Source organism: Nannobrachium achirus, assembly GCF_963921795.1.
Source record: "Nannobrachium achirus genome assembly, chromosome: 2".
NCBI classification, from domain to species: Eukaryota; Metazoa; Chordata; class Actinopteri; order Myctophiformes; family Myctophidae; genus Nannobrachium; species Nannobrachium achirus.
Window position 1 is genome coordinate 63,019,394 of NC_137811.1, and position 222,500 is coordinate 63,241,893.

Sequence of the window (222,500 nt, forward strand, 5' to 3'; positions counted from 1 at the left end):
ATGTAGCCTGAACTTCCTAAACTTCGGCACGCTACTAGTCCCACAGTTTTGCCACCACACACTCGTGCCATATGTCAAATCGACCGGCTTACTCGGGAATCGTGGGCTAGTAACTTGCTAAGAGAAAGGTTCAATAGTTTAATTGATATTAATTTATTAGTGAATTAATTTTCCCCATTGACTTATAATGGGAATCGCAAACCATAGGGGCTAGAGTTTCAAGACTTGGAGAGGAGGTTCATAATGATTTCAAGGATTAAATAAAAAATAATTGTGTCATTTGGCCGCATGGTGGCGCCATAACACCCCACTTTACGTTTTGGCCTGTAACTCTTGAACCGTAGGTCGGAAAATTAAAAATATTTTTTCCCTCGATTCCTTGGGTCATGACGCATCTCCCCATATAGGCCACGCCCATTTGCGCCATGATAGATTTTCCGCCATCTTGAATTTTCTCCAAAACACACTTTTTGCTCCTTTTCCTACATATTTTCTTCAAATGTCACAAAAATCGGTACACATGATCCACACACACACACACACACACACACACACACACACACACACACACACACACACACACACACACACACACACACACACACACAGCTCCACTTCACACGGGTGTGATTTTTGAATCTGACTCAGGTGGGCCCTTAATGGGTTTCACTCAGAACCCTGCTAATCCGGTCTAGCTAAGAGTCCCGTCCCGCTCCATTCTGGTCTAATCCGGTCTAGCTAAGAGTCCCGTCCCGCTCCATTCTGCCCAAATGAGATGATACACAGTGTGACTGATATCCTACCAAATGGATTAATCACGCCACATCGCAGTCATTCCTGTGTGAGAGAGAGTTCTGGCATACAGGGGTTGTACTGTAAAACCTTTTAGTACACCACAACATTTGAGACTTGTGAGATCTGTTTCATTGCTGTTGACATACTGTACACACACACACGCACGCACACATAGGGCTGTCACAATTATTACATAATCGTATAATCGCAATTATTTGACATGATCGCAATTATTTTGTGATAATCATCATAATCGTTAACATGTTGAAAAATGTTTATATATGTTCAAACGTTTAAAAAATAGTGGAAATAGCAGATCTACAAGCTCACAAAGCGTCGCGATGCGACACGTTGTGAGCTTGTAGATCGGCTATTTCCACACACTAGCCTACTCGAGCATTTTAATAGGGATTGGAGAAACAAACAACGCCGCTTCTTCTGCTTGTGGTTTTCGCCTAGACCGGATCAAACGGCCCGTTGTAAATGATCACCAGGCTTTCCCCTGAGAAAGCCTGGTGACGAGAGGTTACGCTCGCACTCACGGGCACACGCGCAGAAAAGTGTGGATGTTATGAGCCGAGAAAACAATCCATTATCTTGAGTCGACACAGAAATGTGTTTATACAATCACACACACTCTCTCTCTCTCTCTGTCTCACACACACACACACACACACACACACACACACACACACACACGTCTTCAGCACTCTGTTAGGAGTGTGTCTGTCATGGCCTAAACACGGATAGGTCATTTCCTCTCCGCTGAGGTCAGAAGGTCAAGCACAGCTGTGTGACATGGAAGTAATTAACCCAGCCTGACGGCACATGACAGCCAGCTGTGTCCGTCCAGCCCCGCCATGTGCCTAAAGGTCCTGGTTGTTTGGGTCATGAACGCGTGTGTATATTAGGGATGGGACGATAATCTATATTGTTGTTACTTTATCGTGATAAAAAACACTCACGATAATCGTATCGAGGAGATTTAATTTATCGTGATATCGTCCTCCGTCATGCACTGGGATCAATTCACCTTTTATTTGCTGAGCTGCATATGCAGTACCATTTAAACCCTCTATAATTGGTAAAACGGACCTGGAAATAACGTACTTGATAGTTTTTTTTTTCACTCTCTACCAAATCTCTTTGCCAATTAGATCTACAAGCTCACAATGAGTCGCAACACTATCCTGTTCCCCAGGATAATGGATGTTGGGGATATTTTGATTATCGCGGTATTATCGTAAATCGCAATTTTTTGGTCACAATAATCGTGATATGAAATTCTCATATCGTCCCACCATCCCTAGCGTATATTATGCTGCAATAAAGAGGTGTACGTTTTTAAAGGTGATACACCATGCATTTAAAAAGTATTTATGTCATATTGTTTATGTCCCAAAAACGTTTTTCAAAAGGTTTGAGGCTAAATTACCACTCCTGAATAGAGAGCCTCTCTCATTTTTGAATGGCTCTCAGAGCATTTCAGCTGCAGTACCACCTTTGGCCAGAACTGCTTCTTTTTTTTTGATGATGACGTCACAATCGGCAGCAAATCTGGATAGCCTGTTTTGAGAACCCGTGGGGTACTTTTAACCTTCTCCTTCTCAAAACCAGAGAAAGACACAATGGTCAGAAATGGGACTTTGTGAGGATAGAAGGTGCTAGTGGGACCCCAAAAAAAGGTTTTAAAATAGGTAAAGTGAAATTTCATGGTGTATCACCTTTAATGCGGAACAGGGTAGATTTTTTTGGAGCTTCCGCACCACAAATAAAGGCAACGGCCTACGTGAAGGAGGCACCAACTATAATGAATACTTTTTGATGCAAATCATTCGTGGAGAATTATATAGTATTTTTGTATCTTTAAATTCATGGTTTACATGGTGTGTAAAGACCTTTAACTGACTGTCTGATCGATAAAATGCATTAGGATCAGGTAGTAGCAGCTCGGTGCAAACACTGCTCACACTCTTCACTCCACTTGCTTCCTTCCTTGAAACAAATAAGCATATGCGCACAAGCGCACGCTAGTGATGGGACGATATGAGAATTTCATATCACGATTATTGTGACAAAAGAAATCGGGATTTACGATATTATCGCGATAATCAAAATCCATTATCCTGGGGTGAAAAATTGTGATGCGTTGTGAGCTTGTACAGTAGATCGGCTATTTTTTTGTCAAAGACATTTGATAGAGATAGAAAAAAAGACTGCATCAAGTACGTATATTATACATGTAAGTACCTTTTACCAATTATAGAGGGTTTAAATGGTACCGGATATGCAGCTCGGCAAATAAAAGGTGTAATTGATCCCAGTGCATGACGGAGGACGATATCACGATAAATCAAATCTCCACAATATGATTATCGTTTGTGAGTGTTTTTTATCACGAGCACAAGCACTTGCGCGCGCACACACGCACGCACGCACGCACGCACACACGCATGCTTATCTCTCTAACTCCAGGGGCATTCGGCCTGTAAATAGTGTGATGAACTGAGATTTCTTATTTATATCTGACCCTGTGCCCCCCCTGCAGAAGCTAAGCAAGGACCGGACACAGGGGATTCGCCTCGGGCAATCCTCCACCACCTCCCAAGAAGCAGGGGAGGAGCGGAGGGCACAGAAGAAGGAGGGAGGGAGAGAGGGATGGTGGGAGGGAGAGAGAGAGAGAGACTAAGGAAAGGCATTGACACTCTGTCGCCTCCTCTCCTCAGTTTCTTACTGGTTCACACGCCCGGCCTCCCCGTGTCCCTCTGTGTCCACCAATCACGGACAACTATGCCATGTGGAAGAATCTGCCACGCTATTGGTAGAATTCAAAAACAGACATGATACAACACCGCAACACACACAGGAGGACAGCATAGTCAAGTCAAAGCTATCGTAAACATCCAGAATACTCACTTTTCAAGCCCTGCTGACGGACAGGAATATACTGTGTGACTGTGTGTGTGTGTGTGTGTGTGTGTGTGTGTGTGTGTGTGTGTGTGTGTGTGTGTGTGTGTGTGTGTGTGTGTGTGTGTGTGTGTGTGTTAGTGTTTGTGTGTTTACTGTGTTATATATACAGTATGTACAAAATATATACATCTCATCTTATTTGGCTCACATTCTCCAAACACTCTCCTCCATCACTCATACGCCAGGGGTTCTCAAACTTTTCTTCCTTTGCTGCCTGTCACCCCGAAAGTCTCACCCCGTTTGCTGTCAGTCTACTGTCCTATCAATAAAGGCATACAAAGTGATATTACTTAATAGTTAATGCTATCCACAAGTTTCCAACATCCCATAGTGCATTGCGCAGAAATTGGACAGAGCTTCCGGCGCCGCAGCCGAGTGTGATCTACAAGCTCACAGCGGCTGCATCTGCGACGCGACGTGAGCTTGTATGTCTACTGTTAACCGGAAGTGTGGTGCAGTGTGGTGCAAAAACTTCCCCAGTAAATTCCTGCGGAAACAGGTGGATATTAACTCATTTAGCTGGGGATCCCCTCAAGGACCCCTGGGGGTCCCCGGAGCCCACTTTGAGAACCACAGCCAAAGGTTCTGTGTGTCATCTGAACTCCTGCAGTTAAAGTAACACCCAGCATTTTGCTGTGTGTTGCTTTACGCCACAGATACACACGCAGAGTGTCTATGTGTGGCGGTTAGGAGACCCTTTCTTTAGTCCCACATGGACCCCGGGTGACCTAGGCTGGATTCCTGCCACCCTCTGCCTTTCTGTGGCTTCCAGTCACTCTCTGCCTCTCGGATTTCTAAACTGTTTATCTGAATAAAGAGGATAAAATACCCTCCTCCTATTAAAAGACCCTGCATAATGCTTCAGTCAAGCACCTGTCAATCTGTCTATAGCGGTGGTTTTCCACGTGTTTGTTTGTGCACAAGGCACACCAAAGGACTAGGCAATATCTCTCAAGGTACAACTGAATTCATATCTGTGCAAAATAGCCTCAATAATACTTCTGTAAACATTTCATTTGACATGAAAAAGGTTTAACCACTGCCATACTTTGGAATTCCAAAAAAGCTTGTAGATCTGCTATTTTGAAAGTTTTAGAACATTTGTGTGGAAAGAAATAGATAATAAATTGAAAATATACATGTGGAATTTTCATCTATAATGTAGAAAATAGGGTGATCAGGCTGAAAGTGGTGCTTAAAATATATTTTCTTGGAATACAGAATGACTATACTGATATAGCAAAAAGAAGACAATACACACAGTATATATGACATAATTAAATATAATGCTTTGTATATTTGCATATATTGCAATATTAATGGGTGGTTGTCACAAATTCCCAAGAGGCACCCACACACACACCCACCAGTGTGCCACAATGTCTGACAAGCACAGTTCTACAAATAGTATAGCCTGACAATTCTCTTGCATCATTCCAGTATAACAACCTGTGCATGGACCCATGACAATGTATCGCACATACATACATAAATAGTATCCATACTATGTGTTAGTACTCGAACACTGCAATTCAAGTAGAAAGAACTACATTGTTAATTCTATACATGCTATATGCACACAACGCACATATGGATATTGGATAGAGATTTGCATGCAGTACGTGCAGAATACATATTGTCTATGCACAGCACGCTTCCTAGAATAGGAAACAGAAGCGTGGGTGGAAGCAGCTACTGGTGCTACAGCTTCTAAAAGTCTTTGAAGCAATGTGTTATCCCTCCTGTCCTGGGGCTAGAATGCTACAACCCTCGCTGTCAGGGCCAGGGGAAACCTAACTTTTCAGGAAATGGAAAAACAAACCTGTGTGCCACTAGATCCAATGGAGTTATTATTTACTCACAAGCTCTTGTTAATAATGTTCAATGGTTAGATATCTAAATATTAAACAGACTTAACCACTTTCAACCTGGCATCCCTGTTTTGTTGGGCCCAAAATATCAGATCTACAAAGCAGTAGTAATATTCGCCACATCAAGTAGTGAGCTTCGCTACATGAGTAACAGTCAATAAGAAAGTATATCATAATAATAAGAAGATGAAATATAGAGATACAAGGTGGACACTAGTGATGAAATCCTCAGTGTCAACCTTACACATAAAAAACGTTTACACAAGTTGAAATAACTTCCCTCACATCTCTTGTCTTGGTTTCTACTAATAAACGGTCCTGTTACTCAGAGACTTTTGCAGTGTATAAAAAAGAAAACGAATGATTATCTTCTTAGCAATTACTGCATCAATTACTTTTGCCATTAATCGAATAATGGAGGACCACGTGGTCTTGTTTTGATATTTAACAAGAGAAATTATATATATATATATATATATATATATATATATATATCAATAAATTGGCTAATACATTTTAATAGATTTTGTATCCATTCACATTCTTCACATTGAGAAGCACTGAAGCAGTGATCTACAGGCTGAACATTTGCACAGATGAAGCTGCAGATATAGAGTATCATGACTTCATCTCTCAACACGTACGTCGTACATCTAACCTGTCTCCTCGGGTGTCCCTGTCTATTAGGTATTTATATCCAGCGACACATGAAAACACGTAATGGTTTTACAAGACCCGTGGCTCAAGGAGGGCTAGGTGCGATGCAAGGACACACAAAGAGATACTGATTTTCAAATTGAGTTTGAAAATGTAAATCCGCACCACCACTAACATTGAATAATAAAACATGAGTTTTGTTTTTGATGGTAAACTTACTCAAACTCTGCATAAACAAATAAAGGGATACTTTATTCAATTTATACATTCACATTCAGTTTAAGCTTTTACAGCAGAGAAGCTTCCAAAGCATTGCGAATGAAGCTGGTTTTGAATGCTAGACATTTACAATGTACATTTATAGGCCAATATTGTACCGTCAATACAATTAGCAACGTCTTCTACTTGAGATGTCTTTACTCTGCAGTTACATTTCTGCTACCTGTACAGTTCACCTTTTCAGAACTAACTATATGGAAGTAATTTCCATATAATTGTATTTATTTATTGTCTAGTTATGGACTAGTATTTAAACATCTGAGGTTGTCCCTTATCTGTAGTTGCCCTATCTTTAACAGTTACTGTAAGCTATTTTCATTTATGGTGTGCACAAAGACTCATCACTTTTCATCAACAAAAAAAAAACATAGTTTGGTGGGGCCTAGTACAGTCAATACGGTGTGTACAACTCGCAACGTCTTCCACTTGAGATGTCTTTACTCTGCAGTTACATTTCTTCTACCTGTAAAGTTACTTAAAAAATGTAAGTAATTTCCATATAATTTGTGTTTATTGTCTAGTTATGGAATAGTATTTAAACATCTGAAGTTGTCCCTTATCTGTTGTTGCCCTACCTTTAACAGCTACAGTAAGTTATGTAACTATTTTCATTTCTGGTGTGCGCAAATGTATCAGGTCAAAAAGAGAGTGACTTTCCATCTCTGATCCTCTGTTAGAATATTGTGTTCGGAATACAAACTAAACTAAATCAAACCACAAAAAAAAGACAAAAAATGCCTGGAAACAGATTAAATATAATCCTTTGAAAACAGTTCCGACCTTTCTTCCTATCGCCAAAATAAAAGTCTGGGTTTCCGAGGCTAGTTCCGACCAGAACGCAAAGGAAGGAAAGCACATCCCTGTCTGTCTGCTACTGGGCTCAGGTTTCACAAAAGCTCATCCAAGACGAGACAGGAGGAGGACAGAGGAGGAGGAGGAGGAGGAGGAGGAGGAGGAGGAGTGAGGAAGGCAAGGTGTCAGACAGTAAGAGGGAATCCAGTGCGGAGGGCGTTGGGGCGAGCCGATGCCACCAACTAGAGACATTTCACCTGCTGGCACAACAACACATAGAACCCAGAGGTAGCAGACCAGGAGAAAAAGAGAAAATGAGAGAGAAAGAGTGCCTGATGGAGCGAGGGATGGAGCAGACAACTGGAAAGGCCAGTAAAGTGACAGGTGGGTGGAGTGGTGGTGGAGCAAGGGAGGGACAGTAACAGAAAGACACACAGCAGAACAGAGAGACAGACACACAGGTGGAGACAAAGAAAAGTGGAGAAAGGGGGAGAGACCTACCAGCGTCTGTTGGTATCTCAGAGCTTGCCTTTGCGACGCATCTGCAGCCATTGACGCGCTGTCACTGACCCAAAAATAACCTTGCTGGACAACCCGGCATTTCCAACAGCGCGGGCAACGCTGCTCACACACACACACCCACACACACACACACACACACACACACACACACACACACAGAGACACACAGAGACACACACACTCACATACGCTCAGTGTAGTTCAATAAAAACATACAGAGCCTGTCACATGCATACACACTCGTCAGTCGTACATGTACTCTCGCACCTGCTCTGTGCAGATCAACACGCACGAATGTTTCTTAATCGCTCGCACACTCACACACACACACACACACACACTCATACACACACAGGCGCGCTGAAGCAGTCATTGCATAACAGCAGTTGAGAAAACAACGGGCGTCAAAAGTTTCCCCGGACCACTGTCTTCTGCCCCCAAATGATCCAGAAGAAGCAGCGAGCACATCCAGCTCTGCAGCAGGACTGACTGACTGACGGAGAGAGACACACACAGACGCAGAGACAGTTGGACAGATAGACGGACAGAGGAGCCCTGCGCCGTGATATGATGAGACAGGAGCACCAAGCGTTCCTTTATTAGAACGGCAGACACCTAATAACACACACACACTCACACAAGCGCGCACACACACACACACACACACACACACACACACACACACACAAACTAGCGCCTTAGCAGTGGCAGGAACGCCCCGCGCGCCCACACACACAGACGCACGCGCTATTAGGTGTGTGTTTTCAGATGGGGTGTTCTTGTTTGGACAGGGGGTGCAAGGATGGACAGGGGGGTTAGCAGAGAGTGTGTGTGTGGGGAGGGGGGGTTTAGGCACCCCCCACAGGGCTGCCCCTGCAACGTGAGCACCAAGGTGCACATGACACCCCTCCATGACAGCTCTCACCTCATCAGCCAATGATGCAGCAAGGCAATCCCCGACAGCCACCGCATGTTGGCCTCCATTGTGGCCCCCGCCCCTCCCTGCAGGAAAATACAAATGCAACATGGCAGATGAGATTTCACGGGTTCCCTCACTCTCCCTTACACCAGGGGTCTTCAACGTTTTCAGGCCAAGGACCCCTTAGTTGAGGGAGAGATGATGGGGGACTGCCCCATAGGTCGAACTTCCTTTGGGTCGAACAGCGTCGGCAGGTTAGATAATCACCCGCGAGCGTCGGCAAGTTAGTTAATAACCCGCGTCACGGTTACTGAGGTTAGGTTTAGGCATGGTTTTACTGAGGTTAGGGTTAAGGTTAGGTTTTGGTGGTCAATCCAAAGGGTGTTCGACCTAATGACATGTTACCAGATGATGAAGCAGGGACCTCCCACAACCTTTTCGTAGATTCCATATAATTTCATTGTTTGAATCATTCATCAGTGTATTTTGGATTCATGTCAATTTGTGTTTCATATATTTAACCACTTGAACCATCAATACTTAATAAACTTGACCATTCACTCTGTATTTAGTGTGCTCTTTTTTCCCCCTCTACACCAAAGCGGTTCTTTGCCAAAAATAGCCGATCTACAAGTAGATCTGCTATTTTTGGCAAAAGTTTGGACACTAGGGTTCAAATGGTTAATATAAAAAAGGAGAAAAAGGTTTCTATCACACAAAGATTTGGAGGACCCCCTGTAGTAACTCTGAGGACCCCCTGTTGAGAACCACTGGCTTACGGCACAAGATGAGATGAGAAAAGTCGAATTAAAACTGCGGTCAAATTAACCAAGGAGTCCCTTGTTACGCTTTGATAGGATTTTGCTCCTCAAAGCCATTGTTTTTAGATATTGTTTTCTGTTAACACGATATATTGGCTAATATGACAGCTCGCAATCACATGCAAATGATCTCACTTCAAAATGCTCTTCTGTGGTCTGTATTCTCACTTAGATTTGGTATTCTAATTAAGGGGATTGCCGCAGTGGCCCTCCATTGTGGTAATCCCCACGGTCCCATGCATATACATGCATATGGGATTATGCCAAAGATATCGAAAGATTGAAATATTGAAATACTATCAAAGCAAGAGTGACATAGGACCCACTTGGTAAGCTCCTTTAATCTGACAGTCAACAATGTAAAATCAGATTGATTCCTACTCAGGCAGAGAAACGGTCATAATATTCCTCCTTGAAATTCTTACAGAATAACTGAAATAAAAAAAATGTGAAACAATACAGTGTGTTGAAATGGCGAGTCACTTCAGCAGCAAGGAATGAGGGAGGCATAGGTAAAAATATAAAATAACATTTTATGCGTGCACAAAATCAGTGGATCAGTGGCAGCAACACAGCAACAGACTACAAGACATTTTCAATGGCCAGTGACGTGGATATATAAACGATATACTGTATGCCTATTCGCCTAACACTTAAAAGCTTTATAACAAAAAAAGGTTGAGCTGGCTTCAACTTTATTCAGTGACACAGTGAAGCATCACACATCGGGTGCGTTTGGAAATGCGCACAAGTGTGCGCTCAGTGTAGTGAGTGCAGTGGGCGGTGAATTTGTGGAGTGCATTCAGTGTGGCTTATTTACGAACGACCAGTTAAGAGGCAACTGTGAGCTTTTTCAGTCGGAAAACTTTCTGAAAAGCAGCAGTTGCCAACGTAACGTTGCTATTGATAGGCAATTTAATTCATAACATTGGCATACCTACTGTTAGTTTACACGTTGATGCGCGTGTAACAATGAAGCCCACAGGACCAATAAAGCAGCAAATGGTGATTTTTTTTTAAATCATTTCCTACGCCATTGTTCACAGCTGAGAAGCGCTTGAGACATGGCCATGAAAACACCACAATGACGCACCACACCGCCAAACCCCATCTTTTGAGTAGGGTCGTTCAGTGCGTGCACTTGGCACACCGGGGGCGGGGGATTTCCGAACTACAACGCACCAAGCGCACCGAATAAACGAACATGGCACACCAGTATGTTGAGTGTGCATTTCTGAACGCACCCATCATTTCCATTGCCCTTCTCTCTCCATACAATTCCTTCGTAGAACGGAGGAAACACAAATTTGTGCCGTCAGCCAGTTCCCTGTTTTTGACCAGAGCCTTTACATTTTTCTTGATATCTTTCTTGTTTGTCACTCCTACGTGTGGACGCACGCTTGGTGAGGTCAATGAGTCTTTGAGCAACACTTAAACAGCAACTCTGTGACAGTGTAGATGACTGCCCTTGATCGTTTGTAGCTTGTAGCTTTTGTCACTGCTAGTGTGAACGCAGCATGAGTCATATCTATGACGTTACTTGTCTCTGACTATCTATGGGGTATGACTACACAATTGGCCAAGAGCCGAGCCCCATTGACTTCCACTATGAGATTCAATTTAGTTAATTATTTCAAAACATATAAAATGTTTTAGTAGAGTTACGTCTTTGGCCTTCTGGCAGTGTGCACAAGAAACTTGGCACTGATCATTCCAGCATTTTGCAGGATTGTTCCGGATACACACACAAACTGAGCCTCTTAAGACAGCAGGCCAACTGCAGAGCCACACCGCAAAAAAGCTGTCAAATCTGCTTCACAAGAGAAGCACTTTTGTTGTTATTAGTATGTAATAATATATGTTTAAAGATCAATATTTCCACAAGGCCACATGAGGTGTAGACCATCACCACACTAGGTAGGACATGCATACAGCAAACACTACATTGTGAATGTGTGGCTTCGTTCTCAACTGCACGCGTAGTAACGTACTATTGATACAGTACTTCATTGTTGGACAGAGAGGCCATGCTATTTAACCCATTTAGAACAGGTACACATTATTGTGTATCATTATTTTATGCTTTAACTATTGAAAAATAGCGCTGCGAGTTTGTAGATCTGCTATTTTTGAAAAATCGTGAAAATTAGAATTTTGACCAGATTCTATAAGTGTCTTTTTAATCCTTCTAACACTTTTTTTTAAAAACCCTATGTTTCCATGTCAGCAATCTGGCCAGCCATCGTCAAAGAAAAGGTCCTTTTCACTTAACTGGAGCTCAGTTAGTCTGTTCTTGAGAGACTACTATGTCAGTGGTTCTCAAACCTTTTCATGTGAAGGACCCCCAAAATGATATGTATGTGGCCACGGACCCCCATCTCAAAATATTTAGTTCCAGGGACCACCCAGAAGCAAAAATTGAGTTACAAATATTCGCTTTGAAAATACATATATTCAAAGATTTGCACACATTTTTCACAACTTTTTCAAGTGCCGCGCTGCGAGCTTGTATATCTGCTATTTTTCACTGGTTAAAGCATTCAATAATTCTAGGCCTAAATGTTAGACTTATCTCCGCCAGGCTGAAGGCAAAGGGTCTAATAACCTGGCAAGTCACTGGACCGATCAGCACCAAATCTCGTGTGCAACCTGCCAGTGGACCACGCAACTACCTACACTTAATTCTTTTCACATATTGTGTATATTAACTGAAATGTTTTACGTACATACTATAATGTAAGTTAATGGCGGAGGGATCGGCCTGAAACTTTGCCCAAATACAGATATACACTGGCTACACGTCCAGGTGAAGATACATACAGTACATAGGCCTTCCACTGAGCACATGAACCACTCCAGTTAAATCATTTTTATTTTCTCCCAGTAGCTATTGCCAGTTCCCTGTTGGTCTTGGGTAGCCAGCCAGAAGGTCAGAGATCGCCCTACGTCTGGGGAAATCAACGTTTTCGATGTGTATTGTGGTCCCTGCGTCTGCTTCCACTGTTTGGCCCAGGGAGGGTGTCTGTAAGCAAACATTCACCGGTGGGGTGAGAGTAATGCGTGACGGAAATCCACACACTCCTCCCCAGTTCCCCTCCCTGTTGAACAGACCAACCAGTAGGAGTCACCCCTGCCGGCTCACACATCCATGAACACTCGCTGTACCTTGGAGAACCTGCCCCCCTCCCTCCCTCCCTCCCTCCACACAAGCACCTCTTCAGGCTACGGCTACGGTGATAAATCTTAACGTTTCTGAAACGTTAGCATGCTTGTTGACACGGCCAAATAAATTGGTGAAAGTGAGATGTGTCATCTTCGTCCAGAAGAGCGTGCTACCTTTGACCTTTGTGTAGGGAGCGTAACTAGTTTAGTTTTTGGTTTATTTTTTCCCCCATACAAAGCACACTAAATTCATTCAATATTTCTGCCTTTTTTTGTTGTTGTACAAGATATATATACAGTACATGTATTATATTAAATGTAAAGATCTATTTTCTTTTTTGCTTTTATTAATAGTTGGAGATGGACAGGGAACAGGAAGAGAGATGCTGTAAATATCATCGGGATCGGGGCTCAAACCTGCGATGCACTGGCAGGCTATAAAAATATTCATATCCTATCATTTATATAAAGAATAAAAAGCTTTGGACCCACCACAGGTGACTTTCCCAAGTTCTGAGTTAACGTTATTTGCATTTACAGTGCATACTGATATCTATTCTCAAGATAGCTTCTTACCCAATCGTATGCAACGCCTCTAATGCCATAATTGCATCCATGTTCCCAGTGTGCAAGGTGCATTTTGGACAAAATCTGGAGGAGTAGCTAAAAGTATTGCGGAAAAGGAAAAAAAGGAAAATCCAGTTAGGCAAAAATGGACCTGACCAACATATTTTTAGTTGCATCATGAATCATGATCATGCATCAGGATACATACATACATACATATATATACACACACACACACACACACACACACACACACACACACACACACACACCCACACACACACACACACACCCACACACACACACAGGGCCGATAACATAATCTCTGCTTTCCGGTCTGGCAGAAGTAAAGAAAGCTCTTACCATATGAAGACCAACAGGACGTCATCAGAGGGATGAGTGTTGTGGGGGAACCTGCCAACATCCACAACTACAGGGATAAAAATAAATGAAAGTACAATACATTATGTTCAATACCCTTTCAGTGAACACTTAGCAAAGGCCTTATTGATCTATAGCAGGGTTCCCCAATTAGTTTCCCCCAAGGGCCGAATTATGTCTAGGGTACCAAGCCGAGGGCCACAACATTGCAGGGGGCGACGGTGGCGTTCCCACTACTCCAGCGACAGTTTTCGTTGTTGTCGGGTGAAAATCTTGTATGTCCATTTTAAAAATGATTTAAATTAGTGAAAACAGCCGATCTACAAGCACACAACGCCTCGCGGTACGAGGCGGTGTGTGCTTGTAGATCTGCTGTTTTCACTACTTTTGTGCGACGGCCTTGTATGATTTGTGAAAGAACGTACACATTTGGAGATACGAGATTTCCACCCGACAACGACGATATACTAGTGTTGTTGCTGCTCTTATACCACCATTATTACTGGGGTTGGTGTGGGCCAGACAGTAGCCCCCCGCGGGTCCGCAAATGGCTGGGGAACCCTGATCTATAGCATTGTTTACAGCTGGGCAGTATGACTGCTGACTGACTCCAGATTGATTCAAAGAGATACTTATATATTTAAACTTTATCAATGAAATCTGAGATCCAAGTAACACCAAAGCAATGGAGGGAGGGATAATGGAGAATTATTTTCCTTCAGAAAATACAATGAACATAAGAACAGTTTCATATGGGCCATAGAATGTCATGTCATGTCATGTCATGTTATGCTGGAGAATTCAATATATTGACCAGCCATATTTCTACCCAGGTGGAAACAAGAACTGTCTGCTTTAGCTGAAGTCATTAATCATAACATTATTTGGTCTTTGTTTTATCATTGCTCACTTAACCTCATGAGCATTTGCATCCCAATTCTGGGCATGCCTTTATAGGCCAACATTCTGCAACACTGGGCCAAAACAGACAAATTGTGAGCTTATGTAAATCGTCTATTTTCACTATTTGATATACAACCAATTATATAGGGTTTGAGTGGTTAAACTAGATGGTGCTTAGCTGGTGTCATGCCTCCTGGGGAGACATGCTAGCATGTCGCACGCTCGCACGCATGCACGCACACATATACAGTACATAAATCCTGTTTAACCCTTAAACCCTACCCTGCTTTGTGGTCTACACGCCACCGCATAACAACCTAATCTCACCCAGCACCGGATAGGCCAATGAGTAATGTGTGTGTGTGTGTCTTTTCTCTGTGAACAGTTTAGGTGTGTGTGTGTGTGTGTGTGTGTGTGTGTGTGTGTGTGTGTGTGTGTGTGTGTGTGTGTGTGTGTGTGTGTGTGTAGGGGCCCGGGTACATGCATGTGTGACTATGCCTATGCTTATGTCCAACTGTGTGTGCGTGCACGTGTGTGTGTGCGTACGTGCAGAGGGAGAATGACTGGAGACAGCTGGCTGGTGGGGGGGGGGGGGGGGGGGGGTAGGTGGGAGAGTGTTCCATCTGATACACAGACAACATTATTAGCCGAGGCAATGGTCCGTCCATCCGTCCGTCCGTGAGGGACGCGTCCGTCCGTCCGTCCGTCCCAGTGAGTGCGGTGGGATTCGGGAGCACAGCGGAATAGCAGGAAATCAGTTATATTACACCTGAGAACGTAGGGGGAGGGAGGGAGAACAGGCTGTACGCCTGTGGGGGGGGGGAGAAGGGGGTGAGCACAACACACACAAACACAGCAACAAGGAGGATCAAATACAGTGGAGCGTGCAGAGCGCATGGGAAACGTATGGGGTTCCCACACTCTCTCACTGCTGGGAGCAGGGGGCATCGCACCAAATTCTGGGCCCCGGGTACAAGGATTCACTGTGTTATTTTGTGCTTTAACTATTAAAAAATAGCAGATATAGGCCTATATATATATATATATATATATATATATATAAAATAGCACCAAGTGCCGCGCTGCGAGCTTGTAGATCTGCTATTTTGTACATCTGCTATTTTTCAATAGTTAAAGTATAAAATAATTAAAGGGGAAGACCACCCATTTTCAATATTGAACTATGTCATTAATATACCTTAGAGGAGTTGTGTGATTTTTTTTTTTTTTTTTAAATCCCCCCTTCTGTGTTGCCTAGAACTGGAGGATTGATTTTGGGGTTTGTATTGCAAATCACAACTTGATGACATCACACATTGTACTTTACAATACAAACCCCAAAATCAATCCTCCAGTTCTAGGCAACACAGTAAAGGGGGAACCTTTTTTTTATTTTCCACACAACTCCTCCCAAAGGTATATTAATGACATAGTTCAATATTGAAAATGGGTGGTCTTCCCCTTTAAGACCCCTCCACCTTGGGCCCTAGTAACTCAGTCCCACTTTTCCCCCCCTTGTGACGCCCCTGGCTGTAAAGCTGGTGTATGGACGCAAGCAGGGGTGTAAAGTAACTGAGTACATTTACTTAAGTACTGTATTTTGAGGCATTTGCTTTGCAGATATGATTATATTATAAAACATACATTAATCGACTTTAGCCCTATTGTATACCTTGACTATGCAGTATTGATACTTTTACTTAAGGAAAATACTGTATGTGAGTACCTTTTCCACCACTGGAAACCCCACAATGTGTGGGTGTGTGTGGAACACAAAGCTTGCAGGTTTAGGGGATCTATGGCTTATGTACTGTATGTACAGTCACACACAGATATGTATGTACAGGTATTATGTGCATATACAGTACATACCGCACATGCACATAGGTCAGTGAGTATTGGTATAAGGGTTTAGGAGATGTGCACGGACGCGGACACACACACACACACACACACACACACACACACACACACACACACACACACACACACACACACACACACACACACACACACACACACACACACACACACACACACACACACACACACACACACACACACATAAAAAAAACTGCATTTTGTTTCTTTAAAAAACAGAGGGCTGTTTATTGTATAGTACAACATTTGGCAGTCATTGTTATTGACAGAAACAGAATCTCTTTTTGCCCCCTATGCTGTGCCTCTCCATAACTTGGCAGTGAACCTGACCCTTCCTCCTGCACACAAGGGGAGTTCTCCTGTCATACTGCACTAGATGCCCCTTCACACAATTTCTCCTTTTTGGTCACAATCAAGACTCTAAATGCTTTGTTCAGACTGCAGGCAAATCAGATTTCTTCTCATATACCATCTTTAGGATTGACTATCGACACTTGTGATCACTGCAAGGGATTTGTGTATTCAGACATCATCAACCTACAGTATCTCCAATGGTTGCTGTGCTAACGATAGGCATGAATAATACTTAACTTATACTCCTTTGTATGATGCAGTCGCCACAAATAGCAGATCTACAAGCTCACAACACGTCGCAACACATTGTGAGCTTGTAGATCTGTCAGCTTCTGCGAGCGACACCGTTGAACAACGCAGTATAAATCAGGCGACTGAGTATCCTCCTGAGTGTCTTTAGAAATCGGATTTTAATCTCATTTCAAACCAGCCTTGATAAAAACCAATCTGACTCCCATCTGGATAAGCCAAAAAATCGGATTAGAGCTGCCAGTCTGAATATAGCCTTAGACGAGTGTACCTGCCCTCCTAAGGCAAACAGCAGCAACAGTTTTTTTGTGCATTTAAACAACAAAATGTTTTAATTTAACACAGAAATACCTCCTGTAATGTTTACCTTTTCGGCAAAATAAGTGACTGGGATTTTTATGTCATATCAATTAGGGATGCACTTTGTTAAGAAAAGAGGGGGAAAAAAAGGAAAACCGATAGCCGACGCTGCCAAGCCGGGAGGCATTGGGTACCATTTTTAATAGTCTTTGGTATGACTCGGCTGGGGATTGAACCTCGACCTCCCAGCCTAAATTACAAGATCACTGAGCTGGTGCCAGTCATAGTGTGCGGTACGCAACAGCCAATAAAAGCCAGCATATTGATTCAGATTTTAAAAAGAATGTTGCAAAATATGTTTTTATTCTGTTTAAAGTCTTTGAAATGAAAATCCCTTAGCAGTCGCAGCTTGTGAACTTTCTCAAGTGCTCAAGGTTCTCATGTGTATAGGGCAGCTTGCTAACGTGATGGCTGCCTGCAGCCGCCAGGTTTTTGGGGGGAAAAAAGCACCTTCCCCGACAAGCTGTTTAAATTATAATGTGTAAATTAAATTGTTGTTTTTTTTTCTGAAAAGAAATACAATCGTTTGGGCAGGACAGGAGGAGACGCTTAAAGGTTTCGGACTTATATGAGATACTTAAAGTGTGGTTCCTGTGGAAATAAGCCTCGGCTTTCTAGGATCTCCTTTTAGTTGACCTTGTACCAGTGATTTGTACTGTCATGAAACTGTACTTTTTTCTATTGCAAACTTCTAATAAATTCTTCAATCAATCAATCAAACAAACATGTGCTGCTCTTTGCCTTCGCAGGGCAGACAAAGCTGATGCAGGAGAGTACAAACTTTAACTACTGTATTTATGTAGCACCTCACCCACACTGCTACTGGATGCTTCAGTAATCAATACTGTTCCAACCGTAATCCCCTTCTTCTTCTTCACTACTACAACACTGTTGTAACCAAACACACCCAGGCCTGGGCAGGGCTTTTCTTAGAAACATCGATCAGTAATCACATGGGCCGTGAGCCACAGCTTTCTGTCTCTCTGTCAAACTGTCAAAGCAACCCAGTTTACTATATAATATACTGTACATGATATCATCTTTTTTCTCACACGGCACAGACTGTTTGCATGTAAAAAAAAAACAAAAAAAAAAAAACATTTTATACATTTTAGTCAAGTCTCCTTTGTAAAAAAGGGATTTCTATCTCAACTGGATTTCCTGGAAAAAGAAATGTAAAACAATAACAAAACAAAACAAAGAAACATGGGAAGACCAGTGAAAACACTTTCTAGAACATGAAAGTTGTCGTCAATATTCTTTTGGGGTGCCAGGGGGCTCAGCCAGTTTGGTCAGTCACAAGGAATCCAACCAACTCCCTTCATGTCTCCTCTCTGTATCCTAGCTTATCTATCTTTCTGCTAAATAAAACATAAAATGAGATGAATTTTAACATTTGCCACATATGATGCCAATTATAAATATCCCGCTATAAATGTACTCTGCAAAATGATTGTTATTTAATCAGTTTAAACAACTGATCGTCCTAACACAGCAGAGCGACACAGTTAGGCCTGTCACAAGTATTACATAATTGTCCAATCGCAATTATTTGACACAATCGCAATATTTGACATAACAATAATTTTGTCATAATCATATTTTTTTTTTTTATATTTTCAAACATGTAATGTATTTGTCGACAACAAAAACACAAATCGTTAATCTGAATTATTTGAGTGACAATTAATCGTCATGTAAAATGTCATAATTGTGACAGCCCTAGACACAGCTAATGGTGGCTTTATCCCACAATGGTGGCTTATGCCAAAAACAGGCAATGGTGGCACGCCATCACATGACAAGGTATAAATCAGGCTCAACTGAGGAGTGGTGAGTGGGTGGGTGGGTAGAGGGCAGGTTCAGAGGTCATCCACACCAGGAGAAATACTGCTTTAGGAGTCAGAGTTAGCCTAAAGGTTAGAGTTCATACTGTGGGCCGTATGACCTCAGCACTAGCACCACATTCCCCTGGTGGACCACCACTACCTCCACCCTGGGAGGGGGGGCGTGGAAAAGAATATATCCTCCTTAAGCCTCGTTTATACTTCACCATACGACGGAGTAGGATGCCCAAAATAGCAGCTCACAGTAGGAATGGCACGATTATTGTGACCAAAGAAATTGCGATTTACGATATTATCGCGATAATCAAAATATCCCATTTAAGACATTTGGTCGAGAGTGAAAAAGACTGTATCAAGTACGTTATTTTCCAGGTCCGTTTTACCAATTATAGAGGGTTTTAGTGGTACCTGATATGCAGTTCAGCAAATAAAAGGTGAATTGATCCCAGTGCATGACAGAGGATAATTTCACGATTTGATTATCGAGTTTTTTAACACGATAAACGATAATAGCGATTATCGTCCCATCCCTCGCTGTGAGCTTGTATATCTGCTATTTTCCAGCAGACTCAGTGTGAAGTTTAAACATGGCTTTACTGGGTGGGTTGTGGTTAAAACAAAGCACGAGGGAAGAAGACCCCCAGATAGTGCTTTATTAGCTGCCTATTAAAAGGTAGGGCAACAGATAAAGGACATAAAGGACAAGTTTAATATCGGTTTTCTTTTTTCATGTCATTATATATGGAAATGACTTAAGAAGGTGACCCTGAAAGTTAACTGCACAGTGAAAATGACATCATGAGTGGAGGACGTGTAAAATGTCTAGTATTCAAAATATTTGCGATGCTCTGGAAGCCTCTCAAAAGGTTAGATTATATGTGTATGTAGATGATATAAATATCCTCATATTTGTTTATGGGGAGTTTAGTGAGGACAGACATCCTCCACTCGTTGAAATCACAACGACTGAATGATTGGAGCGGAGCAGATTTAGCTGTTCAAACGCCTTTACCAAACATTTATAAAAACCTATTTATTGTTTATGGGAATGCCAAATTATAACATACTGTCCTGTAAGCGCTGTTTTTTTCACATTATCTGAATAACCAGCATTTAAAAGTATCTGTTTCCCTGCCTATTAAGCCGCTGTCATCACATCTAAAGATATACTTCTCTGTGACGACTGTGTGAAATAGCTCTGATCTGCGCCCTGCACACCTACAGTAGGCTACTGCAGGCAGCGAGGCTGCTTCACAGCATACACAGTAACGGCGTTACTGGAAGAAGCACTATATGAATGAACCATGTTTGACTGAAATGATTATCACGGCTGTCAGGCAGAAGAAACCTTGTAATCTCCATATTTCACCCCCTTCTCTTTTGTTCATAAATTAAATTTATTTATTTATAAAGTATGTGCTTATAGATCGAAGGTAAAAAAGGTTAAGGGTTAGGTTAAGTCTGTCTGTCTGTATTAACCCATATTAATCTATATTCTGAAAGAAAGAGATTTTTTTTTGCTATATAGTAAGAAACATCTAAAATGACACAGATTCTTTACGGTTTTAAAAGGTATAACAGCGTATGAGCTTTCCCCTTTTTCTTAATGGGTTAACAAGGACTTGTGCCTAAGTAATAACACTGGATCAATTTGGAACATAGGTTCTTTTTTCCCCATTTCATGGAAAGTAATGGTTTTGGAGATACAAGGTTTCTGCCAGACAGCAGCAACATAAAATTATACAGCTATCAAATGCTGTAAAATAATATCACCTGTTTTATCTCTGTAACTCAGAGTAAACATGTGTGAAATACACTAAAAATAAAAATGTCTGGACACCTGTTACTTATAATGTTGTTGGAGCAACATTTCTGCGACAAACATGATAATACTCAACTCAATCACTGGATGATATACAAACTGAAGCTTATTCTAAGGTTGCACTAATGTTTATATAAAAGCCAAATGCTTTGAATGTAAAATAAGGAGTCCCCCCTCTCTTCTCTATGGCACACTCTACTGCCCCCCACTGGTTGGCTGTGGTAACGATATGGCTGCCAGTTACAAGCATGTATGTACAAATAAAGGGAATGGGACAGTCATTTGTATAAAAACCTTTTCATACAAAATAAAAGCAACAAAAATAGATCTGTGTACAAAATACATTTTTTAAGAAACACCAAGCACCCTGCATAGTAGGAAAACATAAGCCCCCCAAAACCTTTTCTGAGATTTCTGTCCCATTCGCTTGGAAGATGAACACATTTAAAAACCCACAACTAAACTGGCATAGATACACAAACACTTGAATACGCTTAGCTAATAAGGTGTTTGCAAATACATGGAGCACTTTCCATGTACATGTAGATTAACATAATCTTGTCGCATTTTGTGTTCCAAGATTTGTGTGTGCGTGTGTTTTTCTGTGTGTTGAGGTGAGCATTTGTACAGCAAATGTGAATGAATACATCCTCTGTAAGAAGGTGTCTGGAGTTGTAGCAGTTGGGGAATGTCTCTGTGTGCGTCAGGAAGTCAGTTGGAATGCACAAGTGTGTGCTTCATTCTTCAGTGGCGAAAATCCCAGGAATGGACTCTGTGTGTGTGTGTGTGTGTGTGTGTGTGTGTAACGTGTCCCCTTAGTAGTTGTTTGGGTTCCTGCCAAGTGCATTTACACATACCTGGAATTTGTCCTTTGCAGTTACCCATCCTAACTATTAGGAGCAGCGGGCAACTATGAAGAGCGCCCAGGGAGTGAGAGAGTGTGTGTGTGTGTGTGTGTGTGTGTGTGTGTGTGTGTGTGTGTGTGTGTGTGTGTGTGTGTGTGTGTGTGTGTGTGTGTGTGTACTGTATCAGTATTGGGGGAGGTACTTTGGGAACAGGTAGAGGTCTTTACAGAGGGAGCTGGTGAACTCAGACATCTCTTTGCAGCGGTGGTGATCTGTGCCGGGGGCGTAGCCTTCCCTCTCTTTGATGCGCCCGTTTACCTGGCCAGGTACAAACACACACAAAACACACACACACGCACGCAGGTTACGATTAAGACATTTAGTAGATGCTCTTATCCATAGATACTTACAAATCACAAGATCAGAGTAAACGATTAGAGTATGTGTGTGTGTGTGTGTGTGTGTGTGTGTGTGTGTGTGTGTGTGTGTGTACCAACTGTTATGGTTTTGCACTTTTCAAAAGAAAAAGGTCATTAAAGGTTTAATGAAAAAAATAAGTTAAAACTCAAAATTGGAAGCTAGAATTCATAGCCACCCAAAATACTATGCTTAGTGTATATACAGTAAAGTATACAATAAATTGACAAAGATGAAAACTAAGGACATTTTCTCTGGTTAGTTATTTACTTTTTTTTTTTTATTTTGTTTGCTCCCGTTTTGTGAAGAAGCAATTATTTGTACCTGCACCAGTATGTCGGCGATGTGCGTGTCTCTAGAGCGCAGCGCAGTGCTGTGTCCAGCTCCTGGATGTACCAGGATCCTCTCTGGTGTTTCTCATGGCCGCAGTGCCTGACAAGAGGTTACAATTAAATACACAATCCATACAATTCCATGCATTCTGGGGTGCCTGGTTTCTCAGCCAATTAGTGCGCTCACCATATCATCGCTGTTGGGCAGAAGAAACATGGTATCTCCATATTTACATTTATTTTGCATTTCTGATCAATTAATGTTAATAGGCCTTTAACTCCTTAAGCCCTATATTATACTTTGCCATACGACAGTGGCAAAAGCAGCGCAAATGGTCGGTCTAGTAGCTTACGTGTCCTGATATGACTACAAAATAACTACATTGGATCCATTAGAACGCAGGTTATTTTTTCCATTCCCTGAAAGAAACGCTTTGGACTTTTCACTGGACAGTGACGATATGCATTTTTTGCGAAGACTCGAGTTTGAATCCAACTCACATCATGTCTTGTTCTCTTGTCTGCCCTCGGTTTCCCATCTCTCTAACGCTGTCGTATCCAAACAAAGCGTAAAATGTCCAGCCCATTCCCCCCCAAAAATATAATTCTCTTGATTTATGCGCTCTTGTATTTTATTTCTTAAGCCTGGCACTTCTCTCTAATCTAATTGACAGATACAATCACAGAATATTGCCTAGACAGCCTTTTTTAGAAAATGGACATTTTTAAAACCGGATCCAAAAAATGCTTAAGATACAATGATACAGAGTATCTCTGGCCAATCATCCGTCCCTGGATATGCTACAACACAACATTTTAATTAAAAAAGAATGAAAATAAATCCACTCACAAATCTTCTGACCTTTGAGGGAGGCGAAGCCGCAGATCATGTCAGAGCGCTGGGGTAGTTTTATTCTGGGCCTCCTGTCTCCTGGCCCTGCCTGGAGGCTGGATCCCCTTCTCCCTCACCTCCCAGCGTCTCTCTGCTCACAGCTGGGAGAGCTGGTCCTGTCCGGGCCGTCCGTCTGCTCCACACCACAGTCCATCTCATCTAGAACATGGAGAGAACGGTTAACAAGTTCATCTGTTATTGTAGATCTGGGGAACGTGTGTGTTTATCAATTAAAGACGGAATATGGATCACTCAAATACTAAGGCATTACCAGTATGTTGATGAGGAGAGGGTAAAACATCCTCACACTGGTTTAAAGCTCCCAAAACATTTAATTAATGATCCGATCATGCATTTTTAGAATTTATTTTTATTATTTATTGTGTAGCAATAAATAAGCTTTCAGTTAAATATTGCCAATTAAAGAATATATGAATTCAAGATAGTTGCAGTTGCATTATTGCACAAGCCAAAACGCCAGTAATAAACATTCAGGATGGGAAATTAAGTTGTCCTTTTGGCTGGTCAATTCGAGATGACTACAGCAAGAAAGGTTAGTAGACCTTCAGTATATTTGAGATGTATGATGATCATGTTCCAGTGGTCTATCCAGATGTTTTAACACGTTTTCACAGTGTAACAACATCACTTTGAGACCGGGCCTGGGCTAGTTCTTCCTGTAACTTCTCTCCGTCTGTGTGTGTAGCCTGTGTGTGAGTGTAAGGGGGAGTTTAGCAGCTGCGCTGAAGCTTGAGAGATAAATATACTTCTACATACCACCACGCTGCATTACCGATCAGATTGGCTGAATTTACATGTCATCAGAATTCCCCGATCACATGCCAGTACCATGGCCGATCGATCGGATCAACTCTAGACTAGATCCAAGAGATCTTACAAGCCTTCTACAGATGCACCCGATGCATCACTGCCAGCATGTGAACTGCACTGCCTTCATCCAGGATGTACAAAGACCTAACCCTAAACAAATTAGGACTAATGGAATGTAGGATTTATGGGCAGTCCCTGTATAGATACATGTAACCATCAGTGAAGCCAGTAGGATTTATCAAGGACACTAGCAATCACAAAATACGGACTGTTTTAGCTGCTACCAACTGGCAAGCAGTTCCACATCCTTAACACATGGGAAGCCAAGGTTTCTAACATTTCTAGCTGTTGCTGCTGCCGCTGTTCACTCACGCTTTATTTTGAAGAGCCTCAGCTCGGAAGCTTCGTGCGTGTGCAGTGTGCACGTGAGTGTCCACTGACGATTGAGGAAGATAATCCATTTGTTTACAAACGCTCGCGAAACTAAAATCCAAACCGGGGCCGACCATGACGCGGTAAAGTGTCGCCGTGAAAACAATCAGATCTCTGCTTCCCTGGCGTTCTTTGCACCTCATTCATAGATAAAGCCCTTTTTATGTTTCAGCCTAGAATGGAAATCAATGCAGCCTAGTCGCGCCATTTTCTCTCTCTCTGCGAGCCACGGTATGAGTATGGACTAGGGTCATTCACAGGGCACACAGCATGCAGCAGCACGCTGTACTGTGCAGTTAACCTTTGTTGTCTCGTTGAGGAACGAGACAACTCCTTTTGGCAGAGTGACCCCTAGTGGCCTTATCTCGTTACTGAACGAGTTTGGCCCCTTGGGTGTTAAAGGACAACTTTGTTTTTTTTACAACATGGGTAAAATGTTTTCATTGCTTCGTTCTATTGTTTTATCACGTTTACCGTGCTAAAATATGGTGCATGCGTACGCATGGGGGCATGCATACAAGTGGCTAAATATGTCTTTTTAGTCACAGTAAACCAGCAGTTTCTTTATTGCTATTTACAATAAGTCACATCCAACCATGAAAGTTTGTGTTGTATCTTGGGAATAGGCTATTCTGTGTAAAATGACATATTTAGCCACTTGTACGCATGCCCCCAACCACTGAAATAAGAATCTCTAAAACAATAGAAAGAAGTAAATGAAATAATTACAATCTAAAATATGAACCCTTGTTGTAAAAACTAAAGTTGTCCTTTAAGACCTGCTGGGACGGTAACTTCCACCATGCAAGTTGAGGCAACTAGCTTTATGATCCACAGACACTAAAACACACACACACACACACACACACACACACACACACACACACACACACACACACACACACACACACACACACACACACACACACACACACACACACACACACACACACACACACACACACACACACACACACACACACGTGAAAACATCTTCACACACACTTGCTTCATTCATTGAAGATGGACATGCCTTACTCCTCTGCAGGCCTGAATGAAGAAACATCTTGGGTTTGTTCTGCAGCAGAGGACAGTGGGCGTTGTCAAAGGCCTCAAACACCCAGTCCAGCTGGAACAGACAGAGGGGCACAAACATGTGAGCCAAGTCACAAACTCTAACAAGACCTCCACATAGTATGGGTATATAATACGCCCTGGCCTCAACCATGTGCAAAGTTAAGAATTATTGAATGCTTTAACCAGAGAAAAATAGCAGATATACAAGCTCACAGCGCGGCACCGAGTGCCGCGCTGCGAGCTTGTAGATCTGCTATTTTGAAAAAGTCATGAAAATGTGTGTAAATCTTTGAATATATGTATTTTTAAAGCGAACGTTTGTAACTCAAATTTTGCTTCTGGGTGGTTCCTGGAACTAAATATTTTGAGATGGGGGTCCGTGGCCAAATACATATCATTTTGGGGGTCCTTCACATGAAAAGGTTTGAGAACCACTGACACAGTAGTCTCTCAAGAACAGACTAACTGAGCTCCAGTTAAGTGAAAAGGACCTTTTCTTTGACGATGGCTGGACAGATTGCTGACAGAGAAACATAGGTTTTTCAACAAATCTTAGAAGGATTCAAAAGACACTTATAGAATCGGGTAAAAATTCGAATTTTCACGATTTTTCAAAAATAGCAGATCTACAAGCTCGCAGCGCGGCACTCAGCTCGTATATCTGCTATTTTTCAATAGTTATAGCATAAAATAATGATACACAATAATGTGTACCCGTTCTGAATGGGTTAAAGGCAATGAGCCATTGTTATCTGACAGAAATCTATATGCATTTTCCTGTTATTTCTGACCTCTTGGATAAACTAAAATGTCTATTATTTAGCAATTAAAAGGATAAAGAATATATTAGAAGTAGAACATTAGAAGGAGGGAGGGGAGTGAATCAGAGAGAGGGGAGCATAATGCCATAAATAAACCATTCGATGGGACAATGTGATTGGCAACAATCCTAGTGACTTAGAGTAGATGACATTATTGGGGGTTAGCTAAAACCCTCTTTGGGGGGCACCAAAAAGGAAAATCCCTGATCCAAAAGGTATTCGGAAACAACATTCTTTTATTGCATGTCATGTCATGTCATGTCATGTCCTTTGCCAAAGTAGTGTGAGATTGCATCACGTCATGATAGTGCCTGCTGGAGCCTGGCAGATAGGGAGAGGCACTGCATGGTTGCTGTCCTGGATGTGGTGGTTCTCCAGCCGGGTGGAATGCATCGGTTGAAGTACTTTAAAACCCATTTAGAACGGGTACACATTATTGTGTATCATTATTTTATGCTTTAACTATTGAAAAATAGCAGATGCTCACAGCGAGTGCCGTGCTGCGAGCTTGTAGATCTGCTATTTTTGAAAAATCATGAAAATTAGAATTTTGACCTGATTCTATAAGTGTCTTTTGAATCCTTCTAAGGTTTTTTGAGAAACCTATGTCAGCAATCTGGCTAAAGAAAAGGTCCTTTTCACTTAACTGGAGCTCAGTTAGTCTGTTCTTGAGAGACTGCTATGTCAGTGGTTCTCAAACCTTTTCATGTGAAGGACGCCCAAAATGATATGTATTTGGCCACGGACCCCCCATCTCAAAATATCTAGTTCCAGGGACCACCCAGAAGCAAAATTTGATTTACAAACGTTTGCTTTGAAAATACATATATTCAAAGATTTGCACACATTTTCACGACTTTAAAAAAAATAGCAGATCTACAAGCTCGCCGCGCTGTGAGCTTGTATATCTGCTATTTTTCAATAGTTAAAGCATCCAATAATTTTAGGCCTAAATGGGTTAAGAGGCAGCAACAAGTCTGACGAGTGTTTCTGTACCCGTTTGATGTGCCCCGTCTCGTAAACAGTTTCGTCGGCTATGTAAACGTCTTGTTATTGTCTTAATGGATGAGTATCAAGGGTTTCCCGGCTAAAACAATTCTTGCATTGTCGGATTTGGAGGATGCAGTCCCATTCTCCTTCACAGGTGAGAGTATCCAATTGTTATGCTATGTTTAGTAGCAGTTAATATTACAGTCAGTGTACTGGTATATCCACTGACTGAGCACCATTTCCTCTGCTTATAATCCTGGATAGTGGGTGGGAGCTGTTGTGAATGATGTCTTACAGCTCATTCTGAACAGCCAATGTGCCCTCCGAGGGTCATTCTTAACTGTTATTTATTGCGGAAACTAAAGTTGCAATATGCAATAGTCTCTGTGATATATTATGCTGCTCATTGGCCAACAGTAGAAGACCGCATCAGCAGTAGAGAAAGATATATGTATATTGGAGGGGGGAAAAAAACATAATACCACAGCAGTAGACAGCTCCCAATTGTGGATGTATGTAATAAAGCTATTTTAAGTTAATTAAATTAAATTAATTCATTTCAAAATGTATTATGCAAATCTTTTTCATGTTGCATCTTTGAAATACTAATTTACCCAGCAGTCTGCAGTAAAGTAAATAAATTGTGTTTCCATGACAATCAATCACTTTGAATGAAAACAGTTCCCACTATCCACTATCCAGGATTATAGCACTATTCCATACACACAGGAAAATAAAGGAATGCGCCGTTCATTCATCACCGCCACCGACAGCGTTTTGCCATCCAACCTGGGAGACTCAACCTTGGGGTTGCTGTGCGACGGGGGCTTACATACGCTTGTTTTTAACGAGTTCTGTCTCAGTATAATTTCTGGCTGGCCTGCAGCAGAGGATGCACGCAACTTAGCGAGATGGCAGTGGAAAACGCTCCTCTTCCATTCCATCCATCTTTTCTGCTCTGACCGCAACTCAAATTAAACACAGAAACACAGTGTTTTCCTCTCCTGCTTCCCTCCTCGGTCTGACCGGCTGGTTGTACCAAAGCAGGTGCGTGCATTCATTACGTGAACACATCATAGCCAGTTCAACCTTGTATCACATGGAATTACATTTTGGTAGTATGATGGCTATAGCGTGATAACATTTGGAGCAAGTTTGTCTAATAATAACTTGTTTCCATCATCATTTGCTGGCAGGGAAAGAGGAGCGGCAAGATAATGTTGGCAGAAACAGACAGTCCAACAGACACGGCAACAACAGACAGACCCTGACAATACAGACGTACAGTAACCACAGCAGCAGTATGGCACTGAAACATGAATGGAAATTGACTTTGTTTTATATCATATGAAACGTTCATAATAAACCTTTATGTTGAGATAAGAATAGTCTCTTTGTTTTTGTTTTTAACACAGGCCTAAGTGGTCCCCAAAGGATGAGGAGAGTCATGCAAAAGATTTGACAAAAGCTGCCCTAAGTCACAGCACACCTGTGTGCGCGCACGCACACGCGCACGCACGCACACACACACACACACACACACACACACACACACACACTCACCGGCAACAGCTGTCCATCTGTTCCGTAGATAGCACCTTCTACTCCATGTGAGAGCAGACACACCACACAGCTGTCCATGGTCCTGTGCTCCTGACGTCGACGAAACTGCTCAATGCATGCCCGCATGTCCTGGACGGATACACAGAAAATAACTCAACACAGGCAACAGCAAATCAAAGATATTGTTGCATAGATGTCCAACTAATGTACATCTTTAATAATGTCTTTGAGGGGACATCAAATGCAATTTTTTATTAAAAATACTTTAAAATTACTGCTTGCCCAACCTAAGCCTATTTTGTACAAATTGTAACTAGGAACCCTAACATCCCCCATTTTGTCCTTGAGTTTTTTCCCCCCGTGTATACAGGGACAGGTGTGCACGGCACGCACACACACACACAGCACTACCTATTCTTTAATTTCCCCACACACAGAGAGATATTTCTTAACCACTGCTTCTCAACAGGGTTACTTGAGGGGTTTCGCAGCTAAATCACTGATAGTAACAACCAAACGGAGCCTTGCAGGTCTGTAAGTCTGCGAGTGTATAAAAGGAAATCAATTTCTCTCACAGTTAAATTAACACAGGACTTGAGTAGACTGGGGTCCCAGAGATAGCATCAATGCCTGAGCAATTAGCACCGTCTTTATAACAGGCCAGCAGGCAGGACCCTGTGAATCTCCTCCATTCATTACATCCTCGTTCTGCGTCCACAAACTAAACCACTTCACTAACAACACTGCAGGGAATCTGTAGCAACCCAACAGATGTGTGTGTGTGTGTGTGTGTGTGTGTGTGTGTGTGTGTGTGTGTGTGTGTGTGTGTGTGTGTGTGCGCGCGTGTGCGCGTGTGTGTGTGTTTGAGAGTGAGGGATGATGTGTTTGTTTGTCACTTGGATGTGGCTGGAAGCAGGCAATCACTGTACAAAAGAACATCTGTGTGAATGTCAACAGAAATGGCAAGCTTTTGTGCGTGAGTGTAAGTGTGTGTGTGTGTGTGTGTGTGTGTGTGTGTGTGTGTGTGTGTGTGTGTGTGTGTGTGTGTGTGGGGGGGGGGGGGGGGGGGCTTAGCATTGTGTATGCATTTGTTCGTGTAGTTGTTTCCATTCACATGCATGTGTATCTGTGTATGTGTGCATATATGGTTTGTGTTGGTCTCCTTTTGTGCGTGCGTGCATGTACACTATGTATGCGAGCGTGTGTTACCTGAGCAGGGAGGTTTCTCTTGACGATGACCACATAGTCCAGCTCTGTGAACACCTTCCTGAGGACCTCCTCGTCCACCTCGCCTCCCTTCCTGGAGTCCAGTTCGGGGGCGGCGAGGGGGTCAAAGGTCACGTTGCTGATCACCATGGCGAAGCCCCGCGGTGACGACGCCATTCTATAGGACTGGGGACAATACCGAGGGGGAGCAGGGAGAGAGAAAGAGAAGGGAGACCATCTTCCATTCTACTTTCATCTGTAAATCATATCTCCCTCCTCATGTGCTGCTCTTATTCGAGTTTTATACTGTTTACTTTGAATAACGTCTCCTTCCTCTCGCACTAATCTACTGGAATGCATACGGTATCAGCTAAATGCGTAAAATGAGAACAGTAACAAGCGGAACAGGGACCAGCATTAGCTGATAGCAAGACCCTAGTTATCATGAGATTTAATCTTTTAAATACATTTTATATTTTAAAATATCAGTTTCTTCTGTCTATTTGTCATGTAGCTCTACGTCTAGGTATGTCATAGCCAGACCTACAGATAGAATGTTTCTCCATACATAGGAATGTCTTCATTCACGTGCTAAGTTTGCCTCTTATCAGAAAATCCTTTTCATAGACTCTGCTGATCCTAGTAGTACAGGGAGAAATAAATCTATGAGAAAAATCATTCTAACAGCCTTGCTGAACCTATAGTACGGATTAGTGATCAGTAATGACAGACAAGCACTTTGAGCAGTCTTCTTTGCAACCTACATTATATACAGTAGATAGAGACTCCGCTTATCAGTGCAGGTACAAATAGTTGATAAAAGTGCATGGGTTTTTCACTAGAGTTCCTGTGACACCCGTGACCTTGTTTGGAGGAGCATAAGGGCCACGGGCCCAAAAATAGCCTGCTTGTTGTTTGCATTGACGTCATCCAGTGGGAGTGAGGTGGTGTTTTACCTGCTGGTAGTGAGTGAGGTAGAAGTCGTGGGAGCAGGCCTGCACAGGAGTGCTGATGGGGCTGTCAGCATCCAGACTCATCTCCATGGACTCTGGAACACACACACACACACACACACACACACACACACACACACACGATCAGGGGTGTCGCACCGAATTTTGAGCCCTGGGTACGAGGATTCACTGCGGGCCCTGGGAACGCATTATTATTACGCATTATTTTGTGCTTTAACTATTGAAAAATAGCAGATATACAGGCTCACAGCGCGCCACCGAGTGCCGCGTTACAAGCTTGTAGATCTGCTATTTTTGAAAAATCGTGACATTTTGTGCAAGTTTTTGAATGTTTCAAAACCCTTCATAGGTTTTTTTAAAAACCTATGTTTCTACGTCAGTGGTGCTCAAAATATTTAGTTCCAGGGACCCCCCAGAAGCTAAATTTGAGTTACAAAAGTTTGCTTAAAAAATACATATATTCAAAGATTTGCACACATTTTCACGACTTTTCAAAAATAGCAAGATATACAAGCTGTCTGCTATTTTTCAATAGCTAAAGTATAAAATAATTAAGGCCCCTCCACCTTGGGCCCTGGTAACCCAGTCCCACTTCCCCCCCCTCTTGTGACGCCCCTGCACACGATCTTTGTTACACGCTGCTCTGCATGTCTGCTCCCATTACAATACTGGACCCCATCCAGAATGTCTCAACCACCAGAGAGAGCCATTCAAGGCTTAAATGTTTCTGTAACGTTTGCAGGTTGTTGTGTGGTAATCGGAGCCACTGGTATGACAACAACCTTTGTATGAGAGCTGTGAGAGAGTGAGTGAGTTGAGTGAGTCACTGTCGGGGCGTGGCGCTTGCAAAGAGCTACCACTCTGCCACTTCTCACACCGATACGGTTATATCACACGGAACACTTGACACGCCTGTCCCTGACAACAGTTAAGCCTGATTTATACTTTGTCGTACGACAGGGCATAAATTAGGCATTAGTGACAGGAAAATACCTGTCAAGCATTCCACAGGGTTCCCACATATCTTTACCATTTAATTTCCAAAACTTTTCCAAAACTTTTCCAGAATATTTAACCCGATTTCCAGGACTATATAACAATAATTCAGCTCAATAACGAGTCGCTTACTCCTATGCGCAATGCCCAAAGACAGGTAGTCTATGCCAGTGGTTCTCAACCTTTTCAGGCCGTGACCCCCGAAATAATCATATTTGAAGAGAGTTGAGGAATAACACGGTTTTATTGTGAAAATAGACGATCTATATACTCACAACGCCTCAGCATGTAGATCTGCTATTTTCACAATTTCTGCCTCAATATTTGACAATTTGGCCAATGTTTAATTTGTCATTTCAGTATTAACAAAATCAATAACGAAAGACAATGCATAGTTATTTACTTTTCCAGTACTGGAAAAATATTTTTCGAATTTCAAAATATTTCCAGGAATTTCATGACCGTGGGAACCCTGATTCCAGGTCCCAAAAGGAACTGTGTTGCTTGTATGTATGATGGGGGGGAAAGCATTTTCATTATTATACCCAAAAATGTTTTTGGAGCATTGCCCTAGTTTACACCTCTGGGAAAGCAAATTAACTCAACCCACCCTTCTCTTTAAAACAGGACGTTGAAAGCAACACTTCCCCCAGACCTCACACTCATTACTCAGTCTCCAAGGAGACAAGAGAAAAATATTGTGAGCAAAAAATAAATAGTGATCTAGAGGGCTTTTGATGTTGAATGCTGGCCTCAGTGCATCAAACACTCACCATGTGTCCTGGGTCTCTTAGCAGCAATTACTTCTTCAGTGGGGAAAGGGAGGGACGATTCCACAAACCTCTGAAATTCAAAAATCACACATGCATTAATTAGACTGAATTACACTGGGGGAAAAACACACAAGTATGAGTGATAGTGGACGTCAATCATTTTTAATTTAACTTCTTTATTCACCACTCCCCTGTGGAGCCTCCTTTATTTACTGGTTATTGATAGACCCTGTTGGACTAAACGACTAGCAAAATGATGACCAGCTAATTAGTAACCTGTCAATCTGGTTAAACAGTTAACTCTTTAGTAAGGCTGTCACGATTATGACATTTTACATGACGATTAATTGTCACTCAAATAATTGCAATTAACTATTTTCGTTGACAATTACATGTTCGGCTTTTAGTCTTTGAAGTTGCACATGGCAGATATGACACAACCTTAAAACTCAAAGAAATTAATTACATAGTTGACAACTTTATATGTAAAAAATAACATTCATAGCGGAAATAGCCAATCTACAATCTGCTATTTCCACTATTTTTGAAAATGTTTGAAAATGCGATTATGTCAAATAATTGCGACGATTATGTAATAATTGTGACAGGCCTACTGTTTAATCAAAATTCTCTGTAGGTCCAAGTATGACTGTTATGTAGTATTAATGCCTAATTCAAAACAATATAAATTTAGCTTAAGTGGCAAATTATATATATTAAAATGTTTGTAAAGGTAGTATACCCACTAGTAACTCATTGCCCTGGAATGTGATTAAATCTGCGTGCTAACCTCAGGTTGATGTGGTTCGATAGTCTCACCTCCATCTCATCCTTTCCCGTCTGTCTGTCTACTTGAAGCCTGATTATACTTTGTTGTACAATGATGTCGCACACCAAAACACCAAGCTCTACTGTGGGCTATTTTTGTCACTCGACACCGTAGTACAGGGTTCCCCAATTAGTTTACCCCAAGGGCCGAATTATGTCTAGGGTACCAAGCCGAGGGCCACAACATTGCAGGGGGCGACGGTGGCGTTCTCACTACTCCAGCGACAGTTTTCGTCGTTGTCGAGTGAAAATCTTGTATGTCCAAAACCGTTCGTTTTGAATTTATAATTTTAAAAATGATTTAAACTAGTGAAAACAGCCGATCTACAAGCACACAGCGCCTCGCGGTGCGAGGCGTTGTGTGCTTGTAGATCTGCTGTTTTCACTACTTTTGTGCGACGGCCTTGTATGATTTGCAAAAGAACGTACAAATTTGGAGATACGAACAAGATTTCCACCCGACAACGACGATATACTAGTGTTGTTGCTGCTCTTATAGCACCATTATTACAGGGGTTGGTGGGGGCCAGACAGTAGCCCCCCGCGGGCCGCAAATGGCCCGCGGGCCGTCTATTGGGGAACCCTGCCGTAGTACAATGGAAGTTATACATTGTGTGCATGAGAGCTGTCTCTGAGAAAAGGCAGCTGTCGGTTGTACCATGGATAGGCAGGCCAGCCTGTCATTGAGCATGTCTACCTGTTCCTCTCTGACTGGTATTCACTGTATGGAGGAGAGCTGTATGACTGGACTGCAGTTTGTGAGGATATATGATCCTATAGCTCTCTCTGAATTATATGTGGCTTAAGGCCATTGTGTAGGGTTGGGGGGTGGGTCATTTCAGTTATAATGGATAACTTTTTGGATGAAGTGTTAAAATGACTTCAGGCAGTGCTGAAATAACAAATTCAACACTTCCTTTCCGGAGTTTAATATGCGAGTAGACGTGAGTGAAAGTGTGGAGGAAGAGACTACAATAAATATACCATGGATTCTTCAGTGTTACTGTTATGCAGAAGTGCTTCAGAATCATGTGTGGATTGAACCGCAAAACACTGATTTCAGATTGTTTTCCCTAACCTTGCTATCGTTATTCTATCGTTTTAGAGATTTTAATTATTTTAATGTGTTAATTATTTTGATTTCAGTGGCTGGGGGCATGAGTACAAGTGGCTAAATATGTCTTTTTACACAGATTAAGCCCATTCCCAAGATGCACCGCAATCTTTCATGGGCAGATGTGACTTCTGGGGTTACTGTAAAAAGCAATAAAGAAATTGCAGGCTTATTGTGTCTAAAAATACATATTTAGCCACTTGTACACATGCCCCCATGCGTACGCATGCCCCCACATTTTAGCACGCTAAACATGCTAAAACGATCGAACTAAGTAAATGAAAACATTTTAACTTTTCTCTAATTACAATCTAAAATATGAACCCTTGTAAAAAAACAAAGTTGTCCTTTAAAGTCTGTCATGGCAAAATAAAGTCTTGTTGTACTACAGCCAATGGTAACATGTCATTAGGTCGAACACCCTTTGGATCGACCACTAAAACCTAACCCTCACCCTAACCCTAACCTCAGTAACCTGCCGACGCTGTGCGACCCAAAGGGAGTTCGACCTATGGGACAGTCCCCCAGCCAATATGCAGTTGCAACTGATTAATGCAAAGGAAGCATGGAGGGAACCTGTTGCATTACGTGTCAGCAAAAATTTAGGTTTTTGCAATGTAGCGTATGAGGCATTTAGAATATTGAAAATACAAATCAGCGCTTTGAGGCCGCAGTTGTAAAGCACCCACCACCATGCACCCGGCTTTGTCAAGTGTCTACTGTCTACACAAACACAATTAACTTATCCCAGTATTAAGAATAGTAAACAGAAGTATATTTTTTTACTTTTTGGTATACCAAATGAGAATGATTACATAATCATAATATATATATAAACGGCATCCTAAGAAAGTTAAACTATGTATCATATTGTGAGGTCTCTACCGATTCCAGTCTATGTACTGTATACACTTGACTAAAATACATACTGTATGACTGATAGTGGATAGCAGTCCCAAATTATTTATAAACCTCTAGACAAATCAAATGAGTTCTTCCTACACTATGTCAGTTGGATAGGAGATTGTGACAACTAATATAAAAGGTTGTCTTAGTTTGTGCTCCAGCCTCATCTTATCTGGTGTCTGTATGACTGGCAGCCCTGTCTGACACTTTCTCAAGCAGAAACCTCTGAGGGGCTCCATTAGGTGACTAGACACTGGTAGTGTCCAAATGTGTCTGTTTCTTTGCTGGTGGAAACGTTTTGTCCGTCTAGTATTGATTTAAGCACTGCAAATTCTCTCTGTAGTACTCCACATGGCGTATGTTTATTGATGCGTATTGTTGCGTCTTATCTACATGAATTATGTGCATTGTGTGGGAATATAATGTATGCTGGTTGCACAAATTCCTTAGCCTCGCAACAGCCAGACTCTCCCAGGGGAGAGTCTGGGAGTCCTCCGTAGACAATGCATTACGCAATGACGTAGTTACTATACTTTGACTGACAGGTCCAGTCAGTAGTCATCAGCGCATCAAAACATCGTCGGGAGAACATCAAATACGTCTTTTCCAGACAGAAATTCCAAAGGTGCAAACTGTTGTTCGTTTTTAAGTTATGAGATGCCGTTGATTTCAGATAAAACTTCGCTTAATGCAGCTTTTATTTGCGATTTGTGAACTCGCATCGGACATGGGGTCCGCCATGTTTGTTGTCAAAATGCGAGAGCTAGCAGCAGCTCGACCAATCAGGAGCGGTGTGAGGCGGGTTCGCTCGAAATGCAGCCTTTTGATTGGAAATTGAGAACCAAATTCTAATAAAGAGGCTCGATGGGAGGGACACCAGACCGAGAAAGGAAGCACATTGGTGATGACGTAACTCGGGATGGCTTGCGAGGCTACAAATTCCTTGCAGCATTGGTTGCTCACTTTACACTGCAAGGATCAGAACAGAAAACGTCAAGAGTGTCGTTGCGTTGTCACTTTTCACGCATCAGTGATTGAAAACTAGGTAGCGGTGACGCATGTACAGTACGTTCTACTTCCTATCACAGCTGTTGCACTCGCTTTGTTTACATTCAGCCCGTTTACATGGAGACGCGAGGCGGAGCGTATTCAAAGATTTCCACTCTTTTATGTTGCCATTTTCTATAGAAACCGTCTCCGTCTAAATGGCGCCTTAGTTATATGATATGAGTGTGAGTCTGTCCTTTAAGAAAAAGAAATAAATCACACCATTAGAGTTTGCATTCTAATGGCTGATTTATACTTGATTGGGCACCGTGTAGCATACCCAAAATAGCAGCGCATGTTTGCATGCATGTTCACATGGGTGACATTTGTGGAGGAGGAATCACACACCAACTTACCTGGGTGTTCTTCTCTGTGCTGTCTCGCTCCGGGACCTGGGCCAGCAGGTCACACAGGTGTTGCTGTTCCGTTTCTCGGAGGGCACAGCAGAAGCTGCTGAACGCCCGCGGACCTCGCTTGGGGAGCAGGAAGAGTAAGCGCCAGTTACGCTTCTGAGAGGTTCTCTCAGCCTAGAGCAGAACAAGAGGTGACAGGTGAGAACAGAAAGCAATGTGAGATCATTTAAGACAGCCTGGTAGCTCAAACAACAAGTGCTGTGTTTAAGGAACGGCTAAGTCCATTTGCTTCTGATGTACATGGGTCCATTTATATCTGTACGCTGCAAGAAAACGCACGCACGCACGCACGCACGCACGCACACGCACACACACACACACACACACACACACACACACACACACACACACACACACACACACACACACAGTCTTTTCCCCAATACCAGCAGTTACTCACAGATATCTACAGTAAATAAAATAACGGGTGGCAATAGTTTGCGAGACGATACAATAGATTTGTCTGCCGTTTGTGTTAGTTGGTTATATGTTCTTGGTGCTTTGAGGAATCTCAACTGCAGGGATACAAATATAATAAATATATAATAAAACAGGCAGCCGGGACTTGCAAATTAAAAACTGTCTCAAGGTGTTGTGTTGACAGACACAGCTGTGAGTATTCTCGGACCAATCAGTAGTAGCAGCGTTATACATCACTGCTTTGGCCCCGCTTCGGCTTAGCAGAGCTCGGACAGACTCTTTTCGTACCACTTTAACACAAAAGGTGGCACAAGTGGGCGGAGTGTGTGTGTGTGGTATTAAAAAAAGGTCTTCGTTAAAAGTCACAAAATTGTAACTTGAGAAATGTGCAGAAACCCTGTATACACTAGTGTATGTTGGTTTGTTTACTGTTGAGCGAGAAAACAATGTTGCACATTAAGCTACTCATCTGGGAAAACGCCAAAATAATTTGGGGACCCCCATTGGGAACCACTTCTCTAGGGTAGAACTGTGGCACTGCTGGGATTACGCAATGGATTGTAAAAAGGCCACAAAGCTATATGCGCACGCGCAACACCTTGAATTGTACATACCAGAATACTCTCTGCCATGCTCTCTGTAAGAATGTCGTCTGCCTGCAGCGTTTGAATGAGCATTTCGTCGACCACCATCTCTCTGCAGAGGACAGTGGATCGCTTTCGGAGAGCAAGTCGGTCTCTCTCAAGCATCCCACACTCCAACATCCTGCACAGACAGACAGACAGAGACATATGATGACACTTGGTTATATCATGCTCACTGTGACAGTCAGCAGGAACAAAGGCCAAGTGTGGAATCTAATCTGAGAGAGAGTGAGCGAAGAGTCTTTCTTTCAGTGGAGGAGAGAAGTTGAGTTTCTTTAATAGCCCCCTAACACTGGACCTTTTGGTTGAATAATGTTCGTGTCTTTCCCAAGGGCGCAACAAGGTTCTTCTTTTAGTGCAGGGGTCTTTTCAGGCCAAGGACCCCTTAGCTGAGAGAGAGATGAAGCAGGAACATCGTTTGACAGCACAATCATCAGTGTATTTTGGATTCATGTCAATTTGTGTTTTCAGATATTTAACATGCACTTGAACCGTCAAAACTTAATAAACTTGACCTCTGTACTTAGTGTGCTCTTTTTCCCCTCTACACAAAAGCTCTTTGCAAAAAAATAGCCGATCTACAAGCTCACAGTGAGCTTGTAGATCTGCTATTTTTGGCTAAAGTTCTCAGAATATGGACACTATAGGGTTCAAGTGGTTAATATAAAAAAGGAGAAAACAAAAACGTTTCTATCACACAAAGATTTGGAGGACCTCCTGTAGTAACTCTGAGGACCCCCTAAGGGTCCCGGACCCCCTGTTGAAGATCCCTGTTTTAGTGTATGAAATGACATCAACATGCTTGGTCTCTCTCTCTCTCTCTCAACATTGACTGTTGGTTAACCCTGTTCAATCAATGACAGGTCCCATCCTGCCTACTTCCCTATCAAGCCAAATCAGTGTCATCACTGGTGACAGTGGCTCAATGTTTTAGACCTGCCTTGTCCACCACCACTGTCCAAATGTAAGAAAGACAGATGTTTCTTAGATTTCCCACCCTTTAATACCTCCTAAAACAGCACTGAGTACATGGCTTAAGTTGCCAAGCACTGCCTGCCTCACCCAATGAACGTTGGCTATGCAAAACAAAGAAAAAAACGATACAGCATGCAAAACAACTGACTAGCTGCACCCAGCTTGATCTCATCGAAACAAAAAAAGACAATACACTCACTGTCCAACATTTTATGTGAATGAGACTGGCTAATTACACATGCTAACTAGCTAGCTTAGCTGAATTCGTGTCCTAAGTAGCCTCTCCCTCTCAACGTACAATTTACCGAACCGCACAAGGTCCAAAAACCTACTTTCGAGCGTTCTTGTGTCTCCTCTGTGTTGTTAGAGCAAAAGGAGCGGGTATATTCCACACGGACTTGGCTGTATTTCACACCGTTTTATCACACATTAATAAACAACATCACGTCTGTTCTCCTCGCATTGCTTCCTTCCGCGGGGTATGCAGAGATAGAGTAGTAGAGTAGTGAGAGTGGAGGCGGGGCTAAGTGCACATTGTTTTGGACCTGAGCCAATGAGAGCGTGGGATAGCGTGACGGACGTTTCCCTTCGCCAATCAGTGGCGGTCAGCTTTTACAGTAGGTTCACGTACTGTAAAACAGTGGGCTCCATAGAGGATTTGAATTTGAAATTCATACCAGCCTCTCTATCAATAACTAACCAACTGATAAGAGGTGGCTGTAAGACAGGCACACACAGTTCTCTAGTAGTAAGTATTAAGCAACCAGGGGGGAGAGGGCTGGAGTCATAGAGTTATAAATTATAATAAGTATAATATATATATATATATATATATATATATATATATATATATATATATATTTGTGTGTGTGTGTGTGTGTGTGTGTGTGTGTGTGTGTGTGTGTGTGTGTGTGTGTGTGTGTGGCGGAGAGAGTCGCAGCACCAGCCTGAAGCCTCAAAAGTCATCCCTTTGGAATAATGGTTAAGATATTGGACTTTCATGCGGGAGACCCGGGTTCGAAGCCGGGTGGAGAGGTTCGGATCACCTCCGTTACATTGGTGCCGTGTCCCGGATCCGGGCTTCCCTGTAGGAGGAGGTCAAAGGGGGGTGAGTGTGTCGGAGAGAGTCGCAGCCCATGCAGCTTGAAGCCTCAAAAGTCTAGTATCTGCTCGCGTTCCATAGGGATGTCCCTTTGGAGTGATGGTTAAGATATTGGACTTTCACGTGGGAGACCCAGGTTCGAAGCCGGGTGGGGAGATTCGGATCACCTCCGTTACATATACGTGACATATACACACACACACACACACACACACACATATATATATATCCACAACTTTCCAACATCCCATCATGCATTGCGCAGAAGGCGAGTGGCATTTCCGGCGTCGCAGCCGAGTGTGATCTACAAGCTCACAATGGTTGCATCTGCGACGTGACGTGAGCTTGTATGTCTGCTGTTAACCGGAAGTGTCCCGCAAATAATGCTACAGTAAAGTCTTGCGGAAACAGGTGGATATATATTTACACACACACACACACACACACACACACACACACACACACACACATATATGTGTGTGTGTGTGTATATATGTGTGTGTGTGTGTGTGTGTGTGTGTGTGTGTGTGTGTGTAAGGGTTAGGGTTTGGTTTAGGCATAGTTTTACTGAGGTTAGGGTTTGGGTTAGGTTTAGGCATAGTGGTGTGTGTGTGTGTGTGTGTGTGTGTGTGTGTGTGTGTGTGTGTGTGTGTGTGTGTGTGTGTGCGTGCGCGTGCGTGCGTGCGTGCGTGCGTGTGTGCGTGAGAGAGAGCCTACACCCACCTAACATTCTTCACTCTCTTTCTAGCTCTCACTGTCAATCCCCTTCCTCTTTTTCTCTGACAGCTCTCTCATTGCTCTTCCTCTCTCCTACATGCGCGCGCGCGCGTGTGTGTGTGTGTGTGTGTGTGTGTGTGTGTGTGTGTGTGTGTGTGTGTGTGTCTCTCTCTCTCTTCACCTATAATTCTCAGGCCTCCTTTGCCCTCCCCTGCTGTCCAGCTCCTCACCTCACTGTGTGTGCCGTCAATAATTGATGATCATTTCTCACTCATAAAGGGTAACAGGTCCAAGAGAGCGGCAGGGGAAAAAGAGGATCCCTCATCCGTTTTCCTTCCTTGTTTCCAGACTCTATTTTTAGCCCTCAGCCCACATGTGAGACACCACTGTCTGCATGGCTTTATCAGAGTGTGGGGCGATCAATAGGTAGACAGGGGCTTACCTGTTTAGTCTGTTACTGTATGTCAGGGGCCGGCCGCTGTTTGTCAGTGTGTGTGTGTGTGTGTGCACCTGTGGCCATGTGTGGGTTAATGCCACATTACCTCACTGCAGGAGACAGGGAAGGAAGTGTAGAGAGATTAAACGTGTGAGGGCTGGGGGGGAGGGGGTGTTGAGGGAGGGGGCTGGATAGGAGGAGGAGTGGGAGGTGGGTACAGAGTGATAGAGTGAATTAATTCATTTTCCAATTCAGCCCCAATTGACTCAAGTCTGGACTGGAGTAGACACACATACATGCACGCACACTGTCAGTGTCACACACACACAGAGACACACACAAACACGATTGCGCTGACTGAGCCACACGTACAGCCATGGCACGAGAGAAGAGGAATGACAAGTCCTTCTCCAGAAAGAGAAGTTTCACTTTTGGGGCATACGGAGGGTGAGTGCAAAACAGGCTTTTGTTGAAATTGATGAGTTTGGTTGTGCAAAATGTCACTGATAATTTAGGAAGATTAACATGCCTGAGTAATGCTGAATTAATGGTTCTTTTAGAATAGACATAGTAATGGTCCAATCCTCGGTGTATGAGATGGTATAGTTTTTCATTGCCTTTACCACTTCCTTGTTTACAGTGTGGACAGATTCACAAGTGGGGATGAGACAAGGTGAGACTGTCATTTCATGGAAGGTTTGTTTTGATGTAAACTCATTTCTATGTACTTAACGTTCACTTCAGACACTTGACTGCTGTTGTACCATATGCACTAAGTGTTGACTGAGAAATGACCAGCTGTGCTCTCTTTTTGTGCAAATCCACCTGTTGCTGCAGACCTGAACCTGATCACAACATACTGGACATTCTGGACTCTCCAACCAATGAGAGCAAGCGTTTCCTCACTGTCAGCAACAACCAAAGGGTGATATGCAACACCATCATCATCCACATGCATATGCAGTGATACGCATTCATTTAATGAGTCTTCATGTGTTCATGTGCAGTAACTTATTAACTCTGTGTGTTTTGTCTGGTCACAATCAGAATGACTTTATTGCCAAGCATGAGTTTATTACAAGGAACATTCCTTGACTTCGGCAACCCAACTACAACACGAAATGATTCATTTAGCGCAATATTTGTATTTGATATATTGTTATTCTGTGCATTCCAGCAAACCAAAGATCCTATATGGAGAAATAAAGTCTTGAACAATAACTACTAGACTTTATTGTAACATTATTGTTTTTGTGAAATGCATAGTGTTTCATGTATGCCTGTGTAAATATGTGTAAAAATGCACCATGACATGACAGTAAAGCTATTCCAGTCAGTGTCAGTGATCTGTCTTGAGTCAGTGCTTGTCATGTTCCCCTTTCTCGCCCTCCCACATTTCTCTTGTCCTTTCTCTGACTGGACATCTCCTTTCAGTCTAGACATGATGCCACCTCCCACCTCCCCCTCTGTCTGACACTTTTCATTCTCTATTTCAGGTCACCGAGCTGTTTGAGATCATTGAGAAACTACAGGTGAGTCCACACAGACAACCCCCCCCCCCCTCTAACCCTTCCACACACACTGCTATATTGAAGAGATAAGAATCAGTAGCTTCATATCAGCCATATTCCTGTCAAGGTAAGCAGAGTACAGAACAATTAAGGCCTGCATAGAGATACATATACATTTAAATACCCCTCCACCCCCACACACCTCATACAGGCCCTATTACTATAGACACTAATGATCAAGTGCATGCAGGTGCATAATATGCCGGTCAACTGATTACAGTGGACCTGACCTTTGACCTTGGACTTAGAATTCTGAAACGTAAACTCATTCAATTTGGCTCTGAACTCCTGTATGACGTTTCATTCAAAATGGAACCCAAATTAACAATGACCTTGACATTTACCTTGCAAATGTTATGGAAATCTAACCTGGAGGATTTTGACACATCTTATGTGCAACTGAACATTTTGTCCTGATGGTGGTGTTGCGAAAGGCCATGGGGTCAACCAAATCAATAGGGACCATCCTCTGGGTATAGCATTCCACCGTTCTTTGGGACCAAGGTATTGGATGGACAGATGAACGACTGGTCATCCTTAGAGCCCTTGCCAGCTAGTAGTGGTAATAACACAAAGTAGTCAGAGCAGAGTATAGTTTTCTCATGATCTTGTCATGTTGGCTTTTTGTCTCCTCCATCAGGGAAGCAGGATAGAGGAGCAGCGATGTGAATTCCCTCTACCGCTGAAGGTATATAGTCCTTTCCTGAACAAATCATAGTATGTACGACGTACGTATCAATGCGCACGTGTTTCATTGACCTTTCTTTGTCATTGCCATTACGGTTGAGTTGGTTTGTTTTCACCCTAAACAATAATGGTGAACATCCCACCGGGGAGTTGCTTGGCAAGTTGTTTTACAAGTTGTGGAAAAGGTAAAAGTAGCATGTAGATCGTCTATTTTCAAATGGCCGAAATGTACCGGTAGGCCTATATAGGGCTGAAGTGGTTAATGTAAGTTTTGTAATAAAAATAAAAACCCACAAAGTAAATAGTAACCCCCAACAGTAACTACGTTTTTAAATAATAATAATAGTTTTCAAAGTAAAATATTTGCCTCTTTGGTGTAGTAAAAGTAGAAGTAAAAGTACTGAAAACTGGAAGTACTCCGCTAAAGTAAAAAATCCTCAAATTTGTACTGTGCTTGAGAAAATGTACTTGGTTACTTTACACCACTGCAACTCAGACAGTGTGCTAACCACTGACTCAGGGACATGCTTATGACATACTGTAGGTGTGGATCATGTGAATCAGTCTTATGATCTGTATTGTGTTTCTCCACACAATCTTCTTACCGTAATCTTTCCTGTCATTCTCCCCCGCATGAAGCAGACTTATTTAGTTGAAAAGTCAAATCATATGGAGCTCAGGATCCACATAATAATATGATATATAATATCATCAATAGTATATATATTTCTTTAAAGGTGTTAACCTCTTTGAATGCCAGATGTCTTAGGACTACGACAAACATTTACTTAAATTCCATCCCAGGATCAACAGGGAGCTGAGCTCATCCTGCCACCCAAGGTGGGAGGCTACTGGATAGACCCCCCTCTGGAGAAGCTGGTGGATATGAGCCCCACCTCTTCCCATCACAGCCCGGGCCCACAGTGCTATGACATCATGGAGCGGGACAGCGAGGCTAAAATCTACCACGACTTCTTCCGCTCGCGAGTCAGTAGGCGTTGTCTGGATGTTTTCATAGTGAAATTACACGGAGGAGAGGAGACTAATAGTCCTTGGCTTGTTAGTTTCCTCCAAAATTGATGATATACAATTTTGCAAATGTACTGTGTATTAGAATATATCATTAGCTATTAATGGTTATGTTGCTAAGCTGAGGGACTGAGTTCAATCTGTCCTGGACAAGAGTTTTCTATTTCATTCTCTTCATCAGTACCATCACTCGTTCACTGCGGTGGACCCCTCACTGGGACCCTTGGTTCTTTCTGTGTGTTTGGAAGAAGAAGAGAACAGGCTACGGGTCATTCTAAGGTGAGGACTGTTTTCACCCATCATGTTTCCAGGGAGGACAGGATGACAGGCATGGATGCTGGTCTACACTGTAGAATCTAATATCCTGCATTACACATTCTACCCTGAGTGCTGGTCAGAGAGCTGGTCAGAACAATGCTGTCTACTGTTGGGCATACTGTATGTCCATTGGTCCAATGGCAGGTTAAGTGCCTGGCTTAATGGCACTGTGATGGGAAAGGTATGGTGTTTTTCTTTTTAACTTGTGACGTGCCTAGATCCCTGCAGAAGAACCAACTGCACACGTTTATGTAACGTTCATACTGTAGCTGTTTGCTAGTATGGGTGCTATATAGAGACTTATACAGAAATTCTGTTTTGTCATCTTACAGAATGAAGGAATGCTCTTTGCATGGCGTATTCTCTGTCTCTCTTTTTCCCAATATCCCCTCAGCTGTTGAGCTGGCTAAGGTACTGATGCATTCTTATACCGACTGTTAATCACAGTTTAGCACTGAGAGATTAGGACTCACAAAGATAAACCCCAGTAGTTCTCAGGGCTTTTTATCCCATTTGATTCAGGATCACATTTCATTTACCCATAGTTATATCCATAAATACTATAAATGCTATTATACCACATTCAATCCACACTTTGTGTGTTTTAGGTCATGACTTGGTCATGGTCATGACTTCATATGAGCAGAAACTACCCATAAATGCTATACGATCCAAGTCACCAATACTTTTAGTGGGTAATTTACTTTTTAACAGATGCCTGATGACAAAGCCAATTCCCTTTCAGATGCTCTGTGACAGTGTGTCGGTGCCAAGGTTCGAAGTGGTCAGCTACCTCAAGGTATAACTGCATAGATTTGGCATGAATTTTGCATCCATCCGCCTGCCTGCATGTCTGTCTGTACGTGTACACCTGTCTGTCCAGCCGCTGACTGTCCTTCTGACTGTCAACAACTATCTATATCGCTCCGTTACTCATTTAGGCCCCGGAACTCATAACAACGTTTGACGAGCACCGAGTGTCTCCCAATTTCAAGTTTGGCGTCTTGTACCAGAAGGAGGGCCAGGTAAGCTGTTGCTCCATTATGCCCCAATGTTTTCAGTGCAGTCATTGCATCATGATTGATGTTCATTCTCTGTCATTGTACCATTTGTTGTTGTTTTTACCAGCTTAGCGAGGAAGACATACTTGGCAACAATACGGAAAGCGAGGGATTTCGAGAGTTCCTGTCTATTCTGGGCGACACGGTTCAACTACAAGGCTTCACCGGGTAGAGTACACACTGACGTGTTTTAAACCAGGGGTCCTAGGGGGTTAATCAAGCCAAATTGATCAATATATCATCAAAATCAGTTTAACCACATTGGCTAATGGAATGACATGAGTCCGTAGCACTTGCCTACCCTCGATGACCATACACGTAATTTAGATGGCATTTTCTATTTTATTCTTTGGTTTTATAATGTTTTACTGAATAAGGTGCTTGATCTACCTAAAATTACTATTTCTATGCATTTTTTGATGTATCGATAATGTATTGATGTATTACCTTGCTATTGTAAATCACTTTGGATTAAGAGCGTCTACTAAATGCCTAAATTGTAAATTGTAAGAGTTCAGTGATGACCTATCACCTATCAAGGCGTATCAGGCATCAGCTGATACCTATGATCAAGGCTTATCAGCTGATGCCTGATCTGATGTCTTCACTCCTCCTACAGATTCAAAGGGGGTCTAGATGTGTTTCACGGACAAACAGGAAGTGATGCTGTCTTCACTACGTTCCGCGCAAGAGAAATAATGTTCCATGTTGCAACCAAGCTGCCATTCACAGAGGGTGACCCTCAGCAGGTTAACCACTTAAACCATATACTTTGCAGAGGAAGTTGTTAAAGGAGACGTTCAGACCAAAACATGACCCCTCCTGAATGTGCATGTTTTCACAGACCTTCCTACCTGGTTAGGTGGATTTCCCTCACTTGCTGCATCTGTTCTGAGATCTGTTGATCCCTCCCCACAGCTAAAACGGGCTCTTCATCATCTCCCAAAGGCGCTTATTTCGGCCACTCCAAAGTTCTTTTTTTGTAATTAATCGTCTATTTATGGTTCCTAGAGACGCACAGACCCGCTGTTATTGCATCAGCAGCATGCAAAGCATGAGAACCGTCCAGTGGAGTTTCGCTTCCTCAGCCCAGGCGAGATTCTCGCCTTCTCGTGAGACTTCCGGGCCAGCTAGGACAGACGTTCTGTTAGAGATGAGCAACACACAAGGGATGACTAGTCCATAATGCTTTTCAACGTCACATGCATCACTGGGCTGGGCTGCTGAGTGCCTGTGACAAATATTAAATATTTCTAATTTTTCGTAGGGGGACAGGATATTGAGTCGGGGCAGAGATGGCAAACATTATGCAACATACTGTAGCTCTCCTGGGGACAAGCAGTGTTTAATGGAAAGCATACGATAGATTTAGGTCAGGCACCAACAGACTTTCATTTCTCCTTCTCATCCCCCTACTCAGTTACAGAGGAAAAGACACATCGGCAATGACATCGTTGCGCTGGTCTATCAGGAGGGCCACACGCCTTTTCTGTCTGATGTCATCAGCTCCCACTTCCTGCATTGCTTCCTGGTGGTGCGGCGGGTCTGCGGCACGGACCAGGAGGACGTGACAGCAGAGCCAGTAGCATACCAGGTGAGTGGACAGAGCCAGTAGCATACCAGGTGAGTGGACAGAGCCAGTAGCATACCAGGTGAGTGGACAGAGCCAGTAGCATACCAGGTGAGTGGAGGAAGAGTCGATCTGTCTTCTTGTACCAGATCGACACACATCTGCACTCTCCAAGTACTTTAGGTCAGTGGTTCTCAACCTTTTCATTTCAAGGACCCCTAAATTGATATGTATTTAGCCACAGACCCCCATAAGAGAAGGACATACAAATACAAATAAATAGCTGATCTACAGTACAAGCTCACAATGCGTTGCATCACTACATGCTGTGAGCTTGTAGATTGTCTATTTTCAAAAAATAGAATATAACTGAATTGTTTAAACTGTTGCTCATTTTGCTGGGGTCCCCACTGAGGCCCAGTGCTTTATAGGTAAGGTGAGTTGCTCAGAGGCTATGGTATTGATGACCCTGTTCCCTTTTCCATTTCCTGTTTACAGGTGTCCGTCACAGCCAGGGAGGATGTCCCTCCCTTTGGCCCCGCCCTGCCTGACCCACCCATCTTCTCTGATGTAAGAAACCAAGCAGAGATCCACAGTGTTCTATTCTTCCATCATATACCGCCAGAGGTCCATTCAACTGCATTGATCTCATCCTAAATTGACACTGAAGACATTTTGATAATCATCAGTTTCGGGCATTAACCCTTGTTTAATCCATATTTAATCTTTTGCTTTTTTCATAAATGAATGCCCTATTTTATACCTTGTTGTATGGCAGTATAGCAAAAATAGCCAGTTTAATTGTAGATCTGCTACTTTTGCTATATTTTTTAAAACCTTCACCTATAATTACATAATTATGCTCAATATGGGGACACCAGGTTGAAAGTAACATAGTCTATGTGGGTTTATATTTAACTAATGAAAAGTAGGCCTATTAACATGAGTGTGTTTTCCATTTCCTGAAAAGTAACGGTTTTGGACATATGATACACCAGAGTGACTTGAAATGAGTGAACCGGTAGCAGGTTTAGTGTCTTGTTGTGGAGCTGTGATCTTTTGGTTGCCAGACAGCCTGCCTGCTTCCTGGGACCAGAAGGGGAGCAAATCTTTCAACATGCTCAAAATGAATAAACTGAAGACTCACTCATTCATTTCACTCCAAAACACTACCCATGAAAAACCCAAATTAAAATATACAGCACACAATATCATATGATTTTTGGGCCAACACACATTGTGTCTGTCATTATTTTCAGTTGAAGATATGATTGTGGAATGAAACCCAAACCCAGGAGATCTTGAGTTGCTTCTTGACAGACTTGACAGACGTATTTTATTGTCTTGCAGACTTGCCTTCTGAGAGAGTTCCTTCTTACCAAGCTCATTAATGCAGAGATCTCCTGCTATAAGGCTGAGAGGTTCAGTAGACTGGAGGTAAGATAGATCTATCTCTCTCTCTCTCTCTCTCTCTCTCTCTCCCTCCCTATTATGTCTTCTTTTAACCTCTCCTCTTCTTGACATGTCTGCCCTTAACTCTTTATCACCCCCCCCCCCCCCCCCCCTCTCTCTTTCTCATATCAAGCTGCGTACACGTTCATTGCTCCTGGAGGGCTTGCAGGCCGAACTGTCTGCGCGTTCCCAATGCATGCTGGGAGATGCGTCACTGTCTTCTGAAGAGGTCAAAGGTGTGACTGAGAGCAGCGGAGGATTCATTGAAAACTTCAAGGTAGGCCTATTTGTGTTTTGCATTGACAAGGGGCTGATGTAAAACTGTTGTCTCCCTCTCAGGTCTTATCTTATATAGTATATTGCTATGTTTTGTTTATCATGTTTTGTAATTTCTATTTAACTTTGCTGTAAAATCTTGCCTGAGAACCCCATTTCTGAGATGTATTTGACTGATAGACTAATTGATTGATTCATTTATTGATATACATATTTATTGGTAGAAACGCATTATGCATAATAATCATATAATTTGTACATATCTGTCAAAAGGACAAAACATGATTTGGATTGAATTGAATTAAATTGTGTCAAGATGAAGGCTGACATCATTACATTCTTCTCATTCATCATCATGTGTATCAAATCATGCGTCATGCATTAAATCAGAGGTCTTCAACGTTTTCAGGCCAAGGACCCCTTAGTTGAGAGTGAGATGAAGCAGGGACCCCCACAACCTTTTCATAGATTCCATATAGTTTCATTGTTTGACAGCACGATCATCAGTGTATTTTGGATTCATGTCAATTTTTGTTTTCAGATATTCAACCACTTGAACCGTCAATACTTAATAAACTTGACCTTTCACTCTGTACTTGGTCTGCTCTTTTTCCCCCTACACCAAAGCTCTTCGCCGAAAATAGCCGATCTACAAGCTCACAATGCCTTGCAGTGTGAGGCGTTGTGAGCTTGTAGATCTGCTATTTTTGGCTAAAGTTCTCCGAATATTGACAATAGTGTTCAAGTGGTTAAAAAAAACTTTCTATCACTCAAAGATTTGGAGGACCCCCTGTAGTAACTCTGAGGACCCCCTAGGGGTCCCAGACTCCCTGTTGAAGACCCCTGCATTAAATGCTTCCATCATACTGTCATGTACTACTTCATTTTACTTTAAACCCACAGAGAGCCATAAGGGTGCGGAGTCATTCTTTTGATACTCTTGGAGCTCCAAAGAAAGTTGCTGGGATAACAACACAGAAGCCCAAGGTAAAGATCCTGTTGCCATGTGAGTGTGTAGTGGATTTTAAGTGTGCAACACTGGCCCTCAACTAAGTATACTACTGTATATCAAGCATAAGACATTGTGTTATAGGATAGGTATCTCACTTTAAGTCAGTGGTTCTCAAACCTTTTAATGCCAGCTAGGGACAACGAGAAGTGAACATTTATGTTAAAACATTTTCTAAATTATTCAAAAACTTCCAAAAGAATTGATATTTTTCAAAAATGTTCAAACATAGCTGATGTACAAGCTTGTGTGCTTGCAGATCTGCTATTTTTAAATAGCCAACGTTTGTCAGTGTGAAAGACTACATAATACTTTGACTGGGATGTGTGAATTTGGTTCCTACAGTATGGATTAACTTTGTGTGTGCACATTGTTTGAAGTATTCAACTTATTCAGCTAAACCCTGTTTTGTTGTCATATTCCATTTCCAGACTGCGTATACAGAGAAGGATGGAGAGAGGTAAGATTGATGATATTAAAACAGCGCCTCCAGACTATATAGAATTGTTGTCGCAGTTGTTTTTTAATATCCCAAACTTTTAAGCACGAGACCGAAAAGAAAAAAGTGATGTCTCCCCGGGACCAAAATAGCAGATCTACAAGCTCACAACGTGTTGCTTTGCGCAGCGTTGTGAGCTTGTAGATCAGTCTATTCTCACTACTTCTTAAACATTTGCTTTACTTTATTTTGAAAAATCATCGAGTTTGTCGATGATTTTAGATTTTTTTTTTGCATAACATTAAGGGATATTTACTCATAGAAATATGTCTACAACCCATGGGTCACAAGTCCTGACCGACTGTTTGGGAATCAGTGACCTATGGTGCCTCAGGACCCCCCCCATCCACACAAATTCATGCCAGTGCCAGAACCAGAACACATAGTCCATTCGACGTACACCTCACCACTATACAAGCATTTTAGAAAGGGAATTAAATCACACATGTGTACTTAAAATATTTGTTTTATTTGACGGCCTTAATTGGCCTTTGTGTCCTCCAAAGCTGACAACATAAAAGACCAAGTGACCTTGCCCCGAAAATGATGCAATTAGTCCTGGTGTGAGATATGATCTACTGGTCAACACATTTCATGAAGTTGATGATAAAGTTGACCGCTTCTGTAAAATACACTCACTTCTCTCTTTTTAATATTACCGTTATCAGTTTCCTCCCTTAGAGGGGAAGAAAACAGCTAGTGTCAAAATATGTGTTAATTCCATAAGCCTGTGCAGATACTATGGTGTGCAAAACGGACTGTAGTGGTCTGGTATACTGTAGAATGTCATGCTGGGGCCCTTTCTAGTTTGTAATTATTTCATAGACTGACTGATCTGCTGATTGATGTTTCACTACTTTATTATTTCTTATATACAGAATAACAATAACACATATGAGGGCCACTTTAAATTCCCTGTCTGAGTGTTGTGTCCAGTCTGCCCCCGAGTGTCTCTCTGTTGGTCCAATTTTCTAGAGGTCCCCCTGTCCTGACCTTTGGGCCCCTGGGCCCGGCATGCCCATTCAGGATCCAGCTCTGAATATAGAAACACACTAGTGTTCATGTGTTTTGTATTTGATTCTGTACACTTTTAATTTGTTGTTGTTACTTCAGTTTTTTGGTCTCTTTTTCTGAAATGTTATGTTTCAGTTTACATAAAAACTAAATATAAAACATACGTATAAATGCATGTGGATAAAAGCTTCTAATTCTTCTTCTTCCTCTTCCTCTTCTAATTGTAATAATAATAATAATAATAGTTATTATTATTCTACACAATTTGCAGAAAACTGTGTCGTCTCTATTTTCCAGTGATAAATCTACGGGACCAACGTTCTCTCTCATAGACACTATGGGATCTACAGAGGTCAGGGGAGAAGAGAGCCATCAGGAAGAGTCATTAATATAATATAAGAGACATTATTCATGAATGTGTAGATTTGTAGACGTTACTGTATATAAAAATCATTACTACTTAGTAATTACTTAATTATCCTGGTGATGACTTGTATGTAAATAGAGGAAAAAGTGCTATTTATTGCAAATATAAAATTTTACTGTCATAGAAGTGATATGGTAAATAAACTTGTATTTCGGTGAAATGTAATTTTTTTATTAGAGATAAAATGGAATGATTGTTAAATAAAATAAAAACCATTATCTCATTATCTCAGTCATTGGAAAATTGTTTGTTTGTTCAAGTTGCACTGTGGCCAGAAGAGGGCAGTAATGTACTAGGTGTACTTGGAGTAAACGAGAGGAGGTACAGAGGAAGAGAAGCAGACTTGTACACAGAAACGTTTTCTGCTGTGTCTATTTTCTATTCATATTGATATTATATTGTTTATAACTCTATTTGTTCATGTACAACGTAACAACGATGGTGAATGTAATGGAATCCTAACATACAGTCCTGGAATCTGCACGCAGCTGAAATCAACAAAGGTGAATTGTATTTGTTGCTTTTGTTACGATATTTAGGTGCAACAATGATGTAGCTATTTTAACAAGTTTTATGCTAATTTATATTTCGTTGTACGGTCGGTATTGCTCGCTGCAAATACCCCGATCTACAAGTTCGCAACACGTCGCCATCCCATGTCACGCGTTGTGAGCTTGTAGATCAGCTATTTTCAGGCTTTCACAGGTCCTCTGATGAGTGAACTTTGATCCACTTTCTGACCAAAGTCAAGACCAAGTCCAATGCTATTATACTAGCAGCTCCTCATTGTAATGAACGTTGTATGCTATAAAAGCCATATAAAGCTAAAACAACTACATTTCCGCCGTTTTGGAATTGCAACACAGACAACAAGAAGCACTTGACTCAAAGAAAGAAGAAGATGACATCTAAGAAAGTGGTCGAGTTGTTCTATGATGTGGTGTCTCCATACTCCTGGCTGGGCTTTGAGGTGACTATACTGTATTTCTTCTGGGATGAATTGACATAATAGGAGAAATAATATGATACAGATTCATGCACACAACTGACACAAGTCATGTTGTTGCTTATCATTTTGCCTGCAGATCATAATCATGTTAGTTAGTTACTCCTCTTTGTCCCCTATGGCAGTGGTTCTCAACCTTTTCAGGCTGTGACCCCCCAAAAAATCACATTCGAACTGGGGACCCCCCACCCTGACAAAGCACTTGGATTTGTGGGAGTGTAGCATGACCGCGAGGCAACAACCGGGAGGCAAACCCGGGCCGCTACTGATCAGGGCGCGTACGTTAACCAGTCAGCCAAAGAGCTGAGCTTGTTGGTGAGTGACCAACGCAGCACCCCGGAGCCTACAGGAGTATAGGCCAGGCGTTACATTTAGTTTGACTCGGTTCCTCAGAAAATAGCTGATCTGCTCACAGTATGTAGATCGGCTATTTCCTAATTTTTTGCCTCTTTCGCAGGTAATATTTAACAATTTGGCCAATGTTTGAAAGTGTTTTATAGTAGGCTATAGTTGTGACCATAGGTCGCAGTTTAGTTGAGACCGTAGGTCGCAGTATAGTGTGTGAGCGGTCACAGAGCTTGTCCGTATGTATCTCTGACTGTCTATAACGCCTGACACTGTGGTTCTATGGGTTCGTCGCTCTGACATCATGCTCTGATGTGTGATGTCAGGGGAACCACTCTTAACCGAATGGGTTTGCCGCTCTGACATCACGCTCTGGCTTCACTGTGATGTTACATTAACAGAATCACTTTTATGCCCATATATGTAGTTCCCTGATGTCATCAATATTAAGTCCATATCTAACAGGACTTCATATGCGAATGTCCATATATGGAGGACACATCGGCCACATACAACACTAACGGCTGGTTCTACAAACAGCGATCTCCATGTATGGGCATAAAAGGGTATGATGTCAGATGTCATAGACATCATAGGACTTTCACATAACGAATAACTGAGTAAGCATGTTTTGGCTCTCACAGCATATCTCCATATACATGGATCTCCATATGGGTAACTGGTCTGATATACATCACTGGCCAGATGGCCGGGGGAGTTCGCATGTCGCCCTGAGGCGTCTTACTAGTTTATTGATTACTTTAGGTTAGTATTAAAAATGTCTTAAATTGTCACTTTAGAAATGTGCAAATACCCTGTATACACTGTTAGCTGTGTATTGGTTTGTTTGCTGTTGAGTGAGAAAACGTGTTGCACATTCAAACATACCTTTACATTGCCAAAGCAAGTGTCAAAATTTAATAAAAGCTGTTGAAAATGGGGAATGTACAGTATATAGAGTTTTTTGAAACAATTCAGCAAATCTTCCAGGAACCCCCCCATCACTTGGGGATTCTGACCTACAGGTTGAGAATCACTGCCCTCTCTATGGGACATAAGGTTTCAATGAGTGCTGTCCATTGATCTTTCAGATCATGTGCCGCTATAGAAACGTGTGGAACATAGAGCTCAAATTACGTCCCGCATTTCTGGGCGGCGTCATGCAGGGATCAGGTACGTTTAAATGAGAAAGAGGCAATTGTAATCACCTGTGTTCACATCACATGCCCTGTTTCCTTTCAAAATGTCAGTGTATTTAGTTAGCATCTAGTGGGGATACAGCCCAGTAGCCTAAATATTAATGTCCTCGATCCTCTGTGGACAATGTTGTGCAACTTCTTGTAACATGACAATGTGTTTCCCATAGGTAATAAGCCTCCTGGACTGGTACCAAACAAGTTTATGTACATGACGAAGGATCTGCAACGGTTGTCCCAATACTGTGACGTTCCTGTCAAGGCTCCATCAGACCCCTTTGAAGCTATGTTCAAGAAAGGTAACAATATACTATTAAGCCTTGAGCAGTGAGATGTACTCTTTAAATCACTGGCGACCAAGTCCTGCATACAGAGACTAATCATTTTGGACCTAGTGTGTGCAGAAATAAAGTTGGATGGTGTTTGGGACAGCCGTAGCTGTATTGATAGAGAGAGGCTGTCAGGGAAACAGAAGGTTTGCAAGATACCCCTAACTCAGTGGTTCTCAAACTTGGGGTCGGGAATTATTTTGAGGTCCCCAAATTATTTTGTGGGGTCCCCAGATGATTAGCTTAATGTATTTTTTTCCTCACTCAATGGTAAACAAACCAACACACAGTATACAGTAAGTGTCTACATGGTATCTGCACATTTCTAAAGTGACAATTTAAGAACTTTCAAGAGCGTTTTAATACCAAACTGGCCAAACTGTCAAATATTAAGTATGCAAGAGTTGCGAGGCGTTGTGAGCATGTAGATCGGCTATTTTCAGAATATTTATCTGTGGAACCGATAAATATGTAATACCTACAATTTCAAGCGCTTGTCAGGGTGGGGGTCCCGGGGTCCCCAGTTCAAATATTTTTGTTATGGGGGTCACAGCCTAAAAAGGTTTGAGAACCCCTGCCCTAACTGCTGCCCCTGTGCTCCTAAATAGCAAGGGTGGATTAAATCCAAATGTATGTGGAAATGTACAGTGACAATAAAATAAAATACCCCCAAGGATTGGGGCCCACTCCATATTATCATTATTATGATTATTTTGATTTCTGGTAGATTATCATGCATGGTTATTATCAGTTTGCGATTTGAGTAAGACAATGTTCTTGTTGTCAACACTCACTGTCATAATTGTCAACAATTATGTAGAGAGCTGTTTGTGGATAAATCACAGGATGCTCCTATACATAATATATTAACAGCGCCATCTGTGCTATTTTAAAACAAAAAAACGTTGTCAATCAGAATAATTTGTATCTGCAGTGGGGGATACGATTCTATGGGGAATGTTTGCCAAAAATAGCCGATCTACAAGCTCACAACGCCCGCTTTGCGAACTTGCAATGTGTTGTGTGAGCTTGTAGGTCAGCTATTTTAGGGGTTGAAGAAATTTGGCATAGAGGGGGGAAAAGCACAGATGCAACTCTGGTCCGTTTGACTTAGAATAGATGGTTTAAGACAGTGGTTAATCTGTGTGTTCCTCCCAGGCTCCCTGGCTGCCATGCGCTTTGTGGCAGCGGTACAGGAGCGGGAGACGGGCGGAGACGGGCAGGTGGAGCAGGTGTCTAGAGAGCTGTGGAGGAGGATCTGGAGCGAGGACAAGGACATCACCCTGCCAGCCTCGCTGTCTGAGGTATCACATTCCTCTGTGGAGCTGATCTATAGAATAGAATGTCAGAAGCCTCTTATCTCCATATTCTAGCTTTTTGTGTTTTTTCATAATTGAATACTGCAGTGTCACACAAAAGTATCAAAATTAGAAACGCGTTTTGAGCTTGCAGATCTGCTAATTTGAATCCTGAAAAGTAAAGCTCCTTTCAGACAGAGTGCGAGTGCCGCGGGGGCTCACGCTTTGAAACTTCTCCGTGCGGCCAAAATAACCAAATGCCCGCCCGCCTGAAAATGAATTACTAGGACGCGGCGACCGCGCTCCATCTGAAAGGCGCTAAACAGTTTGGGATAGGCCTGTAACGATTCACTCAACTCACGATGCAATTCGAATCACGATACAATGTTCATGATAACGATTTTTTTAAACACAAATTTATTTTCCAGACAAATGACCAAAACTGAAGACTTTTTTTAAAATTATTTCTCTTACACAAATCCTGTATTTTCTTCTCTTGATATTCTTTTCAATACGGTAGCAAATTACTGAAAAACGTTTTCATCAATTCTCTTACAAAGATACTGTATGAATAAATATATATATATATATATATATATATATATATATATATATATATATATATATATATATATATATTATTGTATTATCATAGTAATACTATTGTAATGTGTTCCCATTTACTCCCAGGCAGCAATGAAGGCAGGGATCTCGGCCAGTGACATCGAAGAGCTGCTGAAGCTGTCCACCTCTAAGCAAATCAAAGACAAGTTGAAAAGTACAACCGAGGAAGCACTCAACCATGGGGTCAGTAAGACTCATTGCCACAGGTTCTCTCCTCCATAGGCTTATTAGGTCCTGTTACTAACTGCATGTTTAATTTACTTCCATTTGGTTGTGAAAATAAAGAAATAAATACAATAGATGCAATTGATCAATCAATGTGTGTGATGAAATTGTAAAAAAAGGTGGGGAAAAAAGGCAAAATGTGCAAGACTATATCTTATCTTGCAAGAAAAAAAGAGAGAAAAAGAAAGACTCCACATAAAAACAGAATCATTCTTTTGAATGTTTTTGGTCAAATGCAGACACTCACAGTAAAACTCATGACCACAAATGGATGGTCCTCTTTCTGTAACATAGGACTTCGGGGTTATATTCAGGTATGGAAGGTAAAATTTACCAAATCTCTCTTTCTTACCTTGTCTTTTCCAGTCATTTGGCTTCCCAATGATGGTGTGTCACGTCGACGGCAAGCCAGAGATGTTCTGGGGCAACGATAGATTTGAGCTCATGGCCCACTGCATAGGTGAGATATTAATACCAATATTATTATCATTGCTTACCATCCATGCAATGAATGATTGCGACTGCAGTTCACAGTTTAGTATGTGAAACGACACATGCTGACTCAGTCTGGACGTGTACACTTTTTTACAGTCTATGGGTTAGCCGCTCTGACATCATGCTCTGACATCACTGTGATGTCAGGGGAACCACTCTAACAGAGTGGGTTTGCTGCTCTGACATCACGCTCTGGCTTCACTGTGATGTCACACTAACAGAATCCCTTTATGCCCATATATGGAGTTCCCTGATGTCATCAGTATTAAGCCCATATCTAACAGGACTTCATATGGGAATGCCCATATATGGAGGCCACATCGACCACATACCACACTAACAGAATCCATATATATGGCCAAGACAGCCCATATCTGTGTGGCTGGTTCTACAGACAGGGATCTCCATGTATGGGCATAAAAGGGTATGATGTCAGATGTCATAGAAATCATAGGACTGTCACATAACAAATTACTGAATAAGCATGTTTATTGTTTGGGCTCTCACGGCATATCTCCATATATTGGTAACTGGTCCGATATACATCACTGGCCAGATGGCCAAGACATGGCGCGATGAGGTCGATTGTCACCCTGAGGCGTCTTACTAGTATAATATGATTCATTGTCATGGATGTTAATAGTTAACATATTCCTAAAACAGACATTGGCAGTATACAAATGCTGTTTCTCCCTGGCTTTACAAATGAAGTCTTTTAAACATAGAATTTCTTCTAAGAAAACTATTACACCCGGCATTCGCACTAAATTGCTGTCGCCATTTGTTTAGGATTGCACCATCGTTATCGGACAGATATCGGTAACAGCCGACATTAACCGATGGCAGTAGCCAATATGTATCTGTTGTTGATAAGCATAAAGTTAGCGCTGGCTATGTTGGTGTATTCGTTAGCCTACCAAGCTGTAGATTCTGAACAGTTATTTCTTATAATGAAGATGCATTTGTTTCCCTGGCACAAAAGGGGGGGTATCAGTATCGGCCATCAGCTAAATTGTTATTTTAAACATCGGTATTGGTATCGGTATTGGCCAAGAATTTACATATCAGTGCATCTTTACATTTGTTACCTGATTTGATGGCATTTAATTAAAACATCTCTTAACACCTACACCCATGAGACTTTATGAAAGCCAAAGTTACGTTTATTTAACTACTGATTCATATTGTATTATGCAACATAAGGCTACTTTCATATTTGATTGCTATGGTCACTTTGATATGTTTGAGGGTTGCACCTCATTTCCACCCTTTTAACCACTTTAACCCCATATACTTAAATGTATTGACCAGAGTCCCCCAGGGGTCTATACTGGGCCCCCTCCTAGAAGCTCATTGTGACGTGTTGTGAGCTTGTAAAGCTGCTGTTTTTACAACATTTTGACCCCAGAATAGGTACGCTAGGGTTCATGTGGTTAAGCAAATCACAATTAATTTCCTCATAATCTTTTGTCAATCATATCCCTCTGTGTGTTCCAGGAGAGAAGTGGATTGGGCCTCAACCTGCTAAATCCTCTGCCAAACTATAACCTGAACCCTTCCTTCAGACAATGCCTGTCTGCTCATAGATCATGGGAATTGCAAAGCAAATTGATACACTGTTTATATGCTTAGTCCCCAGCCTTGAGATCGCCCCCATTCATCTCCAGAGATTCCCCTGGTCCCCTAATAAATACTGTAGATATTGTTTTACACTTGTTTGTTTCGTCATTTGATCGGCTCCCTTGAAACGCATCTCATCATCGCTGACCAAGTGCTGCACAGATGACAAAAGGTTGCCATTCTGGTTCTTGGGACAGGAAAGCCTTTGGCTAGATCTAACTGCAGATAGACTTAGAGAAAATGCCAGATATGACTAACAAAAGGCTGAGGAGAAAACAGATTGCATGTTGGGGTGGGTGGGTGGGGGGTGTGGGGGGCGAGTGGCACTGGCAGGACCAGTTTGCTTAGACAAAGAGAACGAGAGAGGCAGGGCGAGCGATAGCTGGGGACACAACAAACTGACAGCATGGAAAGGGATTTATAAGTTGGAAGGACTCCAAGGTCGGAGATCAGTGCACGGCCTGACATCAGCGTGATCTTGGTCCTACTCATCGCAGACTTAATTGAGGAGGAAGTGGAAAGGGAAAGAATAGGGATTGGGCCGCAGGTGGAGTGGGCGGAGTTGAGGCAACACTGAAGCTGTAACTTAGACAAACAGAATACAACAGTTGTCTCCCCTGAGCCGTGCAAATCACCCGAGAGACAGAGAGAGAGAGAGAGAGAAACAGGTGACAATGGAAGATTGAGGAAAAGAGCTACACCTGGACTAAACACAGCCTTTACCGGGGACGATGTGTGAGACTGTATGAGTAACAGCATGATCACTGGCAGATGAATTCATTAACATAATTGACCGGATTCAAGATTTTCTGTCTACAGATATAAGACACAAGAAAAAAGAGAGGTAAGATCAGCACATGTTGTTTTTCTAGATAATACATAAGCCTATATCATTTCAATGTACTACACCAGTGGTTCTCAAACTTTTTAATTTCAGTTTCCCACTTTGCAAACCACTGTACTATACTTTGTGGCTATAAGTGAATGTGGATGAAGAGTAAAAAGTCTTTAGCTGTACTTTCTAGGTTTTCATTGTAATACGTGTAGCTCTCAATTTGGGTGTCTTTCTATTTAATGCTCAGGCATTAAATGGAAAGCTCAGGCGATGTGTACAGTAGGCTATGCTCTTGGATTAGACAGTTCTTAGTCCATGCGTGACAGCGTGTCTTTATACATTGTGTGTAGGAGTGTAAATAGGTGTTTGCCCTTTGGGTGGATAACAATATCCTCGCTGGAGCAAAAATGCTGATGGACAGGTTGAGAGAATGCACACAGGTCATTATGAGAGGAGTGCAGCTGGAAACACACACACACACCCATCGGCCATCGCTGTCTTTACTGTTGATACAATATCAAGCCATGCACATCATCCATCCACCAGTTTGACAGGTGTGTCATCGCTTAGCTTTTGTGGCAGGCTGTCAGTGAGCGATTTAAGACCTCAGCAGGCAGTACTAGGTATATCCTCCTTAATGTTTTAATGTGCTCAGTATCTGTTTAAAAGGGAAAGCGATAAGACTATCTTGTCTAAGGCGAGTGTGGGTTTTTAATTATGAGTTCCGGAAAGGGAGGAATGAAGGAAGGAAGAAAGAAAGGAGGAAGATAGATTGGGTTTGTACACGTGAGTTAGTGAGAGAATGTCTGATAGGTTCCAGTTACACTTTGGCTCTCTTTGGATTGCAGACACCACCTTCTACTGATTAATAATGGAACTCATGTTACCATCACACCGCTGCTCTCGACTGAGAGTCAAGGCCATTCAAAACCATCTCCACACTTAATCCCATCATTAGCTATCGTCACGACTACGCAGCCAAATCTGGAGTGCTAATTTAAACGTGAAAGTGTAAGAAAATGGCCCTGTCTTTTAGATTAGGTACACTTAATACAGTGAAACTGAAATAGGCACCCAGCTGAGCACTTGAACGGTATCCTACTGTGCACGGGACCGTACCTATGTTCCCCAGGTTCTATGTTCCCCACTTTCTTACCACCTAAACCTACCCCTAACTCTAACCATAACCTCACTAAAACTAATGCTGTGAGGTGGGGAACATAGAGAGGGGAACATAGAACCTGGGGAACATAGGGTGGACTCCCTGTGCACAGTGGCTATAACACCCAAAGACACACTGAAGGAACATGTGAGATATTACCTTTAAAAATCCTTATGGCCACAAGCACACTACTTCATAAACAGGTTATAGGACATTTATAAAATACAAAGATAGGATAGGACACCAATTCATTTGAGTTTAGAGCTTTCCACAGCAGATTAACCCTGTTTTATACTTAAATGTTCTCAACATGTTGCATGAGCTTGTTGATTTGCCATTCTTTTGGCATAGGACACCGTCGTATGACGGAATATAGAGGGTATGTGCGTGACATCATCATCATACCCGGAAGTTATTCAAGATAGCCTACTGAGTGGCAAAAAAATACTTTCTGGCCTTGACAGCCCATACATTAAACTACGTGAAACTCACTTTGCTACTCACTTTTTGCCACTCGATATCCCATTCACTATATGCATGCATGCGCATACCCTCTATAGATACTGTATAAATTAGGCCTGGGTTCTCACTGTCATGGGCTCACATCTCTCTCACCATCTGACAGGATGACGTCCATGTCTGAGGCAGACTTCCGCTGCAAGCAGGGAGATACCATCTGTGGTGAGTTATCTGTCTGCATGTTGGACCTTGAGGAATATGTACCAATGTTACTGTATATTATGATGTTGCCTGCTGGTCATTTGACTACTGTCTGTGACTACTGTATGATTAATTTTCATTGAAATCCTTCCTAGCTCTTGTGTTTTTTTAATCTTTTTTTCAATATACAGGATCAAATAATTCCTAGGTGCAATGTAGCTCCTGAATTGGGCTACATTGAATAGGCCTATATGCACATTCAAGGTTTCCTCTGAAAGTGTCAAAATTTTGTCTGCCTAAATCAGTAATTTAAATAGACTAAAGTAATTTATTTTGCCTTAAAAGTTCAGAGATCGGGCGCCCGCTGGCCTGGTGGTCAAGGCGCATACCACATACTAGGCTATGATGCCTGTTGGCGTCGCCGGTTCGATTCCCGATCCGGACGACCTTTGCCGCATGTCATTCCCCATCTCTCTCCCCATTTCCTGTCAGTCTACTATCCTATCAAATAAAGGCATAAAAAGCCCTAAAAAAAACAAATCTTAAAAGTTCAGAGATCATTATTCAACATAAGAAAAACCTCATACAGCACAAAGTAGATATGAACATTTCTACACAATTTAGTTATCTGAGGTTGCGCTCCAGAAAGACTCTGACCAGAAAGATGGTGTTAGTATATGTCATTAAGAGGTAAAGAACGTTTTACATTTTGGTAAATTTCACAATATTATGGAACTGGCCAATTATGAAAACTTTATACTTCCTCATACAGCCACGTCACTCTCGTTCTTTTTGGAGAGTAGACGCACAGCTTCTTAATCCCTTAAAGTCGGCCATACCAGCCCTGAGGAAAAAGGATAGTCATTTTGTATTTTAAAACAAAATGCCAGACGCCAGAGGGTTTTAAAGTCACTACAGTTCTCCTACAGTGCTCCTCTTGGAGGCATGACTGATACAGACTGTTGTACATGCATGTGCAGAACTTGACACCAGAGCGCCCTTTTCACACTCTTTCACTGGAGATGGGGAGCTTCCCTGTACTTCCTTAAAATCTGGGCTTGGCTGTGTCACCAATCCTGTGAACCTACAGTATCATGGTCCAATATGCAAATTAACCACTTGCTGAAATCTGAATTAAGTAGAAAGAGTAGATGCGCTTTTTTGGGGAAACCATTTTAAACTAAATATGAATCATACTAGAGTACTTTTACATAATCAAAAATGTGTCTAGAGGGGACTTAGAACAACAACAAAAAACTGAAAAGACGAGGATAGTGCTATGTAAAGTCATTCTCTCAGGAATATTACATTGCCTGTAGCAATACGCAGTGAAAGGATTCACCACACAATGAAATGACTAAAGGCCCATTCCCACTGGGCCAGATAAACAGATAAAAAAATATCTGTCACAGATATTTTTTATCTGTATCTTACCATCCACTTGAATGGAGACAGATATGTTTTAATCTGTTTATCTGGCCCAGTGGGAATGAGCCTTTAAAGTATGGAGTAATACATATTTAAAAGCTAAATCATACTTATTCAGTGTGCAGTGTATTTTCTTTTTTATTCCACCAGCTTCCTTCATTTGAGAACTGCAGAGTGGGTAAAGGAGGAACAGGAGAACTAGTTTTTGTCTAGCTGCTGTAGGCATTCCCTGTTGAACAATGACTTGCAAAAAATGTACATACTGTGCAATGTTTAAAGGGAGTAAATAGGGAGAAATTTGTGTTTACATCACTCTAATTATGTGGACATGTACCCCAGGCCACCTCTGAAAGTGGCCCGAGCGATGAGGACGCAAGACATCTTGAGGTTGAGGACCATTTGATTGCGTTGACATCGGTGTTCAATCCTGTCCTTTTGTGGCCAGATAATGCAGGACACATTTTAATGTCAAGTCTGACTCCCCCACCCCCACCCTTACACACTTGCGAGGACCTTCAGATTGTTTCCATTGACCCATATTCCCCAACCCAAACCATAATGTACTTTTAATTCTAAACCTAAGCCTTTACGTACGCTGTTGCGTAAGTGAGGAATGGCAAAAAGTCCTGATATTTCCACCATTGTGAGGGTGTGTGATCTTTGTAAATATAGCAGTAGCCTACACAAAGACACTTGCAGACACTCAGACTCAAGGATTGTGAAAGACGGACACCGGCCCAGTAGCAGACTCTTTGTGACAATGTGGACAAGCAAGTGTCTGAGGTTTCTCAGAGCCTGGGGCTCAAGGCTCATGCGGGAACGGTTGTTTCCTCGTGGCTGTCAGAGCCCTGAATGAGGACAATGACAAGAAAACAAAACAGCAAACCCATAAAACAATAATAGTGTACTTGATGTACCGTGTTTAGATGTGCTGTAAGTGTACATACCTTACTGCACGTCATACTGTAAATCTGATACTAACACCCCCCCACTCCCCCAATCCTCAACATTCCGTGTGTCTGACATGTAATGTTTAACTTTATTTAAAGTATTCTGTTCTATTTTTATCGTGTCTGTATTGTTGTTGTTGGCACAGTGTGTCTTAAAGCAGTGGTTCTCAAAGTGGATTCCAGGGACTGTGGGTTCCTTTAGGGAGGTCCAAATTGACCCATACAAGTCTGTAACTCTGACAGCGTACAAATGGAACCAAATGAACCCTAACTGGTTCATTTGGTTCCATTTGTACACTGTCAGAGTTAAGGGGAGACCTTGAAATATGAAAGTTTTAGAAACGCTGTCTTAAAGAACACGTCACACCAATATTTAGCTTCTTGTACCTGTATGAGAGAGTCACAAATAAACGCTCTTGATTCTTGATTCACACTTTGCAAGTCATTTGTCATTCTGGATAAACAGGACAAACAGCGGCAAGGCCCTTCTTTTAGAGGACAAGTCTGCAACAACTGCTCTCAGCTGAACTCTCACATAACTCAGCCGAGTGCCATTTCCTCATATCTCTCTCTGCTCTGTCTCTACAGAGATCCGTTTGTATGAGCAGGAGGTGATCGTGGTGCCAGTGTTCCTGCTGGCCTCTTTCCTGGTCACCCTGGTCTTCATCCTTCTGCTGCGCTTCTGCCCAGAGAAGGTGGACCGCATCCGACCACAGGCCTCCGGGACCTCCTTTAGACCCCAGCGTGTCAGGAGGGTGCTGCAAGGCATCGATGGTAAGACACATGTGCTTTTATAATGTGCAGGAAAGGAGCAGGCCTGGAATTTCTTCATTTTAGGGGCAAGGTCACTTGGCCTTTGGTGTTGTCCATTTTTTGAGGGCACAAAGGCCAAATGTCAGGGCAGGAAGGCCATAAAATAAAACAAGATTTTAGTCCATTGAAATAATTCTTTGAATCTAAGGGTTAAGGATGATAACCTAATCTGCAGTGAAATAGATAAATGATGGTATTTACAATCTGATGAATCCATGCTCAGCCCTGCACCAATCAAAGTCACTGGATTGGTTTAAGATTTCCGAATCTCAACAAAAAACACTGGTGTCTACATGACAAGAAAGAGACACCGGTGTCTACTGTCTACATATTGACAATACAGACAGAGGAGAAAGTGGTACTGTCAGCTGGGGCATTAAGGCCACTGTGACCTCAGGTCATGCCATTGGTTTGAGTGTCACAAGGCCAAACTGAAGGGCAACAACGGCCATAGCCTTCATGGCCTCCATGAAATTACTGGCCTGGAAAGGACTGTGCAAGAATACAACGCAGCTTTGTATCAAAAAATGGTCCTTGAGCAAGACACTGAGGGACTGGTACCTTGCAAGCATGGTTCACTGCCTTTACAGTCAGTGTGTGGATGTGTGAATATAACGCACATTGTAACATGCTTCGATTAAAGGCACGATACAAATGCAGACCATCTTTTTATATTTTCTCATAAATAACGTTGTAATCCCTGCTTTTAGATGAGTGTGCCGTAAATAAATTATTATTAACAGTTGAGATACATAATGCATGTTGATGTTGTGTAGTGAACTACACACTCAGGAGTTTGCATGGAGGTGTGTGGGCGGAGATGTTTGGTATCCGTCAGCCCATCCTTGCGCTAATATCTTTATTTATCCTGCTGATTGCCCTGGTGTATTGTGATGTTAATACTGGCACCGATTAATCCCCTCACGCCCATATCTCAACACCCTCCCCCCACCCCCATTCTCTCTCTCTCTCTCCTCAGCTCCGGCCGGTCTCAATGTCCTGGAGGGTGAGGCCATAGCCCTGGACATGCCCAGCACCTACTCCACGTTCACCCCACCCCAGCATGCCTACTCGTCCAGGAGCCTCTCTGTGGCTGTGGGCGCGCCCTGCCTCGCGTCGGCCAACAACGCCCCGCCGCCTCTCAAGTAGGCCTGTCACAATTATTACATAAACGTCTAACTGCAATTATTTGTCATCGTCATAATTGTTTCCATGTTGAAAAAATGTCATATAGTTTCAAACATTTTCAAAAATATTGGAAATAGCAGATCTACAAGCTCACAACTTGTGAGCTTGTAGATCGGCTATTTCCACTATCATGTTTTCTTTAAAGTATATAGTTGTCAAAAATGTCAGTAATTTCTTTGTATATTTAGGTTATGTGTCATATCTGCCAATGTGCAACTTGAAAGCCTAAAAAAGCCAAACAGAAATGTAATTGTCAACGACAAAAAAACACAATTAAATCATTAAACACAATTATTTGAGTGACAATTAATCGTCCTGTAAAATGTCATAATAATGGTGACGTCTCTACTCCCAGGCCTGTGTTCAACCCGGTGGTCCAGCCCAGGGAGCTGCCGCGCCAGCGGCTGCCTGAGTCCTTCAACCTGGTCACCCCGCTGCCCTGCGCCTTCTCCCTGCGCACCGACTCGGTGGTCTCCCTCTACAGGGCCCGCATGGAGAGCAGGAACGTGGTGCTCCGCGTGCTCAACGGTGAGGGAAACGACACAAAGGTTCACCCCAAAAACAGCTGGTGTTCGGGTCGTATTGTAGGGCGCTGGTTCTCAGTGTGGGGGGTTTAGGGACCCCCAGGAGTCCTCAGCTTAATGACTGATAGGAACTAAAGGGACCCTTGCGGTTCTGTAACTCCCGAGAGTACTAATGGGTCCATTTGGTTCCATGTGATGTTGATGTTATGTATGTTATATTTTTCATCATTATTCATCATGCTTCTTTTACTGACACATCTCTGTATGAATGTATGGCAGCTGGAGCTGTTGAACAGAAGGAATGTCCTTCAAGATTAATAAAGTATATACTGTATCTACTATCTGTCTGTCTGTCTGTCTGTCTGTCTGTCTGTCTGTCTGTCTGTCTGTCTGTCTGTCTGTCTATCCACTAAGTGGATGTGCTATTCTAGTTCTGGATAACTAACGATAGATCTACAACATCTCAAACAAGGTTCTCATTGTTTTGTTTTTTCCTCCTCAGACACTGCGGACGCCACAGAAAGACACAGCTTCCTGGGCTTTGCGTCCTTCCTGGCCCAGCTGGGACCTCATCCCTTCCTGCCAGAGCTGCTGGGGGTGGTCTCTCTGCGAGCCCCCCTGGTCACCGTGGTGGAGGAGCTGGAGAACAGAGACCTGCTCAGCTTTCTGTGGCGATGTCGACAGGTAGGGACAGGGGCGTCACAAGGGGGGGAAAAGTGTGACTGAGTTACTAGGGCCCAAGGTGGAGGGGCCTTAATTATTATTATTATTCCGCATGAAAAGCAGTATATCTGCTATTTTTCAATAGTTAAAGCACAAAATAATGCATAATAATGTGTTCCCAGTCTAAATGGGTTAAACCCCCTCTCCCTATGAAGAACATTCATGGGGGGCCCGCAGTGAATCCTTGTACCCAGGGCCCAGAATTTGGTGCACCCCTGGGTAGGGACTAGGGAGTTTGTTTGACCCCGGAAAGAAATACAAACTGACACTGCCTCAATCTGTGTGTTGGCTGCTCACTCCTAGTCTAGTGAGACCATTAACATTATTAATCTGTAACGCTTTCTGAGGTTGTAGACCGACTGTTTTCAGCAAAGACCTTTGGCATAGAGAGGGACTTAGTTTAGAGCCCTGGTTAACAAAGTATACACAGTATTATGGTTTAAGAAGTGGTCAACATAATTTTACTCTTTTATCATTTACTTCTCATCTACTTCTCATCTTTGCACTTACACTTAATGTACGGCATGTTGTATTGCATTCTAATGTACAAAATGTGTAAAATATTAAAAATAAAAGAATAATGTAATTGACTGATGGTGAATAATAAGCTAGTATCCTATTGTATGATAGGGTGCAGATGAAGTTGTGTGTTGATGGTATTCTTTTTCTTTCCCAGGACCACGTAGAGCCTGTGTGTGAGATGACAGAGAAACTGATATTTACCATGGCCAAGCAGGTGGCTTCAGCACTGGTCAGTATGCTAATGTCTGCTGGATGTCTCTATGCCTGAACGTTTGACTTTCAAATCACTGCAAGCTCCCATAAATCACCCTGTCAACCACAGGAACCCTTTTCATTTTACTATGCTGACATTTCCATTCATATTTTTGAACATGTGCAGCCCTGTACACAAACGTTGCCTGCACCACTGTATGTAAATCGTTAAATACACGAACAGACTGAACACTAAGCAAAACTTGCAGTTCTACAAGCTCACAACGCATTTTGTTGTGACATGTTGCGAGCTTGTAGATCAGCTATTTCCGGTGAAAATATTCGGTGTAGAGGAAAAAAGGAGGGACACAAGTCAGCAAAGTATTTGGGTTTAAGTGGTTAAATCGGATCATTTGAGTCGGTGTCAGTTATAACATGGTGCATTTATATCACATAACTCTATTATTTGATTGATGAGGAAAGATAACGTTCCTCACTGAGACAGGAATTCAAGAGTTCCATTCCCAAATGCTATAAATCTATTTCCCCTGACATCAATTTGTCAATGTCTAAATGTTCACTGTCTCTAAAAATGACACACTTTTGTCAACCAAGGACCAACAGAAGCGTGTCGACCAGTTCCTAAGATGTTGTCTGCCCTTCTTGTTGCCAAATTAGGAGTTCCTCCACAGCAAGGATCTTCTCCATGGCAACGTCTGTGCTCACAGCGTATTGGTCAGTAAGGAGTGCACGGCCAAGCTGTGGGGCCTGGAGGCGGTGTTCGCCAGGAAGAACCCGGGAGCCACTAAGAGTGAAGACCGCGTGAAGAAATGGCAGGCACCCGAGATACTGGTGAAGAGACCTGCCACTCAGAGCAGTGACATGTAAGTAATGACCCCACGCTGTGTGTTATAATAGACGAAACGCTCTGCGAACATTGCAGATCTACAAGCTCACAGCAAGTTAGGTTGTAGCGCATTTTGAGCTTGTAGATCGTCTATTTATGGCAAAGAGATTTGGTGTAGTAGGAAAAGATGTGGGGCTAGTGATAGAACCCTGATGTACACCCAACAAAGTATACGGGGTACAAGTATGTATCCGCTAGTATTCTTAGTAAATTCCTCCCCTCCAATACAGATTTAGTAAACCTGAAATGTATACATTTATATACAGAGATGGTGATTCACTTCCTTACTTAATCGCCAATTCAGCCAGGACCTTCCCCCTGCGGCTCCTCTTACACTTTGTTCCTTTTGTGCTTTTTACAAAGCTGTTTCACTAAAGAACAACACAAAGGAGAGTTAACGGACCACTCTCTCCTCATTCAAAGATTCAGATCTATCACAAAACTGCCCGTAGAGAAGTCGCTATTGTTAAAATATTATATATGCATAATAAACAGCATTTGCTGTATGAAAGGCATGCTTCCATCCTCATTCACTAATTGTTTCTGTGTGTCTCTTTGTAGCTGGTCTTTTGGAATCTTGCTGTATGAAATGGCAACCCTTGGTAAGTTGACTTTAAGGGACTGTAAAACGAAGTAGGCTGGGTGACAATGATATGTGTCTATACAAGAATCCAATCGCATAGTTTGCAGTATTTCATGGAATTGAATTGAAATTGATTGTCTGAAACGGACCCAGACACTGTAGAACTTGCTGCTGCATGTGTGTGATCAAATTCTTCTGAAAGTACATCCTGTCTTCCAAGATTTCAGGAGTGCATGTAGTGGTCTGCTTGTATAATAAATGATCATCCTTTAAAAAGAATCCATCCATACACAAGACTCTTATAATTGTGACACTCACCTGTCTACCTCCTCATCCTTTCCAGGGGAAGCTCCATTTGCTGAAATCCCTGTTAAAGAACTTCTACAGTTCCACCAAAGGGGAAAAACGCTGAAAAGGCCTCCTCACTCCTCCAATACACTGTAAGTATCTGCTGCGAGTTACTCTGTATTACAGGTGTATTAACGGGTAATCTCTCGAGAACAGACTCTGATGCTACGCAACAGATGAAAATGAAATTGAAAAGGAAAAAAACAGAGTGGGCGTTCCCTTTTATTTGACGATGGTTAGCCAGATTGATTAACGGGTAATATAGTAAAACCTAATGTTGCCTGGCTATTTGAGGGTGCTGCGTTTGCGTCCATGAAAGGTGTTGGCTGTGAACGTTTTGTTAGAAGACAGGGTTTTTAACGGCTGCCGCTCATTTTGACAGCAATTTTTTATTTAGTTTTAGTCCTAGTCTTTTGACTAAAATTCTGTTTATATTTCAGTCATTCTTTTTTGTTTCAGTCTAGTTTTAGTTGACTAAATACCATACGATTTTAGTCTACTAAATCTACAGTTGATTTAGCTGACTAAAATGTATCTTGCCGGGCCTTGATGGCCTTGAAATGCCTGATTTATACTCAGCTGTGTGCTGAAAATGGTCATAGTTTTAGTCGACAAAATCAACACCGCTCATCCTCATCATCCTCTCTCTTAGATACTCCATCATCAAGTCCTGCTGCCACTGGAAGGAGCAGGATCGACCATCGCTAGCGGAGCTGAGCCGCAAGATTCAGTCAGGAGAGAAAAGTGCCAACGACAAAGTCATCAGAGTGCCAGAGCCAATGAACATTGAGCGCTACCTAAAGGAAGCCGGTTATGGGGAAGCGAACAGTTATACCGTCTTCTGAGCAAGGAAAACAAACAAAAAAATTACTGCAACAAACATGCACTATTATGTTAAAGTGATCCCTGGCTAATACGACAAATATGCCTTAATACATTATAATAGTCCTCTATAACTACAATGTAAAATTAAAAACACCTTAAATATTTTATTTCTCCTAGAAATAACGAATCTTTCACTCAATAGGGGAAATGCCTGACGCAAGTTGATGATGTCATAAATGTTATGTGTGATCTATCCCTATGGAATTTACGGCATACATGTGCAAAAAACACATTTGAAATATTGATTTGATGCTCATATTAACCATAGGAAATATTAAGTTCGTTTTTATTTTCACATGCATGCCATAAATTCCATAGGGATAGATCACACATGACATTTATGACATCATCAACTTGCGACAGGCATTTCCCCTGTTGAGTGAAAGATTAGCTATTTCTAGAAGAAATAAAATATTTAAGGTGTTTTTAATTTTACTTTGCAGTTATAGAGGACAATTATAATGTATTAAGGCATATTTGTCGTATTAGCCAGGGATCACTTTAAGGTGACAAATGCTCCCAAGTAGCACCTTGAAAACACATCGTCTTTTAAACACTTTGTGTTTTATGAACACTTAGGGCGTTTTGGTCCTAGAATTTGTCCTGTCCTCTCGTTTTGTTCTTCGGTTTAAGGCCTGGGTCGTATAATATGAGTGTGAAGAACTCATTTGTGGTATACTTCATGGAAAGGTTGTTTACTTTTGGAAACTGTTAAATCTGTTAATTGGAAATGAGGAAAACCTCAATTTGTCATGTTTTTGGTCAGTAGTAGCCTTGAGTCCAGTGGTTCTCAAGCAACACTGGTCCTGGATAACCCAGACTGCTGCTAGTTTCCTATACGAGTGGTTCTCAACCTGTGAGTTGAGACCCCAGATTCGGGGGGTCCCCCAGATGACAGTGAAGTGACAATTTAAGGACTTCTAAGACCTTTTTTATACCTAAAAAAAAGATTCCATTAAGTCCATTACTGCTAAAAAAAAGGAACCAACAAACTATATTGTAAAAACGTGTCCAAATTTACAATTTGGTCTAAAGACATTGGTCAAAATTGTCAAATTATATAAGAAAGAAGCAATTGTTAAAATCTACAAGTCAAGCTCACAACGCCTCGCAATCTGCTATTTTCACTATTTATCTGTGGAACCGAGTCAAAGTAAATTGAACGCCTCAACTCCAACATTCCAAAGTGCTTATCATGGTGGGGGGTCCCCAGGGTTCTATACTACCAGGTGTTTACCTGGTGCCCTGAATTTGAATGATTCCTCAATTGCACAGCTAGAATGAACAGCAGCAGTACTCTTCTTCTTGGGTTTACAGGAGGTTGGAAGTCACACAGTGCTTGTCAATACTTCTCTCTGTGACGGTGGATTATTTTTATACAGTCAAAGCCGTGGAGTTGGATGAGACTTAAGATAAGTAAACTTGATCAACACACCTTGTAGTTGTTTATCATACAGTGTATCAGTGGTGTGTTCTAGGTTTTCTTTTCGGAGGGATACGATAATCATTCCCTGCACGACATGATGCGCGTGGTCCTGGTCATGCGCTAGCATGTTTTGAATGGATGAAATGGTTAGTAGAGGGGCTACGGCTTTTTTCTAAGAATTCTGCACGTACTACGTTTATAGTCTAACACGGTACACACCACTGCTGTGTATATAGTTATGAAGGTTTACAAATCTGGTTTACAACCTGTAGCCAATGTATAATAAGATATGTAATATATATAACTTCAGAATCTCAAAGTTTTTATGATTTTTCTGTTGGCATGAATTAAGTACACAAAGAGCACATATTTGGGTTTGTTAAATGCATGTATTACTAAAGGTTATAACTGTGATATGTCAGTTTTGGTGAATTTAATATGTTACTGTGCCATTCTGTTGCACAAACTCAAATGTGAATAAATTATAAATATGTCGCAAATTGTCCTGTTGTGATTTTACACGCAATTTCTCAACATTGGGTCCGGGGACCACCAGGGGTCCAAATGGATCCTTACAGATCTGCAACTGTTGTGTGTAAAATGGAACCAAATGGACCTGGGCCATTTTACACTCTCAAGAGTGTAGATTGGAGTCCCAGTCAGGGATTTTAATCCTTTAAGACCTGAAAAATACCTAAAAAAGTATTCTATATCAGTGGTGCTCAAACCTTTTAATGTCAAGGACCCCTAGAATTATATTTGACCGGACGCCCCATCTCAAAATAGTGTTCCAGGGACGCTGAGAAAGAAAGATTTGAGTTACAAACGTTCGATTTAAAAAAAAAAGATATTCAAAGATTTGCAAAAAGTTGGGTTATTTTTTCAAAATAGCAGCGGCTGTGAGCTTGTATAACTACTATTTTTATAGTTAAAGCATAAAATATTGGTTAAAGTGGTTAAAATCTAGAGTGACACAGATGGGATCCAGGTTCCATGGGAGAATCAAATGGGGGCCAGTGGCATAATGCATTATCAATTTGGGGGTCCTTGAAGTGAAAAGGTTTGAGAATCACTGCTTTTATACACAAGTGAATAAAACCAAAGAAGCACTCGGGCAATAATAAGGTATGGTTTATTGATACTGCATAAAAGGTAGACAGAGCATTCCCCATTGATCCCCTGAGAGAGCAAACCCAGGAATACCCATCTTCAGGTAGTTAAGTCGAATAAAGCTACTGAAACACTACGTTGTCCTATCCGTGAAAAACTGCCCTCTGAAAAATAACTTTGATAGTAGTACAACAGGAAAAGAACGATACAAAAGGAAATATATAACCGTCGAAATACAAGAATAAAGAGAAAACCAGGCTTTTTGAGTGTCCTTTCATCTATATGATTGGAGCCTAGGTTTGTTTGAACGTCTCCTAAAAAGCTAAAACGTTGTTACGTAAATACAAAACTGAAATGGAATGGAATCCAAATCATAACACAAGAGTTAAAGCACCGTTTGAGATACAGTAAAAAGGCAACATTTCTTTCTTTTTTTAAAACCCTATAGAAGAACTGTCCTAGCTAGCAGAACTAACGCCGATTAGCGCAGGTCTTGCACCAACAGTACATTCACCCTTCTATTTACCAAATTTAAAAAGTGATTTTACAGAAAACCGTTCTTTGTATTTAGATTTTTTTAAATTATTCTTCCGTTCGTAGAGGAGCAAATGTGAACCGCTGAGCTGGTGATGGAGTCCAAGTGCATTGAGAAGACAAATACTTTACCGTCATAATTGATCTCCCTACCACTTCATGGATAATAATCGGTACCAAGAATTCAAATTCTGTACTTCTGCCTCAACCGAGAAGCTCTCGGCAATACTCCCGGGGTCAAAAGTGACATTGGAAGAGTTAGGGTAAGGAACAGCCCTCCAAGTCCCTGTTACACTGCTGAGTACAGGGACGAGTGTATACATAGATAATGTGTCTACTGACAATGACAGACAAGACAAATCATTCACTAATTCCCTCTACAGACATGGATACTTCATTAGACAGACTATTAGACCGAAGACTCACTCACACTTTAACCAACAGTCCACACTTTTGCACATTCAACATCCAGAAAGAAGAGACAAAAGAATAAAAAAAAAAAAGAATCCACCATTTCTCCTCCTCCTCTGTCTGGACATACATTCATCTTTATATCCTGTATTACGGATGATTGATAGGGCACTACTGTAACACGACCTCCACCCTCCCAATGGTTCTCAATCCTCTGTTGTTCTGTATCGAGGGGAGGGGCAGGTCTGATTCCAAAGTTCCAGTTTGAAGTCACAAAAGAAGAAGAAGAGCCCTCCCGTTGTCTTTCCTCTGCGGGGTTGATGGCCAACCTCATTCTCGTAGGCTGTTGATGGAGGCACAGATCTTCAGAGCGGGGCCCAGCTTGATGTTCATGGTGGAGATGAGGTGGTCCTCTCGCAGCAGCATCAAGGCCTGGCCGTCGATCTCCTGGGACAGGAACTGGGCCGCCAGCTCCTCACAGCCTGGGTACACACACGGAGATGTAAGTTATGTATAAGTTCTTCATGAGTGTTTCAAAGGGCCTACAGGTCTCACATAAATGTCTTCTAAATCACTGGTTCTCAAACATTTTCATGTCAAGGACCCCCAAAATTACATGTATTTGGCCCCCATCTCAAAATATGTTGTTCCAGGGACCAGCCAGAAGCAAATATTTGAGTTAAAAATGTTCGCTTTTAAAAAGACTTGCACACAAAAAAATAAATCCTGATTTTTCAAAATTAGCAGATCTACAAGCCCGAGTGCCGTGCTGTGAGCTTGTAGATCTGCTATTTTTCAATAGTTAAAGCATTAAATAATTCTAGGCCTAAATGGGTTAACAAAGGAAACAAACAACTCCCTCTTTTCCTTAGACCCTCAATCGAGCGAAGAGAAACATGATGGGAAAGGGAATTCTCAGGATTCTCAGGAAGCGTCACTAAAGAGGGGACCCCAATTTATCATTAAAGTATTTGAATAGGTTCAAAACGTTCCTTCGTGTATTTTCTCACAATAAAATAGAACATTAATAATGATATCCAAAAATCATCCAGAATATAATTTGAGTCATAACCGGCGTGTAGTCCTAAAACACACATTTAGCCAGAGGAACATTGTTCTGCCAAGAGGAAGATCTGCGCTCCACTGACCTTGAAGTGAAGAGATGAACCTGCACACTTCTTCCACATTCCACTGAGCAGGGCTGCCGGGAAGGAAGCCGGCGCCATCCAATGGCAGGCCGGTAGGGGCGGGGCTGTCGGACTGAGGCCCGTTGTGGGCGGGTCTGGGGCAGGAGACGGAGGAGCTTGGGGAGAGCGAAGGAGAGTCATCTTCCTCGTCCTCATCCTCCTCCGCGTCACTAGACACGTCCTCAGAACGACTCGACTCAGAACGACACTAGAGAAAGAGACAGGCAGGGTTTTAAAAAAAGAAAAATCATTTTTGGATCATATCTGCCCCATTTAAACTCCACCAGTCAACAACAATTTAGTTATTTTGTATTCCAATCTCAGACAGAAACCTCTGTACAATCCTTCCAGGTTTTCACCATGTCATTCCTCTAACTTTTGGTGTAATCCAAGTAAAAGGTTTTGTCTTTGCCATGCAAAGTGCACTGGTACACACAGGTTAACTTAAAGAGGCAGTGACACAGTCAGGATAGCCAATACATAAAATTATCATCAATCCATTGTAGTTCTAACATCCCTGAGACAGCTGTGTAGTAGAGATAGGCTAGGATAAGCTCAAATATAACATTGTTGTAGTTTGTGTAGTAGGATAAGTACAAGCAACATGTTTTGAGTTAACATTTCTCTCATTGATACCTTTTACAATACATAAACCCAATGTTGGTAGAATAAAGACAATTCTCCATAGACCAAAGAACGTTGTTCATATACTTTATTGATACCAAACAGAACATATACAGTTCAAAATAAACATAAAGAAAAACTAAAGAAACGTAAATGTCGTAAATGTAAACGTAAATGTCTGCATGTACAGTAGGGCTGCAACTATCGATTATTTTCTTAGTAATTATTCTATCGATCTTTTTGTGAAAGTTTCCCTTGTAATTACATGTCCAAAATACGAATGAACTAACTGATCATTTTATTGGATTAACTATTATCTTTTATGATCGGTTAAAATGATTAGTTTGATTAATTGTTGCACCTCTAATACAGTACAAATCAGTGGTTCCAAGACAATGTGCCAAGTACTGTCCAGGTGTAACTTAGGATTGTGTGACAAACAAAACGTTATTATTGCAATATACAGTATAAAAGTTAGATACTATATTTACTATTTTCAAATAAACTTATCAGTACAGTACATTATGTACTCGTCTTCCCAATACAGAGGGAAATTCTATACCCTAAAATATATATTTTAATCTCTTTCAAACTGGTATCGCTAGTTTGGGCATGCAATTAAGGGCAAACATTTTAAATGTTAAAAAATAAAGTATATAGCCAATCTACAAGATCAGAAAGTGTCATGATCAAGCATGCATAGGCTATAGTATGAAATAGGACTTCAAAGCAACACCATGTAACATTTTAACAACTACAGGTATATAATACTGTATATCATGTCCCACAAAATGAAATGTCATGATCAAGCATGCATAGGCTATAGTATGAAATAGGACTTCAAAGCAACACCATGTAACATTTTAACAACTACAGGTATATAATACTGTATATCATGTCCCACAAAATGAAATGTTTAAGCAATAACAATCATCCTTCCATAAATGTTTAGACTGCTATGTTTAGTCCCTGCTAGGGGCTTGACTGTATTACCATGTTTAAGGGAGACAATGAGTTTCATCCTAGCATTTGCCAAGGCACCAAGGCAGAACTGCTGTCAAAGCGAAGACTGGCCAATCACAGCGCTGCTTGCAGAGACTCTTAGGTAAAAAAGTCAAAGATATTGCCATGTTATTTGTGTCTAAAGTGGCCACTGATACCCAACGACAGTGCTGCATTAAGTGGTCCAAACCTTTTATTTGGCATTAGTCAATTCAAATAAAGGTTTACAGATTGATAAGATGTACTATTGAGTACATGTTGTACAGATATGAATACAGAGGTGCCTTGATATTTTGAAATAAATCAGTGTGCCGTACATACAGTAGAGTTCCACAATTGGACAGCTTTCTCAATGAAATACCTTATGGCGTAGTGATGAAGGATCTCCTAAAATGCTCAGTATTACACCTTGGTAGTAGTAACAGTGCTCCTCACGCTATTCATCTGCTGAGGTCTAAAGATGAGGTAGTTTAAAATTCAGGCAATAATAGAACTGTGCAGGTTAAGAAATTAATACATTCGTTGGCTAAAAAGGTAGGGTTGTTGTAATGTAATAAAAGCACTTGAAAAACTCACAAAACATGATAAGTGGATATCAGCAGCATCTCATGAAAACCTATTTACATAACATTCACATAACTGGTTTCCCCAGGCACTGCAGGTATTTCTCCTACGTAAGTTTCACCAGATGTACCAATGGATGTTTCAGTCTTATCAAGTCTACAATGCTTAGGCAACTGCGTCCTGATGTGGCGTTTCACATGTGGCATTCAGAACTGTGCAGGTTACTTAAAATCCATACATTTGTTGGCTAGAAGGTGAGGTTGGAATGTATTGAAAGCACTTGAAAAACAACCCATTTACATTAACGTCAACATCACAGGTTAGCCCAGGCACTGCAGGTATTTGGCAGTTTCACCAGATGTACCACAGGATATTTGAGTTCCAACAAGTGCACAATATTTGTTGATGCAACTGTGTCCTGGACGGGTGTTTCACGTGTGGCATCCCAGGGCGGTGGGACTGGTGTTTCACGTGTGGCATTCCAGGGCGGTGGGACGGGTGTTTCACGTGTGGCATCCCAGGGCGGTGGGACTGGTGTTTCACGTGTGGCATTCCAGGGCGGTGGGATGGGCAGATCATGCAGCTTGGCTGCATATCGTCCTGGGTCAGTCAGCACCTCTTCAAAGAGGACATCCATCAGGTCCTGGACATAGTCTGTAATTTTGAGATCTAGTTATTTACCTTTTGATAATAAACAATGCATTTTAGGTAGCACATTATTTGTTTTACAGTTCTGTACAGTAAATACATAGCCTGACACTCAGCCTGAATTGACATTTCGTTTCACTTCATTATTCAGTCTGAGGTCGCTCCCACCGAGGGCGATTGCTGGGATGGGCGTTGCCAAAGAGGCAGTCTTCTGAGATTGGTTCACCGTCTGACCAACACATGACGTAGTGTTGTTATGTGTGGCTGGCTAGTGGCTAGCCTGTTGCTTGCTAGTGCTACTTGCTAACCAAAGAAACAGGCAGAATAGGAGCACTACGAACTAGTAATCAAACACAACATAACATGCCTGCTACTGGTGTTTCATAGCGAGAACGATACGATCGCATTTTACCACAATTTACCACATTTTACCGCGACGCGATGCACGGTACGGCGGCGGCGGCGGCGGCGCTGGTTTACTTGGAAACGCACATGAGTTCTGGGAAACCCCCACCCACGCTGATCACAAGACGCTGATTCACGACGCTGATTCGCCGTAGGGATTTTCGAACGAGGAAGGCCTCTTCAATGAGAGCGATTCTAGACCCCTGAATCGCCAAAACAAAAATTTAAAGGGGTGTGGCTAGCGATTCAGGGTCTGGAACTGGGCTAGTAAATACATGTTTTAGAGACTTACTCAATGTGTGCTGCTTCTTTGCTGGTGCGTGTTTTCTCTTTTTACATTTTGGGTACCAGAGTTGGCAGAGAGACTCGCCATCATTCTGGAGTTGCTGTCTTTTGTTCTCATTGTGGTGCATGGCTGCGAGGTACAGCCTGGGGGAAAACAAACACAAAACAATAGAGGCTCAAACATGTAATATTGTACTACAGTTGCTGTTTGCACAACATAATCACAGCAAACATCTGAGTCAATGTGATTACCTGCACAGCATCCCTCTGAATTTTAACGGCACATTTTGGGGTGCAAATTGCTGAATAACTGAATGAAATCCTTCAATCTCAGATGTCTGGTGGAGAGGGCTCAGTTTAGCCATATCCTTCAGGAGACGCTTGTTTTGGATGATCTTCTGCAGCTTAATTGACGGTTTAGTTCCTTGAAAACAATGAATAAAAAATATATAGACGCTTTAGAAATTGTACATACCACATTTGCCTCCATTTAGGATTAAATGACATTACATTTAAAGGAGGACTTCACCACTTTTCAACCTATCTTCATATAATAGGTCCTCACTAATGTCCATGATAAAATATACAAAAAAAAATCTACTCAGTTTGGGTCTCATAGGAGAGCTGTGGGTGGGTCAAATCCTTCCACCGGTGACATCATCAATGGGAAATGCAAGCTAATAGAAACTGCAGGCTTTCTATTCCTGAAAAGTTGCAATGTTAAAGTGGAAGCCATTGTTCTCGTGATCATAAAAATCTAAATATCTTTTTTCAAAAATATTGTTTAGAAAATATGTTTATTATATTTGTACAAGTTGCCAAAACTGAAATAAAAACAAAGTTCAAAAAAAAAAAATATATATTGTTTAAAAAAAACGATGTCACCGGTGGAAGGATTTGACAGCTATCCTATGAGACCCAGACTGAGTAGAAAAAAATTGTGCTATTTTATTATGAACATTAGTGAGGACCTATTATATGAAGACAGGTTGAAAAGTGGTGAAGTCCTCCTTTAAGTGCCTGAGAAGAAATTAACTTTCATGAACACAATGAATAACTAACATCAGAAATCACTTCACTTCACCCTGTACACATATTCTATGTCAATTTACACGACAAATAAATTAAATATAAACCTACCAGATTTCAACCACTTCTTTGAGCGTCCCTTTATAGGAGGGTGGAGACATTTGGGGAAGAGCTGATTGGTGTGGTCGTGCACATTGTGGATGTGATTCAGTAGCGATGACCACTTTGCCACAGTGAAATCACCCGAAGGAGACAGCAGCCAAGACCAATACAGATGACTGACGATACTCTGTTGCCATTTATTGATCATCTCACAACCTTTCTTCTTCCCTAGTTCTTCCAACTTCCGGGAGACATCTGGGTAGTAGGGACAGAACAGAATAGAGTAATTAAATAATAGATTAACATATGAAGTATGTGTCGAAGAATAATAAGTACTACATCACTGTCAGGGAGAAGGTTTGTATCGATTTACAAGCTCACAATGGGATGCATGCGATGTACAAGCATCACCTATTTTCGCTATTTCTGAATATTTTAGAATTTTTGCCTATAATGAAATACCCAAAACAGGGGGTCACCAGGTTGAAAGTCTTTTCCTCAAAAGTAACGGTTTTGAATCGACAAGGTTTCTGCCGGACAGTGATGACAAGCATGATGCTTTGAGTTTATACCTTTCGCAACATGCCGCACGTCATAACAGTGTGTCACCTCTGGCTTCTTTTCTCTCAGGTATTTATGTACTTGTCGGTTTCTGTTGGTGGTAAAGATGTCAGGCTTCACACCGGAGCTCTCAAGAAAGTCCAAGCTGCGGACCAGGCCCTCCATCTCCATTCTGTTCAATTGACCAACTTCATTCTGGGAAGAGAAGAGATACGTTGACAGAGTTTCCACTTTGTTAATTACATACTTGTTAGTATATATAGTTAGTTAAGTTTATAGTTTATAGGATGGGTAAATGCAGAGGACAAATCACATTATGTGCAAATAGTGACAGAAAACTCCCCAAGGAGTGGGGCTAATATTATTATTACATGAAAAATAATATATATATATATTTTGTACACATTGGAAACATGTCTTACTATTTAGGAGTCAGTTGGAGCAAAGCAGACTAAAGAGAACTTTACATTAAAGAAATTTTATTTTATACTGCAGTAGATTTATGTAGAGAAGCACAGCCCCAACGCGCTTCAATGTATTTCTGAGGTTTCGTACCAGGTGCACAGTCTAGATACTGACAACGACAGAATACTACTAGCACTCACGTAACTGTCCTTAAGGCACTTTTACAGAGTTCCCTGGGTGCTGGTATTATCCGTTGCTGTAAGAATTTGTATGAACCGTATTAAGCCTGGCATCCCTATTTAACAATAACAATACACGTGTTATTTGGGACACATTGTGAGGTTGTAGTTGTAGATTTAAGTAGTATATATAGGGCTTAAGTGGCAAAATATGCAATAATTTTCACCAATCTCACCAGTACAAGCTGAACATCGATGACATCGTCAGTTTCTGTGTCCCGGACTGTGTACGGGACATATTTGGCATTGCTATCCGCCTTCAAGTCCCCCCTCAGGTTGACGACATCCTTTGAGGTCATGGTTTGGAGAAGGCCAGCCTGGATGCTCTGCCATATGGAATATATGCACGGATCCAGGTAGTTCTGTACATGTCTTTGGTGTGTAGTTTTATCAATGCTCTTCACCTGCAGGGCAGTCAGGACCTAATGCAGGGATAGTGAGAGATCGAGATTGAAATAACTTCATTGCCCCTTTCTGGATAGCATATAATATAATATATCGTCACCGTAGGGAAGAAACCTTGTATCTCCAAGTTTCACATTTTTATGTTTTTTCGTAAATTAAGCCCTACTCTATCATACAAAAGTGTTGCACAGTAGTAGTGAAAATAACAGATCTACAGTACATGCACACAATGCCTCGTGGTGCGAAGCATTGTGTGCTTGTAGATCGTCAATTTTCAAAATTTTAGATTTTTAAAATGATAAATACAAAATTAACGGTTTTGGACATAAGGTTTCCACCCGATAATGACAATATAAATAATAATAATATACAAAACGTATTTATACGTTTCCACATTTCTTAGCCTACCTTGTCCACCTGTGCAAAAGATGAGCCTGTGAATGAAATAGCAGCCGACAGGTGGAGGTCGCCCGCTGGGTTACTCCCAATAAGCGGCTGGCTGTTCCACCGTCGACTGTATCCACAATTGGGACAGTTTTGCTGCACGGACAGATAGGTTCCATGCACCGCTTTCTTCACCACACAGGGGCAGGCGGTGCAAAGAGGACAGTTTTGAAAAAGACTTAGCAGGCAATCCTCGTACACAAGATACTTGGGGACGTCCTTGGGGTGGCCCGCAGGTTCTGCACTGTGTAGGGAGAAGCAGGAAATATACAGTACGTCAGTCAGGACAGACTGTACAGGTGTTTATTGATATTTTAGCAAATCAAAATGTTATATTACACATGACCCCACGTAGTATGAGAGTGAGTGAGTGGATGGTTGAGGGCAGGGGCCTTCAACAGGGGGTCCGGGACGCCTAGGGGGTCCTCAGAGTTAGTACAGGGGGTCCTCCTCCTTATAGAAACCTTTTTTCTCCTTTTTATATTAACCACTTGAACCCTAGCACCCATATTCTGAGAACTTTAGCCAAAAATAGCAGATCTACAAGCTCAAAACGATGAGCTTATAGATCGGTGAGCTTGTAGGTAAGTACAGAGTAAAAGTTCAGTTTATTAAGTATTGGCAGTTCAAGTGGTTAAATATATGACAACACTAATTGACATGAATCCAAAATACACGATGAGTGTGCTGTACAAATGATGAAACTATATGGAATCTATGAAAATGTTGTGGGGGTCCCTGCTTCATCTCTCTCTCAACTAAGGGGTCTTTGGCCTGAAAACATTGAAGACCCCTGGTGGAGGGTATTAGTGAGGAGCAGGACACAAAAGGCCAAAAAGAGAGACAGAAGAAGCATGGTGTGGTTGGGGTGATGGGTTACAAACATGCTGGCAGGCACGGTAGGTTTTGGTACATCAATATAGGACTCACTTGGTAAAGTATGAGTAGCCCGTCCAGGAACCACTTGGCCTGTGAGATGAGTTCGTAGTGTTTTGTGAATCTTCTTCTGTGTCTGATAAAGGGGGCAAGTCAAGACATGGCCTCTTCTCGGGTGGGGGGGCTTCTTTGATATAGGTTGGCCTCAAGCCACCATATTCAATAGCAGCTTCCGCAGTCCAGGTCCTAAATCCATTGGCACAGTCCGCAGTCAAGTCCGCAGATTCAAAGGCAGAATCCACAGGCTTAGATTTCACCTGGACACCTACATTAGACATGACAATCACTTGTCAACATTTTGACAGGGATGGAAAGATATACGTGTACACAATTCTTGCAGAGATGGCTACATACCCTCTCTTCTAAGGGATTTCCTCGTACCCACAGTCCTGAAAGTCTGGGGAGACAGATAATGCATAATATTTTTAGCTACCAAATACAACTGCCTTAAGTTACTACAGATAATATGCTGCACACATTCTACTACTGTTACAAAGTGTATTCATTCATTCATATTATTTGAACATTCCCTTACTTAGAAAGTGGAACGGTAAGCTAGGAAAATGTAGCCTCTTGTAATTAATTGTATTGAGTGACCATAGCTAGAATAGGTTGCCCATTCACTCTAAAGTAGCCTTCCACAGCCTTTCTGTATTAATGCTGTTTCACATGATACAATTTAACTCCAGGAGTTGCACACAAGATCATAGATTGTGTATGAGAACAGATAAAATATTTCACTGTACTCTTCCTGTTTATCCATTAGTGACAACTCCAACATTCTCATCCCTAAACAATACGCTTAGTTTCACCTAGGAATACTTTGTGTCCGCAGCTAATTTGTCTTGTGTTTATCATAGAGAAACACGTTATGCCTCCAACTAGACCTGGTGACCCAATCGGTGTTTGAAACGCTATGACTCGACTCAAACGGACTCGCGGACACAGTGACCTGCCCTCCCTTTTATCACAACTAGCTAGGACAAGGATTGATGAATGTTAACTTACCGGTAACGCTCCAGAGGTGCTGCTTTCTGTGTCCCAGGGATAAACTGTCGGAGCAGCGTCTGGCTTCAATTGTTATTTGTTTCTTTTTTTCGCGAATCCTTGCTCTAAGTTGCTGGAGCAGTCATTAGTAAAATATGCACAGCATATGCGATTGTCGAGAGAATCTCCCTAGCTATAGAAATAAATGGTGTTCCTTGTCATTGGATAAACGAAGACGAAATAGCAAAACTTGACATGTTCTTAACACATGCTTTTATGTTAGCGAACGCGAACGCTGTTATTTGCCCGTTTTCCAGAGAAGCTTGCAGTTTACAAAAACTAACCAAAACTACACAGGGAAGATATCATTGCATATTTTAACCACATTGGCTGGTCTAGGGGAGTAATGTTGACTCCAATGACAAATAATTATAAAAGTATTATATTATATTATAATTTTATTTAGGTATATAAAGAGCACAGAGCAAGTTTCTAACTGGAGAGTATGGGCTGTCAATAATTGATGGTCTTGTGATGTACTAAAACCATGGCACTGCCTCTTTAATTGGAACAACATGCAAGGCTCTGAGAGACACAGTGTTCAATTGTGCCTTTTTGAAAAATACAATTGACATCAAAACTACAACTATTTTTGTCATCAGGAGGCTGGTGTTTTTAAAGACGAGCTGATATGGCTTTTAACGATTGTGACGAGTGTATTTCTATGTGAAACAGCATAGGAAGGCGGGACATAAGGTTGAGAGTGATATGATTTCAATGTTGAAAAGTGGTCGAGTCATGACAAACATTTACAGAGTTGAGCCACTAACATACTATCAGGCAGACGTACAGTACACAGACAGGACAGCAATATCCCTCGGGGGAGAAACAAAGACCATACTGTGTGTTCCATGTAATGTCATTGATGGAACAGTCCACTGTAAAATGCTCTTGCACATAATCTGGAGCTGTCACAAATACTACTTTCCTCCAAGTGAACACATTTGAGTCAGCAGGCCTGTAAAAACTTGTATTTTGGCAAAACAGAACAAGGTTTGCGATGGTGAACACCTGAACACACACATACAATGCTAACTTTAGCCGCTTAGCTTCAAAACTCTATATAAATCTATTTAAATGACTACTTTGTGCCCCTTGAATTGATTGATGTGTGGATGTCATAATATTGTTAGAAACTGCTTGCTACCTGCAGATGTAAGCAGGTGTCATATTGTTTTTTGATGTAAAGATACGACAACGCTTTTTTTGTTTTGTATTGTTTATAACCATGTCCCCAGTATGCCGCGGGTATGCTCTAAAAAGCGTACAGAATCTCTATTTAATTTCAGCTCGACTTGAATAGATCTCACCTTGACAGGTGGTTGTCGGCCTGCTAGTTTAGCGCTGGCGATATCGGAGCTGTTCCTGCGCGGAGGACCGCTCCTCATGGGGACGTGCCCTGGCGGAGGGGGAGGAGGCGGCGCCGTCCCCGTTCTGGCTCGAACCCTGCTTTCCCTGAAGTGTGAACTGCAGCTGACGTTGTACCTGGGAGGGGCAAAGATGGACAATTCCAAAACGACAGACTGGTTAACAATTATGTTTCCCTGATTCTGGCTTTCCTTTTCACAAATGCCTGCATTATGAGTGCATGAGGTCCAGTGATACAGATATTACAAAGCAATGCAAGACGCGTAATGATTCATTTCAAAGCAATACATTAACTTGTATGGGATAAGTTGCAATCTCGAGAAATATGTTACAATGCACACAAACATGAAGCTCAGGCTGGGCATTGTGGCCCAAAATAATGGGATTCTCAATCGACTATTCCAAGAGAAAATATATAAAATACTTATATACAGTATACTTTTTTTTACAGTATACTTTTGTTTATACAATATGTTTTATAATATGTGAAATGTAATATTCCAAACTAACTGTTAACCCATTTAGAACGGGTACACATTATTGTGTATCATTATTTTATGCTTTAACTATTGAAAAACAGCAGATATACAAGCTCACAGGTGCCGCGCTGCGAGCTTGTAGATCTGCTATTTTTGAAAAATCGTGAAAATTCGAATTTTGACCCGATTCTATAAGTGTCTTTTGAATCCTTCTAAGGTTTTTTGAAAAAAACTATGTTTCTATGTCAGCAATCTGGCCAGCCATCGTCAAAGAAAAGGTCCTTTTCACTTAACTGGAGCTCAGTTAGTCTGTTCTTGAGAGACTAATATGTCAGTGGTTCTCAAACTTTTTCATGTGAAGGACCCCCAAAATGATATTTATTTGGCCACGGACCCCCATCTCAAAATATCTAGGTCCAGGGACCCCCAGAAGCAAAATTTGAGTTACAAACGTTCGCTTTGAAAATACATTATATTCAAAGATTAGCACACATTTTCACGACTTTTTCCAAAAATAGCAGATCTACAAGCTCGCAGCGCGGCACTCGGTGCCGCGCTGTGAGCTTGTATATCTGCTATTTTTCACTGGTTAAAGCATTCAATAATTCTAGGCCTAAATCGACATGGAAAACAATATCTAGTCTTTCTATCAAATGGATTCTGGGCTCATCCCTAATGCATAGGATGGTAGATCTGACCTCTTGGCACAGGACTTGGAACAGAACCTCCTGGAGCCTTTGAACTGGCTGGCCGGCGCCAGACGCTCACAGTATTCACATTTCATCACTGTGGGGGACACAGGACACACACACACACACACACACACACACACACACACACACACACACACACACACACACACACACACACACACACACACACACACACACACACACACACACACACTTTAATGTCTGGGTCAACAACATTACATCAACCAACAGTAACAACAAGACTAAGAGCAGTACGCTCTGGAAAAGCTAATTCCCCCGCAGGCAATCAGGTTATGAACCATTGACACCATAGGCCAGTTACTGGTCTGCCTACCACACACACTAGGGCATTCACCAAATATTCGAATATTCGAATATCAAAGTCACTATTCGACGTTGTTCACCGAAGTCGAATATTTGCTTATTTATTTTTATTTTATTGTTTTCTCTTAAAAAAAATATATAGTTCATAAAGCTTGGCTAGATAGGAAGTCATAAGAATGAGTTGTCAATGCCCCTGGTGGATGAATTTGTAAATACCAGGGGTTCTCAAACCTTTTTAGGCCGTGACCCCCAACAAACATATTTGAACCCACCCTGACAAGCACTTGGAATTACAGGTATTACATTTAATGTGACTCGGTTCCGCAGATAAATATTGTGAAAATAGCCGATCTACATGCTCACAACGCCTCGTTGTGAGCATGTAGATCTGCTATTTTGCTAGCATGTAGTTCGCCTCTTGCATACTTAATATTTTACAGTTTGGCCAGTCCTGTCGAATATTCGAATACTTTGAGGTCGAATAATTCGAATACTAAAAATCACTATTCGTGAATGCTCACACACACACACACACACACACACACACACACACACACACACACACACACACACACACACACACACACACACACACACACACACACACACACACACACACACACACACACACACACACACACACACACACACACACACACACTTTCTATAATATTTAAACATCTCACACAAACAGGCACCTGAAACGTTGCATATTAAGACTGCACACACAACATAATGCACACATACTGTATATACATAAATAGATACACCCCTACAGTGCAGTGCACACATGCATATGGATATAATATTTAGAAGTAGGACCCTTGCACACAGCTCCTTCAAGCATCTCTATGTGTGATATGATTATTAATGTACATATCATTTTTTTTTTGCCTTTTACTTAATACTCTTATTCTTAATTATCCGTTGGTTATTTCTGCTACAAATTTGAAGAACTTGCAACCAAAGAAATGTACTGTTGTGTATTTGTACCAGGTTATAAACAATAGGATACAAGAACAATATACTGTAGGTGTCGAACCAGAATTGAACCAATCAAATTGAATGACATTTTCAAAAACATGTGTTATTATATCTGCATTGAATTATTTCATTCATAAGATTTAGGGTAATAAAACAAGGAAAAAAAGCAACACTCACTTGCAGGTCCACTCTCTCTGAGACCAACCATAGCAAAATCTCTATCTTTTAGAAGTCCAGCAACCTGTGAATCAAGAACAGGTCTGATGATTAGAAAAGAGAAACTCATTTGATCAGGATTTTCCACAAGTGTATAAATGCCTAGCTAGGAGAAAACACTAGTCATCTGGTTGACTGGAGAAGACTTGGTGCGATAAAGGGTGGGTGGATAGACATGGGTTCTTCCCATAAAGGCTGAAAAAATAGTTTATCACAGTGAGTTTATGGCTGAGTTCTTGATATTTGCGGCCAGTCGTAATAACCCTTTTAAACATACTGTATAGTGGATCCTGATCACTGACCAACTTTATTACTACAAGAGAAAATACAGTAGCTGATGAATCGTGCCTTGCATATGATAATGACAAACACAAATAAAAACCACTGTTATTTAATTCTGGATTGTTATTTTTATTCATTTCATTGTGTCCCCCTGTGATAAGTGAAATGCATGGAACGGTACGTACGGGGAAAGGCTCGGCCCCCTCCTGGATGACGAAGCCCTCTATGAGGTGGGTGAGGACCTGAGGTTTGACCACAGCCTGGGGGAGTGGGGGCCTGTCCCGATCCCCATGGGGCCCTCTGGACAGGGGCAAGGACAGGGTGGGGGGGCAGGTGAAGGCTGCCGAGGCTGCAAGGATAGGGTGGGGGATCAAGGCAATACAAGTTACATTCCCTTACTCCATTTCAAGTACACCTACAAGGTGTAGGTGCTAGTAGGGACGGGATGATAAGCGATATTATCATTTATCGTGTAAAAAACACTCACGATAGTCGTATCGTGGAGATTGAATTGAATCGCGATATCGTCCTCGATATCGCGATTCAATTCAATCTCCACGATACGACTATATATATCGTCCTCCGTCATCAATTCACCTTTTATTTTATTGCGATAATGTTGTAAATCACTATCTCTTTTGTGACAATAATCGTGATATGACATTTTCATATCGTCCCATCCCTAGGTGGTAGATGAGGAGGTGTCTGTTGACGTACCAGAGTCCTTTGTGGGTGCAGGAGATAAGGTAGGTGCAGCATCTCTCATGGGTGCACACCCCGAGGGTTCTGTGACCATCTCATTGGTGGCATCAGAGTCAGACTTCCTCTTCAGTGAACCAACTGCAGGCTTTGTCTAGTGACACGAGAACAAGGCAAACATTACTTCTAGCAGGAGGACCCTCCATTCCTGTCGCTAAATGCTGCTGAGATTTTACTTTAGTTTAGGCACCTGGATTGCATCATAAATACCCCTTTGGGATTCATAGGTTTAATTAGGGTTGGGCAATATATCAATAGTGTGATATGAGACTAGTCTGGAAACCAGATGAATCTGCCATTGAAAAAAAGAAGCCCTAGGCAGATTTGGTCTGGCACCACTCAGCTGTGATTGGATTTCACTCCCTCCGAAGTTGCGATGGACCAATCAGGGCCCAGTGTGCAAATATGGGGTGGCTTTATCACCAGAGGCATTCTTTTTAATCCGCCCCTTGGAAATACAGGTTCCATACAGAGATTCCAGACTAATATCTACACAGTGATATTAGTCTTCCCATGCTAGGCTAATATGAGACTAGATATCGACTAGGATTTTGAATATCGTAATAGCGTGTTATGGCATAGTTAGAGTTGTCGTTTCCAGGTTTGGATTTTGTCCATATGCCAAAGCCCTAGGTTTATTAATGAATACACTGATTTTAGAACTATTCCCTCTTGGTTAGACACTATTGCCCTGACCCATTAACTACTGGTTGTAGTATTTTACACTACAGGCGTTTCATAGCCGACATTACAGATGTAACCTGAAAAGTGTTGTGCTTAAACCTTCCCAATACAAAAAAGGTAGATGTTTACCATATTGCTGGTGTTGGAGTTTGTGTGGGTGTTGTTCTCCTGGGCGAGGCTGCCACTGCCAGGCCGGGCCTGGGCCAACGCCACGGCCTGACTGTTTCCTGCCGAGCCCTGCCTGGCCCCCACCTGCTGCACCGGGATGTGGGGGGCTTGGCTGTTGCTGGGAGGGGCCGGCAGGATGGGAGGCGGGTGTCGAGGGGGCAGCTGGACAGGCACGCGGTGTCCCTGAGCAGTCTTAGGCTGGATGGGCACGGGGCCTTTGTCCGCGACGGCGCTGACCTGCTGCAGCGGCTGCACCACTAACGTCTGGGTGTTGCCGCTGGCTTTGGGGGCCACCGAGCCGACGGGGTAGCCCTGGGTAGAGGTAGGTACGTTCGACGTAGGCACCAGGATGTGGGTCACGGTGGCGGAGGGGCTGACCGTGGTTACCGTCCGGGCCTGACAGAGACCCGAGGGAGACAGGAGGAGCTGGGACAGAGGGAGGGCTGTGGAGGGGGTGGAAGAGGAGGAGGAGGGAGCGACAGAGGCAGCCGGAGTGCCCGCCATGTTGGCCTGGTTTCCAGTCTTTCCAGTCATAGCGGCGGCCTGCTGTGGGTAGCTCGGTAGCTGTTTGGCCATTTGCTGCGGTTGTACTTGGTGCTGCTGAGCTGTCTGGGGGAACGGCGGCTGCTGCTGTTGACCCAGACGTTCCGGACCCTCAGACTTGATATTCGGCACTCTGGGAGTGGAGACGCAGTGCAGGGCCAGATTCTGCACCTGGGAAATTATTAGAGTAGAGAGAAGTTGTCAAAGAGATTTGGTGTAGAGGACTGTACCATGTACAGAGCCCTGGAGGGACCCCGGTCCAATAACTGCTTAAATGACTGTAGTGTAGGCCTATGAAGAGTTCCAACCTGATCATTGTCTGACTGGGTACTGGCAGAGGTAGGAGGGACTTCCTGTTGAGGTTGCTGCTGCTGTTGTTGCTGGGGCTGTTGCTGGGCGACTGTTGCTACGGTAGCTGTTGCCGTACCACCAGGCATAAAGATGAGCTGGGAGGCGAGGGGGGCCCTGAGAGAGCGGTTGACCTGGGGGGAGGGGTCATCAAAAATAGTTAAATCATTCTCAGACAGCACTGCCTGAAAAGGCAAATAGCAGTTAAGGCAAAATAAAACATGATGATTTTGTGCATGACCTTTGGCTTGACAAGACGTCAACTTGTCACAACCTTTCTGAATTTCATCACGATGATGCATGTTATTTCTGCCCTTTGGCTTTGTTATGCAGCTTAGGTTTCAATTAAGTGTCATATACTGTAGGTTTCATATCATCTATATTAAGCTCCCAATGTGAGGCATTGCGTTGCAATGCCGTGCAATACGAGCTTGTACACAAGCTACTTCGCTGTGCGTGTGAAATAGAGCTTCAGTGTTTAACTCACCCTAAGATACATCTGCCCCTGTCCTGCTGAATTCCCACCCAGCAGCACTGATTGGTTGAGGGCTGTTGTGGTTGCAGTGGCTGGACCAAGAGGGCGGGGATTGGTCATAGTTCCTCCCCCAGAGGTGGTGCTTAGGTTGACCTGAGAGACAAGGGAAAAACAAAAACTCAGAATAACAATACAATATCCTGGCTTTGAATTGTAACTCATTTTCAGGATTCCATCATTAATTTTTTTCCAGAGAAGAGAAATCTAGAGAGTAAATGGGAAAGCCATTTTGGAGAATGTTCAGCAGTAAACTGTACCGTGGTGGTGGCTTGGGACACACTGTTACTGGGAGAGTTAGACTGTCGACTAGCAGCAAGGGTGGCCTGGATGGGGGGGAGAGGGAAGAGAAGGATCATGGGATCATTGGACATCATTGAATAGTGTTTACCTTTCTACCTTCTTACTCCTGGATTATTGTTTGTAAATGATCCATTGCAAATTATTTATTTAGGAAGAATGCAGTATGAATATTACTGTGTAGAAGGAACAAGAAACCCAAAAAGGAAAAAACATATTATCCATGGCATTTTTAGCCCAGTGGCAAGGCTCTAAGCAAGGATGTGCGATGTCCGTCTACTGGCTGGGTTGCAGTGTACTTTCATTCCCCTCAGCGGATGATGCCTACAGATTCTGGTGACCCCTGGCCCTGGCCTTTCCGCTGGCACCACCCGTGGGTGCACTCAAAATATCTCAAAATTGAAATCCATTTAACTTGCTGGGTGCATTCGTGCTACCTGGAAGATTAATCCCAACTATTTGAGAGACACCATGACCTTTCCTCTAGCACCACCCTCAGGCCAAAATGACAAATTTGCACACGCACAGATTGCTCATAAATGAAGACTGCAGAATGAACCCTAAGGGCTGCTTGCGGGGCTTTTACACCAGGCACCCGCGATACAGCGTTTTAAAAGAATACAATTAAGAAGACTAACAAAAGGTAAGTCCTACGGAAATAAAGAAAACTACAGTTATCAGACTCAAACAGCTGTTGTTCCCTCCAGGTGAGAGGTTCTGAACAGCTGTGCATGCTTTTAAAACCTGATAGTGTTTGTTACCTTTATTTAAACTCGGGAATACAATTGAGAGCAAGCACTCATTTACAAGTGTTTCCCAATAAGATATTTGTTTTTTCTTGTTGTATTGACCAGCTCAGTGGCCTTGTGGTTAGAGTGTCCGTCCTGAGCCTGGGAGGTTGGGGTTCGATCCCCGGTCAAGTCATACCAAAGACTGGGACTAAAAACACAGAAAAATACCCAAAAATGGGACCCAATGCCTCCCTGCTTGGCACAAGGGTTGGATTGGGGGGTATCACCACGACCGATTCCCGAGCAGGGCACTGCTGCGGCTCACCACTCCAAGAGATGGGTCAAATGTGGAGAACAAATTTCAGATACAGCAATGTATGTGACAAATAGTAGGACTGTAACCGTTAACTTCATTCTTGTTGTTTTTTCTTTTTTTTATATTCCTCCTCCTGATGTTTTTTGAATGCTTGGGATTTGTTCTTTTTTCCCCCTATCTTTCCCAGTGTCCCTAGATCACCATTGTCACCACCACGAGCACCAAGCTGAATGACTATTATGACTGCCATTTGGGACCCCAGCACCGACTTTGGAAAGGCTACACTGCAATCTTCAGCAACAACAAGAAAAGTGCTTCACAAGAATAGGGCAGTCTCGATGAATACATAATCGTCTATTCGCGAATACTTTTCATATTCCCGATTATTTTTCATATTCGCGATTATCGTCAATTATCCAATTTAATAAAAAAAGTAGTGGGTTTTGACAATAAAACCATTCTTTTTTTTTTTTTAAACTCTTTATTTCTCAATAATTTTACATTTTTCACCAATATAAACAATAAGACAATAAGCAAGACAGATATAAAAGTAGATCAAAAATAAGATACATAAATAAAAATACAATAAAATACAATAAAAGAAAACAATAATAAAATATAAGAGGTCATGGGACGCCCGGCACAGTTGTCATGTAGTTATATTTATAAGATTAGTAACATGTAGGATATCATCAACCTTCATAAAGAATCAGTTGCTTCACCCAAATGTCTTAACCATTTCTCCCATTTCCTTTCTCCTGCCTCCTTTTGGAGTCTCAGAGAGTAGGTCATTTGTTCCATAAGATGCAATTGTTTCACAATGTTAACATATAGGTCTATAGTAGGGCATTTTTTCTGTAACCAATTCTTAGTTATGGCTTTTTTACTTGCCACAAGTAGTATCTTGAGTAAGTATGAATCGTCCTGACTCAGTTCATCTGGAAATTGTCCAAGATACAAGAACTCAAATGTATCGCTGATATTGAAGCCCATTATTTTCGAAACCAATGTTGTTATTTCTGTCCAGAAGGGTTGTATCACAGGGCAAGACCAAAAGATGTGCGCATGATCTACAGCTGTTTCTCCACAGTCCCTCCAGCAGTCCAATTGGTTGCCTGTTTGCTTGGACTTCTGCTTAGGCGTTATAAAGAAGCGGATTTGATTTTTCCAACTGAAGTCTCTCCAAGATAAAGAGTTGGTTGTTGTTGATTGTATTGTCCATGTTTCCAACCATACATCATCACTTATCACAATGTCCATTTCTTTTTCCCATCGTTGTTTTATATACATTGTAGAATCTTTTTTCAATGACATTATACCATTATACAATTTGCTTACAAGACCCCTCATACTCTTTGAGTCATAGGCTTCAATGAATACCTTAATTATAGTTGGTGTAATCTCTTCTTTAGACCTTTTTATTTCTTTGCCGAAAAAATCCCTCAACTGCAAGTATCTATAAAAATCTTGTTTGACCAGTCCATATTTCTGACTTAGTTTTTCAAAGCTGTCAATATCCCCTTTTTTCATTATTGTGCATATGGAAGTGATACCAAGGCGGACCCATTGTCTATATCTACTGTCTAGCAGTGATGGCATATAGTCAGGATCATATGCCGGCCAGCTTAGAAGCTTAGCTTCCCTCTGAAGTTGGAAACATCTTATCACCTCAAACCAAATTTTAAGTGATAGATTTACCCATTGACTTGATGTTAAAGGCATTCCCTTCCCTCCGTCAATGCAACCCAATAATGACTGTATTGGCTTATCCATTAAAGATAGTTCTATACGTTTCCATTTGGCAACATATGATGGGTTACACCAGTATACAAGGGGTCTCAACTGTGCTGATAAATAATAGTCCCTTAAAGATGGAAGAGACATGCCCCCCTTCTCCCGGGGCAGTTGTAAGGTAGAAAATCTAACCCGAGGTCTTTTGTTGTCCCAAATAAAACGTGAAATGTGTTTGTTCCATTCTCTGAATTGTTTCATGGGTATTTCTACTGGTAATGACAAAAAGAGGTATAACAGTCTGGGTAGGATTACCATTTTAACTGATCTTATTCTATCCCCTAAATCCAGAGGAAGCATGCTCCATCTGTCTAAGTCATCATACATTTTTCTAGTTGCACCCTTGTAGTTAACATCATACAGTTGAGATAGATCTTTGGGTAGGTTAACACCTAGGTATTTAATATGGGGTAAATACCAATTAAATTTATATTTTGTAATGAATTCTTGTGTAGGGTTGTAGTTGAATGTCAAGACCTGAGTTTTGTTTACATTGAGAACATATCCAGAGTAGGACCCATATGTTTCCAACATTTCCATCAATATGGGTAGTCCTGATCCTGGGTCCATAATTGTGACAATCACATCGTCCGCAAACATGCCGACCTTATACTCCTCTCCTCCTATATGTATCCCCTTTAATTGTGTCTCCTGTCTAATTGCTTGGGCCAAAGGTTCGATGAATAAATTGAAGAGATAGGGTGAAGCTGGGCAGCCCTGTCTGGACCCACGTTCAAGCGCTATAGCGTCCGAAAGACTACCGTTTATCTTAATTCTTGCCGTGGGAGCAGAGTAGATTGATTGGATACGTTTTATAAAACTCTCACAGAAACCAAATCTATGCATCACTAAATATAGAAATTCCCAAGATAGACAATCAAAGGCACAACGGGCGTCCAGGCTGATGGCAATAGCACTAGTCTTGTCCTTATTAATCTGCTCTATGACGTGCAAGGTCCTCCTTATATTATCTTGAGTCTGACGATTTTTCAAAAATCCACTCTGGTCCTCGTCTATGAGAAAATCCATTGTCTCTCCCAACCTTTTTGTTAAGATGGATGTATATAGCTTATAGTCTGTGTTTAGAACACTTATGGGCCTATAATTCCCACACTCCATCCTATCTCTTCCCTCTTTATGAATAACAGATATAAAGGCCTCATTCCATGAAGGAGGAATGAAATCATTTTTCAATACGTAGTTGAAGCATTTCCCCAACAGGGGGAGTAGTTGCTCTCTCATAGCTTTGTACCATTCGCTGCCGAAGCCATCGGTCCCTGGAGACTTATTAGAATTCAAACTAGAGATGGCTTCATCTATTTCCTCTTGTGTTATTGGGGCAATTAGTTTTTTGTTCATTATTGTGCCAATCGAGGGGAGATCTAATGATTCCAGAAATGTTACAATTGTTTGCTTGTCTGCTAGATCAGGTTGGGAGTACAGTGATTTAAAATGTGTTTCAAATGCCTTCTGTATGGCATCCATATTACTAACAATCTCTTTCGTGGTTGGATCCCTGATTTTATATATAGTGTTTTCGGCCTGTTGTTTTCTGAGCCTCCAGGCTAATAACCTTGCTGCTTTGGGTCCAGCTTCATAATATTTTTGTTTCATAAATCTTAGGTTTTTCTCCACTTCTTCGCTCATTATTTTATCAATTTCTTGTTTAGTATTTCTGATTTGCTGTATTATAGCAGGTTCTTTGTTTTTTATGTGTGTTTGTTCCAATTCCCTTAGCTGTTCTTGTAGTTTTAATAGTTGTTGTGCTTTAATCTTTTTTATCATGGCTGTTCGGGCTATAATCTTTCCTCTGATAACTGCTTTGGCCGCATCCCATAATATACCAGGGTTGACCTCTCCATTATCATTAACTTGTATATAGGCGGTCAACTCCGATTCCATTTCTTCCTTAAAAGCAGTGCTATTCAAAAGGCTAGTATTCATTCTCCATAATGTTTTCCTTATTCTACTATCTAAATGAAAGGTCAGGTAGACCCCCGAATGATCAGATAGATCTCTTTGACCCACTTTACATTCCTTCAATCTGTGTAGATCCCCACTATATGTAAAGATATAATCTAACCTTGAATGTACTGAATGTCTTGCGCTAAAGAAAGTGTATCCTGGGGCCGATCCATGCATAGCGCGCCACACATCCATCAGTCCCAGGTCCATTAAAGATTTATTAATACGTTTCTCTATAGGAGTTCTACGTCTCTGCTTGTTACTGGAGTCCTGAGAATGACGTAAGATATTTAAATCCCCTGCCAAAATCAAGGTACCATATGTCTCTGAAGCAACCAAATTAAATATTTTCCTAAAGAAAGACATATCACTCCCTGGTGGGGCATAGACATTAAATAGTGTCACCTCTTTATGATCAATTTTCCCCTTTAATAAGACATATCTACCCTCCTTATCAATTATTTTGGATATGAATTCAAATCGAATTGCGTTAGAAATCAAAATGGCAACACCTCTCTTTTTACCATTTTTATATGAGGAGAAGAAGGTATTTTTAAAGCCCATTTTTTTAAGCTTTTCGTGCTCTATATCGGACAGGTGGGTTTCCTGCCAGAATGCAATATTAATCTTCTCCTTTTTTATTTTTGCAATCATTTTACTCCTCTTGATTGGGCTATTTAACCCATTTACATTTAGGGATAATAAATTATAGTGTTGGTATTGCATGTTTTTCTTTCTTTTTTAAGCCCTGTATGCCATAATTCAGCACCCACCAGTGAGCAGATAGTGTAAATCCCAGACCTGTATCATTCCAGACCATGACAACATCCCACATAACAAAAGGTTGACACTGTACCCGCAACATCCCAGACCTCAACAAGTAGTAAGAAAAAGAAAATAAGACAATAAAAAACAACAATAACACAAAAGTTCCTAATACAGGTGAAGGCATCAAAGAAGGCCTTCCGTAATGAGGGGTGCTAGCCACTAAATGGGGCCCCTCGTAAGCAGAAAGAAACAAAAACAGATGTGTGGCTCAAACATTACCAAAGCACCAGCCATTATCTAAAACTTTTAAACGTATTTAAAGGATACTGTTATTTGCATAGTTATCTATAACACACCTCGAGTTCCATTTGACCGGGGGTTAAGGCGCTCACCCCTCCTCTTAGTCTTGCGTTGCTCCCTCTTCTCCAGGCTCCTTCCTGCGATATTCACTCAGCCTCTCCCGAATCTGCTGCTGGAACAGATCCTTGGCTCCAGTGTGCTGGGCCCTCACCATTTTCCATGGTAGAAGCTCAGCAAGCTTTTCCGCTGTCATACCCTTCTTCTTCTTCTTGTTCCTTGGGGTGAAGTTCTCCACGGTGAATCCCTTGCTTCTGAGGTCTTCAGTTGCTTGTGCTGCACTGTCGTATGTTGTGTACACGCCCTTCTCCAATTCAACTCGTATTTTAGTCATCGGGGTTCTGAAGCGTATTTTCTTATTCAGGAGAGCTTTTTTGACTGGAGCATATTCCATTCTCTTTTTTTGTACAGCTTCCGGGTAGTCGTTATCGAAATAGACCCGTTTACCTTGAACACAGGGTTTCTTCTTCCAGGCTGTAATAAGTATTTCCTCTTTCACTGGAAACTGAAGGAACTTGACCAATATGGAGCGCGGTGGAGCGGTCGCAGGCGGCTTTGGCCCAACTCTATGAGCCCGTTCTATTCCAAAGTTCTGGTCCTGTACCAGGTTTATATCCCCCAGTTCAGTCTTTATCAGATTTTCTATGAATGTGACTGTGGAATTCGCTTCTGCGCCCTCTGGAATTGAATAAATTCTTATGTTATTTCTACGTGAATATCCTTCCATTGCAGTCAGTTTGTCCTCCAATTCTTGCTGGTTAGAGAGCATCTGAATGAGGGTGTCTTTAACTCCAATGTCCCATTCTTCCATGGTGGCAAAGCTTTCCTCCATTTCCCCCATTCTTTTCACTGCTCCATCCAGCTTGTCTGTAGAATCCTGTACCTTTCTGTTTATTTCCGTTCTAAATTCCTCCATTTGTTTTTTAATATCTTCTCCAAGGCATTTTCGGAATTCAGAAAGGTCTTTTTTAAGTTCTGATTGGATTGTGGCCAACCCCGCCGCCATAGCCTCGCTCACCACAGTTTTAAGAGAAGCCATATCCATCAGTAGTGGCTTCGGTGCCATCACAGGGTGTCGATCACCGCCGTCACGGTTTCCTCCACCGCGGTTGAATAAAACCATTCTTAAACCTCAGGTCAACACTTGCATTCTTGAATGCGCCTCCTCCTCTTTGTTGAACGCATGTGCGTCCCCGCTCCTCCTCAGTCAGTCAACAGCAGCACGGCAAGCACTGCAGTCACACAGGCAGGCTGGCTGGCTGGCTAACTAAACATGCTTAAAAAGTTTGTTTCATCCGATCAATTACTTTTTCCAGACGGTCTGAACAGACACATCCCGGGTTTCAACACAGAGGACTGGAGTCAATGCCTTTACTGCAGTTTAGCTTAGCGCTGCTACGCTGCTGTGGAGGGGATGATGATGATGATCACACACAGATGGCGACTAGAGTATAGATGTTGGATTGTGATAAACATTATCGGCTATTGTCGCTATTTTCAGTTGTCAGCTATTTTTGCAGTTGTCGGCTATTTTCACAACGCATCGCGATGCGTTATGAGCTTGTAGATCGGCTATTTCCACATCGCGACACACTGTGAGCTTGTAGATCGGCTATTTTTCAAATAGCCACGGTATAAAATAGGGCTAAAGTTTGCAAGTAAATGTACTTAATAGTTACTTTACAAGACTGAACTGATGTTCGAAAAGCAATTAAATTGCTCTTCTTCATTAAGGTGTACAGTATGAGTATTATCAAAGCTCATAGCCTACTATCATAGTGGCATAACATTTAAAAAAAAAGACGATATATTTGTCAATCACGGTTATTTTGTATGACGATTAATCGTCTGCAGAAATTCCTTATCGCGACAGCCCTACACAAGAACATTGTTGGTGTAACCAAGACATTTGCTGCAACATCCAGGAGTTGGATGTTGTCCTTTAAAAGGCAGACAGACCGACAGGCAGCCACAACGAAAGAATGTGTAATTACCTGTTGCACAGCGGCCAGGTTATGGAGCTGGGCACTGTTAATCTGCTGCTGCAGCATGAGCTGCTGGAAGTATTGGGCTGCATTAGGCTGCCTCTGCAGTGCCTGAAGGGCCTAAACATACAAACAGAATGACAGCAGAGAGAATTTAGTCCCAAAACAAAACAAAAATAAACAATAAACACAGCAACACAGCAGGCAAACATGATATAACATAGTAATCAATCAAAATGACTGAGACTAATATTGGTTGATGATCATCATTTCTACCATCATAAAGTGGGTTATCAACTTATCAGTTTAGTCATAGCTCAATGAATAATTAAGATTCTGACAAGAAGGGATTTTTCACAGTGGACTCTCTGCTGCACTGGTTCTCAACGTAGGGTCTGGGACCCCCTCCTAGCTAAATGATTGACAGGAACCATATTGAGTTATTGAACCATATTCAATAACTCTGTGTCCAGATGGAACCAAATGAACCCTTACAGGTCAGTTCCATTCCATCAGTACACTCAGTTAAATTAACACAGGAGGATTTTACAGTGTAAATTGGTGTCCCAGAATAATTTAAAATGGGGGTCCGTAGTCCATTACATATCAAATGGGGGGCCCTTGACATTAAAAGGGTTGAGAAGCAGTGATGCAGGGATATGGACAACTGAAGCTGAGAGAATAAGAGAACCCACCACACACACACACACACACACACACACACACACACACACACACACACACACACACACACACACACACACACACACACACACACACACACACACACACACACACACACACACACACAGAACACTGACCTGCACCGCCTGTCTCTCATACAGAGTCATGTGGGCTATCTGGGGTGGTCGGGAGTTCCCACCTGTCTGAGCATTCCCAGTGGTGGAGCTGGTGTTTTGGTCTTCACCTGCTTCCATACTTTCTGTTAATACAATACAAGGGGTCATTCAATAACAACTCAATAACACTGGGATGAATATGAGGGGGAAGACAGGCAGTCCTGATGCCTGCAGTAGTTAACAAATGATCTGTTGCAACCAATTCAAACCGCAACCAATTTAGACCTGAGGCCAAATTCTAACAAGAATCAGACAAATCTGATGGCTCACTGGCCTCTCTGCCTTTTCTCTCTCACCAAGGAAACACCAGTTATATAAACCCCCCCTAATAGTCTAGTAGCCAAAATGTGAACCCGGACATTTTGAGTACCCCAAAGTTTTATGTTAGAAATGTTGAGTATGGGTCCCCAGCATGTAGAAACTGCCGGATGCTAACTTGTATATGTTGAGCAATTTGCATAATAAGCTTTAATTAGCATAATCACCTATATGGATATGTCAAAAAATGATAGGACGATTTGAACAATATTGGAGTGGTTTTGGGGGTTATTGAAGATGCTGAATGCAATTCTGACATTTTCTAAATTCAAAATGGCCGCTTTTAAACCGTAAATGGTCATATACCAACTTAAATTGGGATGATTTTGATACTTTTTTGTTGATTTTGATTATGAATTAAATTATAAATGTGGTTATTTATATGCTTATACATTATCTGCATTTCAAAAGCCAAATATAGACAATCCACACAAAATGATTAGAACAATGACTGCCACAATAGCCTAGCAAAAATAGTCACTTCATCATTTGGAAAATCAACAAAAAATTATCAAAATCATCCCAATTTAAGTTGGTATATGGCCATTTCCGGTTTAAAACAGCAATTTTGAATTTAGAAAGTGTCAGAAATGGATTCAGCATCCTCAATAACCCCCAAAACCACTCCAATATTGTTCAAATGAGCCAATCAGTTTTTGACATATTATCCATTATTATAGGTGATTATGCTAATTAAAGCTAATAATGCTAATTATGAAAATTGCTCAACATATACAAGTTAGCATCCGGCAGTTTCTACATGCTGGGGACCCATACTCAACATTTCTAACATAAAACTTTAGGGTACTCAAAATGTCCGGGTTCACAATGGGGCTCTATGGGCTGGCTACTAGACTATAAGTGCGTGTCTGTCTGTCTGTCTGTCTGTCTGTATGTAGCTTATCGCGGATACCACAGACAAATTAGGTACAAATGATACCATGAGTCATTGTTGCAAACCGTTTGCTTAATGGGTTTGACATTTGGAAAGAAATGCCAATATATTATGAATGCAACATCCAATCCAATTGGAAATGAATGTTGAGGGGCCTAGAGTCGTGCATCCAGACTAGAGTGCATCTCCAAAGGCACCACACAAATGCATAACGTTGCACAAATGTCATACAGTAGCACCCTGACAAGACACAACACAACAGCCCCTGCCAGGCAACCAAGCCTGGTGTAGACATGGGCTCAATTGAGCACACTTTTCTAGTCCTTCAGTTTATAATGCATGCATAAACATGACATTCATAATGCTAGATTAAATAATTGACTAAAACTCAGACTGTGTGCTCCTCAGATTAAGCAAAGAAGAATCAACACAAATATTGAGCACAATAAATAACTAAATTGACTCACTTTCATTGAGCCATGATAAGTGACATAATAGACCACAACAGGATTCAAACGTTACAGCTCTGCATCCGCAATCCCTGACACTGTCAGACAGTGTCTCAGCTTGACTCTATGATGGCAATTTCATTCAGACTGACTGTCAACATGATCGATGAAAGTGAGGGAAAGGGCAGAATGGGGGAGGGACAAAAACACAGGCGAGTAAAAAAATAATGATGGAGCTATGGCTAACAACCACGCTATTATAAAAGAAAAACAGCTAAAGACTAAACAAATGCGTTCAAAATACACATTGACAATGTGTTACCGTTGCTAAACAATAAGCGCTGTATGGAATTGTTATGTGCATGTTGAGATCATTTTGTGACAACAGCAGGAGTGCAACAGTGTGATGCTCTATTTAGCAGCAAATGTTACACCGAAATCGGTGTCCCATCGAATATGATGACTCCATTTTTTCCCTTTCTCCCTCTTCAGTGAAAAGTACATTTTCTAAGGGGGAACGGCATACGATCTGCACCTTCGCCGTTTTACATTGACTTTTGATTTCCCAACCGAATCTGAATAAAACAATATTACGACTAGCCTTGATACAAGAGACTGTCATTGATCCAGGGCCATAATGATTCCACGTACCAGACTACAGTCATCCCCACCATCCATCAATGCAAAACAAATCTTTTTCACTAGTGATCTCCGGAGTCACCAAATTCTATAGGTCACACATTTCGGTGTTCTGTGTTATAACTTAATGTTAGCCAGCTCGCTAACTGCGACTAGCACAGCTAGCGAGCTACAGTGGACTAAAACAGCACTAGTTCATTCATGTCAGCAATGCCTGCAAAACACCTTGGCTAGGAGTTATCGTTTGTTGCTCGCCCGGCATCCTGGGATGTTTACCTCACCTCCTTTGAATAATTCAGTGTAAACAACAAGTTACTGCGTTTCTCAATCTCAGTCCCAAATGTTAACAACGACCAGCAGCGTCTCTTTGGCTCCAAATAAACTCCTCCCCCCGCCTTTACTATTCCTTTTCCGGTCAAGGCAGCAGAATCTAAACATGTTTATTATTTTGTTAATTTATTTCTCTTCTTTCTTGCTCTCTTTCTACAATGGGATGGGAAATGTTAAAGAACACTCTGATCCTGATGTAACGCTTCCTCTGTCTGATCATAATTGAGTAAAGTCTATCAATTACATTAGACTATTATTACTGGCCAATAACTGTGATGTTAACTCTTCCTATGAATTAGTCTTGTACTTCTAATGCCTGAATCTGTAACTTAAAATGATATGTGCTGTCTCTAGATCAATGAAGGTATCTATTGATCCAGTGTTTCTCAATCTTTTTTGGCTTGAGTACCCCCTTTCCCTGATTTCTGAATCCAAGTACCCCCTTTACCCGACAACATTTTGCTCATAAAACTCCATGGTGCACCAAACCATAGATAATGGTAGGCCTATATGAGCACTGAACAGATTTATTCTCAACACTGTGGCCAAAACATTTCAGTCCAGTTTTCATGTCAATAACTATAAAACTTTCAAGCACATCCCAGGTCCCTGGTACTATTTAATTTGGGGTGGCAACTATCAGGCTCACACCAATGTCTCCATGTATCATCATTAAACATAACATATTTTCCCCCTCCTAATTTAATGTTTTTTAATTCTTTAACTGTGAATAATAATATGTTTGGGGGGCATTTACCTGAGTACCCCCTGCAGTACCTCTGCGTACCCCTAGGGGTACACGTACCCCCATTTGAGAAACACTGTTAATTGATCTATGGCTCCTTCAGAAATTGTAATTGCATGTATGTATGTATATGGCAATATATTAAAAGGAAATGGACTGTAGGCTACGGTGTACATATTTAAGTGTAATTATTAATAAAACAATGACAATAATGTAATGTAATGTCCTGTAATGCCATACGAGTAGAATAAATATTGTAAAAGGGGGACCATGTCACGTATACCCTTCTCAGTAAATAAGATGTGTAATAAATAAAGTCAATCATTTCATTTTATTTTTTTAATGCAAAAGCCAGAAAACAAATTCTTCAAATTCTTTTCTTGCAACAACAAATAGCAAAAACAAAGGAACACAAAATCCATCTCACACTGACAGGCTGTCAAGTCAAACACAACTATTTGGAGCTGCTTCCTTGCTTCATTTTACATTGTAAAAACCACCAGGCAGATCTGGGTGTAACAAGTGCAGTTTGTCATATTATTTGAACTGACCATAGAAATGCCAACATTTAAATTATACAACAAATAAGGAGCTAGTAAACAAACCAAACAATAATTTTGTAATATAATCTTCTGTCCTTACTGATTTTACTGTTCAAAAAGCTTACTTTTTCCAAAGAAATCACAGCATTAATAATAACCCATAACTTATTAACATTGACGTCAGTATCAAAGCATATTCTTGCCATCTGGTTTAGGGCCGCACAATTTATCATCTTTATAATTATTACTATAGTTTCCTCAATGCATTTTGGCATTTAAGAATCATTTAGATGCCCACTGCAGTGACTGACCAGTCACAATGTTTATATAATGCACAAAGAGTGCACTAAAAACTTTATGCTCAATAACATTGATATGCACTTGTGAACATTGAGATAATCAGCATTATCATTAATTATTGATCACCATATTCACACAGTAGCCAGGAGTTTCCCCCAAATATGACCTAAGAGCAAAATGGCCACCTTTACTGTGAATATGGCCAATTGTGCAGCCCAACCAAGGCAAGGATCGATTTAAGAGGCATATGGAAAGCAATTTACTTCCCACACATCTCTACAATCCTCAACAACTAGCAGATAAGATGTTACCTACTTTTGGTCAGAGCTCAATCTGAATCCTACCCTACACTAACTCTAAGCAATAAGTGTGTGTGCGTGCGCCTAGCAGTGCATCCGTTTATGTGTCAGTAATTTCAGTGGTAAGGACAGATATACAGATCAGGGTTTTACCCATGTATTTTATTATTTAGCCAGATAAAAAAAAAAGGAAAAAAACGAACAAAAACAAAACGCAAATCAACAGGCTCAACGCATTGCACTGCGATGCATTGTGAGCTTATAGATCTGCTATTTCCGTGGCACGACACCCACGTGCAACTAAGTATAAGTCTTTACTGAATAGTGCGTGAGCGGTTATGAATGTCTGATTTGGTAATGTGTGTGTACTAAAATACAAGTACATACAATATATGCTCACGCACCATTCATTGAGATCACCTGAACAGATGCACAGACTCATGTATGAATGTGTCCCTGTGCATTATCATTTATAAGCATACATCACATGAGTGACATAAAGGGTGGAAAACTACTATCTATTTCAACTTCTTAAGACATATCCTGCAAGGCAGTGGACATGTTTGAACCCTGACCCTTCTTGAAAATGGTGTATGTATGTAAGTTTCTGGAAACAGAAATTAACCAACTATGGTTAAAATAATTATGTCAAGGTATGCCATTATTGTAGTATGGCTGAAATTACATTCACAATCACAATAAAAGGTCAACCTTTAAAATGACCTCATATCAATGCACTAGTCTCTGCATTAAGCCAAGTATTGAATGTAGACGGTATTGCATCAGTACTGAGTGAAGCACAATGACTTCTGCACAAAAGGAAACTCAATCGCATTTCATGACAATGAAATGAGTATTATTGTTCACTTACTTTTCTACAGGTCAATACATTGAAATAGGGCCACTGTAAAGGTGAGTCTGCAATTGTTTAGTTATTGCACACTTTTTTAACATTAAGTCAAAGTGTAATAACATTCGTATTACACGATATGATTCAACGGAAGTACTGGTGTACAAAATGTCTGTCTTGAGTACAGTAGCATGTCTCCATTTTGTGCCAGAAAAGTCACTTTTGTGAGGTCACTTTGTAATTTGGGATGAATCCATCGACATGGAATTATATCACTGAATTACAGTAAGTGCTGGACGGGAGGGAGGTGGGATCAGAGAATTCATCAACGTGTCCTGGGCAGTAACAATTCAGAGAGGAAGTTGCCTTTAGGCACCGGTCTACTAGGCTATGCATGTGTCGACAGGTCCAGACCTAAACCAGTAGGGAAGAACTGACTGTAGGCCGGTGTCTAGCGGCAACTTCATCTAATCTGGGACTTAGGCTGAAAACAGCATCTCACACAGTGCAAAACTCTCTCTCCCACTTGTGGAGGGGCCCACCCAGTTCACATGGGTAGTAGGTGGTCGTCTCTCTCCTCTGGCCCCTCGTCCAGGGGCTCTGTAGGTGCACTCCTGTAGGCCGGTGCTTCCTCTCGACTCCGCGACCGGCACACAAAGTCACACCCATCCTGTGTGATAACCAGGGAGGACAATTTACTTACTTACAAATGAAAAGTCGAATCCATTTGTCTGTTACACTAAAATACTGTGTGTTGTAATACGCCACGAAGTCTTAAATTCATTGTGATTCTTTTAGTTTTTGTCGTATTCCTAAGCCAATAATTTGATGACCGGCAATGACCAGCGGACCACATATCCGTATGTAAATGCAAAGTATTCCCGCAAACTGAATGCATCCAAAGAGACTCCTACTGGATAGACTTGGATACAAGTACATTATTGGCTAAGGAATGCGAAAAGAAAACCCCCAAAAATCTCCATGAAATCAAGGTTTCAAGTAGTTCAAGAGTGAACTACTTCTTTAAGACCAATATTAATATAATATGCCTTATTTTATATATCAAATTGTTTTCTTCTGCAAATGCTGGACAAGTCAACATAAAAGACATAAAATGGGGCATTAGTTAAATGCCAGTTAGATTATGATTATTATTATCTTCTGGTATAGCTGATTTCCGCAACACATTCTTCTTCTTCTTCTTCTTCAAAAAAAGAAACTCAGTCCCTATCGGCTACCTATTTCAATCCCATCAAAGATTTTTAAAACCATTCAATAAGAGGTAGCTCAATTTATATTATTCCTTTCAGATTTTTCCAAGTTCCAAAAACACCTTTTTATGTTCTGCTGTGTTACTTCTGCTGCAGAACAAACTTCCAGTATCTCTCAAACAGTTGAAAGTGTTTTAATGTATTTATTTATACATTCATGTATTCATTTGTTACTGTAGTCCTGTATTTGCCAGTCCTATTCCTGCCTGACTTGCAGACCTTCCTCAAGAGAAGCCTTTGGGTAGAGTTGGGTGGATTTCTGGTTTACCCGGTCCGGTTCAGGTTAGACCTGTTCGATTTTATGTGAACCAGCTGAACTGGTATAGTTCATTATGAGAAGTTCGGGCAAATAAAAAATAGCCTACAAAAGCACGTGTTTGACAGCATCATATTTACATACGGATAGTGTTAAATCCATCTTGAATTGCATTAGTAAAGATAAAAAAAATATCACAACGTGATAAAGAAATATTATGTTAAACGGAGGCGTGCACTGGGCTTGGGAATCTACATCGCGCAGCGTAGATTGTGAGATCTGGTAGCAGCTTATCACGGATTACCTGCTTATTGTCCATTTCATCCCTGAGAATTTAACATGTATTTTTCTTCTTCTTTTTTTTTTACTATGATCAATTCAAATCTCTCTCTCGTGGCACCACTAGCCTAGCGGTTAAACCACATACCACATATAGGCTCTAATGTAGCCTGCCAGCACGTTGCCAGTTCAGTTCCCGAGCCGATGACCTTTGCTGCATGTCACTCTGTCTCTCTCCCTGTTCCCAGTCTTTCTCTACTGTGTACTATCAATAAAGGCAGACCAAAAATCTCTCACTGCAAAGTTTGTGATGTGTCCTGCGGAACCCTGATCAGGTTGCAGTCCCTTACAGCAGACTGTGAAGTAGATACTGTATGTTGGGTCTAACAATAGACACTCAAGATTTGCTCTGACATGGTCACACACACAGAATAAACTTTGATACAGAACAGGAATAATAAATACTAGTTACTGAATTCAAGGTCAACACAACAATTAGGTCCCAGTGTGAAATCAGTTTAAAGTCTCATCTCGAGTGTCAGTGCAAAGATAGATTTACAAGTTCACAATGCGTTGCGACACATTGTGAGATTGTAGATCTGCCATTGTTGTAGATCGGCACATGACTAAGGCTGTCATGATTATGACATTTACTTGACGATTAATTGTCATTAATTGTGATTAACAATTGAATTGTGTGGCTTTTAGGCCTTGAAACAAAAGTTACACAGGGAAGATATGACAAGAACTTAAATATACCACACCTATACCAATAATCAAAATAAATAAAAAGTAATGTATTATTGCCAAAATACGCCATAGTCAATATTTTATACTCAAACGTTGTTATAAATATAATAATAATAGTGGAATAGTGGAATAGTTGAAATAGACAATCTACAAGCTCACAATGTGTTGCATCAAGCTTGTATTTCCATTTTTTTTTTAATGTTTCAAAATGTATGAATCTTTCTCAACATGGAAATGATTATGACGATTATGAAAAATGATTGCGATCATCTCAAATAATTGCGATCAGGCTATTGTGCAATAATTGTGCCAGGCCTATGCATGACACGAAATACACCTAGATATAAATCAGGATAAAGCCTCACCGCTGACAGGTTGCCGACCTCCGCCCAGAAGGCGTAGTTTGGGAACTGCTCCATCCCTTTGGCTCCGACCACCAAACGCTGGTAGAGGAACCCTCCGATGAGATACACAGCAATGACACAGATGCCACTGAAAGATACAAATCATGAGGAGCTATCATTTTCATATTATGTTTTAGACATTTAGCCAATACTCCCATCCAGAAGACAGCAGCCTAGTGCAAAGGTGATTCTAGAAAAATGCAGACAAGACAAGACATGGAGTAAAACGTTTAAGGCTTAAATGGGAGTTATAGAAGAAGAGCGAGATGTAATAGACCTCTGCAGTGTTGACACCAATTCAGGGCCTTCAGAAAAAGTCTGGATTCAAGTTTATCTATCTGTAACGGAAACTGAGTGGTACTTTTCTATACAGGAATTTTCACTATTGCCAATTACTCTTTAAAAACATCTGTCTGCATATCTCCATTAACATCCAACTGATGGACTTCAAACGAAAAAGTCTTGATTCTGCGGAGAACAATCCTTGATTCCACTGCTTAAAAAAAGAAAAACAAGCCTAAAATGACCGGTTATCAAGGAAAAATAGATTTTTTTAAATAATTAAGTAAAACTCCTTTATAAAATTAATTGCAATACCATCTAAAACAACGTGGAACCTAGCAATTGAGACAATACATGTTATAAAATAACTAACATTTTCTTTGTCCCTCTTGGGCAGATGTATTTTGCAGCAAGTTCAGGCAATGTAAGTGCAACAGAAACATACTATCATACAAAAGGTTTCACTCTGTCTGCCTGTCTTCAAAACTATATCCACACAAGCACATGCAGGCACGCTGCACACAAGTGTTTCTGTATAGGGACCACGTCATTCTGCTTGTTTTCTGCACCGTGCCTTGTAATCTGCAGGCGGCCGAGAAATCATCAATACTGGGGGGTCTATTCAAATATGGTGTGTGTGGAGAGGGGCTACTTGGACATTGTTTAAAACTGCCATTACGCACATTATGAGAAGAATGGAACCGGTGCTGAGATGTGACTCCACAGCTGGACACAAAGCGGCCGAGTCCAACTCAAACAGGTAGAAACAGTCCTGTTGCCTTTCCCTGTCCTCAAGCATCACCTCCAACGGCCCCTGGGGGAAGAGATAGAGACAGAGAATGAGAGAGAACAAGAGAGAGAGTTTTGAGAGAAATAAAAGGATGGTAGAAGGAGGGGTGGTGGGGTACAAAGAGGACAAATTAATAGCGGTAGAGAGAGAGGGGATGGAGACGGAGTGGAGGATGGATGCTTTTGTTTTAAGAAAAAAGGTCCAAAAGTGTTTTTAAAACCAAGATAAACATAGTGAAAGTAAAAAATAACATCAATGGAGATGGGTATGGAGAGGTGGGGTGAAGAAGAGATGACATGCAAGTAACATACACATACAGTCATAGATTTTAAAGAGGATAGTTTAAAGAAAAAGAGGTGAGTCTGAAGCCACGCCCCTCCTCTTTGCACACAGATCTTAGTGGGTCAAACTGCCAGCCGTCTTACCGGGTTCGCATTCCCGTTGCAAGAGATCATAATAATGGCTTTCCTCTGCTCCTTGTTGCAGTGTTCAACATATTTGTCACCGTTTTTGTAGATCAGCATCACCCAGTCACCTGCAGGGGGCAGCAGAGTGTCAGAGAGAAAGGCCAAAAGATATTTTTGAAAATGAAACTGCTGATCCACTCTGGGTTTCCTCCTGAGAAACGGATGGCATGCAGTGGCATGCTTTGAGTTCACTGCACTCTGTGAGTCATTCAGCGGATGAGAAACCCTTTAAGTTGTTTCAAGATACAGGTTAACTGCTCAATGAACGGAACCACATGTAGATATTTAGGGCTCTATAACATGTTTTACATTTAAGGTCAGAGATTGACAGAGAATGACTTAGTTAAAATAACATCAAATGACAATGACATAAACCAGAATTTTATTATTTGGCAAATACTTTTAACTTACTTCCGCCAATGGCCTGCGTTGAGTTATACAAGCCAACTATGGTTGCCTTCTTGCCCTTTCCCTTGTTGTCCACTTGAATAACCCCAGCTCCTGGGACACCCCCTGCATCACCACATATCTGCAGTGTGTAGGTGTAGCTCTCTTTGGAAGCATCTTCTTTCTCTACTACGGTGAAGCTGTCAACCAGAAAACCAATATTATGTTAAAGATTTCCCCTTTTAGTGAATTGGTCAGTTATTCCTTGACCGTTGTATTAAACAACGTTTAATACAAATCTGTTTTGGGGGACTATAAAGACAAACAAATATAATTATGCAAAAATCTGATCCCCATAATAAATGCTGTTTTGTAGCTTCAAACAAAAAAGAGACAATTTGCCCTCTTGGCCCCCAAACTATGGAATAAACTCCTGTGGAAATAAGCTTAGTCTTTTCTAGGATCTCCTTTTAGTAGACCTTGTACCAGTGAACTGTACCGTCATGAAACTGTACCTTTTCCTATGCAAACTTCTAATAAAGTCTTCAATCAATCAATCAATCAATCAAAGCTTTGGCCGTGGCCTGAAGACTCACCTCTTCAGACTCCACCTAAGCCCATAGCACTTACTATAGCATTCGCCTACCCTCAATGACCATACATGAAAGCTAGATACGATAGCATTCTTAGGTTTGATATAAGGTTTTTTACTAACTAGGTGCTTGGTCGGGGAAATCCCGTTTTGCCGACGTAGCGTTAAGGCGAAGTGTACTAACATGGGCAAATGTACGAACGGGGTCTCCTACCGTACTGATGGGGCGACATGCAAATTTCCATTCACGCTTTTCTGCCGTGCCGATAAACGACATGCAAATTTCCAATCATTTCCATGCACCCCCCGAAGTTCACACCTCGACAACTGTTTAACAAAGAAACTAGGCCTATTTGCATATCAATAGACCTGTATAGTAGGTGTCGAGCGACGTTCGCGACCCCCCAAACATTGAATCACCACTGATCACATCACTCAAGTAAATCCTGGCTTTTATACTTCTTCATCGTGGCGTGTTCCGTGACAAAAGTGGCTGATCTACAAGCTCACAACGCCTCGCATCCACAACGCGTTGTGAGCTTGTAGATCTGCTATTTTCCAGGCGCAGAAACTTGCAGAATGAATGAGCGAATCACTGTGTCAGACGCCCAGCGCAGCGCAGCGCACGTTATTATTTTTATTATTTAATAATGAACGTAGCCTACAATTGAAACACTTTCACAAGCCACAGTGTGGCTTAATATTCACATTAAGGGTAACAAGCAGGCACGCTGCATGCACTGCACATTATTAGAACAAGTTTGCTAGTGAGTGTAAATCAGTGGCTTCCTCAAAGAAAAAGAAACAAGGCGAAAAAGCGTTGGTACACTTGTATTTCGCCTAATCGCTACGTCGCCTTAACGCTACGTCGCCTTAACGCTACGTCGCCAAAACAGGACGTGCCTGCTTGGTCTACCTAGTACCTACGTTATTTTTTCTAGATTGATATTTCTATGCAATTGATGTATTGATGCCTTGCTTATTGTAAGTCGCTCTGAATTAAGAGCGTCTGCTAAATGCCTAAACTGTAAACTACAGTGAAGGGTTATACACAACCACGCTAAATACTGCTGGCAGGGATACATTTACATTTCATGAGACAAACGACAGTAATGTACATAATATATAATATATATAAACACATTTCCAGACGTCGTCACACTGATAAGAACCAGTATGCACACGCAGGCCGGGACCAAAACAAAACGAAAGACATTGTGAGCTTATAGATCATGGTCTATTTTTTGCTATTCGTCATGTTAAGTATATAGGGCTTAACACTTGGGCTGCCATAGTTTTGCCATAACTAATGTAGATTAACAGCCATGTATCTTGTATCGTGCACGCGGCGGATCAACGTTCAACGTCTTGTCTTTCACACAGACCAAACGAGCGATGTGGGAAAACAAAGGGAGAAAAATACATTTTACCGCAGCTAGATAGAATGGATGGGAATGAGGAAGTGGAAGTCAGGCAGCAGGCATGATATCAAAACGTAGCTACATCCGGGCAAGCGTCGCCCCCCCTGCATTCTCATTGGCTGAATGCAAGACTGAGTAGACATGGAGACCGACATTACTTTTCCAACAAAAGCGACAGAGGCGCGCTGTTTCAGGCCACCTTAGTCACCGCCGAGCGAGCAGTAGCGAGTGAGTCGCCATGTCGAGCGTTGTGAAGGTCGCATGGGCCAACTCAGCGCCGCCCGAGTTACATCTACTGGGGGACAGAATAGTAACTAATATTTGGGGGGAAGTGTCCCTCAAAGTGCCTCTGGCCAATCACAGAGAGTATTTTCCGGGACTTGCCTGACAGTTCCTATCGTTCACTATCACGCGGGCAGCAGTGGCTTTCGAGATGCATCATGGGAAATGACGTTTTTTCACTCAGCAGCGGCCGCCACAGCACCCGTTTACCTGGTTACCATGGTAACCAATTAACACATCCCTGGACGTGTTAGGCAGCCCATGTGTTAAGTGGCTAATGTCCTGGATATCAAACAGGCCAGTACAGTGAATTAGTTTCTTACTTCTGTTTGGTAAGCGGCTCTAGCCGACGGAGGACTTTGCGTTCTGACGAGTTCAGAGAGTCCCCTATGGACAGTTTGCAGTTGTCGGTGACATCAGCAGCTCCACCGCTCAGCAGCACCACGTGAACGGCCAGGGTCAGCAGCAGCACAGCCATTCTGCCGGGTCTGTATGACACCTGCTGAATAAATATGGAGGAGAATGTTAGAAAAATGAGGAACACATACAGTAGGAGTATACCCATTTATTGCATTTTATGTCTGTCCATCCAGTTGCGGGGGCAACAGCAGAGAACTCCAGACTCCCAATCATTCACATCACAGGTGAGGTTGTTAACCACGTTAACCCTGGTGGTCTGGTGTCCCTCTTTTGAGCATGACATTATAGGCGAAAAATGTCCAAACTCAAACTCAAATATAGTGAAAAGGTGTAACCACTTAGTTTTGAAGAGTTCGCTTACGATACAAAAAGAAGCAAGGTCATGAAAACAACTGGATAGTTGACCTGACCACATAATCCAAACATCCCATCCCCATCCTAACATGTGTTGCATGTCCTTGATCCTTTCCGGCTTCATATCAGTTTCCTGTCTTATCCTCTCTAAACAACAAAGCAATTCAAAATATAACCTAACCTTTTCATACTGAATTATGTATAACTAGTCCTTACCCGTTCAAAGATATGAGCTCCGAAATGAAGTGCAGTGTGTGGGTTATGGGGTGTGCACTGTGCACACAGTATATGAGGGATGGAAAGTAACTTTAACTGGTGCTTGCATGATAATATGTAGGAGCATCAATGTAAGAAATACCCGTTTCGTTTAATGGCTACAGAGATACTGTGTACCGATCTGCATGATTTTTGGACAACATCTGTAACCCCCCCCCCCCCTACACACACACACACACACACACACACACACACACACACACACACACACAGAGCTGGTTAAACATTTTGCCTCATGCTAGATGCAGAATAGATATGCCTCATGCTAGATGCAGAATAGATAGTAGATACACCATTAAAATGCTAATATGCAGCATATGATTTGTGAAAGTGACAAACGGGCTTCACAGTTATGTCAGGTGTGTTCATATGCTAATGGTGATGCGATTTCAGATCAATTGCTCCAGCCACTGAGGAGAAACGCTGTGACAGACACTCAGACAGACACTCACTCAGACAGACATTCGGAAAATTATAGTATAGATGTACGTGTGTGTGTGTGTGTGTGTGTGTGTGTGTGTGTGTGTGTGTGTGTGTGTGTGTGTGTGTGTGTGTGTGTGTGAGAGAGAGAGGTTGTTAGGGGGGAGTGTAAAAGAAAATAAAAATGGTGAAGAAAAAGTAATTTAAAAAGTTTAAGGTAATGATAAAAAAATATATTTTATAATGGCTGTTTGATGGCTCTACGTAAAAAAATGTGTCGCGTACACAATCGAAACTAAAGCAGGAAGAGGAAGGTCTGAACATGACAGTTATGACAACCGTATACTGCAGTCTGCATAGAGCATAATGTATTCAGCGTGTCACACAATCCTCACACAATGAAAATATACAAATAAATCGACGATTGACTATTATGATAATAAAAGTTATGCGCGCAAGTAAAGTACATTGAAGTTGAACTTGAAGCCCTGCTTATAATAGCTCCTTTCGTTCCTGTATTTACCTTTTTTTATATTTTTATATTTTATATTGGAGGTGATTTTGGGGTCCTGAGAGGGGCTATGCTTATACTATTTTAGAACACCGTAGGCCAGGCCTGTCAACTCTCCTGGATTTCCCAGGAGTCTCCTGGATTTTGACCCCATCTCCTGGCATGCTCCTGGATTGGCAAATCTCCTGGATTTCTCCTGGATTTTGTATCAAACTCCCAAAATTCACCAGAACACAGGAAATTACATCTACTATGTTAATTTTCTTCTGGGGGAGGACCCCCAGACCCCCCGCTTTAGGGGTGGGGGCAATCCATGCAAGATCATACAGATATTCACTTAAGTAATGACTTACAGATGAGACATCATTATTAAAGATGTCTTACTTTGCTGCAGTCATCAAATCTGTACACCTACATTTGGCATTTTAGGCTGAAATTGTACACATGCTAGTAAAGTAATCCTGATAAATGTATCAAACATGCACACAATTCAACAGAACACAGGAAAATATATCTATTAATACGTTTTAGGGAGAGCACCCCCCAGACCCTGGTTGGGGAGTTCCGCGCACCCCCCAAAAAATAAATCTCCTGGATTCTGACAGTCCAATGTTGACAACCCTGCCGTAGGCTAATACATGATTAACTTTATTTTTAATGTTTGAAATTACATAGGGTTGGAAAAGAGGTTTAAATGTTCAAATACATAAAAAGCCAGTATAGCTATAGCCTTTCATAGGTCGAAAGTTTGAATAACGTCACAAAATGGACCTACCTTGACGAGTCCGGGCACAAGGCGTGTTATTTAGATATAACAGAACAGCATTCAGGATGAAGTTTTATGATGATGGTGGACCACCTGACAACTGTTAGCTTGTCTTGTCTGCTGACTTCAGCTGGAGTCCAGTCAGTGCGATGCTAGCGACACAGAGGACCAATGCGACTCCTACTGTAATAAATAATGTACACACAGCAGTGTAGCTGACGGCTGCTGAGTTTACAATAAATGTGAGCTTCGCTCAGTTATGAAGGAAACCGTTCTTAAATGTTTTAGATAATTTCAAGTTGCAGCCAGTGTGTTAGCAGCCAGCTAGGTAGTTACTCAATGCGGAAGTGAAACTAAACACACACAAACCCATGTGATTGACTGGCGTCCAATGAACGGATGGATCCCATAGCCCGGAGGGACAGGCTGTTTTAACACTGTCACACATTTGAATTGAAAATAAATTCAAAATGCCAGGGCAGGTCGGCAGGAAGGCCATGAAATGAACAGATTATTTTTAGTCCATTGAAAGAATGTGTTGAATTTAAGGGTTAAGGATGATAACCTATAATCTTCAGTGAAATAGATAAATTATGGTATTTACAATCTGATCCATGCTCAGCCCTGCACCAAACACTGGATTGGTTTAAAGATTGGATTCGGGGGAGTTTAATAAGATTTCAGAATCTCAACATAAAAACACTGGTGTCTACATGACAAGAAAGAGACACTGGTATTGACAAGGAAGAGAGAGGAGCTTAGGTAGGCATTAAAGGAGTAGTTCACCCCCAAAATGACTTTTTAGTTTTTTGTCACATTCCTAAGACATAAATGTTATAACAATAAATGTACCCCCATTCATTTCGGATGGTGACCCGTTTCGAAACGGGTCACCATCCGGAATCAATGGGGGTAAATTTACTCAAATCACATTTTTGTCTTAGGAATGCGACAAAAAACAAAAAATATTATTAAGTGTGCCGCCATACTTAAGTAAGTAATGTCGCCACAAAATTTCGGCACGTAATAAGTGCCGCACGATTTACGCCACCGCCGCAATATATACATCAAAACGTGCGGCTCGGCCGGGAATGGGGTGCTATTACTTTTCTAAGAGAAAAGTTGTATCGTTTAATTGATATTAATTTATTAGTGAATTAATTTTACCCATTGACTTATAATGGGAATCGCAAAAACTCACATTCAATATTTTTTTTCTCGCAAACCATAGGGGCTACAGTTTCAAAACTTGGAGAGGAGATTTATAATGATATCAAGGATTAAATAAAAAATAATTTCGTCAGTTGGCCTCATGGTGGCGCTATAACAGTCCACTTTACCTTTCGGCCTGTAACTCTTGAACCGTGGGTCGGAAAATTAAAATTCCCTTTTCCCTGGATTCCTTGGGTCATGACGCATCTCCTCATATAGGCCACGCCCATTTGCGTCAGGATAGATTTTCCGCCATTTTGAATTTTCTTCAAAACACACTTTTTGCTCCTTTTCCTACATATTTTCTCCAAATGTCACAAAAATCGATACACACGATCTATGGACTCATGCGATAAACATATTTAAACGATATTTTGATAGTCCATACCGTTCTTCCGTAACAGGGTTCCAAAGTTAGCGGGAGGAGCCCGTTTTGTAAGAAGTAGCCATAAATCACAAACGAAACATCCAGTCAACACCAAATTTTCCACTTCGACCCATAGGGGGCACCACAAACGCGCAAAACGTAACCGTTTCATGCCAAAACGTGTTTTTCAGGGGACTTAGCGAGCTGCAGGCACACAAATTTCTTAGAAATTTTGTTTTCTAGTTTAACTCTACTATCCATGGCATGAGTAATCAATAGGGAAAAAAGTCATTTTGGGGGTGAACTACTCCTTTAAGGCCACAGTGGCCTCAGGTCATGCTGGTTTGAGCCTTTGAGGGGCACAAGGCCAAACTGAGGGCCTTCATGTCCTCCATTCAATTCCTGCCCTGGCTATAGTGTCAACTTTCAATTTAATTACAAAGTACTCAACACCTCCCCAAAGGAAATGCTTATTATCTCCAAAAAAACAAACAGGTGACATCTGTCGATCTGTGACTGCAGACAGTTTCTGTCCACAGAGTAAAAGAGCTGTGCAGTGTTTGATCTGACTGTAACCCATGACAGTGACATTGTCAGTGGAATTGTGTTGCCAGGTAACATGCAGCTTGGGTCCACCCGCCACCCTACTGATGTTCATAAACACGACGAACAAAAACAGCAATAGGGGAAAAGGTTTATGATATCAAGTGAAACAAAAGGTAAATGTTGCATACAATAAAAGGCTATTATTAGTTGTAGTTATGCTGGAGATAATAAAAGTCTATTAGTAGTAGTAGTAGTAGTAGTAGTAGTAGTAGTAGTAGTAGTAGTAGTAGTAGTAGTAGTAGTAGTTGTTGTTGTTGTTGTTGTTGTTGTTGTTGTTGTTGTTGTTGTTGTTGTTGTTGTTGTTGTTGTTGTTGTTGTTGTTGTTGTTGTATCATTATCGTTATTATTATTGTTATTATTATGTATTCATAATATTAAATGAGATTGTTGTGTGCTCAGTCCTCTGCCTCTGACGTTTAATCGTCAACGGGACAACCAACTAGGCAATCACAGATCAGTGAGTCGTCGTGTCCTTCCAGGATATGGGACATTGGGACTAGGGTTCACACACATGCTTCAAAGCTGGTGTGTGTCTGAATGAAGAATGACCGGAGTCTGAAGACGAGATACGACCTGCAGAACTTAGTGAATGATGTTTTCAGGCTGTTTGTCTGCTTCGTCTGCAGCTTGAGGTATCATTTGGAACTTTATACGACCACCATTGCATGCTGTGTTCACAATCTGAAGCATTAAGAACTTCTGAACCTGTGATAACATTTAGAGAGAACATTTATGAGAAAAGGATTTAATCTGTCATTTCATTATAAGTGCAGTGTGTGTGTGTGTGTGTGTGTGTGTGTGTGTGTGTGTGTGTGTGTGTGTGTGTGTACGAATGAGGAAATCAGTAAAACCTCATGCCAGCTATATCAGAATTCATTGAGCGGAAGAGGAGAGTAACTTAATAATGGCCACAATTTAAACAACTACATTAATACAAATTGCATTGTCATCAGTTTAATTTCATTTAGACTAGAGCCTTATCCCTACAGTCAGTAGGCCTACATGTGTGCCTATTTGCAATAGACCGTTTGTCAGCCTTCTGATTGGTCCCTGAGACTCCCTGACTGGCCAACCAGAAAAAAACATTCACTTTTTGCTATCGGGGGTGGAGTTTGTGCAGTGGAGAATGTTGCTTTAGGCTTTCAAAAACTGTCCGCAGTGCGCGACACGGAGATCGGCCGGTACGGTGATAGCGACGGCAAGCGTCAAGCGATCTCGCTCATCATAACGAATAAGCTTCAACAAACTAGTTCACATGTACCTTATCAATGGTCTAAGAGTCACGATTGGGTACATATAATTTAAATGGGCAGAATTACGAAAAGCCAGCCTATTATGTGAGGAGAAACATTCTCTCTGTCCTCTTCCTAGTACCCAAGATGCAATGCGCTTCTCTTTCTATCTCTGATCCAGAGGATTAAACTAATTAAAACATTTATTTTTCGGGGGAAAACTACTGTTTTGCTATGTAATTACTGTACCTTTTTCTTCCCTTTTTATTAATATCACGTAGATGTGTTTTTTGTGGTACTTTATATAGCTGTAATGAGGCTATGAAGGGAAAAAAAATCGCATCCACTACCACTATAAAAGAATCTGCAAAGAGGATTCTGTCCCACTGGGATTAAACAAATTAAAACATGTATTTTCGGGTAAATCCCCTGTTTTGCAATGTAACTACTGTACCTTTGTCTTCCCTTTTTATTAATATCACCTAGGTGTTTTTCCTTTGGTACTTTATATAGCTGTAATGAGGCTATGAAGGGAAAAAAAAAACCCATCCACTTCCACTATAAAAAACAATCTGCCCAGGGTTAATGTCCCATAGTAACAGGGCAGAATGGGGCGGGATTTGCAAAAGGGTTTATTCAGCTCTAGAGCAATATGATATCAAATAACAAGTGACCATCCAAATGCTGAAATCATGGCACACATTTGAATCCTCCATCCATCCTGTCAATATGTCCTTGAGGCTTGTAGGACCCTACTTCACCCTGTCCCTGAAATGTAAATGTTTTTGGGTCCAGGACGCAAACATTTATTATTACTTAAGAAATCTTTTATGTTTATAGATCACAAAGAGATTGTTGGCCCAAAACTTAAGCAAGATATTGTGTTGTCATTTTCAATATAGATTCATTACTAACTGTTATATCTCTTGCGGTCATCCGACTCCACAATAATATTTAGTCTATAAAGATCTTCATTTATGTGAACACAAAGGATTATCTCTACTGCCTCCCAGCTATAACAGGCAGGCTAAAAGGTGCATCTCAAGTGCAGGACAAAATGTACACACACACAGGCAGTTAAAGCTTTTTTGAGCGGTGGTCACAACGCTCCTATACGTGGCCGTGTGTGTGGGTCTGTCTGTCTGTCTGTCTGTCTGTCTGTCTGTCTGTCTGTCTGTATGCGTGTCTGTCTGTATGTAGCCTCAAGTCTGCAGTACCTTTTCTGACCACACATGTTAAGGGAGGGGCGCTGTTCTTCAGCCTCAGGCCAGGCACACTCACACTCACATTCACACACACACACACACACACACACACACACACACACACACACACACACACACACACACACACACACACACACACACACACACACACACACACACACACACACACACACACACACACACACACACACACACACTCACGCAGCTTCCACCGCTCAGTTCACACGAGTGTGATTTTTTTTAATTGCAGGTTCCCTCAGATCAGTCAAACATACAGTATACAGAGGTACTACAGGGGGTACTTGAGAGAAAATGGAAAATGGAAATATTTATTTTACTGTTATGTTTAATGATAAAACATTGAGAAAATGTGAACGTGCTGCTCCGTAAAGCTTTAAACCAAATTAAGAGAATTTTACTGTTACTGAATAGAAATCAGGCTACTTATTTTTGCCAGACCCATGAAATGGGTAGGCCTACATAAGCAAATGTCGGTCTGTCTGTCCGGGTTTTCTATATAAAGGGTATATATGATGATGACATGATGATGACATGCCTACAAAAGGCATGATGTCATAAATGATGATGACAGACAGGGGGTCTGGCACAACCAGGTTGACCTGGTCTAGTTATTTAACATATTGATTTAAAAGCTGGACATTTGATGTCAGTATTTTCTAGTCAAAATGTTGCTATCAATTAAAGGGGTACTTGGATTCAGCAATCAGGAAAAGGGGGTACTGAAGCCCAAAAAGTTTGAGAACAACTGCACTACACGAACAGTACATAAAAACATGACTGTTGCAACTCCCAGCTTTAGACCAGAAGTGTGTGTGGATCCTATATGCTTCTCTGCATAGTATTTCTCTCTTTTTTTATTTATGACATCACCGCCTCTAGGACACTGAAACTTTTTCAATACCTTAGGGGGAAAAAAACAGAAAACATTTCTGGGTATTAACACACTTGAGCCGTCTGCTTTGTATCTGGTGACGTGAGGTTATGTTTTGTATAGACGGTGCTGTTTTGAAGGGGCCTGCTTAGGCCCCGCTGTGCCCAGATGTTTATTGTTGCTATAGTGAATCTGAATAGTGATGTTATGGTGTCATCTGAGAGTATCTGTAGTGCTTTTACTCATGTTTTTTCCTACTGATGTTTTACGTATGTATAATGTTGCAGTGTATGTCTTTTCTAAAGGGCATAGCAGCAGTGGGCATGGTTTTCTGTTGTCACTATAAAATTGGCCATTATTCTTTCCTATAGAGATTTACAACAAAAAAATATTCATTATTTTAGGCCTAGACTCCTGGTTAATCATGACCATAAAACCTTTGATTCTGTGGGAAAAATAAATACAAATACCCCAAAAAAAGCTAAAAAAAGAAAAGAAAAAAAGGGGTATTTATTAAATGTAGTATAGCATATAATTATTCACCAAGATCCTGGATGGCTTGAGTCTAGGCTTAATATCATTCAAAATGAAAAATGAATGGCCGATCTTTTAGTGGCACCAGAAAACCATGCCCACTGCTATGGCCTTTGACTACACTGTTGTGGTGTGGCAATTGGTGCACTGTCAACCACATTGATTATTGCTGGATCACACAGACAGGCTCATCTGGAAGGTGATAGCCTATAATATAACATTTGTCTCTGTGTTTCTTTGATTCTGATAATGATGTACTAATAATCAAAATGTTAGTCTGCTCCTACAATTTAAAAAAAGGCTTTAACTGCCTGTGTGCGCCTCCTATATTTAACTCCATTTATGTATGTGTAGCATTTCTCTACAAAAAGTCACATGTAGTAGGAGTTTGACTTGACTGCAAGATGATCAAAAATAAGATGGTAAAAATAGATATGCTTCATCAGCCACACAAACAATGCTTTTAGTGATTCAGTCACAGCCAGCCAGTCAATATTATTTGTAACATCAACAGAGAACACAGAGGCCTCCACCCGTCCTCACTCGTCAGTGTGTTGTCACCACCAGTGTGTGGCTGGTGATGATCAGGTCACAGTGTGAACAGACAGACGCATACACTGTTGACTTTGTTTATGTATTCACTCTTCACACTGCTTTGATTACATTTTTTTTAAATCTTTTACAGGAAGTTCTTGTGCAGTAAGGAAGAGTCACAGTACGTATACGTTGAGGCCTTGCATGTACAGTATAACCGTTCAAAACAGACATTGTACTTAAAGATTGCATAATAGGCTACATATCTGACAAATGTACATACATGCAGTGTGTGCGTGTGATTAAGATCTTCTTGAGTGTTAACTTTGACGAGATAATTGAGCTTTGCCCAACACTAAAGTCTCAACCACCCATACCACTGTTAATTAACATATAGTGTGACAAGATTAGCTTGGGTCAACAATTCACATGAAGCCTGTTTGCTATCCTATTTGCTACATGTATTTTGGCTACACCCAGTAGTTATAATAAGGCAGCAGTGAGCGGTTGACCTAGTTTTGGCTACAGCACAATAGTTTAACATTGAATTGTATATATCATAATTTTAGTTCCCACAATTATCAATCGTAACATATGATTTATTATTAATTTCATTTAGAAATTATTGTCATTAATCAAAACAAATCACAGGTTTCTCATTTTATTCATAATCATCATGCAGGCTGTGTGTTACGGCCGTGGCTGGAGGGCTTGCTCACGTGGAAGGAAATAGAGTACTTCTGGTGGACTCTTGCTCAAGTGGAAGAAAATCCTTCCAAATGAGTATAAATGACACACATGGGAATAGTGAGCAACTTAAGTGTGTCATTATTGGGCTCAGTTTTAGTATGGGCCCGTTATAGCTCAGAGTTAATTTCCTTATGGGAATTGGACTCTTTACCCTAAAGGAATGAAGGTTGCACTCTAGAATAGGCATTCCCAAAAGCTTAAGTCAATGACCCTCCAGGTAAATACACAACATTAGTATAACTTCGTATTAGTATAAGAGCTTCTCTGCTGTCTATACCAATGGTTCTCAACTGGCTTTGTACTGGGACCTGAATTTAATTTAATGTTTATTCTTAAAGCATCCCATCGTGCATTGCGCAGAATTCGCAGACAGCTTCCGGCAGCTGAGAGTGATCTACAAGCTCACAGCGGTTGCATCTGCGACGCGACGTGAGCTTGTATGTCTGCTGTTAACCGGAAGTGTCCCGCAAATAATGCTACGGTAAAGTCTTGCGGAAACAGGTGGATACATTTTCATAATGACCCTACCATAAAATGTTTGTATAAATGCTAGTGTAGCGTGAACTTTAAAACATTTAAATAAATATGGCCCCTAAACCCTAGTTTGGGACCCACTAGCCTATGTCTGAGGAATGTGTAACCTTTCTTGTTTTCATTGAGTAGGGCCCAGCCAACAGAAAACAGTGAAAACAGCCTGTGATTAAATTAAGCAGTATTATGTTACCCTGATACAGGGTAAGATCACCTACTGTACAACACATGCAGCACAGTGGCGTTAGACTCCTCCTCTGCACTCCTTTTTTGTGCATTGCCTCATTCTGTTGTTTTTCCACTTCTTTCCCATATTTATTACTTCTCAGGGGAATGTCTGGGGAGTTTTTATAGGCCCCAGCGAAAGCTCAGAACTGCATGTAGCTCTCCAAAGTGGTGAGTGCACATTTCTATGTCCAATTGTGTGTGTGTGTGTGTGTGTGTGTGTGTGTGTGTGTGTGTGTGTGTGTGTGTGTGTGTGTGTGTGTGTGTGTGTGTGTGTGTGTGTGTGTGTGTGTGTTCTGTATCTCCCCTCCCCCACTGTCCACCATTGTATAATCACAGCTCTTACCTGGCTGTGTGTGTGTGTGCAGAGTCTGCAGACACACCCGGCTACTCCGTATAGACCAATCGCGTCCCGGGGAGATACACCCTCCAAGGAGGTGTTGTTGTACTTCCTGTGTTTGGTGGTGAGAGAAGAATGGGGCAGGAGAGAAAAGAGACTGCATTTTTTGCTGAGGGGGTCAAATGCAAGAAGAAGTGATCACGTTGGCGTTAGGGGTTTGTGGAAAGGACAGGAGTGATTTGTGGTCCTACTTGGCGGCCTTTCAACTTGATTTGTGGCATTTTGCCCCGTTCTGTAAACCGGGACTGGTGGGCAGGGAAGAAGACGGAGAGAGAGAAGCAGAGGAGGGGGAAGATAAGTGTCAATCTGTTGAAACTTGTTTGGGAATTCGAGGAGGGAAGAAGGGGAGGTGGGTGGGGGGAGCCAGACAGAGAGAGAGAGAGAGAGAGAGAGAGAGAGAGAGAGAGAGAAAAGCAATGAGTGCTAAGGCATAAACATTAGGCATTTCCAGAGCAACACATTTGAAGTTACAGCTATCGAACAAGAGTGTGAGACAGAGCATCAGGATTACATTATAAAAGAGCAAAGCTTTTTTGTTATTTTCAAAGCCACCTAGGCAGACATTCGGTGAAGGAATGCTTGTGAGTTGTGCAATCTCATGCTTCCACCTCTGACTTAGACAGGAGGGAGGGAGGGGAGTGGGGACTAGGTCTCCAAGATTCTTCTATTCAGGTGAGTCTCTCAGGTTTACTTGCTTTCTGTTGGTTTGTTTCTGACTGTTCTAAGATCTTCTTGTCGAGTTTGAACACGGATAGATTTTTTTCTTTTCTTTTGTTATTGTGGTTTAAGATGCCTTAAGTATGTGTCATGAGCTCAGGCTCTCTGCGTTTGGTATGCAGTCCGACCAATAACTATGTAATGCAATCTTATAGATCGCTGTATTTAAAAATGTCTGTCTCTTCCAATGTGGATACATGTTTGCTCTGTCTGCGAACTTGTGGTTCTGTGAACTCCAGCAGGGGACAAGCCACAATTACTGTACAAAGGGACACACACAGTGTGTGTTCACAAAAAGATTTCCAATGTTAAAGAAACAGGATGTTTATAATACTACAAAACATCCTTTACTATATATCCCATATGTGAATACACACAGCTCTATTTTGGAGCTTGAATACGCAGACTTTCCGGTCGTAGCAGTCAAGTCAGTTCTTTGAAAGTTTTAAGATGTAGAATTCTTTGGAGAAGCACAGGCAATCAGATAAGCCCACTGCATTATGAGAGGGCCAAAAAGGCTAAGCTAAATTAACCCAAATTAAAACCTCTTGGTTAGGTTTTCCAGCTCCCTTTCAGTCAATGATTTGTTAGTAATAATCCCAGTGATTTCCTGAGAATGGGTGCCTGGTGACACATGGTCTGTGACTCAGCCCCAGACCATGTGCTCCTAGTGAGCGTGAGTACCGGGGTCCACATCTGACCCCCGTCTTTCTCACATCTCTCCTTTCTCTGCCCCTGGTTTCCTGGCTCTCTACACTGACCTAAAATAAAGCATAAAAATACCAAAAAACGATTAAATTCTATATCATTATACTGTTTCTATATTGACCACTCTGAATCTGTCTTTTTCAGCTTCTCATAAATAATGACACAATGGGCACCAAAAAGCCCAGTTGGACTCTGTTCGACACGCTATCCGCTCACATCTCCAGCGACCGCAGCCACCGGACTGGACGCAAATCCCGGGATCCCAGCCCTAGACCATCAGCCACTGCCCCCACGGAGCGAGACAGGACCCGAGAGGAAGAATGGAGGGAAAGAGAAATGGAGAGGCTAAAGCAAGACAAGGCAAGAAGCAAAAGGAAAGACACTGACCCTCGAGAGAGGTACCCCTCGAGAGAGAGGTCTCCCGCACCCAGAGTAAGACAGGGGGAGAGAGACCGGAGAGACAAAGACGGGAGGCAAGTGGCCGAGACGCGGCCCAACGGGAGGCCTGTTTCGCACTTTGAGACAAGGGTTATCGACAGAGAGACGGAGAGAGCACGGAACAAAGGTGACACCTTTCCCCGAATGAGAAAGGATGATGACCAGAGGGACAGAAGGAGAGACCAGTTTGGCGAGAAAGACGCAGCCAGAGATGACCGCGGGCTGATGGAACGGCAACAAAGAACAGCCAGAAGAGATAGGCAGGTAGATGGAGAGAGGTACAAGGACAGAGACGGGGATAAGAACATTGGCAGACCCATAGAAGACAGGACAGTGAGGCAGAGGGACAGACCGAGGGAAACTGATCCTGGCTCCCGGGAAAGGAGGAGAGAGAGAGACCCGGAGGTCAACAACAGAAAAGAGAAGGACATGGTTAGAGAGAGGGATAGACTGAAACCCAACATGGGAGAGAGGCAGGGCCCTCATGGGGCCTCGCCACGCAGAAGACCAGAGAGGGAGCTCTACTCGGACCAAGAGGGAAGGGCAGAGGGGAGAGAAGGAAAGAGGGGCACCAGGAGTGAAGGAGACAGCGATGAGGAGATGAGCAAGAAGACGCAGAAGGAGAGGGCAGAGAGGAACGAGTGGAGGCCGAGGCACAGCAGGAGCGAGGGTGAGGACAGGGGGAGAGAGGCGAGGGAGAGAGACAGAGACGGACAGCGGTACAGGGAGAAAGATAGACAGAGAGACACAGGGAGATACATGAGGCAGGAGGAGGGTAGGGATAGGGACGGGAGAAAAGAGAGGGAGAGAGAGAGACGGCGGGATGGCGAGCGGGAGCCAAAGGGGGCTAGGAACGACGACAGGCAGAGGGAGAGAGAGCGGTACAGAGACGGGGAGGGGGAGGAGAGGAAGAGGCACAACGAGAGGAGTGAGAGAGAGGCAAGTCCTAGGAGGGTCAGGGCAGCGGGTAGGGGTAGCCCGCCACGAGCCCAGAGCAGTGGGGAGTGGAGCAGCGATGTGGACAGCGACAGGCAGCGGCAGAGGGTAAGAGAGGAGGACAGGGAGTCCGGGAGGGAGAGAGTGGCAGAGAGCGAGAGAGAAGCAAAGGGAAAGGGGGGCAGTGCCAGTGTGGGGAGAGGGTTGGGAGGAGGAACAGAGAGAGGCCAAGAGCAGCGACAGAGAGGTGAGAGACCTGACAGGGAACGAGGGGAAGAGAGGACAGGGCAGAGGAAGATGTGGCTGGAGCCAGGGAGAGGAAAGTACAGTCAAGGCTCCTCCTTAGAAGACGAAGTAGGAGAGGAGAGAACACGGCCAGGCACAGGGAGGGGAAGGGAGGGGCACAGAGAGAAAGAGGAACTAGATGAGAGGTACTCTGACCCCAGAGCGGCCAGAGTCACACACTCAGAGCAGCGAGGGAGGGAGAGGGAGGAAGAGGAGGGTGTGAGCGTAGACAGAGAGGAGGTGAGAGAGGCCTGGGCAAGGAAAGATAGAGGACGAGGACTGGGGGACGAGGGGGGGAGTTGCAACAGTAGTGAATTTTCAGGTAGTGAAAGAGGAAGTGGGACCGACGGGGAGAGGGATAAAATGCTGTCGGGGGAGGACAGTTTTGTCACTGCCTCCAGCGGTGGGGATGAGGAGGACGAACGCTTGTACAGGGACTCCAGGGAGTCCTGGGAAGTTGGCCACAGTGACTGTAAGGGGCATCGGGGGGAGAGGGAAGTCCAGGAGGGATGGAGAGAGGGGAGTGAGGATGGGGTCCAAGGAAAGGGAGACAGTAGAGAATGGAAAAAACCCGCCTTTGTCTTTTGTGTCATCGGGCAAACCCTCCCTCGCTCCGATAGGCCCAGTAAGTCACCCGACTTGTCCGCGGACACCAGGCAGTCAAATTCAGGAAGTAGTGTGTGTGGTGACAACATTACGCACCAACGCCACAGTGACTCCCCTCCCATTCCGAGCAGAATTGACCAATGTCTCAACATCAACGCAGACCAACACTCTGAGGCTGAGAGAGAGGCAGACAATCTGAACGAGGCAAGAGCTTACACGGCCGATACGTCCAGAGAGATCAGGTACACGGAGCCAAATGAATCGGAGACCGGTGGAGGAGCCACAGGCAAGGTGGAGCACCCGTATGCCGAGATCGGTCCAATAAGGAAAAACTCAGAGACTGAAAAGCTCCTTGCTGCGTGGAGAGAGAGAGAGGCATTGCTTAAGGAACAGGCAGAAAAAGAGAGGGAACGTCTGGCAACCGCCATCAATCCCTACGACGAGGTTGGCTACCAGGGGGATTCTGCTCCCGTTTTGGCTCCCTCCGATGAAAACGGCCCCGTAGACACGTGCCCAGAAGAGAAGGAGGTGGCCATCCGCATCCGCATGAGCGGAGCATGGAGCATGGCAGAGGAGGCCAAGCGTCACTCCCAGGCCCCACACCTCAAGTGGGCCAAAAACGTTGTGTTCGAGATCCTGGGCTCCTCTGAGGAGCACGCCATCGCTGATGACCCCCAGCCAGGGTCACGGGAAGGTCAGGAGGTCCATCAGCCTGACAAAATGCCAGAGAGTGAGCAGCCGCAAGAAGAGCAGGAGGAGGAGGAGGAAGAGGAGATGGTTGCAGAAGGGGCCGGAGAGATGCCTGTCTACGCCACGGTGCAGAAGCAGAAAGCAGACAATCAGAACTCTGAGTTCTCAGAGGGTGAGGGCGAGGCAGAGCTACTGGAGATGGAGGAGCTGAGAGGTACGGGGCAGAGGCAAACAGACATGCATGCTGACCAGGTCATAGACATGCATGGTGACACAGCCGCAAACACTCACACTGACACACTGTTAGACACAGAGCCGTCTAGTAGGCAAATGCAGGTTGAGGGGGAAGCAGTAGGAGAGACGCAGGATAGGATGGGCTACGGGGGGAAGGCAGAGGAGATCAGGGAAGAGTTGGGGGAAAGGAAACAGGGAGCGGAGGGGGCTGAGGAGGAAAAGAGAAGAGCAAGAGAGGTGGAGATGTATCTCTCGGTGAGCAACACTCTGTACAAACCTAGCAGCTGCCCCAGTCTCAGTGAGATGGAGCTTCCTGAATCGGGCATAACAGTCAGAGGTCAGGGGGGAGTGGAGGAAAGAATGGGGGAAACTGAGGAAGAGGATGAGGAAGAGGAGGTATTTGAGAGAGTTGCCGGTGAGGAGGTGAGAATGAGGACCCAGGGAGAGGGGGAGGTGAAAGGGGAGAGTGAAGAGGTTGCGACAGAGAAGAAGGCAGTGCTGGTGAAGAGTAGCTTCAGTTTCCGAGACTTGGGCCCCGAGGCGCGTATACGGAGGAGGGGGATCCGCAAAACCACAGAGAGACGAAGAGAAGAGTCCTTAAAGGAGGCTGACGAAGAGGAAGGCCTTGCAGGGGATCGCAGAACCCGAATATTCACCACACCACCAGGTAAAGCAAGGAGCAAAAATTGGTGGACAGAATCAGGCGGTTGGCTCCTCAAAACTGGTCCACTAATCCGATTTTAATTTTACCAAATCAACTCACAGCTTTGATAATCAAAGCCACTAATCATTTGTATCAAATAATTTCCAATCACCTAACTGGATCAACAATAACAAATAGGTTGCCACAGAGAGGAAATGACAGATTTGATCTCCTGTGCAGAATGTGCACTCTACTCTAAAGAACAAAACTTTACCCCCCAAAACGCTACTCTTAATTTATAAAGATTATTCTTCATTTACTGTATGTGGCCTCCTATAGTATCTATCCTTTTCATATGTGGCTTTATGAAACAAGATGTGTAGTGACTCGTGTCCTGTCTTGCAGCCTATGTTTCCTGATGGTAAAGGGGGCATTTCATCATACTCATATTTACTGTTTTCAACTTTTCTTGGAAGTGGGAGTGTGCTTCACGTCAGCCAGTCAGCAGTGTGTCTGTGACGGGTAGGGGATGGTGGGTGGAGATCAGATAGAGGGAAAATCACTCTTACCTGAGTATAACAGGTCTCTCACATCCTGTCTGGCAGCCAGAACACATTAACACAGACATTGACAGACATACGCTTGATCCCTAAACGCTTATCTGACACTATTCTTTTTTCTTTCTATTTGCTTATTTGTTTACTAATTGTTATTTATTTGACATAATTATTAACACGTTTTATTTATTTGTTTATTTATTTATGTATTTATTCCATCCCATCCATCTACTTGTTACATTTGACCAAACCATGCTGCTGTGTGAAGAATGGAAGACAGATTACAGATATTTTGTTCTTGCAGAGGGGGAGGATTGTAGAAGTGACAGCTGGGGAGAGGTGGACCTGAGGTGAGTGAGTCCAGTAAACGTTTATGATGCCTTAAGATTTGTAAATAATCCATTGAAAAAGGAAGTTACCTTGAATGCTGTGACCGCTGGGTCTTGCTTATTCTGTTTTTGTTTTTTTATTTGGGAGTGTGCTGTGGCTTTCTCAAAGAACAAGATTGTGGGAGGTGTTTTTGGCCCACAGTGTTTGAGAAACACTGTTGTACAAAAATGTAATTTAAGTATATTGAGTGTTTACACTGTAGGTTGAGTACTCACACTTGTATCAGCTATTCTCAGCATCTGTGTCTTTGTCAATCTTCACCACTGCAGGAATGTTTTGGATAGAAGGAAAAGAAACTCCAAGTTTTTCAGTGAGTATCTCTTCATTACTTCCACTGTAACATAAACCGAATCATACTGCTTGCCACCAGGGATAATAACAGTGTAATGTACATATTCTTGTAAATATTACAATGCTAATGCATCAGAGAGTTTCAACTAAATACGGATACATGCACAAGATGAAAACACAAAAAGTGGAATCGCACAAGCCTGTGCTCAGTGTCATCCCTGAACTCAAGACACTGATTGGCTCTTCCACATTTTGGTTTCTTGGGGTCAGACCGGTCTGCAGAAGACGCACGGTAATGTGAATTCACGTGACCTGGATGGTTTACCAGGCTACAGGTCGATAACGTACTGTGACATTTCATACCATTACAGTATGGGGCGATTGGGAATTGTAAGGTTCTCGGTTCAATCTCCACCTCCCCCTGTGTTGGTAGGACCCTTGAACAAAACTTCTGCTGATGAGCATGGTTGGTGACTTGCATTGGTGTCCTCTGATGTCGGTGTGTGAATGTAATGCACATTGTAAAGTGCTTTGGATAAAGACGCTATAAATGCACCATTTACCATTACATTCCTATTGACCACTGAGCTGTTCCCACGGGCAGCAAGTGGATATTGGTGCCATTGCATATGGGCAGCCAGTAGATATTGGTGCCATTGCATATGGGCAGCCAGTATTTCTTGTTATCTTTAATATTAGATTGTCTAATATTAGATTGTCTATGTGTGCATCTTTGTGGCATAGAGGTAGAACACATAGAGTCCTGGGTTTGGTTCCTGACAGCACTGGTTGCTGCAATGAAAAGTAGTGGTTAGCAACCCTGTCTGTTTCAGGGGAGTCGTGTGGTTGTCTGCATCCTACCCAGGCCAACAGTGGAGGATTGACAGGGACCGCAGCACACATGGGGAATTGGCAATTACTAAATGACCACTTCCATATGTGCGTCTGAGGATTCCCATCCAGCATGGGGACTCAGGAAATGACCTTTCTGTCACTCGGGCTGCAATACTTACTACTACTACTCTAGTAGTCACTAGATAATCTAGAGTTGCCACTCTAGATTATCAGATTATTTTATGCTGATTATAAAAGGTTTTTAGGGGCATGTACGTATACAGTATGACGTTCAAATGTCAGCATGGGCTTCATGCATGACTTTCAATTTCATTGATTTGAGTCATAACTTGACATTTCACATTAAGTTAACCCAAACATTTGTGGTCTTAGGTTTACGTATTGCATCTGTGGTGGATCATGTAATTTGAGGATAATCCCTTAAAAAACCCATAGAAAATGTATGACTGGTCAAGATAATGGCCTGGAACAGTGACGTGTTTACACTTCTAATCTGACTCTCTGGTTTTGACTTGGTGTGGTTGGGGATTAATGGCGTGATAAGAGATCATTTCCCTTGCATCACTGGGTGAGATTCATCTGCGTGCGGCCAATGGCTCACTAGTTGTTTACGTGATACTTTGGCTGTTGAAGGGAGACACAGGCAGGAAACGGCTCCTTCTACTAACTTGTATTTTTAAAACGACCTAAAATGGCAGCAGCTTTCTGGCCCAATGAGTCACTGGCATATTGCGTGAAATGGGATAGACCCCTTGTGCGTGTGCGTATGTCTGTGCTCATGAGTCGAGCCTGTGTGTGTGTTTGTATTAATGTGTGTGTGTGTGTGTGTGTGTGTGCGCACAAGCAACTATATTAATACGTGAGTCTGAGATTTGTTAGCCTGTGCTGTGTGTGTGTGTGTGTACATATCCGCTTCAGGGCTTCAGACAAGTTTCTGCAGGTTTATTCATATCTTTTAACTGGCGGGGGAAAAAAACAGCTGCTGCTGAAGACCTTGCATTCCGACAAGTACGTGTAAAGGGAATGTGAAACACAAACATAACCCTCTCGACTCAATCTCTTACCGTCTCTCTCCCTCCATTTACTCCCACTCCTCTTTCTCTTCCTTCCTTCCTTCCTTCCTTCCTTCCTTCCTTCCTTCCTTCCTTGTTTCTTTCCTCCCTTCCTTGTTTCCTTCCCTACCTCCTCCTCCCAGATGCTGCCCAGCTCTACCAGCAGTACAGCGAGACGGCGCAGAACAATGAGATCCTGCGGCAGGCTCGCTCCGACACCATCCCCGTCCCCGTCCCGTCCTCGTCTCCGCCATCGTCTCCGACCTCATCGTCCCCGACCTCTTCGTCCCCGACCTCTTCGCCCCCTCCCGCCCGCAGGCCCCTGCCTCCCTTGCCCCCCGTCCCGCACCCGCACTCCCTCTCCCACTCAGGCTCCATCACCAGCATCAAGAGTCTGCCGCTCCCGGAGCCGCCGGCGTCGCACGGGCGCAGGTCGTCCTCGCCCCGCCTCTCCATCGCCAACACCCAGACCCTGTGGCAGGACCTGCCCGGGGTCAGGAACAGCACCGAGCTGGGCGAGTTCTCAGAGGACCAGAGGCGACTGCAGGAGGTAACTAACCTCCAGAGACACTTAGGAGAAGTGCGAGTTTAGAATGAACTTCTACATTTCCTAAAGAGTGAAGTTTGAGTTATACTTATTGCAGCTGTGCATCAGTGTAGATCGGCTATTTTCAAAGTATAAATCAAGCCAAGATTTTAAAGTATAAATTAAGCCTAAAAGGTACATGGTGCCCAGTAATTTTTGCTTTGGTCCTAGAAATGTCATGTTTGAGGGGAAATAGCCAGATTATTTGGTATTTTATTGCCACTAAAGGTACTAATAATTAGTGATATTCACTAATAATACATTTGACGCTGAATTAAATCTGTTTAAAATGTATGCAGTAGGGCCACCCAAGTGATTGTGTAAATTCCATTTTTTATTGGCTCAAAGAATAATCTTCTGCAGTTAGGAAATGTTTGACTGTTGTTACCCACATCACTGAGACTGATAATTGCATTGTATTTTAATCATCATGACCGAAGGTGACGCACCATTCACCAGAAATGACTCCTGTGACATTTCCTAACAAAAGTGAAATTCCTGGAAAAGCCATCAAGAAGTGCCTGAAGGCATAGCTGGTTTTCTGTAGGTCTTGGTGTGGAAATCCAGTCTGTTAGCTGGATCGCTTCCAGAGTTTGTAAAGTCCCAAGCTTTTGGTTCACATCAAACTATATCGAGTCATCACTTAGTCAAATCCGGAGCTTTAAGGGAAGTAATTAGTCATCATCGTTCACTTCTCAATGATATGTTGTTGCTTTGTGATCTGTTTCTCATTTGTTATTTGTTTCGTTTTCTTGTACGATTGGATTCCAGAGAAGGAGAGGTCCTTTCTGCTTCGTTATTTTAGGAATGTAGCTGACACTCCTGTTACTCATACAATAAGTGCAAGCATTAGCATAGAATGAGGTTGGATTACCAGTTCAACATTACAATTGGCCAGCAGTAAATTGTACAGGGGTCAGATCCATAGTGTAATATAAGCATAATATAAGCATACTGTCATTTTACAATAAGAAATCCTGACTATAATTATGCAAAGAGGGTATGCGCATACAGAACGTGTGTGGCAAATCGAGTGGCAAAGTGAGTTAAAGTCGCTTAATGCAATCAGATAGGACTTTTCTGTTTGGATGTATGGGCTGTCACGGCCAGAAAGTACTGTTTTGCCACTCAGTAGGCATTCCTGCCCATACCCTCTATAGGGGAATATCTGTGATACATGTAAAAACAGCAGGCAAGTGTTCAGCCCAAATGTGACTATATACCCTAACAACAAGATCAGAATGGCAAGGTCTAAATCTTTTACAAATGTATGCTGCATCAAGCCTACAATTATTTTCCCCTACATTTCAGCAGTCCTAACCTTTTCCAGATAAATATTCGGTTACTTCTTTCTCCATAATACGAATGATATATTTATCTTAAAAGCTTGTTTAATGTTATTTTATCTATTCTTTTCCATCCTTCCCCTGTGTCCTTCCTTCCTGTCAGGTGAGATTTGAGGTGGTGACATCAGAGGCGTCCTACTGCAGGAGTCTGGACATTGTGGTGGACAACTTTGTCAAGTCCAAACAGCTGGGGGCGCTGTTGACCACTCAGGACAGGAACTGGCTCTTCTCTCGTCTGGCTGACGTCCGTGCCATCAGCCACAGGTCTGACTAATGATGATTATGATTAATGTGAATGTCTTGTCAACATACTTCTACTATCTATCAGATGATAGATACTGTAAGAACATTTTCCACTGTGATATATCTATAGCATTTTATGTAGTCCACTGGTACTCTATATCTTATAACTGCTCATTTTATAACTCTACTGGTATATGGGGTCTGAGGACCCCTAGGAGTTCTTGATGGGGTACCAGGACCAGGGTCCCAAGCTAGATTATTTGTGGCTGTAATGAACCAAATGGTCAATTACCAGTTTGTAACTATGAGAGGTTTACAGTGCAGATTGGGGTAAAAAAAAAAAAGACATCAAATGGGGGACCCCCATTTGTATTCTAATGCATATCAAGCTGGGGTCCTTTAAATTAAAAAGGTTGATATTCTTTGAGATTGTACGATACGATTACTGGTACAGCTATGTCTTTGCTAAAACTAAACTAAACTACAATATGTGCTTGTTTGACAAATTCAAATGTACTACCTTACCTTTGGCCTCACCAGGATAGTTTCTGCATGAGTGTCTCATGCATATGGATATATAGTTGGACAGTGGTTTGACACGCTTCTTCTGTCCCTTTCTTTTCAGTTTCCTGTCAAAGCTAGAGGAGAGGGTGGAGGAGGACACCATGCACTTTTCTGTGTGTGACATCATCGCTCGCCACTGTAAGCGTTTCAGAACGGTTTATGTTCCCTACCTCACCAACCAGTCATATCAGGACGCCACCTACCAGAGACTCATGTGAGTCAACTTTGTATTTATCTTACTTTACTGATAGGCAGTAGGACATTTTATTATCTTCCTTTACTGACAGGCTCTGACGGACTCTTGCGGAAGATGCAGTAGCATCGAAACGTCAGTCATATTCTTTTGTACCTAAATAAAAGAGGCTTTAATTGTCCAAGCTGCTCCAGTGTCTAAAAATGCTGTTGTCCTGCTCCTGTGACCCACTGGGCTTGCCTTCGTTTGGCCGAGATGCAGCAGTAGACTCCCTTTCTAGGCAGGAGGACATTTTATTTATCTTCCTTTACTGAAAGGAAGTGGGACATTTTATTTATCTTCCTTTACTGAAAGGAAGTGGGACATTTTATTTAACTTCATTTACTGAAAGCCAGTAGGACATTTCATTTATCTTACTTTACTGATAGGCAGTAGGACATTTTATTATCTTCCTTTACTGACAGGCTCTGACGGACTCTTGCGGAAGATGCAGTAGCATCGAAACGTCAGTCATATTCTTTTGTACCTAAATAAAAGATGCTTTAATTGTCCAAGCTGCTCCAGTGTCTAAAAATGCTGTTGTCCTGCTCCTGTGACCCACTGGGCTTGCCTTCGTTTGGCCGAGATGCAGCAGTAGACTCCCTTTCTAGGCAGGAGGACATTTTATTTATCTTCCTTTACTGAAAGGAAGTGGGACATTTTATTTATCTTCCTTTACTGAAAGGAAGTGGGACATTTTATTTAACTTCATTTACTGAAAGCCAGTAGGACATTTCATTTATCTTCCTTTACTGAAATGCAGTAGGACATTTTATTTATCTTCCTTTTGGTGTGTAGGACATTTTATTTGTCAGGCAGTGGGACATTTTGTTTGTCAGGCAGTAGGACATTGCACTGTGCCATGTTGTGAGCTTGTTGATCTGCTGTTTTTGTTGTGCAATACCCACATGCAAATAAGAATAAATCAGGCTTTGATTGCAATGTGTTGACACATCCAAATACTGAGTCAGTTGAGGATGTGCAGTACATTTCATTTAAGGGAGCTACAGTGTGCAGACCTTCTTTCATGTCTTCTGTTGGTCCAGCAGAGCACTTGCCTTAAACATTATTTGGATATGCTTGGCTACTCTGTATGCATTATTAGAAAGCATAGAGTAGACATAGAAGGAAACTTTCTGGTTGTATTTCATCCAGGATTATTATGTATTTACTGTACTGTACAGGATATCCAACAATTTCAGCTGAAAAACATTTTACTGTTTAGAGCAATCCTAGTACATACTTGTTTGTATACCATTGCAAATGTTTTCCCATCTCTCTCATACTCACTTATTATCACTTATTTTTGCCTCAGGAATGAGAATTCAAGGTTCAAGCTGGTCGTGGAGAAGTTGGAGAGGAGTCCTGTTTGTCAGAGACTTCCTCTGCGCTCCTTCCTTATCCTCCCCTTCCAGAGGATTACACGCATTAAACTACTGGTCCAGGTGTGTGTGTGTGTGTTTGTATTGTTGTATTATTATACTTGTAATGATGACCCCCAGAACCTTCTAGTGTGCCGTCTTCCTTGTTTTCATTTGTCTTACTTCCACTTTGTTTCTTTCTGTCCAGAACATCGTGAAGAGAACAGCACCTGGTACTGAGGAGGTGGTGCAGGCCATCAAAGCCTTGAGGATGTTGGAGAAGGTATACTGTTTGACCAACTCCTTCTCACTTCTTCCATGTAGTTTCACATCACTTCTAGGGCTGTCACAATTATTACATAATCGTCTAATCGTGATTATTTGACATAATCGTGATTATTTTTCATAATCGTCATAATCGTTTCCATGTTGAAAAATGTTCATATATTTTTAAGAAAGTCAAAAATAGTGGAAATAGCAGATCTACAAGCTCACAACGCGTCGCATCGCGAAGCGTTGTGAGCTTGTAGATCGGCTATTTCCACTATCAAAGTTATTTTTTAAGTAGTAAGTTGTCAAATATGTCAGTAATTTCTTCGTATATTTAGGTTATGTGTCATATCTACCATGTACAACTTCAAAGCCTAAAAGCCAAACAGAAATGTAATTATCAAAGACAAAAACACAATTAAATCGTTAATCGCCAATTATTTGAGTGACAATTAATCGTCATGTAAAATGTCATATCGTGACAGCCCTAATCACTTCCCCAAAACTTTATCTCACATTTCTTCCCTTCCTTCTCCATTTCTCTTCCTGTCGTTCCCTCCCCGTTCCTCAGCTGATTCAGGAGAGCAATGACAGCATCACCCAGATGAAGAGTATAGAGTCCCTGGTCTCCCTCAGTGCCAAGGTTGATTTTGAATGCCGGGTAAGTAAGCACTCAATGTCCCATAATCCGGAGCGAATTTCGGAGCGTGTAAATAAAATAAATGGACCTCACGTTTGCACACTTCCGCCCGGTTCGTATTTATTTTCGGACCAGGGTTGATTTTTTTCTGATTTTCGCAACTGTTACCCCTGGATCCCGTGCTCTCTCTCTCTCTCTCTCCCCTCTCCCTCCTTGGCCTGAAAAACATTTTTGTGGATTTCGGATTTCCAAAACCACAACGAAAAACGCAGTGTGCAACCACCTTAACTTACTTATTTAGCATGTCTACCTAGCTTACTTTACTATGTGGTCACAGTTGCAATTGACTAATGACTAGCATTGAATTGCCCCTGTCAGCTAAATATCTAAGTGTGTGTGTGTGTGTGTGTGTGTGTGTGTGTGTGTGTGTGTGTGTGTGTGTGTGTGTGTGTGTGTGTGTGTGTGTGTGTGTGTGTGTGTGTGTGTGTGTGTGTGTGTGTGTGTGTGTGTGTGTGTGTGTGTGTGTGTGTGTGTGTTCCAGACTCTCCCCCTGGTGAGTCAGTCTCGGAGGATGGTGAGAGAGGGTCCAGTGACAGAGTTAATGGACTTCTCCCTAAAGGAGACAGAGAGAACCGTCTACTTGCACCTTTTCAATGACTACCTGCTGCTCTCGCTGCACAAAGAGTGAGTCTCTGCACACTGCTCATTTGAATACAATTGAAAGCAAATATATTTTATGTTAGGCACTGCTTGCTATTTCTTAATGAATGTTCCTCTGCCTTCCTCTTTGTTATCTTAAATAAAACGCACTTCTTTTATCCTCCGTTATTCTCCATCTCTTACTGAAGTTATTTCTTGCTCTTTTTGCTCTGTGCCCTCCTCTCTCTGAACATGCTCACTCTGTCATGAACTTACAAGCTCTGGGCCCATTATGTCAGGTTTGTAGTTGTTCTATCTCTTGTTTACAATCGCCAACACTGCAAGAACCTTGCAATACTGCCAAATATACTGTACATAATTTTACAATAAATCCTGAATATAGCCTGTCCAAACCCTTACCCCACCAGAGCAGTTTGGAATCTATCTCTTCCTTTCAGCTTTCCTTTGTTCATGTCTTAATGAATAAATCCAGCATAAAAGGGCATCCCTTGTAAAGTAAAAAAGCACTTTCTAGATATATTCGATTTGACTTTATCTCCTTTTTGCTTCCAGAGGGGGCAGGTTCACGGTGATAGACCACTCTCCGGTATCAGACCTGCGTGCTGAGAACTGTCGCATCAAACTCCACTCCCTACAGAAGAATGTGTTCCGTCTCCATCTCTCAAACAAAGCCCTGCTGCTCAGGACCGACACACAGTAAGACAAAGAGACAGTGATGATGATTGACCTTTGACTTTGTGGTACTCATCTACGGTCCTGTGAACACAGACCCTTGCCAGTTTTATATTCTACTAGGCCTTCATTATTTACCACTACTTTCTGTACCAATGCCTCTAAAGTAACATATCAAATAAAAAGGATAAAACCATAATGGGGCCACAGAACTAGGGGTAGAGAACCATGATTCCAGAGGGTGTGTTCATCTCAGAAAATGTCCCAATACAGGATTTATGGACTTTGCCTCCTTTCTGTTTCAGGAGCGATAAGCTACGCTGGATATCGGCTGTGTCGCGGCCGCATCCCGAAATCGATTTTTCTGCTGCACAAGGTGAGAGCGCACATCCCACATTAAGCTTAATTTATTCTCTGTAGTATGGCGGTGTCGCCTGCTGAAAAAGGTCGATCTACAAACTTTCTGGTGTGTTGCCAACTTCAACCAGAGAAGAGTACCCATTTATCAGCTTCAGTTTTATATTGTTCCAATTTAAATGTATAATTTCTTTGTGTAGTCACTTCACATTTCTCTTGTTAATGCTGTATCCTGTATGATTTCCAATTTGGATGAAATTGGTATCCTGACCTGCAATGACTACTCATAATATAGAGCTATTATGAAGCTATTATACATTATGTACCTTTTAACTGGTCCATAGTGTTAGTGGAGTTCTCCCCAACGTTATGTTCGTCTACCTCTGCACCTCATTGGCAAAACCGGAAAACCCGCTCGACTGGTCCGAAAATAACAAAAACTGTTTCGCCCCTCACCAAACCAAAGGTATCAGTGGACAGTTGAAAGCTTACTCTACTTAGTGGATGCAGTCTGGGCCCCCCACCACACACTTAAAATACATTTATAGGGCGAAATGAAAAATATTCCACCGGATGGAGACTCAATTTCTTCATTTTTTTTTTTTTTTTTTTTTTTACTATTTGTCGTTGCCATCACAGCACCAACTCACTACTGCCGCGCAGGTCAGAGGACCGCATTAAAAGAGCATATAGTCTCATTGGGTGTTATTCAGCTCTGCAACGTTGGAATCACTGTTTCGCAAAAACAGTCTTCAACCAGGAAGAGTGTCTCCGGGTGTCAAAAGAAAATGTAAATAAGTATGGGCTGCAAAAAAAGATTTTAGATCTTTTAGATCTATTGCATGAATGTGCAGTGGAGAATGTGTCAGAGTAAAAATTGGATTGTAAAATATTGATCTGTTGATCTTTTACAACTGTGAGTCTGACCTGTTCTCTCTTCTTGTCCTCCCAGATTTCAAACAAATGCAATGTATCCGAGCCTTCGTTGCCCAGCAACCAGATGAGCTGTCCTTAGAGAAGGCTGACATCATACTGGTACACCAACAGAGCAGTGATGGTAAGACTCCGACTACATTTCCCACAATTCCCAGTTACTGTTGCCACTGCAGTACAATAGGGACTTGCAAACTGACCTAGTGTACCACTTTGCTGAAAGTTGAATTTGTACTGTATTATTATGTTCAAATCTAAATCCCGTAGCACCTGTTAATTAAGGCTGGGCAATATATTGAAACCCATTATCTGGGTTAGGCAATAGGCAGGCAGTGGACCTAAAGCTGAAAAAACATTAAAAACTGTATAATGCAATTGTTTTTACTAATATTGTATTCAACAACGTATCGAAGGTTTTCCTAATATCACCCAGCCTTACTGTAAACAGTCTTTAGGTCATGGAACTCTAATTAATTCATCTTCATTCAGGTATACTACATTGATTGCAATTAAACTCAAGTAAAACCAACTCCAGCAGTGCTTAAAGGGGAAGACCACCCATTTTCAATATTGAAATATGTCATTAATATACCTTAGAGGAGTTGTGTGGAAATATAAAAAAAAGTTCCCCCTCTTCTGTGTTGCCTAGAACTGGAGGATTGATGTTGGGGTTTGTATTGTAAAGTACAATGTGTGATGTCATCAAGTTGTAATTTACAATACAAACCCCAAAATCAATCCTCCAGTTCTAGGCAACACAGAAGGGGGGGAACTTGTTTTCTATTTCCACACAACTCCTCTAAGGTATATTAATGACATATTTCAATATTGAAAATGGGTGGTCTTCCCCTTTAATAATCAACTTTGCAAGAAGTGCACCATTTATGAAAGATGTCTTTCTCTCTTGCAAACTCACGAAAAGCTTGACTGGATTATTTTTTGAGATTCCTAAACTTCTATGCCTCTGGTACCACCAGTTCATAGATGATACAAAAATTCTTCTTAAAACAATCATATTTAAAACTGTCCTCTAGAGGGAGAGCTAACACTACATCTTGAGCTCCTGTATTTTGCTTTGAAGCAGCAATGACCAAGCGGCCACTGAAGTGTAGCGGCAACATATGAATCCCCTTAAAACTCATGGAAAGAAGTGCCTTTCTGTAAAAATGTCTCTGGTTCAAAAGCATCTTCTTAAACAACAATCTTTCTCTCTTGTTTCCCCAGGTTGGGTGGAGGGGACCAGGCTGTCTGACCGGCACCGTGGCTGGATGCCCGAGTCTCACCTGGAGACCATAACTAACTCTAGAGTTCAAGAGCGCAACCTCTCAGACGCTCTCAAGCTTATGACTGCCACGGCTGCTGTTTGAACATGGACAGACAGAGACATTAAAGCACCCCGGGCGCCGTCCTTCAATTTGGACGTATCGGACCTGAAACGGAGATCTCCGCTACGAGCTGGTGCAGTTCTGGACAGTGGATGGTGTAACGCCGGAAATGTGGATTCCCTTTCTCCCTGTGTTGGAAACGAGCACGAGTACTCTAAGGATGGATGTAGCAGTGTTTGGTCTTGCTGGGCAGAATCTGGCAGAAACCGTTGCTGAGGGACATCGTATGAGCTGCCTGAATTTTTGTTTTATTTTGGGCTTTGTGACTGTGACAATGACAATTTTATGGAGATAATATAAGTAGCCTAACATATCATGTGTCACTGGGCTGTTTTGAGAAAAGTGTTTTTAAGGGCAAATAGCTTTTTGTGAGAAATATCAGTTTTTGGAAAAAATGTTTTATTTTGTGTATATTGAATAGAACTTTAATATGAATTGGTGGATTAGGTGTTGAGAAGAACAGACAGCATGCAAACTATACAACTTCTTTAAACAGTAAGTGCAATTTCAAGATGTACAGATCATTACATAGTAATTATGCGTAGAAAGTGGACAGTGTTTAATGAAATTCACATGTATCAAATAAAAGCATGCGTTTGGACAGAGACACACGCATGATCTATTCTAAGTGATCCGTGAATGATTTATTTGAGGTAAATGAAATGTATATTGCATGAGTGAATCTCTGCAAGGCCAATGAAGACCACACAACTCTGGCATACAAGGTGCAATGGGAGATGAGAAACCAGCTTGTGACACAACTGTGGTACACAGACCAGTGCATGCATTTTGCAGAGGCATGCCTGAAAAACATCACTAAAAATGTAGCCTCAACCAGTGTTTTGCTTGGCGACAAAGGAAAAGCTCAATTTATTTCTAAAATAAAACTTGCTAGATTGATTGAATACTTTAGCAGTTTGCATAGGAAAAGCACATGACAGTACCGTTCAGATAAGGTCTACTAAAGCACTATGTTTTTTTTTTTTTTTTTACATTGGGGTCCTTTAACTCTATTCATTGTGCTTGAGCTTCTTTACCAAATTTTCAATATCACACCTATAATGAGATGCTCAAAATAGAGACGGCAGGTTATAAGCGGTTCTTTATTTATGATGAGGGCCTCTGGACCAGACTACTGTAAATAGATTTATATAAGGTATGCACAGCTATTTTCAACCAAAAGCAGTCTTGCATAATTCAAATAGACTATACAGTATCCTGTTGCTATTCACATACACTGACTCAGTACAAATTGTACTACAGATTCACAGGAGTGGCTTGCCTTGCACGACAGGCACGTAGTCTGCGTCTGGGCCCCTGGGGCGTGGCCCTGGGCTGGTTTGCCCCAGTTTCCTAGCCCTGCCATTGATCTGCATGGCCGAAAGTGGGACAAAGAGGGCGTATGGCAGATAGATATGTAGCCATGGAGCCAATGAATGCACTGTAAACAAACTAAGGTCCCGCCTCTGCTTCTGTTTGAATGGACGGATCAACCTCGCGTCACCATACTTTCCACAAGTACCAGCGGAAAGCCTCGTTCCTTACTATTCAGTGCTCGGATCCGGTCTAGAGCCCGCCTACTGTATCCGGCAATTTGCAAACAAACACACATGGTTGCAAGATTTCCGTATCCGCTCTAGACGCAGACCGGATCAGCAACCTATACAGTGAATGGACCCTAGCCTGGACAGACTGGACCGCCTGTTTGCGCACAGTCATATGATTCGCCCAAAGTGTGTGGAGGGGAGGGTTCAGATGTAGCCTATTTGTTGTTGTTTCTGTGCAGAAGAAATAGACCCTTCCTTCCAGTCGACATCTTGTAGGCTTCTGCCTGGACGATGATTATTGTTTAGAAAGTTATTAACCATAACGGGAGTTTCATAATAAAACGGACCCATTGGGATAGACGGGATTTTACGCGGACATTCGCAGATTAATTTGTTTATTTTTTGTGTTTTCTTTAAAGGTGAGTGCTGTTGTTTATTTGGCTGACTGCAGCAGCAGCATCAGCTAACTGACGTTGTCGTTACATAGCTCGTTCTCTCTAGACCAGTCCCAGCCTGCCAGGGAGGGTGACAGGCTGCCAGCCACTTGTTTGATAACAGCACGTTAAAATATTAAACGGGCAAACAATATTGGTTCCAATTCTGGTTCGTTTTGGTATAACGGCTATAGCGTTGTTCGTTTAATCCCATGTTTTTTTTGTTTTTTTGTTTGTTTTTTTTTCAAGTAAACCCATTCGTAGTATGTTAATGTTAGCTTTATTATTGTCTAACTAACTACGCAGGTCTATATTTAGTCAGTGTAGTGTAATTAATATCCAGTTAGTTTTATGGCTGGTTGCAAACCTCCACATTTAAAACCATACGGTTGTGAACTTGAACCGAAGGAAACCCAACCAAGCCCTGCATTGTTGTGGGAAATGACGTGGCGTCCCCTCAACTCGTGATGACAACGGCTCCATATGATATGACCAACAACAATAATGTCACCATGACATTATGTCATCCTCCCTGTTCACTGTTTACTGGCCTTCATCGTTGAGGTTATCATGACCATTGATTAAAACAAAAAAATCACACTCGTGTGAACTGAGCGGTGGTGTGTGTGTGTGTGTGTGTGTGTGTGTGTGTGTGTGTGTGTGTGTGTGCCCCCTGTGTGTGTGTGTGTGTGTGTGTGTGTGTGTGTGTGTGTGTGTGTGTGTGTGTGTGTGTGTGTGTGTGCCCTGTGTGTGAGTGTGCCTGGCCTATGCCTGGCCTATCCTGAACAACAGCGCCCCTCCCTTAACATGTGTGGTCAGAAAAGGTTACTGCAGGCTACATACCCGGAGACAGACAGACAAACAGACAGACAGACCCACACACACGGCCACGTATAGGAGCGTTGTGACCACCGCTCAAAAATAAAGCCAGCAGGCAAGGATAGTTACATATTTAGGCTGCATGTAGACCTGTTAGCCTTGTAATGGCTGTGATATTACATACATGTCAGTATCTGGAATACATTAAAGGAGTAGTTCACCCCCAAAATGACTTTTTTGGAGCGGTGAAAGCGCTCCCAATAGACAGGTATGTCTGTGGCTGGCTGGCTATGTGGCTGGCTGGCTGGCTGGCTGGGTATGTCTGTAGCCTGGCAATACCTTGAGTGGCCACACAAGTTAAAGGAGGGGCGCTGTTGTGCAGGCACACACACACACACACACACACACACACACACACACACACACACACAGAGATTCACCGCTCCACTTCGAACCGAGGTTTGATTTTTTTCTATTGATTACTCATGCTATGGAGAGTAGAGTTCAATAATATTTTTAGTTTTTTGTCGCATTCCTAAGACAAAAATGTGATAACAATAAATTTACCCCCATTTGTTCCGAATGGGGACTCGTTTCGAAACAGGTCCCCATCCGGAATCAATGGGGGTAAATTTACTCAAATCAAATTTTTGTCTTAGGAATGTGACAAAAACCAAAAAATATTATTGAACTCTACTTTCCATAGCATGAGTAATCAATAGAAAAAAAGGCATTTTGGGGGTGAACTACTCCTTTAAAGCTATGTAATATCACAGCCATTCTAGGGCTCGTAGATCTGTATGCTTTTGCTAGCTATCTTGAATTTGACTGGATGCACACTGCATCATGCACGCAAACCCACAAACCTTTTCCCCCTCCCCTGGCTTTTAACTTTATAAATAGGATTTATTTTAACATGCATGTCTTAATATGTGTTTTGAAGATGGGCAGTCAGTACCAGCGCTCAGTACCCCTGGAGGTTAGGAGGGCAGAGGGCGAGAGAGTGCGTGCCAAGCATCCTGACAAAATACCAGTGAGTACATCCAACTGCTACCTATAATGTGTCTGGACTTCATTATACAACAATAAGGATGCACAAGTGTGTTGTTGATAAATTGCTGTTTTCTTTTCATTCTGGAATGTCTGCTGCTGCAATTCAGAATAACCAACATGCTCATATGAAAAACTGCAATAATTGTGATTCCTTACATTTGTGAGCTGTCACTATTTTATAAACAAAAACGTAAAAACGAGGAAGCGTAGAAAAGTGTATTGGGTAATGTTGGTGATGTCCAGTGAGGTCGTTTAAGGCCTTGAATGCCACTTTTAAGTCATCATGTAATCACTCGGTTACACTTTGGTCATGTGGGATAACGAATGCATGCTTTCACTCCTGTGTGTTTGTAAACAGATCATTGTGGAGAGAGCAGCGAGGTCAAGAGCTCCTGACTTGGACAAGAAGAAATACCTTGTGCCTGCAGACTTAACAGGTGATAGACGGGCACACACACACACACACACACACACACACACACACACACACACACACACACACACACACACACACACGATCTCCTCACATCAGAACATTGGGTTCAATATCGTGCCCCTTTAATAACCATCACATCTCTGGACTGTTCATCTAAAGTAATACAATGCACGCTTTAGGACCGATGCATACTCCACTTTTAGAGATGAATTTATTTTGGTTCAGCTCTGTCTAAATTACAATATGATGTCATTCAGAGGTTCAGGAGGGGGCGGGTACCGTCATTAATTCGGCTGTTCGGTGCTGCAGAGATTTTGTGACTCCCCGAACCGAACCAAAATAAATGTGTCTCTAAAAGTGGGGTATGCCTACTGCTTTATTGCTGCTTTAATTCTTTATTGCTCGGCCTGTTATTCTTTAGCAGGCAGAGTAGGCAGTGTAAGCATGAACCCTAGTCAACAAACAACAGCGTCAATCTTATATATACATTCCTCTAAGAGCCGCATCCCACTTCCAAGCCCATTCACGCCCCCTTTACATCGACTTCAACTCATAGGTAGGTGCTAGAACGTAAGGAATACCGCCCATAACTCTATCATTGGCCCCCCGTTGCCATGGTGACCGCCGTCCATTGGCTCGTATTCCCAGCTATGGGACCGGCGGATCCAATTTCAACCGAGGGGGGCGTAGCCAGAACACACACACACACACACACGCACGCACGCACGCACACACACACACACACACACACACACACACACACACACACACACACACACACACACACACACACACACACACACACACACACACAAAAATAGCTAATAGTTAGCTCACAACTTTCCACTTTTCTCTTTCACCTCAATCGCAGTAACATCCGTATACACCACTTGGCTAGGACTGATGCGTCTGGCGTATGCCCAAGGCTGTCCCTGTTCCGGTCTGGTTCCGGTCTCCCCCAAGCCCCCTGTGATTGGCTGAACCGGACGTAGGGAGCGCTCGGTTGTAGTCACTTGGACCGCGCGAGGTGCACCAAAACCCAATTATCATTGCGTTTATCGTGCGCTTGCCCAGGCCTTACGGCCTGGGCATAAATATAACGATTGCATTCACCACGGCTTCGTAACTCGTGCGGCGCTCCGCCGGCCGCGCGGCCCTGGCCCGCTCTTCGCGGCCACTCGCGCCTGCGGCGCTCGGGGGCGAAGAGCAGGACCAAGGTCCGCTGGCCTTCGCGCCGCTTGCAATGTCGTGGACAATAACTTAATGTCGTGGACAATACTGCCCTACAAAGGCAGAGTGCAGTAACTACGTTCGCAAATTTCACTGAAAAATGGGTTTAAAAATGTTACAGCTGATCAGCCAAATGAGATATAGACATAAAAGTGATATTACACTGATTGTATATTTGTTCTTGAGCTAATTGTTCATCCCCCAATATCATGAAGGCTAATTTGACCTTTGGGCCACACAAATAAGTCGGTGTGTCCGAAAACGTAGTTACTGCACTCTGCCTTTGTAGGGCAGAATAACTGTGACATCTAACCATAAAACGAGCGCTCCCTTCATAGACACGCTTGGTAATCTGCTGGACGCAGGACTGATCACGTGGCACACGGAGTTCTTAACCGGAAGTGCGTCCGGCGGTCAAATATGTCCGACCGGAAACGTGCGCTGCGCCACAATAGTTCCGCCACAATAGTTCCCCCCCAAAAAAAAATTTTTTTTTTATTTTTTTTATTTATTTATTTTTTTAACTTTTTTTTTTTTTTTATTTTTTTTTTTTTTTTTTAACTTTTTTTTTTGAAAAATAAAGTTTTTTAGTAAAGAAGCGGGCGTGGACTCTAGATGTGAGCAGCCCGAAGGGCCGCGAACCTCTAGTAGTCATACAATCTGGCTAGCCATCGTCACGAAAAGGGACCGCCCACTTGTCCCTTTTCTGTGTCAATGGCGTAGCCTGACTCTTGTCTCGAGAGATTGATATGTCAGTCAAGTGCAAAGAGAACAATGTAATAATAATGCCTCAAAGAAACTTGAATACCAGGTAAATATCGAGCCTAGCGTCTGTCAAAACAACATGCTTTCTAAATAACAAAACACCAAAAAAACAAAAGGGTAACCAGCACACAGTATCTGCATAGACAAGAAGGAGTACAAAGACAAAGGAGGCTAGAGGGTGAGGTAGAGTCTGAAGAGGTCAGTCTGCTGACTACGGCGGGGAAATTGTGCGTGAGTCTGCAGTTCTGATTGCAAGCGGGACTTTAATCCACAGCTTGCGTCGTACCATTTAGCTTTCTATTTCTCTTGTCTCTGTGTATGTTGCAAGACGTCTGGACACATGCATGGCTCTTCCTGACACTCACATGCTCGTTTTGTTCCACTTCAGATGAAATGAAAGTGTTTTTATTGTAACTCAGAAATGTGACTGACAATCTCTCTGTCTCTCTCTCTCTCTCTCTCTCTCTGTTCTGTTTCCCTCATTCCTTCTCAGTGGGTCAGTTGTGCTTCCTCATCCGGCAGCGAGTGTCAATGCGGCCCGAGGAGGCACTCTTCTTCTTCGTCAAAAACTCTCTCCCTCCGTCCAGCTCCCCTCTTTCTGCTGTTTATGAGGTAAGAAGACGCCCCTCCTCCGCCTCCTCCAGAGTTGGAGACATGTTAACACATTAATTCACACGTGCTGCTGTGGCATCTACCCAGACAGAGACACACACACACACACACACACACACACACACACACACACACACACACACACACACACACACACACATAGGGCTGTCACAATTATTACATAATCGTCTAATTGCAATTATTTGACATAATCGCGATTATTTTTCATAATCATCATAATCATTCCCATGTTGAAAAATGTTCATAAAGAAATAGTGGAAATAGCAGATCTCCAAGCTCGGCTATTTCCACTATCAATGTTATTTTTTAAGTATAAAGTCGTCAAATATGTCAGTAATTTCATTGTATATTTAGGTTATGTGTCATATCTACCATGTGCAACTTCAAAGCCTAAAAGCCAAACAAATACGTAATTGTCAATGACAAAAACACAATTAAATTGTTAATCGCAATTATTTGAGAGAAAATTAATCGTCATGTAAAATGTCATAATCGTGACAGCCCTACACACACACACACACACACACACACACACACACACACACACACAGCTACACATCACATTTCTCTTCAGGAACAACCCACCCCCAACCAACATAAACGACGCAAACATGTGTCTCTTATATCTCCTGCACTCTCGGGATGTTTAAGTTTCAACTTACACACACATTCTTTACCCCACGCCAAGCAACCCGTGTACTAAACACTGTACCGAAAGTCACGTGGATGCTTCACTATTAATAGAAATATTCCGATAGCCTGCCAGTAAGTCAATAGACTGTCACTAGACAAAAAGAAAAACATTCCATCTGTAAAGGGGTGGTGCCTAATTGTAAATTCACTGAAGCACCATGACTGCTCTGTTAGCGTGTGTTTTAGTGGACTGAATCACTGACTAAAAAGAAGTCTGACAGCTAAGTTGGACAGTGTTTTGCAGACAAATAGTTTTTGCACATGCATACTTTAAAACAAATCGATATGAAGCAGGCATTTAAATAAAGTCATGACAGATGAATGAACTGACATTACTGATTACATCATTGCTGGCCTGTCCTTCTGTATCTCATTAAAAACACTTAACAACACGGTTACACATCATGTTGGTTTTTTTTAGTGTATCTAATTCTACAGTAGGTTTTATGACTTGCTGCAAGACAAGTCTCCCTATTTAAAACGATACGGTTACGAAATTGAGCCGAGGGAAACTCAGCCAAGCCCTGAATTGTGGGAAATTACATGATGATGGCTCTATATGACCACAATGTCACCAGAAGATTATGTAATGAACCCCCTGCTCACTGTTTAGTAGCCTGTTTAGTGTTTATTATCGTATTGCCACTTTAATCTATATCCTTTGTTGACCATTGTCCTCCAAGGGTCTATACTTCCCCTCCATTTTACACCAAATCTCTTAGCCAATTAAAGTTGATCTACAAAACGATATGTTTGCTCACATCGAAAGCCATCATTTGAATTTGACTGGATCTACTGATTGCATCAAGTCAAGCAGACTTGTAACGTCATATGCCCTGATGAAGATCCAGAGAGGTCGAAACATTTTGGCTCTTATTATTATGAAATAAAGTACCCAGTTTTTACGCCCGCTCTCCTCCTTTTTTAAACTTTTTTGAGTGCTCGGATCTGTCCTCTTTTGTTCAAGACTTGTAACGTGTGTTTAATAACCATAATAGTATAATGATGATGGTAAATGGTGTCTTTTTCTCTGTCTTCCAGCAACACCATGAGGAAGACCTGTTTCTCTATATGACCTATAGCAATGAGAGCGTCTACGGTGCCTGAGATGGGACAAAAGAGAGGAGTGTGTGTGTGTGTGTTTGTGTGGAGAGAGAGAGACAGCGAGGAAGGGAGAGCAAGAAGATATGAGAGAGAGAGAGAGAGAGCCTGGCTGAGTGAAAAGCTAAGGGGGGTTTTGTAATGCTGTACTACTTTTTTTTTATTCCTTATGTTATTAGTTTTGTTAAGATAGATACAGGGTTGAAAACGTGTGGCACAAGTGTTGTGCACCGGGGCTACAGTACGTCTGTCAGTATTTTGGGGTGAGCATGATGTGTTTTAAGAATGCCTTGAAAATATGCAGAGTCATTATCATAATAGTGGAATGAGGAAGGGCAAAAGAAAAAAGTTAAAATGAGAAAGTTAAAAAACAAAGCAAGTAACTTAAACTCTCTTCATTGTCATCTTTCTCTCTCAATCTGTATTTAATGCAAATAGTTCTTCTTTTTTTGTAAATTAATATCATACTTTTGTTGAAAATAAAGATGAAAATGCATGAATTAAAATGTGTGTGCCTAATTTGTTTGTAAATTAACAGAGTTTATAGATACCTAAAAATCTCCCCATTGTCATCATCTAAAAATGTGCTAACTTAATTTCTGCTCCGTAAGGGCTGGGTGTGACATGCCACATCCTATATAAGTGTGTCTAGGAGGAAATCAAACAGAAAGGAGAAATCATCATAGGGAAGTGTTCCGACATCAAATTAGAAGACTGATAAATGCTGGACAGTTTACGGACGTTTGGAGCAAAATGTGTATTTCAATTGGCAAATATAACCTTATGTATTGGGGAAACCTTTGTGTAAATGACACATTGCATTTGCAGTTCTGAGCCTAATTGGAAATACGGACTAGTGAGGTATAATACGTTATATAAGAAGTGTTGACGGACTTGAAAGACTTTCCTGGGAAACAGAAAGTTAGAGGGACAGAAGAAAGGGTCTCCGCAGCCATGATGGAGATGCAGGATATCACCAGAGCCCAGGAAGAAGAGCCACTTCATGAGGGAACAAGTGAACAAACCACCGAGGCTGGGACTACAGGTACAGTCAAAGAAACCTTTATATTGATGTGAGATCATTGCACAGTAAAAATCCATGTTCATTTGGGTAATTTTTAATGCTCTTGGATTTAAATTGGCACTTTGTAGGAATAAGTATGACATGGCCACAAAATGACTTGTATTGTTTGTTCTTTTTTCCACAAATTGCTTTTAAACAATAAAAGATTACATGCACACTGCTCAACGTGCACAGTACAAGCAAAACATTATTGAAGCAACGTTTTGGTCAGTGGCGACCTTCAGTTATTTATTCATTTTTATTTATGAGCACATTAACACCTATATTTTCGTCCATGCCTTACCCCTTATCCATTCTTTGCCTTTTTTACTATTTTCAACATTTTAAAATACTTCAAATGGCCGAGCTACATCGACACGTTATCAGCTTGTAGATCATTTGAAATATTATATATATTATATGTATTAAAAGAATATTTTCAAAATAGTAAAGAATTGCAAAAAAGTTTGGGGATAAGGGTAAGGCATTGATGAAAATAGGGCCCAAAGAGTTAACAACAGAAGGAAAAAGATAATAACATCATAACCATAGTTAAGAACCGTAGAGGCTTAATAGAGAACTTCCCCTATTTTATAGAATCAAACATACAAGTACTCAAGATATTCCACATACCAAAAAAATAAAAAACCTTTTGCGCATGAAAGAAAAAAAAAAAAAAGATAATAATAAAAATATATTTCTTTCACAGACTAGTGGATTGTTTAATGTACTGTTTGTCTTACTTATTAATACCTGTTTGTGTGGTCTCAGAGGCAACAGAAGATGTCTACACCAGCCTGCAGGGTCAATCAGAGGACATCTATGCACAGGCTATTCCTGACACATCTCTGCCTAACCGTAAGTCATGTACTGTAGGTCTGAGCGTATAATTAAATACTTCTTGTTGACCAAGAGGAAATAAGAGCATGTGAAAAGACTTGTTTTGGTGACATGATGCTTTGTCTTCTGCCTGCGTTCATGTAGTAATGCAGTAATTTCCCAGAAATAGAATAGGACCAAATAATGAGCTTTGGTGTAATTATCTCTATTTAGTACAGTATGTGGTTCCCGTGTAAATAGCAGTCTTAAAATGCTCTTGCTCATTCTTTGTTGAAAGTGCGGAGGAAACAAAAAAGAGGAAAAGAGAAACAATGTTGTCATGGCACTAAATGGGCTGGAATGCAAGATTAAGTGATGAGCAGTTTTTGCCTCAGATTTCCTGTCTGTGTCCCACAGTGGGCTGCCTGCCAGCTGGCCTGTGGCCTCCAAATGTCACACAATGAATGCTGCCTACTGTTTCACACTTCTCAGAAGTTTTCTCTGTTTTAGGGACTGCTCTTGTTTGGAGCAATATTTACAGCTTTTCAAGGTCTTAATACCCTCGCTCACTCTCACCCACACGCACGCACGCACACTCACACACACGTGCACACACACACACACACACGCACGCACGCACGCACGCGCGCACGCACACACACATACACATACACGTGTATGCACACACACACGCATGCACGCATACAAACATACTAATTCAATTCTAAAAATAAAGGCAGAATGGTAGTCCAATCTGTTGTTTTGGAATACAATGTACTTCTTTTCAGGGTCAATCAGTCCTTGAGCCATGCACATAGGCTTACACATGCTTAAACAGGAGAAACTGTCATCAGACACACATTCTGAGAGACAGTCAAGGACAGAGACAGAGAGATACTGTAGATATCTGGGAATTGAAGGGCAACCAAAGGAACATCCCCCGCATAAATAATTCAGTGATCAGTGAACACCACAGGTTGCTATAGAGACCGCCTCAGAACAGCTCTGTGAGCCAGCCAGTGGTGAGCTAACAGCCAGCTACACTGGAAGTCCAAACGGGACGTCGTAAACAAGCCTACACACTCGTCCATGCACCCACTTACAGGAAGGAATGTACATAAAATTCTGCCGCAGTTATGACGTGGATAAGCCATCCGATGAGACGGACAGAAAGCTGTCACCTGAGTCCAAGCTTTCAGTTGAGCTGAAGCAGAGTGAAGGTAGGTCGGAATGTTTTGTAGCCCCGAAGGCTGCAATGCAGAAAGGAGATGTTATTATAAAGTAATGTGATCCTTTCCTTCCTTATGCACTTCGTAGTAGGCTATCTGCCTGTACTTCCTTATACACATGGTAGTAGGCTATCTGCCTGTATTTCCTTATACACATGGTAGTAGGCTATCTGCATGTATTTCCTTATACACATGGTAGTAGGCTATCTGCCTGTACTTCCTTATGCACTTGGTAGTAGGCTATCTGCCTGTACTTGCCGTCAGTTTACTGTGTATTATGCATCATGACAACCCACTGCTCAGATGTCAGTTTAATTGATTGATGTAATACTTTATTAAAGAAGTTAAGTTACCCTTTATTGCCAAATCAAGTTCCCCTGACGCATGCTACCATGGAATTACATGATTAATTCGATGAAACGTTAATGAACACAGGATGTTGCTGTGTACTGATTCCACTGGAAATCTCTCTTTGTCTCTCTCTCTGTCTGTCTGTCTATCCATCTCTCTGTCTCTCTGTCAATGTCTCTCTCTTTCTCTCCTGCCCAGGGGACAAGCTCACCAAGAGGAGTGTGCGTGTGTATCAGGCTGCGTGTCTGTTCCTCAGCATAATATGTCTGATTCTGTTGTTCATCGTCATTTTCCAGTCTATGAAGGGTGGGTATCTGCAGATTTGGATTTAAACACAGTGAGAACAACCCATTATGGATAATAGATTATGCATGGATTAGGGATTCATTGAAATGTAGGTCCACATGTACAATGTTTTGCACATTTCCAGTACATTGATGTGGATGTGAAAATGTCTACCATGCGGGTGGGTATTAAAATGTCTGGTGGTCTCTCACCTCTCCAACCTCTTTCCTCTCCAGTTGAAGCAGAACACACACGCTGCTCCGATGGACTGGACCGGGTGACCGAGGGAGCATTGGTGACCAAACAGGAGAAAGCTGTTCATGGTCAAGTGTGCAACTATGAGACATGCCAGGCTACGTTCCCAGCGGTTCGACGTGAGTGTTCTGTCAGGTTGACCAACGCACCGTAGTTGTGACACGCAACTTCAAAGTTCAATACAAAACAACGCCATCTCATTTCTCTTTATATAGCTGTAGCTTTGTGTAACTGCTGGTACATTGCTTTATAAATTAGAATATTCTTTTGTTACTTGTTAAAAATATAAAAATATAATTTAATTCACTTTTTAGAATCAGAATCTAATGTATAATCTGCATAACAAAGATATGCTATTTATATTGTATTTATGCCATATAAATAAGGATTGTGACTGTGACACATTAAGGACAGTTAACATGTCTTGAATCTCCTCCGCAGTGTGTCGGCAGTGTGGTAAAGGCTGGTTGTACTTCGAGGGCTCCTGTTTCTATCTGTCCAGAGACAGACGCAACTGGAACCAGAGCAACACCAAGTGCCAGGAGGATGGGGGGCACCTGGCTGTCGTCACCAACCAGAGAGTTCAGGTAGGGTCACACTGTCCTACCCCAATCCCTTTCCTTCCTTCCTCCTGTTATTCCTTCTTTCATTCTTTCCTCCCGTTCTTCCTTCTTTCCTTCCTTCTGTTCTTCCGTCCTTCCTCCCTTCCTCCCTTTCCGTAGCTTCCTCGGGTCCTTTTGTTGGCTGCAACCCACAACTTACTCAACCCTAGTATTTGTTTATTTGTTTATTTGAAAAGGATCCCCATTAGCTGATGCCGTAGCAATCAGCTAGTCTTCCTGGGGTCCATACAAGTCATATTACAAATACATTTAAAAAAAAAAGCAATACAATAAAACTACAACAACATTACATTGCATTAATTCACATTTGCACATTAATATGATATATCTTAAATAAATACTAGCAGGAAATAACTTTTACAAATTAATTTCTCCTGAAGTTATTTATAACTGGTTCCCAGTAAATACCTCAGCACTTTTTTCTTAAAAGCTGATTTATTTTATGTATGAATGAATGAACCATTGTAAAGCGCTTTGAGCACTTGGAAAAGCGCTATAAAAAAAAAAAATGCAATTCATTATTTTGAGTTAGACGAATGTTAAGTGGTAAAATGTTCCAATAGTCAATGGCTCTATAAATTACAGTTTTTGAATTAATATTTGAACTAGGTGCAATAATATGACCATTAACAGCATATCTAGTATTGTAAGAATGTCTGTTATTACAATAATCCACCTGGTCAAACAGAAACAAGGGAGTCTTTGAATTAACAATACAACAGAGAAAACGTAGCCAAGCCCGAAGAAATCCTTTGTTCAATAGTGAGCCATGAGAGGCTGGAGTAGGTTGGCAGCTCTGCAGAGTGCCCCTTTATTAGTTGCTTTAATAGTTGCTTTTATTCTCATCCTACTGTACTTGCATTGTTGTCATTTTATCCAGAACTTCCTGTCTGAAAAGGCGTTGTCGCTTTACTGGATTGGGCTGAGGCAACAAGGAAGTCACTGGACCTGGGTGGACGCCACTGGGCTGGGACAGAGGTGAGAGAGACTTCTGAAACTCCATTATACTCTGGCCTCTGTAAATGCTATTTCCCGCCTCGAACTGGTACAGAATTCTGCTGCCAGACTGCTAACTAACTCCAAGAAACGTGATCATGTTACAGTTCACTGGTTACCTGTTCATTTCAGAATAGATTTTACGATTTTAATGATAACCTTTAAAACCCTGCACAGACTGGCCCCCAGCTACATCAAAGACATGCTGACCCCCTATAAGCCTGGGTGCAGTCCCCAAGTTTCGCCTCATTAACCGGGGCGATCTGGCTTTTGCAGTCTGGGGACTCAGGGGTTGGTATGCCCTGCCCAAGGAACTGATGCTAGCAAAATCAGCATCTTCTTTTAAATCACTTCTGAAAACTGAAAAATTGTGTTTTTGCCTTTTTATCAGTTTTTATGTTAACTGAAAAATAGTGTTTTTGCCTTTTTATCAGTTTTTATGTTATTAGTTCTATTTTATTTTTCTCCTCCTTTTAATTGTGTTATGAGAGCTTTGTAACCTTGTTTGGAAAATAAATGTAAATGGTAAATGGTGCATTTATATATCGCTTTTTATCCAAAGCGCTTTACAGAGATTGTGCATTACATTCACCCATTCACGCACACATTCATACACCGGTGGCGGAGGAAACCATGCAAGGCACCAACCTGCTCACCGGGAGCAATTAGGGGTTCAGAGTCTTGCCCAAGGACCCTTCGATATTAACTCAGGGGGAGCCCGGATTCGAACTGGGAACCCTTCGTGCTCTAATAACGGTTTCTCTACCCCTGAGCTATGCCACCCCTGAGCTATGTATTATTATCATTCTTTATCGTTACTACACCTTAGTGTTGTGTTGACTGTACAGTATCTGTTTGTCACTGGTGCCTGGCCCAGGATTGTTTGACTCCCATGAGAGCTGTCTCTCTCAGCTTTACTGAATTTCCCCCTTGGGATAATAAAGGTATCTATCTATCTATCTATCTATCTATCTATCTAGCTTTCCTTTTCCTACTGTCAGCCTTAAGCCAAAGAAATACAAAAGGAGAGTGGACCACTCCCTCCTCCCTCCTTTAACATAAAAACAACTATAATGTGATCATGGGAGAGAACAGGGATAACTTGAACAACAAAAGGTATTTACTGATCAGTGCTACAGTATATAAGATAAGATTTTATATCCCCATAGGTGTAGGGATATGCGTTCTGACTTCCATCCTGCAGTCGATAGTCTTAATCGTTTTACTCTTAAAACTCAACAAAGAACCCAACAATAAATCTGTTGGGTTAAGAAAATCTAAAGCCTGATAAATAAGAAATAAGTCTGATAAGTTTCAAAGCTTATGTCCCATTGTCGTTGGCAGTTATTGGGACGAGGACAACTCCATTGATGACTGTGTGATGTTGGTTAAAGGGCAACCAACAGACAAGAACTGGAGACGGTTTGACTGCACTGGTATGACCTACTACATCTGCCAGAAGACGCTGTGACAACATCCAGCTGCACAAAGACGACACAACCTTTTCATTTAAAAATGATAATTTTCCCTCTACTGCATATTTTGGTTGATTAGACGTGCTTGTAGATGGTGTGAAAAGGTGTGTCCTCACTCCTGAGCATCTTCCCTAAATCTCTGCAGCTTTCTATCTCTGCCTCAAGTGTGGCACGCCTGGCTACAAGCTCACAACTCGGCACATTTGCTATGCTTTGTGAGATTGTAGACACACTACTTTTGCTATTTTGAGAATATTTCTTTTTACTTTTGAAACTTTGTTTTAAACATTTTTGCCTATATTGCGATTTGCCTGTGATGCTATGCCCAATGTAGGGACACTAGTTTGAAAGCGGTTAATTTCAAACTCTTTTAATAATGAAATAGTTTGATCTTGTTTTTATCTTCTGTCCATTTTTATACTCTATAGCTTACATAGTATACACTTATGGGCTAGATAATTAGGTTTCAGAATGATTGTTATGCTTTTGATGTGAAGGGCCAGGTTGTGGTCAATGCCTGTACTTATACACACATTGACTATATATTTTAAAATGTCATTGTGTTTCATGTCAATCAATTTGCACTTTTGTAGCCGACACTGTATGTTCTAATTTCTGATGAGTACTAATTGACTTCAATAAAGTAGTTTCAAGATTTTATTATCATATAAAAATGTAAGACATTATACAGTATATACACAATATAGTATACATATATAAATATATATGCATATAAAGTTAGACAAATTATTACTCTATTCTGTATTAGCATACACAGTCCTATACAAAATAATACACTCTTTTCTGTAGCATAATACTGCATAAATAATTGCACCATGGACTACACTACATTATATACAGACATTACCAGTTGAGCAATTTTCTCTCCTTTACAAATTACTAACTAAAACCTTATTGGAACTGACGGATTTCAAAATCATTGTTGGTGCTGACTTCAATGCAACATGGCAACATAACCTAGATAGATCCACTGGGGTAGAAAGCAGAGAACAAGCACTAGCGTCTGCAGAACTACGTGCTTGGGCAAACTCAACTGGCTTACTCGACATCTGGCGTTTAATGAACCCAACGGTTAGAGATTTTTCTTTTCTGTCGGGTAGGCATGCTTCATTCTCTAGGATCGATTACGTTTTTGCCCCTGTTAGCTTGTTTCATAAAATTGCCAAGGTAGAGTTGCTCCCAATGTCACTCTCGGATCACAAGGCGGTGCTGTGTGTTGCTTCACTGAAACAGGTTATAGATAGAGCTCCTAGATGGCGGTTTAACACCACACTGCTGCGCGATGCGGCATTTGTAGCTCAGTTTCAAACTGGTTTGCGCGAATTTATAAATATCAATACAGGCTCAGTTGAGGATCCCAGAATTCTTTGGGATGCAATTAAAGGCTTTATCAGGAGTAATACAACCCTCTATGCGTCCACTCAGAGAAAATTAAGGTCAGCCAAACTGGTGGAATTGGAATCTCGGTTTTCTACTTTGGATAATTCTCTCCAAAATAACTTTGATGTTAGTACAGCAACCCAGAGAGAGCTAGTTAAGAAAGAAATTAACTCCATTCTCAAGCGCCGCTCAGAATTTCAAATGAAACGCACAAGGCAAAACTACTATTTTAATAGTGCAAGACCCAGTCACTTACTGGCTTTACGTCTTAGATCCAATGAGCATTTTGCTGATATTGTTAGTGTCAAATCAACAACGGGAGCCATGGTTACAGAACCCAAAGAGGTCAATGCCACGTTTCGTGCTTTTTATGATGAGCTCTACACCTCCGAGGTCATTCACGATGATGCAGTATGCAATGATTTTTTATCCAACATACAGTTACCAACCCTTAGCGAGGCGGATGCGGAAGCCTTAGATAGACCGCTCCATCTGGCGGAATTACAGGAAGCTGTGCTCGCAATGCGTAGGGGCAAGTCGCCTGGTTTGGATGGGATACCCCCTGAACTTTATGCCATCTTTTGGGAAGATCTAGGTCAGCTGATGCTAGACATGTTTCGATATGCAATTGAAAGTGGCTCTTTCTCCAGGGATGTGAATGTAGCTATTATATCATTATTGTTGAAGAAGAACAAGGATCCCACAGATTGCGCAAGCTATAGACCGCTTTCACTTTTGAATTCTGATCTAAAAGTTTTTGCTAAGGTGCTTGCGCGTCGCTTGCAGGGTTTTATGACCACCTTAGTACACTGTGATCAGACAGGTTTCATAGGAACTAGACTAGCCTCTGATAATGCTAGACGACTATTGCATATCATCGATAGGGCTAAGGAGCTGAGGACCCCCGCCGCAGTGTTGTCGCTCGATGCGTTGAAAGCATTTGATCGTCTGGAATGGTCTTACCTGTGGGCTGTACTAGATAAAATGGGATTTGGTGCTTCATTCATACATTTTGTTAAAGTACTTTATTCTAATCCGTCAGCGATGGTCCTAACCGGTAAGATCTGTTCGCCGCTATTCACGATTGGCAGATCTTCAAGGCAGGGTTGTCCCCTTAGTCCTCTCCTTTTCGCACTTTCACTCGAACCCTTGGCTCAGACAGTGCGTCAGTCTGCAGATATTACTCCTGTTTCGATTAACAACACACAGCATCGCATTTCCCTATATGCTGATGATATTCTACTGTTCATTGAGAATGCACCACAGTCAATTACTCACGTCCTTCAAATTTTTGATCAGTTCAGTTCCATTTCCGGCTACAAAATTAATTGGACGAAGTCAGCCCTTCTACCTCTAAATGATCAGATGAGATCTGCTATCCTGCCGCCCATAATCCCAGTAGTAAGCCAATTCAAATATCTTGGCATAGATATATTCCCCTCTCTTCAGGCTATTGTTAAGAACAACTATGGTGACACTCTAAATAAGATTTGTCTTGATTTAGATAGATGGTCATCTTTGCCCAACTCTCTCCAAGCTCGAGTTTCAATCATAAAGATGAATGTTCTTCCTAGGGTTAACTTTGTAAGCTCTATGCTCCCTTTGCCACCACCGCCGCAATACTGGAATAAGCTTCACTCTTCGATATCTAAGTTTGTGTGGAAAGGGAAACGCCCTCGTCTTAAACTTTCTCTATTACAACGTGCTAGAGATGATGGCGGCCTTTCATTGCCCAACTTTAAATTTTATTATTGGGCCTTCACGCTCCGCCCCCTTTTAAATTGGTTTAACCCAGCAAATAAGGTTTCTTGGAGAGAGCTTGAGGAGAGTTTAGTGCAGCCTGTTGAATTGAGAGATCTTATCTATTCAAACATAACTACACATCAATGCAAAGTTCGCTTTGGACCTATCATTTCTCATTTAGTGGCAGTATGGAGGGCAGCTGAAAAGATGTGTAAGATTGATTGTAAATGGAACTTATTTTCCCCAGTGTTCAATAATCAAAGACTTTTAATCGAGGATCGCCCCATTCGCTTTCCAAGGTGGAGGGCTAAGGGGATTCGTACATTAGGGGACTTATTTGATAGAAATGGTTTACGACCTTTTCGAGATTTGTGTGACATCTTCAATCTGCCTGGAAATACCCTTTTTTTCTACTTCCAACTGAGAACGTCCATGAGGACCTACGGGGTCCCATGGCAAGCTCCCCTTAGATTGCACCCCTTCCATGAGTTTATCTGTGATGGTAACAGAACAAGAGGTTTGGTTTCCACCCTCTATGGTTTTTTATTAGACTGTAGTTATGGGCCCCTATCTGTTGATACTGTTTGGAGGAATGATGTACCAAATTTGGACCCTGACTTTTGTTGGGACACAGTATGGTCTAACATTAGGCTATCTTCTAGAAATCCAGACCATCAACAAATTCATTTAAATTTTGTTCATCGGACTTATTTAACTCCCCGCAGACTATGTGCTATGAGGATTTTGAATAATCCCAACTGCACTCTCTGCGCCTCAAATAGTATTGGTACCTTCCTTCACATGGTTTGGGAATGCCCAAATGTGTCGTCATTCTGGAATATGGTTGCCTCCAAACTTTCAACTATTTTTAGTATTAATATCATATCTTCTCCTTCTTTATTTTTATTAAATGACGTCTCACAGTTGCAACTAAACAATATACGCAAGCGCATCTTCTTTGCTGGATTAACGGCGGCGAAGAAGATGGTAGCTACGCGGTGGAAACCTCCTCATACGTTAACGTTTCGCCAGTGGGCCTTGACCTTTCTAGATATAGTATATTTAGAGCAGTCGATAGCAAGGTTACACGGAGCAAAAGAAGAAAACATTAATATGTGGTCGGACATTGCAGATAAGCTTAAGGCTATGATTCAAGAAATCACTATATAGTGGTAACAGCCTAGCACAGGCATGCACTATTGTACATTCCGTGTTGGTCCGGGGAAAGGGGGTGGGTGGGTTTTCTTTTTCTTTTCCTTTTCTTGTTTTGCTATTGTTTGTGTTGTTTGTCTGTTAATTGCATTTTTCTTTTGATTAATGTTTTACTTTTTCTTGTTCTATTCATATGTATGTCTCTAATTTCATGTTATGGAAAATAAAAATAATTGATAACAAAAAAAAAAAGCAATTTTCTCTCCTAGCATGTGCTACTACAATATTGCACTCTGACAAAGCTTGCTTACTGAGTGATTTAGTGCGTTTAACCACTTAAACCCTATACAGTAGTTGACCGGAGAACTACAGGGCTCTATACTTGGTCTGCTCCTTTTTTTCTCCCCACACAAGATCTATCTAATATCTACAAGCTCACAACTGCAACACGTTGTGAGCTTAGTAGATCCTGTATTTTCACTGAATGTTCACTTATGTTCACATACATTCCCAGAATAGGGACACTAAGGTTCAAGTGGTTAATATAGCAAAGATAACTGCTAAACGAGGCGAACATAAGAAGAAGAAGAGATGTCTCCCATAAGTAGCAAAAGAGAGACGGAATGATGGTGGAGACACCTCCCTCAAGCACTCCCATCAAAGTGTCCATGATCAAGGCACATATCCACTCACTGATCCAGTGAAGTTGCTGGTTGTCCACCACAACACACTGTGGTAGCATTGGGCACAACACACATTTATGCATGTGTGTAACTGTGTGGCTATGTTCAGACATATCATCCCAGCTCTGATTCTCTGGCCTAAGAATCAGATAAAAAATTTCTGAACAGCAAAGAACCACATGGAAACTGATTTAACCAACATTCCTAAGTGGTTTGAAATGCAATTCAAAACGGATTTCTAAAGATGTGTTCCACACTCGGACACTGAAGGCAGATTCATACGTTGTTACATAGGGACATGTTGCCACCTTGTAGATCTTCTATTTTCGGCAAGCGACCCCGTTGTATGACAGCGTAATGAGGAGCATTGCTCACGCCTATGTCGTTACGTCGTTACCACAGCAACCAATGCAGATAGGTCTTCCATGTCTGAAATCTCTGAATACACAAATCCGATCTGAGAACAGTGTGGACAGTCAGTCCTAAACATCATATTTCAGGATCAAATCGGGTTTGCCTGCAGTCTGAACAAAGCCAAAGACTGCGTATAACATGGCACTGTTGTTAAAGAGCATACTGCATGCTCAGTCAATGGATGGATAAAGTTTTTTTTTAAACGGGATCGATTTCTAGACATATCTGATGTCCTGGTCATCCTCTAGTGCATCCTGATCCATTTCCAACCCTAAAGCGCTGTTACGAATCATCTGCCACTGTGCCAGAGACTTCCTGTTGGGGTTGAGTCCGCCCCTGTGATTAGGTCTGAGCCTCAGGAAGCCCGGCCCCTTCTCAGGGTCCTCCTTCTCTTTACCGCCATCATCGTCTTTGGCGAAGGCCTTCATGTAGCGCCGCATCTTCTGAAACATCGGGTCGTTCCGGTCCTCAACCCTGCAAAAAAGGTTGCGATAAAATACATGAGCAGTGTTTGAAAGCACAGGGTACTGAGGTAGTAACAAAAATATAGTGGCTCCTGAAAGGACATACATATGATGCATTGCACAACAGCCACAATGACCTAACTTATAAAGGTATAATGTTCAAATTGGTGTGTTTAAGCATCACATTTCACATGGTTAAGGTTCGGTACAGGTATATACAGTAGGTTATAAATGGTTATGTTCAGACAGTCAAACAAAAACAGAAAACAAGATGTTCCCGAAGTAAAGTCCCAGCGGAATTAGTCTAAACAATAAAACATAACGATTAAGGCCGAAAGTTAGAACTGAAAAGTGTGAATCAAAATAAATAAGCCAGAAGTTATAATGTTCTGTGTGTGTGGCTGTGTCTAATGGTGCTGCAGTGCTCTCTTACCTCAGGTACCAGCGTTCCTTCAGCCCGTAGCTGAGGCCACACACCCCCAGCCTAGGCCACAGGCAGCGGGGCAGTCTCCTCTCCAACATCAGGGTGGTGGCTACAACCTGTGGAACAGCATATAGAACTGACCGTTAGACCTCACTGCTGCAGACAGCTATGCTAAGGGAGCAATATTTAATCAAACATATGGATTTGATTATCAAAAATAATTGTTAATTTAATTAAATCTATTACTAACCAGTCCCTATTTTGGGCATGTCATTGTAGGCAAACATTTTCAAGAAATGTCAAAATGTCATGTTGTGATCTAGACCGGCTATTCATCACTATTTCTGCATCACTCCGTTGTGTGACAAAGTATAATAATAATAGTATTAAAACTCACTTCTCGATTATCCGATTAATCTATAAAGTAAAAAAATTATCGATAGTTGTAGATCTACACTAGTAGCTACCGTGTGTGCTCTTGTGATTTTGTGCGAACGAGCGCACAGTACCTGAGTCCTCCAGAGCTCGTCTCTCTCCTGCGCCACCCTCCAGTGCGTGTCGCTCATCATGGCGATGAGCAAGTTGAGCAGCAGGATGTAGGAGACCACCGAGAAGGTGCAGTGCAGGACGTGGACTATAGGGGGCGTGGCGATGGTGTGGTCCACGGGCAGATCGATGAGGCCCACGCTCAGCTCGAACTGGGAGAAGAGGGTGATGGGGAAGGAGCGATAGGACGGGATGGATTCTGGGTCCTGGGTCATGTACACCATCCACAGAGCTGAGGCCACAAGGTGGAGACAGAGAGAAGGGAGTGGGGTAACAGAGACAAATGTTTTTTAGATGTCTTATATTTGCTTACAGTTTCTTTTTGAATTTTTGCCATTTTTACAATGGATTTCTTACAATTAAGACAACATTTTTGATGTACTGTACAGTCTTCAACACATTTAGTATTGCTACTTGTTAAAAACAGATCATGGGAAATCAGGTAGAGCGATAACAGAACGAACACCAACTTTTCCCATCTCGTGAGAAGGACCAGAAGGGATGACGTATCCAACATGTGATTTGGTATTTCCACAGAACTACACAGTGTCCAGAATATATACTCACAGGTGGAGAAGCCGATGAGGACGATGAAACTCAGCCACATAAACTTTGTGAGGTCCCCAAATATAATCTAGGAGGAAACGAGAGAGCACAGCGGGATAGTCTGAGAATCAAAAAATAGGTTGACCACAATACAGAGCAAAACAACACGTGTGTACGGGTGTGAGTTGGTACTAGTACTGGTGAAAACAATCTATGCCATGCACTTATTGAAGTATGCTGAAGTGTGTGCTTGAGAGAACAGGGCAGGAATTTTCATGGCCATGAAGGCCATGGCCGCCATGCCCCACAGTTTGGCCTTGTGTCCCTCAAACCAATGGCATGACCTGACGCCACAGTGGCCTTAATGTCCCAGCTGACTGTACCGCTTTCTCCTCTGTCTCTTTCTTGTCAATATGTAGACACCAGTGTATTTTCTTAACTCCCCTGAATCCCCACATTTAAACTAATCCAGTAACTGTGATGGTTGATAGGCTTAGCATTGATCAGATTGATAGTCATACAGTGTACATGTATCTAAATCATCCTTAACCCTTACATTCAATTAATTATTTAAATTGACTAAAATCTTGGCCTTTGTGCCCTCAAAAAATGTACAACAGTCACAACACCAAAGGCCAAGTGGCCTTGCCCCTAAAATGAAGAAATTCCAGGCCTGCTTGAGAACTATTATAAGAATTCTAACATTGATGAGGGCTGATTGGCTGAAATGCATCTGTTGTTTGTCCCGGTGAGGCATCTTTGAAAGGACATGCTGGCTTCTTTCTCTTCACGTTACATTCCTTTGCCGTGCATCTAAAGAATCTTTATTTTGGGAGTGTTGTGGCCTGGGCATTCAGGTTTCTCTAACTATTTTCAGCCCAAGGGCTGATAAGGCTTAATTCCCTCTTAGTCCCTTTTCCGCTCACCTCACCCAGGGCAGGTAAATGCAATTCAGAACACTAAGGCAGGGGTTTTCAAACTTCTTTGACTCAGGGCACCCCTGTAAATAACCTTTTCATCCAAGGCACCCCTGAATTACACTGTTATTTTTTTAGAATATTACATCATATTACACAACATAAATATGCACATCTTTCCACCTGAGATACGGTAGGCTATGTCACGGAGAAATATCAGAACTGACTGAAAATAACCTTAACCACTTTAGCCCCAACATCCCTATTCTGGGGGTAAGGTTCGCCAAAAATAGCTGATCTACAAGCTCACAACGCGCTGTGAGCTTGTAGTTCAGCTATTTTTGGTGAAGAGAGTTGGCAGTACAGTGCAAATCAGATCTGTTTTACTAAGCATGGTGAAGTGATATTGATGTTGTGATATTGATGAATTACAAATATTATCAAATGATTCTGAGGCACCCCTGGACTGGCATCACGGCACTGGAGACAGACTGGAAGCAGAGCATCTCTTGTACCTTTTGTATCATGATGACGTAGGGTCCCAGCATCTGGAAGCCCCGGGCAAAGAACATGACGTTGCTCCATCCCAGGACCAGACACAGAGCCATCAGCACAGCCTCCCCGTCCAGACCACTGGCCCTGAAAATACACAGCAGCACCACCAGGCACGCGTAGCTGATACTGGAAGCAACCACATAACAACAACAACCAGGGTTAGCAATCCTGCTATTCATAAGGTATACGTCAGCAGAAACCTGCTATCTCCATTTTTCAATGTTTTAATTTATTTTAATAATTACATAATAATATATAGCAAAGTGCTATTGAACACCCTTTACGTCTGTGTGTGGGTTTTACAAATATTGAACCAATGAAAAGTATTTAAAAAACCACTCCTAAACTAACTCCATTGGATCCTCAAAAGTATTAGTGGCAGATGTGCGGGAGAAGATGTCATGTACAAAATGTGTGAAACATTTTTAAAACTATTGTGGAAGTTAATGCTGTATGACCAAAACTTTCATAAAATGCCTTCAATCGAAGCACTGCGTGGTCAGTGGCTCAGTGCAATCCTATTGAACTTACAGGATGACATGGAAGGGGCCTCCCAGAGCCGTCTGGCCAAAGTAGCGCCTGGCCCCAACTCTAATTATATCAGGGATCTGTGGGATTGGCAAAATACATAGTTTAAGTTATGTTTACTTTTCTTTGCTTTGAGGTGAAATAATAAAATCTTGGGTCAACTGTTTAACATTTTAACAAAAGAAAACTACTATTACTGTTTTTGAACTGCGTCTGTCTGTCTGTCTGTCTGTCTGTCTGTCTGTCTGTCTGTCTGTCTGTCTGTCTATCTATCAATTACACTGCCTGACCACAAGGGGGCATCACACACCCTGAGCTCTTTTCGATATCAGCCTCAAACACCATTCTCTCCAGACAGGCATTATTTGTTCCCTATTTTAGCCCAACTGCTTTTCATTTTGTCATTAATCTATGTATGAATTTCCTTAATTTATGAACTGTCTTTGTTTTGTAGAACTTTGAGATGGTGCTGTTAATGAGAATGTAAGTGTATCATAACGACTGACCTCCAGCAATAGAATGACAAAAGCTCCCAGGACACTGATGACCTCTCCTCCCAGCCTCAGGTTGTCTTCATAGGTCACATAACTCTCCTGGGTTGTGGGCGGAGAGGAAAACACTTCAATATTAATACAGTAAATCCTATATGACAGGGTCTTCAACATTTTCAGGACAAGGACCCCTAATTGAGAGAGATATGAAGCAGGGACCCCCACAACCTCTTCATAGATTGCATATAGTTTCATCGTTTGACAGCACAATTATCGTGTATTTTGGATTCATGTCAATTTGTATTTTCATATATTTGACCACTTGAACTGTCAATACTTAATAAACTTGACCTTTCACTCTGTACTTAGTCTGCTCTTTTCCCCCTCTACACCAAAAGCTTTTTGCCGAAAATAGACGATCTACAAGCTCACAACGCTGTGTGAGGCGTTGTGAGCTTGTAGATCTGCTATTTTTGGCTAAAGTTCTCCGAATATGGATGGTTCAAGTGGTTAATATAAAAAAGGAGAAAAAGGGTTTCTATCACACAAAGATTTGGAGGACCCCCTGTAGTAACTCCTAGGCCCGGACCCCCTGTTGAAGACCGCTGTGGTAGAGAAAATAAAAACCCTCACAAGTCTGTGACTCACTTCAAGTGTTTTCTGAACACGGATGGTTTTGTCCATCTCTGAGTCGCTGTAGTTTTCTGGAGCGTCCTTCAGGGGGCGAAATACACAACACAGCGTGAAGGTCCCGATGTACAGGAGATAGACAATCATCAGCAGTCTGGGGAAAGACAACTTGGACCAGTTACACTAGAAACGCTTCATTTCCATGTTTTCAAAGATATTTAAAATAATCCCTCTATCTTCTATTTCCACAGTAGCTTAATAGCTATTGTCTCATGCTTCTTCACATTGTGCAAGATTTCCAATGGAATGATTTTTCTGTTTTGGATAAATTAAACCACACAAACAATTGTGTGTGTTATATAGCTGCTTAAATTGGTTCAGATTTTCAGTTAAAATTATGTCACAGGAACAAATGTGAAGTTGTTAGCCTTTTTCCTCAGCATTGTAAATTGTCAAGGGAATGAATTGCTTGCTACTGTAATTCACTTCAAGGTTCCTAGACCACAAACATGAAGTGTAATCTATGGTTCTATTCTATTTGCAGTACATTGTTGTGTGTTTACCTGAAGTAATGTTTTCCATACAGATTCCACTTGAGGCTGACCAGCTGTCTAACAGGAGTGACCTCTAGTATTCTTCTAGCCTGTAGAACAGTGAATCAAAATGTTTCATATACAAAACTGTATCTTGTTTTCATCTGACATTTGTCCAAAGTAAATGGTCTCAAAACCACAGATTCCAAAATATGTTGGGTTAAGAGGCATCTTCTTAACTTCAGTAGTAATAACTTTACTTTCATGGAACCAGTCCTTTAAAACAGGACATCAATGGAAACAACTCACACATTGAAGATAATTATTCACTGTCATTGTCTTCATCATATATATATATTTTATTGTCTCACCTTATAAGAGAATACTGAATACACTTAATTATTACAATTTGATAATATGTAATATTTCTAGGCTGGGACACAGCAATTGCCTATTTCAAATACTAGAAGCTGGGCCGCCCTTCGGGCGGCCCAGCGTCTAGTCGGCGACCTGGCCAACTCGGAACAATGTAAATAGGGAATGAATGCCCCGCCCTTTAGGACCCATTTTGACCATCTGTCTGCCTGTGTCCATTTATGCCCATATATGGAGATATCTGTATCTGTATCTGTCTGTCTGTCTGTCGGCGTCCATTTTATGTCCATATATGGACATCACTGCAGTTATAGTTCTGGGTCCATTTTATGCCCAGATATGGAGATATCTGTCTATCTGCGTCCATGTTATGCCCATATATGGAGTATCTGTCTGTGCCTCCAACTGTGTTGCAGACACAGTGCCGGTTCCCCCTTTAATGCAAACCTCATTATACCTGTTGTCATAGGACCCGTTTTGAACATCTGTTTGCCTGTGTCCATTTATGCCCATATATGGAGATATCTGTATCTGTCTGTCTGCGTCCATTTTATGCCCATATATGGAGATCTTTGACCATCTGTTTGCCTCTGTCCATTTATGTCCATATATGGAGATATCTGTATCTGTCTGTCTGCAATCCATTTTATGCCCATATATGGGGGCATTCATTGAACGCGCGTGCCCGTGGGACGAACGGTTCTCGAGATACGCGGATTACATACATACATACACACTCACAGAGATTTTTTGTTGACTCATGTGGCGTACGTGATGTCAGAGCCTTTTATGAAGTGATGTCACAATATGGAGATCTTTGACCATCTGTTTGCCTCTGTCCATTTATGTCCATATATGGAGATATCTGTATCTGTCTGTCTGCAATCCATTTTATGCCCATATATGGGGGCATTCATTGAACGCGCGTGCCCGTGGGACGAACGGTTCTCGAGATACGCGGATTACATACATACATACATACACACTCACAGAGATTTTTTGTTGACTCATGTGGCGTACGTGATGTCAGAGCCTTTTATGAAGTGATGTCACAATGAGTCAGAGCTTTCGCCGATTTCCTCCGGAACAGCCTGATGTCAACAATCAACCCCGCATAAGGAGATTCCGAACGTTTCGCGCCGGTTCGGGAAAACCGCACGTCGGGTCGGGTCGAGACCCGGCACTGCACTCCGTGCCGCGGCGGGGAACGCGCGTGCCGAATCTGAAGCCGGTGGGACGAACGGTTCTCGAGATACGCGGATTACAGACACACAGACAGACAGACACGCAGAGACTTCTCGCATTTATAGATAGATTATATCATTATCGTCATCCTCATCAAATATTAGGTAAAGGGAGTCTTGCTCTGAGCTTTTCAGGTGGGCCCTGAACCAGAAAAGGTTGGGAACCACTGATATAAATGAAGCCTGAACCTCCTCTGCTCCACACTGTGTCATGTACTGTACTGTACCTCTCTCTGCACCACACTGTGTCATGTACTGTACCTCTCTCTGGGGGCTGCCTACGATGAGCTCCAACACTGACATGTCGTCAGCCCACGAGTCAATCTCCGTCAGGTCATAGAGGTTAGAGGTCAGCGGCCCCAGACTCCACTGAACCACTTTCCTTTTATTAACCAAGTGCTGGAAGGCCTGAGAACACAGGAGCACAGATCTCATAAGATTTCACACAGAAGCACAAAGAAGCAATATTCTCCCCCTGCCTCTGGTGTTTGTGTACCCTTCTCAATAAGCGCATTTAGTATACTATACTAAATGCGTATGCTAGTTTAGTATACTATACTAGTTTAGTATACTATACTACCAGTAAGACTCCCTAATCGGGAGATAAGCGACCGTTGGTCGCTTATCTCCACAAATAGGCCAAAAGTTTGTTTTACCAATTATCAAGACATACGGGCAGTTGACAGTTTAATATGGCTGTGTCAGTCTCATGTGGTCTATGACATCATACATCTATGATGTCAGATGTCAGTCATTTCCATATTTGAGAAAATATGTCCAGATTATGTCACACTCCATATATGGCCAAGACATTAATTCTGTCCTTGTCATATCTGGGAATGCCCCAGATATGACAATATCTGGGAAGGCCCATATATGGACATATTCCAGGCCATGAATGACGAACACGAGCTGCAGATTTTCAGAACGTCATAGACCACATGAGACCGACACAATATGTAGTATGAAAACCTGCTTATCATCCCGCGTCTCACCCTTAGGGCGTCTTACTGGTGCTTAGTTGTGTGCCAGTGTCGCGCACCAAAAAAAGCCAATCTACAAGCTCATAACACGTCTCATTGTAAAGCGTTATTATGAGCTTATAGATCGATAGAACTTTCGATGTGAGACCTGACACAATCAAATAATTTGCCTCACCACTGTGTTTCCCTCCCTGGCGGCCAGTTTAAAAGGCGTCAGCCCGCGGTAGTTGGGCACCATGTCCAGCGGTATCGCCTGGTCAAGCTCCGCATCACGGGTCAAAATCTGATCCATGGCCTGACACGCTATCGACTTGTTGGGCTGCAGGATCAGAACGTGAAGCACTGTGTTACCTGGTAGGGAGGGAGGGAGGGAGGAAGGAAGGAAGTAAGGAAGGACGGAAGGAAGTGCATAGCATCAGGAGAAATTAATATGACAAATATCTGACAGATCATATACAGTATAGAAGCAGGACGGCACACCATTAGAATATATAATTAGTTTATTATATCATTTTAAACTGATTTGATGTTTCATTGTCCTCTATGAAGTTGAGTTATTTATGTGTGACAGCAAAGGTAGATTCCATGTTCATACTCCATACACATCATTTTGTAGCCTGAAATACACCACCCAAGCTTGACTAGGGACATGTTTGCTGAGCATGACACAACATAACATAACATATCATTATTAATAATACCTTGTGTATTAACACAAGTATCCCCATTCTGGAGCGAACGTTCAGCAGAAATAGCAGATATACAAGTGTTTCACTGTGATGTGTTGTGTGAGCTTGTAGATCAGCTACTGCACTTTGCCAAAGAGTTTTTGTGTAGAAGGAAAAAAGGTGCAGACCTGTAGAGCCCTGGTCAATTAAAGGGTAAGTGGTTAAAACCAAAAACAGAAGTGTTCTAGCGAGGGGAAAGTAAGTGGAACTCCATACCTCGAGAGTCCTGGACTCTGGTGCTCGCTCCAGCCTCCATCACCATGGAGATGATCTCCTCGTTCCCAGCACAGGCAGCGAACGTCAGGATGTGCTCACCTGCGGACCAAATTATACACGTCAGGAAATATGAACGGGGAGCATTTTAGGACACACTACATTGAACACATAGTCATAGTCTTGGTTTAGAGATGTATTGGTTTAAAGCACGCACACACACACACACACACACACAAACACACACACACACACACACACACACACACACACACACACACACACACACACACACACACACCATAGTATATGAGTCCTCCTATCCTCTTCCTGAAGTAGAGTCCAGTGACTCTGGGAGAGACCACGTCTCCTCCTCTACTGATGAGATGTCTGGCTAGGTTGACATTCTGATTGACCACTGCTATGTGGAGGGGAGTCATACCTGATGGAGAGAGAGAGAGAGAGAGACAGAGAGAGACAGAGAGAGAGAGAGAGAGAGAGAGAGAGAGAGAGAGACAGAGAGGGAGATAGAGAGAGAGAGAGAGAGAGAAGGACATAGAATTACGTTAGACGGCTAGAGGTTAAAGGTTAACAACTCTACCACTTTCGGCCACTTACAACCTGGCATCTCCATTTTGAGCGTGTCATTATATTAAAAAAATATTTCACATTTTTAAAGTATAAAATAGTACTTAAGTGGTTAACCTTCAACCTTTTACCTTTAGGACTTACAAGTTAAGCTACCCCATCCTTTTTTGTTTTTTGTTTTAATTGGTTTTTGTGTTTTTTTTTTTACATAATATAGTACATAAAGACAAAGACATTCACATTCACACACATACCACCTGCACATGCCTATTTAAAGTAATATTGATAATTAATACATAGTTCCCATACATTGTTTACAAAGATATTCTTCCGAGTATACAGAGTTTAGCACTTAGTGGAACTGTGATTTTAAAGATTCCTGACAGACATTTCATGACTTCATTCCAAAGAATTTGCATCTTAGACCTATCCCATCCTATTCAGCTATGCACAGTTAAGACAGGAGGCCAATTCATTCCTTGAAATCATGGAGACTTTTTTGTTTTTGTTTCATTTCTAAGCCAATAATTTGATGACCGGGTCAGATCGGCCAGATTTAGCTACCACATTTGTGAACTTCCCATGCAAACTGATGATATTTTTAATTTGATTAATCCGTTCTCAAATCTTCTATTAACGGCTAGATGTGCCCTCATGCTCATTTCAGCATGTCTGGAGAGCCTATTTCAACCAATTTCTTGGTCAGAAGAACTACCTGTAGTATAATATATATATTTCACTCCACTTAAGTATTTTTTCTTATTTTTGGGAGACTCCTTTGAGTACCACCAGAGGGGCGCCCATGTACCACCAGTGGTACAGGTACCACAGGTTGAGAACCACTGATTTAAAACATAGGGATGCCAGGATAAAAGTGCTTACAAAACGAAAATATATAACTTAATCACGCCTGTGATTCATCGGTCAACATTTCAAAAACAGAACTACCGTGAGTGTGAATCATTGCTTAAATAACAGCCTTTTACTTTCACGACAACAATCAGGCGTGGCTGCTCGTGCCTGTGCCATTCTACCTTGGAAGAGTTCGGAGGTCATGGGTTCGTTGATGAGTTCAGGTGCGCCTTCCATCAGCGCCACAGAAGCGTCTTCATTGTCGTTCATCACGGCTATGTGTAGCGCCGTCTCTCCCAGAGCACCTGCATGACACGCACATTCAACGCTGTAGGAACATTATGTCTCCATCAGTGGTTCTCAACCTGTGGTTGAGAACCACTGGTTGCGCCTTGAAGAATGAGTTTTGATGGTTATCTATGTTGGTTACAGTGATCCGAGCCAGAATACAATTGATTGATTGATCATTAAAATTAACATGCTCTGAAAATGCACCACTTAACACGGCAGCCATTGTCAGATGGGTGGGCCGCGAACACGTTTAGGCCGCAGACACACAGTTAAAGCATGTGCCCTGTGTTTGCCCTATGGGGGAGGAGGGGGGAAGAACAGCGTCCAATTCATTCCAATTCACATGGTTTTGAAAGAGCAAGCTTGCTCTTAGCTTGCCTCTAGGCTGCTCTTAAGGCAAGAGGCAGCCGTAAGGCAAGAAACCATGTGACTTCCATAGGCAATGAATTGGACACTGCCCTTTCCCATTCCTCCCCCAAGGGCACATGCTTGAACTGTGTGTCTGCGGCCTCAGGATTTTCAAGTGGGCCATCATCCAGAAACGATAGAGAACTACTGATAGCTCATAAACATATTCAAGACCACAACGTTAGGATGAGCTTCAAGCTTTTAACCACGTGAAGCCTATAGTGTCCGTGCCCTATGGGCCCAACTTTTGGCGAAAATAGCTGATCAATAAGCTCACAAAACATCGCATTGTGACACGTTGTGAACTTGTAGATCAGCTATTTTCGGCAAAGAGATTTGTGTGTAGAGGGAATAAAGGTGCCTATAGACCCCTGGGGGACACCTCTCAATGCTCAGCTGCGCGTTTTTATTTAAATTGACAGACGTTTCGGCCCCACTGGACCTTCATCAAGAGACACTCTTGATGAAGGTCCAGTGGGACCGAAACGTCTGTCAATTTAAATAAAAAACAGCAGCTGAGCAAGAGCCGTGTGCAGGATCTTTGTTCATGGAATATTTTTGAAGCGGTGAAAGCCGCTTCCAAGGAGTGGCTTTGTGTGTCCCATGTGTGTCCCCCACGTCCATATATGGTCATTTCAGTCCAGAATGAACAGGTTTTATCTGTCCCGTACGTCCAGAATATGTGTGTAGTGTCCGTCCCGGTCTGATGATTGGATGATTAAAAATGTCCAATGAGACCATACTTTGAGGATTGGTCAAGCTTCACATGACAATTCGGCCCTCCAGATAAAATCATTCATTCATTCAGAATTCAGAATTCTGAGCTCTGGAACTCTAGAACACATACCGCTTCACTTCGAACCGAATGTATATACAGAGTTCATAGCTCTAGAATACATAGAATAAAAGTTCACCGCTTCACTTCGAACCGAGGTTTGATTTTTTCATGATTGCTTCAGTTTTCAATGTCCAACGCACCTGCATCCGAATCAAGTGGAGGTGCGAATTAGTGGTCAAAAACATAGGACCTTTGTAATGGAGTATTTAAGTCAAAGATCTGGCTTACAACACTTTCACAAACGTGACACTCTAACGGTGCTTAAACCGGCTACTTGCACTAACCTCTCTCGAAGATATTGGTGGACGCACAGCTCAGCAGTTTCTTGATGCATCCCACGCTATTCTTTTGAGCCGCGAAGAAGAGAGGAATATTATTTGATCTGAAGGAGGGAAGATAGAAGAAAAACAGGGATGTTGACAACAGGTCATCTGTCCAGGCTAACCCTGACACTACAATCCATTTTTGAAACTCTGTCCAAGTGGGTGAACACATTAGGGTGTTAGACGGTCAGGTGGGGGTGAGTGCAGGTGTTTGGTTCGGGAGATGGAGAGAGGTACTTCGGCAGAGCCGAGCATAAAGCAGTGGAAAGTGTTACATGGGGGTCCACGGTGTTAATGTAATCATCTGTTTGATGTTTTAAAGGGCCTGGTATCATATCTTTTCATGGGGCCCTGAATTCCTCTTACGTAACAGCCCTGCCTATATTGGGACAATGGGATGTACTGTAGGTTTAACAAGTTCTAGTTCCAGCAGTGGTTTTAAAACTGCTTTCGAGAGGAACAGGTGAGGTGAGGTCAATTGGGGGGGCAACAATCAAAGGCAACTGACTTATGCTGAGTTAAATGAACACTCTTGGCTTTAACTTTGATAGTTGGTTTATAGTTGGGTAGAAAAGGCAGTGATGGAAGGAAATAAGGAGCACACCTATGAACTGTTGTGCTGCTGTGTCGTGCACCCAAAATAGCCAAAATGCAATCTCACAACGCGTCAAGCCAGTAGATCGGCTATTTTCGGCGCATGACCCTGGCGCACTGCAACTAAGTATAAATCAGGCTTCAACCTGCCTATGAGGTGTATGTATTTATGTGTTGAGGTTGCTGTTTGATGTTGCGGTCACTCAGCAAGGAGACTCACTGTTTGGTTTGCAGCATAAACGTTTCATCCAGCATCTCGTTCCATCCTTTCTTGTTCTCGAGACGGAACCTCAGCTTGCTCCACCAATGGTTGAGCTCGCTCGGAGCAGATCTAGCCAGAGCCGGCGACATTGGGGACCAATATGCGACTGATTGTGGGAGACGGTAGGAGATCTAGGAGGATGGAAAAAGTACCACCCTGATCAAACAAAAGGGAAAAGTTCTGTCGATACTCCTATACATCATTTGAAAACCGAGAGTTATGATTGTGATATTAGTTGGGGCACCAGACAGGTATTCATTTATGATGGGAGGAAGAATCTAATGTAACAACTTCTTGTTCCAGTCAGTCAGGCAATGAGGGCCAATGTAAACACCTACTGTAGTTTCAGTGATAGTGTTTAACCTGCACATGAACCCTATATTGTGTCCTTATTCTAGGGTGAACAGTCAGTCAGCAAAAATAGCAGATCTACAAGCTCACAACATACGTATGTCCCTGGGAGTCAGCAAAGTATATAGGGTTTAAGTGTTTAAGGCAGGTGGGTGTTTATTTATGTACATATTAATTCATTCATTAATTTAATTAATTATTTATTTTAATGATTAATGATTAATGATTAGCCGATGCCAATGGCACCAAATCTTCCTGCATGGGGTCCAAAAACCATACATTATTCATCATACATACAGTATACATTCTAGTATCTATTCTCTTTGTTCTGTAAATACAAACAGGCCTACATCGAATCTGGTTAATTCAACTTTCAACTATAGATTACACACTCAACCAGGTTCTACTAAACAAAAACATAATGACATAATAATATATGAATAATTATGAATGAAAATAACATAAGGAAATGAAACTGTCATGCTTACCTTTAAAACACAGGGAAGAAGCGAATGGGCCTCAGTTCCCAGTGTTGCTCAGTCATCACACACTGCTTGAAGACGGCATGCAGCCTCACATAAAGGAATATCCCACTGGTGTCCTGAGGAGAAGTGAAACCCCAGTGAAGTCACCTTTAGCCTTTGTATGGCAGCAGTGCAAGGGAGGGGACAGTTGGAGTGGCCAGCAGCACAGAGCAGACATAATGCTAGAGGTGGGGCGGACAGGTAGGTTGGAGGAGGCGTGGCCTACTTTCACCAAGAGCGGTCAGAGTCAGACATCAGACAGGAAAAGTCTGCCTTTGAGGTTTAATCCACTGTTACACCACCAGACATTATTATTATTATTACCGTATTATTATTACCATGTGGCAGATATCAATTAATTCCCTGCATTGTGTCACCTGAGAGTGAGGTGTCGCTCGTCTGGCCCATGTCACTGACACTGTCCATACCAGGGATTAGGACCAGACCATGACTTCATTTTTCTTAATGTTTTTCCACTTAGAACAGTGGTTCTCAAACTTTTTAGCCTGTGACTGACACGAGAAATTAGACATTTGCCTGTGACCCAAACTAGTGAAAACAGCAGATCTACAAGCTCACAGCGCATCGCTTCACACTCCGTTGTGAGCTTGTAGATTGGCTATTTTCCTTAGCCTACTTCTTAATGATCATTTTCTTACATTTATGGAATTTCTTAGATGTATTTGTTTGTACTAAAAATGCTTTTTTTGTGGACGGGAAAATGTTTTGAAACTGGGATTTTTACTCAAGCCGTGACCCATAAAAAATGGTCTGTGACCCACAAATGGGTCCCGACCCACTGTTTGGGAACTCTCTCCCTTTTTGTACAAAGATATAATAACGTCAGCATTATAACTTGCTATACTGTACCATCAAAGTGTTCATGTTCTGCACCTTTATGGCCCCCATGTCCAAATGTGCCACATCATGACAGCCATTGCATAATTGTCATTGTTTTCCAGTGAACCGTTAAAGGGGAAACTGGTTCTGAATCTGCCAACGCCAGAACATCTGAACACCGGTTTGAAACCAAAGACCAGAAATGAAGACAAGCTCCAGTCATCTTCATTCCATGGTTTCCATTTGCTGCACCCAAATGTTGTGCTGATGGCTCGATTGTGTGATATGAATCTGTTGCTATATCATCTTACTTTGCTGTGTTTTGTCATGGCAAATGTGGTGATGATGTATGCTTTTCCAACATGCTGTACCTTGCTTGTACACACTCACTCACTAGCTTTCATTCAGAATGATTTAACATGTTGAACACCATTGATGTGTCAACCCGAGACTCACAAACACGGTTAATTGCTACATTCCAAAGTCCATAATGATCATTCAGAGGTTGGCCACATGTTGTCCAATGAGGACATGCTATGCTACTCTAATTCACACGACAACAACAGAGGCAAAAGGGAATATTTGCCTCTCCCAAAACAGCCACTTTTCAGAGTGACTGGGGGAAAAAGAGTGAACCCGCTGAAACTGAAATTCACATCACACCACAATAGTACTGAAATGCCGGTAAAAGTGCTGAATCAGTCAACAACATTCACCTTGTCTATTACTAGAAGTTACCTTGGGCTGTTGTAGCGTACAGCTGTTTTGCTCTACCATATATAGGTTATGAGGTAAGAGGCCGGTTGGCCACAGGATAAACAGGGTTTAGCAGGCTGCTATAGGAAGCCTGGCTAATGGTTCTGAGCTGTGGCCGTCATTTTAGTATTGCTGGGATAATAGCTGTTTACCAGCGAGCCTCAGCATGGTGTTTAAGTGTTGTCATAAATGCCCGTGGTTTTCCATCCTGTTAATGTCTTTATAGAGACACAATATCAACATAAAAACATGATTTTGTGGTTCCGCCACTGTTTCAGAACATGTGTCCCCTGGCATCTCTGTCACAACAGCTGTCCATTTTGAATAAAAGAAGTGGGCACGCCGCAGCCTAATAGTCCAATAGAGACTAAAGCCTTAAGTTTTAAAAGATCAATGGTGGGAAGTCTTCTATTGTGTTTGGCACAGACTTCATGTTACAACATTGCTGTCTGGTATATGAGTGCTCTGTGTGTCTGTAGTGAAACTGAGAAGATTTGACATTCATCATTGAACTCCTGTCCCACAGAATGCACTTTGGGTTCAGGAGTGTGCACAATTTGCTGCAACTACATTATATGAAGTTAATTTAAAGGGGTAATTTTTTTAATGTCTACTGAGGCTTTTGTGAGTGACCCAGACAGTTTTTGAGTTGCTTGATTCAATATTTAGATATTTGATATTCATTTTATCAGACATGTCACCCCTAGGCCTATAACCATTGAACTTCAAACTCCATTTTAAGAATTTTAGAATAATTGAAAACACACATCCCTTGTTCTGGTGGCTGGTACTGTCCTGATAATTCGTGAAGAGGCCATGTTTTTTATTAATTTTCTTTCTTCAGGGACAGTTATTTATTGCTAGGCTATATAGGCTAAGTATTTATAGTAATAAATGAATAATGTAATTGAAAAAACATAGGGCCCCTCAAGCATTAGAAAGACAATATCAGTCACCAGAACCATGGGATGTGGGATACAGGAGGGGGTGCATCCGATAACATTTATCAAGAATATTGATTCATTTAAAAAGTGTCCTGGGTGTACAGAGATACAGAGTAGGCCTACAGTACATAGGCCTAGGTTAAAATGACCCCAGAAGGTGTTAAAGTGAAATGATCTCTTTAAGGTGGTTTAAGGAACAACAAGACCACACCTTTTGCCTTTCATTCTTCCACATTCTTTGAACCTGACGGTAATACCTGCATAGTGTAGGTATAGCAAGTGTAGCCTACAAGTTCTCAAGTATGAGTTTGTAGATCTGCTAATTTCGTAAATTATGCCTTCATGCTTGACTGCATCATTAATATCTAGACATTTGCTGGTGATAACCTAAACTGGAGATGTGGGGGAACAAATCACTTCACAAACATTTGTTTTTGATAGCATGAGTGTCAGTCTTCCTTATAGCATTATTAATGATATGCGGTAGATATATTAGATAGCCTATATAAGGCAAACCTTACTTGTAAGTTGTATTCCTGTGAGGATTTGAGTCTCTCCCATTCATCCATGGTCTGTCCCCTTCATTCTGCTGCTATATCCCACTGGCTGTAGGCTAGTCTGTAGCCTACCTCACAATCTCACAATTAATGGAGAATGTAATTGTACGTGACTTTTGCTGACCGAGAACGAGAACCTATCCAAATTCTCGTTAAACTGGTCTCTCTTGTATGTAACGAAAAATGTTTTAAAACAATAGGACGGAGGAATTTGGTTGTGTCGAAGGCGCGGGGGGAGGACGCGCTCGTTTTGTTTCACTCAGTGTCCTGTGCAATGAAGAAGGTGGCCATAGAGTCTAGCTAATTATAGAAACTAATGATAGGGCCAATTAAACTGTTCAACTCGGCCATCGGATGCTCGGCTCGCTTGCGTGCGTCTCACATGGAGCCTTGCGGCCTCGCCGCGGGCGCGCCCCCTTCAACCAGTCACTACAATGCCCTGTCTGTCACTTGAAACAAAACGAGTGCTCCTCTCCTCCCTCCGGCCAATCCAATCTAGCAATCTAATCTGACGGACCCTCAACGTGTGTCGACGACGTTTTTTTTTAGGCCGGTCGCTATATCCAGGGAAATTAAATCTTCCGTCTCTTGCACAGTTGTCCTATAGGCCTACATTTAGGCGGGCTTGGCTTACAGTAGGCTAGGCCTACACACAAATAGGTTAAAAGCGCCTGGTTGCGTTTAGTCAGAAAAAGATGGAATTAAAGTTCCTGAGAGTGAGGTCTGAGGATGAAAGGGGACAAGTGACCGGGCATTGTAGACAGTGGCCTAGCCTGTATTGTGTTTGCATAACAAGCTTGTGGGTCATCATCATCTGTAAAGAAAGTGTAAAGGGCCTTATAGATAAGCTGCACTTTCTTTCCATTGTAGCTACTGTAGAGCTACACAGTCACAGACAGTCATTGGACAAAGTTCTGACTGTGGCACATTGCAGTCCAATAATGAAGAGACAAGATATATCTTAACCATCCAATATCCAGGTCCCCATTACCGCCCAATTGTATTGTTGCTGGTCCAGAATGCTGCTGCCAGGTTAGGCCTACTGCTGACCAGGTCCAGGAGATCCTGTCACATGTCCCCATTCTGGTCTCCTTGTCTTGCCCTGGCTGCATGCAGGGTAATGTAGATATTTGATGTGGTGTGGCTAAAGCTGCAGACGAAAGGGGGCTTTTAAGAATCTTGTAAGGCACCTCTAGCTATTATGACCTGCTCCATTCTTATGTGCCCAGAAGGTCCAGTGGTCCTCAAACCTTTTCATATCAGGACCCAAATTGGTAATGTAATTTGCTATGTAATTTGGAATATAATTTGTAATTGGTCCTTGGGAATCTCAGTATGGTGCATTTCGTTTGATTTGTATCGCTCTCAGAGTTAAATTAACATTCCGGATTTTACAGATAACTCATTAACACAAAAGGCCACATCCATTCAAGTGTGTGTGTGTGTGTGTGTGTGTGTGTGTGTGTGTGTGTGTGTGTGTGTGTGCGTGCGTGCGTGCGTGCATGCGTGCGTGTGTGTACTGATTGTTGTATGCCAAGTTAAGCACATGTTATTGCTTGTTTGTTTCCTCAAGTTCACATGGACCACTAATATTTACACTCCAAGATCCATAATTGTGATATGTCATATCAATTCCCAGCAGCCATAAAAGTCCCTTTCAATTAATCACATTTTAATGTTTGGTTGTATTGTATGCAGCTCTGATAACCACATGGTTAAAATAGTTTGTATGTATTATGGGAATCTGATCAGAGACTCAACCAATAGTAAAACACACTAGTTCTCAGACTATTTTGTGACAAGGACCCCCAAATTGATATACATATTTGGCTGTGGTGTGGACCACCCCATCTGAAAAGGTTTTGCACCAGGGACCCCCAGAAGAGAAGATATGTGTTAAAAACGTAGATTTAGAAAAAAATAAAGATCACAAGTAGATACAAGCTCGCAGCGTGGCACGATACACTTTGTGAGCTTGTAGTTCTGCAGCATTTTTAATAGCCAAACTGATAAATGCAGTATTAACACATTTTGCCAGGGACCCCTGGACACCCTCCCCAAGGACCACTGGGTCCACTTTAGATCAGTTAATTCCTCTGAACGTTCAGCCCAGAATAGGGATGCTGCTCATGTGGTTAAGGGGTTCTTGACATGTGGTTAAAATGTATTGTTTCAAAGTACAGCTACAGTGGCAGCCTGGCAGGCCTGGGCAGACAGAACGGTGTTGAGGTTGTGTAGGGGCATTTTATCAGTCTGTCCACATCTAATCTGATAATGAATCAGTGCTGGGAGGAGCAGGGGATGTGGGAGAGCGGTGTCTGCTCTCTCTGTTATCTGCTGAACTCAACAGATCCTCAGCCACGATTCCACACAAACCTGCTGATCACGCAATCTGACAGTCACCGCCAAGGCTGCTCTTTCACATTTTCAAGGTGATTTCAGACTAGCAAGGAGAACCTTTTGTCATAATGGCTGAATGGGTGATGTGTTACTTCTGTGTGCTATTCCTGTTCCCATTTGTGGTCCTGTTCAAGTCACTATTTTGTGTAGGCCACTGCATTTCCTTTTGCTATTCATTTGACGTTTTAGGCATTTTGTCTGCATTTTGTCTTGCAAGTAGAGCATGCACCTTAATTACACTGCAGAATAGGTATTCATCATTCATTTATTTATAGTCTAGTTCAATATCTTACCGTGGCCGGAGACAGTTTTCGCCCCTGTCTCTCTCTCTGTCTGTCTCTGTCCGTCCGTCCGCCCGTCCGTGTGTGTGTGTTTGTGAGAGAGAGAGTCCGCCATCCATATTGCATTTTTGCTAAACATTTTTTAATTTAAATATTACTCATACAGATCAGCCAGGACACAGAAAGTCCTAATCTTTTGCTTCTCTTCTCTTGATTGGACCAAATATAGCCTACAGGAAGTAACTGGTGGTTAACTTCCTGGTTTCGGTTTCTTTTCGTCACCGGTCTTGTACTGTAGAACAATATTTTTGTTTGTTTGATTGCCGTAAAAATCTGCACGCACATTCCCACTAGCCTAGTGGGAATGTGCCTATAATTCTTCCTTGGCCTATAGTGGCGATAGGCAGAAATGCCGCCCTACAAATAGAAAAGGTCAAAGGTGATCACCACAATCAAGTTAAAAGCCAAGACAAACAACAGAAACCAAGATCAAGCTTCACTTGTCTTCTTGCCCTTTCATGTCAAGGTCCCCCAAATTGATATATATTTGGCTGTGGACCAAGCCTGACACTGGAGCCAGGCTACTGTGGATCCCATCTGAGGAGATTATGTGTCAGGAAACCCCGTTAAAGATTTTTGAGTTGTTAACATTTTTCAAAAATCTTCAATTTTTTTTTTTATTCTTTGAAAATGGGCACAGAAAGTAGGATTCCCTGTCCGTAGGTATGTAAAACATTTAATCAAGAAAAATAACAAGCAAATGCAAGGTTTTAAATAAAATCATATCATTTATTTTACAAATTTGCACAATAGTGGAATAGTGGTGAACAGTCATACAAAAACAACTACACATGTGCATTGTTTCACACTGGCCCTCAAACACACACACACACACACACACACACACACACACACACACACACACACACACACACACACACACACACACACACACACACACACACACACACACACACACACAGCATTATGTACAGCACACACACATTCATACAGCTTAATACATGAAACATGAAACACGGCACACATTAGCCAGAACAGTGACCAACACACACCTCCTTCCTTGTAATGGAGGTGAGAGCAGCTACTGTCCACTACTTTGAACCCATCTCTCACATTCACAATGACATCACTCTAGCAACCAAGCAAAACGAGGTGACCTGTGAAATATACATATGTACTCCCTTTACAGTTAGACATAACCACTGAATCCCTAGCTGACTGCTGTCCCCCGGGGCTCTGCTCCAGAGGTCTTCAACGTTTTCAGGCCAAGGACCCCTTAGTTGAGAGAGAGATGAAGCAGAGACCCCCACAATCTGTTCATAGATATAGTTTAATAGTTTGACAGCACGATCAACAGTGTATTTTGGATTAATGTTAATTTGTGTTTTCAGATATTTAACCACTTGAACGGTCAATACTTAATAAACTTGTCCTTTCACTGTACTTAGTCTGCTCTTTTCCCCCTCCAAAGCTCTGTGCCAAAAATAGCCGATCTGCGAGGTGTTGTGAGCTTGTAGATCGGCTATTTTTGGCTAAAGTTCTCAGAATATGGACGCTAGGGGTTCAAGTGGTTAATATAAGAAAGGGGAAAAAAACAAGTTCCTATCACACAAAGATTTGGAGGACCCCCTGTAGTAACTCTGAGGACCCCCTGTTGAAGACCCCTGCTCTACTCGGTATGCTCCTTTTTTTTGCTTCTACACTGAATATCTTTGTTGAAAAGCTCGTAGATCGGCTATTTGCCACAAATGTTAGGGAGAATATAGGGACGCTAGAGTTCTTGTGGTTAACATGCGTCCACACTGTTATCCTGAGTGTTGATTTAACTCTGTGAGTGCACAAATGTAACCAACCTCTTAGAGTTACACGTGTATGAATTAACACCAATGTTTTTACTGTGCTGTGGGGATTGGGTTATATTCAGAAAGTTATTCGGATAGACCCAAAGCCCAGGCATAACACTCCCAAACTCCAGGACATAAATGTAATCCAGAAAATTCATAGACATAAACCAGATGCAGGTTGTACATGTATTCCAGATGTAATCGGGGGCCTACGTTTCTAGCAGAGATGAACAGTACAGTATATACAGTATATAGGCCCTGTGAGAACTGGTACTGCACACTAGGTTACGTGAGTGTATTCTTACACTCTTTAAAAGTTAAAATAACACTGGTTTTACTACTGTCTTTTGAAAATGTAAAGAAACAAACATTTCAATGCAGTGTATTCATTTAGTTACCTAAATGTTCATTTTCAGAAAAGAAAACAAGCTTTTTTGTTTATAGGCCATTAAAATAAATAAATAAATACAACATATATAAAAATAGGCCATATCTGATATCTTAAAGGTGTATCTATAATAACGTTTAAGCGCAAATGGAATCTAAATCTAAACTACTTTTCTTTTTTTTAAATGCAGTGGTTGTTATGGGGCGAGTGTGTTTGTTTGTTCAAAAGCTACTCTCACAAAACACTGGACAATCTTTTTGCACATTGCCAGTAGGCCAATGATGTAAATCCCTGAATACTTTTCATATGTTTTCAAAATATTTAGATTTTCTTTTATACTGGAAGTCAATGGAGAGGCAAATAAATCCATATTTGGAAGTCAATATGACATCACAGCAATATGACGTCATCAATATGACGTCTGAGATCCACATGGAAGGCATTATTAAACCCTATCTTGGATATATAGAATGTTCCATCCAATACAACACATTTTGGTGGCCGATCAGCCAGGACACAGAAAGTCCTAATCTTTTGCTTCTCTTCTCTTGATATGATTGGACCAAATATAACCTACAGGAAGTAACTGGTGGTTAACTTCCTGGTTCTTTTCGTCACCGGTCTTCACCATGTACTGTACAATATTACAACATTAGCAAAAAAAAGTATTTTGATTGTCTCTGCGCAATTCTTTGTGAAGGGGGTGGGAGATCCCCGTGGCTTTTCATTTTTCACTGTTTTATTCTACTAATGGGGTCGATCGTGAGACTGGGAAAGGTGTGGAAGTGACAGCAGTGAGACAGACTAGGATTACATTATTCTTCGACGTATGGGCCTTGACGAAAAGGGTTTTCTTTTTAAGTTGAAAATACCTCAGTTGTCGTACAACACAGCCGAGCGAGCGACAAAGCTTTAATTTGTGTGGAAGTGAGGACAGAGGTAGGATCAGATTTAAGGTGTAGACAGCTGTAGGCAAACAACAGCAAAGAAGTGAAATATTGTTAAAACACATCGAAGACGTCTTAGTTCAGGTCCTCCTCTCCTTGTCTGTGGCAACTCCCGTCCTGCACCTGGACTACAGCTCCCGTAGTGCATATATCTCTCTTCTATGTTCATCGTGCTATGTTGATCGTTCCTCTCACACGGTCGGACGTAGAAAGTTGGACGATACATTTTCTTCACCTTTTCTGACTCCAGCGCCATGTTCGCCACAAGATACAACGATGGGTCTTTGTTTGCGTTTTTGGCCTTCATGCGTATCAAAATGAAACAAATATTAGCGAAAGCAGACACAGCAGCCAGAGAAAAGAGTGAAACCCGTTCAAATCCATTGCAGCTGTCCGTGCATTTGTGAGTGTCTGAGGGGGGGGTCTCACACCTCCACCTGGCCCTGGTTCAGGTGGGCTCTGAGCTGTTGTGCGGCATTGAAAATCTTCCTCTGATGGCCAAGGAGGTTCACTCCCAGATTCTGGATATCTCTGATAAAAAGAGAGAAAACAATATATAAGACAACAAAGGAAATATATCTTTTAAACATGATCTCACTGTAATGTTTGTTTATGTTTGGGCCAATACTGGTCATTCAATATACATATATTATTGCTGTATTTAGTGGCATGTTTTCTTATTTTTTTACTATATATATTATATAATCTGTGTTTGTCATGAGCACAGGCAAATTCCTAGAAACCTATGAATTTGGAGGTTCTAAGCCTCTTTGACCTACTTAATTGATTGATTTGACAATGAGTAATTGAATCTTAAATCTAGCCCAGCTCAACTCCCAGGTCTCCCATCTGACATTTAACTAACTTGGAAACTGAGATGAGTTTGTTAAGTTTATTTGTATTTTTTTGTAACCGCTCCCACGTTTATCACAGATGACATGACGCATGACACATACAGTATGTGTGGCGTATACTCACGCCATGGTGACCATGCTGACTCTGTCCAACGTGTCCAGGTGCGCCCGCTCAAACGCATCCTTATATCTGTCCATCCTCAGTGCCGTCAGCCAATCGCTGACCGTTGCCACGGACGACAGGTCTGTGGGGGTGGGGCTCAGTAGTGGCTGGGAGCAGCTTCTGTGGAAGGAGCCGGGAGCAGCGGGTTCAAGGGCAGAAAAACACAGGTGTTGACTATAGTGACTTACTGTACAGCAGGTAAACAGGTTGGATAATCAGGCCAGGCTAGCCTGACATCAGTGCTTTGGACTGAATGAGAGTGGTTAAAAAAGTGAGTGTGTTCGTGGCATGGTGACATACAGCAGTGTTTCTCAACCTTTTCAGGCCGCGACACCCAAAACAATCATATTTTTAACTGGGGACTCCCCACACCCTGACAAGCACTAAGAGTTGAGGCATTACATTTTGTGTAACATGGTTCTATTGTGAAAATAGCAGATCTACATATGCTCACAACGCCTCGCAGCTATTTTCACAATTTCTGCCTCTAATATTTGACAATTTGGCCAATGTTTAATTTGTTTTATATTAGAGGTATTACAAAGTCCTTAAATTGTAATTTTAGAAATGTGTAGATACCCTCTATACACTTAAACTTTATGTTGGTTTGTTTACTGTTGAGTGAGAAAACATTGTTTCACATTAAGCTAATCATCTGGGGTCCCCCCCAAATAATTTGGGGACCCCCCTGGGGTGCTCAGAGACCGTAGAGCTCTGTCAGAACTTAGGACTTAGGACACTGAATTTGTTCAGTGTTATGGTCTCACAGGGAGCAACAGTGCCAACGTGTGGTCAGAAATATACCTGGTAATAAATATGACATCAAACATATAATTTTCCAAACAACTCACTCACGCTCTAACGCTCACGCTTATCTACGTTTATCTATTCACTCGCTTCAGCAACTGATCCCAAAGTTCACATGGTATTGGCCATTAGCATTATACCAACGGTGACGGAGCCCGAATTTCATTTCTCCCAAATTAAAGCTGTTTATTAGCGTTTTCTACTGTCTGTTGCCAGGGTTACGGTCTGTTCCTCCAGGCCATGGGATCTGGAGCCCCACACACACACACAGCTCCCTCTCTCACAGTTAGGAATGTGCATTCTCTCAGGAATGTGCACTCTCTCTCTCTCTCTCTCTCTCTCTCTCTCTCTCTCTCTCTCTCTCTCTCACGCTTTCACCAGGTGCGTTTGATGTGTGTCTCATCTTCCAACGGGTAAATAAATATACACTCCTCCATGAGCTGCTCCTTACATTATGATGCTCTCACGCACGCACCAGTTACAGTAACTTTCCCCACAACCCACACTCTGCACATATTTTGGAGCACACATCTTTGAACGGGTAAGGTCTAGTAATCTAAATCAGGGGTCTTCAACGTTTTCAGGCCAAGGACCCCTTAGCTGAGAGAGAGATGAAGCAGGGACCCCCTGATCCCATGTAGGTTCATCGTTTGACAGCACAATCATCAGTGTATTTTGGATTCATGTCAATTTGTGTTATCAGATATGTACGGTAACCACTTGAACCGTCAATACTTAATAAACTTGACCTTTCACTCTGTACTTAGTCTGCTCTTTTTCCCCCTCTACACCAAACCTAAAAAATAGCCTATCTACAAGCTCACACCCGTTGTGAGCTTGTAGATTTGCTATTTTTGTCTAAAGTTCTCAGAATATGGACGTTAGGGTTCAAGTGGTTAATATAAAAAAGAAGAAAAAAGGTTTCTATCACACATAGATTTGGAGGACCCCCTGTAGTAACTCTGAGGACCCCCTAGGTGTCCCGGACGCCCTGTTGAAGACCCCTGATCTAAATCAAGAGTATATTACATTTGTTGTCAGTAGTAAAGCAGTAGTATTCAATCCTACACAAAATCTCTGCCAAAAATAGCTGATCTACAAGCTATAATCTACATTGCATAGCAATACGTTGTGAGCTTGTAAATCTATTTTCGATGAATATTCTGACACGGTTGTGTGTTTTTTACGGTTTCACAACACTTAACGCCACAGTGAAATAGTCTGGTGTGATGGACTGGGATCTCCATGGTGGAACCCAAATGAGTACCACGTTAGCAGAATATGTTTTGTTTGATGACTATTCATTACAGTATTTGTCTAATAGCTTTTCCATTCCACTGTGCTGAACCTAAATCCAAGTCCCAGCAGTTCTTTCAATAAAAGCTTTCATGGGGCACCTGCTGGCCTACCGGTCCATGGCGCATACCACATGCTCAATGTAGCCTGACAGCATGCCGCTGGTTCGATTCAAGATCCTGACTACCTTTGCTGCGTGTCACTCTCCATCTCTCTCCCCATTTCCTGTCAGTCTAACTGTCCTATCAATAAAGGCATAAAAGCCCAAAAACATCTATCCAAAAGTCATGTGATCCCATCTCACCGGGTCTGCTCTGCCTTGAGGGAGGCTGGGTGTCTGATGAGGCGGTCCAGGGAGGAGAGGAGGGAGTCGAACCCCAGCCGGTCCGCTCTGTCTGCCTGCCAGCACTGCAGCATCAGGTTATGGAGGGCTGGAGGGCAGTTGTGTGGAGCCGGGAGCCGGTATTGATCTGCTACTGCTTTCATCACCTGGAGGATGATTGAGTGATTGATTGATTACTACTATGATGATAATACACTATGATCCTTGCCCCCCCCCCCAAATGTCTGTGAGTGTCCAGCAATTATTAAGTATTATGTATAATACTTGGCCTTATAGAATGATTATAATGCATTATGAGAATGCTTAATGTATTATAGACATGGGATACATAGCAAGTGTTTATGAAATGTTGTTTTGATATACTGTACAAAAATGCAGTTTGTAAAGTAATTGATTGAAGAATCGCTAAGAAATAATCTGAATGACTGAACAATTACATACAGTTTGATAGAACATCAGGGAGATAAGCTTGTACCAAACACACATACAGTATAAGATATTAACCTGAGATATTATCAGGGCAAATGTCACAACACGGATTAAAAAGAATAGAAGTCCGCATAACAGCTGATGCTCCACAGTGTTTATTAAGTTCATCAGGTGACCTGATGAAGGCTAGCTGAAGGCCGAAATGTCGTCAAACTTTGTGTTTCAAAACGTAATAAACACCGCGGAGCATCGGCTGTTGTGCAGACTTCTATAATTCATGGGTTGCATTTGTAGTCCTAAACCGGCCATATTGAGGACCAACACAGGTGTTCAATGTGTCTGATTGGCATAGAACCAATGTTCTATGATAGTCAAAACACCTGTGTTGGTCCTCAAAATGGCTGGTGTACGACTACAAATGCAACCCATGAATTCTTTTTAATCCTATGTCGACCTGAGCCCAGCACCAGCACTCGGAAAGGATGTGTGCATCCCCTTGTTCTTTCAAATGTCACAACAAGCTATGGAAATACGATGATGTACATCATTACAGTATGTCATGATTTAGCTGTATCATACTCACTTCCTGGTTGCTCATATCCCAGTAAGGACGCTCTCCGTATGACATCACCTCCCACATCAGCACACCGAAGCTCCAGACATCGCTGGCCGAGCTGAACTTGCGATGCTGGAAGGCCTCTGGTGCCGTCCACCTCACAGGAACCTTACTGCCCTGAGGGACACCGAGCACAGAGCAAGGCATGATGGGAGAACACTGAAGACTTTGCTCCCCCCCAATCTGAGTGACCCCAAAACAACTTTATGTTTATAAATGTCCAAAACAATTACTTTTCCAATGGATCAATGTAGTCACTATTTAGTACAGGGGTCTTCAACAGTGGATCCGGGACCCCTAGGGGGTCCACAGAGTTACTACAGGGGGTCCTCCAAATCTTTGTGTGATAGGGGCGGCATAGCTCAGGGGTAGAGAAACCGTTATTAGAGCACGAAGGGTTCCCGAAGGGTTCCCAGTTCGAATCCGGGCTCCCCCTGAGTTAATGTCGAAGAGTCCTTGAGCAAGACTCTGAACCCCTAATTGCTCCCGGTGAGTAGGTTGGTGCCTTGCATGGTTTCCTCCGCCACCGGTGTATGAATGTGTGCGTGAATGGGTGAATGTAATGCACAATCTATGTAAAGCGCTTTGGATAAAAGCGCTATATAAATGCACCATTTACCATAGAAGCTTTTTTCCTCCTTTTCTATATTAACCACTTGAACCCTAGCATCCATACTCGGAGAACTTTAGCCAAAAATAGCAGATCTACAAGCTCACAACGCCTCGCGCTGCAAAGCGAGGCTGCAAGGCGTCGTGAGCTTGTTGATCAGCTATTTTCGGCAAAGAGGTTTGGTGTACAGGGGAAAAAGAGCAGACTAAGTACAGAGTGAAAGGTCAAGTTTATTAAGTATTGACAGTTTAAAGTGGTTAAATATCTGAAAACACAAATTGAAATGAATCTAAAATACACTGATGATTGTGCTGTCAAACAATGAAACTATATGGAATCTATGAAGAGGTTGAAGAGGCTATGAAGAGGTTGCTTCATCTCTCTCTCAACTAAGGGGTCCTTGGCCTGAAAAGGTTGAAGACTCTGATTTAGTAACAAGCTTATGAATACTTTTCATTGGTTAAAACCTACAGACAAACTTAACTCCCCTGTGTTTCTTAAAAAAAGGGGGGAAAAAATCCTGATTATGTATCATATCATTATTTCCTGGTACTCACCAGTGAGGCAGTGTAGGTGGGCATATTGTGATCTAGGCCCCTCATGAGGCGCGACAGGCCGAAGTCAGACACTTTGCACACCAGGTTGGAATTGACCAGAACATTCCTGGCTGCTAGATCCCGGTGGACGAAGTTCCTCTCGGACAGGTAGCGCATCCCCGCGCCTACACCCCTCAACATGCCCACCAGCTGCAGAACACTGAACTGGTCCTCGTTCTCCTGATGGAGAGAGAGAGAAGCAGTCAAAGTACAGAGAAGTGAAGTAGCTAGTATGAGAATGAGTTTGAGGTATGGCACAGGTTTGCAAAGTGGGGCACAAGGGGAGGCAATTGGAAAGGAAAGAGGGAAATCTTAAAGGAGTAGTTCACCCCCAAAATTACTTTTTTTCTATTGATTAGTCACGCCATGGAGACTAGAGTTCAATAATATTTTTTGTTTTTTGTCGCATTCCTAAGACAAAAATGTGATAACAATAAATTTATCCCCATTCGTTCCGGATGGGGACCCGTTTCGAAACGGGTCCCTATCCGGAATCAACGGGGTAAATTTATTCGAATCAAATTTTTGTGAATGTGACAAAAAACAAAAAAAAATTATTGAACTCTAGTCTCCATGGCGTGACTAATCAATAGAAAAAAAGGAATTTTGGGGGTGAACTACTCCTTTAATAACCTCACAATGTTGTTATCCTTGGCATTGGCATGGGAAAGTAATGTGAACCTCTGCCGTACATGAAAGAACTGAGAAAAATAGCAACAATACCTGAGAGGGAGTCATTTTTTGTGATTACTGGTCTGTGAGAATGGTAAAATAGGGCTCAAAAACAAGCCAAGGATATCGCTAATAGGCCTTTAATTTCTATGCCTAGGAGGGCATAGCTTAATGTACTGTAGCAGCAATATAAAAAATCAAACCTTGGTTCGAAGTGAAGCGGTGAACTTTTATTCTATGTGTTCTAGAGCTATGAACTCTGTGATCTATACATTCTTCCAATTCTGAATGAATTAATGATTTTATCTGGAGGGCCGAATTGTCATGTGCAGTGATGTTAATAGGTTTTTAATGTAATGAGTCCCGGGACCCCAGAAGAGTTTTTCGGATGAGTCCCAGGGATATTTTATGGGTCCCAAAAAAATTCAACGCCGCGGAGATGGTATCTCTGAATCGATACGATACCTTTTTCGATACCTGGGAATCGATACGATACCTTTTTCGATACCGTTTTCGATACTTTTTTATGTATTATTATTATTATTACTACCCTTATTATTACCATTATTATTATTATTATTAACTTTTTTCTATAGGCTATTTTACACACCACAATAGGTTATTAAGGCCGTCTAAAGACTGAGCTTGTAGATCGGCTATTTTCAAAATGTTTGCCTATTTCTTATATTTATTTTACAATTTGGCTAATGTTTGAACTTAGAACTAGGATTTCTAAATACACTAGGCTACAGACACGCATTTAATTATATTTATATCACTGGGACCCCAATTTATATTACATTTTAAAAAAACTAGAGTAGGCCTACAAATGGAACAGGTCCATTTGGTTCCATTTGTTCACCGAGTAACAGACCCATTAAGTTTCCAAAAGATTCCCTTTTACTTTGCTATTAGCAATATAAAACGTTTTTATATTCAGCAAAATGTCAGTAATGGTATTGTCTGCCTCTCATTATTGTCAAGGAAGAAAGTACCGCATGTCGCTGCCTTGCTTAAGTTTCATCAAGGCAAAAAAAAGCACCCTAAGACACACACCAAAAGTTGTGTGTGCGGGGGAAAGAGGAGGGGCAGCCACCGTTGCACAGAAATCACTTTCACTTTCAGCTTATGACAAACGGCAGCTTTTAATCAATGCACAAGGATTTAAGGACATTATATTTATAATGATTACAAGAACATTCACTACCTGTAGCTATGGAGTAGGCCTACTCCGTTGGAACCTACTCTGTTGGAACGGAAATAAACTTGTACGTGCTGTTAGACAGACAGTTGGCTCCTCTCCTCTCCGCAGGTTTAATAGGAAGCAAAGACAGACACCACGGTTTGATTTGATCATTGCGTAGTCAATTATGAAGGGATTTCAAAAATTTAAACGTCTCCATATTGCTTGGGAAGTCTACTTAGCAGAACATCGCGGCCTTTGCGATTCGCTAATCGCTAATGTTTTTCTTTTACCGCGATGCGGTAAATTATGGATTAATAATGGAGGCGCGTCCCCGGGACCCCAGAAACAAGACGTGAATGCGTCTCTGGGCGACATGAACGCGTATTTGACGCGGGACGCGCACGTAATGACATCACTGCATGTGAAGCTTGACCAATTCTCAAAGTATGGTCTCATTGGACATTTTTAATCATCCAATCATCAGACTGGGACGAACGTTACACACATATTCTGGATGTAAGGGACAGATAAAACCTGTTCATTCTGGACTGAGATGACCATATATGGACATTAAACACACATTTTGTTTTTGAAAAAACCTGTTCATTCTGGACTGAAATGACCATATATGGGCGTGGGACACACAAAGCCACTCATTGGAAGCGGTTTTCACCGCTTCAAAAACAAACAAAAGAATCCACCAAGGACACTGACTGCCACGCCCTGAGGAAGACCCATGCAGGTTGAATCCGGTTAGAGACCTTGTTGGACTTTTAATATTGACATTAGCTATGCCTGGCCTAGACATGGTCTAGGCTTTTAATTTAACCTCTGCATATCCTTTTACAGTAATATCCATGGCCTGTTTGTGAGAGTGGAATCTGTATTTTGACAGGAGAGCAAGCACAGAACAGCTGAAGATGGGAGTCGTAGTTCTTTTTAGCAGACGTAATTGTAGTCTCACCCTGAGGAAGGCGTCCAGGGGTCCATTCTCCATGAACTCAGTGATGATTCTCTCCGGGGGGCTCCGGGTGCACACCCCCTCCAGCTTCAGCACGTTGGGGTGGTCGAACTGGCCCAGGACCCCTGCCTCACTGAGGAACACGCCTCTCTCCCTGTCGGTGGCCCCCCAGCGAATGGTCTTGACCGCCACCAGCACCTCCCGCCGTCCCATGGGACGATAGCGGCCCCTGGACACCTCCCCAAACTGGGCTGAGGTGGAGAGATCAGAGGACATTATGTTAAAGGTCAAACCTCAAGGGTTTGTTCAATGGCCGTCAACGTGCTCACCTCAAGTCAGTGTGCCTGCCCCAGGGCAATTTTGGCAGGCCAATAATCTACAACGCATGCCCACTGTAACTTTCTGGCTTTGTGTATTTGTATGTCTGTCCTGCAAAGCTGGGCATTGGCCAAGCTTCACTCATAAAATACACCACTCACTTCACACTGGGTGTGATTTTTTTCATTTCAAGGAGCCGCTATTGTGGTATATATTAGGCCACGGAACCCCATAACTCCATCTGTACAGAGTGTACAGACGGAACCAAATGGACCCGTACTGGTCGTTTTGTTTCCATTTGTATACTCTCAGTGATACAGACTGGTAAGGGTCCATTTGGTTCCTGACTATCAATCATTTAGCTGGGAACCCCCTGGAACCCACTCACGGACCCCACTTTGAGAACCACTGACTGTAACACACAGAAAATGCTTTTTGATCATACATGTTTTTTACAGTACTGCACATAAAAATAAAAAAAAGCTGGGATCTTACCTGCACCAATCACCTCCTCAATTTTGAGGTGAGTGGGGTCGATCTCACGGGCGAACTCCTTGACTGCCTCACTGGGGTCCTCATATGTGGACGGATCCACATAATACTTCACCCCACCTGCACAGCAAACACATGCAGAATCCTATGAATGGGGGAGAACTTATGGCTTCAGTTATGGAAGACAGTCTTTCAGTTGTAGATCATGTGAGTGACCCCACTGAATAGGAGTGTTCATCTGCAACATGATTCACTTTATCTAACTCTCTCTCTCTCTCTCTCTCTCTCTCTCTCTCTCTCTCTCTCTCTCTCTCTATCTCTTTCTCATATATTCTCTCTACCCTTGGGACAGTGAACACAAGGCTGGATCGCTACTCTACTGTAGGCCAGAGAGATGTTATTCAATAGCATGCCATAAACACTATAGGATACAAACGGCTGCCTGAGAATAGTATTGAACCATCATGGCTCAACCATGCACTCTGTATTGTTAGTTGCCTGTCATGTTGGAGATTGTCGCTGTCGGGTGGAAACCTTGTATGTCCAATGTCGTTCCTTTTTTATTATTATTTATAAAAACATTTTCAAAAATATAGAAAACGTGAAAACGTCACAACACGGTGTGAGCTTGTATAGTGACTATTTTCACTGCTTTTGTGTGATGCTCTAGTATGATGAAGAAGGGCATTCATTTGCGAAAAAAAAGAAACATTAAAGGTTGAAATTATGGAGATACAAGGTTCTCACCGTCAGCAACGAAATCTAAGAATAGACACATACAATCTGAGGACTGAAGCTTGTACTGTATTCGTGCCAACAGTGGTGCTTCTTTCAAATGGTGCATCATCTTATTCTGTGGGTGACAGGTTGGTCCAGAAGTAGGGTTGCTGGTTTGATCCCAGACACCGGCAGGAGGGTGTTTTCCCGCTGTAAACCGGTGACTGGAGGGTGGCTCTACGGTGCCCATCAGCAGCCCAAGTGTCCTGCCCTTGAGCAAGGCACTGAACTCCAAAATGGGGTCCAAGGGGCTGAACCCGTGCTCCGACCTCTCTCATGTAATCAAAGCATAGTAAGTGGGTGTGTGTGTGCGCACGTGCAGTGCGTGCGCTTGTGCGTGCATGCGCGTGACTTGTGTCTCGGAGGGATATGCAAAAATTCAAAGATGAATTACCATGTGTTAATAGACAATAAAGGGACGTTCTTCTTCTCCTATGGTCAGTCTCACCTCTGTTACTGATGTACCTCTGGAGCCGGTCGCTGTACGGGCTCTCTCTCCTTTTACTGCCACAGGGAAATAAGAATAGTGTGAATATAAACACCAGCTTCACAAAATATATCAAATGTGTTTTATATTTTGGGTCCAAGAAATTGTATCACTGGTTCTTTTTCCTTCTTCTTTATTACCTTCATTTACACAGGTAAAATTCCATTGAGATGCAAGATTTGAACTCATGACAAACATGACGACAAATGTTAGACTGCCTAAAAGTGTTTGCAGCCCATGCTGCATGCATTTTCAGGGCATGTTTATTTTAGTGATCAATCAAACAATTGCGTACCAGCTTAATGGATTAATGAAACAGTATTCGTTAAGTTGCTATTCATCAATCACAATGAAAACACTGTTTTTCAGGATTTCAGGGGGGGGGGGTCTTTAACATTTGTATATGTATATGTTTATTATGTTATATTATATTTAAAATCATAGTGTTTGCCAATTATTTGGGGGCCCACTTGCAATACCCTCGTGGCCCACCAGTACACCCTGGCCCACAAGGTTGGGAACCACTGCACTAATGATAAGTGAAGCACTCACCTGCGGAACACGACCACCACCACGATCGCTGCCACGACCAATAGGAAGGCTGCTCCTCCCATCACTGAGCCAATCAACAGTGGGAGCCGATTCTGAATCTGCTGTGTATGCTCCTCTGTGGCACAAAATGAACAACATATAATATAGATAGCAACAAAGTCATCAGCTATACAACGGTTTAAACAACCACTTGAGTAGATTTAGACTCTTATCTTAACCACTTTAACCATTGGTGTCCATATTTTATAGGAGAAAATGTTCATATTTTCAAAATATAACAAAAGAAGCCAAACAAGTGAAATGAAAAGTCAATTTGTTTTCATACATTTTCAAAAGAAGATATGCTATTTTCACAATCAGCCATTCGCGTCATAGAGTATGGGTTAAGCTTCGCATGTGAGATGCAAAAGAATTTACGATCACAATAATATGAAAACATGTATTACAAGGAAATTCTATTGAAACTGACAAACCACAATAATATTGTATATCATTGGTCTCTACAATCCATTACGGCAGGCTCTTAATATACAACTGATTTAGTAAAAAGGAAATACCGTATATAAAAGCAAACTCATCATACCTGGGATGAGAGTAGTGAAGTACACGGTGTTACTGTAGGGGCCGTAGCCCCTCTCATTACGTGCCCTGATCTGGAAGGCGTAGATGGATCCGGGGATGAGCGAGTTCACCGTCACTGTGTTGGTCTCACTGTAGACACTCACTGCACTGTCTTCATCTGAACCCTGAGGGAAACACATTTACAATGTAGGCATTTTGGCAGACACTCTGGTCCAGAGCGACTTACTGTACAACAGTGGAATGTGTAAGCGGCGAATGTGTAAGCGGTGTAAGTACGGTAAGCATGTAGGCATGAACTCAGCAAATGTTCATAGAGGTAGAGTGTAAAGAAAATCTATTAAGCGTTACAAAGAAAGTAGGATACAGGTAAACATCAAACCTAACATCTGTTTAAAACCACTGTTTCCCACAGTGTCGCGGACACACTTTTATGGGTCCCTTAATTTTTTGTTTCCTACATTTTGTTTTTTAATTATTATTAATTCATAACATTTTCAAAAAATATTCCCTAAAAAGCTAAGATTTTAAAAAACAAATATCTAAGAGGTGAAATAGACGATCTACAAGCTCACAACGCTGCGCGAAGCGTCGTTTTTGAGCTTGTAGATCTGCTGTTTTCCCTAGTTTGGATCCCGGGCAAATATCTTATTTCTCTTTTGGTTCTTGAGCAAAACCGTTTAGGAACCACTGGTTTAAACAACATGCTATCAAATCTAAAACACAAATGTGTTACTACTAAAAATAAGTAACATATACAATACAGATCTGCATATTATAACTGCATCTACAATCAGGGGATTGTGTGTGTGTGTGTGTGTGTGTGTGTGTGTGTGTGTGTGTGTGTGTGTGTGTGTGTGCGTGCGTGCGTGCGTGCGTGCGTGCGTGCGTGCGTGCGTGCGTGCGCGCGTGTGTGCGTGCGCGCGTGTGTGCGTGCGCGCGTGTGTGCGTGTATGTGCATATGGATGCGCTCACTTGCCTACTACAGTATGTTTGTGTGTACAGTGTCAGGGTGGCGTTGTGTCATCGTGGTTAGCGTAAATGTCCCTTTGTTTATATGTAGGTCAGTGCACTTTAAGACACGCTCAGCTGAAAACACTGTCACTGTCACTGACAGAAAGAAGAGATTGTAACTGTTTTAGCAGTGGTGTCAATAATATTCCCAGTACATTATTTAGACCAGTGTTTCTCAAATGAGGGCACGTGTACCCCTAAGGGTACGCAGAGGTACTACAGGGGGTACTTGAGAGAAAATGTAAAATAGAAACATTTATTTTACTGTTATGTTTAATGATAAAACATTGACAAAAGTTTGTGAACGGGCTGCTCCATAAGGTTTTAAACCAAATTAAGTAAGAACTTTGACTAGCACAACTGTTACTGAATATAAAACAGGCTACTCACTTTTATTTTCAACATATTGACATAAAAACTGTCCTTTTTATGTATTTTCTAATCAAAATGTTGTTGTCGGTTAAAGGGGGTACTTGGATTCAGCAATCAGGAGAAGGCGGTATTGAAGCCCAAAAGGTTTGAGAACCACTGATCTAGACTGTCACCAACTTCTATTCAACTCATCTACTAGATAACTGTTTCTCAGCATTTAGCTTGGGGACCACCAGGGGTCCAAATGGACCTGTAAAGGTCTATAACTCTGAGTGTACAAATGGAACCAAATGGACCCTTATGGGTCCATCTGGTTCCATTTGTACACTTGACTTTAGTGTAGATTGGAGTCCCAGAGATACTTGCTCTCTGTCTCAAATGTATCATCAATAACTTCATTGCCATGGACTTTAAACTAAATATAAAACCTTTTTTTTTTTATGTTGCAATGATTTTTTAATGTGCTAATGTTCCAGAAGCAGAAAGGCTGTAGTTTCCATTAGCTTGAAATCCCCACTGATGATGTCATTCACAGCAGGGCCAGCTTCAGTGGATTGGGTGGTCGCCCAGGGCATCACCCGTTTGATAGGGTGCCAATCAATTAAAACATTCCTATTCAATGCACCGCACAGCTGGCCCCACCGCCTGCTCTCCAAATGATGTCAAACACACACAGCTTTGCACAGCAAACAGGCTAAAGTCAGCCCCAGTCTGTAAAGCCCACATCATCAGGCTTTACAGAATCACTTATAGTGAGTATTAGTGAAGACTGATACACAGTATACGGTTGGGGGAGTGCTCTTTTAACCCTTTAAGTCCTGAGGCCGATTCTACAAAATGTCTTCTGAATCAGTAGTTCTCAAACTTTCTCCTGTTGCTGTCATTTCAAAAACTGTTCCAAAGTCTATTTCTACTACACTGTTCTATTTTGGCTGAACCAGCAATACCAGTGATGTCCATAAGTGTAACTAGCCTGTATCATGTCTTAGTATGGACACTCTTAACTTAAACAGTCAGCATTTTCGTACTGTCACTTACTTGAACAAATATCCTTATATGATCATTTAGGATAACGTCTCTGGGTATAAGAGATGTCCTATACCGTATATGACACCTCAGGAGTCTTCTGCCCTGAGGGTGGCAGCCCCCCGGGGGCCAAGGCCGGGAGGCCTGAATGCTACGATCTGTAATGCTGTTACTCTGCTGAATCTTCTTCAATTAATAGTTTTTCACCCTGACTGGATATTGATATTTTATATTTATTTTCAGATGGGGGTACGCGCATATTAATGTGGGGGTCCTTGACATGAAAAAGTTTGAGAACCACTGACCTAAATGACTGGAACGTGACTCTGTGAACCTACTGTACCTTGTCGTAGTATCGGAGCTGGTACTCCAGGATGTCGCCGTTGGGTCTGTCAGGCTGTGGCCAGGACAGGGTGATGGAGTCTGGAGCACGTTTCAACTGGTGCATCATGGGAACAGTAGAGGGAACTAAGGGAAGACGGCAAAAGTACACACGTGTGTAAGTAAGTAGCCATGGGAACCAACCAACGGTTGCCGAGCCATGTGGCCCGTAGGTCAGAAGCCTATGTTCTGTTTCTTCAGTGCGATGATGTGCTAGTTCATCCTCTGGACATGATGCTAGCATGTCGCACAGACAGACCTAACCCCAAACCAGCCCTTGATGCTGAGCTAAGTCTGAAGTCGGGAGGCATTGGGTACAAATTATTTTATAATAGTCTTTGGTATGACTCGGTCTACGGCCAGGGATTGAACCCCGGCCTCCAAATCTCAGGGTGGACACACTGACCACAAGGCCACTGAGCTGGCGGAGGTGGCAAAAGAGGTAGAATGGGTTTGCCCATGAGAAAGGCACTGGCCCTCCAACTGCTCCTGATAAGAAACTGTGTTCCCGACAAGTGGTGCCAAAAATATCCTGATGCCTGCGTCATCATCACTCAACAATCCACATAAACCACTTTCTTTGGATCTCTTGCACTATTTGAATTCCCTTTTGTCATGAACAGCACTGCACAGACAACTGCGTATTGCTAGAGTAATCTGGGACTGGGGTCAAATGCTTTGTTCAAAGCAAAGGCAGTCTTTTGGTAGTATTGGTGATTTTTCCAGCTCAATTACAAGTCAAGCGGCATTAGCAGATAAAGGGTGACCCTGTATCAGTGTTCAAGGCAAACCTCAGTCTCCATTGAGCTGTGTTGTTGCTGCATTAACCAGAAGAGGGCAGCATTGCCAAACTGGTAAGAGATGGTTGGTTCACAGTGGCAGAGACAGCTGACTATAGAGCAGTATGTGGGGCTGTATTTAGTTTCTGTGGTTGCCGTTTGGCTCATTCACCCAGATCAGGGGAGCATTCCAGCATTCCAGTAATTTTACCAATAGCCACATAATCCCTCACATACGCACACTAAAAAACCCTTTCTTTCTTTTCCAATTCAAAGAGAATGGAATTTCCGATGCTTTTCATTTTCCATGAAAACAGCATTGCACTATGCTTTGTTTTTGTATAGCTCCTTCACTGTCTTATCTTTGTTCAATGTCTCTCTTCTCCTCCCTCCTGCTCTCTCTCTCTCCCTCTCTCGTTAGTTGGCTCCGTAGTGAACATAATGTGAAGTGACAGGATATCGTGACCTCGGGCCACCTGAGTCCAGAAAGCAGGAGACGAAAAGATGGAGCAGAGAGAGAGAGAGAGAGAGAGAGAGAGAGAGAGAGAGAGACGGAAACAGAGAGAAAAAGATAGAGATACGGAGAGATAGAGGAAAGGAGAGAGACAGGGAGGGAGAGAGGGAGAGATAGAGAGAGGGGGGGGGGCAAGACAAGGCTGACTTATTTGTGTAGCACATTTGAACAAGGCAATTCAAAGTGCTTTAAACAAAACATTAAGCATATTAAGACATTAAGACACAGGATTAAGAGCAAAAGAAACACATAAAAGGACATTTGAATGCAATAAAACCCAATATATAAAATAAATACAATTATAGTGCACAAGAAACAAATCACAAACCTTAAAGGGGAAGACCACACATTTTCAATATTGAATTATGTCATTAATATACCTTAGAGGAGTTGTGTGGAAATAGAAACTAGAACTTGATGACATCACACATTGTACTTTGCAATACAAACCCCAAAATCAATCCTCCAGTTCTAGGCAACACAGAAGGGGGAGAACTTTTTTACTATTTCCACACAACTCCTCTAAGGTATATTAATGACATATTTCAATATTGAAAATGGGTGGTGGCCTTTAATAAAAGGCATAGTGAAACAGAAAGTCTAAAAGAACTGAGAGTTCGTAGCTGACCTGCAGGATTCTGGGAGTATGTCTCATACATTTGGTGCATGCTGAACTCTGTCTGAACAACACTGAACACGTTTAGTTTAGACAGCTGACCTGAGAGGTCTGGATGATTCATAATCAGACATATATTCTGTGTTTTATAAACCTAGAGTCATATTTTGAAACAAAGGATTTGACACACATGATGCCAGTGACGGCATGCCTCAATGGATAAGTGGGGTCGTCCATGAGCTTAAGGTTGCGACCACTATGCAAATTAGTGTTTCGCCTTTGTTTTCGAGTATTTGCCGGTTTCACTGTTGGGGCCGGGGGGTCTGCGTGATGGGGCTCGGCCCCAGCCGCCCCCCTCATGCAACCGGGCCTGTAGTGGTCTAACTTAAATACATTTACTTAAGTACTGTACTTAAGTACAATTTTGAGGTATTTGTACTTTACTTGAGTATTTCAAATTTTCAATACTTTTAGTTCTACTCCACTACATCTCGTTCCAAACATTGTACATTTACTCCACTAAAAACTGTAGTTACTAGTTACTTTGTAGATTTTGATTCTTATTACAAAACACACATTAACCACTTCAACCCTATAAACATTTCGCACATTTGAAAATAGCCGCTCTACAAGCTCACAATGCGTCGCGATGTGACGCATTGTGAGCTTGTAGATCTGCTATTTTCAAATGATTTGTATACATTTGAAAAGGGACAGTCTGCCTAATGAGTACTTTTACTTTTACATTGTACTTGTGCATTTTGATACCAATACTTTTGTACTTTTATTCAAGTACATTTTTACTACTACTTCACACATCACACATACTTTTACTTAACATTTGAGTACTTTTCCCACCACTGCATGATGCCAGAGTGAAGATGTGAGAACTAGAGTGATATCGTCGTTGTCGGGTGGAAATCTCTGTATGTCCAAAGCCATTCGTTTTGTATTAAGGGTTTTAAAAATTATTTGAAATAGTGAAAATAGCCGATCTACAAGCACACACCGCCTCGCACCACGAGGCGTTGTGTGCTTGTAAATCGGCTATTTTCACTAGTTTTGTGTGACAGTCTTGTATGATGAAGCAGGGCTTTACTTTACAAAAAAACATGCGAGTTTGAAACTTGGAGATAAGGTTTCTGCCCGACAGTGACGATATGATCCACTTTCTTCCAGCTTCCTTACAGTTTACAGTTTAGGCATTTAGCAGACGCTTTTAATCCAAAGCGACTTACAATAAGCAGATAATACATTACTATAACCAGTAACACTCCCTAATCTGGAGATAAGCGACCGTAGGTCACTTATCTCCACAAATAGGGCAAAAATGTGTTTTGCCAAAATCTTCCTGATCCATGTTGATGACATGAGTGTAGACATACTGTGTAGTGATTTTCGTGATTTTAGGGCAAAATCTGTAGGAGTAGTGTCCAAAAATGTGTTTTTAAAAATCGGCCTGGAGGTGGCGCTATATGGGAGAGATTCATGTTGATGGGATGAGTGTAGACATACTGTGTACCGATTTGCGTGATTTTAGGGCAAAAATTGTAGGAGCAGTGTCCAAAAATGTGTTTTGCAAGAATCGGCCTCATGGTGGCGCTAGAAGAGGGCCATGTGAGAAATGAGGGGTGGGGTCTCCGCGCCGGCAAGGCGGACGAATAGGTACCGGCCCCGGCTGTCCCGGTCGCTCCTAGCCGGAGTTACGGCATTTTATGTGAGCTGCAGTGTAGGGGGTCCTCCACTGGGGGCGCCACCACTTTTGCATCCGTTCTGGAGCACCAGGAGTGGGTGGTCCCCGGGAATTCCCCGTGAGCAGCCCCGTTGGGGTGGTCATTTGGTCAGTTTAGCACATTTGGTCATTTTTTACATCTGGGGGTCCCCCAGGGAGCTGGGGGTCCCTGGAGCTCTGGGGGTCCTTGGAGGTTGTAGTTTGGCAGGTAAGGAACGTGTGTGCAAAATTTGGCATGGATCGGGGCAACGGTTGCGGAGATATGAGCAGGGCAAGAGTGTGACGTGTGAGGTGTGACAGACAGACTGACGGACTTACACTTACATCTGGGGGTCCCCCAGGGAGCTGGGGGTCCCTGGAGCTCCGGGGGTCCTTGGAGGTTGTAGTTTGGCAGGTAAGGAACGTGTGTGCAAAATGTGGCATGGATCGGGGCAACGGTTGCGGAGATATGAGCAGGGCAAGAGTGTGACGTGTGAGGTGTGACAGACAGACTGACGGACTGACTTACACTTTGTGCAGGGTTTCAGGGCAAGAGTGTGTCGTGTGAGGTGTGACAGACAGACTGACGGACTTACACTTACATCTGGGGGTCCCCCAGGGAGCTGGGGGTCCCTGGAGCTCCGGGGGTCCTTGGAGGTTGTAGTTTGGCAGGTAAGGAACGTGTGTGCAAAATGTGGCATGGATCGGGGCAACGGTTGCGGAGATATGAGCAGGGCAAGAGTGTGACGTGTGAGGTGTGACAGACAGACTGACGGACTGACTTACACTTTGTGCAGGGTTTGATAGTAAATGCGACCTACGGTCGCAATAACAAGATAACATGTCAGAACATCAACAACAATATAACAAATGCATATGAATTTCAATCTAAATCAATAAAATCAGTAAAGAGAAAAAGAAAAGAAAACAAAAATGTTGACTAGCTTCATGTATGGTCAGTGAGTGTTTCAGTAGTGCTATGGGTCCTTCTGTGAGGACTTGATCAGCAGCCTTCTGAATCTACTGCAGCTGTCTGACAGACTGTTTTAGGGAGACACCGTTAACACAGCCAAGTCTACTGGGGAGAAATGCATGGACAAGTTTTTCCAAAATCCTGCTGAGACATGAGTCCTTTAATCCTTGTATATTCTTAAAGGTGAAAGTAGGCTGACTTTGTAATTGTCTAAATAAGGGCTGTTGAAATTCGTGTCTGCGTCAATGACTACACTGTAGACTTCTGGCCGGGGTTGTGGTTTTTTGAACATTTTACCGACTGAAGCTGAGCACTGACTTTTAATCATCCTTCCTTGGAGAGAAAAGGGGAGCGAGGGAGAGAGAGAAGGGGGGGAGAGAGAGAGAGAGGGGGAGAGAGGGGGAGAGAGAGAGCAGGAAATATAGATGTAGAGACAAGTCTCCCTGGATGGTTTAATGAAAGGAAGATAAATCACGCATGCATGCACGCACGTGCACGCGCACACACGCGCGCGCGCGAGCGCACACACACACACACACACACACACACACACACACACACACACACACACACACACACACACACACACACACACACACACACACACACACACACACACACACACACACACACAGTAAAGGACATGTGATAATCCCCATTCATCTTTATTGGCGCTCACCTGACTGGCTTGTGGTGAAGTTGATGCTGGCATATCGAGGTGGGAAGGGACTCAAAGCCGACACGTTGTTGATGGCTTGGATCTGCCAGACAAATACATTCACACATTCTTATTACACACTCAGCCAGTGACTTCACAATAAGGTGCAAGCAATATTATATTTTCAATTAGATCACCAACATGCAAGCAGTCAACAGTAAGAGGTCAGGGTCATGTGATCAGTAACAGAACAGTAACAGAACAGGGACAGGGACAGAATCAGCTAGAACTGTTGCATGAGAAGGTGTTTCTTTAAACCATGTTAACCCTAGTATTAGGCCAATTGTTTGGAGCAGTGAAACCGGCTCCCTATAAACAGCTATGTCCGTGGCTATGTGGGTGGGTGGTGGGCGCACACACACACACACACACACACACACACACACACACACACACACACACACACACACACACACACATAGAATGTAAAAATATAGATTAAGCCTAGACACGCGCGCGCACACACACACACACACACACACACACACACACACACACACACACACACACACACACACACACACACACACACACACACACACACACACAGAGGGTATAGCTGCTCAAATTCACCACTCCATTTCAAACCGAGGTCTGATTTTTCAAAATTCTAGGATTTCTTTTTAAGATTGATTAAAAAAATTGCATAACATTTTCTTTCACTCGTAATGCTGTGTAGCTAATTCATGGAATATGTTTTAGAACACGCAGCGAAACGGCAAATGATAGCATACATGTGTTCATCGACTGTTAATTGAACTGTGCGTTGGTAACTACAGTATGCAGCAGAAGTACCTATCCATCATCAATAAGTTATAAGCAACGATTTAGCCAATGTATGTCACGTTGAATAATACATGTCACTGTGTACCTGTGCTTACATGCAGCTTATAGATTAATAGAGCATGCAGGACGACCTCCATTCACTAAGTGTTAATCCACTCACCTCTAGCATAGAGATGTTGATTACTTATAGAATGCAGGATATACTACAGTATATAGGGCATTCACCAAATAATCGAATATTCGAGTATCAAAGTCACTATTCGACTTTGTTCACCGAAGTCGAATATTCACTTTTTTTTTTTGTATTGTTTTCTCTTTAAAAAAATATATACCGTAGTTTATAAAGCTTGGCTAGATAGGAAGTCAAAAGAATGAGTTGTCAATGTCCCTGGTGGATGAATTTGTTAATGCTCTATACCAGGGGTTTTCAAACCTTTTTAGGCTGTGACCCCCCAAATAAACATATATGAACTGGGGACCCCCACCCTGACAAGCATTTGGAATTGTAGGTATTACATTTAATGTGACTCAGTTCCACAGCGAGGCGTTGTGAGCATGTAGATCTGCTATTTTCACAATATTTGCCTCTTGCTTACTTAATATTTGATAGTTTGGCCAGTCCTGTCGAATATTCGACTATTCGAATACTTTGAGGTTGTATAATTCGAATACTAAAAATCACTATTCGTGAAAGCCCTAATACCATATAGGCTACATTATCCAAAGTCGATTACTCTGTGACTGGAAAATAAAGCCTGTGTCCTCTTAGAGGTATTTATTTAATTTCTTTGTCCAAGTACAACATTCAGGACGTATATCTCCCCTTAGAGCCAAACTAACAACTTCATAACACAGGGGGAAATGAAATTAGTAAATATTACCACTGAGTCACACAAGGCTTTAACACACCTATTCATTTCCACATCAAGCTGAAACAGGTCTGACTTGATGGGCTTTGTTTTGGCAACAGAATGACAACACTCTTTAACGGTCAGTAGAGAGCTAGCTGCTACAGGGATGACGTCTTTAGGCCAACCCGCCATGGGCTGCCACTGCAGATTTCCAGTGGAACTTTTGCATTGGGTTTCGGCTGAATTAAGAAAATAAGCTCAGTATCAAACAAAGACTTATATTAAATTGGACGTACGGTATTATGCTCATTTCCAGCTATTCTATTTTTATTGTGGGACTCCGCTAGAGTAGTTTTGCATGATTCACTGTTAAAAAAAAGTAGAAAAACTTTGAAACCTAGCTTTCTGAGCAGTCTGAGCCTTTTTTTCATAGGGATTACTTTATCATTCATTTACCAATTATTTTCAATTTTCAGCACATTTACTATGAACATCTGACACTGTAACAGTACTGTATACAGAATGACAGATAATAAGTAAAAGCATATTCCCCTTTACCATGTTTTGTTTAACAAGACAATCTTCACACAGGCAATTATTATTATATAGAGATATATTGGATTCAGAATTCACAGAGATATCAATAGCTAATAAATTGAAAAACTCTATGAATTAAAGAAAATGCTTTTAATTTGCTGAGGGAACTCACTTCTGGGTTTTAGTTTTTGTAGTCACACATTTCCAGTCACTGCTTGAAGTCAGTGACTCCAAGTTCCTCTGTGTACACACATACCTCCAAGGCCCTTAGTGGGCCACACATACACACACACACGCACGCACGCACGCACGCACGCACGCACGCACGCACGCACACACGGTGAAAAAGCCCCAACAACATCTGTAAAGCCCCAGACCAGCTGAACACATTCAGTGTGAGCCCCTGCATCCTCAGGGTGTTCTACAGCAGCAGCCTGAGGAGCTGCATCGCCACCTGCTATGGGAGCTGCCCCACTTAACCCTCCACCACAGAGAGCACTATAGAGGACGGCCCAGTGCATCGTGGGAGGTTGAGTTTCTCCCCCTTCAGGACACAATATATGACAGGCAGTGCACACAACAAAGGCAATTGTATTAAGGACACTAACCACCCTGGCCACAATCCGTTCACGGTCACACTGCTACCGACTGCTACCATCAAAACGCAGCCTACTATGGGATTGGGACTAGTTTACACAGCCCAGCCATCAGGCTGCTGAACAGGGGTTGAGCCCTGCCACACGTGTCTGTACATAATGAACTAGAACTGCACTCTGTCGAGGTGCCAACTTGCGCCTCACGCTCAAGCAGGCCACACATGGCCTACTTGTGCGCAAGCAGAGCGTGCCACAACGTGTGCGCTGCTGGCCTTATGTCCCTAATGTCTTCGCCCGTTAATAAAGATATTACCAAGAGTGCTCTTAAATACCAAACTCTGCTGACATCATCACCAGGAATGCTGGTCCTTCATTGGCTGTATAGGGGGACACCTACATACATACATACATGCCCAGAATCCCAGACGTTTCAGTGCTACGCTCTTCAAAAAAAAACAGTCACCTACATAAAACTCAAAAACAAAAAAAAGGAAACATATAATAATTCATTATATATCCCCTTTAATAGTACCAAATTGTATTGTGTTTTATATCATTTTTATTGTTGATTTGTCACCTTTACAACGAGGTACAGCTTGTAAGCATCGGGCATTCGAGGCATGAGCTACACAGCCAAACGTGTGGGTAGGGCTGATCAGAATTTTGCCAACAATATAATTTGGTATTATTAAAGGGGAGATATAATTAATTATTAATAAGTTTCCTTTCTTTTTGTGCTGAGTTTTACATACCTAACCGATTACAGTACTTGCGCAAGTAACTAGAAAGATGCAATTGGAAATTGCAAGTGTGGTTGCCTATTTAATGTCTGGGTAGCCAAATTGTCAAGTGAAACTTGATAAATCCTCAAGCTAGTACCACTCCCCCATACTCAATGGACTTACTCTATAATGGTGAAGTCACCGAGAATGCTGCTTCCTGATTGGCTAAAAGTTTATCCAGGAAATTAAGAAGTAAGCTGGGCTAGAACTATAATGTATTGCATACAGCAACCACATTAATAAGGAGAATCCTAGTTTCAGCCCTAATATGGTCGACTCATAGTGGCGTTATCATGATGACAACAAGACACACTCTTCAAGAGAGATTATAAGAGTCTCACTGAGTGACATTAAGACTAAGAGTACCTATTGTGGAGAACCTATCCAGATACATCCATACCTCAAGCTGCAGCTGATTGAAATTAAGCGACTCCTTTGAGTCCAGTGGCCTGCTCGCAATGCGGTGGGGAAGGCCTCGCCACCGTATGCTCTGCCCTTCACTCGCCAGTCTCCTCTCGCTCCTGGCGATCTTCGCCCTTGTGACCACCGCAGATCGTCCCGTGGACCGCCCCGCAGATCGTCCCGCGGACCGCCCCGCAGATCGTCCCGTGGACCCCCCCGTGGACCACGGTTCGGAGTCGCCCCACTGGACGATGAAGGACTGGCTGGCAGAAGCTAATGCCAGCCAAGATGGAGAGGAGAGTGGCTCCAATGGCACGCTGTCGCCTGAGCCGTTCCCTTACATCATCGACGAGGCAAACAAATGCCCGGTGGGGAAAGCGGCGCCGTTCTTGGTGTTGCTGGTACACGTAGAAGCTTATCATGTGGACCGTCGGGACGCCATACGACGGACGTGGGGAAGCGAGAGCCAGGAGGGAGTCCTCAGGTTGTTCCTGCTGGGGGTGAGGCCGGGCGAGCGAGGACGCCTGCAGCAGAAGGCTCTGGAGTCGGAGAGTCTGAAGCACCGAGACATAATTCAGCAGGACTTTTTCGATAGCTACAACAATCTCGCCCTGAAGACCCTGATGGGCCTTAATTGGGTTGCCACGCGTTGCCCGCGGGCCAGCTTCGCCATGAAGGTCGACAGCGATGTGTTTGTCAAAACACCAAGTACCTCATCAACAAGCTGCTCCGACTGAAGCCCGGGGAGAAGAACTACATCACAGGCAGCATCAAAAGGGGCGAGGGGCCGATCCGAGACAAAAGATACAAGTGGTACGTATCCGAAGAGGAGTACCCGGGTCACACGTACCCCGCCTACCTCGGAGGGGGCGGTTACGTGTTCTCCGGAGATCTGGCGGGGAAGATCTACGGCACCTCTCTGAGCACTCCGCACTTCCGCTTCGAGGACGTGTACGTGGGCATGTGCCTGGCCAAGCTGGGGATCGAGCTCACGCCGCCCCTGCCAAACGAGTTCAACCAGTTCACAGTTCCATGGTCACGCCACAGCTACAGCCGCCTGGTCACCAACCACTGGGTTTCTCCCGGCGACATGCTGGAGTTCTGGAGCCGTCTGCAGCACTAACTGGTAGACCTGGGAGGAAGACAACCCTGAGTCCGGAGGTGGAGCTGATGTGGTCTGAAGAGGCTGAGATCATCTTCATAGGATTTATAGTCATTTAACCTTTTTTGACGCCCATGACGAACGCTCGTAATTTTGTTCACGCCGCCATAACGAGCGTTCTTCTTTTCCCCAGCAGAGCCTGGCTGAGCCCTTGCGGGGAGGGGCGGGTGTCTTCCGTTCTCACAGCAGCAGCTGAAATCTTGAGCACACGTATACAAGTCTGGATCACTTTTCTGTCCGTTTTTTCAGCCCTGGATCTAAATTAGTTTCTCTATTTCTGTGCTCTACAACTGGTGCAAACGAGGGACGAACTTCAACCTCGTGCATTGGAATGGCTGCGACTCTATGAGGGATACGCCGGTCTTTTACAGAAGACTGCGGTTGGAAACAATGGATGGATATTTTTCTATAAAATCACAAAGGTAAGGTACTTTGATGGTAGTGTGCGACTATCAAAAATCCTTAATGAAGCAGTGAACAGGTGTTTGACAGACTCACTCCCTAGCTTCCGCCGTGAACTGAAGACTCACATCTTCAGACTCCACCTAAACTCATAGCACTACTGTAACTCTCCTCCTTCCCTCAATGACCATACATCAGGGGTGCCCACACCTTTTTGACTAGAGAGCAACTTTTAGAATGACCAGCTCAACGTGATCTACCCACCCCAAGAACATGTACGTGAGGGGGCTTTAACAGCGGCACTGGCATTACACACACATCGAATGGGAAATAGTGGGGGGAAAAGTCTTCATTCCATTCTGTATGGAAGTGGTAGGATTTCGGGTTCTTTGTAATGCTATGAAAACAAAGCATTGCCCCACAATTTCAGGAGATGACATGCCCTTCTTGATGTCAATCAAGTCACCTTAATTGACAGAAGTCAAAAAGAGGGGTTTTGTGATTTGGATTATATATTTTTAGAGGCATGTCATGCAGTGTTGTTTTTGTTGACGAGACGATGACGAAAATGATTTTGTTGACGCCCCTTTTTTTCATGACGATGACGTGACGTTAACGTAACGAGCTAAACATATGTCTGACGAAAATATGACGAGACTAATGTGTGTTTTCGTTGACGTAACGAAGACGAGACGAACATCTGGTCTTCGGACGACGTTAAATAAACATGCATGAAAGCCAGACAATATTATTGTAGTTGTTTCAATGGAGGAGTAGTGGCCAATCATATGGAACGTTCTAGGACGCATATAGCAACAGGCTCTGTGATTGGCTGGGATGTCGGCATGATTACACACGTGTTGTTTGTTGTCGTCAACTTTTCAGAAGTTAGTTGCACACATTACTGCTGGAAATGCTATTACATTTCTATTGGGATATGAAAGCTAATCATCTGATTGAGGAAAGACCTACTGTAGGTCTGCGTCATGCAGCAGCGCCGTCAACATTAATTAATAGATTTGGTCGTCGGAAAAGAAGACACGATATGGATATATTTTACAATCCAGGAAATAATGCAGGCTTACTTACGACGGAGCGGCTGCAATTCCAATCCGGTAAGCTGACGGTCCTTTTAACAAAATGATAGTCCTTACTCCATGGGGGTTACACCCCGCCATTCCGAAACACCGCTATTCCGAACGTTGACTTCTAACCCTAACCCTACCCCTAACCCTACCCCTAACCCTAACCCTTACCCTAACCCTAAGTCCTAACCCTAACCCTAACTAACCCTAACCCTACCCCTAACCCTACCCCTAACCCTAACCCTAACCCTAAACCTAACCCTAACCCTGCTTCGGAATAGCGGTGTTTCGGAATGGCGGACTGTTGCCCTCCTTTGCCTTGAGTCGATTTGCTTATTGACAAGTTGACAACTGTCCCATCCGTGGTCGCTTTCCTACTAATACTATCGCAACGTTTTCTATAACATCTGGTGCTAAGCTTCAGGCTAATGTTGGCTTTTAAGCAAACGTAAATTAATTGGATTGTTTGTTGCAAACTGTTGATGCAAACTTTGTTTTCGCTGGATCATGGATGTGGAGGTCGCTGTATGCGGAGCTATTATTCCCAAAGGCTAAGTTAGTGACGTAGTGGTTGTTTGTTTCCGGTTAGCGGCCGCCGACGATGCGTATGACCGTGACGTCACTTGTAAATCCTTGGAACTCGGGGACGGTTCTCAGTACCGTGTGTGTGTGTGTGTGTGTGTGTGTGTGTGTGTGTGTGTGTGTGTGTGTGTGTGTGTGTGTGTGTGTGTGTGTACTCTGTAGTGTGAAAGTGCAAGTGGCCAGTTCAGTGATACCATACCAAAAAAGATGCATAGTATTCTTATATTATATTATTATGATATTGCCTCCTGTGTGAACTGTGCATATAAATAGGATGGGGCAGGTGTAATATACACTTTTTTTATTAGCCCATATACCGGTACATATTTCTTGAATCATGAATTCAATTGCACCTGTCAACTTTGATTATTTCCAATGTCTATTAAATACTTAATGTATTTATTTAAAGACACATTTTTCTTTTTGACTAAAACTATTGACTAAAACTGGACTAAAACCTTTGTGTGGGTTCGTCGACTAAAACTTGACTAAAACCTTTTGAGTTCTAGTCGACTAAAACTAGACTAAAACTATCAAGGATATAAATGACTAAAATCTGACTAAAACTAATAAGCATTTCGTCAAAAAGACTAAGACTAAGACTAAATCTAAAATGCCCGCCAAAAACAACACTGATGTCATGTTATCTACCTGCATAGCCTTTGTGATCTACTGGTAGATCACAATCTACCTTTTGGGCAGCCCTGCCATACATGAAGCTAGATAGCATTTTTAGGTTTTAGACGTTTTTTACTGATGTTATTGTTTTTCTAGATTGATATTCCTAACCCTGTTATATTGTTGTTAATGTACCGACATATTATCTTGCTTATTATAGTGATGTGTATTACCTGCTTATTGTAAGTCGTTTTGGATTAAAAGCGTCTGCTAAATGCCTAAATCTGAACTCTAAACTCTAAAGAGCGCCAAGTAACAGGATCTTTTTTGCATGACTGTGGAGGGAAAGGATGGCAGGCATGGCTGTTCCCAGTCAAGGTCGGCTCTAGAGGATTCCCCGCTCAGTCAGTGTGGAGGATGCTCATTGCTCACAGCCACTGAGACGACCGGGAGGGAGAGAAAGACAGCAGCTTGAAGGAGAAGGAGAGAAGAACCTTGAGAGGGCAGTTAAGATGGAAGCCAGGAGGAGGATTTAGCCACCACTGCCGACCCATCATGGGGAGGGTGTTGCGCTTTGTGTAGGCCAGACCCAAATACCGATAGTTTGAATATTCAAAGCTTCGTTCAATTGCACCGGATTCCAAGGTGAAGAATAAAGCTAGAAATACCACAGGAAAAAAACAGGAATTGAGGTCATCGCAACATGAGATCCTTGTCCGCTTCCTGTAATTTTTTCCGCAGAAATGCTTGCGTCTCGGCTCCGGTGCTTGCATTGCATGTTTGGGCCAAAGGCTCATAACCAGAGAACCGACAGTTCTCTGGCCTACTTGCGCACAAGTAGGCCATGTGTGGCCAGCTTGAGCATGAGGTGCAAGTTGGCACCTCGACAGAGTGCAGTTCTAGTTCATTATGTATGATAATACATTATATATATATATTATATATATGTATGATAATACATTATAATACATTGTATGATAATACATTATATATATATATATATATATATATATATAAAAAATAAAGGGAACGCATAATCATTGAAATGTAACTCCAAGTCAATCACACTTTTGGGATATCAACCTGGCCAGTTAGGAAGCAACACTGATTATGAATCAGTTTCATCTGCTGTTGTGCAAATGGAAAAGACAACAGGTGAAAATGAGGCAATTTGCAAGACGACCCCTAAAAAAGGAATGGTTTTGCAGGTGGTGGCCACAGACCATTTGCCTGTCCTCATCCTTTCTGGCAGATTTTTGGTTAGTTTTGGATTTTGCCAGTGCCCTGACCACTAGAGGTAGCATGAGGCGGTATCTGCAACCCACAGAAGTTGCTCAGGTAGTGCTGCTCATCCAGGATGGCACATCAATGCGCACTGTGGCAAGAAGGTTTGCTGTGTCTCCCAGCACAGTGTCCAGAGCATGGAGGCGATACCAGGAGACAGGCCAGTACACCAGGAGACGTGGAGGGGGCCGTAGGAGGACAACAACCCAGCCACAGGACCGCTATTTGGTCCTTTGTGCAAGGAGGAACAGGAGGAGCACTGCCAGAGCCCTACAAAACGACCTTCAGCAGGCCACTAATGTGAATGTTTCTGCTCAAACTGTGAGAAACAGACTCCATGATGGTGGTATGAGGGCCCGACGTCCACAAGTGGACACCATGCAGCCCGATAGACATTTGCCAGAGAACACATAGACTGGCAGGTCTATGTTGGGTTTTTTGGGTGTTCCCTTTATTTTTTTGAGCAGTGTATATATATGATAATACATACATATTAACAAGTACAGTTCATAATGGCGACGGCCGACGGCCCCTACCTGTATGAGGTAGGTGACCCTGGTCAGCAGGTTGTTGAGGGTGACCCTGGTGTTCTTGAGGTTGCTCTGTGCGGGGCTGTAGGTGACCGACTCCCCGCACCAGGAGCATGACGACGGGTTGCTGAAGGTGGCCGAGGGGCAGGTGCGACACACCACCGCGTACCACACCTCGCCGCGGCCCCCCATGTCCACCGGGGGGCGCCATCGCAGAGACACGCCTCCGTCTCCACTCTCGTACTCCCAGGACAGCGAGACAGGTGCAGATGGAGGACCTGGATGGAGAGAGAGGGAGAGGGGAGAGAGGGGGAGGGCATAAGAAGGGACATAGAAACAAGGGGGAAGATGAGATAGATGGGTGGAGGAAGGGAAAGAATGGAGAGAGAAAGAGAGAGAGGAAGAAGGGCAAAGGCGTGTTAGCATAGGTCAGATAGAGGGTAGATAAAAGAGGAACATCACAAAACGATACGAGAGAGAGAGATGTACAGCTACAGCAGAGAGGGAAAGCATGTTTATACATGCATATTATATTTATATGTAGTGGATACCCAGCGCCGTAGAGAAGCATGTGCTAAAACGTTTTAATCAAAGGGGAAAAAGAAACGTTTAAAAAACATGCATCCATTACATCGTGTTTCTCCTGACCACATTTTGGTTTCAGACGGAACACTCTTGCCCAGATGGAAAAGAGTGGCTCGGGCTGGACAATAGTTTCTCCGGCCAAAGTCTGCCTCTCCCGCCGTCCAAACTCACTTGTGCAGGAGGATGTGTTTGAGTCTTTGGCAGCGCGGTAGAAGCCACTCCGACACTCGCACACGCGCGCTCCCTCCAGGCTGGTGCGGCTGTTGGGGGGACAGACGGAGCAGGGCACAGAGCCTGATGTTGGCTTGAAGTAGCCGGCCGGACACTCTGTGCAGAGAGACAGAAGCACAAGGGGAGACAAATGAGCTTTGTGGGAGCACTATGAATTAGTAATTGTTTCTAAAATGTCCTGCTGTCAGTGTGTTCTCGTGTTCTTTTTGTTCAAACTATAAGTCTTACTCCAGGGCCGCCGAGACAAATTGCTGTCCAGCCAAACTAGATGTCAATTACAGTAACATCGTCATCTTATGGCAGCTACTGTAGGAAACGTAATGCAAGGAAGTGAAGTGGCTTGAGACATGCAGCGTGCTTTCAAATGTAACCAAGGTCATCCTTCTGTGATGAATGCTTCAGACAATAATGTGTTAATCAATTATTGACCTTTTTGTCCTTGGCCTTCCACCTCAATATCTGTTATATGTCAGATATTATTTCATGTAATATGAAGTACAGGCATACACACAAACAGCCTCATTACAATAGTTTAAAAAAATCTACTGTAGCTCACAAAGCATTGCATTACAATGCGTTGTTATTTGGTTAGAGGGAAATAAGGAGGGGGCCTAGAATAGACCCTGGGGGACTCTAGGGAGAATATATAGGGCGTGGTTTAAGTGGTAAACGGTAGCTACTGTACACCCTAGAGACACAGATTGATTGATTGTTTGATTGATTGAATACTTTATTAGTCAGAAATGTAGACAGTATGTGGAACAGCAAGACATTAAAGCTAAAGGGATAACACAAAAAAAGGTCCTGAGGACTTGTTTCCACTGTGGTCCTATGTATTAAATTCATCAACATACCATACAAAAAGAACACAATAATATATCATCATCAAATACAAACACTAGCCTGTATATAGGAATGCTTTTACCTCTTGGTCTCCTGATTTTAACATGCCAGTTTTGGAAGAAACCAGTGTTACACATCATTTAACGGATGGTGTCAGGGCATTCCACATTTTGGTGGCAGAGTAATAGAATGAGAACTATTCCATGTTTTATCTATACTTACAATCTAAAAGTGCAGGCGCAGTACATGGCACTCACGACCGACCACTGGATGCAGTCCAATTGGCTACGACTGATCGCATGGCACACGTGCTGACGTCCTCGCGAAGGGCTGCAAACTTCTAGTGTTATACATTTGAATGGTACCAGATCATGGTCTCTCCCTCTAGTTGCGGATGTGAGTGTCACTCACTTTGGAGAGGTAGTCCAACGGAACGTTTTCTAAAGTGAAAAAGTCAGTTCCAAACTTCCAACCGAAGATTTGTTGCAAAAGTACTACTGTAACTGCATGGATGCAACTAATCTCGCTCTTGTTCCCAAACATAAATTGTTGATGTGTACTTTCTTGTGCAGATGATGTCCTAGATTTGGGAGGTACCGCGTCGACATTAGTGTCTTCTAACAAGCCCTTCAAACTGCTTCAAAGTGGCATCTTTCAAAAAACCGGGAGAGCAAGTAATAATTGAGGTTGTGATCATTTTGTGCCACTCTTTAAGTAAAGAGTAAGTGTTATGACCTCAGATTAACAATTTGAATTAAAACAAGTATACTGAATTAAATGTGTTATTAACTCTGTCAGTCAAACACTGCTATCTATTAACCTTCTTAGATCTGGCTCTACCAGGGTCTATCAATTAATAGGCTACCAATTAATAATAATAAACTTAAACTTAATTTACATTATATCTTTCTAAAAACACGTAAGGTGTATTAAAACTTTAGTAAAAGAATCACACGTCTAAAACAATTAACTTTTAAAATAGACTTATAACCATAAACAACAGCTAAGAGGCAGCATTCAGGTTCGGAAGTAATTTGAACAAAAAATAACTTGACCAATTTCCAGTTGGGTGATGGTGTGGTTGGTGGATCATATGGGCTGCTATAGCACAACTTAAGACAAATTAAATGTGACGTTGATTCCATTTTAAAATACCGGTAGTTCTTATTTACATTCACCTGGCCAAGTATCCACAGAAGACTTGTGAACTTTGACAAATTACATCTGCCATATTTTAGCCCATGTCAAAGCCATTGTTGTCGTACAGAGAAATAATATAATTCGGTCATGCTAAAGGATGAGAGAATACAAGACAAAGCTGTGCTTGTTAAAATGGTTACACTAAAGAAAGATACATGTACCGATATAATTGAGTTGTTTTGCTCAACTCATGCATTTTGTCTATTCTCATTACCTCAGACTGTCCTGCAGTTAAGTATTTACCAGTAAGACTCCCTAATCGGGAGATAAGCGACCGTAGGTCTCGCTAGAAGAGGGCCATGTGAGAAATGAGGGGTGGGGTCTCCGCGTTGCCTTGGCGGACGAATAGGTACCGGCCCCGGCTCTCCCGGACGCTCCTAGGCCGAGTTAGGGCATTTTATGTGAGCTGCAGTGGAGGGGGTCCTCCACTGGGGGCGCCACCACTTTTGCATCCGTTCTGGAGTACCAGGAGTGGGTGGTCCCCGGGAATTCCCCGTGAGCAGCCCCGTGGGGGTGGTCATTTGGTCATTTTTGCACATTTGGTATTTTTTTTACACCTGGGGGTCCCCCAGGGACCTGGGGGTCCCCCTGGAACTCCGGGGTCCTTGGAGGTTGTAGTTTGGCAGGCAAGGAGTTTGTGTGGAAATTTTGGCATGGATCGGGCCAACGGTGGCCGAGCTATGAGTAGGGGGAAAGTGTGACGTGTATGTGGTAATGTTTTTACACTTGGGGGTCCCCCAGGGAGCTGGGGGTCCCTGGAGCTCCGGGGGTCCTTGGAGGTTGTAGTTTGGCAGGTAAGGAGTGTGTGTGCAAAATCTGGCATGGATCGGGGCAACGGTTGCGTAGATATGAGCAGGGCAAAAGTGTGACGTGTGACGTGTGTGACGGACGGACGGACGGACGGACGGACGGACGGACAGACGGACACCTGGTGGAGCTTTCTGTAGTAAGTGCGACCTATGGTCGCAAAAATGGCAGCATTTTAGAGTCAAGTTCTTCCTTTGCGGCTCCTGAACTCAAACGGTATCTAAACCACAGCAAAGTCTTGACCACACTAACCATAGAGCCCCTATACTGCACATGTCAAAATAGTCAAACATTTGGCGAAAATACTGTAGGCATTCGGCCAAAATAACACGTGCATATTGGTGTAGTTTGTTGTAGGTTGTAAAAAAGGAAAAATAATTGTGTGTGTGTGTGTGTGTGTGTGTGTGTGTGTGTGTGTGTGTGTGTGGGGGGGGGGGGGGGGTACAATAATGAAGTATAACAGGTGTTAAGTAGTTATTAATGTCTGTGTGTCAAAATATTTGTTGTTGTTATTGGTATTGGTAAACTAGGGCATTAACGACTTGTGATTTTTGCAAGTCGACTCGACTCAGTAAAAGGTTGAGGTTGAGACCAGATGATTAACTTAATGTGAAATATTGTTTTCTCACTCAACTGTAAACAAACCAAAATTAAGTGTATAGACTATAGAGGGTATCTGCACATTTCTAAAGTGACAATTTAAGGGGTTTTTAATACCTCTAAAGTGGCAAATTAAACATTGTCCAAATTGTCAAATATATAGAGGCAGAAATTGTGAAAATAGCAGATCTACATGCTCACAACGCCTCACGATGTGAGCATGTAGATCTGCTATTTTCACAATAGAAAGTATTTAATGAAGTCGACTTGTCGACTTTTTCGTTAATGCCCTATGGTAAACCAGTAGTGTTTATCGAGGAAGTAGCATGGATGTACATGTATAAATGAAGGTCGAAAGAAAACATATGGCCACACATTCATTTCAATGAAACTTGCTCATCCAGTGCATACGCCAACAACATGGGAAGTAGGCAACACTAGGAGGGGGGGGGGGGGGTGGGGGGGGGGGGGCAGTATCATTCATGTTGCCTTGGGTGAAAATTGCAATAACTGACCTCATGTCAGTGCTTCAGGCTCAGAGTTCTATTTTAGGCAACACTTTGTGTGTATTCCACACACCAGTGAGCACATTTCTGTGGCAAGAACAGATGCTTATTATCCATGACATGCAGGATGAGTAAGTGATACAATGGATTTAAAACAGCTATCTGTTATATAAAGAAAAACTCAATAAGGCAGGGGTTTTCAGGCCAAGGACCGGTCCTTAGCTGAGAGAGAGGGATGAAGCAGGGACCCCCTTTACATATTGTATAAATTTGTGATGCAGATTTTTTTTAAATAGATAGATTCATAGACTTGTTTGACAGCACTGTCTATCAGTCTATGTTGGATTTGTGTTTTTAGTTAACTTTACCTTTCACTATGTACTTGGTCTGCTCTTTTTTACCTCTACACCAAACCTATTTGCCGAAAATAGCCGATCTACAAGCTATCAACGCCTCGCACTGTTTGCTAAAGTTCTGCTGTTTTGGCTAAAGTTCTCCTCAGAATAGGGATGCGAGGGTTCAAGTTGTTGACAAAGATTTGGTGGCCCCCCTGTAGTAACTCAGAGGACCCACTAGGGGTACCGGACCCCCTGTTGAAGACCCCTGCAATAAGGCAAAAATATCTGTGAAATAAGGCTGCTGACGCACTCAATAAATATGAACAGATCATAAAAACTGTGATTAGTGTACAAAGTACTGTATGCACACAACTGCAAACACAGCTGTGCACATAACACAGACTACGCTATACACAACAGCCGGTGACAGAGAGACACAGTTCGACAAACACACAGGCTAGCAAAAGCTAACAAATGCACACATGCAGAGACAAAGAAACATTTCCATTTGCGCTTTGGAAACTGCTGACTCGCTGTGCGCACATCAGCGAGAGAGAGAGAGAGAGAGAGAGAGCTATG

The 222,500-nt window shown here is 42.3% G+C and overlaps 13 protein-coding genes across 17 annotated transcripts in view; 6 read left to right on the top strand and 7 right to left on the bottom strand.

The window, feature by feature from the left end:
• clcn1b (chloride channel, voltage-sensitive 1b) overlaps window positions 1–7,916 on the bottom strand; it is a gene marked incomplete at both ends in the record, with an annotated part of 72,395 nt that extends 64,479 nt beyond the window's left edge. Inside the window, one exon of the mRNA XM_080743365.1 lies at window positions 7,866–7,916. Within this exon, the coding sequence (XP_080599491.1) occupies window positions 7,866–7,916 (51 nt within the window). The remainder of the gene's footprint in view (window positions 1–7,865) is intronic.
• An 8,866-nt stretch (window positions 7,917–16,782) lies between these two features.
• casp2 (caspase 2, apoptosis-related cysteine peptidase) lies at window positions 16,783–40,118 on the bottom strand. The gene is given in 15 exon segments (XM_080737890.1): window positions 16,783–22,315; window positions 22,739–22,779; window positions 22,782–22,823; window positions 22,826–22,846; window positions 23,609–23,665; window positions 23,668–23,713; window positions 23,715–23,797; window positions 25,940–26,030; window positions 29,353–29,481; window positions 30,562–30,744; window positions 31,515–31,606; window positions 33,302–33,371; window positions 37,553–37,723; window positions 38,644–38,794; window positions 39,981–40,118. Coding segments are annotated over 14 exon segments (1,311 nt in total). The 5' UTR covers window position 38,794; window positions 39,981–40,118; the 3' UTR covers window positions 16,783–22,180.
• A 2,161-nt stretch (window positions 40,119–42,279) lies between these two features.
• rap1gapl (RAP1 GTPase activating protein-like) lies at window positions 42,280–52,858 on the top strand (the record flags this gene model as incomplete). Its single annotated transcript, XM_080737801.1, has 19 exons — window positions 42,280–42,350; window positions 42,544–42,576; window positions 42,741–42,828; window positions 43,400–43,435; window positions 44,115–44,162; window positions 44,966–45,148; window positions 45,372–45,469; window positions 45,841–45,919; window positions 46,254–46,307; window positions 46,450–46,533; window positions 46,637–46,737; window positions 47,189–47,318; window positions 47,990–48,163; window positions 48,638–48,709; window positions 49,490–49,576; window positions 49,725–49,868; window positions 50,771–50,854; window positions 51,308–51,336; window positions 52,687–52,858. 19 exons carry the CDS (start codon window positions 42,280–42,282, stop codon window positions 52,781–52,783), a joined length of 1,692 nt encoding a protein of 563 aa, XP_080593927.1. The 3' UTR covers window positions 52,784–52,858.
• A 295-nt stretch (window positions 52,859–53,153) lies between these two features.
• Window positions 53,154–60,168, top strand: LOC308294932 (glutathione S-transferase kappa 1-like). The gene is made up of 8 exons (XM_080737871.1): window positions 53,154–53,319; window positions 53,683–53,786; window positions 55,259–55,340; window positions 55,534–55,662; window positions 56,851–56,996; window positions 57,681–57,797; window positions 58,206–58,299; window positions 59,832–60,168. Exons 2-8 carry the CDS (start codon window positions 53,718–53,720, stop codon window positions 59,879–59,881), a joined length of 687 nt encoding a protein of 228 aa, XP_080593997.1. The 5' UTR covers window positions 53,154–53,319; window positions 53,683–53,717; the 3' UTR covers window positions 59,882–60,168.
• A 2,409-nt stretch (window positions 60,169–62,577) lies between these two features.
• On the top strand, window positions 62,578–73,420 carry styk1b (serine/threonine/tyrosine kinase 1b; the record flags this gene model as incomplete). 2 transcript variants are annotated; one of them, XR_013962541.1, is made up of 11 exons in its annotated part: window positions 62,578–62,632; window positions 65,578–65,763; window positions 66,782–66,947; window positions 67,346–67,518; window positions 68,017–68,198; window positions 68,914–68,988; window positions 69,630–69,835; window positions 70,420–70,460; window positions 70,785–70,881; window positions 71,442–71,688; window positions 72,181–73,420. XR_013962541.1 is itself a non-coding variant. In XM_080737813.1 (10 exons), 10 exons carry the CDS (start codon window positions 62,578–62,580, stop codon window positions 71,632–71,634), a joined length of 1,374 nt encoding a protein of 457 aa, XP_080593939.1. In that variant the 3' UTR covers window positions 71,635–71,718. The 2 variants fall into 2 exon arrangements, 1 of the variants encoding a protein (XP_080593939.1); XM_080737813.1 differs by lacking the exon at window positions 72,181–73,420 and having other exon boundaries at window positions 71,442–71,718.
• Window positions 73,421–74,271: 851 nt separating this feature from the next.
• phc1 (polyhomeotic homolog 1) lies at window positions 74,272–104,174 on the bottom strand. 2 transcript variants are annotated; one of them, XM_080737713.1, is made up of 14 exons: window positions 104,038–104,174; window positions 101,473–101,594; window positions 100,661–100,771; window positions 92,699–92,764; window positions 92,394–92,534; window positions 91,867–92,040; window positions 90,977–91,729; window positions 90,122–90,257; window positions 89,590–89,753; window positions 89,084–89,147; window positions 87,584–87,671; window positions 86,349–86,523; window positions 76,304–76,550; window positions 74,272–75,637 (listed from the first exon to the last, which is right to left on the bottom strand). In XM_080737713.1, the coding sequence occupies exons 1-14, from the start codon at window positions 104,072–104,074 to the stop codon at window positions 75,486–75,488; spliced, it is 2,430 nt and encodes an 809-aa protein (XP_080593839.1). In that variant the 5' UTR covers window positions 104,075–104,174; the 3' UTR covers window positions 74,272–75,485. The 2 variants fall into 2 exon arrangements, with proteins under 2 accessions (XP_080593839.1, XP_080593840.1); XM_080737714.1 differs by having other exon boundaries at window positions 75,543–76,092.
• On the bottom strand, window positions 77,870–84,430 carry LOC308294869 (uncharacterized protein). Its single transcript, XM_080737774.1, has 9 exons — window positions 84,346–84,430; window positions 83,986–84,256; window positions 83,020–83,299; window positions 82,383–82,628; window positions 81,574–81,757; window positions 81,011–81,256; window positions 80,123–80,294; window positions 79,878–80,014; window positions 77,870–79,186 (listed from the first exon to the last, which is right to left on the bottom strand). The coding sequence occupies exons 1-9, from the start codon at window positions 84,407–84,409 to the stop codon at window positions 78,846–78,848; spliced, it is 1,941 nt and encodes a 646-aa protein (XP_080593900.1). The 5' UTR covers window positions 84,410–84,430; the 3' UTR covers window positions 77,870–78,845.
• Window positions 104,175–105,245: 1,071 nt separating the features above from the next.
• On the bottom strand, window positions 105,246–125,386 carry m6pr (mannose-6-phosphate receptor (cation dependent)). Of its 3 annotated transcripts, none has more exons than XM_080737831.1 (7): window positions 125,262–125,386; window positions 114,383–114,561; window positions 111,789–111,964; window positions 111,336–111,445; window positions 110,804–110,934; window positions 109,800–109,926; window positions 105,246–107,548 (listed from the first exon to the last, which is right to left on the bottom strand). In XM_080737831.1, exons 2-7 carry the CDS (start codon window positions 114,535–114,537, stop codon window positions 107,426–107,428), a joined length of 822 nt encoding a protein of 273 aa, XP_080593957.1. In that variant the 5' UTR covers window positions 114,538–114,561; window positions 125,262–125,386; the 3' UTR covers window positions 105,246–107,425. The 3 variants fall into 3 exon arrangements, with proteins under 3 accessions (XP_080593957.1, XP_080593956.1, XP_080593955.1); XM_080737830.1 differs by lacking the exon at window positions 125,262–125,386 and adding an exon at window positions 116,816–117,138 and having other exon boundaries at window positions 114,383–114,558; XM_080737829.1 differs by lacking the exon at window positions 125,262–125,386 and adding an exon at window positions 116,816–117,138.
• Window positions 125,387–130,346: 4,960 nt separating this feature from the next.
• Window positions 130,347–143,420, top strand: arhgef5 (Rho guanine nucleotide exchange factor (GEF) 5). The gene is made up of 14 exons (XM_080737761.1): window positions 130,347–130,596; window positions 131,434–131,479; window positions 131,789–131,829; window positions 133,861–134,267; window positions 135,753–135,913; window positions 136,518–136,670; window positions 138,004–138,133; window positions 138,258–138,332; window positions 138,891–138,980; window positions 139,501–139,643; window positions 140,172–140,315; window positions 140,597–140,667; window positions 141,601–141,705; window positions 142,806–143,420. Exons 1-14 carry the CDS (start codon window positions 130,359–130,361, stop codon window positions 142,946–142,948), a joined length of 1,947 nt encoding a protein of 648 aa, XP_080593887.1. The 5' UTR covers window positions 130,347–130,358; the 3' UTR covers window positions 142,949–143,420.
• A 1,340-nt stretch (window positions 143,421–144,760) lies between these two features.
• Window positions 144,761–152,177, top strand: LOC308294943 (gamma-aminobutyric acid receptor-associated protein-like 1). Its single transcript, XM_080737881.1, has 5 exons — window positions 144,761–144,932; window positions 146,710–146,799; window positions 147,178–147,256; window positions 149,744–149,862; window positions 151,618–152,177. Exons 2-5 carry the CDS (start codon window positions 146,710–146,712, stop codon window positions 151,681–151,683), a joined length of 354 nt encoding a protein of 117 aa, XP_080594007.1. The 5' UTR covers window positions 144,761–144,932; the 3' UTR covers window positions 151,684–152,177.
• A 2,482-nt stretch (window positions 152,178–154,659) lies between these two features.
• On the top strand, window positions 154,660–159,207 carry LOC308294921 (CD209 antigen-like protein C). Its single transcript, XM_080737861.1, has 6 exons — window positions 154,660–154,779; window positions 155,338–155,445; window positions 155,661–155,798; window positions 156,121–156,266; window positions 157,183–157,280; window positions 158,643–159,207. The coding sequence occupies exons 1-6, from the start codon at window positions 154,671–154,673 to the stop codon at window positions 158,767–158,769; spliced, it is 726 nt and encodes a 241-aa protein (XP_080593987.1). The 5' UTR covers window positions 154,660–154,670; the 3' UTR covers window positions 158,770–159,207.
• Window positions 159,208–164,381: 5,174 nt separating this feature from the next.
• Window positions 164,382–177,588, bottom strand: trpv6 (transient receptor potential cation channel, subfamily V, member 6; the record flags this gene model as incomplete). The annotated part of the gene is made up of 16 exons (XM_080737790.1): window positions 164,382–164,640; window positions 165,064–165,170; window positions 165,564–165,832; window positions 166,168–166,234; window positions 167,579–167,744; window positions 168,150–168,226; window positions 168,653–168,739; window positions 169,286–169,421; window positions 169,831–169,910; window positions 171,681–171,827; window positions 172,578–172,753; window positions 173,347–173,445; window positions 173,645–173,785; window positions 174,966–175,088; window positions 176,605–176,702; window positions 177,458–177,588. The coding sequence occupies 16 exons, from the start codon at window positions 177,586–177,588 to the stop codon at window positions 164,382–164,384; spliced, it is 2,163 nt and encodes a 720-aa protein (XP_080593916.1).
• A 10,189-nt stretch (window positions 177,589–187,777) lies between these two features.
• Window positions 187,778–222,500, bottom strand: part of ephb6 (eph receptor B6) — a gene marked incomplete at both ends in the record, with an annotated part of 101,777 nt that continues 67,054 nt past the window's right edge. The window contains 14 exons of the mRNA XM_080737699.1: window positions 187,778–187,883; window positions 188,331–188,489; window positions 190,777–190,961; window positions 191,828–191,977; window positions 193,028–193,246; window positions 195,889–196,136; window positions 196,699–196,815; window positions 197,921–197,976; window positions 198,512–198,626; window positions 199,095–199,257; window positions 201,846–201,970; window positions 207,156–207,237; window positions 216,818–217,089; window positions 217,568–217,723. Of these exons, the coding sequence (XP_080593825.1) occupies window positions 187,778–187,883; window positions 188,331–188,489; window positions 190,777–190,961; window positions 191,828–191,977; window positions 193,028–193,246; window positions 195,889–196,136; window positions 196,699–196,815; window positions 197,921–197,976; window positions 198,512–198,626; window positions 199,095–199,257; window positions 201,846–201,970; window positions 207,156–207,237; window positions 216,818–217,089; window positions 217,568–217,723 (2,153 nt within the window). The remainder of the gene's footprint in view (window positions 187,884–188,330; window positions 188,490–190,776; window positions 190,962–191,827; window positions 191,978–193,027; window positions 193,247–195,888; window positions 196,137–196,698; window positions 196,816–197,920; window positions 197,977–198,511; window positions 198,627–199,094; window positions 199,258–201,845; window positions 201,971–207,155; window positions 207,238–216,817; window positions 217,090–217,567; window positions 217,724–222,500) is intronic.

Excerpts from the sequence above, each read along its gene's own strand:
- LOC308294943 (XM_080737881.1), top strand. The coding sequence starts at position 146,710 with ATGGGCAGTCAGTACCAGCGCTCAGTACCCCTGGAGGTTAGGAGGGCA. Across the intron at positions 146,800-147,177 it reads AGCATCCTGACAAAATACCA|ATCATTGTGGAGAGAGCAGC; the intron begins GTGAGTACATCC and ends GTTTGTAAACAG. Across the intron at positions 147,257-149,743 it reads TGTGCCTGCAGACTTAACAG|TGGGTCAGTTGTGCTTCCTC; the intron begins GTGATAGACGGG and ends ATTCCTTCTCAG.
- phc1 (XM_080737713.1), bottom strand. The coding sequence starts at position 104,074 with ATGCCGGGCGAGCAACAAACGATAACTCCTAGCCAAG. Across the intron at positions 89,148-89,589 it reads AGGGGGCCGAGCCTTTCCCC|GTTGCTGGACTTCTAAAAGA; the intron begins GTACGTACCGTT and ends CTTGATTCACAG. Across the intron at positions 76,551-86,348 it reads GCCGACAACCACCTGTCAAG|TGTCGTTCTGAGTCGAGTCG; the intron begins GTGAGATCTATT and ends CTCTTTCTCTAG.
- m6pr (XM_080737831.1), bottom strand. The coding sequence starts at position 114,537 with ATGGCTGTGCTGCTGCTGACCCTGGCCGTTCACGTGGTGCTGCTGAGC. Across the intron at positions 111,965-114,382 it reads GAGCCGCTTACCAAACAGAA|CTTCACCGTAGTAGAGAAAG; the intron begins GTAAGAAACTAA and ends TCTGGTTGACAG. Across the intron at positions 107,549-109,799 it reads AGGTCGGCAACCTGTCAGCG|GATGGGTGTGACTTTGTGTG; the intron begins GTGAGGCTTTAT and ends GTTATCACACAG.
- LOC308294921 (XM_080737861.1), top strand. The coding sequence starts at position 154,671 with ATGTACATAAAATTCTGCCGCAGTTATGACGTGGATAAGCCATCCGAT. Across the intron at positions 154,780-155,337 it reads TGAGCTGAAGCAGAGTGAAG|GGGACAAGCTCACCAAGAGG; the intron begins GTAGGTCGGAAT and ends TCTCCTGCCCAG. Across the intron at positions 157,281-158,642 it reads GCCACTGGGCTGGGACAGAG|TTATTGGGACGAGGACAACT; the intron begins GTGAGAGAGACT and ends TGTCGTTGGCAG.
- arhgef5 (XM_080737761.1), top strand. The coding sequence starts at position 130,359 with ATGAGGACCCAGGGAGAGGGGGAGGTGAAAGGGGAGAGTGAAGAGGTT. Across the intron at positions 138,333-138,890 it reads CCTTGAGGATGTTGGAGAAG|CTGATTCAGGAGAGCAATGA; the intron begins GTATACTGTTTG and ends CCCGTTCCTCAG. Across the intron at positions 141,706-142,805 it reads ACACCAACAGAGCAGTGATG|GTTGGGTGGAGGGGACCAGG; the intron begins GTAAGACTCCGA and ends TTGTTTCCCCAG.
- LOC308294932 (XM_080737871.1), top strand. The coding sequence starts at position 53,718 with ATGACATCTAAGAAAGTGGTCGAGTTGTTCTATGATGTGGTGTCTCCA. Across the intron at positions 56,997-57,680 it reads TGCCAGCCTCGCTGTCTGAG|GCAGCAATGAAGGCAGGGAT; the intron begins GTATCACATTCC and ends ATTTACTCCCAG. Across the intron at positions 57,798-58,205 it reads AGGAAGCACTCAACCATGGG|TCATTTGGCTTCCCAATGAT; the intron begins GTCAGTAAGACT and ends TGTCTTTTCCAG.
- LOC308294869 (XM_080737774.1), bottom strand. The coding sequence starts at position 84,409 with ATGCATTATCTGTCTCCCCAGACTTTCAGGACTGTGGGTACGAGGAAA. Across the intron at positions 80,295-81,010 it reads AAAGAAGTGGTTGAAATCTG|GAACTAAACCGTCAATTAAG; the intron begins GTAGGTTTATAT and ends ATTGTTTTCAAG. Across the intron at positions 79,187-79,877 it reads AAAGAAGCAGCACACATTGA|ACTATGTCCAGGACCTGATG; the intron begins GTAAGTCTCTAA and ends TCAAAATTACAG.